Source organism: Dryobates pubescens, chromosome 8 (assembly GCF_014839835.1).
Source record: "Dryobates pubescens isolate bDryPub1 chromosome 8, bDryPub1.pri, whole genome shotgun sequence".
NCBI lineage: Eukaryota > Metazoa > Chordata > Aves > Piciformes > Picidae > Dryobates > Dryobates pubescens.
In genome coordinates, this window is record NC_071619.1 from 31808437 (window position 1) to 32096794 (window position 288358).

The window sequence follows — 288358 nt, forward strand, 5'->3', positions numbered from 1 at the left end:
CATTTCAGCTCATCAAATGCAAAAAGTATGTGGCCTTCACTACTGATTTATTTTATTTTGTTTTCCTTCTGAGAGTCCTTTGCTTTTTAGAGAGGAAATAATCTGAATGTAAAATGCATTGTTGTGTCTCTGAACTGCCTCTGTCAAGGTATCCTGGCAGTGATGTTGGGCAGCTTTCTGTTTAACGTGAATTCCGTGACCTGTGGTCCTCAAGGTCTTCTATACAGAGTTTCCACAAACAGCAGAGAAAATAAATCCCAACCCACTAAGAAAACACTTTGTGCAGCAGTGATACTGAGTCCTAAAATGTAAAAACACTTTCAAATTGGAGTGCTTGGTTGCAAAATGTTCAAAAGAGCCCAGTGCACGTGTCGATGCTGTGTTGATTTACACACTCGTAGCACCAGTTCTCTGTGACCTGTGTGAACTGGGGCATGCCAGACTAAAAGGTATCTTTTTGAGTCATGTCAGTGGTGTTCAGGTAAATTCCAGTTCTAGCTTCTTCTGCAAAGTAGAATGATTGTTCTGTGGTTGATTGTGGCTTGCATCAGTTTGTATTAACATGGAAACTTTAAATCCTTGGAGCACTGTCAGACCCTAATTCTACTGTAGCAACAATTTTTTCTTGGTGAAGTTCTTGGGCAACCTCCTCCTCTGTACACTTTGTTAGCCTCAAGTTATGTGTTTAATTCATAAATTCATTCACCCCCCAGCTGGAAACACATTTTTGTCTTACATTGTTAGTGATACTTCAGGCTTTGACTTTTTGTTTTTGAGCACAAATTGATGCAAGCCCGACTAAAAATCTTCCCAATCTCAGAGAGAGAGAGAGAGAGAAGATAACTCAGTCTTCAGTATAAAGTTGAGTCCAAATATTTCCAGGATAATTCTTAAGATTGCTGCTCTTCCTTGTGGGTTTTTTTTTTTTGGAAACTTTGAAATCTTCTTTTCTTGGTGTTGATAAAAATAAAACCATGTGGTAGGTAGAATGTTTTTCACATTTTGAGATGTGACCAGTACATGAGAGTTTTTACAGTGTCCTGAGCTGGGCATGAGATGTGCGTTTATGTGTTCCCTTCCAGCTGTTGGTGTTCTTCACTCAGAACAACTGGTAAAAGTTAACACCACTTAGAGGAGCAGGTGTCAGGTTCTGTTCTGAAGGGTTTTTTAAAGACAGCAAATGACTGAAGTGCAGGATTCAGACTAACTGAGAACACCCAGCAGAAAGGACTGCGATTATCTCCGAGGTTCATTGTTTCATCAGAGGACCTATTGTTTAAACTAATTAAGTAAGTTATTTGGTAGCATTACAAAGCATAGAATGGATATCATTAATCTGCTTCAGTGATAAATGATCATCAGGAGAATTCAGGGTATAGGGAAGAGCTTCTGTTCCATTTTGATTAAGCAAATGGTTCTGAGTTTATGCTCCTAGAAAGGGGCGTTTGCAACTTCCTTTAATACTTCATTTCTGGAGTACGCTTTAGGAAGATTTTTGGTCGAAGTTACATTCTGCCCTTCTTAGTTCAAGCAAATCTCTTCCCTCTCCATTTGGAGAGTGTTTGATGTAGTCTTGTTCAGGTTGGTTTGTTTACAGCACCACCCTGGCATTTTAGCTAGCTGTAAATTCAGAATGATTCATGATACTAAACTCAACACCCTGCTCGCGCTGGAATTGCTTCCCTGAGATTCTGGCATAACTGCCAGCGTAACGACGACGACAGTGAAAAAGAAGAAAAGACCTCTTTACAGTGGTGAGCAAACACTCTGCAGATTGACTTTTCAAATTTGGAATGGCACTGGAGAACTCATTTGCTCATTTTTATGCAGCAGATTAGTATAAATTACAGCCTTATAGTTCAATTAGAGGCTGGAGCTGCTGCCTGATAGATTAAGGTTTTAAAATGCTTCCTTTTCCTTTCTGGTTTTGACCACCAGTGACACTTATTTATTTATTTCCCCCCAGTATGTGGTTAAAAAAAAATAAATAAAGCTTGATGAGCAATACTCTGAGTGGTAACTTGAAAAGAGTTCCATTCATCTTGAAACGAGTGTGCTAATTACGCTTCTAAATAGCGGAAGGCGAAAACTCCTTCAAACCTGTTTTGGTTAATAGTTTTAAAGTCAAACAGAGCGAAATTGCTTTGCTAGAGTGTTGATGTTTACTCTGCAGGAATTAATAGGCTTAAAATAAATTAATCTGGCTACAGTCTAGTTCTCTAAACATATTTCAACCTTTGAAAGACTTCAGGGGTTTGAGCCTGGCAGTGCGTTACAGGCGTACGTAACTGTAAGGAAGACTGCCTTGAGTGAGAGTGCTTGAATGAGCAAAGTTGTTTAAACTCAGAAACATGTGCTATCAGATTTCTTCCAACTAAATATCATTGTCATAGTATCACAGAATCAGTCAGGGTTGGAAGGGACCACAATGATCAGCTAGTTCCAACCCCCCTGCCATGGACAGGGACACCCCCCACACTAGATCAGGCTGGGCAGAGCCTCATCCAGCCTGGTCTTAAACACCTCCAGGGACAGGGCCTCAACCACCTCCCTGGACAACCCGTTCCTTTAGAGCATCATTCAGATGGCTGTTGACCTCACTTTTTGTCTCTCCTTTTGGCTAAATTTACTGCATTTTAAGCAAGTTGGCTGAATCAGAAGTTGAGCAAAAGTAAGCGGGCATCAGCAACCTGGATCTTCTCCGAAGACTGAGTCGAAAACCAGTTGAAGTTGTGATAGAAATAAGTGAGCTTAATTCGATCAGCCATCTTAATGGCTTGGTGAGAGCCCTAACACGGCCAGTGGTAAAACTGTGTTGATGTTCAGTATCTCCAGAGTGCACCTGGCACAACTGGTTTTGTTTTCATAATGTGAATTTAGGAAGCTTTGTACCAGGACCGTTTCTTTCTGTTACACTTGTCTCGTTTCCAGCTTGAAGCTTTACTTTGCACTGATGACTCTGACCTGAAAGCATTTAAATTTGTCTCTCAAAGCTCGACAGATCTCGAAGCAAAGCAACGGCAGATCCTAAACGAATTCAGGTACCACCTGTCGGCCTGGAACTGAAGGCTTTTAGGAGTGACTGCTTGAGAAAGGACTTCAGTAGTTTCCCTTTTGAAGGATTTTCTTTCAAAATAACTATTTTATCTGAAAATGCCTTTTATAAACTTGTCTAACGTGTGGCAAAACTTAGTGATGTGCTCAATTAATTTATATTTTATTCAAAACGTTCTTTTTAAGACTCTGGTCGTTATGTAAGCTCGAGTTCTTTATCTGTTCATGTATTTTATAAAATTAATGTTAACAGAGTGTTGGGCTGCTGTGTGGTTTCTCAAGACTGTCTCTCTGGTATTGAATATCATCATTTAGAATAGAAGGGACCAGGTTGGAAAAGACCTTCGAGATCATCGAGTCCAACCTATCACCCAACACCATCTGATCAACTCAACCATGGCACCAAGTGCCTCAGCCAGGCTCTCCTTAAACACCTCCAGAGATGGTGACTCCACCGCCTTCCTGGGCAGCACATTCCAATGGCCAATCTCTCTTGCTGGGAAGAATTCTTTCTAGCAACCAGCCTAAACCTCCCCTAGTGCAGCTTGAGACTGTGTCCTCTTGTTCTGGTGCTGGTTGCCTGGGAGAAGAGACCAACCCCCACCTGGCTAGAACCTCCCTTCAGGTAGGTGTAGAGAGCAAGAAGGTCTCCCTTGAGCCTCTCTTCTCCAGGCTAAGCAACCTCAGCTCCCTCAGCCTCTCTTCACAGGGCTGTGCTGTGAACCCCTCCCCAGCTTTGTTGCCCTTCTCTGGACATGTTCCAGCATCTCAACATCTTTCCTATACTGAGGAGCCCAGAACTGGACACAGGACTCTAGGTGTGGCCTAACCAGTGCTGAGCACAGGGCACAGAGTCCGCTCCTGCTGGCCACACTATTCCTGATCCAGGTCAGGATGCTGGTGGCCTTCTTGGCCACCTGGGCACACTCCTGGCTCATGTTCAGCCTACTGTCAACCAGTATCGCCAAGGTTGGAAGAGACCTCAAAGATCATCAAGTCCCCCAGATCTCTTTCTGTGTGGCCACTCTCACATGCTACTTTATAAACACAGCCTGTCCTATGTAGGGGGTCTTAAAAACCATTGTTTTGTAAGCCACAAAACGGAGGCCTTGCTCTAGACTGAGGTGAACTGTTGCATTGAGACATTTGCTTTGTGTCCCCACACATCATTTCTAAACCTCAGTGATAAAAGATGTGTAAGTTGGCAGTAATTTTGGAATGTAATAGTTGTATGGCAGACAGATGATCATCCTCAAATATTTAGCATCCAAAGTGGTGAATATATATTCTGGCTGTACATTAATGTGCAGGATTCCTTTTCCAGGAGATAATTGCAGTAGGCACTCACTGATGTTTCTTTGACATCTTACACATTTACATTCTCAAGCATTGTCCTCTTGAAGTAAAAATATATAATAGTTAGGTGAGTGTAAAACTTTTTGTTGGTGGTGGTTTTTTTACTGCTACTGTGTGCCAGAATTCTGCATAAAGTGTAGAAAACCTAACCCCTCTGCTATGCATGACAATATGACTATCACTATTTAAAGCCCCACACCATTCCCTGCAGGTTGGATTAGACCTTCAGTGATGAGATTTTCATGGTGCTTTCTTCAGTCTATGTCAAATCCTTGTTCTTTATATAGGTCACTAGTCATATTCCTAAGTAGGGAAGTTAACTGCTTGATTATACTTGTCTGTAATATTATAACTGCCTATTCCTTTCATTTTCGCTCTTGTGATGTGAAATTCAGCTGTCACTTTACTGCATTAAGACTGTTTCAGGAATTTTTTTGTTTGACAGACCCAGTCATTAATTCTGTGCAATAGCTGCCTCCATTTGTCAGCTGCAATGAGCCTCCATCAGGAAAAATGATAGATGTAGTATTTAAAACACCGTGTGTGTTAGTTTGAAACCTAAACACTCCATTTGTCCTTTGATGATTTCATGTCCAGCATTCAAAATTCTTATTCAAGGTAAATCCTAAATCCCAAATCTCTCAATCTTAACTCACAATACAAATCCTAGAGACATAGAATTGTTTCTGATGGAAAAGCCCTCTAAAATCATCCTGTCCAACCATCAACCTAGCACCACCGTGGCCATTAAACCGTGTCCCAAAGTGCCATGGCCACACATTTCTTGAACACCTCCAGGAACAGTGACTCCATCACCTCCCTGGGCAGCCTCTGCCAGTGCCTCAAATCCTAAATTTGTGAAGCACAACCTTCCTGAACTTTGTAAGTATTCTAAAGATCTCAGAATAATCACCAATCACTCTGTCAGGAATTTCTTCCTCACATCCAGCCTGAACCTCCCTTGTGTCCACTTGTTCTGGTGCTGGTTGCCTGGGAGAAGAGACCAACCCCCTCCTGGCTAGAACCTCTCTTCAGGGAGTTGTTAATGGCAATGAGGTCTCCCCTGAGCCTCCTCTTCTCCAGGCTAAGCAACCCCAGCTCCCTCAGCCTCTCCTCACAGGGCTGTGCTCTGAACCCCTCCCCAGCTTTGTTGCCCTTCTCTGGACACATTCCAGCAACTCAACATCTTTCCTAATTTGAGGGGCCCAGAACTGGACACGGGACTCAAGGTGTGGCCTAACCAGTGCTGAGTACAGGGGAAGATATTCCTGCCCATGCCAGGTGGGGGTGGAACTGGATGATCTTTAGGGTCCCTTCCCACCCAAACCACTCTATGAAGTTATGAATTCTATTTAATGCTGCTTTAAATGAACATCAAGTCTGAGACAGAAAGAATGAACTTTTCGTTTGTTCTTTTTATCACAGCCAAAATGGGTGGGTTTGTTTTTGACATCTTCTAAGATTAGCAAATATTTTTAACAATGAAGTTGGTTTGGCATTGACAGCGAAGAAGTTCACCAAATCTTGCAAATAAATGATAGAGCAAAGAAGACCTCATTTGACTTTTGGCAGTTTATTATCACAGCCCAGTTTGAATAACCTGTTAAATGAAGAAAACCTTGAGGGCTTACTACAGCAGAGGACCTCCTCTCAACTGCTGGGAAGGCTCAGACTATGTGTAAGTAACAGGGTGTATTTAATTTGGGGCTGGAGTTGTGTGTTAGAGGAATGTCAACCTTAAGCCTTACCCTACCATGCAATTCCCACAACATTGAGGGTCTTATTTTATCCTGCATTGGCTGACATGGGGTCTCCTGCAGTCATTCACAGTATCACAGTATAACTAAGGTTGGAAGAGACCCCAAGGATCATCGAGTCCAACCTGTCTCCACAGACCTCATAACTAGACCATGGCACCAAGTGCCACGTCCAATCGCCTCTTGAACACCTCCAGGGACGGTGACTCCAAGCCTGCCTTGGCACTCTTCTGTGCAACCTGTCCTAGGTGATCCTGCTGTGGCAAAGGGGTTGGACTAGGTGATCTGCAGAGGTCCCTTCCAACCCCTACTGTTCTGTGATTACAGAATATAGAATCAACCAGGTTGGAAAAGACAAAGGTCATCAAGTCCAACCCATCACCCAGCACCATCTAATCAACTACACCATGGCACCAAGTGCCTCATCCAGGCTCTTTTTAAACACCTCCAGGAGTGGTGACTCCACCACCTCCCTGGACAGCACATTGCAATGACCAATCTCTCTTGTTGGGAAGAATTTCTTCCTAACATCCAGCCTAACGAGTTGCTGTGGATCTGACATCAGTCTGCAGTCCAGCTCCACAACCATTCTTTCTCCATACAGAACCTGAAACAACTTATGCCTTCAAACAGCTTGTTGGGTTGTTTGGTTTTTGGGTTTTGATTTGTTCTTTCTTTTTTTGTTCCCCCTTCAGCATTAAAATCTGGATTTCACTTTTCAGTGGAGTGCTAGAAATAATTACAGAGCAGTCATGCTGTGATTATGGTTTGTGCTCATCTGTGGCATTAAATCATGCAGCCATTATGCAGGCTGAAAATTGTTATTGCAGAGATTCAATGGAATTATTTTGAGGGGCAATTCAAATACCTCCCGTTCAGGTAGTCCAGTTTCAGAGGTGACTTCCCGATCATACAGCACATTCGAAGGTGCTGAGTGGTCTGGAGCATCACCCTCATGAGGAAAGGCTGAGAGAATTGGGTGGGTTTAGTCTGGAAAAGAGCAGACCGAGAGAAGATCTCATCAGTGCTGATCAATACTTAAAAAGTGGGTGGCAGGAGGATGGGACCAGTCTTTTTTCAGTGGTGCCCAGTGACAGGACAAGGGGTAATGGGCATCAACTTGAATATAAGAAGTTCCATCTAAACATGAGAAGGAACTTTTTTAACTGAAGGGTGCTGGAGCACTGGGACAGGCTGCCCAGAGAGGTGGTGGAGTGTCCATCTGTGGAGGCATTCAAACCCTGCCTGGATGTGTTCCTGTGTAACTTTATGTCGATGAATCTTGAAGGTCTCTTCCAACCTCGTCTATTCTGGTCTGGTCTGGTCTGTTCTGTTCTATTCTATTCTATTTGTTCTGTTCTGTTCTGTTCTGTTCCTAACCTGCCTTGTCAGGAGGGCTTGGACTCAGTGCTCTCCAGAGATTCCTTTCAACCACTTACCGTGCTGTGATTCAGCTGCCAATCATGAAATTATCTGTGCACCTAAAATTGATCTGTGCACCTAAACTTAGTACCTGCTGTTAGTACAACAATATGAACATTTCCCCAGTGAAACTCTGTAGTATGCCCTTGGTAGGTGTATTCCAGTGTGTAGCAGGCAGAAGAGGGCAAGAGACAGGGGGAGGAATGTGTCCTCTTTCTAGTTTAATGACCATCTGTAGTATGTTTTTAAACTGTAGAGGTTTAGAGGGATCTCTCTAAACTGTAGAAGTGTTCTGTGGTAGTAGTAAAACCTGTGTGTTTTGTCACTGAGGAAATACCATTTGTTTATGTATTTTACTCAGTTTAAATGCTGAAACACATCTAGAGACTGCAGAACTTTGTGAGCCAGGGTGGCAGGGTGCTTTACAAACGGACAAAGGAGAAAGCTCCTTCTGCACTTGTGTGAGAAACTTGGGAACTAACTGGACAATACTTCATTTGCATGTCCTCTGAATAACATGTGGAGAAAGGGAGACTCCCAGGAGAAAACAGCCCATAATAAGCTTAGAAATGCTTGCTAGATCGCTGGGCTGCTTGTCAGCTGATTTGAGGCTACAATGGCAGTGGGCTTTCTTGGATTGGAGGAAAAGAAAGAAGGGGAAAGTCCTTTAGGTTTTGGCACTTTCTTGCCTCCTGCATTAGCATCAATGTATTGGGCCCTTTTTCAAGCCAAGGGGTCAGTTTGACAAAGCCTTATCCCAAGAAGAGGAATTGTTACCTTTGAGTTTGCCTTTTGAGACTGAGACTAAAATATCAGATAATGACAGGATATTTAGTTGTGCAGGTTTGAGTGGGAGTGAGTTTGGACAATTGTTTTCAATCTTTCACCTTGAAGTTCATAACCTTTAAATTGGTGAGTAAAATCCATGGGGTCTGAGGGGTTTCACTGTTCCCTTCCCCACGGGGAAGGGGGGACCTGGTTTATAGATGATTGAATTAACTGGGGGGAGGAAGGTGAAGTTTCACAAGATTCAGTATGTGTCAGTTTAAAAAGGCTTTGAAATCTATTTCAGGAATGGTGATAACAGAACTCACACATATAGAGGAAAGCATCACATCCTTGGGGTGTAAAGCAGTGTTCTTGTGGCAAGTAGTAAGAAGTATATGAAGATGGTTTGTGCCTCTTGAGAATCACAGGATCACCAAGGTTGGGAGAGACCTCAAAGATCATCAAGTCCAAGCTGTCAGCACAGACCTCAATCTTGCTGATCTTTTGTTTGTGCAGTTAGGAGCACGTTCTTCCTTGAGAAGCGTAGTTGTGGCTTAATTGTGTGATAACTGCAACTTAAATACACGTTGTAAGTGTAGCTGAGTCGATTTGCACTTCCCTGGGGGGAGGCTGGAGTTGTACATGATGCTGGAAGCCACAGAACACCTATGCCTTGCTCTGAATAGGAAGAATTTTGCCCTTTCTGCAGTTGTGCTGTGATCCATGGTGAGACAGGCCAGACTCTGATAATGGAACCCCATATTACAGGGTCAGTTTTATTGTTGCAGATTATTTTGCAAAGATGAACATCTGATCAGCTTAAAGGCTCAAACCATCATGGGTTCAGCAGTAGATATCTTAAGCATTTCAAAGAGCAGGTGAAAATAAAGGCATTTGCCTGCCTGTGCTGGGAAAACAAAATTCAGGTGGGCCAAGGGACAGGGGTTCTTACTGTGTGGGTGCCTATGGTGGTTCCTTTCTCTCTTAACTGTTCTCTCTGGTTTTCTTTAATGCATTCTCTTGCTATTTAGCCAAATTTGCTGTTTGTGATGCAAGGAGCATTGTTGTCTACACTCCCACTGTGCTGGGACCCTCATGAGGCACTAGCTGTGGTGTAAGGAGGAGCAGGAGGCTAGAGCCGAGTGGCCTTCTGCATATTAATCGGGAGGAAATAAAAGGAGAAAGAGAAACTGCTTACAGGAAAAAAGAGGCAGAAAAACATATTGCTTGGTAAAGTGTCGAGCTGAAGCTGAAACAAGACAGAAAAACTGTCAGTGGGTGTCCAGGGCAGGAACATGGATTTGCAGAAATATCAAAGGCAAGGGTGTCAGGGAATGATAGGAGTGGGGGGAATGGAATAGAAATGGGTGGATTTAGATTGGATGTTAGGAAGAAGCTCTTCCCCATGAGGGTGGTGAAACAGTGGCACAGGTTGCTCAGGGAGGTGGTGGAAGCCTCATTCCTTGAGGTTTTTAAGGCCAGGCTGGATGTGGCTGTGAGCAACCTACTATAGTGTGAGGTGTCCCTGCCCATGGCAGGGGGTTGGAATTAGATGACCCTTGAGGTGCCTTCCAACCCTGACAAATCTGTGGTTGTGTGATACTAGCATGTTGTGTGGGTTGTACAAAGTGTGATAGCCAGGAAGGCTGTGTGATGCTAGCTCTTCTCCTGAAGTGAATCAGAAGATAGAAACAATAGAAACTTTTCTGCTTGGCCTGGTGATTTCTCCTCACATTGACTTTTAAATAACCTGAAGTTTCACTTTAAAGCAGGATCCTACTGAACAGACAAAAAGCTACTCTAATGTGTCAGAGCTTGCAGGTTGCAGTAGGAGAAGGAAATTATGTTTGAGGGAAGAGACTAATTTCATATCCTAGGAGGGGTTTTTCCTACTCTTTTTGGTTTTTTTTTAATCCACAATTCAGCAAACCCAATTTTACCATGAAAGTTGTGTGGGTTTTCTGCTTTGAAATGATCTGATCCTGACCTTGCCACAGCTTGTTCCTCAGCAGGGGAGGAATGCAGCTATCCATTGCTGTTTGAAAAGCTAGTTCAATGATGCCCCACCTCTTCCGTGTTTGGGGTGCTTTGATTTCTGTGCATTGGGGTTTTCTGGGGGGGGGGGGGGGGGGGGTTTTTAATTGTTATTAATTCTTTTTGGTGTGTTCTCTGTGTGTTTGTGAGTAATGTGTCCAGTTCTGGGCCCCTCAAGTTAAGAAGGATATTGAGACACTTGAACATGTCCAGAGAAGGGCATCGAGGCTGGGGAGGGGTCTGGAGCACAGCCCTGTGAGGAGAGGCTGAGGGAGCTGGGGTTGCTTAGCCTGGAGAAGAGGAGGCTCAGGGCAGACCTTATTGCTGTCTACAACTACCTTGAAGGGAAGTTGTAGCCAGGAAGGAGTTGGTCTCTTCTCTCAAGCAACCAGCACCAGAACAAGAGGACACAGTCTCAAAGTGCACCAGGGGAAGTTTAGGCTGGAGGTGAGGAGAAAGTTCTTCACTGAGAGAGCTGTTAGCTGTTGGAATGTGCTGCCCAGGGAGGTGGTGGAGTCACCATCCCTGGAGGTGTTTAAAAAGGGACTGGAAGTGGCACTTGGTGCCATGGTTTAGTAGCCATGAGGTGTTGGGTGACAGGTTGGACTTGATGATCTCTGAGGTCTTTTCCAGCCTTAGTGGTTCTATGGTTCTATGATCTGGGGTGGCTCTTTACACAGTTTTTGGGTGTTTGGGGCTTCTGGGTTGGTTGTTGTTGGGGGGTTTTGGGGTGATTTTGGGGTGGGGTTTTTCATTGGGGGTTTTTGTGTGTGTGTGAGACTTTGGGGTGGATTTTTTTGGTGATTTTTAAAAGAATTCAGTTTTAATTTTAACTTGTGCTCTGGGGGGGTTGGTTTTGTTGTGATTGTGGGGGAGGTTGATTTGGGATTTTGGGGGGAATGGGGTTTTTTTGTGTGGTTTTGTGATTATTTTGGGAGAGGGGAGGGGTGTTTTGTATGGGGTTTTTTTGGTTGGTTGGTTGGTTGGGGTCTTGTTTGGATTTTGGGGGCTTGGTATTTATTCCCTTTCCAATTGATAGCTCAGGCCAGGGAGCAGTACACCATTCCTATCAACCTGCATTCAGATTAATCAGCCAGCTAACCTTGATTTGCTTCTGTTCCTTCCCATCTACCCAGGCTGGCTGGCATTAATCATATTAATAAAAATGGCATTAAAAATTACTGAGTTTTAAAAGGTACCTGACAGTGATATTCCCCACCAAGTCAGAAGTCACTGTGCATGCATATTAATTACAGTTTGTCTAAGATCTCAGTAAAAGCTCAAAGGAATGACTTCCTCCCCCCCACCTTGTATGTTGTTTTTAATTTAGAAAGCTCCCTTTATAATGCAAGATGCATCCTGTCCTAATGAGGTTCTCTAATCACAGCATGCTTTAATTTTGATAGATGACCCCCAAATGCTTTAAATCCACCAAGATTTGCAGTAATTAGAATGATTTTTTTATACATATATATATATATATACACACACACTTTGTTTCCTGAGCTACCCATGGTGACACCCATCTATCATCAAATGGATTTGTTTACCCATTCCCCTTCATAAAAAAGCAAAACAAAAGCAACCAAAAATCAAGTAATTTGTATTTGAGAGCTTATCTTTGCTGCTACGTGGTGGAGAGAGCTTGCTCTAATTTATCTCACTCTAGGCACAGCTCCCTGGTTCTGAGGGATTGTGCTCTGAAGTGCAGGCTTTCCAGACAGCCCTTCTTGTCCCTCCCCCATCTCCAAGTAGTAGCACTGCTTGGATAGGAGTGAAAACATGTCACCTCCTGCATTCTGAGTGCCTGCCAGTGGAAATTCGCAGCAGAAGGTAGAATTCACTAGGCACTGTGAATTCCACTCCCTTCATGCCTTTTTCTTTTTGCTCTCTCTTTCCCTTCCTTATGGTTTTTTGTTTTATCCTTTTCCCTCCCTTCTTCTTTCCTTCCATGTATTTTTCCCTCCCTCCATCCCTTCTACATTTTTCTCTCCTTCTCTCCCTCCCTCCTTTCTTTCCTTTCTTTTATTTTTCCCTCTCTCCCTTTATCCCTTCCTTCCATGGATTTTCCCTCCCTCCCTCCCTCCCTTCCTCCCTTCCTCCCTTCCTCCCTCCCTTCCTCCCTTCCTTCCTCCTTTCCTTCTTTCCTCCCTTCCTCCTTTCTTTCCTTCCTCCTTTCCTCCCATGTTTTTTCTCTCCTTCCCTTCCTTCCATAGTTCTTTCTTCCTCTCTCTCCATGTTCATGTTGTAATGCTTCATTGCACATCCAACCCCAGACTGTAGTTTCAGTGCAGAATATTTATTAACAGTGGTTGCACAGGTTGTCCTCCTTGTGTCACTCTGTGCCTTTGGAGATCAGGACATCCTTCCTCAGGAATGTGTCACTGTCTTTGCTGCTGTTCAGTCAGCCAGTTTCTCTGTCCTGTGTTTTCTTTTCATCAGACTTCCTTTACTTTCTAGTCTGAATTTTCATGTCCAGCCTGCTCTTTCAGATCTCCTCCCTCTCCTTGCCTGCATCTCTGCTTTTCTGTAGATTTTAGCTCTTATTTTCTGGAATGCTCTTTCCACCCTCTTTGCCCTTTTTTTGTGTCTTTTTTTTGGTCACCCTATGCTCCCTGATGTGTCTGATGATGTTGCTCTGTACCATTTCCCCCCATCCTCCTCTCAGAGCCTCTTTATGAGGCCTCCTCCTTGTCTTTGACCCCTGGCCACCTCATCACAGCCAGATGAGTACCAAAGGGGAGGATGCTCTCCTGCTGTTGTGCAAAGCAACAGGCTGCTTGCCCTCAAATGCACCCCAGCTTTATCAATGCTTCAGTGCAGGCAGAGGCAGGAAAGCAGAGGAGTGCAGCTGGTGGGTGAGTAGTGGCTGCTAGCCCAGAGGAAGCAGCAATAACCTTGTCTTAGAAGGGAGGAGGGTGTCTGGAGGAGCAGGCTGTAATCTAGCACATGCCACTAGCTGGCAGACACGTGAGGGAGGGCTGAAGCTCCATCAGATATGGGACTGATGTGGGAGATACAATTTACAGCCTGGGGTGCCATCTATGCAATTGCCCTTGCCTTTTGCAAGGGCTGGGCTTCTGCTCACTCATAGAATTGTTCTGGCTGGTAAAGACCTCTAAGATCATCAAGTTCACCCATCAACATAACACCATCATTGCCATTAAACTATGTCCCAACATGCCATGTCCACGCATTTCTTCAACACTTCTAGGGATGGTGATTCCACCACGTCCCTGGGCAGCCTGTTCCAATGCCTGATCACCCTTGTAGCAAAGACATTTCTCCTGATACTCAACCTGAACCTCCCCTGGCCATTTCCTTCTAGCACCTGATACTAGGGAGAAGGCATCAACCCCCACTTCTCTTTCAGGCAGTTGTAAAAAGCAATGAGGTCTCGCCTCAGCCTCTTCTTCCCACAAACTGAACAACCCCGTTCTCTCAGCTGCTCCTCACCAGAACAGTTCTCCAGACCCTTCACCAGGTTTCTTGCACTTCTCTGGACATACTCCAGCACCTCAATGTCCCTTCTTAGAGGGAGGGGCTCAAAACTGAACTCAGTACTCAGGCTGGTTTCACTCATTATTTAAGAGGGGACAAAACATCACCCCAGCAAAATAAGACAGCAGGTCTGTACCACCACTTCCCAGTGCCTGGATGCAGGCAGGGAGCCTGGAAGGGTCCTGACTTGACTAACAGGGCAAGATAATGTTTCCTTCCTGGGCAGGTTAATAATCAGATCATATTAACAAGTAAAATTTGATTAGGTTTCTGATTAGGGAAGAATAAGGCAGGACTTTGAAGCTTGTTGTGTCAACAGAATAGATTAGCTTCAGCCTGACGTTCTGCTCTCAATAAGCAACTGGTAATAAAATTAGAGCCTCTGACTTCCTCCTGAGGTTCTGAACTTAATACAGGGCTTGGAGATAGTTGCTCAACATTGTGGGATGTGCACTGGGACTTAGGCAGCAACCAGTCAGAAGACTATCACATCATTTAATTGCAATAAAAAATACTAATAAAGGGAGAGGGAAATCTTTGCCTTTAATGAATGAGGTAAAAACTTGTCTGCTTGGAGAAACCTGGTAGGCTGCTGTTGTTTGCCTGAGGTGAGTACTTGGGAAGGCAGATGTCCCAGCTGAAGGGTCCTGAGCTCATTGTTTTACAAGGTTCTATTTATGCTGAATATAGGAACATAAGAAATAGCTAAGACATCACAGACTGCAGCCCAGGACAATGCTGAAACAAGTCAAAACTGTGCTGACAGCTGAACCTTTTTAGCAGAAAGCCTTGAAGGAAGCAATGTCATGAGCCACAAGCAGCTTCCAACATAATGTTGCCTGACATGGGAATGGAATTTGGTTGGTGGTTTTTTTTTAACTGAGGAGAGAGTTCAGAAGTGATGGCAGTAATTCCTGGAAGTGTGATTTTGTTGTTGTTGAGCCTGGCTACTTTCAGCCAGGGCTTAGAAATGGGTTCTCCTTCACCTGTACTCTGCCCTAGTGAGACCACACCTGGAGTACTATGTCAAGTTCAAGAGAGCCAGGGAATTTCTGGAGAGAGTCCAATGGGGGCCATGGATATAATCACAGAATGTTAGGGGCTGGAAGGGACCATGAAAGATCATTTAGTCCAACCCCCCCTGACAGAGCAGGAACACCCATACCGGATCACACAGGAACACATCCTGTAATGGAGGGACTGGAACAGCTGTCTGATGAGGAAGGGCTGAGAGACCTGGGGCTGTTTGGCCTGGAGAAGAGAAGGCTGAGAGGGAATCTCAGTAATGTTTACAACTATCTGAATGGTGGGTGACAAGAAGAAGCAGCCAGTCTCCTGTCAGTGGTGTCTGTGATAGATCAAGGGGCAAAAGGCACAGACTGGAACCCAGGATGCTGCACCTCAATGTGAGGGAGAACTTCTTAGCGCTGAGGGTGCTGAAGCCCTGGAACAGGCTCTGGTTGTGGAGTCACCATCACTGGAAGTGTTTAAAAGAAGACTGGATGAGGCACTTAGTGCCATGGTTTAGTTGATTAGGTGGTCTTGGGTGGTAGGTTGGACTTGAAGGTCTTTTCCAACCTGGTTAATTCTGTATTCTGTACCTGAAGGCCTGTGGCCACCTTATTCTCAGCAAGCATAATCTGTCTTCTTTTCTGGAGGCTTTCCAAACCCACACGGACTTGTTCCTGTGTGGCCTGCCCTAGGTGAGCCTGCTTTGGCAGGGTAGTTTGATCCAGCCTGCTGAGATCCCTTCCAGCCACCACCATTCTATGATTCTATGAGCTTCATGTGACAAACTGTTGTCATTTTGCCATTCAAACCAATGGCATTGCAGTTCAGCTGTTAAATAGTGTAAATGCCTAACATATTTGGAAGTATAAATAAACACCTAGCTCACTTCTCTCATCAGAATAAGACCTGGTGACAGTGTGATTAATCACAGGCTGTAGGGGGAAAAGCAACCTATTAATACTGCCTGGCTCTGCAGGCACTGAGGATGTACTGGGAGGAAATGATCTCTGACTCGAAGGAAAGACTCACTGCTAATGCAAAAAGCAAAATTCCACCTACTGTCAAGAATGATTAGTGAGCAGAAGGCTGTGGTGTGATGACTGCTTGATCTTTGTGGCTAATCAACTGTCAACACTCAACCCCCCTCACTGATGTTAGCTGTGGTGGTGTAGGTTGTACCCTAATGTTTCCCCTGCCCCAGATTTGTTCAGGCAGGACAATGTTTCCCTTGTGGGGTGTGCTCATGTTTACCCCAACAAGGCAGGCTGGGTTGCTTACCCAGGCTCGTTGGTGCCTTTGTTTTCTCAGCTCTTGGGTGAGCACCCACTCCAGAAAGGATGGGAAAGGGGGATGGAGGAGGGAGGAGAGCAAAACATATAGGGACAAGGCTGGAGAAGAGGAGGCTCAGGGGAGACCTTATTGCTCTCTACAACTACCTGAAGGGAGGCTGTAGCCAGGTGGGGGTTGGTCTCTTCTCCCAGGGAACCAGCACCAGATCAAGAGGACACAGTCTCAAACTGTACCAGGGGAAGTTTAGGCTGGAGGTGAGGAGAAAGTTCTTCACAGAAAGAGTAATTGGCCATTGGAATGTGCTGCCCAGGGAGGTGGTGGAGTCACCATCCCTGGAGGTGTTCAAAAAGGGATTGGATGTGGCACTTGAAGCCATGGTTTAGTTAGTCATGAGGTGTTGGGTGACAGGCTGGACTTGATGATCTCTAAGGTCTTTTCCAACCTTATTGATTCTATGATTCTAAGTTTTGGCAATAGCTGTTGCACAATGCAGTCTTTACCAGATGGTGTTAGTTCTGTGGTTGGACTTGATGATCTCAGAGGTCTTCCCAGCCATAATACATTGAAAAATCAATAATTCTTATAGTCCCTATCAGCTGTGTCTCAAGCCTGCTATATAACAGAGTCAGACCCCTGAGGCAACAACCTACCAGGTAACTCCTCTGAAACTGGACCTTCATGACTGTGTCTGGGTAGAAACCAGGATGTTAGGGAACTGCTATAAATGTATCTTAAATATCAGCCTGATTCCTCCTTCCAGGGTTTTTTTTTTTTAAGTTCCTAATGACAGCTCCTCACTTCCTGTATGGTCAACATTCTCTTTCTCAGTCTCTCATTTGCCCTGGTAAATATTTGGCTTTCAGTTAGTTTCAGTTTATGGTACCTGTTTCAGAGCAGAGCTCTTTGTGTATTTCCACCTGGAAGTTTATAATCAGCTTTCCAAATCTGTTTGGATATTTTGCAGCTGCCACTGAGACTTGGTTGGGTCTTTTAAGTCCTTCTTCCTGTGCAGTTCACAGAGGTTGGTTTAGGTCCTTTCTGAGAAAATTCTCATTGCTGATTTAGTTTCCTTTTGAATCTTTTCTAATAGTTCCTTATCAGCTTGAATGTCTTGTCCTAGAGTCATAGAAAATACCTCTAAGAGCATTGAGTCCAGCCATTAACCAAGCTCAACACTAAGCCATATCCCCAAGCACCACATCTCACATGTCTTTTAGACATCTGCGGGGATGGTGACTCCACCACCTCTCTGGGCAGCCTGTTCCAACACCTAACCACTGTTTCAGTGAAGAAAATTGTCTTACAATCCAACCTAAGCCTCCACTGGCACAGTTTCAGGAGCCATTTCATTGTTTGCTCCATCTCAGTTCCTGACAGTATGTCTCATAGCACCTCTGTTGTGCTGGTTTAGCTTTTTGGAATTAGCCAGGATTTAGTGGGTTTCCCGTGTGGATAAGCAGCAGTAATACATAAGAGGCCAGTCTCTTTTAAATGCTACCCAATACAGAGTACAGAATTAACCAGGTTGGAAAAGACCTCAAAGATCATCAAGTCCAACCTGTCAGCACAGACCTCATGACTAAACCATGGCACCAAGTGCCATGTCCAATCTGCTCTTGAACACCTCCAGTGATGGTGACTCCACCACCTCCCTGGGCAGCACTTTCCAATGGCCAGTTACTCTCTCTGTGAAGAACTTTCTCCTCTCCTTGAGTCTAAACCTCCCTTGGTGCACCTTGAGATTGTGTCCTCTTGTTCTGTTGGTGGCTGCCTGGGAGAAGAGACCCACCCCCACCCTTCAGGTAGGACACAGGCAAAGGGCACAAACTGGAGCACAGAAAGTTCCACCTCAACAGGAGGAGAAACTTCTTTACTGTGAGTGTGCTGCAGCCCTGGAGCAGGCTGCCCAGAGGAATTGTAGAGTCTCTTTCTCTGTAAATTTCATGACTTGTCTGGACATATTCCTGTGTGGCCTGCCCTAGGTGATTCTGCTTTGACAGGGAGCTTGGACTGGATGATCTCCAGGGGTCCCTTCCAACCCTTCCCAGTCTATGATTCTTCACTGTTTCTTTGGCCATCTGCCCTGCCAGCAACCAATGGCCATGCCTCACAGTTCCTGGGGATTTATTAGGGATGGTGAGTAATGCATTTTTATGCTGGATTACTTCTTAGACATGTCTTGTGTCATGATCTAGTTGGATGAAAGAACTGAGTGCATTAAACTATCATTTGAGAAGGGTTTATTAGTTAATAATACCTTGAAATGCACTTGAATGCTTTTCCTCATGTAAATTTATGTAAATGTTTTTGCACTGAAAGCTGAATTATTTGTTATCATAAGGGCAGTTCTTTGCATAGTGAGGAAGCTGAGCTGTTTGGGTTTGGTCCTGGTATCATTGAAGTGGCTCATGGGCTGCATGGGCTGGTGGGAGGTATCCCTGTCCATGGCATTGGTTTTGGCACCAAATGATCTTTAAGGTCCTTTCCAACCCAAACCATCTCATGATTCATGTCTTGATGAGGATTTGATCAACTTGGTTTAGTGTGAGAATGGCAACAAAGCTGGTAAGGGGTTTGGAGCACAAGCCCTATGAGGAGAGGAAGGTGGAGGAGTCACCATCACTGGAGGTGTTTAAGAAGAGACTGGATGGGGTGCTTGGTGCCATGGTTTAGTTGATTAGATGGTGTTGGGTGATAGGTTGGACACCATGATCTCAAAGCAAACATTTTAAAGGGATAAAAAAAAGGGGTGGGGGGGTGGAACACCACACACACAAAGGTCTCTTCCAACCTGGTAAATTCTATTCTATTCTATTCTATTCTGTGCTGTGCTGTGCTGTTCTGTTCTATGGCTTCAGCAAGTTCTGATCCAGGTACTTCTGGTGATCCAGCCATTTGGCCTTCCTTAAAACTCTGGAAGCAAACATATCCTGCTTAATCCCAACTCTCTACATGCTTTCTGTAATGATTAAAGTTACTTTCCAGCATTCACATCTGTGTCCTGCTGCATCTGGAACTCCATGGATCTGTTAATTCGTTGAATTGGCCTCCGCCGGATACTATAAATTGCTGCCTCTCAGGAGCTATATATAGAGATTTGATGGCTCCTGTCCTGGTTTGGGCTGGGATGGAGCTAATTTTCTTCCCAGTAGCTGGTGGAATGCTGTGTTTTGGATTTCATGTGAGCATAATATTGATAATACAACGATGGTTTAGTTGTGGCTCAGTAGTGCTTACACAAAACTAAGGATTTTTCAGCTTCTCATGAGGCAGACCTCATTGCTTTCTGCAACTCCCTGAAGGGAAGGTGGAGTGAGGTGGGGGTCAGTCCCTTCTCCCTAGTATCAGGGGCTAGAAAGAGAGGAAATGGCCTGAAAGTGTGCCAGGGGAGGTTTAGGCTGGAGATTAGGAAAAATTTCTTTGCTGCAAGAGTGGTCAAGCAGAGGCAGAACGAAAGGAAGTGGTTCATGAATGTGACTTTTTCATGAGCTTTTACCCACTAGTGGCTTTTGTTGCCAAACTCCCACTCCTTACCCCTGCCCCTGTGTAAAAAGATTCAGTGAGAACAAAATACCTGATTTTTCCACTGTTGTTCCTGATGGGTTTTAGATGAGGAAAATCTGTGGCCCAACACTGTGCAGAAGTCACACAGCAAAACAGATGACTTCAAGGGAAAGCAAGTGGAGAACTGGACTTGATGATCTTTGAGGTCTCTTCCAACGTTGGTGATTCTGTGAGAAGCTTAGGAAGACACTGGTTTCCTCACTATGATTTTATCATGATGTCTGTCTGAGCTGATTTCCATATCCTTTTCTTTCTTGCTCAGTAAGTGTAGTCACTTTGGCCACTTGTATTTGGGGGGGGTGTGTGTGTTTGCCGTGTGGCGATGAGCGTGATCTTCATTCGGAGTAACAACGGAGAGAGCCTTTTCTATCAGCACCACTGAAATTGAATTTGTGGAAATATTTTGGCTCTATGAGGTTTTTTATTTGATTCTTTAATTCATTTCATTTCCTGCACTTAGATTCAATTACATTCTTCCTTTTAAAACGTATTCTGCTGTCCACGCTAGACTGGCTCTTCTGGTGATGGATGCAAATGCTAATGAAATCTTGGATCCAGTGTGTAGACATTATTGAACACTTACAACACAAGCTGAATTTGTAGTTGCTTTCTGGCCTTGGAGGAAACAAATTGTCATCAGTGATGCACCCATGCAGGTGATTAATTGACTGCTTTGGTGAGAACCTCAGAGCAAAACGGGGATTAGGATGAGGTGAGGCTGAGCTGAGGGAAGGAACTGTAGTTGGTCTCTTTTAGTATAAGCTTGATTAATCTGGAATTGCAGTTGGTCTCTTTCAATATAAGCTTTGTTATATAGAGAGTTATTTCATTATATATATATATATATGAAGAAGAGAGGAAAGAGAGGTGTTCATCCAACCTGGGCCCTTGAGCAACCTGCTGTAGTGGAAGGTGGCCTTGCCCACGGCACGGGGGTTGGAACTCAGTGACCTTTAAGGTGCCTTCCAACCCAAACCATTCAATGATTATTCTCTGAGTGTGTTTTTTTCTAGAAGAAGGAAATGGGTGAAAGTGACTACATTTAAACAGAATTTCATAGAATCATAAAGATTGGAAAAGGTCTCTAAGATCAAAAGGTCTCTAAGATCATCATATCCAACCTTCTACCCAATACTTTCATGAGCATTAGGCTGTGTCCTGAAGTGCCACATCTACTTCTCTTTTGAACTCCTCCAGGGATGGTAACTCCACCACCTCCCTGGGCAGCCTTTTCCAATGTCTTACCACTCTCTCAGCACAGAATTTCTTCCTAATGTCCAATCAAAACCTCCCCTGGTGCAGCTTGAGGCCAATTTAGTCTGTTAATTCTCAGAGCAATAGGATTTTACTTCCTCCCTTCTGCTCTCTGAAATCCAGGTTTGGCTTCTATGCAGTTGATCCTTGCATCACAAGCACATGGACTGAAGCAGATGAAAAAGGATCACATCAGCAAACATCAGCTTTGTGCTGGTTCCACTGGAAAGGTAAGATTCCAAATGTTATTTATTTAATGTTGCATCTAATGGTATGAGTTACAGGAAAAGGGTTGTGGTGGTTTGAAAGGAAAGGCTCTGCTTTCCCTCCCCCACTGAGAAAGAGACCACGGCTAAACCCAGTCGGAGAAATGAGATTATATTTTACAAGGAAACAGGTTATATGTAACACAACAAATACAGGTATTTTACAGTATATACAGGAATATACAGCAAATAAACACAGTCAGAAACCAGACCCCCAACAGAAGGGGCTTCCCCCTGTGCCCCCTTCACCCCCCTACCTCCCTTCTCCCCCAAAGAGGTAGAAGAAGAGAAGAAGGGGAGTTAGTACAGCAGACAAAGGCCTATGCACAGGGAGTTAGTTCTTATCTCTTGGCAAGGAGCCCAGAAGCAGATCCAGCTGAAAGGGGCAGCGAAGAAAGGAAGACTGAGAGAAAGTTCCCAGCTGCGCCGGGCCCAACCTCACCTCCCACAATCCTACCAATGAAATTCGTTTAGAATACCAAAATATTTTACAAACATTTAGCCAGTGTGCCCCTTCCTTAAAGGCACAGCGTCAAACGGCCACAAGGGTTAACAAACAAACCATAAAGCATAAAAGGCTTTGGTACATAGGTGCAGTACTGTATCAGAGATTCATAGAATGCTTTGGGTTGGAAGGGACCATAAAGACCGTCTGGTTCCAACTCTGCTGTCACAGGCAGGGACAGCTTCCACTAGACCACGTTGCCCAAGGCCCCATCCCACCTGGCTTTGAACACCTCCAGGGAGGGGGCATTCAAGGCCACAGAAAGGCATGGGCACCTCTGGAGATCATTGAGTCCAGTCCCAATATGTGGATATTATAGTTAAGCCTTTGTAGTGGAGTTTTTCCAAACAGCCCATTTTATGTTTAGAGTCATGTTAAGGGCAACAGAACTGGTGAACAGCCTGGACAAGAAGTCTTATGAGAAGCAGCTGAGGGAACTGGGGTGGTTTAGTCTGGAGACAAGGAGGCTGAGGAGACCCCACTGCTCTCTGCAACTCCCTGAAAGGAGGTTGGAGTGAGGTGCAGGCAGGTCTCTTCTCCCCAGCATCAGCTGATGGAGTGAAAGGAAATAACCTGAAATTGTGCCAGAGGAAGGTTAGGTTGGGTATTAAGGAAAAAGGTCTTTGCTGCAAGAGTGGTCAGGCACTGGAACAGGCTGCCCAGGGAGGTGGTGGAGTCACCATCCCTGGAGGCATTCAGGAGATGTGTGGCCATGGTGCTTTGGGACATGGTTTGATGGCCATGGTGGTGTTGGGTTGATAGTTGGACTGGATGATCTCAGAGGTCTTTTCTAACTGGAACAATTGAATGACTCTATAAACTGCTGGTATTTATTTTGAGGTGCTTTGGCATTTCTCAATGAAATGTCCTACAAATAAAGCAAAAATGGCAAGGGCAGCAATCTCTACAGGGCAGGGGAGGCAAAAATGAGCACTAGGACAGGGAAGGGAGGATGATAGAAGACTCAGCTGCATCCCCAGGTGGAACGTGAGAGCAGGCAAAACATTTGGGGGCTGACTTTTTGATAAGTACATGAGGACAGGCAAAACATTAGGGGGGGGTTGGGTGTTTCATGAGAGGTCCATTACTGTTTCCTCACCAAGAGAATAAAATCATTTAATAATTTGTCAGGTTCTATCTTTTCAGGCTGAAATTCATTACTACTTCAAAGTGAAGGGCTCGCTGTAAATGTCTCTGTTTAGAATGCAAATGAGGGAAAAACTCTATGGAGGGTTAAAGAGTTGTGAGTGGCTGAGTGGAGGGAGCTAGTCCCATGTAAAAAAAGAATATCTGAGTTGGATGTAATTTGGTAACAAGCAATAAGCTTAGTTTCTGATTGTCTGATAATCTGAAATGCAGCAAATCATTCAAAGTGTGCTGCAGGACCACAGGAAGCACACACAGCTAAGGGGGTTTGTCCATCTATCTGCAACCTGTCTGCCTCCTCCTTTCCTGCCATCCTTCTGAAGCAAGGCAATGCCCTTGCTCCTTGGCAGACCACTCTGAGGGAAGGCTGAGGTCAGACTTGCTCAGCACTGAATGATCATAGAATCACAGGCCTGTCTCAGGTGGAAAAGACCTGTAAGATCATTGAGTCCAATTGTAAACCTAACACCACCATGGCAATTAGACCATGTCTCAAAGTGCCATCTGTACATGAACACCTCCACGGATGCCGAGTCCACCACCTCCTTGGGCAGCCTGTTCCAATGCCTGACCACTCTTGCAGCAAAGAAATGTTTCCCAAAATCCAACCTAAACCTTCCCTTGGACAATTTCAGGCCATTTCCTCTCATTCTATCACCTGATACTAGGGAGAAGAGACCAACCCCTACCTCACTCCAACCTCCCTTCAGGGAGTTGTAGAGAGTTGTCTCCTCAGCCTCCTCCTCTCCAGACTAAAGAACCCCACTTCCCACAGCTGCTTGTCACCAGACCTGTTCTCCAGACTCTTCACCAGCTTTGTTACCCTTCTCTGGACATGCTTTAGCACCTCAATGTCATTCTCATAGTGAGGGGCCAAAAACTGACCCCAGGATTGAAGGTGCAGCTTCACCAGTGCCTAGCATGGGAGCATGGCCATTTCCCTGCCACCGTGGCACTGCTGGCCACACTATTCCTGATCCAGGCTAGGAGGCTGGTGACCTCCTTGGCCACCTGAGCATGCTGCTTGCTCATGTTCATCTGGCTGTCAACCAGCACCCCCAGATCCTTTTCTGTCAAACAGCTCTCCAGCCACTCTGCCCCAAGCCTGAAGTGTTCATGGGGTTGTTGTGAAGCAAGTGCACGACCCAGCAGCTGGAGAATGTGGCTGACTTTCAGGGGGTTAGGAGACTGCAGCTCAGTGGGTTATGTACCCCCTGTGTATTCTCCATCTTCTGCCTGGAGGAGAATTACAGAATCACAGCAGAATCCCTGCAGAATGTTAGGGGTTGGAAGAGACCTCTAGAGTTTGAGTACAAACCCCCTGCCAAAGCAGGATCACCTAGGGCAGGCTCCACAGGAATGAATCTAGATGGTTTTTGAGTCTCCAGAGAAGACTCCACAAACTCTCTGGACAGCCTATTCCAGCACTCCATTACCCTCACCACAACAAAGTGCCTCCTCATGTTGAGGTGGAACCTCCTGTGTTACTAGCTTGTACCTGTTGTTTCTTGTCCATCTTGGGCATCACTGAAAAGAGACTGGCACCTTCATCATGACACCTAGCCCTCAGATATTTATGGAGGTCTGTGAGATCTCCTCTCAGCCTTCTCAAGACTAAACAGCCCCAGTTCTCTCAGCCTGAGAAACCTGCACTGGGGTAATAGTTGGAAACAGGACACCTGGCTGGAGATGGATTCTTGTCAAGACAAAAATCCAGGAAGCATTTGCACAGATGTAGTTGATACAGGAGGTCATGAGCTCATTTCATGTCACTGCTTAATCTTAGCTGAGATAATGACATACATATGGCTGTCTAAACATGAAGTCAACAGGAAGGTATCCAGCTACACGTGGTACTACAAGCAAATCAGATTTAACTGCAGCAGCTGAGGATATTAGGTGAGTATCAGATGTTCCCTGAGCCTCAACAAAAAGACAACTTATTCTTTGCCTGTCTCTGTGGGCCAGCAACACTACAGACAAAACTAAGGTTTTAGGGCTTGGACTTGATGATGTCCAGAGGTCCCTTCCAACCCCTATCACTCTGTTAATACCTCATAATGGTCAAGTAATAATCAATATAAACTTTAGAGCTAGCTATATTTCAAAACATGACAGACTGAGAGAGTTGGGGCTGTTCAGTCTGGAGAAGAGAAGGCTCTGGGGAGACCTTGTTGTGGCCTTCCAGTATCTGAAGGGGGCTACAAGAAAGTTGGGGAGGGACTTTTCAGGGTGTCAGGGAGGGATAGGACTGGGGGTAATGGAACAAACCCAGAAATGGGTAGATTCAGATTGGATGTTAGGAAGAAGTTCTTCTCTGTGAGGGTGGTGAGAGACTGGCACAGGTTGCCCAAGGAGGTGGTGGAAGCCTCATCCCTGGAGGTTTTAAAGGCCAGGCTGGATGAGGCTGTGAGCAACCTGCTGTAGTGTGAAGTGTCCCTGCCCATGGCAGGGGGTTGGAACTAGATGATCCTTGAGGTCCCTTCCAATCCTAACAATGTCTAGTACCCAGTCCAAATCTACCCTCCTTAAACTTCAATCCATTCCCACTCATCCTATCACTACTAGACATCAAGTTAACTTTCTACCCAACACTTCCATGACCACTAGACAAAATTAGACTCATAGAATTGTTTTGGTTGGAATGGACCTTTGCAATCATAAATTTGAATATTTCTTTCCCCAAAGAAGAATTTTACTAGGATTTTTTCTTTTTAAATTCAGCTCACAAGTAAACACCAGCTTTTGACCAGCTTTGGGAAGGCTTTCTCCAAGTAAAGGAATAGAACAGAACAGAACAGAATTAACCAGGTTGGAAAAGACCTTCGAGATCATCGAGTCCAACCTGTCACCCAACACCACCTAACCAACTAAACCATAGCACCAAGGACCCCATACAGTCTCTTCCTGGAATAGGAATAGGGATAGGAATAGGAATAGAATTAAACAGATTGGAAAAGATCTTCCAGATCATCAAATCCAACCTATCACCCAACACCATCTAACCAATTAAACCATGGCACCAAGTGTCTCATCCAGGCTCTTCCTAAACACCTCCAGTAACGGTGACTTCACCACCTCCCTGGGCAGCACATTCCAATGCCCAATCTCTCTTTCTGTGAAGAATTTCTTCCTGACATCCAGCCTAAACTTCCCCTTGCACAGCTTGAGACTGTGTCCTCTTGTTCTGGTACTGGTTGCCTGGGAGAAGATGGTTGGTTGATGGGCTGGACATGATCTTGAAGGTCTCTTCCAACCTGGTTTATTCTATGTATTCTAAGAGACCAACCCCCTCCCGGCTACAGCCTTCCTTCAGGTAGTTGTAGAGAGCAATAAGGTCTCCCCTGAGCCTCCTCTTCTTCAGGCTAAACAACCCCAGCTCCCTCAGCCTCTCCTCCTAAAGCTCCTCAGAAGCACAAATGCTTATGCTCTCTAGGTCTTGACATTCTGCTTCCCAAGAGTGCCCATGGCCCTACTCTGAGCTTCATGAGACTTTTCACCCCAGATTCCACGAGGCTTATTTAGAGGATCCGAATAAGCCCCAGCACGAGCTCCAGGTGAGAGCCCTCCTTCCCGTTCAGCTGTGCTCTTGTAAACTGAGATTTGAGACCACACATGAAGACATACTTCAGTTTTATTGTTGTTTAGGCATGGATAGAAACATTTAATTTCGCACTCTTGGCTCTTGAAAGGTGCCCGCAGTGAACTCGGAGCAGTGAAAAACCCAGCCCCTAGGATTGAGGATTTAAAGTGCATAGGAGATCTACCAGAATCCCAACAGGCGAGGAGCTGTTGTCCTTCCTTCCTTCCTTCCTTGTCGTAGCTGTGGAAGGTGAAAGACTTTTTGCCTTCTTCTCTCCCTTGTATTCCCCAGACAGCAGCGTGAAAGTTTTCAGCCCTTCCCTATGCTTTCCGTTATCTTTGGAGGCTTCTTGTCTTTGTTTCAGCACTAGCTGTAGTGTCATCAACAAAGACAGGCTGCAGACTCCTTCCCAGGACTCTGGCACAACTTCTCTCGGTCAGAGTCAAGCCCACCTCATGAGTTTTAAGTGTTAGCAGTTGGCAGTGTTCTTGCACCAAAGGAAAGGAGAAAAAAAGAAGAAGAAGAAGAAGAAGAGGAGATATTTATAGGTAAAGGAACCTCTTTTGTGTGTGTGTTCACCTTTTATTTTGGAAAGGAAAAAAAAACAACCCAGGTGCTCAAAATTTTTGTGGTTTTCTTAGAATTTTTTTAACAAAATTCTAAAAAGGAGGAAAAAAAATTTACTCACAATATTTACAGAGATAACAGAATGGCTTAGCCATGCAAAACAAATCACTTTGGTTTCTGATTCTTCCCTCCCCCCCCTCCCCCCCACCTCCCCCCCTTCCATTTTACTTTGGTTTCAATATTGACCAAGATTAGAATTGGTTTCCTTTTGGTTGGTTGGTTTAGGGTTTTTTTTTTTTGGCCCAATAAACAGCAACAAATCAGAGATTAGAGGCCTAGAACAGGACTGATTGCCCTGTGATTATTTTATACAGCATAGAGGTTTTTATAGGACATCTGATGTATTTAATCCATGCCAATGCACTACAGGAAGCTTTTATTAAGACATCAGTCACTACTGCCCAGAGACATTGAACATTGTACAAATTTACAAGTAACAGTGTTTCCTTCTCCCCCCCCACTAAATAATGCAAAAGTGGCAAAATACTTTCCCTAATGTCCACCTCTTTCACTTGGTTTATTTATACCTACCAGCCTATAAAAACTTAACTTTTTCCCTGGATATTTGTAAATGGAAACCTGATGTTCTGCTTGCTCTACACTGTTTTCCCTGCAACAAAGCTGCCCCTTCCTTCCTGCCTTCCTTCCTTCCAGAAATGAACCTTCTGCATAGAATAAAACTCCTCTCCCTTAAAGCACAACTTCCTATCGGCCATTCACCCTAAAATGTTGCCTTTGCAGTACCAGTCTAAAAATTCCCTCAGGCATAAAACATGTTCTTATAAAGTTACAAACTTGAATGTAACTAAAGATACATAGACATTTCATTGTTACAGTTATATGTACTGTTTGATAAATTAGGTACCAGTTAAAAACACTAAAATTATCTCAAGGTGCATCCAATATCTGTAGCATAGTTAACAAAAACACACAAAAAATATATATATATATATTTTTTTTTTCTATTCTTGTGGGAGGGGGGGAAAAAAAATGAAGCTTTGATATGACCTTTTTAAAAGAAGAAAAGAAAAGAGGGTTCCAAATTCTGAAATGAAGTTACAGTACTTTAAGGCAGCAGATAACACAAAGGAATCAAAAATCAATCCAGACTTCCAGTTCCTTTAGCCTAATTTTAACAAGAGAGGTAACAGATCACCCACCAATAAAATACCTTGGCTCTAGAGGAAAAGGATTATCAGCCATTCTTTGTACATGGGCTACAACTCTTCCATTGTCACTCCCAGACTACTTCATGGAAATTCTCTTCTCTTTCTGGCTTTTTTGGAATAGACTAGAACAGGAATAGGAATAGGACAGGAATAGGACAGGAATAGGACAGGAATAGGATAGAATAGAATAGAATAGAATAGAATAGAATAGAATAGAATAGAATAGAATAGACCAGACCAGGTTGGAAGAGACCTTCGAGATGATCGTGTCCAACCCATCATCTAACACCATCTAATCAACTAAACCATGGCACCAAGCACCCCATCCAGTCTCCACATAATAGAATAGAAAGAATAGAATAGGACAGGATAGGAATAGAATAGGATAGGATAGGAATAGAATAGAATAGAAAACAGAACAGGATAGGATAGGATAGGATTAGAATAGAATAGAATAGAGAACAGAACAGGATAGGATAGGATTGGATTAGAATAGAATAGACCAGACCAGGTTGGAAGAGACCTTTGTGTGTGTGGTGTTCCCCCCCCCGCCCCCTTTTTCCCCCCCTTTAAACTGTTCGCTTTTAGTAGCAATTTCATTTTATTCATGTCACAGCTGTCACCTTTCCTCTTTCCTGTGATTTCAGAGGATGAAAAAGGAGTTTGACATTTTTCCTTGCAGACAAATCTTACGCTCCAGGCGCCCCGCCACAAAGCGGCGGCTTCGCCGAGAGCGAGGGGAAGGAGACGCGCACCCGCTCGGACAGGGGGTGTCAGAGGAACGCCTCAAACCAAACGGTGACACGGCACACCAGATGAACAGCAACCCCCCCCCCCAGAACAAAGCCTTACAGTGTATAAAAATAGCTACGTAAAAAACTTTACATAAAAGGCAAACAAAACAACAACAGAGAAAAGAAACCTTCAGTGCAGACATTTACAAAACAGAACGGAAAGAGTGGGGGGAAATCCGAACAGAACACGACACGGCCACCTATCGCCATGGCTGTTGCCAACATTAGTTTCTGGGGGGTGGGGGGGTGGTGTGTTTATTTTGTAGCTTGAGATAATTTTGTTTTGTCTAAAATCCTTGGAAAACTTGGTAGTATGGATCCGTTTAATACTCGAACCATGAATAGCTGTCGCGTCTCTGCGTGTGTTTAAATACAATCCACGTTCATGCTTCAAATTGGTCTATGTGTGTTCGCTGAAAAGAGGAAAGATAACAGCCAGTTAAAGCGTCCTGAAATATGTTAATCAAGGCAATTACTCCGCAGCTAACTTTAAGTGTCTAAGTATAAACAGCCACAGAAATAGGGCTCTCTACAACTACCTGAAGGGAGGTTGTAGACAGGCAGAGATTGGGCTCTTCTCCCAGGCAATCAGCACCAGAACAAGAGGACACAGTCTCAAGCTGCACCAGGGCAGGTTTAGGCTGGAGGTTAGGAAGAAGTTCTACACAGAGAGAGTGATTGCCCATTGGAATGGGCCTGCCTGGGGAGGTGGTGGAGTCACCATCATTGGAGGTGTTCAGGAGTAGACTTGATAGGGTGCTTGGTTGCATGGTTTAGTTGATTAGGTGGTGTTGGATGATAGGCTGGACTCAATGATCTTGAAGGTCTCTTCCAACCTGGTCTGGTCTGGTCTACTCTACTCTACTCTGCTGTTCAATCACAGAACTACCATGGTTGGAAAAGACCCTTTGAGATCATCAAGTCCAACCGTTATCTAACGCTGCCAGGGCCACTACGGCACCGCATCCTTCAGCACCCTGTCTAGATGGCTTTTAAATACCAATTCAACCATTTCCCTGGGCAACCTGTTCCAGCCTTTGAGAACACTTTGGGTAGAGAGGTTTTTCCTGATGTCCAACCTAAGCCTTCACTGGTGTAACTTCAGACCATTTCCTCTCATCCTGTCAGTTGTGACTTGTGACCAGAGATCAAAACACACATCTGTCCATCTCCTTTCAACGGTGTTCTAAAGAACAATGAGGTTCTCCTCTTTATCCTGCTTTTCTCCTTGAAACCTCAGCTCCTTGAAAAATCAAAACACTGCATGTGCTAAGTCTGCTTGCATCCTGCCACCACTGAACACTTACTATTCTCATTTTGTAAGAGCAATTGATGATTACCTCAAACTTCAGCACTGTTAGCTGGTTTCCACACTGTTGTGCTACCACAGTGTTGAGTTAGAATGACCTCACGTGAACAGATAGTCTGAACCCCTAACCCCCTAATTTTTGTGTCCTGAAAGAAGGGATGGAGCAGCAGTATTAGAATGAACCAGGTTGCAAAAGACCTTTGAGATCATCAAGTCCAACCTATCACCCAACACCATCTAATCAATTAAACCATGGCACCAAGTGCCTCATCCAATTCCTTCTTAAACACCTCCAGTGATGGTGACTCCACCACCTCCCTGGGCAGCACATTCCAGTGGCCAATCTCTCTTTCTGGGAAGGACTTCTTCCTCACATCCAGCCTAAACCTCCCCTGGCACAGCTTGAGACTGTGTCCTCTTGTTCTGGTGCTGCTTTCCTGGGAGAAGAGACCAACCCCCACTTGTCTACAGCCTCCCTTCAGGTAGTTGTAGACAGCAATGAGGTCTCCCCTGAGCCTTCTCCAGGCTAAGCAACCCCAGCTCCCTCAGCCTCTCCTCACAGGGCTGTGCTCCAAACCCCTCCCCAGCTTTGTTGCCCTTCTCTGGACACCTTCCAGCAACTCAACATCTTTCCTAAACTGAGGGGCCCAGAACTGGACACAGGACTCAAGGTGTGGCCTAACCAGTGCTGAGTACAGGGCACAATGACTTCCCTGCTCCTGCTGGCCACACTATTGCTGATAACATAAATGAGGACAGTGGGTGGTGCTGTTGGTGCTCCGTAGTGCTGCTCTAAGTCCTGATTAACTAATTCCTGACTAAATTCTCCAATTCCTGGCTAAATAATTCCTCTAACTTTCTGTATCTACAGAGTTATTTATAGAGTATTTTATACAGATCCTGCATGGGGGAATCTTTCAGACCTAATGCCTTGTTACTAACTTAATGCATGGTGTGTTCTTCCAGGATAGCAACATGAGTGTGTCAAACCTGCAGTAAAGGAGTGATTTTGTTCTAGGGCAACTTTCATAACTGCAGTGATGATGAATAAAGCTGACCAAAGACTTTAGAAGCTTTCAGTATGGGAAGAAGTCTCCTGTGAATGTTTAAAGTAGTGACTTAAAACCTTCCAAAGCATACCCAAACACACTCTTCATATACACCCACCCCTCTTCACCAGAGTGGTAGATTATACAAATTCACATTTCCATTTCTCCAAGGATCTAGATTAAAATCAAGCAAAGGATTAAGTTATGCCTACTCTTAGGGCTTCTTTAACACACGTCCATGAATTCCTAACTGGCCACAAGCTGTGTCCCAACGTTACACAGCTCACACTCTAACCTCTGAAAGGTGAGTGACAGATTCCAAGCTGCCAGAGAGAGATTGCTAGGGAGAAATGGTAGGGAAAGAGCTGCAGTGTGAAATGCTTACCTGGAATGACGACTGAGACAGTGTCTTAAGTTTCAGATTTATGATTGTTTTCTTCTAGCTTTTTGTTTTCTTCTATATTTCCAAGATCTTTGTCTACATGTTTTGATGCTGTCCTATAATGAAAGAAGGAGGTCACTTTTACACACCCATGGCATTTTTTTCCCCCTCTATCCTCACATCAATGGCACTGTCTCCTCCCCTCTCAGGGAAACAGAAAAGTCTTACAGTTGGATTCTGAGCAGGGCAGTAGGCTTGCATATGTGTGTGAACAGGGCAATAGCACCAGTTTCCCCAACTGGTGTTAGTAGCACAGGGAGTATTGCAGTGAGGTGGGGGATTGGTCTTTTCTCCCTAGTAGCAGGTGATAGAATGAGAGGAAAGGGCCTGAAATTGTGCTGGGAAGGCTTAGTTAGGCTGGAGATGAGGAAAAAAAAATGTCTTTGCTGCAGGAGCAGTCAGCCATTGGAGCAGGCTGCCCAGGATGGTGGCGGAGTCACCATGCCTGGAGGTGTTCATGCCTGTGGCCATGGCACTTTGGGACACGGTTTAATGGCCATAGTAGGGCTAGGCTGATGGTCAGACTCGATCTTAGAGGTCCTTTCCAACCAAAACAATTCTAAGACTGTGGTAGGGCTGTGTCTGTCTAATTTACCTCTTGAGGAATTCAGAGTTGTTCTGAGATACCAAACATTTAGTAGGGTTAAAGCAATTGTGCAGATCCATGCATTTCTTGACTAGTTCAATTGTGTAGCTCTTGTCAATAACCAAGAGTTTGCTTTCAGGCATACTGAAACATTAGAAGTGTGGCTAAGATCTCTTGATCAACTAAGATCTCTTGATCAACATAGCAATGTTTTGCCTACATGCAGTAATTGACTTTCCGAGCCTGTACCAAACAGAAGCTCTTTAACTGTGAAGAAACTGACTAAAATACTGGTGACACCAAAAAAAACTCAACCAGTTCCTCCTTCGCCTTCACAGAATGGTTTGGATTGGAAGGGACCTTGAAGACCATTGAGTTCCAACCCCCCTGCTATGGACAGGGACACTTTCCACTAGACCAGGTTGTTCAAAGCCTTCTTGATCTGTGCCAGTTACGACTGACAAGCGTTGGGTACAGCTCTGTGTGAAATTTTGGGGTAAAGATTGTGTACATGTTTGAGGGGGAAGGAGAAAAACCCAACAGAGGTGTGCCTCATTTGAAAAGAACAGGTCCTCCTTCATGCAAGTAGAGGAGATGAATTAATGAGTTAAGTGCCTAGTTTAGCTTAGCACAATAAAGCCACTAAGCCATTCATTTAATACGTGAGAAGCCTCCCTGTCTGCCAAGGTGAAAGATTCCTGCAGTGCTGCGATAACATTTTGAAGGCCACAATTCTTAACATGTAAATGGGCAAATGTGTTTGAGTGGGACGAAGTCAAATCCCCTGTGTCAAAGCAGATTATTGTATATGCATTTTCTAGGAGGATAATTTGTTTCCCCTACAGAAAAGTTAACATCTGTTGTGACAGATTCATGCACACGCTCACCCTTGCTGTCAGGGTAAGGACCCAGAGTGACACTGACTTGCAAGATAACAATGGAGACACAGGTTGGCAAGATTGTGTGACATGTCACGCTGACACCATGCAGGTATGTACTTCCCCAAACCTCAACTGTTTGCCAGTGGAGGGTTTCTCTGCACATCCTCCATTTGAGCAAAGGCTGCTGGTGCTGGCTGGAGCACCTTGTGTGCCCTGAGCTGAAGTAGCCTTGAATGGTGCTGTTGCAGATTGCTTTGGGTTGGAAGGGACCCTCAAAGGTCAGCTTGCCTAACCCCCTGTAGTGAACAGGGACACCTTCAACTATCAACTAGATCAGGCTGTTCAGGGCCACATTGAATCTGATCTCAAATGTCTTCAGGAATGCAGCCTCAACCACATCCCTGGGCAACCTGCTCCAGTATTTCGCCATTGTGAAGAACTTCCTCCTAATGTCCAAAATGAATCTACCCTGCTCCAGTTTCAAAGTGTTGCCCCTCATCCTATCCCAAAGGTCTTTTCCAACCTGGTCTATTCTAATTCTATCCTATCCTATCCTATCCCACCCTATCCCATCCCATCATACCCTATCCTATCCTATCCCATCCCTGCAAACCCTTCTCAACAGACCCTCCCTAGCCTTCCTGTAGGTCCCCTTCAGATATTGAAATGTAGCTATAAGTCAAGAGAGCACAGTTGAGTCCCTGTCTCAGAAGAGTGTCTGCAGGGGTGAAAATACACCTCTGCTGCTGAAATACTGTTCTCTGGGCTTTGAGAACAGCCTTCGGGGTAGAGTGCCAGGGGGACATAAATTGCAGTGGATGGACATTAAGAAGAGGTTCTTTACCATAAGGCTAGTGAAATACTAGAACAGGTTGCTCAGAGATGTGGTTGAGGCACCCATCCCTGGAAACATTCAAGGCCAAACTTGCCGAGGCCCTGAGCAACCTGATCTAGTAGAAGGTGTCCTTGCCCATGGCAGGGGGTTTGGAAGTAGATGATCTTCCAGGTCCCTTCCAACCCAAACCATTCCATGAATCTGTGAAAATGTGAGAGAGCAGGGAAGAAGATGAAAAGCTGGAAGAATCTGGGGTTTGCTGTAGTGAGGTGGTCTTAGCTGAAACACCAAATGTTTTGGCAGGAAGGCTGGACTCAGTGATCTCCACAAGGTCCCTTCCAACCCCTACCATTCTGTGATTCTGTGAGCTGGAGGTGAGGAAGCAATATCATGCAGGTATCATGCAATACCATACACTCATCCACTGCTTCTGCCTGCTCTTGCAGACAAGTGAGTGGAGTAGTGGATTGCCTACTGGCATGGCTTGGTGTGAGTCTTTTTTTTGTGAGGGGGGGCTCTTATCAAGTTTTACAGTGCGCAAAGCAGACCGAATCCACATGACCTGACACTTAACAGTGGAGGGAACTGTAAGTAGCATCCCTAGTCTTTGATCAGCTTGAAATTATTCAGTGACTAAAGCTGGGAGACCCTGCAATGTGATCAGGTTTTGGATTTTCAAGTGGTTTATTTTAGTTCTATATTCAGTTAAACTGTTCCCCTCACTAAATGTCACCTCTGTTTTCCCAAAGCCAAAAATGAGTGGAAAATGGGGAGATTTAAAAGGCAGCAGCTGACTTTGAACTCCAGGTTTTGGAGGATGGCATATACCCCTTGTTTGAAATGAAAGCAGCAGCACTTTTTCATGGCTGGACACTCAGATGGATTTAGATTCTCAGTGCCCGAGACTGAAATCCTGCAATTTAATTCTGGTGGTCTGGTGAGCTTGCTGACTTTTTGTGTTGTTTATTCCCCCAAATCCTGGTGTCTGGGGCAGATTCACCACGTCAGCACAAGCACTGCTGCTGCCTCTTTTAGCGTTATCTAAATGATGTTATTAAGAGACGCCAGAGTAATTCTGCACTGAGCTGCAGCAGTGTGATCCATTGGCAGAACCCTGCCAACAGCAGAGCAATAGGAGACCCTGGCAGAGCACCAATCCTCAGGGCTTGACAGACGTGGTCTGGGTTTGTAACAGAGAAATGCCTCAAAACATGGTTTGCATTGCTTCCTGAGGGGACTTGAGGCACAGGACAAATGGTCCTTTGCCAGCTTAACATCCAACAAGAGCTCCTTACTTTGTTTTTTTTGTACATTAACTCCTGTTAACTTGCTCCATTTGCAACTAAAAAGTGACTTTTGAGGATATCAGACCAGCTGGGCAGTATGGACAGAAATATGCCTAAAGGATTTGCCAAAGAGGACAAAACAGTCCACCTCTGCCTGGGCCATATCACGCACTTAATATCTACAGCCCTGTGAAGTCCCTTAATATCTACAGCCCCTTAGCATGCTCTGAACATACTGTTCTAAAGAGTGGGAAGCTGGTTGTATGGATGTCCCCTCCCTGGAGGTGTTCAAGGCCAGGCTCAAAGCTGCACCAGGGGAAGTTTAGGCTGGAGGTGAGGAGAAAGTCCTTCCCAGAGAGAGTTGTTAGCCGTTGGAATGTGCTGACCAGGGAGGTGGTGGAGTCGCCATCCCTGGAGGTGTTCAAGAGGGGGCTGGATGTGGCACTTGGTGCCATGGTTTAGTCATGAGGTCTGTGGTGACAGGTTGGACTGGATGATCCTTGAGGTCTCTTCCAACCGTGGTGATTCTGTGATCTAGTGGAAGGTGTCTCTGCCCATGGCAGTGGAGTTGGAACCAGGTGGTCTTTAAGGTCCCTTCCAACCCAAACCATTCTTGTGGAACATGGTGTTGCTGGTCAACCTCAACTTTTTATGTTACTGTTTTTTTAACTTTTAAATTAATTTGTAACTCATGGATCACTCCAAACTCCTGCTAAAATTATGACTCCTATTTTACACTTATCTATGCTTGCCTTTCAGGAAAATGATTATCCTCAGGGAATCCTAATCAAACTCTGCAAGAAGAAACAAAGTAAGGATTTTCATCTTCTCTGGAGTGTATTTCTGTGCCAAGGTGCTGTTGTTTTCATGGATTCTGTTCAATCTTCATAGTATTGTTTTTAATATAAAGACCATTTTCCATCTCAATTGCTTTGCTTGCTGGAGAGTAAATATTGAGTATTAAATATTAATGACTGAATAGTAAATATTAAAGATTGAAGCAGGGACATTTAGATGGGATGTTAGGAATTCTTTATAGGGAGGGTGGTGAGACACTGAAACAGGTTGCCCAGGGAGGCTGAGGATACCCCTCCCTGGAGATGTTCAAGGCAAAGTTGGATGAGGTCTTGAGCAACCTGCTCTAGTGGGAGGTGTCCCTGCCTCTGGCAGGGGGCTTGGAATTAGATGATCTTTAAGGTCCCTTCCAACCCAAACCATCCCATGGATGTGGCACCTCTGTTTCCTCCCATCTTGCCTTTTACTTAATCCAATTATTTTCACATGTCAATCAGTAGGAAGAAAGGCAAAGATTAGAAAGACATTCCAGCCACCCAGCAATGAGTGACTGCTTTCTAATTTCTGTCACTTTTATAGAAGATCTATGCTGTGAACTAGACAGGTTCAGAGCTGCCTTTTCTCTGGAAGGGAGCTACAGGATAAACAATAGGAATGCAGAATCTTGTTCCAAACATACAGCAATTTTCCTATGCACTTGACCTGCCATGTTTGGATTCATGTCTTTGTTTCCTATAGAGTATCAGAAAAAGCAGAATTGTTGTGATCTAAGTGTTCAGTTTCAGAGACACCAATAACAGCCTTGATTGCTGTGACCTAAGAAGAATTTCAAGAGCTTGGTGTGCTCTGAGTATGAACAATCTTAAGACTGCTGCTGTGCTTCAGTTTGCCTAGCTGAATTTTCCTTCACTGAATTTTAACTCACTTTAACCTTGATCTAGCTTAATTGGATGTCTGAACTTCCAACCCTGGTGATTCTGGGTGATTCTGTGATTTGTGCACTTCCTAAGCTAAGGAGCAAAAATGGGCCAAAGAGCCAATCTGCATGCAAAACTTCCATGCTCAGGGAAGAGGGACACAGGATGCTGGGTGCAGTATTTTCTAGAACAGAACAGAATAAACCTTTCTAAGGTTTTAAGTTGGTGAAATTTTGGTGATGGTGAAATAAAGGAAAAAAACATGGTGAAAATTTGATTGACTTTCTGGCAAGCTGAAACTCTCATTTATGAAGGTTTTGGGTGTCCTGGAACCACTCCATAGAGGTCTGACACAAAAAAAATTAGGAAGATTCTGAAGTGCTAACTTCATATTCTGCTCACTGCAGACTGGGAATGGAGCAACCTGTAGGAATGGAGAAACCTGCAGGAAACAAGTCTTTGGCCTTCTGCTCAGCTGAAGGAGAAGCATGGCATGCTGGGGTAGGGGTAGCCTCAACTCTTTATCCAAGAATGGGCTGTCTGCAGGGTTTGGAATAGATGTGAATTCCTGAGTTAGTGGGGAAAAACCACGTAGCAACAATCAGCTTTTGCAGCAAGCGGAGCTGAGGCAGTGAATAACTCTTTCAAAAGTGCTTGATTGTGAACAGATTCCAAGACTACAAGGATAGCTCCTACTCAGTGTGGATGACAAGACAAGAGAAGATTATACAAACCACAACACCAATAATGAAAATAAAAAGTAATGTTTTTCTTGCCTCGGCAGACTTGGAAAGTTCTGTGCTGCTGCCTTCTCACACTCCCCTTTGGTGTCACTTTGGGAATAGAGATTAGGTGAGTTACTGGTCAAGGGTGGGTTAAAAAAAAGTTAAATTACCAACTGTTGGTCTGGATGGAGATGGAGGGGTTGAGAATCAGGCACAGGTTGTGTCTAAAGGTGTAAGGTGCTTCTTTTTGCAAAGCCTAATTTAAACTTCTAGGCTATAATTCATAACAAAAGTTTTGTCAGGATGGGTACTGACACTCTGCTTGCTCTTGCAAGTATGGTGTGCAGAAAGGGAGGACAACAGGGCAACTGAAACACAGGCAGAGAACAGGAGACTGTCAGTGATGATGCATCAATTAAGAGGCCAGCAACCATGTATCAAGTACAGTGACTTAAGGGGATTGTTATTTTGTTCCCAGTGAACCTATCAATTCTAGCTCAAATTTTTACTCTAGGCTTGTAGAAGAGCGGTTGGGCATGAGGCAAAGAAGTGTTGACTACTTAAAATATGCTAGGAACTATGCTGAAGGTGAAGAAATGACCTTAAATCATAAAGTCTCAGCAGAGGACATGCTGCATTTTGTGATTCTTGTTAACTCTCTCCACCTAATGGTACCCAAACCATTCCTTCCAAACCCACTCCAAAGTAGTGAACCACAGCTTCAGCGGTCCTCATTCTCACATTAAAAAAAGGAAAGACTAAAGAAAATGATTCCAGATTATTCTTAGACTAGAAGTGTGGGAGGAGGAGCTCAACACTATTATTACCTTTTAGTTTCTGCCAAAAAAAATAAGCACAAGCTTTGCAGAAACCTTATGGTTTTTAACCTGTATGGTATCTGACTGTGGTCCTCTGCTTGGGTGATTTATGACAGTTCTTGATTTGAGAAACTTCCAAAACTTGCTTAATTGTGGCTGGCTGGAGTAAAATCCTTATTTATTATCCCCCCCTCAAAACCCTAATATTATTTTTAAGCAGAGGGAGAATTCCATCCTGTACTTTCACATCAATGACAATGAACTGTGTTCACAGTAAACTCCCACTGGTGTATTTTAGATTTAATTTCATTTCAATCAAAAGTCACAAAAAGAACAACTGAATGTTGAGATTTGCTTCTACACCTGTACTGATTTGTGCATGTTACAAATTAGCCACCTTCATCTTTCCTGTTAAGAAGCAGCTGTAAGGAACCCTTCAGAGGGCAAGCCTGCTCTCAGCTCTCCCTGGAAACAAATGTGTGGGTGTCGGGTCCAGGCCAAACGGCATGGAGTCATGGCCATCTTTAAGAGGATGGAGAGGCAGGGATTACTATCATGTACTCCTAGATGATTATCATAATCCAATTGACTTTCTAAAGTGTAGTAAGAAAGAACTTTTTAAAGCAAACAGGTCTCAGTGGAAAATCCTGTTCTGTGCCTAGGGTGGCTGGAACGCTGATTGAGATGGTAACTTCTAGATTTTCAGCAACACAAGGTCTACCTCTACCAATTCACTTCAGAGATTTCAAAGTCTATGTGAACAACATCTCCCTGAGATGGTTCAGACTAATCTGTAACTCACTCCATTTTTAAGGCAAGCAAGCGACCCAACTTCTAAATGAAGACAATTTCTAGTACCAGGAAAACCACACAGTGGTTAACACCCCACAATTAAGCAGCAGGTACTACACTGAAATGCAAAATTAAGCAGAAAATAGGCTCTTCAGGGAAGCAAATTTTGTGATGCTCTAAGAAAAGTCTCGGAACCCCACCTCCAGGAGGCGAGCCCTGTTAGGACAAGCTGATCAGAGGGACGATGTTTCCTTTCCCTATTAAATGCATCAACTTTTAACAACTTATCCACACCGAGACTACTGCACTGCTGCAGGAAGAAAAGCAGGTAAGCATGCATTTCTGCTTAACAACAGCCCTTTGGTGTTCACTTTTTGTATCCAGTTTCCCACAAATTCTTACTTTGATTTCTTCACGTAGAGCCAGTAGACGACACCTGCAACCAGAGCCACCAGCAGAAGACCGACTACAATCCCCACTATTAGCTTTGCCTGGTCATTAACCTTTTCACTGTTGTCATCTGAAGCAAAGAAGAGAAGTTAATGAGGTGAGCTATCGCAAAGGGAAGCATTACATCACTTCTAGAGAACTTCCATCAGAAACAAGGAAACAGGGTCAGAAAGTAGCAATTTAGTACGGTAGGTCTCGTTGCCTTGAAGTCTCGCTCTTAGAAACATGTTGTAAAGTTTAAAAGAAGTCCCATTCTTAGTCAATCATGGCACCAGATTATTTCAAATCAAGACCAGCTCTGAGGGAGAGTGGAAATTTTTCACTGGCACTAGATAGGTCTTGAACTGAGGCAATCAACAGGAAGGGTTATGGAGAGAGAGAGAATTGTACGTACCGCTTCTGTCCTCTGGTTCATCGTACTCTGGAATGCTTACTGAAAGGAAAAATGTTAAAATTAAAGACAGAATGTGTGAGACCTGAAGATCACCTTTAATTGCCTATTTACAGCAATGCCAGAAACACAGGCACTTCAGGCAGTGCTTGCCAAGCAACAAGGTAATTAATCGTAGGGAATCGTAGAATCATTTAGGTTAGAAAAGACCTCTACGATCATCGAGTCCAACCTAACACCACCATGGCCATTAAACCATGTCCCAGAGTTTCTTCAACACCTCCCAGGATGGTGATTATCTTTAAGCAGAGGTCCTTCCTTTCTAATTATAACATATCCAATTGAGGAATCTTATTCAAAAACCTCTAATACTCTATTTATGAGTGTTTCTGTGCTGCCTTTCCACAAACTGTGGCTTCTTAGCACCTTTCATCACTGAAGAGTGACATGTGATTACAGCCCAGTAGGGCTGACTCCTTTAGAGACAAGTCATACCAGTAAAAACAAAGTGGAGTTTGGAGACTAAAAGATCAGCTTAATTTAGTGATGGCTTAAAGACTTATGTCCTGTAATAATGCATCATTGTGCAACACTTTTGTACTATCATGCTGTAATATTTCATAAGATCACTTGTTTTTCTAAGTAATCACAGAATGCCAGGTTGGAAGGGACCTTAAGGATCATGCAGTCCAACCTGTCTAAGTAATAGCACAGCTGGAATGAGCTGGCCCAGCACCCTGCCAAGCTGAGTCTTCAAACTGACGAATGCAGGGGAATCCACTGCTTCCCTTGGCAGATGATTCCAATGTCTAACTGTTCTCACAGTGAAACATTTTCTTCTGCAGTCCAAGTGGGGACAAGTTACTCCTGGGGAGATTCCATTACCCCTTGCACTCTCCATGGGACTCCTTGTAAAAAGGAGTCTCCCATCCTCCTGGTAGCCAGCCCTTGGTGTACTGGTACATGGTAATTTATTGCTTACATGAGATAATGAACCAAGGAAGCCAGGAGGACTGAGTCCAGAAAGCTATCAGGGTACTACTGATCAAAGTGGTTTTACAACTGTTTGACTCAAGATAGAAAGGTTCAGTATCTTATCATCAACACTACTATCAACATCATGTGAGTGTGAAGCATGGGGCCTTTATGTGAAACTCTGACTTTAAGGAAACAAGTCTTTAGAAAACACTCACTAGCAGAGACATTGAGGGAGGTCACAGTCCTTTCGAGCTCATTTTCTGCAATGCAAGTCAAAGTCACATTTTCCTCAGGAGCAATTACAATTTTACTGGAAAATCTTCCATTAACATATTTGGTCTCCTCTGTCTGAAAAGGTACAAAAATGAAGATCAGTATCCTTGGGGGGAAAAAAACCACAAAACAAAAAGGCAAAGCAAATCAGATGCATCACCTGGATTGCACATTGAAAATATTCAAAGGGAAGGACCTTTCAACCACTATTTCCAACCAACAACAATAGAAAGAGTGCAGTATGCTATCAAATGGCACTGTGAGTGTTTGCAGTGTTGGCCAAGATATCCAGCTGCAGCTACATTTTGTATTGTGTGTGCTGTAAGACCACTGATGAAGATGCATTTATGGGAGAGTTAACCACTGTGTATTTGCTTCTTGGTTTTTGTTGCTGTTTTGGGGTTGTGTGTGTGTGTGTTGTTTTGGTTTTCTGTTTGTTTGTTTGTTTTCCACTATTAAAACACATTCCAAGTGACAAAATTCTTACAAACCCAAACCCAAACTCCTCAAGTCTCATTTCTGTCCATCTTTTGAGGAAAACAATCACTGTTAAGCTTCCCACTTACTAGCTGTCCAAATCATTCCTGCACCAAGCATTCTTTTTCCAAGCTGCAAGCATTTACTAGTACCTGCCAAACACCCCTAGTAGTATCTGTACTGTAAGTGTGATGTGAAGTTGCTCCTTGAATCTGCTGTACATAATTCACTGATTAATACAATATCCAGAGAAAATGATTTTCAATCATTTATATGACTCCAAGACAATTCCTGCCCTATGGCCTCAAGTAGATGGACAGATTTGGACAGCTAGACATGGAAAATCAGATTGTACTTCCAGTTTTTTACTGCTTGTCTAGATGTCTCCTTTTTTTTCCCCTGCTAAGGCAGAGTATGTTGATGCTTTGCATGTGATGTGGTAATCAATCAATATGAAAATACTTCCATTTGCTTACTTTCCAGGAATTTTTCCTGCTGTATATGGCTACTCCCCGTTTCCTCCCTAGGATAACAGCATTATGCTTCTATTTCCAGGGAGAAGCAGCAGGTGTAACCACACAAAAACCATAAAAATCAAGATAAAAAACTGCAAAGCCCATCAGGAAGCACACTGACTCCCTTTTCTGACTGTTACTTGCCACATTTCATTACATCTCCCCCAGTTAATGCCTACATCAAGCACCCATTTGCTTTCTAATGGAAGTTCTGTCGTTCTGTTATTCATCAACTGCAGGGGCAACACCACATTACCCAGATAAAATGACTAAATACCTTAAGTGAAAGAAAAAAAAATTCCTATTTCATCTACCACCTTCTATTTTTCCTTCCAGATTTGGCTTGTAGCCCTTGGATCTTCCATGCCTCCACCTGCTCTGTTCAGAAATCATCTTTATCATCAGAAATCATCTCTGTGAGTACCACTGCAGCTACAGCTTCCACTCCACTTTCTCTTAGATAAATGAAACAGACTCATTTTGTTCAATCTTGCTACCTAGAAAATATCCCTTGATTTTAAGGAATGCACTACCTTTTGATGAGTAAAGTAGTAAGAGAAGATACTTGCTTTATTGATGATGCTTCCACTACCAGTAACTGTCCATTGCACTGCAGGTTTGGGGAAACCCTCCACATGACAGACAATTGTTTTAGACATTTTATTTGTGTTGGTTTTCTTTGTCATTTTGATTTGAGGTTTTCCTGCAAGAAGAAAAAGATTACAGTTATCCACTTTGAACAAACAAGCACACACACACCTACCTGATTAATAATAACAGCTACCTGCTCCCTTACCTTCCACAATAAGTTTAAGTGTCTTTCTTTTCTTTAACCCCTCCACTTCCTGCAGAGTAGTTTCACAGATGTAGTTTCCAGCATCCTGATATTGAAGACTTGAAAATGATGGACTTGTTTGCATTCTGGTATTGTCCTGATAAAGGAAGGAGTTAATCTCTGTGAATTCTAATTCAGAATACATTAACCTCTAAATTGGAAATGGGGCTACAGAATTTTTCACATGCTTTGGTAGATTAGAGTCTTATTTTTGGAAGAGCTCCCCCATTAATATCTACTTTTGAATAGCTGGCAGCAACATAACAGCAGGAGAAGTGGAAACTGCTGGAGATCTAGAAAAGCCACCTCCCTTCTTTTTGAACAGGACATAGATGGGGTGAAGAATGATTTCTGAGCTTTTTAGGCTAGTCTATTACTAGGCTAGTCTATTACTAGGCTAGTCTATTACTAGGCTAGTCTATTACTAGGCTAGCCAAACCCACTAGTGATACAAATTGTTTGATACACAGGCAACTCTCCTCTAGGCCATACTTAGAAGATCAACACATGCTACAAAAGAAACATCAAGCATCACTATTTTTAGTTTCCAGTAGTGCAGGCTTGATTTAAACCCACCCTCTATGACAGCTACCTTTTTTTTTCCCCACCAGCTACTAACTGCTATTTGCTAATATTTGATCTCTCAACCCACTTTGCCACTATTATGTTTATTGGAACCAAGACTAAGCTTGCCTCGGAAAACAATCAATGGATTCAAATTCCTCCAAATAGGCTTTCCTTCTCAGAGGGACCCAATTCTCTAAGTGTTTTGTAGAGATTATTTCCCAAAGTTACACTTCTGGCACTACTTCCCTGCAAATGATTTTCAGTCAGCAGCCTGAAGTCAGTAGCTCTCATTTTAGCCCCATCTGTAAGATTCATTTTAACAATGTTCCTTAAAAAGTCCAACAAACTCCTTTTTTCCCTTTCCTCCCCCTTCCTTTCCTCCCTTCCTCCCAGAACACTGAAGCAGCAGCAGTAACAAGAAGAGGTGAACACTCAGATGAAGTGTGAAGTAGACAAATTGCTGACCTTTATCCAAAACACAGTTGCATTTCTGCTGGAAGAAATCGTGCATGACACAGGCAGGGCCTCGCCAATCTGTTTGGTGACTTCGCCACTAGGAGTAAGCTGCAAATCCAAATCTGGACAGAAACAACACTTGTCAAAAGTTAATCCTGGCCTATTTCAAAGGCTTACCAAGGAAAGAAAATGTGCCTAATTACACTCATTAAATTCAAGATTTCATGTCTTCAATGAAACCTAAGTCAATTTCGCAAGTTCAGGGAGAAGAGAGAATTATCCTAAAATAGGCACTGCAGAACATTCATGGTTTTGCTGTAATTATCACCTAAATGGAAAAGCAAAACCACAGTAATCACTAGACAAGTGGATACATTTGATTTCACCTTGCACTGCTGAAAGAACAATAGAGGAGAAAGGAGGAGATGGAGGAGTGCTTCACTCAGCAATGTGTGCAGCTTGGAAGGGGAAGCACAGGCTGCTATGGGCTAGGTAGAAATCTGTCTTCAGAGGAGATGCCATGCAGATGGGGACAGGTTTACCTAAACAGTGGAATGGAATGGAAATAGGAATAGGAATTAGAATAGAACAAGAACAGGAGTAGAATTAACCTGATTGGAAAAGACCTTTGAGATCATCAAGTCCAACCTATCACCCAACACCATCTAATCAACTAAACCATGGCACCAAGTGCCTCATCCAGGCTCTTCCTAAACACCTCCAGTGACGGTGACTCCACCACCTCCCTGGGCAGCACATTCCATTGGCCAATCTCTCTTTCTATGAAGAACTTCCTCCTAACCTCCAGCCTAAACCTCCCCTGGCACAGCCTGAGACTGTGTCCTCTTGTTCTGGTGCTGGTTGCCTGGGAGAAGAGGCCAACCCCCACCTGGCTGCAACCTCCCTTCAGGTAGTTGTAGAGAGCAGTAAGATCTCCCCAAGTAAGAATGGAGGAGAGGAGGACAAGGGGTAACTTTCTGAAATCTGAGGAAACAAGTTGATTTTCATTTAGAGGGGGTGAGGATGGGTAACACAGAGTGCATGAGACATGATACTAAAGGCATGAAGAGTCTGAATCACAGGGTTCTGAGGCCCTTTGATATATTGCTTTTTCATCTGTAATGTCAAAAGCCATTTTTGTGTAAGTCAGTGTTCAAGCATTGCCTGACCTGTTTGGGCTCCAGGGAACCTGCAGTTGGTGAGAACCACTTACAGAAAGATCAGGAAACGCCGCTCTAGATTTTTCTTGGTATATGGATTTGGTGGTCTGGTGATTTCTTGTTTAAAAAACACCCCAAACACACACACACACAAAATCCAAACAAACAACCCCCCACATTCCCCCAAAGCCACACAGAAAGAAAAGCAGAGTTTGCCAAGCTAAACTGCTTTTGTTTCCCCTCACAGTGCCTTGCTTGGAGCCAAATTGCCTGGTTGAAGGACTATCACAGATGCAGAGACACACACGCTCGCAAATGGCAAGCACACATGATTTCATCATGAATATAGTCCTTGCTGGCAAAGGACTGAAAAACATCCTTTTTGGCTTTTAAGCACAGTTTGAAAAAAATAGAAAAAAGGCTGGAGGCAAAAATCACAGTTGGTAGAGGAGAGGGAAAACAGTTTCTTTAAAAAAACCACCCAAAGACAAACAGTGAACTTAGCTACTGGCTTCATTCAGTGGTTGCCCTGGGAACACTACTGTAATTAAAAGGCAGAACTAGAGGGAACAACTGGGGGTCTATCCTGTACTATGAGTCTGCATTATTATCTCTGTTACGAGTCTAATGCCTTGTCCAAGAGGTCACAAGAGCTGTACTTTCATCTGTGCACGAGTAAAGCACAGGCAGAGAAAATGGCATTGTGCTTCTGTGCTCCTACGGGGATTTCTCCTCCTTTCTCCTCAAACTAGCAAATGCAACCAAACCAACAAGATTCTAGAGGTCTTAGCATTGCTACCACAAGAAAAGCAAATTATTGTTGTTGTTAATAATATGACAATATTTAGACAGTGAGCATCTGAGCACATACTACTAAGGAAGAAGGCTGTTTAAAACAAACAAACAACAAACCTGAGTTAATCTTTTTTTCCCCTCCTCAAGGTGACTTGCCTTCCACACATCTACTTAAACCTTTTGCTCTTAGAAGCAAGAGAACACCTCAAACCTAAGAGATCACCACAGACTATAGAGAAGGGATTCCTCTTACAGGAGCTCACTGAATTTTTGGTGTTTATCTCAGGCAAGACAGAGCCCAGAGCAGTTCTTCAACCCAGTTTTCCTCCACAGTAGCAGGCCTGATGTCTCCCCTCTCCCATATTTGGGCTGTAACTAAGACTACAATCCCTCTTCCACTGGGGCTCAGGAAAATGTAAACTGTCAGAACAAACTGCATAGCTAGAGCAGCATTTCATAGAATCACAGAATGCCTTGACTTGGAAGGCACCCCAAAGATCATCTAGTTCCAACCCCCTTGCCATGAGCAGGGACACCTCACACGAGACCAGGTTGCTCCAAGCCTCATTTGTAAGATGATTTATGAGGCAAGTACAGCACTAAGCTACTGTTTACAAAAGAACCTCCTCTAGGAACCCTACATGTAGCTATTTGATTTGGATTAATAATTATCTGTGGGGTCCACAAAGAAATGTGATGTAGGTACTTTTTACCTCTCAATTTACATGCTCCATTAGTAAATAATCTGTTCCTGGGATGGATGGATGAGGATGGAAGTGTTTCTTGCATACAGAAACAGTCTCAAAATTCATTTTCCTTGCCATGGCATGAAAACCTTTGTTGCAAGAAATTTTCCATACATTTCCAGTGTGGCTTTGAAATGTTCTTTCATAAACAAACTTCTCATCAGGCACCCTTTTCGATGCTTGCTAGCTCTTAATGTGCTCTCACTTGAAGTCTTGCATTGATTTCAGTGCTGGCTTTGCATACCAAGTAGCACAGGGAAGAGACAAAGGGTGCTTTCTGCACACATCATGTGAGAGAGGTATGGAATTGATGTGGGGAAGACTGGGACAAACAAACTGGGGGTTTGGGTTGGTTGGGGTTTTGCTTTGGTGGTCTTTGGTTTGGTTTCGGGGTGTTTGGCTTTCTTTCTGGTTTGGCTGGGGTTTGGTTGGAGGGATTCGGTTCTGGGGTTTCTGGGTGCTCTGGTTTGGTACTGGGGGTGTTCTCTGGGTTGTTTTTGCTCTAAGTGAAAATGAAACTCTGAAGTACCACGATTGGATGTGAAGAAATTAAAAGACCAGGCTCAGAAGTAAGGCTTTTCCAGTGCAACAGCATAGACAGGAATTTCACCCATGTATGGAAAAGGAAGTAGTAAAGCAAAAGAGGAAGGAAAGGTAGGACTTGATAGGCATTCATAGGTATTACTTGAAAGACAAAAAACCATCATGGAGCCATAAAATATCTGAAGATCCAACACCAAAAATCTCATAAGACCATGAGAAGGGGAAAGCACTAAAAATTACTGAATTTTGCTGGGAAATTAATACAAAGGAAGCAATTGAAGGAGAGTATTATAAAACTTCTAAGAGTCTGAAAAAGCTATAAAAGGAGAACTCCTGACAAGAAAACATGCTGCAGAAATGCTTTAGATCAGCATAAGGCAAGCCACCCAAGGAGCTTAAAGACAGAGGCATGGTCTAGGCATTCAGGAATAACTGAACCACCCCAGGCCACTGCATCTCACTTAAACAGAGGTTTTGTTGCAGGTAGAAGTGTTTGAAAAAAGCCAAACAAACCAAAATGAACCCTAAGAGAAGTAAAGCAGTAGGGTACCAGTGTACCTCTGAGCTCTGAGGAGCTGCCAACACTGGAAAGATTTCTGTCAAGAAAAATCTATGTTTCTCTCACATAGTAAAGCTCTTCTGACATACAGAGAAGGGAAAAGTGGATTGTTATAAATGACTTGGAGGTGAGGAAACCATTCTTTAAAGTAACTATTTATGGAAGTACAAGTAGACATGTAATCCACTTGGAATAAAATAAAAGGTTCAGTTGCACCACAGCAAAGTACCTGTGAGATGGGGCAGCTGGTGGCATAGTACTGAGCTCTCTTCAGCTCTTACATAGCCTGACTCTTGGCAAAGAGAAAGGGCAAGAAGGAAGAGAGCAGGTGACCTTATTAAACACCACATATTCATTAAATGAAGTAGTGTAATTGTTCCTGTACAGATATGTTCTGCATGCATTGTAGCTCTTCCAAAAGAAAAACAAGCACCAAAACTAAGCCCACAAACATGAAGTTTCTTTTCATGTGAAGTACAACTGCTGTGGAAGCCTTTAAAATTCTGGATCCATTCTTTGTCCCTCCCAACTTGTAAAGCTATTAGGGGTGTTTATGCTACTGGGAAGGCTACAGCCCATCAATAGTTTTAGAGCAAACTTAGTAGCACTGGCCCGAGCCTCAGCTCACAGCCTGTGACGCTACAGCAAAGTCTGAATGAGCTTCTGCTCGTTTTCTCACATAAAGAGATGAAAAGCAGCCATTGAAAAGCAACCATTGCTTCAATGCTTGCAGCAGTTCAATGGCTGCTTTTAAAGTGCTTCTGATAAAGCATGAGTAAATACTCTAGGAACCAGCTAAAGAAACTTCACTGAGCTGTGTAGCTCTCCTCATTCTCAGAGAAGTGAAAAAAACCCCAACCCTCTTGATGTGAACAGAATGAATTCCTCAATTTCTTCTCTAGACTCCTCACACATTGACCTCACAGAGGTAAGATGAAAGGACAGCAGACTAATGTGAATTTAACTATGAGGAATGACCTTGAGCGACATCACTGTGGACCAGCTTGTGTCTTTGACTATACTCAGAAGCACAGTCACAGCCAGAATAATTTGCCCTGTATCTCTTCACTTAAGTGAAACAAAGTACAGGAACTTTCACTGTCTCTGACAGTGCAAAAATATTCATAAATACATAGAGTGGTTTGAGTTCAAAGGGACTTTGAAGATATCTAGTTCCACCCTCCCTGCCGTTGGCAAGGACACCTCCCACTAGACCAGGCTGGCCATGGCTCTGTCCAGCCTAGTGTTGAACACCTCCAGGGAGAAGGGCATCTACAATCTCCCTGGGCAACCTGTTCCAGTGTCTTACCACCCTTGCTGTAAAGGATTTCTTTCTACTATCCACTCTCAACCTACCCTCATAGTATCATACACCATACCAAGGTTACAGAAAGCAAATCTGTCTAAGCCAATCAAGTGGGAAAAGTAAGCTTTTCAAACAGAAATCCATTAGAAAGCATAAAAGTGACCTGACACCAAACCAACTTCATCACTCAGTTAGTCCTGTAAGTTAACTGGACTGATCCACCAAAGTCAAGCAGGGAGAGATCATCCCAGAAGATCCAAGGTAGGTTTCTGTCCTACAAAATGCAGTGACTTACAGTGTACAGTGATGGTGGTTGAGTCCATCATGCTTTTGTCAATCAGAGAGCACTTGTATTCTCCTGTTGCATTTCGTCTCACATCTGTCATCATGTAAGTATCTGAGCTCCTTATACCTTCTGTTTCTCCCTGTGGATGGGAAACAAAAATATTTATTATATATGGGGCCTCCTAAAACATTAATTTTTCTTCACAGAATGCCAGGTTGGAAGGGGATTATCTGGTCTGTTGTTTCACCATTCTTTTTGTTATAAGGATGGTAAAATACTCCAAAATATGCAGAGAGGCAGCACAGAATCACAGAATTGTTTTGGTTAGAAAAGACCTCTAAGACCATCAAGTCCAACTGTCAAACTAACGCCACCATGGCCATTAAACCATGTCCCTAAAGTGCCATGCTAGCTATTAATAATACTAAGGTTTATCTCCTGCATGACACCAGAGTTTTAAAAAGCACATACAGTTAACAGCTTCCTCTTTTAATTGAATGACTAACTTATTTTAAGAGGATATTAAAATACCAAGTTGGAAAGTTTAGCAGAAAGGAGAAGGGGGAAAACCCCAAAGACTGGAACAGTCTCTGAATAAATGTGCTGCAAAAAAAAAAAAAGCCACAAGAGCAAAACAAACTTCCTAAATCTGTACCTGAAATTGATGCATTGAATTGAATAGGAAAAAAAATCATAGAGCAAAGGGACAGTAATGTGCCCTTGGGGTCAAGAGGGCCAATGCTATTCTGAGGTGCAGCAAGAAAATGGCATCCAACAAGTCAAGGGAGGTTTTCCTCCCTCTTTACTCTGCCCTGGTGAGGCACCTTTGACATCATCAAGTCCAATCACTTGCCTAGAGCTCACCATCCCACCAGTTCTGGGCCCTTCAGTTTAGGAAAGATCTTGACTTGCTGGAATGTGTCCAGAGAAGGGCATGGGTTTGGAGCACAGCCCTGTGAGGAGAGGCTGAGGGAGCTGGGGGTTGCTTAGCCTGGAGAAGAGGAGGCTCAGGGGAGACCTTCTTGCTCTCTACAACTATCTGAACGGAGGTTGTAGCCAGGTGGGGGTTGGTCTCTTCTCCCAGGCAGCCAGCACCAGAACAAGAGGACACAGTCTCAAGCTGTGCCAGGGGAGGTTTAGACTGGATATTATGAAGAAATTCTTCCCAGAAAGAGAGATTGGCCATTGGAATGTGCTGCTCAGGGAGGTGGTGGAGTCACCATCACTGGAGGTGTTTAGGAAGAGACTGGATGAAGCACTTGGTGCCATGGTTTAGTTGATTAGATGGTGCTGGATGATGGATTGGAGTTGATGATCTCGAAGGTCTTTCCCAACCTGGTTAATTCTATTCTATTCTATTCTTAATTCTATTCTATTCTTAATGCTATTCTATTCTTAATTCTATTCTATTCTCTATTCTATTCTTTATTCTTAATTCTATTCTATTCTTAATGCTATTCTATTCTTAATGCTATTCTATTCTTAATTCTATTCTATTCTCAATTCTATTCTTTATTCTTAATTCTATTTTATTCTTAATTCTATTCTATTCTTAATCCTATTCTAATTCTGTTCTATTCTATTCTAATTCTATTCTATTGCTAAACCACCAACACTAAACCATATCCCTCAGCACCACATCCATGAGTCTTTGAAAGACCTCTAGGGATGGTGACTCTACCACTTCCCTGGGCAGCCTGTTCCAATGCTTGGTAATGCTTTCTGTGAAGAAATTTTTCCTAGCAGCCAAGCTATTTTTGTGCGTTATGGCAAGAGATGCGAAGGTTTCACTCAGGATGATAAACTGCTTTAGTCCAAACTGCTTCTTACCAAAATATCTGGTAATGCAAAATGATGCCTAGCAAATGTTAGTAGGTCCAAACCTCACAAACCTGTGTGTGGGGTGGGGGTAAGTAGAAGTTATATGGCTAGCTCAGGTGAGGTGTCCTCAGAGTCTGATGTAATGGCTGATGTCTATCCTCCGTTTTAGTCACAGTGAATTCCTGCCTTCATTTGTTACAAAATCACGTAGACACTGACATGGAGCAATGTCTGTAGGAAGGGATGACACAGAATATTTCACCAGGCAGTGACAGCGAGGCAAGACTTACAGGAATGTAAAACAAGAACTCCTGCGGAGGAGGGTTGCCGTTTCCTGAGCACTTCAGAGTGATGTTATCGCCTTCTTTAATGGTGCTGCTTTGTGGCAGCACTTCAATAGTCACCTTCTCTGTTGGATCTGTGAAAATAATGGACACATTTAATAGCTGCTGCAAAAAAGCCCCAACCATAGAGTGACACTACCCATACAATATTCATGGCCAAGGAGTACGTGACTTTATCAAGCAGGTGAAGGCATTATCATGTACAGATCTCTTCAGAAAAGAGCTGAAGGTAATCAGGCTTCCTGCCCTTTTGTCAGTGAATCAAGTGCAAAGGACCATAGGCTATTCTTTTTCCTTCACCAAAACACCTGTAACTGAAACAGCAATAATTACAACCACGTCACGTGGAGTCTCCTTCTCCAGAGACTTTCAAGAGCCACCTGGACACCTTCCAAGGTGGCTGCCATGAGGATGGAGACTCCCCTTCTACCAGGAGTCACAGGGAATAGACAAGGGGTAACGGGGACAAGTTACTGCTGGTCAGATTCCCATTGGACTCCAGAAGAAAATGTTTCCCCATGAGAACAGTTAGACACTGGAATCATCTCCCAAGAGAAGCAGTGGGGTCCCCTACATCAGTCAGTTTGAAGACTGGGCTTGACAAGGTGCTGGGCTAGCTCATTTCAAGTCTATTATCATGTAGAAACATTGGACCAGATGATCCTTGGGGTCTCTTCTAACCAGGCATTCTGTGATTCTGATTCTATTTCTGTGCAACCTGCCATAGGTGGTCCTGCTTTGGCAGGGGGTTGAACTTGATCCCCAGAAGTCCCTTCCAACCCCTACCGTTCCACAATTCTATGTGCTTATAAGAAAAGAGAAAGCCTTGATCAGTAGGAACAGCTTCATTATGTGACTTCATTATGAGAGATTAACTTGTCCTCTCTGAAGTTCACTGTTTGGAGGACCACAGCAATTAGAAAAGCAACTGAAGCTCTCAACGCCTTCCATTAGCACCAGATAATAGCCTTCTTGCATTAAAAAGAAAGAAAGATGAACTAAACTACTATTTTCAGCCTATTCTATATGCTGATCACTGGAGGCTTTCAGAAAGATTAATTTGGTGAACATAAGAGGACCCTTACTGTAGTCAACAGAACTGTAAATGTAACATACTTCTGTCATGTTCAGTGAAGTTGAACCATAAGTTAAAAACCAGAATATTACCAGAGTAAAATGTAAGGCAAAGGATACTTTAATAGGTGCTATTCTTTCTAAGCAGAAGCCTAAATACAATTTTTCAAACCCAAAGCAAAAAGGAACTAAACTAAAGGAGAAAATATGGGGCTGGCAACTCTCACTGCTTTCATTTCAATGAATAAATAAAACTCCACCAAAAATGCCAGTCTTGCATTAAGGCATAGTACAGTGCACCTTAGTAAAGACTAAAACCATCTACAGAGCAGAAAAACTCTTTTCCTGACAGTTGATTTTGTGTGTTCAGTCAAGTGTGCACTCTACAGTCCTTCTGACCCTCGAGGCATTCATCATCTCTGTCTTCTGCCATGGGATTTCTCAATAACAGGAGCGGCGTTTTCTGGGGCCTCTCAATAACTGAGAGCCCTAACACAGCATCTCGCTCTTCAGCGCAGGAAGAGGAGGGGTATGGGGTTTCAACCAGCCACATCCTCCCTCTTTCAGATACAACAGCCTCAGCTTCCTTCCATAGAATCACAGAACTGTTTTGGTTGGAAAATACCTCCAAGATCATCGAGCCTAACTATCAACCTAACACCACCATGGCCATTACACCGTGCCCCAGAGTACCATGACCACAGGTTTCTTCGACACCTTCAGGCATGCTAAGTCCACCACCTCCCTGGACAGCCTCTTCTGCTGCCAGACCACTCTTCCAGTGAAGTAGTTTTTTTCCTAACATCCAACCTAAACCTTCCCTGGCACAATTTCAGGCCATTTCCTCTCATTCTACCACTTCATATTAGAGAGAAGAGACCAAGCCCCACCCTCACTCCAACCTCCTTTCAGGGAGCTGTAGGCAGCAATGAGGTCTCCCCTCAGACTCCTCTCCTCCAGACTAAACAACCCCAGTTCCTTCAGCTGATCCTCATAAGGCTTGCTCTCTAGACTTTTCACCAGCTTTCTTGCCCTTCTCTGGGAGAATTACTTACCAAGACTTACTTACTTGGAAGTAATCATTCACAAATTCTCTACTAGAAAGTCTACCAATAACCAAATGATACACTTTAAACCCCCAAATCAGTATAGTAGAGCTGTGGAGAGAGTACAAGATGCAAGGTAGCCTGCCAGCACTAAGGGTTCAGTGTTGACTGAGCAAAAATGAGAAGTACTTGAGTCCAAAATCAACTCTGTTGTGTACTTACTGCATATTTCAGAGGACACAGAGAATCATTCTGGTGACTGACATGAGGAAAGCGATAACCACCAAAACATACAGTAAAAAGGTCTTTTCAGATCTTCAGCATTCCCATCCACTGCTGTAACTTCTGCTGTGCCTGATGACACCCTTTTCACTGCAACTTTTTGTGGTTATCACTTTCTTCTTGTCAGTGCAGTACTTACAGTGAGTGATAGAAAGATATCACAGGTAAACCTGAAGGGAAGCAAAAATTGCAGGATGTACTCAGACCTTCTTGCTGAAAAATCAGCTCTGAAGAAACCATTTCAACAGCTAAGCTGCAATTCATAGATTCACAGAATGGTTTGGGTTGGAAGGGACATTAAAGATCATCTAGTTCCAACCCCCCTGCCACGGGCAAGGACACCTCCCACTAGATCAGGCTCCTCAAGGCTGCATCCAACAATGTTGCTGTAATTTTCTAAACCCTCTCTGAATTTGCTTTCCCCCAACCCTCCCCTGAGGTGGACTTCATAGAGCAACAAACTCTCTTTAATAACTCACAGTGAACATCGAAGACAACTGGTTCAGACTGTATTGTTTTCTGGCCAGATGGTCCATAATAGGTCACCATGCAAGAAAACCTGGCATTTGCATCTTCCTTCTTTGGCATGTACTGGAGAGATGATGTCATGGTGAAGAGTCCAGTTGTTCTGTTCACACTCTTTTGCAAATCTATGACCACAGCTGAAAAGGAAAAGGAAATACTGTTTCAGTGTCACACAGCCCAAATCTGCAAGCTTTTCCCTGCACTTTGCTGCCTTCTCTGTATTTGTTAGCAGGCTATTTGTGGGAATGCAAGGAACATGCCACAGGCAACAAACATGCAAGGAACATGGCCCCAAGACATAGCATAAATAGTTTCCTTCTGGTATTGCCACTGATGTTCCACCAGCAATATTTGATCAGTAACATACTGCTAACACAGCAATCAAATCAAACCTAGCTCCTAAATTAAATCCAAACAAGAAAGCAAACTGCAAGCTGGGGGGATTTGTAGAATATGTAATCTCAGCTTCATTTGTAAGACAGGCAGAAGGCTTCAAAAATGCTGGTAAAACCAAGTTTTATGCTCATATTTCTAACTTGGTTTTGTAAGCACTGTCTGTTTCATGGAAGGTAAAATACTGGGGTCTGATGTCAAAATTCAAGTTGAAAGGGGAAGGGAAAAACCCAAATGGTGTTCTTAAATATCCTGCAAAACACCTATGGAAGGTATATACAAATATCTGTATGAAGAAATGATGATCCAGGTGGTCCAAAAGACAACGCTGTACAGGTGTGAAGCTGAGAGTGTTCACACCTTATAAGAAGCTGTAAACTGGATACAGGTTTCTACAAGCTACATGGGATCAAGAGTAGCTTTGCAATAGCATTAACAAAAGTAACCCTCTTCCCTGTGGTGTGATTTCAGAGCTGGAACAGAGAGAGTATATGGAATCAAAGAACTGTTGTGGTTGGAAAAGACCTCCAAGATCATGGAGTCCAACCTTCAACCTAAGACCACCATGGCAAATCAACCATGTCCCCAAGTGCCATATCCACACATTTCTTGAACACCTCCAGAGACAGTGACTCCACCAGCTCCCTGGGCAGCCTGTTCCAATGCCTGGGAAAGGGTAGATGGAAGTGTGTGTCTCTTGTGATTCAGAGTGTTGAAGCTGTTCACACAGGGAGGTCTGTAAGATTTGGGTCTGCTTTTTCAGAAAAATGCCATCTTCCCCATGCTGTCCCCAGCTTCCCCAAGCTGCTGTTACTGATGACTCCTACTGCTCGAACATATGGAGCACAGCAGCTTCCTCTTCTCTAGGCTGAACAATCTCAGGTCCCTCAGCTGTTCCTTGTAAAACCTGTCCTCCAGGCCTGTCACCAGCTTTGTTGCCCTTCACTGCTCATGCTCTAGCACCTCAATGTCCTTCTTGTAGTAAGAGGATCAAAACTGAAGCCAGGATTCAAGGTGCAGCCTCACCCACGGCAGTTACAGGGGTATGATCACTTCCCCACTTCTGCTGGCCACACTATTTCTGCTCCAGGCCAGGTTGCCGTTGGCCTTCTCTGCCACCTGAGCACACTACTGGCTCATGTTCAGCCAGCTGTCAATCAGCACCCCGAGGTCCTTTTCTGCTGGGCAGTTTCCACCCACTTTCCTCCAGGCCCGGAGCATTGCACGGGGTTGCTGTGACTCAAGCGCAGCAGCCAGTGTGGTGCAGCTTGGCTTTTCTGAAAGGCTTAGAAGCTTGCTTCCAGTACATGTTTCCAAATGGGTCATTTTCTTCAAAGGACCAATACCTTAGACTAAAGCAGAGGAACTCTTACAAACCCAGATCTTCATGCATATGGCTGTCTGGATTCAGGGACATTGGCCATTATTGCAACATACCTTCTTCCAAAGGCTGCAGGAGTCTCCCATTCCTGTACCATGTAACGTTGCCTTCAGGGTAACTGTCTCTGGAAACACACTCCCCAAGCTGCAAAACAGAGAGCATTTGTCACTAGTTTCTAGTTTTCATCACTAGGCTTTAGTATCATTCCATAGGTACTTTAGCTAAACATTTCTAGACAGTTCACAGAATCACCAAGGTTGGAAGAGACCTCAAAGATCATCAAGTCCAACCCCTCACCACAGACCTCATGACTAAAGTTCAAATGCTTAGCCCCAAATGTTTTTCTTACATAGGACAAATCCCATCAGTCAAGCTCAGGTAAAATTTGGAAGAAGGTTTGGTGCTTTTTGCAGAACCAGGCAAGGCTAACAGCAGCAGTGGTGAGGGAATTGCTCTGTGCTTAGCCTGGTTACAGACTCTGCAGGTGTGCACCCACGTACACACTCCCTTCTCTGAGCCTCACTCCACCGCCTTGCTCTGACTGTAAAAGGATTTCAGGCAGCTGTCAGACATGTAAATTTGAGGGAGGATGCTGCTCTTACCATTTGTAGCTTCTCTGTTTCTAAGAAGTCTGCTTGATGTAAGATTTCTGGTTGAGAGGGTTGTTCTAAAACATAAATAGGATAAAAGTGCTAGTGAAGGGAGCACAAACAGCTGTTTGAAAAACAAGAAGTTGCTGAAAGATACACAGACTTTGAGACTAAATAGAATAAGCTGGCCTGGTATTGCCTTAGCCATTAAAAGAAGAAAAAGTGAGATATTTCTGCCTTAGTGATAGGAAAACCCATCACCTGAAAATGTGCTGTACCTTCTGTAGTGATTCCCTTACATTCTGACAATATCTATACTGGCACCTGTGAGCAGAGAACCTCATCTGAGCCACTGGATTTCTATGACAGACAGACTCATAGATTCATAGAATGGTTTGGGTTGGAAACCTCTGCCATAGGCAGAGACACCTTCCACTAGACCAGGCTGCTCAATGCCTCATCCAACCTGGCCTTGACCACCTCCAGGGAAGGGGCATCCACAACCTCCCTGGGCAACCTGTTCTAGTGTCTCACCACTCTCACTGTCAAGAATTTCTTCCTAACATTCAGTCTGAATCTCCCCTCTTCCAGCTTCAATCCATTCGCTCTCATCCTACCACTACAAGCCCACGTAAAACATCCCTTCCTGGACTTCATGTAGGTCCCTTGCAGATACTGGAGAAGGAACCAACAGCACAGGAATCTGAGCACCAAGAAAAGCAGCTTTTCTTTGGATATTACTCTGGAGACACTGAGCTGTCACACCATGAAGAGCCAAAATTTAACCTCATGATTCTTCTAAGGCTTCCTTCCCCTAACTGGGACCGCTGCACTTAAGAAATTCAGCTGCTAGAGATGAGTGTAATTAACTGACTCTGAGTTAGTTATGACTTTCTTAAAAATAAACCAAAACAAATAACCTTTTTCTTCAGTGCCAGTATGTCTTCTTGTTTACTTTTCTTATGGTAGATGGACCTCTTAGCTTGCCAAAGTGGAGGATCTATTAGTGTTTCCATCATAAAAGACTACTTTCTAGAGACCACATAACTTGCCTGTTAAAATAGTTTGGCCTGAAGCCCAGAATGCAAATTTTTATCTTCAAAAGAGACACTTTTCCCCACAAGTTTAAAGGGAGAGGTGAAAAGAGTGAGTGGATAGGAAAAAAAAAATAATAAATCAATGTTTATATAGTCACAGAAAGCCTTTAAACCCCAGCTATGCTGCTTAAATAAGCATACATAGTATATACTCCAACTGATTGAAACATCCTTAACTACGCCAGCTTACAGAACCTTGCTCCCCACATCAAGCTCCCTATGAATAATGGATGGTTGTCAGTAATCCAAGTCTGGAGTGAACTTCAAACTACCTTGCCAAAATCTCTACATGCTGAAGAAGCCAAGTGCCAGGTCCTGCACTTAGGTCACAACAACCCCGTGGAATGCTCCAGGTTTGGGGCAGAGTGGCTGGAAAGCAGAAAAGGACCTGGGAATGATGGTTCACAGCCGGCCAAATGTGAGCCAGTAGTGTGCTCAGGTAGCCAAGAAAGCCACCAGCATCCTGGCCTGGATCAGCAATAGTGGGGCCAACAGCAGCAGGGAAGTGGTTGTGCCCCTGTACTGGGCACTGGTGAGGCCACTCCTTGAATCCTGAGTTCAGTTTTGAGCCATTCACGACAAGGACATTGAGGCGCTGGCAACAAAGCTGGTGAAGAGTCTGATGCACAGGTCTGGTGAGGAGCAGCTGAGGGAACTAGGGTTGTTTAGTCTAGAGAAGAGGAGGCTGAGGGGAGACCTTATTGAATCATAGGATTGTTTTGGTTGGAAATGACCACCAAGATCACCAAGTCCAACCATCTACCTAAGACCACCCTGGCCATCAAACCATGTCCCCATGTCCACACATTTCTTGAACACCTCCAGGGACGGTGACTCCACCACCTCCCTGGGCAACTGATTTCAATTCTCCAGTTAGAGAAGCCACCATCTGCTCTCTCAAGGCAGGTTCCCAAAGCAAGGCCAGCTGCCAAACCCTCCCAGCCCCGACACAGGCACCAAGGTCATGCATCAGAAGGACTTATTTCACATTTACTAGCTCAGTGTCTGGAGCGAGAAGACATTTTCAACTTGGCAGCAGCAGAGCCTGCTTTGGTGTGTTTGCAACTTCAGCACACTGCTTATCTCTTGGCTTGAGAGCTTGCCAGAGCACTTTGCAACTCTACAGAGATCCCATAATATGGAGGAAAAGAGCTCACTGCCTGCAAAAGCCAAGTGTCAGTGTCACAGGACAGCAACTAATGTCTGCTGGGCTGCTCTACTTTGGAAACTCTGGCCATAAGTGAGAAAGATGAGGACAGGATCCATCTGGAAAGCTGGTAGAGCTTGTTTCAGTTGTCCAGTGAATGAGACTAGCAGGTGGTACCTGTGCAATGAGCCATTTCAGCTCGTTAGCTCTGAGTTAATCCAGCAGCACAGATGAGGATGTGGCAAGCTCCAGTGAAAACCAGCCTCAGGCAGAACTGCTGGGATACAGCTGAGGTTCAGGTGCACAAGATTGTGGGGTATGAGGGTTTGCAGGGCTGCACCTTAGCTCTGAACTAAAACAGAAGTGCAGCCTCATCTTCCTCCTGGTAATTCAGGAGGGGACAACAGAAGCTTTTGATGCTGGAAATTCATTTTCCAACCGCTCAGTCATTTTCTATCCCTGAACACCAGCTGCTGAGGGATGCTTTAAACCTTTCACAGAATCACTGAATAGTTTGGGTTGGAGGGGACCTTAAATATCATCTAGTTCCAAGCCCCTGCCACAGGCTTATGTGTGTATGAGAAACCATTTGAAATAGAAACATTTGTGAGCTGGGCTCAGAAGCTTTGGTTTCCTTCCCCACCACCACCTCCCAGGACTGTTTTACATATTCATAGTTTGTCTGGGATATTCAGACTCCATTCCAAATGCACACCTTCCACTAGACCAGTTTGCTCAAGGCTTCATCTGACCTGGGCTTGAACACCTCCATGGAGGGTGCATCCACAACCTCCCTGGGAAACCTGTTCCAGTGTCTCACCACTCCCACTGTAATGGATTTCTTCCTAATATCCAGTGTAAATCTCCCCTCCTCGAGCTCCAATACATTCCCTCTTGTCCTGTGACTACAAGCCCTTGCAAAAAGTTCTTCTCCTTCCTACAGAAGACTTTGCTGGGAGAACAAATGGAAAATAATCAGTGCTAATTTTACATTTCTCATTTCCAAGGCCAAATGACATCACATCAGTGAGTCATTATCAAAGTCTAGAATTCTCTTTGAGCCAGCACTTATCATGAATAGGCTGCGAGTGCAGGCAGCCCCGTTACGTAAATGCCACCAGTAGATTACATTGTTGAAAGCTGCAGAAATTTGCTGGCCTTCAGTAATTTACTCAGGCAAACTTAACTTCCCTGGCTTTAATCCTTCCATTAAACACAAGTTTCTGCAATTCAGGACTCGGGTGCTGATGAACGTTCACGGTCGTAACAACTTTGATTTACTTACTGAAGACTTTGACTAACGTTGGCTCTTCGGAGACATCATCCTCCGTAACCAGCATACACACAAATCTCTTCTCGTCGCTGATTCTGGCATTCCTGATGGATAATGTGAAGTTTTCTGAGAGACTCAACCTGTCTTTGTAGTCTGGCACGTCGTCATACTGCACATTTTTCTTTGTTGACGATCTGAAGGCAATAAATACTGGAGATTCATTTGGCATTTCCTACAAGGAAAGGAGAAACACCTCCACGTTGCACAAACATCCATTTAGAAGCTCCTGAAGAGCTGCAGTTGGTACAAACTCATAAATTATTTAAAAAGGAGAATAATTAAATATATAAGCTGATTCAGATGGCTCTTTGCCTGATTTATTCCTGCCACACTGACAAGAAATCCACCTGTACTTCAGCAGAAACTCACAAGAGCTAGTGTAAGACTGCTGTGGCACACATTGTGCATCTCATCAGTAGAAATAATTTCAGTGCTTTGGCTCCACCTCAGCATAGCACAGGACCTCCCCTGATGAAAGCTGGTAGTTCTGGCACCTGCTTATGTGTGCATGAGAAACCATCTGAAATAGAAACATTTGTGAGCTGGGCTCAGAAGCTTTGGGTTCCTTTTCTTCCCCCCCTCCCAGGATTGTTTTACATATTCATATTGTTTGTCTGGGATATTCAGACTCCATTCCAAATGCAGGATTTAATCAGGCATGACTGCCTATTTTGTTCTAAATTAGTTCCTAGGGTTTTTTTTTTCCTGTTTGCTTGTTTCTTGGCTTTTTTTCTTTCTCCTTTTCTTTGTGTTTAAAGGACCCAAGAGCTTGCAGCATGGGAATACACATATAATCAAATAGAATAGAACAGAACAGAACTAATCAGGTTGGAAAAGACCTTTGAGGTCATCGAGTCCAACCTATCACCTAACACCATCTAATCAACTAAACCATGGCACCAAGCACCCCATCCAGTCTCTTCCTGAACACCCCCAGTGATGTTGACTCCACCACCTCCCTGGGCAGCACATTCCAATGGCCAATCACTCTCTCTGTGAAGAACTTCATGTTGTTATTTGTGCATCTCAGGATAATCTGCAGAATATCATTTCTTGTATTAGTATAAGAAATCTACTCTTTATATTCCTTATATGTTAGTATGCAGTTGCCATCCTAAGAAGGAACACAAAGTTCACAGCCTTGCAGAAACCTACCACATCAATGTTTCATTTTTGTGAGAGACAATGTCTACACACTGAGGATTTCATTCCACTGCTCCCCAAACCAGGGACAGGCACTGCTTGCCTTCAAACAAGCTGAGGCAAAAGGTTGAGTCCATCTTTATGTTCAGTATTGTGCTGGGAGCCAGAAGAGGTTTTAATACCCTTTTATCCCTTGCACCTTGTAGCACTGTTGTGAGCAGTGCTCCCAGCACAATACCTCAGCTTGACTGCAGAGCCCACAAAAGCATGATGATGCTGTGACATGAGATGAGCGGTGTCAGAGTCGGGCAGGGAACAGGAGGGAACAGCTAATGCGAAGTTTAAACTCCCTTATAGTCCTTTTGCTTCTCCCACTTTTAACTCCAGGATTACTCTAGATGTCTGTCAGGCAGGAAACAGTTTTGCAGTTAGCTGTCAAGTGAAAACAAGCTCTCAGCTCCACAATCACACCAGCATGCACAGGCAGATGCTGAAGGGAGCAATCCCTGCTCCTGCCATGGTGCGTGTGTCCCAGCACCCTCAGGCTCCCACTGCAGCGCTACACTCAAAAGCACCACAAGAGAAAATGGAGCTCATTCTTCTTCTCATGCAATAATCCTCTGACCAAAAACTCCTAAACCAAACCCTTTCCCTGCTGAAAACCAAAAAATATTGTCATGCTGGGAGCTGGCCTGGGAGAATAAGTATGACTTTCACTTGGTTGTGTGGGCTGTGGCAACAGTTTCATACAACAGTGCTTGGGTGGGCATTTCTACACATTGGATGTTCTCTCCCTTTCCATTTAGAAGAAGCTATAATGTCTCCATTTGCTGCTTGGTACTTGTCCAAGAGGAGCAATGCAAATGCACCAGAAGGAAATAATGCATTTCTTTTTCTCAAAATAACCTTGCCTCTTCATGCAGGCAGTCCTCCCAAGAGAAGCCAGCAGACTAAAAAGCACATTGCAAAATCAAGGCCCTGCATCTTCTGAACACTTACATGAAACAGTTTCACTGTCCCTTTTTTGGGAAAAGATCCTCCACAGACTCCTGACTTTATTTCCCAAAACATGTTTATGGAGCAGGAGTTCTTCAATGGGGGAAGGCTGCAAAACCACCAGCTTCCAGGTTCAAGGGAAGGAAAAGCCCCAGGGGCAGAGGAGTCTGCTGTCAGGCAGGCAGGTGGATGCCATTTTCAAAGGGAACAGAAAATGATGTTATTTTCAATCCACTGAGTAAACATCACCCATCACTGCTGGTAGCATTTTGTTTGACCAGGAGAGGAGATGTAGATGAACTTCACAACAGCAGGAAAACTCACTGTCCCAGTGTCAACCTGAGAAGCCAAAGAGTTTTCTTCCACAGATGCTTCCAGGTTTCATTTGCCTTTGATATGCTTCTCTTTTGGGCCTTGGATACGAGTGTTATCTAGGAGAAGTGCATACTGTGGCGTTCCCACTGCAGGCTGACCCAGACAACCATCAGAGCACTGGTGTCTCTGCCCTTCTTCTCCACGCCACACAAATGGCAGAGTGAACACACCAGCAACTCCTCTAAGGTCAGCACCACCCTCTTCTTCGCTGTGCATGAAATACATTGAAGCATGAAATGTTGTTGAGCGACTGTCTGGATCGCCCAGACCCAGGGACAATGCTTTCCCAGGGATGAAGATGCCCTGCTGCAGGCAGCCTCCTTCAGAAGTACTCAAATGTACAATGATGGCTCTGTCGAGCAAGTGAGACTCCACTGGGGAACATGCCATGTCTCTAACACAGGTTGGCAGAGAACTCTTGAGTAATTATTTCTCTTGAAGGAGATTAATCCCTCAAACCTCTAATCTAGGCAGATCTTGCAGTCTTACAAACACAGGGATGAACGTCTTCATAGTTGAGAGGGAAATCCTATCAATTGGCAGTCTCGTAATGTCACACACAAAAAATTACACATCTTTTACACCAGCTCTAATGAACATAGAGGTAAATTATACTTACATATTTCCATTTGCCAAACATAAGACCATCTGGTACTTCTAGACGACAAGGCATAGTGATAGTGTCTCCATACACTGCGTTTACTGTGTACAATCCCAGAGCTGAGGGAGAAACAGAAAGGAAAGGAAAACAATTTTGAGCATTTTCTTTCTTCACAGCTGTTACAAGAGCAGAGCCACATCCTTTGCAAATGGGTATCTACCAGCAGCAGGATTGCATTGAATCATGGAATGGTTTGGGCTGGAAGGGACCTTAAAGATCATCTAGTGCCAAACTCCTGTCATGGGCACCTTCCACTAGAGCAGGTTGCTCAAGGCTTCATCCAACCTGGCCATGAACACCTCCAGGCAGCGAGCATCTGCGACCTCCCTGCGCAGTGTCTATCACCCTCACTGTAAAGAATTTCTTCCTAATAGCCAGTCTAAATCTCCCCTCCTCACGCTTCAATCTATTCCCCCTCATCCTATCAGTTACAAGCCCTTGTAAAAAGCCCCTCCCCAGCTTTCTTGTAGGCCCCTTCACATATCAGGAGGCACCTCAAAGTCTTCTCAGAGCCTTTTCTTCTCCAGGCTGAACAGCCCCAACTCTCTCAGCCTGTCCCCACAGGGGAAGTGCTCTGGCCCTCCAATCATCTTTGTGGCCTCCTTAGGACCCACTCCAACAACCCCCAAAACTCTTGACAAAAGAGGAGTTCTGTCACTAAAGTAATTTACTCAAACATGACGACCTTTTTGGACCCATGTTTGTGGCATCCAAGTGGATTTCTCTGACAGGATTGTACCTGCTCAACTGCATGAGCACGTAAGACTACAACCAGCACCGACAGCCACTGTCTCCAACTTAAAGCATGAAAACTGATACCCTTGAATGTTTATTTTGTTATCTCACAACCCAGCCGCTTATGCCAGGAGAGGTTCAAGCCACAGTACAGTTTTGTGAGGAGGCAAGCAGACTGCTGCACTCCATAAAAATGCAATATATTTTGATGCACTACATAAAAGTCTTACAAAACAAACAAAGGAATAGAATAGAATTAAGCAGGTTGGAAGAGACCTTTGAGATCATCCAGTCCAACCCATCATCTAACACCATCTAATCAACTAAACTATGGCACCAAGGGAGCTGGGATTGCTTAGCCTGGAGAAGAGGAGACTCAGGGGTGACCTTATTACCCTCTACAACTACCTGAAGGGAGGTTGTAGACAGACGGATGTTGGTCTCTTCTCCCAGGCAAGCAGTACCAGAACAAGAGGACACAGTCTCAGGCTGCGCCAGGGGAGGTTCAGGCTGGATGTTAGAAAAAAGTTCTATACAGAAAGAGTGATTGCACATTGGAATGGGCTGCCTGGGGAGGTGGTGGAGTCGCCATCACTGGAGGTTTTCAGGAGGAGACTTGATGGGGTGCTTGGTGCTGTGGGTTAGTTGTTTGGGCGGTGTTGGATTGGTTGATGGGTTGGACGCGATGATCTTGAAGGTCTCTTCCAACCTGGTTTATTCTATGTATTCTCATCCAGTCTCTTCCTAAACACCTCCAGTGATGGTGACTCTACCACCTCCCTGGGCAGCACATTCCAATGGCCAATCTCTCTTTCTATGAAGAACTTCTTCCTAACATCCAGCCTAAACCTCCCCTGGCACAGCTTGAGACTGTGTCCTCTTGTTCTGGTGCTGGTTGCCTGGGAGAAGAGACCAGCCCCCACCTGGCTAATCTTATTCTCCATGGAGAAGGACCATGTGAGTCCTGGTGGACAAGAAGTTATCCATGGGACAGCAATGTGCCCTTGTGGCAAAGAAGGCTAAGGGTCTCCTGGGGTGGATTAAGAGTATAGCCAGGAACTTGAGGCCATATTTTGTTCAGTTCTGAGCTCCCCAGTTCAAGAGGGGCAGGGAACTACTGGAGAGGGTCTAATGGAAGGCTATGAGGATGATGAAGGGATGGGAACATTTGTCTGATGAGGAAAGGCTGAGAGACCTGGGGCTGTTCAGTTGGGAAAAGAGAAGACTGAGAGGACATCTTACTACTATTTATAAATATCTGAAGGGTGGGTATCCAGAAGAAGGGAACAGTCTCTTTCCAGTGGTGTCCTGTGATAGGACAAGGGGCAATGGACACAAACTGGAACATAGGAAGTTCCACCTCAATGTCTGGAAAAACTTCTTTGCTGTGAGGGTGCTTGAGCACTGGACCAGGATGCCCAGAGAGATTGTTGAGTCTCACAGTATCACCAAGGTTGGAAGAGACCTTGAGGATCATCGAGTCCAACCTGTCACCACAGACCTCATAACTAGACCATGGCACCAAGTGCCACATCCAATCTCCTCTTGAACACCTCTAGGGATGGTGACCCCACCACCTCCCTGGGTCTCCTTCTCTGGATACTTTCAAGAGCTGCTTGGGTGTGTTCCTGTGTGGCCTGCCCTAGGTGATCCTCCTTTGGCAGGGGTGTTGGCCTCGATGCTCTCCAGATGTCCCTTCCAACCCCTCCCATTCTGGGGTTCTATTTAAGTCTGGTGTGCTCTCAAATCTGCAAACCAAACGGCTCTGCACATTTAGGTTTTGGAAAAATGAAGTGAAAAGCTTCCATGAATTATTTAGAAATAGCTCTTTTTTGGAAACCTCAGCACAATGCTATCCTGCTAATGCATAAACATTTACCAAATAAATCTGATCTGCTTATTTTCATTGTCCAAAGCATGTGAGCTGCACAGAAACAACAGACCTGAAAGTGATGGAAAGTTCAAATGCATGAAGTCTAAAGGGGAAGTTGTTACAACTTGATGAATTTGCTAGAACACAGCTTTGCTGAGCTCCTCTCTTCTCAGGCTGCCCCTGCTCTTGATGATACTCCTCCTGACACTGGAGGGATGCTTGGCCTCTGGTGCTTCCCCAGGGTCACTTGGGACTTGCTGGAGAGGGTACAGCAAAAGGGGATGGGAACATCTCTTTAAAAAGACCCAATTCTCTCAGGCTTTCCTCTTCAGTCTGGAGAAGACAAGACTGAGGGAGAATTTCACCAGTGCTTACAAATACTTAAAGGGTGGGTGCCAGGAGGATGGGACCAGTCTTTTCTCAGTGGTGCTCAGTGACAGCACAAGGAGTAATAAGCAGAAACTTAACATAAGAAATTCCATCTAAAGATGAGGAGGAATTTATTTAATCTAAGGGTGGTAGAGCACTGGAACAGGCTGCCCAGAGGTGGGGGAGTCTCCAAAACCTTTCTGGACATGTTCCTGTGTGATGTTCTTAAGCTGAATGTGCCTTGGCAGGGGTGTTGGACTCTGATCTCCAGAGGTCCCTTCCAACCCATACCAACCTGTGACACTGAGGAAGTGCACTGGCTGCCTGCTCTCACCCACAATCTGTGGCTTTTGTCAGGGCCTTTTGCACAAACTCAGAATTTCCCCCTTTGCTCTCCCTTCATTTCCAACTGGAGCTGCAAAATTCAAGGCCTGTAACTAAAGGAATCTTCTTTAAGAGAGGGCAGCAGGATCCTGGTGATGCAGCCAGAGCCACAGAAACACCCAGTCCTTTTTGCAGAGACTGAGCCTTTCTTAGAGATGGAAAAAGCAAACCTGTTCCTACGCATCCCCAAAAGCCTGGAGCTGTGGACCCCTTGTCTTTTCCTGAGTCCTGAGGCAGCCACTGGGATAACCTGAAAATTCTCCTGCTTCCTGCACACATGCACTCTATATCGGGGATTCACACAAAATCACAGCTGTAGAAGACCTTCATGATCATCAAATTGAACAATTATCTAACTCCACCAGGGCCACTACTACACCATATCCTTGAGCACCCTATCTAGACAGCTTTTAAACACCTGCAAGGATGACAATGCAACCACTCTCCTGTTCCAGTCTTTGAGAACCCTTTGGGTAGAGAAGCTTTTTCTCATGTCCAACCTAAACTTCCCCTGGTGCTTCCCCCAAAAGGATTTTTATTTTCTTAAGTAAAATGATGTATTTTCAAAGAGCCAAACACTGAATTTCTTGCCTCAAATTTAAGTTAGAAAGAGTCCAGAGCATTTTTCCCAGGTGGAGACTTCAGAGCTCACTATTAGCACCAGCTCTTATTTTATCATTTGTATCACAGTGACAGACAGGCTGTGATTTGTTCTGTGTGGTTGTGCACAACAAAATGGTATAGGAAAAAAAGTCTTTAGAGTGGTCAGGCATTGAAACAGGCTGTCAGGGAAGTGGTGGAGTCACCACCCCTGGAGGTGTTCAAGAAACGTGTGGACGTGGCACTTTGGGACACGGTTTAATGGCCATGGTGGTGTTAGGTTGGTGGTTGGATTCTATGATCTTAGAGGTCTTTTCCAACCAAAACAATTCTATGATTCCATTGCAAATTTCTCCCTTGGAGAAGCATGGCATGGTAAGGCAGAGAAGCAGGCAGGACGTCTGGAGCTCCACAGACTAAAGGACCGTAGGAGATAACAGATGGCACTACCTGCACGTATCTTAAACCTCCTTTCTTTCACACTGCTCCTTTTCAACTCAACAACTGCTAATCCCCTGATTTCTCTTAGATAATTAGCCACAAACATATTTTAGGTGCATCATTCAGACTAGAAGAGCTGCACGTTCTGCTCTGCTGGGAGATTCACAAAGAGCAGCTGTCTGCTGACTGGCAGTAGCAGATGCTCCACTAGATGGTGCTGAGTTAGTGCAAGCTCTAACGATGAAACGTTTTGGGTTTGGTTTTGGTTTTTTTTAACGACATCTACTAACTTCAATTTTACAGTGATAGGACCAATGTTTTATGAAATCAAGCTATAAACAGAAATATAATGGGAGGCTGGAACAAATTTGTCCCTTGGCCCTCTCGCGCACTCATCCTCATTCTGCTGCAGGAGGGAGGGCAACGTAACTTTAGCTTAGCAAGTTGAATCCCAATTTTCACTGCTGCTAGAGCTAGGAAAAAAAAAATAAGTAAAATAATACACAGCAGTCCTTTCTGGTTCCTCTCTCCCCTGGGTGCAAAATTACAAGAGACTTGCAAATATATATTCAATTAGCAAGCTTGTTAGTACCCGTTCCAATTCCAGTCAAGTGGCATTTAGTCATTTAAAATTCTGTAGTGGCATTCTGCATGACATGGAAAAGCAGGAACTGCTCCTGCTACTGTACTCCCTGCTACCAGGGGAAAACAAAATGACCCTGTGGGATCTGTAATGTCATTCTCTCACAGACACCCATTTAACCCCTGCGAGTTGCTAAGGTAACCGGTATATGCTACCAAAGCTCTTCAAATAGACTCACCCGTGTGAATTAAACTGCTTCTCTCAAAGATTCATATTTATATCTCTCAGAGCAGGTAGCTGATGAATTACCTGATGAAGAGAAAGACTGGCCCCTGATTTTAGAACACTTGTCTCTGAAGTGCATTCCTCAAGGTGGACACACCCCCCCTAAAATAACCAGTTGTGCCACAAATTCTTCCTACATTAAAAATCGTCCTGTTTCCTACTAACTTGATAACACACAATCAGAAAGGCACAGGTTTGGCTTTAAATATGGAGAAATGGTCCCTACAAGAACACAGGAGGTCCTTGATGAGGAATTCTCTCCTCCCATTTCTGCAGCAACGAATCCAGGACATGTATGGAGTGCAAACTAGTTGAATACTGCAAATTATCACCGCAGAAACTGCAGGCGTCTCTGCAAAACAACTTTGTGAACCCACACAGAAACAACACCACCACCACCCCCAAATCTGGACATTCCTCTCTGCTGCTATTAGGTGTTTATAAAATGGTAGGATGAAGGAGAAAATAGAGGAAAATGACTACTTATCTACACAGCAGCACTTGCCATCACACACAGCCACAGAATGGTAGGGGTTGGAAGGGACTGTAAGTCATCGCTGATGAACATGGATGCTGGAAGGTGTCCAGAGAAGGGCAACAAAGCGGGGGCAAGGTCTGGAGCACAGCCCTGTGAGGAGAGGCTGAGGGAGCTGGGGTTGCTTAGCCTGGAGAAGAGGAGGCTCAGAGGAGACTTTGTTACTGTCTACAACTACCCAAAGGGTGGTTGTAGCCAGGTGGGGGTTGGTCTCTTCTCCCAGGCAACCACCAACAGAACAAGAGGACACAGACTCAAGCTCCACCAGGGGAGGTTTAGACTGGATGTTAGGAAGAAGTTCTTCCCAGAAAGAGTAATTTGCCACTGGAATGTGCTGCCCAGGGAGGTGCTGGAGTCACCATCACTGGAGGTGTTTAGGAAGAGACTGGATGAGGCACTTGGTGCCATGGTTTAGTTGATCAGATGGTGTTGGGCGATAGGTTGGACTTGATGATCTCAAAGGTCTTTTCCAACCTGGTTAATACTATTCCATTCCATTCCATTCCACTCTATTCTTAATTCCCAACTCATCCTGAGAAAAAGAAAATAAAAGCAGGATCTACAAATACATGACAAATTGCTCCATGTCCTAACCCAACATAAAGTCAAAGCCAAGGCCCTTGTATCTCATTAACATCAGGAGGGCACAAAGGTAGCTGCAGGGGATAACACAACAAGAAGTCACGGGACAACATGCTCCTGCGTTGCTTAGATCTGCTGCACCTTCCTGCAGCTAATTAAAAGCTCAGACAGATCCTCTGCGTGACTTTCAGATGTTGCCTTCTGAAACTGAGCCAATGCTATTAATAACAACACTAATCCAGAGGTAAGGTATCATCCTGTGTATGATGGAAGAAGCTCTACTTGAACTAGCCATGATTTACATCTATTTACCACATTAATCCAGCTTGCTTTCCATCATGTCATAGACTCCTAGAATCACAGAATTGTTTTGGTTGGAAAAGATCCCTGAGATCATGGAGTCCAACCATTAACCTAACAATACTATGTCCATTAAACCATGTCCCAGAGCACCATGTCCATGTGTTTCTTGAAAGCCTGCAAGGGAGCGTGACTCCACCACCTCCCTGGGCAGCCTGTTTCAGTGCCTGACCACTCCTGAAGGAAAGAAATTTTTTTCCTAATATCCAACCTAAACTTCCCCTGGCACAATTTCAGGCCATTTCCTCTCATCCTATCACCTGGAAACAAGGACAAAAGACCAAACCCCACTTCACTCCAACCTCTTTTCAGGAAGTTGTAGAGAGCAATGAGGTCTCCTCTCAGCCTCCTCTTCTCCAGGCTAAACAACCCCAGTTCCCTCAGCTGGTTCCTCACCAGACCTGTTCTCCAGACCCTTCACCAGCTTTGTTGGTCTTGCTCTCTGGACATGCTCCAGTAGCTCAATGTCTTTCTTGGAGTGAGTGGCCCAAAACTGAACCCAGGATTCGAGGGGTGGCCTCACCTGTGTGCAGTACAGCAGCACAATCATTTTCCTGATCCTATTTTTGATCCAGGCCAGGATGCTGGTGTCCTTCTTGGCCACCTGAGCACACTGCTTGTTTATGTTCAGCTGGCTGTCAACCAGTACCCCTAGGTCCTTTCCTGCTGGGCAGTTTCCAGCCACTCTGCCCCAAGCCCAGTGGCATTGCATGGGGTAGTTGCGCCCCAAATGCAAGACTCAGTACTTGGCTTTGTTAAACTTCATGCAATTGACTTCACAGAGGTGGTTCAGCAGGTCAGGTTTAACTCATTTCCCTTTCTTTGGTCCAGTGCTGAAGAATCTCTGAGCCAGATTAAACCTTTCCACATAGGTTCAGAGAAGGGAAGAAAGCAGTGGCATCAGGAGGTACGATGACTCAGAGAACAATCCCAGCAGGGCACTGATAAATGCAGATGGCATTTGCTGTTGATGCTTTTAATTACAGCATTTTGCAAGTCCCCATGGCAGGGCTAACTGGCATCCTTCTTTGTCCTCCAGGAAGAATCAAACAGTACCCACATATTTAGGTGACAAACCAAAAACCTGCTTAAAAGGCAGAGGAGGTGCTGTTGTTACTTTAGGTCCTCACCTGGAGTAGAGGGTGCAGGTCATAATTTAGTCTAATTATTAATTTTAAATCAATGGGATCACCTAAGGAGAATGAATAGAAGGTAGCTAAAAATCAGAAAGCTGATGTTTCTCCAAGGCAATACAAAAGCTGTAGGACACATGTGGAAAGCAGCCATTTTCCCACCTCTACCTTCCATTTGAAATACTGGATATCAGTATCAAGAAACAGTAAGGGTATTTGAAGCCCAAAAAAAGATACTGAAAACAACAGGTCTGGCAAGTAGGCATTAAATACCCACAGAATTCAGCTACCTTACTCCTCACAAAGCATTATGCTTTTTTGAAACACACAGAGTTTCTTCTTAGAAATAAGTTAAAAACACTTAAGGAAACACCTTGGCACTTCAGAAAGCCTCTTCTATTAAAAACAGGAATTAATATGTTCCCATGCCTCTCAAATCCCCTACAAAGAAAATGTTCCCCTTACCCTTACAAAGGAAGCAGCAACAAAGACAAATCAGCTGAGATAACCTATCTTATCTGACCAAGGCTTATCAGTAAAGAACTCCTCAGCCCCCTCTACCATTTCTGCTGAAGAAGAGAGGAGCCAATGCTTGCTCCTCACAGGCATTTTGTTCTGTATTCGAGCTCTGTATTTCTGCACTGCAGAGTACGAAAAGTTCTCAAGCACAAGTACACAGCTTGGCTTCCTGCATGAACCTAAGTGTGAGCTCAAGGCTGGGGCTACCATGAGTTTAGGTCAAATCCTACTTAAACCACAGTTTTCAAAATGCTAGAACTATAAAATCATAGAATAGCATGGGTTGGAAGTGACCTCCCAAGACTGAGTCCAACACACAGAGCAGGATCACCTAGGGCAGGCCACAGAGGAACATACCTAGGTGGGTCTTGAAAGTCTCCAGAGGAGATACTCCACAAACTCTCTGGGCAGGCTGCTCTACTGTTCCAGCACCCTCATAGCAAAGATTTCCTCATGTTGAGGTGGAACTTCCTGTGTTCCAGTTTGTGTCCATTGCTCCTTCTGCTATCACAGGACACCACTGAAAAGACATTGGCCCCTTCTTCTTGACACCCACCCTGCAGATATTTATAAACATTAAAAAGATCTCCTCTCAGTGCCTAACTCATGAGAACCTCATGAGGTTCAGTAAGGCAAAGTGCAAGGTCCTGAACCCAAGTTGGGGCAATCCTCATCATCAATACAGGCTACTGAGACTCTTGAACATGGCCAGAGAAGGGCAGCGAGGCTTGGGGAGAAGTCTTGAGCACAGCCCTGTGAGGAGAGGCTGGGGTTGCTTAGCCTGGAGAAGAGGAGGCTCAGGGGAGACCTTATTGCTCTCTACAACTACCTGAAGGGAGGCTGTAGCCAGGTGGGGTTGGTCTCTTCTCCCAGGCAACCAGCACCGGAACAAGAGGACACAGTCTCAAGCTGTGCCAGGGGAGGTTTAGGCTGGAGGTTAGGAGAAAGTTCTTCACAGAAAGAGTTGTTAGCCATTGGAATGTCACCATCCCTGGAGGTGTTCAAGAGGGGACTGGACGTGGCACTTGGTGCCATGGTTTAGTCATGAGGTCTGTGGTGACAGGTTGGACTTGATGATCTCTGAGGTCTCTTCCAACCTTGGTGATACTGTGACCTCATCTGTAGTGCTGTGTCGAGCTCTGGGACTCTTAACACAAGTAGTACCTCCAGAAAAATTACAGCTACATGTTCAGGGTCTGAAAAAACACAAACAGCTTCCACAGGCATTTGGTTTAAAACTGAATGTGTGAATCTTGTAATTGAAAAAAAAAAATAAATAAAATGAAATCCTTAAGCAAAAAAAAATCAGGCATCTTATGTAATTTAAAAAAATATTTCTTTAGGCAAAAATCAACTTGCATAATTAAGAAAATATTCTTCAGGTAAAAATGAACTCTCCAAGAGCTAGTGTTCAGCCTAAAATACTCAGGATAATGCCTAATAAGCTCTGCTGGAACTTTTTGGGGGGGGGCTGTTTTGGTTTTTCCTGCTAGGAGTAAGCATAGGATGGTTTCACTTGGAAGGGACCTTGAAAATCATCATTTCACCTTTATACAGCTTCTCTCATATGCAATTCTTGAGTTCTGTTTCTTTTCAACTAGCAAAACAGGTTATAAATGGAAATCATTCTATCTGCCTGTTTAGAAGGAACGGTTAGCGGGGGGGCTTGTAAACTCCTGCTCAAGAGAAGACAGCCTCTGAGGAAGGAAGATGAGAAATACTGCATTCTCTGCTCAGTCAAAAGACAAAGCACAAGCCAAGAGGATGAATCCTAATTCTCAGGAAAGAATTATTCAAATGACTGACTGGAGGACAGGATGCCATCCAGAGGGACCTGGGCAGGCTGCAGAGGTGGCTGAGGAGAACCTCGCAAGGAGAACCGGTTCAATAAGGCCAAGTGCAAGGTCCTGCACCTGGGCTGGGGCAAGCGTCGATATCAGTCCAGGCAGGGGGATGATGACATTGAGAACAGGCCTGCAGAGAAGGACTTCGGGGTGCTGGTGGGTGAGAAGCTGGACATGCAATGTGCATTTGCAGCCCAGATGGCCACTGGCATCCTGGGCTGCATCAAAAGTATCATGGCCAGCAGATGGAGAGAGCTGACTCTGCCCCTCTGCTCTCATGAGACCTCAGCTGGAGTGCTGTGTCCAGCTATAGGACCCCAACACAAGGAGAACACAGACCTGCTGGAGAGGGTCTAGAGGATGCCAAAAAATGATCAGAGGGCTGAAGCAGCTCGCCTATGACTGGCTGAGTGAGCTTGGGCTGTTCAACCTGGAGAAGAGAATGCCATGGGAAGACCTTATAGCAGTATTTGAATACTGGAGCTCTACAGGAAAGCTGTGGAGGGACAGTTTAGTAGTGCTTGCAGGGATAGGATGAGGGATAATGGCTTGAAACTGGAGCATGGTAGATTTAGCTTGAATATTAGAGGGAAGTTTGTCACAATGGAAGTGGTGATGTACTCGAACAGGTTGCCCAGGGATGTGGTGGAGGCCTGATTCCTGGGCACATTCAAGATCAAACTTGAGCAACCTGATTTAGTTGGAGATGTCCCTGCTCACTGCACAGGGTTGGACAAGACCTTTGGGGGGCTTCTTCCAACTCAAGGCATTCTGTGATCTTCCCCCCACTTCCCACACCAGAATACAGCTTTCCCATCTGCATGCTGCCTTCCTGTAAGCTCTGCTTTTAGCTGGATTTGGAATGGTTTTACCACAAGCCTGAAATTTCCCTCAATCATTTCATAGTCTTCAAGCCAGAGGTCTCAGAAAATGATGTCCTTCCAAGACCAGATGGGTTTCTGGTAGATGCTACAGTGTGTGATTTACAGGGGTGACCATAACTGTAAGCTTTACTCTGAAGATGTTCACATCAGCATTTCTCTGACCATTTTCCATCATCCTGGAGTTCATGCAAAAGGAAAGCTACCACAAAATTAATTACTTGCTTGAGCACAACAAACCTTCCTACCTTCCCTCCTCAGCCTCAGTTCCACTGCCCAGCTCAAAGATAACAGAGGAAACTGCCACAACCAATAGCTCTGAAATGGGACCAGCAAATCTCTGGTTTGCTTGGCAGCAGAGAGCACAGCTCTGCTTTTTAATTTGGTTCCTTTTTAAATCTACTATAAATCTGAAAGGAAATCCCATGAAAGCCACCAGTGCTTTTGTACTGCATGGGCAGCAACATTTTCCTTTCAGAGGCAAAGGCCTAAGCATCCTTCCATAAACCATCACCCCAGAACATAACCTGTGATTTCAATGGCCTTCTAATCACACTATTTCACAGAAACCTCAGCTTTTGGCTGAGGATGACACAACAACATTTGGATTCTGTGCTAATCCAAGCCCAGTCAGATCTCTTTTGCAGGCTGATTTGAAGGTTCACATTTTCAAGTCCTTTGAGCAAATCTTACAGGTTTAAGAAACTAAATTTATAGTGGTGGTAAAATGCAGTGCCATTCCATGCAAATAAGAGTTAAAAATGCTTGAGCTACTATAAAGCTAGCAAAGACAATGTTTCTACAAGACCTGGGTGGAACCACACAGGAATAGGGAAGTCAATGTTCCCAAACATTACTGGGCACCAGTGAGGCTGAACCTCAAATACTGGCTTCAGTTTTGGGCCCCTCACTCCAAGAAGGACATTGGGCTGCTGGAGCATGTCCAGAGAATGACAACAAAGCTGGTGAAGGGTCTGGAGAATAGGTCTGGTGAGGAGCAGCAGAGGGAACTGGGGTTGTTTAGTCTGGAGAAGAGGAGGCTGAGGCTCATTTCTCTCTACAGGTCCCTCAAAGGACGTTGGTGCAAGGCGAGGGTTGGTCTTTTCTCCCCGGTATCAGGTGCTAGAATGAGAGGAAATGGCCTGAAATTGTGCCAGGGAAGGTTAAGGTTGGTAATGAGGAAAAATGTCTTTCCTGAAGGAGTAGTTGGTCATTGGAACAGGCTGCCCAGGGAGGTGGTGGAGTCACCATTCCCGGAGGTGTTTAAGAAACATGTGGACATGGAACTCTGGGACGTGATTTAATGCCCATGGTGATGTCGCATCTAAGGCTGGACTCAACCTTGGAGGTCTTTCCCAACTGAAACAATTCTGTGATTCTATAAATGTATGTCCAACTTTTGTAAGTTGTAGTCAGCATCAGAAAAAACAAGCTCTTTCTGTCAGTTGATGCCTCAGCTAAAAGGCCACTGCCAATGATTTACTTTGATGCTATTTTTATACAAAATATTGTTCAGGACAGTAATGCAGAAGAAGAGATAAGATGGCCAATGTATACTCTTCTAAATACTTCTGTTCAAGAACATAAAATCATAGGATAGGATAGGATAGGATAGGATAGGATAGGATAGGATAGGATAGGATAGGATAGGATAGGATAGACCAGGTTGGAAAAGACCTTTGAGATCATTGAGTCCAACCTATCATCCAACACCATCTAATCAACTAAACCATGGCACCAAGCACCCCATCCAGTCCCTTCCTAAACACCTCCAGTGATGGCGACTCCACCACCTCCCTGGGCAGCACATTCCAATGGCCAATCTCTCTTTCTGGGAAGAACTTCTTCCTAACATCCAGCCTAAACCTCCCCTGGCACAGCTTGAGAATGTGTCCTCTTGTTCTGGTGCTGGTTGCCTGGCAACCATTAATTAAATCTTTAAGGCTGGAAAAGACCTCTAAGATCATCAAGTCCAACCTCCAACACAATACCTCCATGATCACTAGACCATGTCCAGAAGTGCCACATCTACCTGCTGTGGCTCGATGCAGCCACAACTAAAGGAACTATCACTAATATTTTTTTTTAGCAGGCTGACAATTGAAAATCCTGTATTAAAATAGTTACCAACATATGGTGGGATCTGTTACAAATGGTCCAGCACACCTGCCAAGGAAGCCACTTGTAGTTTACTAAAGTGTGATGATACAAGCTGCCAAGAGATGAGCAGCAAAATGTGGGGGAATAGTTTGAGTCAACACTGAAGTAAGCTCCAACTTACTGAATACAGAATTAACCAGGTTGGGAAAGACCTTCAAGATCATCAAGTCCAACCTACCAGCCAACACCATCTCATCAACTAAACCATGGCACCAAGTGCCTCATCCAGGCTCTTCCTAAACACTTCCAGTGATGGTGACTCTACCACCTCCCTGGGCAGCACATTCCAATGGCCAATCTCTCTTTCTGTGAAGAACTTCTTCCTAACATCCAGCCTAAACCTCCCCTGGCACAACTTGAGAATGTGTCCTCTTGTTCTGGTGCTGCTTGCCTGGGAGAAGAGAGCAACACCCACCTGGCTACAACCACCCTTTGGGTAGTTGCAGATGGCAGTTAGGTCTCCCCTGAGCCTCCTCTTCTCCAGGCAAAACAATCTCAGCTCCCTCAACCTCTCCTCACAGGGCTGTGCTCCAAACCCCTCCCCAGCTTTGTTGCCCTTCTCTGGACATGTTCCAGCAACTTAACATCTTTCTTAAACTGAGGGGCCCAGAACTGGACACAGGACTCAAGAGTTGGCCTAACCAGTGCAGAGTACAGGGGCAGAATGACCTCCCTGCTCCTGCTGGCCACACCTAGTTAGGCAAAATGGAATTTTAGAATTACAGAATTGTTTTGGCTGGAAAAGTCCTCTAGCATCACGCAGTCCAACCTCACCCTAGCACCAGCACAGCCATCAAACCACCTCACAACGTGCCATGTCCCCACGTTTCCTGAACACCTCCAGGGATGGCGACTCACTTCCCTGGGCAGCCTGTTCCAATGCCTGACCACTCATTTCTCAGGAAAGTTAGTTTTTTTTCTTAATCTCCAACCTAAACCTGTCCTGGCACAATTTCAGGCCAAAGCCTTTGTAGCCTGGTGAAATGTCTCACTCTTTCTCAAGTCTCAGCTTAGCAGTACTGGTGCCATCGTGAGCTCTAGGTGAGCGGTTGGTAAGCTCAAAGGTCTCTTCCAGTCTCAACACTTTCATGGTTCAAAGTCATTCCCTGGCTGCTCCTGCAGCAGACTTCCATTGTGCCTCTCAGCTGCCCTTCCTAAGCACTTCTGTATTTGCCAGGACTACTCCAATTGGTTGGGTTTTCTTTTTTTTTGGTTGAATCTTCTCATTATGCTACTCTGCCATGCTGCTGTGTATTCAGTAGCTTAAAGGGACTTCAAAGTCTCTATTAAGTCAAATAAAACCTGTATCTCAAAAAGAACAAAAAAAGAATACCTAACATCCCCCATTAGATTTTGCCATGAATAATTTTTCCCTCATTAAAGAAAGGAAGTCGACAGGCAGCATACTAAAACAAAAAGAGCTTTCCTCCCTCCCTTTTCATTTGTAACTTGATATTGGCAGTGGTGATCAATACACACCTCAGAAAAGAGCCCACAGGGTTTATACATAAATGCTGAATAAAAGGCTCAGCAGAAGTTTTTCCAGGACTATGAACATACCCGGGAGCAGGAGAGATTTTGCTTTGGTACTCTAAGCATATATTACCCAGTCATCCTATATTCTAAGTTGAATGTCAAGTCTGCAACCTGGTCTAGGGGGAGGTGTCCCTGCCCACAGCAGAAGGGTTGGAACTAGATGATCTTTAAGGCCCCTTCCAACCCGAACTGTTCTATGAATCTATGAATTTTCACTAAAGCTACAGTAATCATGGTGGTTTGGACTGGTGGGGGCTCAGCTGCAGCACTGCCTCCAGTTCTGGGATTCCCAGTGCAAGAAGGACAGGGAATTGCTTGAGAGGGTTCAGCAAAGGGCTGCAAAGATGATTAGGGGACTGGAACATCTCTCTTATGAAGAATGGCTGAGGGACTTGGGAGTTTTACCCTGGAGAAGACTGAGAGGGGATGTTATCAATCTATCAATACTTAAAGGGTGGGTGTCAGGAGGATGGGACCAGTCTTTTTCAGTGGTTCCCAGTGACAGGACAAGGGGTAATGGGCACAGGCTTGAACATAAGAAGTTCCATCTAAACACGAGGAGGAACTTCTTTAACTGAAAGGTGCTTGAGCCCTGGAACAGGCTGCCCAGAAAAGTGGTGGAGTCTCCATCTCTGGAGACAAAATCCACCTGGACATGCTTCCATGTGACCTGGTGGTCCTGTCTTGGCAGGGGTGTTGGACTCAATGATCTCCAGAGGTCCTTTCCAACCCCTACCATTCTATGAACCTGTAATTCCAAGCATAGGGATTCCGTGATGCTTACTTTGTGAAAGTCATGCATCTAACACCGTGCAGCACAGAAACATTGTCTTCCTAGATAATCTTCATTAAGTCTGCAAGGTCCACAGCTAATTAACAGGCAGTGTCCTACCACACTTCTTTAGTGCAGTCACACTTACCAGCTCTGCTGCTTGCTGGTTCTAGCAGTGTTTATTCCCAAACAGCTTGAGTTAACCAACAGAGCAAATCATAACCTGTGACTGTAATGTGCACAGGATATTATTTTCAGTGACTAAGCTTCACTTACTTGTGGTGAAAACCATCTGCTAATCACCAAAAAAAGAAAAAAAAAAGGAAAGCAAAAGGCAGCCTCACAGAAGTTACAACTTTAACAACTTTAAAGGGCACGGATGAAGGACAGATTTATCCTTCCGTAACGCTGAGTGGGTGGAAAAAGCTGCACAGGCTTTCAACAGAAAATGTTCAGCCCTTCCAAATCACAGATTCACAGATTTCATCAGGTTGGAAGGGACCCTCAAAGGTCATCTCATCCCCTTGCAGTGAGCAGGGACATCTCCAGCTAGATCAGGCTGCTCAGACCCACATCAAGCCTGATCTGATGGAGCCTCAACCACATCCGTGGGCAACCTGTTCCACTATTTCACTACCTTCATGGTGAAGAACTTCCTTCTAGTGTACAACCTATATCTTCCCTGCTCCAGTTTCAAAGCATTGCTCCTCATCCTACCACTACAAGCCCTTCTAAATAGCTCCTCCCCAGCCTTCCTGTAGTAGGTCCCCTTCAGATATTGAAATGCAGTTATAAGGTCTCCCTGAAGCCTTCTCTTTTCCAGGCTGAACAGCCCCAACTCTCCCAGCCTGTCCTCACAAGAGAGGTGCTCCAGCCCTCTGATCATCTTCATGACTCTGTTCTGGGCCCACTCCAGCAGGTCCATGTGTTTCCTGTGTTGAGGGCTTCAGAGCTGGATGCAGTACTCCAGGTGAGTAGGGAAAAGAGTAAATGGGAAGTTTCAGCTTTCTGTGCCCTCAGGTGGCCCTGGCTATATGGACACCCCCTCCAGCTGATGGTGGTAAGCTTTCTACCGCTCTGCCTGTCTGCCAACTGCATGCCCTACTGACAACGGAGAGGACAAAGCAGAGGAGATGAATGCAGCCTCCCCACATCATCAACAGGTCTTGCTACCTGGAGACAAGATCTATCATTTCACTGATAGCACAATAACACAGGTGTGTGTGGGGGGGAAAGCTCATTGAAAGTCTAATGCCATAAATCCTTTTGATTTATGCAAAAATAAGTGACTGGCAGCTCCTCTGAGACTCTCTTTAGATTTAATGGGCTCCTCACAGACACACAGCTTTTTTAATTTCACAGATGCTTGTAGCCAGCCCCAGTGCTGGCAACTGTCTCCTGCTGTAGGAGGATGAGCTCAAACAGATGTGCAGAAATCAGCATCACCTTCATTTCTGAGAGTTTCATCTTTGCTTGCCTTTTGTTACCCAGCACGCTAAAAGTTCACAGGTGTGTAGGCACCACAAATTGCAAGCTACAGAGAAAATGAAAGAGTTAACATAGCTGAGTAACACATTATTTTAATTGTATCTAAAATATGACAGGGATCTGTTAGAGAGGGTCCAGAGAAAGGCCATGAAGATGATTAGAGTGCTGGAGATCGTCTCCTACGAAGACAGGCTGAGGGAGTTGGGGCTGTTCAACCTGGAGAAGAGAAGGCTCTGAGACCTTATAGCAGCCTTGCACTGCCTAATGAGGGCTACAGGAAAGCAAAGGAGGGACTGTTTAGAAGGGCTTATAGTGACAGAACAAGGGGGAATGTTTTAAAACTGGAGTGAGGTAGATTTAAATCAGCTGTTACGAGGAATTTCTTCACAGTGAAGGTGGTGAGACACTGGAACAGGTTGCCCAGAGAAGTTGTGGATGCCTCATTCCTGAAGTGTTGAAGACCAGGCCAGATGAGGCTTTGAGCAACCTGGTCTAGTGGGAGGTGTCCCTGCTAATGGCAGAGGTGTTGGAACTAGGTGATCTTTAAGACCCATTCCAACTCAAGCCATTCTGTGACTCTGTGGTGGTTCTTTCCATGAATTCTTTGGGTTTTCACATGCTCAACATACTTCTGCATACATAATATAATGCCAGAAAGGACCACATAACTGCAGCTCAAAGAGAACTATGGAAGTACTGAATCATTTTAGTTGAAATAGACTTTTAAGATCATCAAGTCCAGCCACTGTCCCCCAGCACTGCCAGGTTACCACTATACCATGTCTCTCTGTACCACTTCTCCGCAGCTTTGAAACCACTCCAGAGATGGTGATGCCACCACCTCCCTGAGCAGCCTGCTTCAGGCCTTGACAACCCTCAAGGGCAAGACATTTTTCCTCCAGTCCAATCTGAACCTCCCCTGGTGCAACTCGAGGCCATTACCTCGCTGTGCTGGACTTTAGTCCAGAAATCAAAGCTTGTCCCGTTGCAAAGGCACTAAGACAGTGCCAGCAGAAGACCCTGCCAAATCGTCTCACATCTGCCAAGGTCATGTTCTCACACTGCTATGAACACACAAACCCTCCTGAAGAGGCTGATGAGGCCCTGAAGGCTCAGAGCAGAGGCCAAGGAATAAAATGGACCAAAAAGTGTCACGAAGGTCTTTCCATAAACATCAGTCAGTGTCATGACATGCGGGCATGGTGATAAGAAGCAAACAGCCTCCAAACAAAACCACCCCTCAGCAGGAGCTGTCCTCTCCTATCCCCAGCTACCCTCTGGGGAAAACCATGCAGGGCTTAGAAAATGCAAAATATGAAATCCACTTAAAAAAGAAAAATTAATCTATGAGGTACTCTCTAGAATTTCCAGCTGCAGGCACTGCTTTCTGCAAGCACAGTGTCGCCATCAAGTCCAAAAGCAGCAGCCTGTGTTCTAAGGTCTATCTGCCGTGCCAAAAAGGGTACCAAAGAGTTACTGCAAGTATCTGCAAACAGAAGCTATAAAGAAGTTCCCTTTTTTTCTTGCCAGTATTTATGCACATAATCATCTTCAACAGCAAACAGGCCCACAGCATGAGGATGGGAGCACAAAACCACCATTGCTACTAGAAAGCAGTTATGCTTTCCTCCCTCCTTATTACCCATATTGTGGTGGCTTCCTGAAAGTCCAGGACCACATTCAGAATCACAGAACTGTTTTGGTTGGAAAAGGTCTCGAAGATCATTGAGTCCAACCATCAACCTAACATTACCAGGTCATTAAACCACGTCCCAGAGTTCCACGTCCACACATTTCTTGAACACCTCTGGGAATGGTGACTCCACCATCTCCCTGGGCAGCCTGTTCCAATGCCTGACTGCTCTTGCAGCAATGATTTTTTTTCCTAACATCCAACCTAAACCTTCCCTGGCACAATTCCAGTTCCCTCTTGTTCTATCACCCAATACCAGGGAGAAGTGACCAATCCACACCTCACTCCAATCTCTTTTCAGGGAATTGTACAGAGGTCTCCCCTCAAGCTGTCCTGTGGCCCTCAAAACCATTATGCCCAAGGAAACCCCCAGAGTATCCACTGCCTCCAACCCTCCCTAACAACTGCTGAATAGAATAGAATAGACCAGACCAGACCAGGTTGGAAGAGACCTTCAAGATCATCATGTCCAACCTATCATCCAACACCATCTAATCAACTAAACCATGGCACCAAGCACCCTATCAAGTCTCCTCCTGAACACCTCCAGTGATGGTGACTCCACCACCTCCTCAGGCAGCCCATTCCAACGGGCAATCCCTCTCTCTGTGTAAAACTTCCTCCTAACCTCCAGCCTAAACCTCCCCTGGTGCAGCCTGAGACTGTGTCCTCTTGTTCTGGTGCTGCTTGCCTGGGAGAAGAGACCAGCCCCCACCTGGCTGGTACCTCCCTTCAGGTAGTTGTAGACAGTAAGGTCTCCCCTGAGCCTCCTCTTCTCCAGGCTAAGCAACCCCAGCTCCCTCAGCCTCTCCTCATAGGGCTTGTGTTCCAAGCCCCTCACCAACTTTGTTGCCCTTCTCTGGACACACTCCAGCAACTCAACATCCTTCCTAAACTGAGGGGCCCAGAACTGGACACAGGACTCGAGGTGTGGCCTCAAGAAATGCAGCTGTGATGGGAACTGAGCAGAAAATACTTCTGAAAGGCCCAATATGATCTCACAGCTACTTTAAATCACCTCAGTGCGGGGGGGGGGGGGCTAGGATGGCTCAGTGGGACAAAGGATCTGGCTCCCAAAGGCAAAAACTTGTTTGGTGTTTTGTGAGGAAGCACAACATTTTTTCCCATAGCCTTTAGTGTCTGTAAAAACATGCACTAATTAGCACATAGCTTAAAAAAAAGAGAGAGAGAAAAAGGCTCCTATACCTAATTATTCTGGAAACTAATTATTAGCTCTGGAATGGTTATTTCCTTCTTGGAACCAGATGGTGCCCTTCCTAAAACACCCCGGCTAGAGAATTATTTATGTGAGCTCTGACCACGTCTGAACAGCTCAGGGAATGATGTATGTTTTTGCTGCCCTGCTACTGACAACAAACCTTTCTACTCCAAATTAATGGGAAACAAATGTCGCCCTGTGAAGATAAAAGTGACTTTGCAAAGTTTTATTCTTCAGAAGTTGCCTTTGTGTTTTGAGAGCCCAAGGTCCTCGTACAAATGCCACTATCGGCTTGTCTGGCAGCTGACAAGCGTCTGTGGTGTGGGCTGGGCGTGCATGGCAGAGGGGAACCCATGGTATTTGGGATCATAGAATGGTACAGGTGATGATCAAGTCCAATCCCCCTGCTGAAACAGGTACAATCTAGACTGGGTTGCACAGGAACGTGTCCAGAATTGGAACTGGATAGTCTCCAGAGAAGGAGACTCCACAACCTCTCTGGGCAGCCTGCTCTAGGGTTCCAGCACCCTCATAGCAAGGAAGTTTTTCCTCATGTTGAGGTGGAACTTCCTATATTCCAGTTTGTGTCTGTTGCCCCTTGTCCTATCACAGGGCACCACTGAAAAGAGTCTGTTCCCTTCTTCTTGACACCCACCCTTCAGATAAAATAGACTAGACCAGACCAGACCAAACCAGGTTGGAAGAGACCTTCAAGATCATCGTGTCCAACCTATCATCCAACACCACCTAATCAACTAAACCATGCAACCAAGCAACCTATCAAGTCTCCTCCTGAACACCTCCAATGATGGTGACTCCACCACCTCTCCAGGCAGCCCATTCCAATGGCCAATAACTCTGTGTAAAACGTCCTCCTAACTGCCAGCCTAAACCTCCCCTGGTGCAGCCTGAGACTGTGTCCTCTTGTTCTGGTGCTGGTTGACTGGGAGAAGAGACCAGATATTCATATTTGCAAATAAGATCTCCTCTCTGTCTCCAGACTAAACAGCCCCAGGTTTCAGCTTTCCTCATCAGACAGATGTTCCAGTCTTTTCACCATGCTTGTAGGTCTCAGTTGGACTCTATCCAGTCTTTCCCTGTGCCTCTTGAACTGGGAAGACCAGAACTGGACATAATATTCCAGATGTGGTCTCACCAGGGGGCAGAGTAGAGGGGCAGGACAAGGTTCCTTGACCTGCTAGTCACACTGTTCTTAACGCACCCCAGGATACCATTGGCCTTCTTGCCCACAAGAGCACATTGTTGCCCAAAGGATAACTTCTCGTCCACTATGACTCTAAGGTTTTTCTCAATGGAACTGTTTTGAAGAAGGTCTGCACCTAATGTATCCAATTGTAGATTGGTGTTAAAAGGGTCTTGCAAAATAAACAACAAAACCTAAATCAGTCCCCTCACATACCCAAAACAAAACCCCAGAGTAACCCCTGTCACTCTCCAGCAAAGCAGCAGCTGCCTCTAGCTTCTCACAGGCACAAATCAGCTTTTAAGGCTGATTTGCTTTGTCTAATTTTTTTTTATACACTTTTCTCTTTCTTAAAAGGATTTGCTGTGCAAATTCTGTCTGAAAGATGCTCACAGTCTACATCAAGCCACAGAAGACTGAAGAGGCTGGGTTTTGAAACCCAGTATAGATATTGAGTGGAGCCCAACTTGAACAGGGCTTCAGTGCACCTAGAATCATAAAATTGTTTTGGTTGGAAAAGACCTTCAAGATCATCAAGTCCAACTGTCAACCTAAGTGCACCATGGCCATTAAACCATCTCCTAAAGTGCCATGTCACCAGGGATGGTGACTCCACCACCTCTCCGAGCAGCCTGTTCCATGCCTGACCACTCTTGCAGCAAAGACATTTTCCCTATCTCCAACCTAAACCTCCCCTGGCACAATTTCAGGTCACTTCCCCTCATTCTATCACCTGATACTAGAGAGAAGAGACCAATCCCCACCTCACTCCAGCCTCCTTTCAGGGAGCTATAGAGAGCAATGAGGTCTCCCCTCAGCCTCCTGTTCTTCAGACTAAACAATTCCAGTTTCCTCAGCAGCTGGCTCATGAGACTTGTTCTCTAGACCCTTCACCAAACTTTACACTTGAAGACCAGTGAATCTCAACACACTCTCCCATGGACATAACTGCTTTTATCCTTACTTTAAAACAGCAGAGAAAAAGTGTGCACATCTGCAATACCTTGCCCAGCATGACAAGCAGGGCTGTCAGCTGTGGCAGAGCTGGGACAGGTAGGAAGAAGCAAGGGGCAGTTGGCACACAGAAGCTTTGAACTGGGTGACAGACCACCAGGCCAGCTTTAAAAGGGTTTCTTCAACACCTTCCACATTATATCCTTAGCATCACCCTAAAGCAATACTGAAATGAGTCTAACATAAAATTAATACCCAACACGGATATTTTAACCCCCCTCCATATATTAAGTACTCTACAATTAAAACAAGGCCCCTTAAATCCAGTTGAAGGCAGGAGAGTAGGTTTTCAGTGTCTGGTTTCATCTTAGATACATGTAATTTCTTCCTCATTACATTGCAAGGTGAACCATTTTGCACATACACCAATATTAAAACATATTTCCTCCTCAAAATGACTAAAATGTGATAAAAGCCCACACGATACTTCCCTTGCCTTGATGCTTTCAGGGGAGTACCATATGGCTTTCCTGAATTCAAAATCCATCTGATTTGGCAGCTCCTTATTTAGAACATGCAAATTCACATCACCTATTTTCAAATGTATTCTGCCTAGCAGAACATTGTTTTCTCAAACAGCTGTGCAACCTAAGAAAGAAAGAAAATCCAAGGAGCTGAAGAGTCTTACTGAAAACTCTTTTCTTCCACAAAACTCTTGAGACCCACAGAAACCAGGCAGGCAGCATTTGGCTAGGTGATTACTTTGGGATCTTTTCTCCACAGTCCTGCTCCAGATGACCATTCTTCCTAGGACTTACTTCACAGATCAACCAAAAGGCTTCCCTGAAGAAAACATCTGATAGACTTGAAATAAAAGGCAATAAAATATTCTGGCTTTGCTCTGGATTTTGCACTAGGCTGAAATCACTTCTCTATTTCTCAGGATGGACACAATAGCTACAACTGAAATTGCTGTTTAGTTATACTTCAGAGAACAAAGTAGTTTGTCATTGCAGGATGCTTCTGTACTCCTAAAAATAACTGGAAGACAGCTACTATGAGAGGGGAAAGAGAGAGGGGGGGAGCAGATGGGAAGGGAAGAAGAGAGAGGGGCAAAAAGGGAAGAATAGAGAGGGGCAAAAAGGGAAGAAGAGAGGAGAACAAAGAAAGGGAGAGAACAAGAGAGAGGAGTGAGAAGAGAGAGGGGGAGAAGGAAAGAGAGAGGTGGGAGAGAAAATGAGAGATGGGGGAAGGGACAGAAAGAAAAAGGCCTCAAGTTGAAATGATCCTTAACAGAAAAAAGGTGAGCTCAAATTCTAGACCCATTTTTCTATCCCCAGCTGTTAAGGAACTAGACAGTGGCATATTGATCTAGCAGAACTATCATTCATTAAAGCTATTATTTGAAAAGCAGGAAAACAACGGGGGGGGGGGGGCAGGGAAAAGGTTTCAAACCCCCAGCTGACGTTCATGGAATTCTAGAGGGTGCAGCACATTTGCTGTATCAAGGCTTAATCCTAACTGATCTTACAGAAACAATTCTAATTAAGCTGGAACCAAGAAAGGGGTTCCTTGCAGACTGGTTGACCAGTCCGGAGAAAAGAAGGCTCTGAGGTGACCTAATTGTGGCCTTCCAGTATCTGAAGGGGGCTAAAAGAAGGCTGGGGAGGGACTTCTCAGGATATCAGGTCTAGGGGGACCATAGGACTAGGGGGAATGGAATGAAGCTGGAGGTGGGGAGATTCAGACTGGACATGAGGAGGAAGTTCTTCACTGTGAGAGTGGTGAAGCCCTGGAATGGGTTGTCCAGGGAGGTGGTTGAGGCCCCATCTCTGGAGGTGTTTAAGAGCAGGCTGGATGAGGCTATGGCCAGCCTGATCTAGTGTGGGGAGCTAGATGATCCTTGTGGTCCCTTCCAACCCTGGCTGATTCTATGATTTAAATCAAATGGCTGGTTTTAATCATGGGTTTAAGTCAACCACCTTGAGTTAGCTCATCAGCTTCAGTCTTGTAATTCTTTTTTGGTTTTCTTTTACCCTAATTTAAGCTCATTCATTTTGTTAACATGGGGGATTGTGAAAAGCACACACTTCATGTTAAAACAGATGACAATTTTTACTCTCACTCAACACTGATGACTTCTGACTACAAAGTCTAAGTTTTTTTCCCCCAAGTTAAAAAGCACTGATTAAAAAAAATCACTCCTGTGTGAAGCACACTGCAGAGTCTTTTAGAGATTGTAATAAATTTAGGCTTCTATAAATATAAAAGATCTCTGCTTGGGTTTCTTCTGAAACTATTTAGGTAAACCACCGCACACTTGCAACATCATAAACGTTAATCCACTTGTGTCAAAGAACATTAGAGCCGAGTAAAATGGGACACCTATTGGTAGTATGAAACCTGGTATTGCTCAGCATTCTATTACAGTGTAAAAAGCTGTCAAGATACTGTTGTGGCCTCCATTAATAACAATGAATGAGGAAAGAGCTGGTAGTGGGAGGACCATGCTGTTGTATTGTTCAGGAGATGTGGGGAAGGGGGAGGAGGAAGAGGGGGAAAAAAGGGAAGGGGGAGGAGGAAGAGGGGGAAAAAAGGGGAGAGAAGGAAGAGGGGGAAAAAAGGGGAAGGGGGAGGAGGAAGAGGGGAAAAAAAGGGAAGGGGGAGCAGGAAGAGGGGAAAAAAAGGGAAGGGGGAGGAGGAAGAGGGGAAAAAAAGGGAAGGGGGAGGAGGAAGAGGGGAAAAAAAGGGAAGGGGGAGGAGGAAGAGGGGAAAAAAAGGGAAGGGGGAGAGAAGGAAGAGGGGAAAAAAAGGGGAGAGAAGGAAGAGGGGGAAAAAAGGGGAGAGAAGGAAGAGGGGGAAAAAAGGGGAGAGAAGGAAGAGGGGGAAAAAAGGGGAGAGAAGGAAGAGGGGGGAAAAGGGGAGAGAAGGGGGGGGGGGAAGGGGAGAGAAGGAGGGGGGGGAAAGAGCTGTTCAGAGGTGGAATGCAAGATAGAAATCCTGATTAGATGCTACTGACAGCAACAACAGAGGAAAAAAAATAAAGCCTCACAGTGTACTGTGGAGAAAAACAATCCAAAGCAAGTGTCAGCAAAAAGCAAAGGACACACAGGGACACTACTTGTGCTGGGTAAGAGCCGGAGGTGTCTTTCATGTGTAGGTACTTGAAATACAAGGTGGCAGCAGTGTAGGGAACAACAGTGTGTGAGTAAGAATGAAAAAGAGAGACATAAAAATGGTTTAAGGAGTGCTTCACGGGAATGGGCTGACAGACACATCATACCCAGTACACCCAAGCATTACCAGTATACAATGTTAGTGCTTCATTTAATAGCGTTGCTCTTTCTGTCCTTTACTGAGAGCCTTACCAAAGACAAGAGTTGTCAGAAAACACTGATTTGTCAGAAAACCATCATTTTGTCCCAAAGCATACCAAGACATCCTTCTCCACATCAAACTGCAAAAGCTCCACAAGCTAAATAAAAGATGAAATTGCAGAAGGCTTGTAGCTAAGTAATTTCTCATTATAATTGTATGTACAATTTGATGTGGATCTGTTGGAGAGGGTCCAGAGGAGAGCCACAAAGATGATCTGAGTGCTGGAGCCCCTCTCCTATGAGGACAGACTGAAGGAGTTAGGTCTGTTGAGCCTGGAGAAGAGAAATCTCTAGGGAGACCTTATAGAAGCCTTCCAGTACCTGAAGAGAGCCTAAAGGAGAACTCGGGAGGGACTTTGTATAAAGTCTTATAGTGACAGGACAAGGGGGAACTGATTCAGACTAGAGGAGGGTAGATTTAGACTGGCCAGTAGAAAGAAATTCTTCAGAGTGAGGGTGGTGAGAAACTGGAACAGATTGCCTAGAGAAATTGTAGACACCTCATCCCTGGAAGTGTTGAAGGCCATACCGGATGAGGCTTTGAGCAACCTGGTCTAGTGGGAGGTGTCGCTGTCCATGGTAGGGAGGTTGGAAATAGGTGATTTTAAGACCTTATTGCTGACTACAACTGCCTGAAGGGAGGTTGTAGCCAGGTAGGGGTTGGTCTCTTCAGCCAGGCAACCAGCACCAGAACAAGACAACACAGTCTCAAGCTGCACCAGGGGAGGTTTAGGCTGGATGTTAGGAAGAAGTTCTTCACAGAAAGAGAGATTGGCCATTGGAATGTGCTGCCCAGGGAGGTGGTGGAGTGACCACCACTGGAGGTGTTTAAAATAAGACTGGATAGGGGAATTGGTGTCATGGTTTAGTTGATTAGATGATGTTGGGTGATAGGTTGGACTTGATGAAGGTCTTTTCCAACCTGGTTAATTCCATTCCATTCCATCCTATCCTATCCTATCCTATCCTATCCTATCCTATCCTATCCTATCCTATCCTATCCCTTCCAACTCAAGCCATTCTGTGAATCTACAAATCCCTAAGGTTCCTTCCAACTCAAGCCATTCTTTGAGTTCTGACTGATTTTGCTAGGGGAAAAAAAAATGTTCCTGATGAAAACCATGAACTCTTAATCTGTGTGAGCTACTATTTAATTCTTCACCAGTGCTAAGGCTCTGCTAGAAATGAGCAATGACAAAGTGGTGATGCTTTCATTAGTCTTGCCCTCAGCAGACGTTCAGAGCTGCAGCCTCAGAGCTGCTTATTTCCATGTCAATGTTGAAAGTGCCTTTCCCTACTCCCCTCAGCCCTGTAAAGCTCTGACAGACAGATGGGGATGAAACCCACCCTGAATCACTACCAGCCACAGCAGACCTAAACAGAACTTACAAGCCCCACGCCCTGCCAAAGGGGCTGATGGACAGCCGCCTAGACCTGAGCCAGCAGTGTGCCCAGGTGGTCAAGAAGGCCAATGGCATCCTGGCCTGCATCAAGAATAGTGTGGTCAGCAGAAGCAGGGAAGTCATTCTGCCCCTGTACTCAGCACTGGTTAGGCCACACCTTGAGTCCTGTGTCCCGTTCTGGGCCCCTCAGTTTAAGAAGGACATTGAGACACTTGAATGTTTCCAGAGAAGGGCAACAAAGCTGGGGAGAGGCCTTGAGCACAGCTCTGTGAGGAGAGGCTGAGGGAGCTGGGGTTGTTTAGCCTGGAGAAGAGGAGGCTCAGGGGTGACCTCATTGCTCTCTACAACTACCTGAAAGGTGATTGTGGCCAGGAGGGGGTTGGTCTCTTCTCCCAGGCAACCAGCATCAGAACAAGAGGACACAGTCTCAAGCTGCACCAGGGGAGGTTTAGGCTTGAGGTGAGGAGAAAATTCTTCACAGAGAGAGTCATTCATCATTGGAATGTGCAGCCCAGGGAGGTGGTGGAGTCACCATCCCTGGAGGGGTTCAAGAGGGGAATGGACGTGGCACTTGGTGCCGTGGTCTAGTCATGAGGTCTGTGGTGACAGGTTGGACATGATGACCTTTGAGGTCTCTTCCAACCTTAGTGATACTGTGAAAAAAGAACAACCCACAACCAACCAAACAGAAAGAAGAGAATTAAGCATGTTTGATTTGTTCAGCCATGCTCTACCTCAGCAATCTCTGAGGATAATTTTTCCCCCTTTTACTGAGAATGTTTTTTGAATAAGAGAAAATTTACATTTAAATTTGAAATGTGAAGATAACTTTGCTGTACTTTTCCTTCCAAACTATGGGACCCCCGAAGCACAAAGTGGCAATCTGCTAACCAAGACAGATGCAGTGATTCTGCCTTCTTCTTGGGTCTTTTTTTTTGTCTCTGACACACAAAAGCAGAACTTTTTTAAACACCACTTCCAGTGATAAGAACAGTCAATCCAGAAGGAGCATTCAGAAATAAAACAACCACCAAACTGAAACCCACAGCAAGCTATGGTGGGGAGAAATGATGGGAGAGTTAACAAAACCTCCAGATTGTCAGCCTTTGGCAGGCACGTGTCAGACAAACTAAAGTGCAGCTTAAACAGCAGTGCAGAATTCCTCCTGCTTTACAATCAGGAGCTCCAGCTATTCAGTTCAGTTTATTTCCTTGGGAGATTAATTTTCTGAGGGCCAAGCGACACAATCTATGCACTAGCAGGACTCTTAGATAACTTCAATTATCAACCTCCAGCTCCAAGAGGTTAATAGAAGAACACAGCTGTGGGTTGATTTGCTGGGTACCACAGCCTTGGAAGGTTGAAGACTACGCAGATGGGGATGGGTGAATCATAGAATTGTTTTGGTTGGAAAAAGCCTCCAAGGTCATCAAGTTGAAGTGAAATGAGGGAAAGGAATTACTGTTGACTCCTTATCTGGTTTCCCACTTATTTATACCACTGACAAACTTCTGCCCAGATGCTACTGGCGACCTCCCTGACACCTGCATTGAATCATTAAGATTGGAGAAGCCCTCTAACACCATTGAGGCCAACTGTTGACCTAACACCGCCATGGCCATTAAATCGTGTCCCAAAGTGCAATGTCCACACATTTCTTGAACACTTCCTGGGCAGCCTCTTCCAATGCCTGATCACTCTTGCAGCCAAGAAATTTTTCCTAATGTCCAACCTAAACCTCCTCTGGAACAATTTGAGGCCATTTCAGCCCTCATCCCTGGAAGTGTTTAAGACCAGTCCAGATGAGGCTTTGAGTAGACTGGTCCAGTGGGAGATGTCCCTGCCCATGGTAAAGGGGTTGGAACTAGGTGATCTTTAAGGCCCCTTCCAACTCAAACCAGTCTTCTGATGCTATGATTTTCTCTTGTCCTATCACTAGTTACCTGGGAAAAATGACAGACCCCATCTCATTACAACCTCCTTTCAGGCACAAACCAGGTCTCCCCAGGTCAGCCCAGGTGCAGGACCTTGCACTTGGCCTTATTGAACCGGTTCTCCTTGCGAGGTTCTCCTCAGCCACCTCTGCAGCCTGCCCAGGTCCCTCTGGATGGCATCCTGTCCTCCAGTCAGTCATGTGAGTAATTCTTTCCTGAGAATTAGGATTCATTCTCTTGGCTTGTGCTTTGTCTTTTGACTGAGCAGAGAATGCAGTATTTCTCATCTTCCTTCCTCAGAGGCTGTCTTCTCTTGAGCAGGAGTTTACAAGCCCCCCCACTAACCGTTCCTTCTAAACAGGCAGATAGAATGATTTCCATTTATAACCTGTTTTGCTAGTTGAAAAGAAACAGAACTCAACAGAACTGCACATGAAAGAAGCTGTATAAAGGTGAAATGATGATTTTCAAGGTCCCTTCCAAGTGAAACCATCCTATGCTTACTCCTAGCAGGAAAAACCAAAACAGCCTCCCCCCCCCCCCCCCCCAAAGTTCCAGCAGAGCTTATTAGGCATTATCTTGAATATTTTAGGCTGAACACTACCTCTTGGAGAGTTGATTTTTGCCTGAAGAGGTGTTTTGATTTTTTTCCTTTTTATAAATAAGATGCTTGATTTTTGCCTAAAGAATGTTTGGGTTTTTTTTTTTTTCCTTTCAATTACAAAATCTACCCATTCAGTTTTAACCCAAATGCCTGGGTAAGCTTTTTTTCTGTAGACACTGAAGAGTCAGCTATAATTTTTCTGGAGGGATAACTTTAAAATTTCTATGGGGTACAAGCTGCATTGCAAATAAGCAGCTCAACATTTCCTGGCTATGTATCTGATATGTTCCCAGATTTGGGATGATTTAAGTCTACCTGCCATTATGTACACTCTCCCTTCCCTGGTTACAAAATATTGTAAGCTTATTAACTTGGGACAGAAAATAGAAGAAAAAATGGAAAAAAAAAATTAAAAAGGGGGGAAAGGGAAATAAAAGGAGAAAAAAAGGGGGAAAAAAAGGAGAAAAAAAGGGGGGAAAAAAGGAGAAAAAAAGGGGGAAAAAAAGGAGAAAAAAGGGGGAAAAAAGGGGGGGGAAGGGGGAAAACGGGGGGGGGAAGGGGGAAAACGGGGGGGGAAGGGGGAAAAAAAGGGGGGGAAGGGGGAAAAAAAGGGGGGGAAGGGGGGAAAAAAGGGGGGAAGGGGGGAAAAAAGGGGGGGAAGGGGGAAAAAAGGGGGGGGAAGGGGGAAAAAAAGGGGGGGGAAGGGGGAAAAAAAGGGGGGGAAGGGGGAAAAAAAAGGGAAAAAAAGGGGGGGGAAAAAGGGAAAAAATAGAAGAAAAAAAAAGGTTGCAAAGATTTGACATTTTAAGCCACAATCAGAATTTTTTCAAGTGATCTTTAAGTCATTCTATGTGTATTGTAAGTTGAAATATGAATTTATGAATTGTGTAAGAGATTTTAACCTCTAGCCTTAATTGCAGACTGTGAAAGAAGAAATTGTTCTAATTTGGCACCCAACTGTGAAAACAAAGAGCTGTTTTCTGTTACAGGGGAAAAAAAAAAATGAAACAGATTTTGTTCTCCTCTTTTTCAGGAAAACATGAGGTGGGGAGAAGCAGTTTTGAGCTGATGCTTGGAAAGTGCCACTTGGAGGCACGGCTACTCAGAAAATTAAGCCCATAATACATGATATTACAAAGTGCAATTCCAGGTCTCCTAGGGATTAACCTCATCTTCTGAACACAATTTAATTTGACTAGGCTGCAAACATCAGAAAGCAAGATTTTATAACTTCCAGCAAGATTTCACTACAGCACACAGAATCACAGCATTGTTTCAGCTGGAAAAGATCTCTAAGACCATGGAGTCTAACCATCAACATCGCCATGGCCATTAAACCAGGTCCCAAAGTGCCACGTCCACACATCTGAACACCTCCAGGGATGGTGACTCCACCACCTCCCTGGGCAGCCTGTTCCAATGGCTGAGCACTCATTCAGTGAAGAAATTTTTCTGCATATCCAACCTAAACCTTCCCTGGCACAATTTCAGGCCATTTCCTCTCCTTCTAGCACATGATACTAAGGTAAAGAGACCAACCCCCACCTTGCTCCAACTTCCCTTGAGGGAGCTGTAGTGTACTATGAGGTTTCCCCTCAGCTTCCTCTTCTCCAGGCTAAACCACCCCTGTTCCTTCAGCTGCTCCTCACCTGATCTAGATGCTTCACTAGTTTGTTACCCTTCTCTCTGGACCTGCTCCAGCACCTCAATGTCCTTCTTGGAGTGAGGGGCCCAAAACTCAATCCGGTATTCGAGATGCAGCCTCCCCAGTGCCCAGCACAGGGACATGATCACTTCCCAGCAATCATTTCCCATCAATCACTTCCCATCTATCAGTTCTAGCCACTTACTGCTATTCCACTGCCATAAAAATCACTGTGTGCAAGTATCAGAACTACTCCTTTTAAGTTGATATTTTTTTTTCCTAACCAAAAATATACGTGACAGCAAAACCACCGAGGCAGCAGCGTAAGCATTAAAACACGCATATAATCTACTGCATTTTATAGAGATGTCAGCATATTTTTTATCTGTTATTAAATATTTGCAATCTATCATACTGCTCAGATAAAGGAGACTACATTATTTTTTTTCTCTGCATTTCAAATCTTGGCTTTGTTAGGAACTTCTTTTACAGTGGCATGAAGCAAGCTGAAGGCTCAGCCTCCACCGTACCAGGTGCTACCTGTCTCTGGGTGGCAGACTGCCACAATACCTTGCAAAACTAGCAAACAGAATCACAGAATTGTTTGGGTTGGAAAAGAAGGGGCACAATCACTTCCCTGCTCCTGCTGGACACACTGTTGTTGATCCAGGCCAGGATGCTGTCGTCTTTCTTGGCCACCTGAGAAGCTGCTGAAGTGCTTCGTAATTACTGTGAGACAGCAGAGATGGTTAAATACCTCTTCTGTGTTAGGCTTGGGTCTGTCTAAAGCTTGCTGCCATCAATCAACTTCAGTGAGTGCTGGATCAGAGCCACACCTGAGAATTTAAGCAATTTAATTAAGGCTTTGTCAGGCTCAAAGTTTGTTCAAGAAGCAGCTGGCCATTAACTGAAAAGGACAGATTGTTCCTTTAAACTTGTGAGGCTCTCTCTCCAGGACTAGAATAAACATTTTAGGTCCTTAATCCACAGTTAAAGTTAATCTGATTTAACAATTTCCTAATCAGCTGAGATGTGCTAGATATTGATGAGAATGAAAGCAGAACACAGCCTTGATGGACTGAAGGGCAAATCAACTTTTCATCTGAGTACTGGGACACTAGAAAAAGAACAGCTGGGAGAAGCAGAAAGATTCGTCTCCTGGAGAGTAAGGGAAGATCTGAAACACTAACTCTTTGAGCAGAACAAGTAACTACAGGCACTTGGAAAGAGAAGAATTACAACCAATCAAGACTGGAAAGCTTGAAGGGTGATTCCATTAAGAAACTCAATGTCAGATTAAGACCACAGGGAAGAGAGGTCTTCTGGATGTCAGTTTTTTTAAAAGGATTATTTTTAAGAACAGAAAAAGAGGGAAAAAGAGACAAGAAAGCAATGTGACTTCAGGTTATGAAAGAAGGCTTCTCTTCCCTTGAACTCCATACCTGATTGCTGAAATAGGTGCTATTTGCACTTTAAGTAACCACCTCACCAGATTTTGTCAAAGAGTCTTAGTGGGGAAACTAGGATCATCATCTACTTGTTAGGAAGAATGGTAGCAGCAGTGTTAGAGATGTCTGGACTGCCAGCCTCCAAAATGCATGAGCAACAGCTGGGAGGGCACATACAGAATGTTAGGAGTTGGAAGGGACCTCCAGAGAGCACTGAGTCCAACCACCCTGCCAAAAGCAGTATCACCTAGGTCATCTGCTGAGGTTGTAATTAACTTTGCTGGGGAGCAGCCAAAAGATGAAGGCAAGAAGAAATTTTTCTCTAGCACATATGCAGACAGGACACAAACAAGTGTGCATCAAAAACTGTCTCGATTTCATTGGTGACATAACCTATCACCAGCCATAGCATCTATTAAGCTAAGAAATAAAATGCCTTGTCACATGCTCTGTGTCAGATCAAATGAAACACATCTCAAAATAATTATGAAGGGGGAAAAAATAGTTAACTATAAATGCTACTGAAAGCAGCAGCAGCAGATACAAACACGGTGTTGGGGGAAAAAAAAATCAATTAAAAATGAGAAAATAGAAGCAACTGAGTAACAAGAGATTAGACAGGAAAAAATTAACTGAAGTGAACATGATTCACTGTCAACATTTAGAGGTCTCGTGATAAAATGCTTCATAGAATCAATAAGGTTGGAAAAGACCTCAGAGTTCATCAAGTCCAACCTGTCACCCAACACCTCATGACTAACTAAACCATGGCTCCAAATGCCACGTCCAGTCCCCTCCTGAAGACCTCCAGGGATGCTGACTTCACCACCTCCCTGGGCAGCACATTCCAATGGCTAACAACTCTCTCAGTGAAGAACTTTCTCCTCACCTCCAGCCTAAACTTCCCCTGGCACAGCTTGAGACTGTGTCCTCTTGTTCTGGTGCTGGCTGCCTAGAAGAAGAGACCAGCTCCCACCTGGCTACAACCTCCCTTCAGGTAGTTGTAGAGAGCAATAAGGTCTCCCCTGAGCCTCCTCTTTTCCAGGCTAATCAACTCCAGCTCCCTCAACCTCTCCTCATAGGGCTTGTGCTCGAGACCTCTCCCCAGCCCCACTGCTCTTCTCCAGACACATTCAAGTGTCTCAATATCCTTCTTAAGTTGAGGGGCCCATTCATGCTATAAAATAAAATTGAACACTGAAGAAACTTAAGACCCCCAGTTACTTTTGGCTATTAAATCACTAAATACTTCCAAGATCTCAATCTTCCTTATCTGCAAAGAGACTTTGGACTACTATGAAATACTTAAGATTCTGCAGTTAAATTTTGGGGGATTTTTTTGTTTTGGTTTTAAAGAAGTAAATTGGTGAGGGGTTTGGAACACAAGACCTGTGAGGAAAGACTGAGGGAGCTGGGATTGCTTAGCCTGGAGAAGAGGAGACTCAGGGATGACCTTATCACTTTCTACAACTACCTGAAGGGAGGTTGTAGACAGATGGATGTTGGTCTCTCCTTCCAGGCAGCCAGCACCAGAACAAGAGGACACAGTTTCAGGCTGCACCAGGGGAGGTTTAGGTTGGATGTTAGGAAGAAATTCTACACAGAGAGAGTGATTGCCTATTGGAATGTGCTGCCCAGGGAGGTGGTGGAGTCACCATCCCTGGAGGTGTTCAGGAGGAGACTTGATGGGGTGTTTGGTGCCATGGTTTAGTCGATTAGGTGGGTTGGATTGGTTGATAGGTTGGACGCGATGATCTTGAAGGTCTCTTCCAACCTGGTTTATTCTATTCTAAATTATTGAGACCAGCATCTTTTGTGTATCTGTCCAAAGTGTGGTTTTCACTAAGTTGTAAATTGGGTTTTGTCAGTGTTCTTGTCTGTATTTTATAAATGTCAAAATCCTTCTCTGTTGTTTTTAGCATACAAGTGACTTCTGATCCATGAGCAGCCTTTGAGCTGCACAAGTAAGTTGTTTCTACCAAAATCTGAAACAAACAAAAATGCCTCTTGATACAGTACCATTTTTCCCTTTTAATTCTGGGTGGAAAATTCCCATTTCACATCCTCAACAACTGCTTTAAGCTACAAGGCCACTTTCACCTTTTAAAAAGGGGGGAAAAATGTTAGTGGGGCTAAGTATGCATTTAGAAAGTTTCAGAGTTTTCTGTTTGTGGCTTTTTTTGTTGTTGTTTTGTTTCATTAGTTGGTTTATTTGGGTGTGGGGGTTTTGTTGTTTTTTGTTTGGTTTGGGTTTTTTAGGGGGTTTTGTTTGGTTTTGGGGGGGGGTTGTTTGTGGAGATGGTTTTTGTTTGTGGGTGGTGTTTTTCTGTATGCTGATGTAAAGCTCACCAACTAATTTGTTACCAAAACACAGTCATGAATCCAGGACATGGTCTAGTGGTCATGGAGATACTGGGTAGAAAGTTCGGCTTGATGAACTCAGAGGTCTTTTCTAACCTTAATGATTCCATGATTCATAAACTCAGACTGTTTGCCACACTGTAGTCTTGTAACCCCCAACAGAACCATCCACAGCCATTTTCTTACTCTAAGAAAATTACCAGAGCAGTAATCTCAGGTAAGACTAATCTCACCTAAATGTAATTACCTTCAATAGGGGCTTTTATACCATTCTAGCATCACCTTTATGCTCAGATGAGAGAAAAAGGCACTTCTATGGAACTAACCATGAATAGTCTTAAGGTGAATCATGCCCTTTTTCTCTTCACTGCAAAGAAACATAATTTAGGCAGCTGGTTCAGATTTATGCCTCCCAAAGTGGTCAGACGAATTCCTGTGACTACTGTACTCAAACCAGTTGTACAGAAAGACAGCTGAAAGCCCCAGAGAACAGACACACAAAAGTTCTCAACAGAAGCTGATACTCACAAACTCTCTGCATAACCTTGTAACTTGTCTTAATGGGAATGGCTGAGGGAACTGGGGTATTTTAGTCTGGAGAAGAGAGGGCTGAGGGGTGACCTCATTGCTCTCTACAGCTCCCTGAAAGCAGGCTGGAGTGAGGTGAAGGTTGGTCTCTTCTCATACACAACACGTGACAGGAGGAAGAGCAAAGAGCCTCAAGTTGTGTCAGGGGAGGAGCAGGTTGGATATCAGGATTAATTTCTTCACAGAAAGGGTTATCAAGCATTGGAACAGGTTGCCCAAGGAGGTGGTCACCATCCCTCGAGGTATTTAGGAGGCATGTGGATGTGGAGCTGAGGGAGGTGGTTTAGTGGTGGTGGCTTAGCAGTAGCGGCAGGATTGTGAGCTCTAGATGAGCAGTTGCACTTGATGATCTGAAAGCTTTCTTCCAACCTCAACAGTTCTGTGATTCTATGACTTAAATTATCCCAACCTTCCCGTGGGAACAGAAGCCTCCTTCACAAGCAGGGCAACTAAGCAAGCCCACTTGTCAAGGCTGCAGGACTACTGTAGCTGTGCAGTCGAGTGATTTTGGCTATCTGAGAAGGTATCACACAGTACCACCAAGGTTGGAAGAGACCTCAAAGATCATCAAGTCCAACCTGTCACCCAAGACCTCATGACTAGACCATGGCATCGAGTGCCACATACACAAACTAAGACCACAGTATTAAGGAGACCAAAAGACTTCACCTATTTTTCAAGCTTTGGCTCACATGCTTAGAAATGAGGATGTCTTTTTACATCACACTGGTGCATATACTCAGGCCAGGTTTTTGTGGAGTCACTTGTGTGCAAGGTGAAATGCTGAATATGCAGTTTCAGTATTCTACATTATTTTTTTTCCAGACAAAAAGTAAAGGTTTCTAGTAAAAAAACTGCTGACATTAACTTGCTTCAAGTGCTACCAGTATCGTCCAAGTTATATAACGCCCAAGCCAACCAAACACTTCTGCAAAATCATGAAATATATCAGTCTGGAGAGTACTGCTGCTCATAGATAGCAGAAGTGATGGATTTCTTTCCCCCCAAAACCATCAGATGTTTCACAGCCATTGAATACAGCAGAGACCGCTATGTAGGCATTTCATCTAGTCAGTGGTAGCTCATCTGCTTGAGGGCAGAAAGGCTCTGCAGTGGGATCTGGACAAGCTGGATTGATGGGCCAAAGTAAATTGTGTGAGGTTTAACAAAACCAAGTGCTGGGTCCTGAACCTGGGCCACAACAACCCAATGAATACTCCAGGATTGGGACAGAGTGGCTGCAAAGCTACCTGGCAGAAATGGAACCAGAGGTGCTGGGTGACAGCTGGCTGAACATGAGCCAGCAGTGTGTCCACATGGCCAAGAAGGCAAACAACATCCTGGCCTAGATCAGCAATAGTGTGGCCAGCAGGAGTATGAAAGTGATTGTGTCCCTGTACTGGGCACTGGTGAGACTGCATCTCCAATCCTGGGTTCCTGGCCCCTCACTCCAAGAAGGACACTGAGGTGCTGGACCATGTCCAGAGAAAAGCAATATATCTGGAGACCTCATTGCTCTCTACTGGAACAGGAGCCTAGAGAAGATGTGGACTCCTCATACCTGGAAGTGCTCAAGACCAGGTGGGATGAAGCTCTGAGCAACCTGGTCTAGCAAAAGGTGTCCCTGCTTACGGCAGGGAGGTTGAAACTAGATGATCTTTAAAGTCCCTTCCAACCCAAACCATTCTAAGGTTCTCTGGATTAATAACAACTATGACTCTTTTATATTAAATGTAAATATTAACACAAGATTAAACATACATTAACACAGTTTTTCTGTTAGCAAAGTAAACAACAACAACAAAATCTGTTTCTAGTTGTAAGACTGCAAGAATTAGGAACTTGTGAGCAGCTGATTTGTCAAATGAAAAATGTGTTCCTCCTTCAAAGATAGTATTAATGAAGCAAGTCTTTTCTGCTATTCATTACTCCCCAGCACAAGAGAAAAAAGAGAGTATCTTTTTGTCCATGAAAAGGGCAGATTCTGTTTCAAAGGAAGAATCCAAATTTTTCCCTCACTTCTTTTCAGGCAAACTTTATCTAGGAACATTTTGGTGATACTAGCAGTTCCAACAAAATATGTTAATATTTATCTGCTTTTATCTACTCTCCCAAGCAATGCAGTCGTCCTTTACCACCTCTCCCTTAAGCACTGTAAGCTGCTATTCCTTATCTCTGACAGAGCTGTGGGCTCCCTGTGGTTTCTTCATAAAAATCACAGAATGGTAGGGCTTGGAAGGACCTCTGGACATCACTGAGTCCATCCCCCTGCTAAAGCAGGATCACCTAGGGCAGGTGACATAGGAAAACATCCAGGTGGCTCTTGAAAGTCTCCAGAGAAGCAGACTTCAGAACCCCTCTGGGCAGCCTGCTCCAGAGCTCCAGCATCCTCCTCACGTTGAGGTGGGACTTCCTGTGTTCCAGTTTGTGTCTCCTGCCCCTTGTCCTACCATAGGACAACACTGAAAAGAGACTGGCCCCATCTTCTTGACACCCACCCTTCAGATATTTATAAACATTAGTAAGATCTCCTCTCAGCCTTCTCTTGTCCAGGCTAAACAGCCCCAGGTCTCTCAGCCATTCCTCACCAAACAGCTGCTCCAGTCCCTCTTCTAATTCTATGTCCCTCTTGAACTGGGGAGCCCAGAACTGCACAGAACACTCCAGATGCAGTCTCACCAGGGCAGAGTAGAAGTGGGCAGCACAATCTCCCTCAATCTGCTGGCCACAGTCTTCCTTATGCACCCCAGGTCTTCTTGGCCACAGAGGCACATTGCTTTCTCACGGTCAACTTACTGTCCACCAGTACTCCAAGGTCCTTCTCCATGGAGCAACTTTCCAGCTGATTTCAGCTTCCTAGTACACAACACACGGGATTTCCCAAATTCCCTAGCATTTCTCCAAGTGAAGCTCACCCTAACTGATTATGATTGAAGACCACCCAAAGTGGTGAAGAGATGAGGAAACTTGCTTTGAGTCCCAGCTAAGAAACTTCTAGTTGCAATGTTTAAATGCACCATCATCTCCCTCGGACTGAAGCCTGATTGCAACAAATCCTTTCTTGCAGGCTGAGCTAACACAACACCTGAGCACACGTTTGTTCTGCTAGTCAATCAGTATTACTTGAATCAGCATCCTTTGTCCTTTGGGAAAAGAAAAGGGGGGAAGAAGGGGAAAGAAAAGGATGTGCATTATTTACTACCTAGCTATTCTACCTCCTCAGAATTCAAGATTAGATATTTAGATGGATATCTATCCACTCCTCTGAGCAGGGAAATTAGCTGATATTTACTGATCTGGGGGGAGGCATAAAGGAATTTCCTTTGCTCACATATCTGCCCAGAGTGACTGACTTCTCTCTGCCATCCATAACTTGATAAAACTTTTAACCAATAAATGGCCCCATAACAGGGAAAGATAAATCATAGACTCATTTAATCCTTTTTGGTTGAAACAGATCTTCAAGATCAACCTAACACCACCATGGTCATTAAACCATGTCCCAAAGTGCCATGTCCACACATTTATTGAACACTTCTAGAGACACTGACTCCACCACCTCCCTGGCAGCCTGTTCCAATGCCTGACCAGTCTTGCAGAGAAGAAATTGTTCCTAATACCCAACCCCAAACCTCCTGTGGTGCAATTTCAGACCATTTCCTCGCATTTCAGCACCTGATACTAGAGGGAAGAAACCCACCCCCACATCACTCCAACCTCATTCAGGTAGTTCTAGAAAGCACTGAGATCTCCCTTCAACCTCCTCTTCTCTGGAATAAGCAACTCCCATTCCTTCTGCTGCTCGTCACCAGACCACTCCTCCAGACCCTTCAACAGCTTTGTTGCCCTTCTTGTAGTGAGGGGCTCAAAACTGAGCCCAGGATTTGAGTTGTGGCTCAACCAGTGCCCGGTACAGGGGCATGATCCCTTCCCTACTCCAGCTGGCCACACTATTGCTGATTCAGGCCTGGATGCTGGTGGCCTTCTTGGCCATGTGAACACACTGCTGGCTTATGTCCAGCTGGCTCTTAACAAGCACCCCAGGTCCTTTCCTACCAGGCAACTTTTCAGCCACTCTGCCTAAGCCTGTAGTGCTGTGCAGGGTTGTTTTGACAACAAGAATGCTGCCATTCTTTTTCCTTGGAGTGATCACAAAACATAGAGAAATCACAGAATCACTAAGGCTGGAAGAGACCTCAAAGATCATCAAGTCCAACCTGTCACCACAGTCTTTTCCTTTTCATACAGACATGGATAAAATACATGCTACCATGTGGTGTTAATTCTGTTTTAACTTGATGGTAAAGAATAATACTGGTGGGATGAAAATGGGATTTTACATGTCCTCATCTATGTCTGCATTTTCCTCCTGCAGCAGCAGAAGTAAAAATGGAGTAAGACTGTTTAAGCATAAACTGTACTACCAAGAATCAAACTTGGGGGAAAAAAAGCAGAGTCAGTGCAGATTCTCTGTGCTGGACAAAACTCTTCAGAGTTTTCATTTATTCATAGAACACTTCAGATTGGAAGGGACCTTGAAAAACACCTAGTTCCAGGCCCCCTGGGACACCTCCTGCTAGACCAGAATGCTCAAGGCCCCATCCAACCTGGCCTTGAACACCTCCAGGGAGGGAGCATCCACAACCTCCCTGGGCAACTGGTTCCCATGTCTCACCACCCTCATTCTATTTCTTTCTAAGTTTTAGTTCCTTCTACTCTGTACCTTTGCAATCAAATTGTGAGACCTGTGTGCAAGCCAAGAGCAAATAAATCCTTACTATGATCGTTGTATTTTACACCCCTTCTGCAGCATGAAAGCTGCCTCTGTAAGGAAGGTGACAACAGACCATAAAGGTTTAAGGGGGTGACTTTACCCTGAATGTCTTCTGCTGCCACACTGAGACTTTATATTCAGTAATTGAGGTGCAGCATAAATGCACTTACTTACTCCCAGAAGGGTGATATGCAAAGCGAGGAGCTGGCTTTTCCTTCTCTCTCTTGGACAAACTTGAGTGCATGGCAGAAGATAATCAAAAAGGTCAGCACACCAGGACACAATGGGCTTGAATAGGCTTTTCTCTTTTTTACTGGGTAGATAACTGGTTTGTAGTCAACTCTTCATGGTCATTAAAATGAAACATTTTATTTAAAAAAAATCAAGATACAGGCTCTTGAACATGAAAGGAGTGAAACATACTGCAGACTAACTTTACTCTTCAATTCCAGTATGATGAGAAATGCTTGGGTTGTGCAGGGGGGTGGTTGAGGCCCCAGCCCTGGAGGTATTTAAGCCCAGGCTGGATGAGGCTCTGGCCAGCCTGATCTAGTGTGGGGTGTCCCTGCCCATGGCAGGGGGGTTGGAACTAGATGATCCTTTTGGTCCCTTTCCAACCCTGACTGATTCTGTGCTTGTAAGAAGTCAGAGGAGGAACAGTAGTCTACAGAGACTTGGGACACAGCTATGTTCCCAAGGACTCCAAACTAAAAGGAGTGTTAATTTCACAGGGCAATTAAAGCATGTTTTGGGGCAATTTTACCTGCATTTGTGCTCCTTGAGAGAGGCCAAAAAGCCAATTAAGAAAAAAAAAAAAACCCTGCATACTTCCAGGCTTACTAGTATGCTATCTGGTCAGAAGTGGGACTACTTGAGTGATCAATTCTCCAGGAGGCACCTATCCAAAAGCCCCCTTTAAATCTCAGAAGGGAAAAAAGCACATGGCACTGCCAGCAAATGGTTTACTTCAATCAGACTGCTTAAAGGTGGTCTATTTGTCAGTGAAAGTAAGGGCTTTTAAAGACCCCTGCAGACTAAATACATCAAGGGGCATATACTTTTTCCTCTGTATTGATGCTTTCATACAGCGCTGTTGGAGGGAGGGATAAAGAAGTCATGGCTGGAAGCTGTAACATTATGATTACAAATTCCTATGAAAAACAGAGGCCATGCTGAAAAAAGATCAACAATTCAAAACACTCTCTTGACAGAACAGAACTATCCTACATTACATATGTGTGTAGACAGCATGCATGAGGTCTCCACCTTGTCTGTGACATTTCAAGGTACTCCAATACCTGAAAAGGACCTACAGGAAAACCAGAGAGGGACTTTCTACAAGGGCTTGTTGTGATAGGGGGAAAGGATTTAAGCTGGAAAAAGGTAGATTTAGACTGGATATTAGGAAGAAATTCTTTATAGTGAGGGTGGTATTACACTGGAACAGGTTTCCCAGGGAGGTTGTGGATGACCTCTCCCTAGAGGTGTTCAGGGCCAGGTTGGATGACGCTTTGAACAACCTGGTCTAGTGGAAGGTGTCCCTGCCTGTGGCAGAGGGTTGAAACTAGACAGCCTTTAAGGTCTCTTCTAAGCCAAACCATTGTATGATTCTATAAAATAATCTTACATTTGATTACTGCTATGCATGCAGTTGAGGTTTTATGCTAGGTTAGACTTTGAGGCTGCACACTCATTCCTTTTCTGAAAGGCACACAGATGAGAAATGGATTCTCATAAATGTGGGAGGGAGGGGGGGGATGCAGAGGGAGGGGGAGAGCTGAACATTAAGTTGTAGTGCTTTACACTGTCACTCATACTAAACTGTCTTTTTATGAAGATGGGCTTATCTACACTGAGAATTCAAGAATCATATTACAGCTCTCTACATGGAACTTGCCCTTGGAGGTTTGACTTCAAAAGCTAGACATGGTATTGTGCATTTCCTGCTGACAAGAAGTCACTCAGAGCCCATTACATCACTCATTCATGAGTGGTAAAGCAAATTCAACAAAACCTCTGAAGTTACCTGATAAATGATTTTGGGAATTAGTTTGGCACCAGCATGTCTGGTACCTAATAATCACCATGCACAGCCAACTCAGGACGTGGTATTGGATTCCCCTACTTTTGTGTCAACAAGAAATGCATGCTGTGACCCAGGTCTCTGTAGGCAAGTATGAGAGGAGAGAAAAAGTCAGAGGGGAACATAATACATTTCCTAAATATGTAAGGAAATCACTGAATTGTGCAGAGATTGTATATTGCTAACAGGCTGCCATTAGGAACAAAAAGCAGCAGGTCAGACTACTAACTCCAAGCATATCACGTTGCATCAGCATTGCCTAGTTTTCAAATACCATTTACTGCTGGACACCCTCCCTCTACCCCCACCCAGGGCTTCAAAAGCTCTTTTCCTTCTCTTAGAATACATATCATGAAGTCTTCACAGTTATCAAGTGTCACAGCTATGAACAAAGAAGGGAAGCACAGGAAGGAAAATAGAATCATGGAATTGCTTCAGCTGGAAAAGATCTCTAAGACTATTGAGTCCAACATTCAACATGAGACCACCATAGCTACTAAGCCATGTTCCAAAGTGCATTATCCACACATTTCTTGAACACCTCCGGAGACAATGACTCCCCCATCTTCCTGGGCAGACTGTTCCAATACCTGACCACTCCTGCAGCAAAGAAATTTTTCCTAATATCCAAACTAAACCTCTCCTGTTACAATTTCAGGCTATTTCCTCTCATCCTTTCGCCTGATCCTAGGGAGAAAAGACTGGCCACCACCTCACTCCAGCTTCCTTTCAGGAAGTGGTAGAGAGCAATGAAGGCTCCCCTCAGCCTCATCATCTCCAGACTAAATACCAGATCACTCAGCTGCTCCTCATAAGACCACTCCCCAGCTTTGCTACCCTTTAGGGTCCCCTCAAGATTTTGAGTTCTATCATTTCATGATAACTGCAGTCAATGATTATCAGCAACCAGCATCTCCTTGTTTATGAGGCACAGATGAGGAGAAGATGACCCCTAGCTGGTCTGTTAGCATCCATGCTAAGAACAAGAACTGATTCTAAATCTACTTCCAAATTAGTAAGTCTTAAGTTGTTAAATCTTGGGTAAATTATGGACTTTGTGAGAAATGCATTGAAGCTACCTCTAGGCTTCAGAGTCTCTTAGTATTTGAGTGATTTGTTTCAGCTACATTGCTCAGTGGCCATCAGAATCCAGATACAGAGCTGCACTTGCTGGCAGTGGTCAAGAGGCTAGAGATCCAGACTTAGAGCAGTAATGAGGCTTCCAATGTCTTGAGATTATTCCATGTGCTAGGAAAATCACATAATATCCACTTCCAGGCTAAGAAATAGTTTGATATTGAAGCTTATGACATAGCACAGGAAAACAAAGACTATGTTGAGAAAAATACTATCATCAGTAGTTCCACCTCTTTTTACTGAAGTTTATCTAAAGTAACCAGATGCGTGTAATGAATGGAAATGCCTACTTTGCAGCATTTCAGGGAGCATTAGCAAAACACACACTTGAGCAGACAAGTTAAGTATCAGCAGAGGGAATCCTGCATTTGAATCCATGGTGGTTTTGTAGGTCATGCTAAACCCAAAAGAATGAACACAAAATGGGCCAAATTCTTCCTATTTAAAGGAGGAAGAAATGTTTTGAATGAGGAAGGGTAAAGGAGAATACTTCCTTCACAGGCAAAACCTTCAGTAAGTAGTTTATTGGTAGCTAAAGGCTTTTTCACCCTCTAGACAGCACTGGCTCTTGCATAAGAGTGCAAACTTTCTACTTCAGCTACCCATCCTGTCAGGTAGGAGTAACATTGGTATTTTTCAGTGGTGCCACCCTTGATACTTTTCTTTGGACAAGGCTTCCATTTACCAGGGAATTATAGAATTGCTTTGGTTGGAAAAGGCCTCCAAGATCACTGAGTCCAACCATCAACCCCAGACCACCATGGCCATTAAACCATGTCTCAAAGTGCCATGTCCACACATTTCTTGAGTATCTCCAGGGATGGTGGCGCCAACTCCTCCCTGGGCAGCCTGTTCCAATGCCTGAACACTCTTTCAGGAAAGAAATGTTTCCTAATAGCCAACCCAAACCTCCCTGGTGCAATTTGAGGCCATATTCAGCTGTACCTAATGTACATGACTGTCTTCTAGGAAGAAGACAAACGACTGCTCTCTGTTACCCTGTGAGGGAGCTGCATTGATTTTGCAATACCACCTTTTCACTGTTTCACTTCATGGTCTGACATTTTTGTCAGGACTGCCACTTATTTCTCATTCTCTTTCTGTGAAGAATCCCCATCCATCATTCCCCTGGATGAAAGCCACAATGGATTTTGCTCATCTACAATAAACACTGTCATCCGTGGAGCCTGGTGTCTCATGGAAACCAAAGCTAATGAAACTGAGCTATGGACCTGTTTGTCTGTCATCTGAGCTCTCATTACTCTGGCCTCAAAAGATCTCAGAGTCAATACACAGCTGCCACCTCAAGAATCTTAAGTACTTAACAGAGAAGAGGACTATATTAAACACATGTTTGGGGAAATCAAGTCCTGGCTGATTTGGTCACCACCCTTACTGTAGAGAATGTCTTTCCAATATCTTGTCTAATACAGATCATACATTTACAGTCTAATATCAACTGTATGTTCCTCGGTTTTACTACTACAAATGGTGTCCTATGAGCAGCATCCTCAAACTGTGTCTGCTGTTATCAAGACAGTCCTCATTCAGCTTTTTGTTTTGGTGCTTTCACATAAACATGAATACATGTCACACATGAATTCATGCAGTCTTCATAAACTGAATTAAATTCAAAGTATTAAGACTGAAATGTGCAATCTTCCCTCCAAGTTCACATAATTGTTACTAAGTAATCAAGCCCTAGAATCTTAGAATCAGTAAGGTCGGAAAAGACCTCAGAGATCATCAAGTCCAACCTGTCACCCAACACCTCACGACTACTAAACTATGGCACCAAGTGCCACATCCAATCCCCTCTTGAACATTATTTGTTAAATTTTAAGGGTCTGGACAATGCTGTAGCTGTGCAAGGCTTAACTTGGACAGATGGCTTTTCTGTAACGCCTCAGAAGCAGAACCCACCTCTTCACTCTCTCCTAGACACTCATGCAAGAGCTTCAACATCTCATTTGTGCAGAGATCCAATACCCAAAGTGAATCAGTACCGATGTTTGTGGTAGCTACCAACAGGGGGAAGATGAAACCCCTCCAAGTAGCATTTGTGGGTCTGGAAAAGGTTAAAAAAATAGAAATCAACCCTTGTATTATCAGTGTTAATGGAAAATATAATTATAGTCATAAAATTGACTTCACTTTGGTCTTTACTTTGTACTGGTCCTTAATAACTGTGTAATGATCAGTTCAGTTGCGAAGATTTACGATCACGGCCAAGGCACAAAACCCTTTCAGCATTTATATGATAGACAAAACCTTTAGAAACAGGATATTTAGCACTTGCACCTAGACCTTGAGAAGCTGATCACTTCAATTAAGCTAATAAACAAAAAAACAGAAATCAAGTGTATCTCAACCTTCACTTGACATTAACAAAAGTGTTTACATGGCACAGTTCCTGGCTTTCCAAGCCAGCAGAGCCTCTGCAATGCAACCGATTAATTAAACAAGGCTGAGAAGTTAACACCGAGGTTACTAATTAATTGTATGTTCAAGCTGTCTAATCAAGTACCCAAGGCAATAAACAAATACAAAGATAAAGTATACACTGATTAGCACCATTATTTATAGCTGTATTTTTAACCGCTTGCTTGCCACACAGCAGACTTCAATCTCAATAAAGGAGGAGGGAGGGTGATCAGGCTGACTCAACTGTTATTTTCCAGCTGGCTTTTATGGCTGTTTTCCCTCCAAGTGAAAAATATCATTATAAATCCTACTTCAAGCATGGCCATCACACAGGCATACAAACTGAATGAGCAGCCATAAGACATTCATTTATCATGTATTTTTTGAGTACTACTGCTTGCTAATGCATGTCTCCAAGGCCTCCAGCTCAGCACTGCAAACAGCTGCCAGCCTTCATTAAGAGAAAGCAAACAATCTATTCTAAACACTGCAGCCTTATGAGATCCAGACCCAGAGATGACCAATGGCTTTTTCTCTACATCCACAAACTCGTCTGTCTAACAGCAGATCTCTTATTTCAAGGGTCTTAGCTTCAGTGTTGGAATTCCCAGTCCCTAAACTGAAACACTTCTCCATCCAGGCCATTTTTGTGCCCTTCTCAAAACCATCCCATAACTCATTTCTCCATTTGACAACAGCAAGAGGTGAGTACTAAAATGTGTCCTCAGTCTACAGTGCCTGTGTCATCCATATCCACCCCAAAAGACACCTTTTTCTCTTTGAGGCAAGTTTAATTTACCCTTATCATGGTTTAGGTAGGTCTCCTGAAGAAACACTTCAGGAACAGCTCTGAAGGCGGGAAACTCCAGAACCTTTTTATTTCCCCCCAACCCCCTGGAAACAGAAGTTTGCCTCCTGCAGAAAGGTTATCAGTTCTCCAACTAGATCTTCCAACCCCATCTGATTTAAAGAATCATAGAATTGTTTGGGTTGGAAAAGACCTTCCAACCATCAACCTAAGACCACCATGGCCACCAAACTGTGTCTTGAGGTGCCACACATTTCTTGAACACCTTCAGGGACAGTGACTCAACCACCTCCCTGGGCAACCTGTTCCAATGCCAATATGAATTCCACAGCAAGAGGTCAATGAGAAGACTCTTTTGTGTGCACCTCTCTCTCCTCTGAAGAAAAATAAACCAATTAATGTTTGCCTCACAGGGAGTCCAGTGGCTTTTATCCATCCCCTGGGACTTTTCCCAGGATTTTGACCATGGTATAGAAAGATTTATTGGTAATTGTAATGGGTGAAGCCCTTTGTCAGTCTGTTCTCAATAGAGCACAACAGAGCAAACAGAAATGTTTATTCTTGACCTGTACTCCTCTTTTATTACATGCCACTGTAAATCCAACATAATCACCATCAAATCTGCCATTAAACTTCTTAATATGAGCATGACATTTCAGTTTTCCCTCTGTACCTACACAGACCAATTTCCCACCTTTTATTACACTAATTTTAAAGAACTCCCTACCAAAAGACTGGCTTAAGACAAGAGGCTCAAGCACATTGTGTCAGCTAATCCTGCATCCTCCAACAACATCCACAGCAAACCACAAAGCTCACTTTCCCTCCAGGGTTGGTGTGCATGAGATCTGACAGCTCCAGCATGCTCAACTTCCCCCACCCTCAAATAATTGCTGCTTGAAGCTGCTCAGGGGGTTGAAAATAGAACAGCCTCAGGAAGAGTGGATCAGCCTGAAGGTCAAAGTCTGACTGATATCACCATTGAATATTGTAATAGAATAGAACAGAATAAACCAGGTTGGAAGAGACCTTCAAGATCATCATGTCCAACCTATCATCCAACACCACCTAATCAACTAAACCATGCAACCAAGCACCCTATCAAGATTTGGTCAATGTACACTGATAAAAGTCACAAATTTCAATACAATGCCATAGTTGGGTTTTTTTAAGCACCAAAATCTGGTTGCAGTTACAATCACTCAAGAGCAAACAACCCCACCCCTTATCTCCTGAATTATGGATTCTGTGGCTTCACTGTAAATTATACATTCAAAAATCTATCTTGCCTTGTTTCTGGAAGTGGTTAATTACATAAGATTGAAAAACCCTCTCTCAGAAGGCTAATTTCCCTAAGAATCTTGAGATGTGCTATAGCTTGTTGCCTTTAGAAAACAAATCCACACAGCAGAAAAGAACACTGAGAACAGCCAATGAACACTGAGCTTCATTCATAGAATCATAGAACTGTTGAGTTTGGAAGAGACCTTTGAGATCATCAAGTCCAGCTGCTTGCCTAGATCCCACCACTACTGCTAAGCCACTGTCCATAAACCATGTCCATAAGCACCACATCCACATGCCTTTCAGGTAATCATTCAAACTGTTCACCCAACCAAGATAGGTTTAAAAGCTTCTATTAACATGCCCTGAAGCTCCTGGGAGTTCTCATAGCATTCATTACAAACCAAGGGCATCACAAACCAGCCAGCTAAGAGTTCACAGATCTTTGCAAATTATATCCAGATAGAGCAGAAGTGTATACCTGCAGTCAGAAATTATAGAATGGCAGGGGCTGGATGAGACCTTCAGAGATCATTGAGTCTAAGCCCCCTGCCAAAGCAGGATTACCTATGACAGATCACACAGGAACACGTCCAGGGGGGTTTGAAAGCCTCTAGAGAAGGATACTCCACAACCTCTCTAGGCAGCCTGTTCCAGTGCTCATCAGAGAACAGGAGAGTAAGTTTAGAGCAGAGCTCTTCCTTCTGTCAGTGCAGCCTCTGAAAAATGTGTCAGATTACAGCTCACTTCTGTATCAAATGCCTAGTGATGCTCCATTGTTTCAAAGCACTTTTTAAGGGCTGATTTCTTAGCTTGCATTGCACTCCTGAAAACATGCAGTGGAACAACCGTATGAGTGCACTTGATAAACAGCTGCAAGCCTCCATGTAGTTTTCCCATTCTGGTGCAGAGAATGACTCCACTCTTGAGCTAACCCCTTTGGCTGACTTCCTGTAAATCACAGAATCAGAGAATGGTTTGCATTGGAAAAGACCTTAAAGATCATCTAATTCCATGCCCCCTGTCATGGGCAGGAACACCTTCCACTAGACTTTACCCAATCTCGCCGTGAACACTTCCAGGGAAGGGGCATCAACAACCCTCCTGGGGCAACCTGTTCCAGTATCTCACCACCCTTGTTGTCAAGAATGTCTTAATAATATCCAGTCTAAATCTACCCTCTTCCAGCTTAAATCCACTTCCCCTCATTCTATCACTAGAAGCTCTCCTAAAAAGTCCCTCCCCATAGCTCCCTTCAGGTACTGGAAGGCTGCTGTAAGGTCTCCCTGAAGCCTTCCATTCTCTAGGCTGAAGAGACCCAACTCTCTCAGCCTGTCTCCTTAGGAGAGATGCTCCAGCCCTATATTAATCTTTGTGGCCTCCTCTGGAGCCACTCCAACAGTTCCATGTCCTTCTTGTGTTGGGTGCACCAGAGCTGTCCACAGTACTCTAGACGGGGTGAAAGCAAGAGTAAAGGGGAGCATCACATCTTGTCTCCTCTGCTCTTGTGATCCCCCCACCTGGAGTCTCCTCAGCAAACCCATCAGCACACGCCCTGAACAAGAAGCAAGCTGTGCAGGAATTTTATGATGCACAAGGGCAGTGAAGTGTTAAGCAGCTGTAACATAAAAAAACCTCTGAAAAGGTTATTATTGCTCTTACACATCATCAGGAATAAAACCAACACAGCTACAACAATCCCCTGCTTCAGGCTTTGTATTAAGACGACGGTGTGGTATTTAAGAAACAACATAACACACACAGCAAGTCATCTCCACAATCTAACACAGCCTCTTGACAACCCTCACTTGAGAAACAGCAATGAAGCTGTCACTGCTCTTCAACACAGCCATACCTTCCTTAATAGTCTCCAACGGCAAAGCTGAAGTATTAAATCCAAGAAAACATCGGCGATGACACTCACATGGATCAAAAGAAGCTAAGAATTTGGTAGAAGGCTCCTTTTTTTATGCTAAAGTATTGAAGTTCTGATGTTTCCATGCAGGAATTTCAAAAGAGCATACATCTGTGGGTGGTGGGGGTTTTTGATGGATTATGTCTTCAAACAGCCGAGAGTGGCTAAGAAAAAGCTACAGGTGATCTCAAAATTGGTGTTTTTCATTATCCAGAAAGGACCTGAAACTCAGAATTATTGAATTCAGTCTACTGTAACCTGGCACTACCCTCATAACCTTCCTCCTGCAGAAACAAAAGTGATTGCACTCTTGCTGTGAAATTAAGTTAACGCTAAAATATCCTCATACCACTGCGAAATTGCACCTGTGCAAGTGCCTAAGTGCTCTAATTGTAGGTTTATAGGATGAATGCCTCAAGGTAACTATCTGAACTACATAAAGATGATTAGTGCAATTACTCCTGGGTAAGACTGTTTAATGCAATGCCTAAATCATACAGCACTTTGGGTATTTATGAAGTGGGTTGTTTCTATTGTTGCCTACAACACACTTCCATCCCAGGAAAAAAAAGCAGAGAAGTCTTCCCATTTTCCAGCTCTTTATTTTCCCTCTTCTTTTTCTAATGCTTGGGCTTAGACTCCCACAAAAAAGTTAGGTGGCACTCTCAATTTGCAAAATCAACTTGTAAACAGGAGAGCAATTAAAATAAAAACCCCATGGTGTCTTCTGTAATTGAAGACTGAAATCATAAGGAAAATCACAGAATCACTGTGGTTGGAAGAGACCTTCAAGCCCGGTAAGTCCAACCATTATTCCACTCCACCAGCGCCACTGTACCCTTGAGCATCATATTCAGATGGCTTTTAAATATCTCCAGGGATGGTGCTTCAACCACTTCCCTGGGCAGCCTGTTCCAGTCTTTGAGAGCCCTTCTGGTATGGAAGTTTTCCTAATGCCTAACCTGCTGAGGCACCAGGAGAAGTTTAGATTTGGTACTCGAAGAAACTTGTTCAGTGAAGGGGTTCATGGCCACTGGAACAGGCATCCCCATCCTTGGAAATGCTGAAAAGATGCAGAGATGTGGTGCTGAGGGGCACTATTTAGCACCAGACTCTAGCAGAGTTAGAGAATGTTTAGACTAAATGATCTAAAATGTGTTTTCCAACCAAAACAACTCGATGAGACTACGATGAAACCACACCAGCTTTGCTCCAGCAGAACACTTGGCTGCTGCATGAGTACACTGTGTTTGCCCACCTGCCCTTTTCACTGATGTAGGTGCTGCTGCAAAGAGTGCAGGGAAACAGTCCTGGATGACAGGAGTCACAGAATGCTTTGGGTTGGAGGGGATCTTAAAGATCACCTAGGTCCAACCTCCTGCCATGGGCAGGGACACTTTTCACTGGATCAGGCTGATCAAGGAAGAAGCAGAAAAACAGGTGACAGGAAGCACTATGTTGCTAGGGAAAGAAGGGAGGGGAATTGCTAGGTAAGAGAGCTCAAACATTTAGTCTTTGGAACAGGGAGGTCATTCTGCCCTGTACTCAGCTCTGGTTAGGCCACACCATGACTCCTGTGTCCAGTTCTGAGCCCTCAGTTTAGGAAAGATGTTGAGTTGCTGGAAGGTGTCCAGAGAAGGGCAACAAAGCTGGGGAGGGGTTTGGAGCACAGCTCTATGAGGAGAAGCTGAGGGAGCTGGGGTTGCTTAGCCTGGAGAAGAGGAGGCTCAGGGGAGACCTTGCTGTCTACAACTACCTGAAGGGAGGTACTAGCCAGGTGGGGGCTGGTCTCTTCTCCCAGACAACCAGCACCAGAACAAGAGGACACAGTCTCAAGCTGTGCCAGGGGAGGTTTAGGCTGGATGTTAGGAAGAAATTCTTCATAGAAAGAGTTATTGGCCATTGGAATGTGCTGCCCAGGGAGCTGGTGGAGTCACCATCACTGGGGGTGTTTAGAAAGAGACTGGATGAGGCACTTGGTGCCAAGGTTTAGCTGATTAGATGGTGTTGAGTGATAGGTTGGACTTGATGATCTCAAAGGTCTTTTCCAACCTGGTTAATTGTATTCTATTCAAGATCATGAAACAGCCTCCCCACCTCTGCACACTAATGCTTTTATCCAGTTTTCAGAAAAAAAGACAGACATAATTACGTAAAAATAAAAACTTCCAGACTTCACTCATGGTTTTCTGATCCCCATCCAGGGTGCTGAGTTTTAAAATGGAACCCTAGCAACCCTCCATTTTCATGTAAATAGGAAATGGCTTTGGCTCTGGTTGGTTTAGACTTGGGATGGGAGAAGTTAGTAAAGAAAAGAAAAAACCCAAGCTGTGCCCTGCAGATGCACTGAACTACCTACCCTTCTTGTAATAAACCAGAAACTCAACTTGCATATTTACTTTGCAATTTAAATTACTGCTTTGTAAGTACAACAGTGAGAACTTCTTAGCAGGGCCACTTTATCCTTTCTGTATTCCCCTAAGTAGGGCTTATCCAACTTCTAGACTTGGCATAAATTAATATGGAGAAGATTTACAGGCTTAAGAGATACTTGCCCCTCCCCCCCCTCTTTAACACACTTGCTAATAGCTGTGTGTCACTCTTTTGTATTTGACTTCTTCCTTATGTATCTTTCACACTACAGTTCAAACAAACAAACAAAACACCACAACCAAACCCCAACAAAGTAGCAACAAGGAACAAACAAACAGACAGGGAAAAAAAAACAACAAACAACTTCACTAGGTTAAGATTAAAAGCTCAGAATTATCAAAGCAGTAAAGTAATCAAAAAATTTAATCTGTGACCCTGTATTTTTTGGGATTATACAGAATTGACAGCATGTTCAAAGCCTCATTCATGTGTTGTGGGATGATCAGAAGGCTAGAGCACCTCTCCTACGAAGAGAGACTGAAAAAATTGGGGCTGTTCACCCTGGAAAAGAGGAGGCTTCCTGGATAAAAGGAAAAGGGGAGACCTTAGAGCTACATTTCACTGTGTAAAGAGGACCTACAGGAAGGATGAAGAGGGACTGTTCAGAAGGGCATGGAGTATTAGGATGAAGAGTAATGGTTTCAAACTGGAGCAGGGTAGACTTCGGTTGGACATTAGGAGGAAGTTCTTCACAATGAGAGTGGTAAAATACTGGAACAGGATGTCCAGGAACGTGGTTGTGGCCCTGTCCATGGAGACATTCAAGATCAGACTTGATGGGGTCCTGAGCAACCTGATCTAGTTGGGAGGTGTCCCTGATGACTGCAGGGATCTTTGAGGGTCCCTTCCAACCTGATGCAATCTGCAAATTATTACCTTTAAATGATTAAGAACTTTAAATAAATGTTAAGTGCTTCTCATGGAAAACACACTCACAGCCCTTTCAAACACTAACAACTTTCAGGCCTACTTTAATACAAAACATAAGGGGAGGGGAAACATATCTGCTTATTACCAATGGGTCTTTCTTAATACTTCAGGACATGGCTTAATGGCAATGTTGGTGTTGGGTTGATGGTTGGACTCAATGCTCTTAAGAGGTCATTTCCAACCAAAACAGTTCTGTAACTCTGTAAACCAGTTGCTTGTAATTAGGCAAGTGCTATGACACACAGAATTAGAGTGACTAAAGCCAGACATGTGAAAAAGCTCAAACTGGAAAGTTTCCTCCCAGTGCTTTGACCAGCCCATGCCACTGTTATATGCACTAATTCTCATTTCAGATATTAAATATAAAAGCACTCATAATCTCTTCACAACAAGAAGATGGGGGAGTCACCATCACTGGAGGTGTTTAGGAAGAGACTGGATGAGGCACTTAGTGCCATGGTTTAGTTGATTAGATGGTGCTGGGTGATAGGTTGGACTCGATGATCTCAAAGGTCTTTTCCAACCTGGTTAATTCTATCTTATTCTATCCTATTCTCTTGGAATAGCACATTGGAATGTGCTGCCCAGGGAGGTGGTGGAGTCACCATCCCTGGAGGTGTTCAGAAAGGGATTGGATGTGGCACTTGAAGCCGTGGTTTAGTAGTAATGAAGTCTTGGGTGACAGGTTGGACTTGATGATCTCTGAGGTCTTTTCCAACCTTATTGATTCTATGATTATAGAATCAAAATCACAGTTCCTTTTAAGAGTCAGTTCTAGTTTCAATGGTGGCTTTGCTTTTGTTTGTTTCTTTGGGTGGATTAATACCATGTTGGTTGGAGACTTTAAACCCAACTTTAAACCCATTCACAGCTTGTAAATGTAAGTTAAAAACACATGCTTGAGAGTTTAGTGGTAGTGGCTTAGCAGTAGTGGTGGAACTGTGAGCTTTAGGTGAGTGGTTGATGACCTGAAAGGTCTCTTCCAACCTCAACAGTTCTATGATTTGATGATTCTGTGAAAGAGAAAAGCTTCAAGGGAGCAAAACCAACACTCATTGGAAGTGTACTGTTACCCTGCCACTGAAAAGGGTTATAATCTCTTCTGCAGTCACCATCAGCCATATGCTCTTCAAGGTAGGCATCAACGCTGCTAAATGAAGACTGATGACATTCTGAGAGTTACATTTCCATCCCACTAATCAAATCAGGCCTTGTGCACATAAATGAGATTTTTTTTGGTTAAACCACTCTTATCCATTTGCATTCTAAATCCCCAGTTTTTGCACAGCCTCAGAGAACTGAAAACATATGGAGTTACAAGGGTACACTAGAAGAATGGTGACAGAGAGGTTACATTACAGCTTGAGTGTTCTGCAGGGTTGCCAGGAGCCACTATTTGCATTCTTCCTCTCTTTATGAAAAAGAAAGAAAGAAACAACACCCAACACCCAAACTGTTGTGGTTTTCAGCACATTCTACTTGAGAAAGTCAACAGGCTCTTTAAATATTTGTCCAGCTCAAGTTTCTTTTGTTTGTCTTGTGGCTTTGGAATAACTGAGATAAAGTCATGTCTAAGGGGAAAAAAAAAGGCTTTCTACCTGCACAAGTTGTACACTGCATAGACTAAAAGATAAACTATTAGACCTGGGAGCAAACAACAGTTAACTCTTGCAAGACCACAGGAGACTTGATAGGGTGCTTGCTTGCATGGTTTAGTTGATTAGGTGGTGTTGGATGATAGATTGGACACAATGATCTTGAAGGTCTCTTCCAACCTGGTTTAGTCTATTCTAGTCTAGTCTATTCTAGTCTAGTCTATTCTAGTCTAGTCTATTCTAGTCTAGTCTATTCTAGTCTAAAATGGAGAATTCTCTCAACCTGCAAGCCAAAGAAGGTATTTTGTGTTTACTTCAGCTTTGGAAATCTCTGTATCTTCTCCAGAGGTCTTTCAAAACCTGCCTGGATGTGTTCCTGTGCAATCTGCCCTAGGTGAGGCTGGTTGGGCAGGTGGGGTTAGATTTCATGATCTTCAGAGGTCCCTTCCAACCCCCACCACTCTGTGATTCTATGGTAAGTCTTGGTCACCTTTTGATTGGTCAGAAGGGAGCTCAGCATAAACTAAACACTTATTTAGACCCTCCAAATGGACCTTGAAATGTTTTCAGGCTGTTCCCAGAAGCACAGGACAATGGAAATAATTCAATGAGGACCTGTCTTAAGAAGGAAGGGGTCCTGTACAGCTTCAAAGTAGCTAAAATATGGGAGAACTTTTGAAACTCCATGAATGCTTTCAACTCGAGGCTATGGCATAATAGTTACCCTGGTTGAGTTTTCTGACCACAGTGACTCAATGATTCTGTGATACATGCTTGGAGAAATACTGCAGCACCAAGAAAAATAACTAGAATCAACCTAAAATTTTTCACAGGCATGTGCTAAAAAACACCACAAACCACACCACCAACCACACCACCACCAAAACCCAACCCAACCAACCAAAAAACCCACAACACAAAAAAATATATCAAAAACTCCAAACCCAAAACCCCAACACTGAACAAGCCCCTTAAATACAGCCAAAGTTGTGCATTTCCTAAACACATGGAGCTCAGGTGACAAAAATCAGAATTTCTGTGTCCTAGGTCACAGCTCATCCCTAAGGAAACTCCCCTGCAAGAGCACACAAAGGTGCATCCTCAAAAAGAAAAGAGGAAAAGGAGTTGTTGAGATACACAGAGCTAGCCAGATGTTATGTACCTGCTTTCATCTCTTGTTAATTCTTAAGTTATTCATCAGGCAGCACTGGCCACTGCAATTCCTGTTCAGTCCAAAAGAGATGCCAAGGGCATGTCCTTCAGAAGGCTGCAGGAGTACACCTGCAATATTCCCTTCCCTCATGATTCTGCACTGATCTAACTTTTAAGGCTTCAAGTACTTTCATTCATAGCACACAGTATTTGCACACCAATGTCCTCTGTTCAAAAAACATACATATATATATATATATAATTTCTACAGTAAAGAAAGGGAAACTATTGAGAAAATATTTAGGCTTCACTGTTTCTGTCACTGCTCAGAAAAGATCCATTCAGATTCAGCATCTTTCACCACACTAACATTATAGATACAAAGAATAGCTTGGATTGAAAAGGACCTTAAAAATCATCTAATTCCAACCCCAGTACCATGGGCAGGGACACCTCCTACCAGACCAGGCTGCTCAAGCCTTCATCCAACCTGGCCTTGAACACCTCCAGGGAGGGGGCATCCACAACTTCCCTGGGCAACCTGTTCCAGAATTACCACCCTCAATGTAAAAAATTTCTTCCTAATATCCAGTCTAAATTTCCCCTCTTCCAGCTTCAATCCATTCCCCCTTGTCCCATCACAACACCTCCATGACCACTAGACCATATCCCAGAGTGCCACATCTGCTCATTTTATGAACACCTCTGGGACAGTGATTCCACCACCTCTGTGGGCAGCCTGTTTCAATGCTTGACTACTCCTGCAGGAAAGAAATTCTAATACACAGCCAAAACATCTCCAGTTGCAGCTTGAGGCCATTTCCTCTTGTCCTGTTGTTAGTTATTTGGGAGAAGAGGCCACTGGCCTCACTACATCCTCCTCTCATGTAGCTGTAGAACAAGATCTCCTCTCAGCCTCCTCTTCTTCAGGCTAAACAATCCCAGGTCCCTTAGCCTCTCTTCCTAAGACATGCTCTCCAAACTCTACGCCTCCAAAGATCTTGTCATCCAACAGAAATCTCTTTTCTGATGGCAGAGTCTGGCAAGCATGCTGCACGCCACAGCAATAATCCAGTGCAGACAAGTAAGACCAGTCTGCGTGTTGGCACAAACAGAAGGCTTGACAGAGAGGAGCTCTGCCCAGGCAGTAACATTTAATGCTTTGATAATTTTTTCCAGCAGAAGCCAATTCTGGAAGTAAACACCCTCCCCACCAGATTGGCCAAATGAAAGAGCAATATCACAACTAACCATGCAAACAAAAAACCACCCAAACCCCTCCTACTATCCTCCTTTTCTTGTTTGGTTTTGTTACAGGCTCATTACAAAGAATACCAACCACAACATGACAGAATTGTAATATGGTAAAGGTTGCAAAGGACCACTGGAGATCATCCTGCCAAAGCAGGGTCACCTGGAAGAGGTGACACAGGAATGTGTCCAGGTAGGTTTGGAAAGTCTCTAAAGCAGACTCCACAACCTCTCTGGGCAGCCCCCTTATACCGAAGAAGTTTCTCCTCATGTTGAGGGGGAACTCCCTGTGTTCCACCTTCTGCCTGTTGCCCCTCATCCTATCAATGGGCACCAGTAAAAAGAGACTGGGTACCAGTAAAAAGAGACTGGCCACATCTTCTTGACACCCACCACTGAGGTACTTGTAAAGATTGATCAGATCAATCAGATCCCCTCTCAGATCAATCAGATCCCCTCTCAGCCATCTCACCTCCAGGCTAAACAGCCCCAGGTCTCTCAACCTCTCCTCATCAGACAGATGCTCCAGTCCTTGGTGAAATAAATAGGTAAAAGCATGCTCTTATTTCACCCTCAGCTCTTGTGAGGTGTTTCAGATGCTGAGGCTCAGTTGCTTCTCCTGGCTGGAGCAAGGCTCATACATCACAGTAACAAGCCTCTGTGAGACCAGAAGGCCACCAAAAGTCATGCCCTTCTCAGTCTCTTGTGCTGATGTGCTCTTCCTGTATGCAGTGGACTTCTTTTGGGGATCGAGATGCTTCCAAGAGGTTGACATATGCAGGCTCCACTTCTGCTGCTGCAAACACTTATGAACATACATGGAATGGCTGAACAGATCTTCCTTTCTCCCCCACAAAGCGACTCAGATGTGCACCTCCAGCTCCTCAGAAAATTACACCACAGCTCCCCTGGCAAATGGCAGTTACCCTAATTGCCAAGCTGAATGTTTTCAGATGCTCTGTGAAGTAGTTTCTTTTGGTTTTGTTCACATTTTTGAAGTATTTCAATTTCTAGGACATCCATTTCTATTTTCATGCAATATTTGAATGGTTTTGAGTCCCTGAGTGAAAGAGGTGAAGTCCAAAGGCTTCATCCACAGAGATGTATTTGAGAAGGGACTTCTCAGGATCTCAGGTAGTGATAGGACTAGAGGGAATGGAATGAAGCTGGAGGTGGGGAGATTCAGGCTGGAGATGAGGAGGAAGTTCTTCACTGTGAGAGTGGTGAAGCCCTGGAATGGGTTGTCCAGGGAGGTGGTTGGGGCACAGTCCCTGGAGGTGTTTAAGACCAGGCTGGATGAGGCTCTGGCCAGCCTGATCTAGTGTGAGGTGTCCCTGCCCATGGCAGGGGGTTTGGAACTACATGATCCTTGTGGTCCCTTCCAACCCTGACTGATATGATGATACTATGTATTGCTTCTAGCAGACAGCTCTCCAACCCAGCTGTGTTGCACATGCTTTCCGCCAGTTTTATTTGATCACTTTATCTGTCCTTTCCTTCCCTGTCCCTCCCACACAAGGTAGGAGTGGGGGAAAAAAGGCAAGACATGCCATTTATTCTTTGTAATAGTCTCTTCCCACACAATCATAACAACACAATTTATAATCTCAGTATTTGAAGAAGACTCCTCCAAAAATTCTTCCGATCGCATTAAACATGAAAGAGATGTTCAGTTCCCACCCTTCAGGTTTTTAAGCTCTATTTGAGCAGCACTTTGGATGCTGGGCACATTCACATTACACTTATTTTCCAGCTTGATGTGATTTTAGTATCAAGCCTGTCTTTCCATCATGCCTCGAAGAGTTAACTTCATAGAAATGTGCAGGATGGAAAGGACCTTAAAGAACATCTAGCTGCAACCCCCCGCCACGGGCAGCGACACCTTCCACTAGACCAGGTTGCTCAAGGCTTTGAATACACCCAGGGAGGGGGAACCCACAGTCTGTCTAGGCAACCTGCTCCAGTGTCTTACCACTCTCACTGTAAAGAATTTCTTCCCAATAGCCAGCCTAAATCTCCCCTCTTACAGCTTAAACACATTCCCCCTCTCCCTATCACCACAAGCTCTTGTAAAAAGTCAGCAGAAGAACAAATCCCAGAGCTGAATTTTATCAGCTAGCCTCAAAAACTAAACTCATATTATAGAGCTCATGTTATTGCTCAGTGTCTGAATGTAAAAAATAGAGAGAATAAAGCACTTTTTTTTTTCTCTTGACAGCCTACTCTTTTCACTTTTTTTTCTTAATCTGTTACTGGGGAAACAGTACCCTGTGCCCCTGCACTGGTGAGGCCACACCTCAAATACTGGGTTCAGTCTTGGGCCCCTCACTACAAGAGGGACATTGTAGTGCTAGACTATGTCCAGACTCCACCATCAATCCTGGCAGCCTGTTCCAGTGTTCCACATCCTCGACATAACAAAGTTCCTCCTCATGCTGAGGTAGAACTTCCTGTGTTCCAGCTTATACCTATTGATCCTTGCCCTGCCACTGAGCACCACTGAAATAACACTGTCCCCATCCTCCTGACACCCACCCTTTTGGTGTCTTTGCTCAAGTCAGAAGATTGTCCAGACTCTTTAGATACTTTCTCCTGCCCTATAAAAAGGCTGTAGGTACAACTTCAAAATCAGCAGCTCTAGTGTTGATGAGAGAAGATAGGAAACCACATAATATTGCCTTTTCATGTGGTATTTTCCACCATTCTCATACCTTCCTTTCCCATTTACTTCCTATCTCTCCCACTAGATTATTTTCCCTCCTGAGTTTACACTCCATAAAACATTGACAAATTAATTTCATCCCTTCGTGGAACTGCTATTTTAAAACATTTAAAAAAATAATAATATATATAATTTCAATCATATAATTGCAGCAATTAAATTAATTCCCACTTTTGAAATGCTGTAAGAAGTGATCACACAGTTACCTTCAAAACTCCTTTATAGTCTTTGTCTCAAAAAAACACCTTCCCCTAACATTGTGCAGCCAACTATGCAAATTCTTCTATTTTCAACAAAGAGGAGGACCTGGGCATCTTGCATACTGTCACATCATGGACAGGAAGATTAATTGGCTCCTAAGGTGTCAGGTATTGACTTTGAGATCTAAGAATCTTAAATGTGAGGATGCCTTTGGGTAGGAAGATGCACACCCTTGGTCTCTTCTCCCAGGTAACCACCAACAGAACAAGAGGACACACTCTCAAGCTGTGCAGGGGAGGTTTAGGCTGGAGGTTAGGAAGAAGTTCTTCACAGAAAGAGAGATTGGCCATTGGAATGTGCTGCCCAGGGAGGTAGTGGAGTCACCATCACTGCAGGTGTTTAGGAAGAGACTGGATGAGGCACTTAGTGCCATGGTTTAGTTGATTAGATGGTGTTGGGTGCTAGGTTGGACTCGATGTCAAAGGTCTTTTCCAACCTGGTTAATTCCATTCCATTCCATTCCATTCCTCCTACCTGAAGCCAGGTGTACATTTATAGGTTCCTTTCCATCAGCTTTTGCTTTACCTATTGAACTGCCTTTATCACAACCCATGAGTTTTCTCGCTGTTACTCTCCTGATTTTCTTCTCCACCCAGCTGGAGCAGTAAACAAGCAGCTGTGTGGTGCAGCAGGGGGTTACAGCACAACATAACGTTGCTGTGACCACAGTGAAGCCTCATCACCACAGCACTTTTCTGCTCATGTGTTTTCAAGAAGACCTGATTTCATTTGAATAAGTAAAAAGACTGTTTACTTGCAGGAAAGGAGTCTTGCATATGAGAGGAGACTAAGAGAGGAGACTTTGTTCTCTAAACATATTGGGGGCAGGCTTGTTTCAGCTACAGTTCAAATACTGCCACAAAATGTAAATATTACCAGGGAATTATAGAACTGTTGGGGTTGGAAAAGACTTTTAAGATCATCAAGTCAAACTACTCACCTAGAGCTCACAATCCCACCACTACTGCTAAGAAGCTACCACTAAACCATGTCCCTAAGCACCACATCCACAGGTCTTTGAAATACCTGCAGGGATGGTGACTCCACCACCTTCCTGCATGCAGCCTGTTCCAATGCTTAATAACCATTTCTGTGAAGAAATTGATCCAATCTAAACCTCCTGTGGCAGAACTTGAGGCTGTTTCCTGTTGTCCTGTCAGTTGCTGCATGTGAGAAGAGATCAACCTCCTTTCAAGGACTTATAGACAGCAATGAGGACTCCTCTCAGCCTCCTTCTCTACAGACTAAACAATCCGAGTGCCCTCAGCTGTTCCCCACCAAATGCATTCTCCAGACCCTTCACCAGCTTTGTTGTCCTTCTCTGGACACACTCCAGCACACTCAATGTCCTTCTTGCAGTGAAGGGCCCAAAACTGAACCCAGAATTCAAGGTGTGACCTCACTAGTGCACAATCACTTCCCTGCTCCTGCTGGCCATGCTATTGCTGACCCAGGCCAGGATGCTGTTGGCTTTCTTGGCCACCTGAGAGCACTGCTGGCTCATGTTCCGACAGCAGTCAACCAGTACCACCAAGCAGCCCTGCAGCCACTCTTCCCCTATCACTGCATTGTGGCAAGCTGCAGTTTTCTAGCCTTCTAAAGAGAAGCAGCAATGGCATAAAGCATACTTTTAAAATGAGACAGTTAATTCATAAACTGAATTTATATTATCAGCCGTGACTGTGTGGGCAGGGACTTAATGATGCCCCTGCCAATCTTCAGTGTGCACCTCTCTCTTGCTAACATCATTGTAAGTCTTCCCAAATGAAATTCCAGCATGGGCATAACCCACTTTTTTCACCCAAACACACGGTGCCCTCTGACCTGAAATCAGCACTGAACGCTTGGACTGCAAATGGAAGACTCCTCTGAGCCCTTTTCCATTTTCCAGCCTGCTGGATTTCTAACCCATTTTGCCTGCAAGGAGCTTGCTGCTTCTCAGCCCCTAAACCATTTAATATAGATCCACCTAAACTTTCTTTCTGTATGTCCATGCTCTTCTGTGTCTTCACTGTTTTCTTGCTTAAAATACCAGTTTGTCCCCCCCCTGGATTTATCTGAGCTCTAGGAGCACACTCCAGCCTAACACTTCAAACTGAAGTTTTAGAGGCTGCCATGGTAATATTACATGCCTGGTATCACTGATTCACTATGCTTGGAAAAGATATTCAACATCATCAAGTCCAACCAGTATCTAACTGTGCCTGGGCCACTACTACACCATATCCATGAGCACTGTATCAGATGACTTTTAAACACATCCAGGGACAGCAACACAACCACTGCCCTGGGCAGCCTGTCCCAGCCTTAGAGAACCCTTTGGGTAGAGAAGTTTTTCCTAATGTGCCACATAAACTTTCCCTGGGGTAACTTGATGCCATTTCCTCTTCCCCTCAGAGCTGTGACTTGTGAGACAACAAACCCCCACCTCACTCCAACCTCCTTTCAGGGAGTTGTAGAGAGCAGTGAGGTCTCTCCTCAAGCTTCCTTTCTCCTCCAGACTAAGCTACCCCAGCTCCCTCAGCTGCTCCTCACAAGACCCATTCTCCAGACCCTTCACCTGCTTTTCTGCCCTTTCTGCTCCAGCACCTCAATGTCTTTCTTGGAGTTAGGGACCCAAAACTGAACCCAGGGTTAGAGGTGTAGCCTCACCAGTGCAGAGTACAGCAGGACAACTACCTCTGTAGTCTTGCTGGCCACACTAGCACCTCTCCACAGAGCCTGAGAAGGTGTGACTTCATCCTTCCTCATGCTTCACACTCTGCCTTCTGCCTTCACATTGATGTTGAAAGAGACCTTTGTGATGATCAAGTCCAACAGCCCACCTAGAGCTCCCAATCCCACCACTACTACTACACCATGTCCCTAAGCACCACATCCATGTCTCTTTGAAATACCACCAGAGGTGGCCACTCCACCACCTCCCTGGCCAGCCTGTTCCAATCCTTGATAACCCTCTCTGTGATGAGACGGTTTTCCTAACATCCAACCTGGCACATATTGAGGCCATTTCCTTTTGTCCTGTCACCTGTTGCCTGTGAGAAGAGACCAACCCTCCCCTCACCCTTTCCTTTTCTTCCTCTTGAAAGACATTTCTGAAAGAACAGTTTTCTGAAGTGCTGCTTTAGGAGGGCCATGCTGATGCTTCTTTAGCATTTAATACACTAATTCAAATGTGGAAATCCTAGATTTGAGATTGGAAGAGAAAAAAAACCCAACAACAAAACACAACCAACCACCCCAGCAACATATTTTTAAGTCTAAACCTGAGTTTTGAAGAAGAAATATGCAACTTGGGACTTAAACAGCTGAACAGTGCATCTCTGGAGGGTGTAGTATAGAGGAATGTACCTGCATACCATTTTCCAATTGAGAATCCAATTCAAACCTTCTGCTTGCTCTTTCAAATGCAAATTAGACTTGCTACAGCACCAATGCCCAGTCTGAAGAAAAAACATTCAATTATAAGAAAGCAGTTGCTGAATTCCTAATATGAAGGTTTTTCTCTCCTTACATATTTATGTTTTAATTTAGACAGAAAAAAAAAACCCCAAACCCAAACCTGACAAGTCATATGCAAATTCACTGAATCACAAAATGGCTTGGGTTGGAAGGAACGTTAAAGATCTTCTCCTTTCAACCCTCCTGCCATGGGCAAGGACACCTTCTACTAGAGCAGGTTGCTCAAGACCTCATCCAGCCTAGCCTTGAACACCTCCAGGGAGAGATCATCCACAGCCTCCCTGGGCAACCTGTTCCAGTGTCTCACCACCTTCATTATAAAGAATTTCTTCCTAATATCCAGTCTAAATCTACACTCTTTCAGCTTCAACCTGTTTTCCCTCATCCTATCATAACAAACTGCTGTTAAAAAGTCCCTCCCCAGCTCTCCTGTAGCCCCCATCAGGTACTGGAAGGCTGCTCTGAGGTCTCCCTGGAGCCTTCTCTTCTCCAGAGTGAACAGCCCAAAATTACACTTCAAATAATAGCCTCGAACTACATTCACAGAATCACCAAGGTTGGAAGAGACCTCAAAGATCATCAAGTCCCACCTGTCACCACAGACCCCATGACTAAACCATTAGAATAGAATAGAACAGAACAGAACAGGTTGGAAGATACCTTCAAGATCATCGTGTCCAACCCATCATCCCATCATCCAACACCACCTAATCAACTAAACCATGCAACCAAGCACCCTATCAAGTCTCCTCCTGAACACCTCCAGTGATGGTGACTCCACCACCTCCTCAGGCAGCCCATTCCAACGGGCAATCACTCCCTCTGTGTAAAACTTCCTCCTAACCACCAGCCTAAACCTCCCCTGGTGCAGCCTGAGACTGTGTCCTCTTGTTCTGGTGCTGCTTGCCTGGGAGAAGAGCTCAACTTCTGCCTGTCTACAACCTCCCTTAAGGTAGTTGTAGAAAGCAATAAGGTCACCCCTGAGTCTCCTCTTCTCCAGGCTAAGCAACCCCAGCTCCCTCAGTCTCTCCTCATAGGGCTTGTGTTCCAAACCCCTCACCAACTTCGTTGCCCTTCTCTGGACACACTCCAGCAAGTCAACATCCTTCTGAAACTGAGGAGCCCAGAACTGGACACAGTACTTGAGGTGTGGCCTGAGCAGTGCAGTGTACAGGGGCAGAATGACCTCCCTGTTCCTGCTGGCCACACTGTTCCTGATGCAGGCCAGGAAGCCATTGGCCATTCATTCATTCATTGGCCATTCAATGGTTCTATATATGTATCATAAGGCAAACCAAACCAAACCAACCAACCAACACAAACCCCAAACTAATTGGAGCTCTGATTTTTGTTCTGGTGTGGTTTTGGTTTAGGAGCAGTTTTTTTTTATGGGGGTTTGCTTTGGTTGTTTTCCATTTCAGTTTTTGGGTTGGTTTGGGTTTTTTACTAGAAATGCTTTAAGGACCTTTTTAACATACAGGCATGGCCATTTTCTGTCACTTTATATGAAGAGTATTCCCCTAAGCCAAAGAGCTGTAACCCCACACATCAGCAGATTGACAAGCTCAGACTGCTATTGCCAACCACAGGCAAGCAAAACAGTAAGAGAGGCTTCAACTGAACAGCAGCAGCTTTTACTCTAGGGGGAAGGTACTTTATGACCACGTAGGGCTTGTAGTGTTTCAACAAGGGGGAATGGATTTAAGCTGATAGAGGGGGGATTTAGACTGGGTATTAGAAAGAAATTCTTTACAGGGAGGGTGATGAGACACTGGAGCAGGTTGTCCAGGAAGGCTGTGGATACCCCCTCCCTGGAGGTGTTGAAGGACAAGGCAACTGGGTCTAATGGAAGTTGTCCCTGCCCATGGTGGGGGGGATGTGGAACTAGATAATTGTTGAGATCCCTTCCAACCCAAACTATTCTGTGATTCTATGAGGTTAGCTTCTATAAAAACCCTTCAAATTTCAACTAATTAAGGGCTGAACTTGTTCAAATTCTCATTCCTGCAGACACCCAAGTCAAGGGGCTCTGAGAGGCTTGTTCTGTGCACTGAACCAAGCAGCTCTGAAGCATTTTGACACCCTGAACCAGCAGTTCAACACCACACTCAAAGGCTTGGAACACATACAAGTGCAACCCATACCTCCATTTCTAGCATATGCATACAGCTCAAGAGGAAGCAGATCGTTCCCACAGTTAACATGGCAGCTTATGACCCTGGCTAGATACCAGATCACAGAATCAATAAGGTTGGAAAAGACCTCAGAGATCATCAAGTTCAAGCTATCACCCAACATCTCATGACTACTGAGCCATGGCTTCAAGTGCCATGTCCAATCCCTTTTTGAACAGCTCCAGTGATGGTGACTCCACCGCCTCCCTGGGCAGCACATTCCAATGGCCAATAACTCCTTCTATGAAGAACTTTCTCCTCACCTCAAGCCTAAACCTCCCCTGGCACAGCTTGAGACTGTGTCCTCTTGTTCTGATGCTGGTTGCCTGAGAGAAGAGACCAACCCCCACCTGGCTGCAACCTCCCTTCAGGTTGTTGTAGAGAGCAATAAGGTCTTCCCTGAGCCTCCAATGGCCGAAGTTGCTCTGTCACTCCCCAGCTCAGCCAGACAGGGGAGAATAAATATAACCACCTCCTTCACCACCTCCTGGACAGCCTGTTCCAATGCCTGATCACTCTTTCAGAACATAATTTTTTCATGACATCCAACCTAAGCCTCCATTGGTGCAACTTGAGGCCATCTCCTCGATGCCATGTGCTCACAGCTCATTGCATTTCATTACATCTCCAAAGACATGCTCTGACATTGTGTTGGAAACACAGATATTGAGTCATTTCATTTCAGGAAGGGATCTACATAGAATTAGGTGTTCAAGAAATGCATGGGCATGGCACTTTGGCACATAGTTTAATGGCCATGGTGGTCTTAGGTTGAAGGTTGGACTCAATGACCTTGGAGGAATTTTCCAACTGAAACAATTGTGTGAAAAGTTAAATACATAAGTCCCTTCACAAACTCATCTTATTCTTGCTTAAAGTGTTATCCAAAGACTGAATTTCAAGGACTTCAAACACAGAGGTCTCAGCTGACCTGTAGCCATGGAAACCTAATGTTAAACTGTGGCAGCCTTCCAAAGATCAAGGATTGAACCTACAGCAGAAAAGCAGGGAAGACATTTTTCACAGTATTTGACTGGATGGTGTTTGACCATTCACTGTGAGCCTCAATTTAGCTTTACATAATCAAAACAAATCTATCAACAGACCTGGATAGGCATTAAACAGGTAAATGCAGCTTTATGTTTAGACAAACACCATCAGAAGCCAAAAATCAACCCCTCACTGAATGCAAGCTTTTAGCAAATTATACTTGGATGGCAGAGTTTTACATGGTACAAATTTCCAACTGAGCAGCTGCTGGAATGTGTCCAGAGAAGGGCAAGCCTGGAGAAGGGTCTGGAGAACAAGTCTTACTAGGAGCAGCTGAGGGAACTGGTGTTTAGTCTGAAGAAGAGGAGGCTGATGGGAGATCTTACAGCTGCCTACAAGTTCCTGAAAGGAGGCTGGAGTGAAGTGAGGGTTGATCTCTTCTCCCTAGCATCAAGTGACAGAACAAGAAGAAGTTGCTTGAAACAGTGTCAAGAAAGGTTTAGTTTGGATATTGGGAAACATGTCTTTCCTACAAGAGACATCAGGCATTTGAACAGGCTTCCCAGGGAACTGGCAGAGTCACCATTCCTAGCACTTTGGGACATGGTTTAATGGTCATGTTGGTCTTGTGCTGGTGGTTGGACTAGATGATCTTGGAGGCCTTTTCCAAACAACAATTCCATGCCTCTACACTTTGTCCTATAGATTTTGTTGTATAGAAGTAGCAGTTTCATCAATCCATTTTACTTTGAAATATTATCTCCTGTTCCATATACTTCATGCATTGCACCAACACTCCCCCATCTTATTTCTGTCCTTTTATCCTTTCATCCTTTCACCACAAATCTTCCTGAGTAATTTGCATTTTTTCCCCTCATTGCTCCATGATCTGCTTATACCTTTTTGGCACAGAAAAGCTGCAGAAATACATGTATCATAGCACCTCATGCAACTCTGAAGTGATTAACTGAACATTTGTTGCACTGTATCTTTTGCCTGCATGCTTGCTGGAGAATTTAAGTGTGCATTAAGCTAAGCATAACACTTCTGAAAGCATACAATTATTCATAAGGATCTCCTGTGCTTAGCTTTACCTTTCCCCCCCCCCCCTTCCTGACAATATTTAGTGGAACTTGCAAACATCAATAAAGAATACAGCACCTAGGAATATCTGACACATACACTTAAGGTGCTATATTGTCACTTAGGAACTAGCCTAGTAAAACTTCTGAAGGGCAAAACTAAAACAAATGCTCACAAGAACACAAAAGCTAGAGCAAAGTAGAGCAATCAATCTTACACAAACACACCAAGCTGTCAGAGTCACCAAGACATTTTCTTCAATGTGCTGCAGCAGGCTATTCAGCCCTAAGCACTAAGAAAATCCCAAAGAATTTTCATGGAATAATAGAATGGTAGGGGCTGGAAGTGACCTCCAACCCCACTGCCAAAGCAGTATCACCCAGGGCAGGCCACACAGGAACATGCCCAGGTAGGCATCCTCTCCAGAGGATGGCTCCAGCAGCCTCACAGCAAAGGTTTTCCTCATGTTGAGGAATTCCCTGTGCTCCAGCTGTGATCTATTGACCCTTGTCCTATCACAGGACACTGCTGAAAAAAACCACAGCACCTTCTTCTTGACACCTACCCTTCAGATATTTTATAAATAATTAGTAAAATCTTTTCTCAGGATGTTCTTCTCCAGGCTAAACAACCCCAGGCTTCCATCATGAGACAGGTGTTTCAGCCCTTCATCACCCTCATAGCCTCTGTTGGCCTCTCTCTCCAGTAGTTCCCTGCTCCTCTTGAACTGGGGAGCCCAGAACTGGACACAATCCTCCAGATGTGGTCTCACCAGGCAGAGCAGGGGGGCAGGAGAACCTCCCTTGAACTGCTGGCCACACTCTTAATGTATCCCAGGATACCACTGGCTTTCCTGGCCACTAGGGCACACTGCTGTCAACGATCTGTTTGGTAGTCACTGTAAAAGAGTTTAGTCTTAGTCACATAAAAGTCTGGGGGGAAAAAAAAGCTGAACAACAAAAACCTGTTTTACTGATGTAGACAACTTAATTGGAAGAGCTGCTAAAGTGACCTTCCAAGTGATGAGGTGTAATTAGGATGCCCCACTTTCACAGCAGGTAAATGAATTAAAGCAAGAGAAGGTACTGGACAGCCTCCTTAGTACTTAGAACACCCAAAGGTGTTTTTGAAACCATCTGTGAAGGGACACACAGTCCATCTCAGATAAAATTCTCTTAAGAGGACAATTTAAGAGCACACAATTAGCTGGAAACTGTGCATCCTGAGAGCAACCTGTGCCTCTTCATTATCTTGCCTGATTAGGCAAGGCTGTAAGAGCTGTATTAAAGCAGGGGAATTAGGCAGCAAGTTGTCACAGACTGGGAGGGAAAGAAAGGGAAGGGAGGCAAGGAAAAAAATAACCAGGCAGCAGTTTGCTTGAAGTGAAGAAAAGAGCAAAAGGTCTGAAGCAGAGACCTCAAGGATAAGCATCCTCAAAACAGAGGATCCAACTTTGGCAACAAGTCACTTGGCAGGAAGATAAAAGGCTCAGGATGTCACGAGAGAATGTGAAGGTGCAGAAGCTGTTGCTGCACAGTGGGATGCTCTGCTTCATCAAGTTCCAATTCAAAACATCATCAAACTTGTATTTTCAATATAATAATGTAGACAGTAAACTGAGTAAACTGTGAGTAGTATCATGGGTGCAGGAAATAAAGTTGCACACTGAATGAAAACACCTCAGGACTCCACTCATTGGAATAGGCTGCCAAGGGAGGTGGTGGAGTCCTTGTCCATGGTGACATCCTTCCTGAGAAAGGTAGGCACACTTGTGTTTCTTTTAGAAACCTCTGGAGAAATGAAAGGACTTTAAGAAACAAAACTCAAAAAAGAAAAACAGGACACTAATGCTTGTTAGGCCACTAATGTCAAAGAGAAATGAAGTGCCTGGAAAATGGACATACATCAGCAACCAGAATGGTTTTCATTGAATCATCCTGTTAAGGTCCATGAGGGGAGATTTAGACTGGGTATTTGCAAAGAATTTCTTCCTGTGAAGGTGGTGAGATACTGGAACTGGTTGCCCAGGGAGGCTGTGGATGCTCCCTCCCTGGAGATGTTCAAGACCAGGTTGGATGAGGCTTTGAGAAACCCGGTCTAGTAGTAGGTGCCTTTGCCCATGGCAGGGGCATTGGAACTCAATGATTCCAACCCAAACCACTCTATGAATGCCCACCTAAGTAGTTTAGTTGGCCATTCAGTTGTTTGTAAAGGATCTTGCATCACTCCTCTACCGAAGGAAGGGCAAGAAAAGAAGGTATCTGCATTCCTTTCTTCTACTCTGTATTCTGAGGGGGGAAAACCAATCCCAACATGGCACTGATTTTTAAATTACAAAATACTTTCATACCTGACCATCAGGAAAAATTGATAATGAGAAATGGACTTTATTAATAATATTCACTGCAAACAGAATCACAAGGCTTTCTTGGTAATAAAAGTCTTAATTACAGGCTCAATTATTGATAGCCACAAATGAAGTGTAGTGATAGCCATTTTATTAGCTGTGAAACACATAAACTAGAAAGCAAAGTACTGGGTTTTATGGTCCAGTGACAGTAACAGACTTTTCATTTGGTATTTTTTTGGTAAAATAGTTCTACAACATTTCCCTCATCTTCCATCTGTGTCCTATTTGTCCTTTCAGCCAGTACCAGAGTCCTTCACAGGCTCTCTATTTCCTCTCATTTTGTCACTTTACAGGATGACAAGTATGACTTCCACTATGTTTCCTACCTGGCCAGAAGTAAGCCAGTCAGCAACTGCTCCCTCAGCCCACCTCCTAACAGCACTGCCTCAAGTGCAGCAGCAGTTGCTAGTGGGACAACCCCACCTGGCCAGGACAAGAAGGTGGTAGTGATGCTGCTGAAGCATAGTAAAATCCCAAAGCCTCCTCTCATCTCTACAAAGAGTAGAGCTGAATTTTGTGTCCTCCTCCTCTCCACACAGGATGTTGAAAAACAGTCCTGTAAGTGTCCAACCACTTCCATACAGTTCAGCCACCTCTACCCCAGTATTTGATGATCGTGAAGGTCTCTTCACACCTACATGGTTCTGTGATTCAAGGCAACAACAAAAGTGAAAGGAAAACGAAATTACCTCATTAACAATGCAGCTGTGCAAGACCTCCATAAATCCACTGCAGCTACCACACTCGAGTCCTGTGCTCATTGAAGGAGATCTTATTAATGTTTATGAATATCTGAGGGGTGGGTGTCAAGAAGGCAGCGCTTCAGTGGTGTCCTGTGACAGGACAAGGGGTAATGGATACAAACTGGAACCCAGGAAGTTCCACCTCAACACGAGAAGGAAATTCTTTGCTGTGAGGGTGCTGAAGCCCTGGAGCAGGCTGCCTGAGAGGTTGTGAGTCTCTGTCTCTGAAGACTTTCAAGACCCATTTGGATACATTCCTGTGTGGTCTATCCTAGGACATCCTGCTTTGGCAGGGAGTTTGGGCTCAAGCTCTACAGGTCCTTTTCAACCCCAACCACTCTATGATCCTTGCACAGTCTAGCATTTAGCACTCCAGCTAAGACACAGCTAGAAGAAACCTGCCCTAACCTGTAATGCCCTGCTCATAAAAGAGTCTGTTAAACCACCTATATGATATGGAGTCCCTATTCTAATATCTGCAGAAAGTTAGGGCAGCCTGAAAAGACTTCCACCATCATGCAGAGCAGATCAAAAGCAGCCCCACTAAATATAGATACTGAAAGCTGAATGAAAATAGAGCCAGTCTAGAAGAGGTTGCTATTCTTAGCATGCTTTTTAGTTAAATCAACATTTCTGGTAAACACAGAGAGCAAGTGTACCTAGGAAATGCTTTCACAGCTATTGCAATCTGTATCTGGCAGTCAAGTCTCACAGTAAAGACCTAGTAAGCTAAAACCCAAGTAAACTCCACGAGCTTAGAATGACCGGACCACTGCACCTAAGACTCAAATAAATGTTATCCAAAAGACAGGAAGTCAGGCCACATTAAGTCAGGTTGAAAAAAGTCCTTCTTACTGACACACAAAAAATGCACTTAATGAGATCCTGTTGGAGTTGATCCCAGAGGTCTTTTCCAACAGAAAAAAAACAACCTATGATTCTGAGATCTTTGGAAAACAGGAGACTAAAATATGCTGGTCTACTGAAGACAGCTGGGAACAAACAGTAACAAATTGTTGTGATAAATAAATAGATAAAAAAATAATGCATGTCAAGAATTAGGTCTTCTAAATTAAGCAAAAACCCAAGAGAATCATAGAATTGTTTCAGATGGAAAAGACCTCCAAGATCATGGAGTCCAACCATCAGCCTAATATCACCATGGCTGTTAAACCATATCCCACAGGGCCATGTCCACGTTTGTTGAACACCTCTAAGGAGGGCGACTCCACCATCTTCCTGAGCAGCCTCTTCCAATGCCTGACCACTCCTGCAGCAAAGAAACTCTTCCTAATATCCATCCTAAACCTCCCCTGGCACAATTTCAGGCCATCTCCTCTCATTCCAGAGACCAACCCCCACCGCACGTCAACCTCCTTTCAGAGCTGTAGAGAGCAATGAAGTCTCCCCTCAGCCTCCTTTTCTCCAGAGTAGAATAAACAACCCCAGTTCCCTCAACCACTCTTTGTAAGACCTGTTCTCTAGCCCTTTTACCAGCTTTGTTGCCCTTCTCTGGACACTCCAGCAACTCAATAGATATGGGCTGCTCAGGGAATCAGTGGAGTGACCAGCACTGGAGGTACTTTAAAGACTTAAAAAGATGTGGTGCTGGGTGTTACAGTTTAGTGGTGAACTAGGCAGTGCCAGGTTAACAGCTGGACTCAGTGACCTTAAAGATGTTTTCCAGCCTAAACAATTGTACAATTCTAGTTCAAGAATAGGTACATGACAGCTTGTGTACGAACAGTGAATAGTGGCTGGAATGGGCCAGTACAAGTGGAAGATTGACAATTTTCTGGTACAGTGAATTCATAGCCTGTCAGCAGCAACAAATAACTTCCGCACTCAAAAGAGTTTTGTATCATGTTGTGAAAGTCAGATGAAAACACGAGCAAGAAAAAGAGGAAGAAAGTTCTCCTTCATTACTGTGCCCCTTATTGTGTAAATTCTGACTGATGATGTGGACAAACCAACCATACAGGGATGTGAAACGCCTTTAAACTCACAAAGCCAGAAGCAATCTACGCTTATAACCACCAGCAACAAACAAACAAAACCCTACACCACAACCCCACCCTCCCCCAACTACTTGACTAATGGGAAAGTGGTCATTTCAGATTGTCTATTAGCAAGAACTTCCTTCCTGCAAGAGTCAGACATTGGCACAGGCTGCCCAGGGAAGCGGTGAAGTCACTGTCCCTGGAGGCATTCAAACATGTGCCCATGGCACTATGGGACATGGTTTAATGGCCATGGTGGTCTTGGGTAGATGGTTGGACTCAATGATATTAGAGGCTGTTCCAAACCTTAATGAGTCTATGATCAGTTTCATCACGGGATGAAAGCAAACTGTGCTTCGCTATTAAAGGGCTTGATCCTCCTCTTTCACAAGCCAGCTTAAAAGGCTTCAGGGAAAAGAAACATTTTTCTCTCATCCCCCTAAAGTGCAGAAATACACCCAGATAATGTTCAGGCATTTACTGAAAAATATTACAGCTTCCAGCCTCTGCTAACAACTTCCAGGACTAGGTATTTGATTATAAAAATGAAACTGCATTTGCCAACTTCTGATAAGCAGCAGCTGTATAATGGATTCCTGCTTTCAGCTGCGGTGATAGGAATGCCTACATGTGACACATTGATACTTTATCTAACAGTACATCTCTTCCAGTACTTACTTTCCCTCTGTGAAGGAAGAATTAAGTAAAATCACCCCAAAGTAAATGATAATAAAACCAAAGAATCCTTTTGGTTGGAAAAGACCTCTAGGATCATCAAGTCCAACCATCAGCCTAACATCACCACGGCCATTAAACCGTATCACAAAGTGCCATGGACACATGTTTTTTGAACCCCTTCAGGGATGGTTACTCCACCACCGCCCTGGGCAGCCTGTTCCTGCCCACTCTTGTAGGAAAGACATTGTTCCTCATCTCCAACCTAACCCTCCCCTGGCACAATTTCAGGCTATTTCCTCTCATTCCAGCATCTGATTCTAGGAAGAAGAGACCACCTCCCACCTCACTCCAAGCTCCATTCACAGGGTTGTAGAGTGCAATGAGGTCTCCCCTCAGCCTCCTCTTCTCCAGACTACGCCACCCCAGTCCTCTCAGCTGCTCCTTACCAGACTTGCTCTCTAGACCCTTCACCAGCTTTGTTGCCCAGCTCAGGACAGGCTCCAGCAACTCATTTTTGAGGAGCTGAAACAACTTAAATGGTCATTATACACAGTGGTCTACCAAAATAGGCTTCACTGAAAGTTAATACTGGAAAAAAAACACCACAAACCCTAACAAAAAACCCCACCCCACCAAGCTCAAATGAAAACTATTCTGAGAGCTGATTTTAAATAGTCATAACAATAAAGCACTACAATATCTCCTTGCAAAGTGGCACACAAGCACATGAATGAGACCATAACGAAATTAGTCTGCAGTGCAAAATAAACAAGCAATCATCAGAGGATTTGATAGCCACAGATTTAAACATATCCTCATCTCAAGAACTAATAAGAAGGCATAACTATAAAAATAGATCTCTCCTGTTAAGTCTCATCGAAGCCTCAAAACTGCAAATCTCCTCTGAAGGATTTCCTCATATTTTAATTAACAATCATAAAAACATTGTGATGAGATAATCTCAATTTATACAGAAGCATTTTCTCCATTTAAAATTAGACTCAAGAAAGCTTAGTAAGCTGCATATTCCCTGCTGACAGGCAGAAAAAAAGATATACACAGCCTTTCTCATAGAATATATTTTATATAAAAAAAAAAAAATTCATGTGTATGCAGTATAAAAAAAATGGAGGCTTAAAAAGTCAGCTGAAGAGGTGAACTTGCATCATTCTCAGGAAGACTGAGCTACATCAATCCCCTACCTAACCCATTTCTCTGCAAGCTGAGCTAGGCAGGCAGCCTCTGTAAGGAGCAGAAAGAGGCTACAACTCACAGACAGCATCCAGCATCCCAACAGCCTCTAACCCATCACTTATAACTTACTGTGTCTCCACCCAGGACTGCAACTTCCATCCTGGAAATTAGGTACTTAAGACTACAGAATCATAGAATAATTTGGGTTGAAAGGGACCTTGAAGATACCTAGTTCCAAACCCCCTGACATAGGTAGAGACACATCCCAGTAGATCAGGTTGCTCAAAGCCTCCTGCAACCTGGCCTTGCTCTCTCCCTAGAAGTGTTCCATCTACAACCTCCCTGGGCAACCTATTCCAGTGTCTCAACACCCTCACTCTAAGGAATTTCTTTCTAATATCCTGTCTAAATCTCCCTTCTTCCAGCTTAAATCAATTCCCTCTCATCCTGTAACTTACAAGCCCTTGTAAAAAGTCCCTCCCCAGTTTTCTTGCAGACCTCTTTCAGGTACTGGAAGGCTGCTAGAAGGTCTCCCTGGAGCCCTCTCTTCTCCATGCTGAATAATCCTAACTCTCTCAGCCTGTTCCCTGTGATCATCTTTGTGGTCTCCCTCTGGACCACTCAGGCAATTGAATGTGGTTCTTGTGCTGGAAGCACCTGGACACAGTACTCCAGGTGGAGTCTCACAAGAGGAGAGTATTTCAATACCTGATAGAATCATAGAATGCCATATTGAAAGGCACCTCAGGGATCATCTGGTCCAATCTTTCTAGGCAATAGTAGAGTTGGAATGAGATAGAACCAGCACCCCGTCAAGCTGAGTCTTCAAACTCTCCAATGTAGGGGACTCCACTGCTTCCCTTGGAGATGATTCCAATGTCTAACTGTTCTCATGGGGAAACATTTTCTCCTGGAGCCCAATCAGAATCTCTCCAGGAGTAACTTGTCCCCATCACCCCTTGTCTTTTCCATTATGATCCCTTGTAAAAAGGGAGTCTTCATCCTTCTGGTAGGAAGCTTTGGTGTACTGGTCCATGGTAACAAGGTCCCCCCTAAGCCTTCTCTTCTCAAGGCTGAACAAACCCAGTTCTCTCAGCCTTTCCTCATATGGCAGGTCTGCCAGTCCTCTGATGATCTTGTGGTCCTTCTCTGGAATAATGTAATACTTGAATAATTGACACTCTTTCCCTAGCACATCATCTTCATATACCAAGCCTCTTACAAGGACAAGTAGAAACAGTCAGGGTTTTTTTTTTACTCTTCAAAAGAGAGTCTTAGCATGAGCAGGGTAGATTTAGCTTAGACATTAGGAAGAAGTTCTTTACTGTGAGAGTGATGAGACACCATCTCTTAATGGTCCTCTGATATAATATAAATAAAATAACAAATTTTGTATGACAGTCTGTGATTTTGATACCTGGGCCAGAAAGTTTGCCTCCCCTGACCCTAGAGATTCTTTTGAGATGAAGAACTGCCTTTCTACTGAAGTGGGTATAATCTGTTAAAATGCAGAGATAATGCCAAATAAATGCTGTGAATGTGAACTAAAACGTGGCTAACCTGCCTTTCCCACATCCATGGTTATCATCTTTGCAACACACCACTCATTTTCCACTATCTCAAAAGTTAGAATCCTCCCCCTGTCACCCCTTGAAGCTGTGCAGAACTTTTGGATTTAACACTGCAGGCTACTTAAGAAACTGATAAGAAATTACAAGAAATGACCTGCAGACACAACTGAGTCTGGACAGAATACCAGAACCTGACCCTTATCAAACCTGCAGATGAACTCTCAGAAGCCCTGCTCTTCACCAGAGACTCACATGGACACAGAGGAATCTGCTGCTGTAGAGCAGCACACATTTAACTTTTAGGGTAAAGGTTATGCTAAGGATTTAAACTTCAAAGATAAGACAGAACCTGTTGCATCCTTCAACAGTAGTTTAGTGAGCAAGGCTAAACTAAACCATGAAACCCTGACAGACAAAGTCCTGTTACAGAAGCCATGCTAAGAGCTGAAACTACTAGAGCAAAGACATTTTCTGGAGGTTCTACAAAACGTAACCAACAATTGCATGTGTATTGGCAACCAAAATGCAAAATGTAAATACAGAAATGCAAAGTCACTGTCATTATTTGCTTACATACAAGTGGTTGCTTCAAACCACAGAACTGAAGGGGGCCTAGAAGAAAACTGGAGAAGGACTTTTTACAAGGGCTTGCAGGGATAGGATGATGGGGAATGGTTTGAAGCTGGAAGAGGGGAGATTTGGACTGGATATGAGGAAAAAATTCTTCACAGTGAAGGCAATGAGACACTGAATAGGTTGCTCAGGGAGGCTGTGGATGCCCCCTCCCTGGAGGTGTTCAACACCAAGTTGGATGGGTCCTTAAGCAACCGGGTAGATTTCCCTGCCCATGGCAGGGGTTTGGAATGAGATGATCTTTAAGTTCCCTTCCAATCCAACCCATTCTATGATTCTATGAACTGTCTGCCCAGCAAGTTATGCATTACTAAGAGTTCTTGTCCATGCTGCAACAACAGTAAGAAACTCAATTGACATAAACCAGAAGCTGGTGGGACATGCACAATATTGACTTCCTCATTGATTCTATGCATAAGCAGGGTTCAAGATTAGCAGCAAATTGTGCAGCAGCTTGAGAACTGAGGAATAACATCAAACAAACTTAACAGAAACCTCCAGTCATGTGTTAGAAGTTGGAAGAAACATTTCCCCTTGCAACCGTTTCGAGCTGTCAAGTTTAATATGCAAATGTTTTCTTGATTTATGTCACCAGTTGTCAGCACATCCCTTTGCTGGCAGTGCCAGAAACTTTCAACTTCCCCAGTCTGAGAAAGCAAATCCCATTCTGCTGTGTCAATGAACGTAGCTGAAGATATTACTTACCCTTATCATTCTCTCTGTGCAAGCACTTGTTAAAGAGCTTGATGTACAGTAGCAAGAATGAAGAGATCTATTCAGGATCCTCCTCTCTTCTGAAGTTACACGCTACACTGAAAGTTCCTCAAATCCTGCCTAACTATTCTAAGCTGCATCATTCCTTTTATTTTCTATGTATGCCTTTGTAGGTAAAGGCCATTAAGTTCATCTCTGCTCTCCAAAACACCTGGAATAAGGCAACAACCATGGTTTTATCCAGAGGAGTCACAAAACTCACTTTGCTACATCCATGCTGGTTTCCATATTTCATGAAAGAAAAACTCCCTGCCAAAATTCATAGAATGGTCTGGGCTGGAAGGGATCTGAAAGATCATCTAGTTCCAACTCCCCTGCCACAGTTCAGGACACCTTCCAATAGACCAGGTGGCTCAAGGCTTCATCTAACCTAGCCTTGAACAGCTCTGGGGAGGGGGCATGCACAACCTTCCTATTCCAGTGTCTCACCGCCCTCACCATAAATAATTTCTTCCTAAAACCCTCCTGAAGCTTCAATTCATTCCCTCTCATCCTATCACAACAAGCCCTTTGAAAAGGTCTTAAATATCTGCTGGGGGTGTGTAAAGAAGACAGATTGAGATTCTCAGATTCTTCTCAGTGGTGAGGACGGTGAAAGCAAGCAAAGCATCAGGCACAAATCAATACACTAGAAACTCCATTTGAACATAAGGTTTTTTCTTCCCCCCCCCCGCCCCCCCACTGTCAGGATAATCAAACACTGGAATAGGTTGCCCAGAGAGGTTTTGCTGTCTCCATTCTTGGAAATATTCCCACTGGATACAGCTCTGTGCAACTGGCTTTAGGTCATCCTTCTTGAGCAGCATGGTTTGGATTAGACCTCTGAAGGTCTCTTCCAACCACAACTATTCTGTGGTTCTGTGAACCTAACAGCAGAGTAGAAAAATTGTAGTTAAAAGCCCTATGTGTTAAAACCTCACCCTTGCAATCAGCTATACATTTTCAAGCCCAGTTCAAACCAAGCATTCTTTGTAAGCTACCCAGGCTCCACAGCTTAATGCGAGCATGTACTATTTCACCCTGCAGATAAACTGCACCAGCCCTCTTCTCTTTCTAAAATACAAGCCTCAGCAATTCTTCCTGGCCAGCATGATAAACTCACTCAGCTCATGGGTTTTGAAGAATAAGTTGTTCTGCTCTCTAAAGAAAACACAAAAACTCCCATTTAAAAAGCCAAACCAAAACACAACAAGAGCCTGAAATATGTCAGTCAAATAAAATGCCACATTTAGCTGCACACAAGCTACATCTATTTTGTTACCTTTTAAGCATGGTTATTTTCTCTGGGAAAGCTGAAACCTTAGGAAACAGGTTGCCAAGGGAGGTGGTGAAGTCACCATCCCTGAAGGGATTTCAAGGACACATGGATGTGGTGCTGAGGGATGTGGTTTAGTGGTAGTGGCTTGGCAGTAGCGGTGGGATTGTGAGCCCTAGATTAGTGGTTGGACTTGATGATCTCAAAGGTCTCTTCCAACCTCAGTAAGGTCTATGATTCTAATCAAGCTATGATTCCTCAATAGCTTGTCCCAAAGCATTTTAATGAAGAGGCAAAGCTCACCAGAGAGAGGAATGTTTTTTATGAGACCAGCACATGCAGCTGGACAACATGGCTGAGATCTCAAGAACAGAAGCACCTCATCAGGTCTGGAATCAAAGCAGTAGGCTTGGACTTCAGTACAGCAAACAGCAAAATTGCTCTAAGTTATTATCTTTGTGGTGTTCACTGGTGAGATACATTTGAGTGCAATGTTGTACTTGGGGAGCAAGCAGGCGTGTTGGTAGGGAGACAAAGGAGAAGCAAATCTATTAGTCTCCATTATATACACTGTGAAATCGAGAAACAGAACAGGAAGCTATATGCCTGAGGTCATCTCATTGGCAGCAGAAACGCCGAGAGGAAAAATTCTTCCCTTTGAGGTCACCCTGGACCAGGATATCCAGAGAGGTTGTAAACTCTCCTTCCCTAGAGACTTTCCAAACCAACCTGGACACTATGATCTTGTGCAACCTGATCCAGGTAAACCTGCTTTAGCAGGGGAGTTAAATTAAATGATCTCCAGAGATCCTTTCCAATCCCCACTGTCCTGTGATTCTGTGGAAAAAAACCATGCAACTTCTGCATCAAATCTGATGCTAACTGGCATTGCTGCAGGACTCACCAGATAAAGAATAACGCTGATTTCATTACAAGTTGACCTGGAGGCAATTTGATTGAAAGGATTTCTTCCTTTTTTAGAAGGGGCTTCATGATTAGTTTCAAAATATTCTGATGAGAAATGGTTTTGAGAAGAAAAAGTAAAAGATTGGCTAAAAAGATAAAGATCTAGATTTGCAGGAGAGTTATCAGCTTTCTGCATGCACCTGGGTTTGTATTAGAGGCATGGTTAAAATCACACCAGCACATACCAAAGCTGGCTTTCTTTTGCATAGCCCAGAACGCAGACTGGTGGCAGAACAGCCCTAAATATTCCATTTTCCCTTTATGATCCTAGAAGAACTTTATTTAACAAAGGATTCTTTCATTAACTTCCCATTCAACACATCTTACTGGAGGTGTTCTAGCTTCCTCTCACCTCAGCCTATCCTGTTTGTACCCTATTTCATGCAACATCACTCTCGGTCCATTTCATCTTTTAAAAGTCCCCTCTTCTTTACCATAATTCTTTCTAGTTTCTCCATGAAGTGCCCCCCAGACAAGGCAAGGTCATTTGAAACCCCAATTCTGTAATGTATCCATTTAAAACACACACAATGCCTTGCAGCAAAAAGAGAAGCGTCTCCGAGTCATCTTTTTGAGCTTGCCCATTAGTGATTTGGATTTGTCCGTGCAACCGGAAGCCTGCGATGAAAGTAAGATGCTTTCAGAAACAAAGCCTGGCACCACAAAAACACTGTGAAGAAACAAAGATTTTTTTAATGCAACTTTCAAGCTGAAGTCAGAGGTCTGGGGAAAAAGCAGAGACGTGCTGCTTCTAACAGGAAGGTAGTGGAGCTCCCTCTATTGAATTAGCTGCCAATATCTCTTCAAGTTTAAAATACGCCAACTCCGGTCACAATCAAAGCTCTGTTAGAAAACACAGAACTTTCCAGCCCAGATGGCTGGGATGCACCCACCAGGATACACTGCATGAAACAGAGAACCAAGGGAAGAGGACAGCCACCACACAGAGCTTCTTAACACCTAAAACGTCACCCACATTGCCAGGGCTTCAGTCCTGGGGTCTTGGACTGTCCTTGACACCTGAGAAGTTTAAAGTATGCCGTGTGAGTGCCTTCCCTCAGGAGCAAAACTGCAGGGGGGTGGAACATCTATCATATGAGAAAAGGCTGAGAGAGCTGGGGCTTGGAGAAGAGGAGCCTGAATGGGGATCTTATTAACACAAATATCTAAGAGGTGGGTGCTAGGAAGACAGGGCCAGACTCTTCTCGGTGGTCCCCAGTGATAGGACAAGAGGTAATGGACATAAATTGGAGCATGAGAAGTTCCATTTAAAACATGAGAATAGCATAGAATAGCATAGCATAGCATAGACCAGGCTGGAAGAGACCTTTGAGAAGTTCCATCTAAACATGAGAAGGAACTTCTTTTAGGGTGGCAGAGCACTGAAACAGGCTGCCTAAAGAGGTGGTGGAGCCTCCATCTATGGAGACTCTCAAGGCCCACCTGGATGCGTTCCCATGTGGTCTGCTTTAGGTTACCCTGCTTTGGCAGAGGGATTGGACTTGATGATCTTCGGAGGCCCCTTCCAACCCCTACCCCTCTGGGATTCTGTGACCAAGACCCATCTCTAAGGATGCCAGGAGGTGCCACAGAGTGGGCTACCACAGCACAAAAATGCAACACATGAATGAAGTTCAAGCATTTAATGATTTTCTTTACAATACAGGGTTAACTGTACAGAGTACAACTTAATTGAAAACAGATGATACAGACACATAGACTGTTGAAACACTCATTAAATCACTAAACACACTTTTTCCTTGTTATCAAGGAAACAGCTTAGTATTTCCATGCCTATTGAAAGCACTTCAAATGCTTTCTAACCAAACGTTACAGAACTGTTCTAACCCCTGATAACCTCTAAAATTCATACCCTGATGCTGCAGGCACTCTCTCCAATGTATTATCACTTTGTCCCTTTTTTTCCTCCCCCTTTTTCACCTCCCAGAAGAGGCATATTTCTTATCAACAACAAAAATACCAGTTCAGTGGAAGCAGCAGCTGGTTTAATAAGTAAATATTTATTTGCCTTTCTGGAGACCTATATGCATGATAAGAAAAGCAATTTAATCTTAAACTAGGCAGATACTGCTCAAAAGTGCTGCCTCTTTGGAGCAGCAGATTAATATCCACTGGTGTAGGATCAACTGCAATTCAAGCCACCTTCAATAAAACATTAGGAAAGAAGAAAAACAAAACAAAACCAGAAGAGAAAAGAGGGTGAGGGGGGAATAGGGAAGAAATTTGATCTGACTGCTGCCAGTAGTGGATTGCCAGCATACCAGCTGTACTGCAGTCTCCTCTCTGAAAGATCAGATTCATTTTCAAGCATATTTTAAGGACAGGAATGTGCAGCCTCTTTTAATATTCATCCTGTCCTTATTAAAGGAAAGATACCAAGATAAAGAACATGTAGGTCAAAGCCTTATCTTCAGGGAAGATAACACTCAACAATTTCAAATCAAGGGGAATTGGTAATATTCAGGGGTTTGGTTTTTTTTTTTTCCCTAGGAAAAAAAAAAAAAAATCACATTCTGCTCAAGTCAAATTTTAATTATCACCCTACAGCATTTGCAGTTCCTGAAGAGTCTCTCATATGAGCAGTGGTGCATGGAAGCATAACCATTTTTCTTGAAAGCAGAAGAACTTGAGAGAAATCAGCACACTGCAACAGGTCTTCAATTCCCTACAAGAGTGGCCCTGAGGTTTACATGCATTTTCTAATAAAAAAGTTATTGTATTATCAGGGGGGGAAAGCTGTACGCTAGACACTCCAGAGGTGTTAAGCAGCACAGAAGCTAAAGTACTCCCACCTGGAGTACTGTGGCCAGTTCTGGGGCCTCCAGAACAAGAATGACATCAAGCTGTTGGAGAGAGTTCAGAGGAGGCCATGAAGATGGTAAGAGGGCTGGAGCACCTCCCCTGTGGGGACAAGCTGAGGGAGCTGGGTCTTTTCAGCCTGGAGAAGAGATGGCTCCAGGGAGACCTTAGAGTGGCCTTCCAATACCTGAACGGGGCTACAGGAGAGCTGGGGTGGGACTTCTTACAAAGGCTTGTAGTGACAGGATGAAGGAGAATTGCTTTGAGCTGGAAGAAGGGAGATTTAGCCTGGATGTTAGGAGCAGACTCTTTACATTGAGGGTAGTGAGACACCAGAACAGGTTGCCCAGGGAGGCTGTGGATGTCCCCCCCCGTGGAGGTGTTCAAGGCCAGGTTGGATGAAGCCTTGAGCAACCTGGTCTAGTGGACGCTGTCCCTGCCCATGGCAGGGGGGTTGGAACTAGATGGTCTTCAAGGTCCCAAACCATTCTATGAATCTATGATAACCATTTTCAGATATGGTAGTAGCTCTCAAAAACCAATCTGTGAAGTCTAGCCCTGCAACAGCTTGCAGAACTAAAGAAAAAAACCCAAACCAACCCCAAAACAAACAAAAAACACACCCAAGACTATTAGGAATGTGTAAAACCAGTTTCCACAATCAGTATGACAGTCTGGAAAAAATATAATTAAACATATGAAAAAGAAACAGCATTAGAAAAGCACTGCAGACTGGACCCTGAGCCAGCTTATCAGTAACCATCATGATTATGGCCATGTAGTGCAGGTCACATATAGGGCAAACCGAGTATTGATCACCTGGTGTTAGGAAATCCAATTACACAAATTATAGCTCCTACAAAATTAGCACATTCAGTCACTGAACTGTTAATAAGCTCGAAGTATAAACAGGTTGCTCTGATTCCTGCATAACCAGTTTCCTATTCTTTTGATTTGCTCAACAAGTCCAGAACCAGCCTAACAAAAATACTGCTGTCCAGAAAGTGCTGTTAGAAACCTATGAAAAGGCTATGGTGGTGTGCCCAGCCAACACATTAAAGCTTTGCCACTAGAACAGTGATAGTTTTTATGAGGTCTTTCTGCACCATACCTTAGCAGACATGACATCCTCTAACTCTGCAGTGAACACTTAGCATAAGGTCGTAAATGACACTACAGAAGTAGGATATTGGTAAGAAAACAGAAAAGGTTTTTCCTGCTCTACCACAAGGCCCCCCAACACAAGAAGGGCATGGACCTGACGGAGCAGGTCCAGATGAGAGCCACAAAGAAGATCAGAGAACTGGAACAAGGGCAGGCTGAAAGAGTTGCTCAGCCTGGAGGAGATGCCAGAAGACCTTACAGCAGCATTTCAGTATCTGAAGGGGATTTACAGGAAGGCTGGGGAGGGACTGTTTAGAAAGGCCTTGCAGTGATAATACAAGGGGGAATGGTTTGAAACTGGAGCTGGGTAGATTTAGATTGGACATTAGGAGAAAGTTCCTGACAATGAGAGTGGTGAAATACTGGAACAGGTTGCCCAGAGGGGTGGTTGAAGCCTCATCCCTGGAGACATTCAAGGTCAAACATGGTGAGGTTCTGGGCAGCCTGCTCCAGTTGGAGGTTTCCCTGCTCACTGATCGGGGGTTGGACAAGGTGACCTTTGAAGGTCTCTTTCAACCTGATGCATTCTGAGATTCTGTCATTTGCATTACGTAGAACACTTAATGCTGCCTGCTTTATTTTCTCCTTCATGCTTCACCTTGCATAAATATTTAGAGATTTTCTTCCCCAAAATTTCCTGCTGGAAATAAGACAAATAGCTCAACTCCTACTGCAAAGAATCTAAAATTGTTTACCCTGGGACTGCACATTAGCATCTTAGTTTATTTTAAAGAAGGAGAAGGGATGGTACTGCAAGGAAGTCTTACACAGGCTAGGAAGTGGAAATAAGATATCTTGGAAATAAATACGACTTAGGACAGAGATATTTATTTCATGAACATAACAACATATATCTTCTCCAGTAAAAATCAATGGGCTGAAATGCCAACAGATTTACAGGCCTGAAGGATTTCTGTTGCTGCCCTCTGCCTTAAGGGAGACCCAACAGAGGAGGGGACAGCACAAGAAGAAATAAAAATGTTTATGTTGAGAGGCTTTTCTAGCATATTCATACCAAAACAAACCAACCAACCCCAAACCAAAGGGATTAACAACTTACAGGTCACTTAAACTTCGCTACCTATTGGGCCACAGGCAGAGAACATATTGAAACATCCATACATGGTGCAGACGCTTCCTGCCTTCAGTTGCAGAAAACCCACGTCAATTTCAGATCTCAACACAGAAAATCAGCTTCCCTACATCGCTGTCACACCAGATAGACCAGGAGAGAAAAAACAACACACACCAGTATAGTCAGGAGTGTGAATACAGTCTCATATGAATGAGAAAACTACACACTGCAGTCTCGCCCCCTTTCCACAATGCGTAACAAGTCGTTAGTAATAAAACACATTACGAGAGACTCTGAGCTTGGTAGCTACAAATCATCAAAAAGTTAAGGGGGGGGAAGAACAGAAGCTTTACAAAGGTCATGGTTAGCTGACTTCCTTTTCAAACATAGTCATTTCCTCTGGAAAAGCATGGGATTTTAACTGGTGTTCTCTTCTAGGCTGACCTAAAGTTAGTCTGCCAGTATCAACTGCAGACTTAGATTCTCCCCCCACCATCCTCCCTCCCCTTATTTTATTAGGTATATCCCCAGGTGTTTTCTTCTGTGAAAAAAGAACCTCAAAATTTCTCATCACAATCCTTAGTCAGCTTGAATACTGCTGGAGAGATCTTGTATATCTTTCTTTCTTTCTATTATATATATACATAAAAATAGATCTCTGTATAAAAACAGATGTATACATATATATGCATACATCTTTACATACATACATAAATAAATATATATATATATAAAACTTTTAATATGCCTTTCATAGCTGATCTATTGCTTTCCCAATGCAAACCTGGGCAGTTGACTATCATCTAAAATAGCTGAGACAGTAAGGAGAAAGGAATGTGAAGTCTACCATCACATCAAGACAGTAAGACTAATAATAGCATCTAAAAATATAGATTTTCACATTTAAGTATATTTTATTACTCCTCAGAACAAACAGAACTAGAGGCTTAAGCCTTCTGTTAGGCTTTCCAGGCATTTCCAGTATTGTAGGGAAAGTTTTTAAGCTGAAGCAGGGCTGATTTCTCCCCATATTTGCTTGCACAGCCTGAGTTTCTCCTTAAGGCGGCAAAAAGAAATGAAGAGCAGAAAGAACTCAGTTGCTGGTTTTACCTCCAACATTCTGAGATCACAGATGATCAAATCTCATCTTTTTATACACCTCCATCAACACAACCTTTGAGGATAAAATATTTTATGACTCCATGTTTCCTCCAGTGGGGAAATGTCACACCATCTACAAGATCATTCTGTATTGACTGGGATAAATCTCACCACGGGGGCTCAGTCTGGTTTCTTAGCAGCTGAGGGGCTTCTTTCTCTGGATAATCCACATGGCATGGAGACTTCATTAAATGAACCATCTTTCCTGAACACTCCTGAACACCACAGACACCAGTGCTCTCTCTAAGCTCTGACACCAAGACTGGTATTTTTCATGTCCTACAGTGATCATCCACTACATTTGTCAAAACAAAAGCTTAACATATTGCTTATGGTTCCAATATTGATTTGGGGTCTATTTGGAGCTTTTTTACCATTCAAAAAAACAGAATAGCTTTTAGGTCTGCTTGGAGCTTTTTTTACCGTTCTAACTGAAATCAAAATTGATTTTGGGTCTGTTTAGAGCATTTTTATTCTTCTGAGATCAAAATAGCTTTTGCTTCTGTTGGGAGTTGTTTTTTGGGTATTTTTTATTCTTCCACATGAAATCAAAACAGGTTTTGGTTCTTTTTGGAAGCTTTTTTAGTATGCTAACCAACCATCAAACTGCTTTTGGTTCTGTTTGGAGCGTTTACCTTACTGCTACAAGCTCTGTTTCTGCTTAACCAGAGCTTGTACAAAATAAACAGAAATAGATCAAGTGAAAAAGGCCTGTTCTTATCTTGCATTACTGCCTGTAAATGGTTAACTGAAGAGCACATAACAAGGAAGCGGAGGCCAGGAATGAAACCCCACCAACTCCACCACTTCTGCAAACCCTTTACTCTCGCAAAAAGCAGGCACAGAAAGGCAAAGCCATTTCTTAAGCAATACAAGCTATTACCACAGGCTGACGCTCTTTCTACAAGAATCATCCTCTACCGCGGGGAATGCACAACTCCTTCACTTCACAGCTTTTCCCCCAGACTTCACTTTCACGCTCAATATTTACAAAATAAAAACCTACAAACGCCTCATGGCCAAAAGACTCCCGCAACAATTAAGGGTATTTAGCACTCCCCGTGCCTTCCCACTTCCCCAACGCCTCGACAGCGGCGGGGGCGGGGAGATGAAGTTCCCCACGCGAACCCGAGCCGCGGAGCAGCCTCCTCAATCCCCCGCAGCGCTGCCGCCACGCCCGGGGGACCGCCGCTGCCCGCACCCCGGCCGCCGGGCGGGGTCGTGCTCGACGGCGCTCCCCGGGCACCCACCAACCCCCTCCCGGCTCCTGTAGCTCGTATACCGTGCCCGAATGCGGGAAACGGCTAAAGTTGGAAGAGGCTGGCTGCAGAGACGTGCCGCTCAGCCTAGAAGTGAAACCGGAGCAGCGGCGGCGCCGAGCCTCGGCTCGCCCTCCCGCGGGGGCAGCGCCCGCTGCCCACTGACAACGCCCCGCGGGGACCCCACCGCCGATTCTCATGGGGAAAGGCGAGAACACTGCCGCCTCTCAGCCCCGGGCAGCTTGTGCCTTTCCCTCGAGAGAAGCGGCAACAGCTCGGACCGCCAGTGGCCGAAAAAACGAGATCCGAAGGGCACCAACGGCTGGGAGAGACGCCCGTCGCGTAACCCCGCGGTAGGTTCCAGGGCACTCCGGGGAAGGGAGAGCGGGCGGGCACCGCCACCTGCAAGCCCCCGGCCTCCCCTCCACCAAGTTCGGCGCGGTCGGGACGGCACGGTTCTCTCCTTGTCGCGGGCGGGCGCTTACCTTGCGGCAGGCAGAGGGCTGCGATCAGGAGGCAGAGCAGCGGCGGCGGCAGCGGGTGGCGGCGGCAGGAGGCGCAGGCAGCGGCGGGGGGCTCCATCATCCCGCCTGCCCGCGGCGGGACCGGGAGGCAGCGGCGGAGAGGCGCGCCTTCAGCGGCTCTTCCGTCTCACAGCAGAGAGGAGCTGTGATTTCTTCCCCTTCCGAAACCGGGCGGCGGCGGCAGTTTTCCCTCGGTAGCGGGAGCAGTGGTAACGTCCCGGGCACGGGCAGCGGGGCGGCTGCTCTCCCTTCTCGGCGCACAGCGAGGACCAACTCCGCACCGGAGCAGGTGGCGGCTTCCTTCTGGCAGCCGAGCGGCGCTCCAGGACTGGGAGCTGCGGCGGGAGAGGCGGAGCCGGGCTGTGAGCAACGGCAGCGGGTAGCAGCAGCAGCAGCGCTGGCCCGGCCCCCCACCTCGTGCCTCCGCCCCCACCGGGGCGGGGGAAGGCCCCCGGGCGGCCCTGATCAGCCGCCTCGCCGCGGCCGCTTGTGCGGGCGCTCCTGCAGCCGGGGACGCGGCCCCCCGCCTGCTCCAGGACCAGTTAGGCTACGTCGAGGGGCCGCGGAGAGGGGCCTGGGCGGCGGGGCAAAAGGACTTCCCCTTCCACACTCATCCTCGGAATATGCTCGGGGCGTGGGTCTGCCTGCTGGACTCCTGCTGGTTGACAGTGTTGCACATGAAGAGCTTAAAACGTTTAATGTCATTAAAAGAATTAATCATGACAGTGCCAGATCAGTTGTGTGTTTAGAACCACGAACATTTTCTTTCCTGAAAGAGTGGTCAGGCATTGATTTAAATGGTTGGATCCAATTACATCCAATTCTGATCCTGGATCTGTTCAAGAAACTTGTGGACATGGCACTTTGGGATGTGGTTTGATGGCCATCGTGGTGTTAGATGGATGTTGGGACTCAAGGATCTTAAGAGGCCTTTTCCAAACAATTCTATAAATAATAAAATCGTAGAATGGTAGGGGTTGGAAGGGACCAGTGGACTGAGGGTCTCTCCTGTGTTACTATTTCTAGCCAGAAGGAGGAAAAAAAAAAAAAAAGAATAACAATCAGATTAATCTGATTTAATTAGAAGAGGGTTGGTAAAGGGAAGTGAAAGTTTGCAATGGTTTTTTGTTGCATGAAGAAATTTGCTGAAGAGCACTTGGAAAAGACATCTGCCCTAAAGGTCAATAAGATTCCTCACCAAAGGAATGTCACCCAGAAACAGTGGCTTCATAGAGTCAGAGAATCGTTTCTGTTGGAAAAAACTTTTAAGGTCATTGAGTCCAACCGTCAGCCTAAGAGCACCATGGAACCAGCGGGTTCCGAGGTGCCGTGTGTACATTTCTTGAACACCTCCAGGGACTTCCCTCCATGAGACAATTCCGATTCATGCAGTGCTTTCCTCTCCTGTGCTCATCAGAGTGAGAAGTGCTGATTCTGAAAGGAAAGTGAGCACCATGAGGTCACACAGCAAGTTCCTCAATTCGTGATATGCTGTCACATGAAGTAAGCCTAATGCTCAAAGTCAGACCACATGAATAATACACACCACGTGGTTTCTGTAGAGAGACTTTCTAGTAGTGAAATCCAAAGTGTCAACTGCTTGCTTTAACTTCATCATGTGACAATGTCATAGACTCATGGAATGCACTGTGTTGGAAGGGACCTTTACAGTTCATCTAGTGCAACCCCCCTGCAGTCAGCAGGGACAATCCCAACTCTATCAGGTTGCTCAGAACCCCTTATGACCTTATGAACTGTTAGATGGAACTTCCCCAAACCTCCTGGAAACAGACAATCGGTTCTGCAAATATATTTGCTATTCTCACAACAGTTTTCATGATGACTAACAACACTTCACCACCACCATGATGCAGAGTAGCTTTAGACTAACACAATTTGTGTGGTTTCTCCCTCGTGTACTCCACTGAATTTCCTGTGACTTGCAGGTAAAGATTTCACTTGTAGAACTTCCAAGTCTAAAGCAGGATATTTCACTTGTAGCCCTTTAAGTCTAAAGCATTATATTTCACTTTTAGAACTGCAAAGCATTGTTTTGAGTTCAAAACACCCTCTAGCTCTCCCATCTTGTTGTTGTTACTGCTATTATGGTTGTTATTATCTTTCTCCCAGTGTAAGCCGTGCTATGAAATGAATTTCAAAAATATTTTACTTTCTAAGCTTTACTGCTCAGCAGAGCCCTGTCAGTCTTTGTTTTCTCAGCAGCTCTACTCTTTGTGTTCATATTACTGAGCAGACCCCCCCCTCTCCCCCCAAAAAAATGCCTCTTTTAAGATCAATAATCTTTTTGTCTTGGTGTTGAGGCTGATGAATATTTTCCATTCAGTGGTGTGGGTTGGTTTTTTTGTCTTGCATGTTTAAAATCAGTACTCATTAGTAGGGATATTTTGTAGTTCTGTGTCTGTAGAGCCTGGAGACTCACTCCCTCAAAATCTTGAGAGGCAAGAATTACCTTGAGAAGCTCCAGCTCAAAGCTCTGCTTCTGCTGGGTTGTTTAGCAGCATGTGTCGGTTTGGAAACAACTTGAGCTCCAAAATAAATTCAGGGGCTAATCCTGCCTTCTTTATTGATATGGGCAAGCCTGTTGAAGGCAGTAGGGGTGTAGCTGGTGAGAAGATGGAAATGTCAAACTCTAAAAATGATGTGAACACAAACAAACATAGGAGAGTTTTGTTTATGAAGCCAGTTAAATTCTGGCTTGAAGTCTGGTGCTTTTAGAGTGTGGTTTCTGTTAGATATGACAGAGGCAAGATCAATTTGTATGGCTACAAACACCAGATTTGCTGGTTTGGCAAATTAAGTAATGCCCAAGCATCTTGTTTTTAAAGCAGATGATTAACTGTTCTCTCATTTACATCAAAATAATGAATAGTGTGTATTTTCTGTCATGAGTAAGGGGATGAGTAAGGCTTTGTGCATGTGGCAAATAACTTCCAGTGGCGTGGTGCAAAGAGCTGTACATTTCAATCAGGCTAGACACACAGAGTCATTTTCATAAATTCATAGAGTGGTTTGGGTTGGAAGGGACCTTAAGGATCATCTAATTCCCGCCTCCCTGCTGGTCACACTTCTCTTGTTGCCACCCAGGACATGGTTGCCTTCTGGGCTGCAAGTGACCATTGCTGGCTCATGACAAATTAATTTTTTCTCCTGACGCCCTCAAGTCCTTGTCCTCGAGACTGCTCTCAAGCCACTTCTCACACAGCCTGTATTTTACCATTTATGCTTAAAATAGTATTCAGGAAAATTATCTGATGACTATTTTTCCTCTCAGATCAATACTGATTGTGTTGTTTCAAGCCTCTATGAAATATGAGAAACGCAGGAGATTACATTAAGGGCATAATACTTAGATCAGAAGTGTGATTTGTTTAGGGTTTCCCTTACCCCTTTATCATTTGTCTTCGAGGCTGTTTCTACCTTTCACTGGGAAGGAGCTCTTTGAATTTCTGAGTACATAGAAAACTTCTCATGCTCAGATTACTCCACTGTTTAGATAGCTTTGCAGGAGTTTAAATGTGATTATAAATTGTCAAGATAATTATTAAAGATATCTTTATGTGTTATGTAATTTCAACTGGCCTCAATTGTGAGATTTAGAATGAATTCTTTTAATGTCTATATGGTTGACAGAATATAAATGGTGGGTGGTCTTTTGCACAGATTATTATTGGGCCATGCTCCTCTTTGCATTGAAGTTAATGCCCAGAGGGCAACAAAGCTGGGGAGGGGTTTGGAGCACAGCCCTGTGAGGAGAGGCTGAGGGAGCTGGGGTTGCTTAGCCTGGAGAAGAGGAGGCTCAGGGGAGACCTTCTTGCTGTCTACAACTACCTGAAGGGAGGTTGTAGCCAGGTGGGGGCTGGTCTCTTCTCCCAGGCAAGCAGCACCAGAACAAGAGGACACAGGCTCAAGCTGCACCAGGGGAGGTTTAGGCTGGATGTTAGGAAGAAATTCTTCATAGAGAGAGTGATTGCCCATTGGAATATGCTGCCCAGGGAGGTGGTGGGGTCACCATCACTGGAGGTGTTTAGGAGGAGACTTGATGGGGTGCTTGGTGCCATGGTTTAGTTGATTAGATAGTGTTGGATGATAGGTTGGACACAATGGTGTCGAAGGTCTCTTCCAACCTGGTCTATTCTATTCTATTCTATTCTATTCTATTCTATTCTATTCTATTCTATTCTATTCTATTCTATTCTAGTGGGAGTATGAGCGAGTCACCAATCTGTTGGGAAAGCAACAACTGCCTGGCTTTAAAGTCCAAACTAAACATTTGTTTTGAGGAAGTTAAAACACTTACTAGTACAAAACAAAACCAAAAAAAGAAAGAAAGGAAAAAAAAGGCAAACAAAAAACCCCAAACCCAACCCAAACCTGTAGAAAATAACTCTGTTTGAAAAGCACTAATCATAAAAAAGGGATCTTTGAGAAGTGCTTAATCCTATCAAACCATACATTTTCTAGTTATGTGACAAAGTGGATTAAAAGTGTAATCCATTAATTATGGCTGTGCATCATAACAGAGTTCTTGTTAAACTGAAATGTACAACAGAGGCGTAAAACAGTTACTTTGGAAGCAAATTTCCATCAACGGTGGAAGAGAATACTGTTGAATACAGCATTGCTCAACACTCCTGGTAGTTTAATTGGTTGTTAATAGTGAATAAGCTTTAGTCTTGGAGGGTTAATGTTATGTCAGTGAAGCTGTGCATGCATTTTCAGCTCAGCATTTAGAAATGGAAGCCTTCTGCTGTTGCAACTGCCCTTCAGTTGTGAGGCAACTATTGAACACTCCCTCCAACCTTTTCTTTCTGTAAGTGGGTTCTCTTAGTTCAGCTGTAGACTGTTAAGTTCAAGGTGTTCATTCAGAAGATTTGGGGGTGCTGACGGACAAGAAGCTGGACATGAGCAGGCAGTGTGAGCTTGCAACCCTGAAGGCAAATCACATCCTGGGCTGCATCAAAAGAAGCGTTGCCAGCAGATACAGAGAAGTGATTCTGCCACTTTGCTCTGGTGCTCACCTGGAGTACTGTGTACAGGTCTGGAGCCCTCAGTATAGGAAGGACATGGACCTGGTGGAAAGGGTTCAGAGGAGGGTCACAAAAATGATCAGGGGGTTGGAGCACCTCTGCTACGAGGACAGGCTGAGGGAGCTGGGGGTGTTCAGCTTGAAGAGGAGGCTCTGGAGAGACCTGATAGCAGCCTTTGAGTTCCTGAAGGGAGAATAGAATAGAATAGAATAGAATAGAATAGAATAGAATAGAATAGAATAGAATAGAATAGAATAGAATAGAATTAAACCCAGTTGGAAAAGACCTTTGAGATCATCGAGTCCAACCTATCACCCAAAACTATCCTACAGGAAGGGTGGGGAGAGACTCTTTGTAAGGGCCTGTGGTAACAGGATGAGGGGCAATGGCTTCAGACTAGAGAAGGGCAGATCCAGACTGGATATCAGGAAGAATTTTTCACTATGAAGGTAGTGGAACTCTGCAACAAGTTGCCCAGGGAGGTGGTTGAGGTCCCTTCCCTGGAGATATTCCTGGTGAGGCTCGAAGAGGCCCTGGGCAGCCTGGTCTAGTTGAGGATGTCCCTGCTGACTGCTGGGAGGTCGGACTAGATGACCTATGGAGGTCCCTCCTGGCCTGGACCATTCCATGATTCTATGATTAAGATACCTACACTGGTACAGAGCCATGTCATTTGTGCTGAGAGCCATTGCTATATTATCTAACACCAAGGATTAAGCATGGAAGAAAGCCTGCTTAGTGGTGTTTCTGCAGCTATCTGCAAATGTGAACTGTCTCTGATCCAAGCACATGAAAAGATTTAGAATCAATAACAAACCCCCATCAGTTTTCAGAGAAAGAATATCATGAATATGTTTCCAGTATTTCTTCACTCAAAATATGATCCTACTCAAAAAAAACCCCCAAAAATCAGCAGTGTCTGCTAGTATTGTTATTATAATCATCTGCATAGCAATTAGGCTCCTGAAACAAGCTTATTTTCCTATTATCCATGTCCAATGCACCTGTTTTTTCCATAATTTAACTTAAGGACTGTTTGTATTAACTAAAGGAATTCACTAAAGGAATGATTGCATTGTACAAACATTCATTAACATTATACTTGCATTATGTACAAAATGCCTTCGACTGAGACAAAAAAATCCAGCAAATGTGAGTGAAAGATGGGAGGAAGGAATCACAGAATCACAGAATGACCAGTTGGAAGGGGCTCCAAGGATCATCTGGTTTGAAGAATAGGTGATGGTTAGAATAGAATGGTGTTAGTTTGATGGTTGGACTCAGTGATCTTAGAGGTCCTTTCTAACCAAAACAATTCTATGATTCTATGATTTTCACAGATCTATTAAAAACAAAACCAATAATACCACAGACAAAACTCAGAGTTCCTGAATTTCCATCCTCAACCCCCAAACTAAAAACACTCTGTGCCAGGGGATATGCAGATTGGATATTAAGAAACATTTTTTTTACAGACAGTGATCTCAGGCATTGGAACAGGATACCCAGGGAGGTGTTGGAGTCACCATCCCTGGAGATGTTTTAGAGGGCATGTGGATGTGGTGCTGTGTGGCACGGTTTAGTGGTAGTGGCTTAGCAGTACTGGTGGGATTGTGAGGTCTAGGCAAGTGGTTGGGCTTGGTGATCTAATGGTCTCTTCCAATCTCAACAGCTCTATGATTCTGCTCTTGTGTTAGCCAGAGAAAGCTGATGAAAGCAAATGTAAAGCTCATTAGCGAGGCTGGTAGTCAAGTCAGTGAGATGCACCTGCCTGGTAGTAATTAGTAAGCTCATCGTTCATTTTCAAACCTAGCCAAGAGGAGGAAAGTGGAGATAACTCATTCAGAGCAGTCATATATCATGTCATGTTGTGGATGTTCTGTGCACTATTAAAAAATGAGAGAAAGGGTGGAAAGAAATTAGGCCTAGTTGATAGAAAGTTTTGGAAGGCAAGATGTGAAAGAAGTGAAGCAGGGCCTGGGCTATTGCTCAATCGGACTAGCAGGCTGTTGCTGTGTGCGTAGGAGAAAGCAAGAACACAGTCACACAGTCACACAAAACATCGGGTTGAAAAGGACCCTCCAAGGTCAAAAGGTCATCTTGTCCAACCCCCCCTGCAGTGAGCAGGGACCCCTCCAACTAGATCAGGCTGCCCAGAGCTCCATTTAGTTTGCCCTTGAGTGTCTCCAAGATGGAGCCTCAACCGCATCTCTGGGCAACCCGTTCCAGTATTTCACCACTGTCCCTGTGAAGAACTTCTTCCTGCTGTCTGTACCTGGCTCTAGTTTCAGACTGTTGCTGTTTGTCCTATCACTACAAGCCCTGCTGAACAGTCAGACCCCAGCATTCCTGTAGGTGCCCTTCAGATATCCTTGGAAAAAGGGTTTTGATTTTCTCTCCTTTAACTGGGGAAGGGGTACAGGACTTTTAGCTGGTGGTAATAGGACAAGAGGGAATGGATTGAAGCTGGAAGAGGGGAGATTTAGACTGGATATTAGGAAGAAATTCTTTATGGTGAGGGTGGTGAGATGCTGGAATAGATTGTCCAGGGAAGTTGTCAATGCCCCCTCCCTGGAAGTATTGGGCAAGGCCTTGAGCAGTCTGGTCTCATGGAAGTTGTCCCTGCCTACAGCAGGAGGGCTGGAACTAGGTGATCTTTAAGGTTCCTTCCAACCCAAATTATTCTGTGACCCTATGATACCTGTGCCAAGGATAAATTTGTAAATTATTGAGAGGCTTTTCAGTCCAGACTGCTTGGATTGCAGCACAATTTGGGGGGAAATTATTGGAATAGCTCCTTTACATACACAGTGCTGGATCCCTGGAAGGAAAAAAACAGCCCTTGAGGAGAAAGATGCAATGACTGCAAATGCTGCAAATATTTTTATTAACAAATCAATAGAACTATGCCACTAGATTAGAAGCTGTGTAGGGATAGGAAATGGGTTGTGAGAATTGTCCATATGTGAATGATGATGATTAAATCATTTATATGTTACATTAGATCAGAAGGGTCTGAAGCGATTTGGATCCCTTTACAGGATCATACAATGCGTCATGTTGGAAGGGACCCTCAAAGGTCATCTTGTCTATCCCCCTGCAGTGAGCAGGAACATCTCCAGCTAGGTGAACTTTAAATAGCTTTTCTCTGCAAGAGTAAGGAAGAGCTGCTACGGGGAGTTTGCCGATCGAGTAGACAGGATGAGCAAAGCGTGGTTTAAGGGAAAGAATAAATGTTAGTCTTGTTTTACAAATGGAGCAATGAGGCATTATGAGATTGACATGATTCTCTAGAGAAATAAGTCTTTAAACTTAAATGGCCCTGAAGTCTGATTTTTGCATATGTCAAAAATTGCAGGAAAGATACTCTGTAAAAATGTGCAGAGCAGCTCATCCTTAAAAACGCAGAGAATGGTAGGATCCTTCTAGGAAGCTTTTTTGAAGCCATTGCCAGTCCTCAATGTCAAACAGTCTCCTGTGTCTCTTATTGACAAGATTGTCCTCCTGCATCCCTTCATTTACAGCACTGTTGTCTGTCATTCTCAGTCCACATGTGTGCCTCTTTCTTCATTCACCCTGCACTTCAAGTCATCTGTCTCAGACCACAGGCAGGTTTCTACCTGTGTGCTTGTCCACAGCCAGCTAACCTTTAACCTGCCCATCACTTAGAATAGAATAGAATAGAATAGAATAGAATAGAATAGAATAGAATAGAATAGAATAGAATAGAATAGAATAAACCAGGTTGGAAGAGATCATCGAGTCCAACCCATCATCCAACACCATCTAATCAACTAAACCATGGCACCAAGCACCCCATCCAGGCTCCTCCTAAACACCTCCAGTGATGGTGATTCCACCACCTCCCTGGGCAGCACATCCCAATGGGCAGTCTCTCTTTCTGTGAAGAATTTCTTCCTCACCTCCAGCCTAAACCTCCCCTGGTGCAGCTTGAGACTGTGTCCTCTTGTTCTGTCAGTGGTTGCCTGGGAGAAGCGACCAACCCCCACCTGGCTACAACCTCCCTTCAGGTAGTTGTAGACAGCAAGAAGGTCTCCCCTGAGCCTCCTCTCCACTTCTCCCCACTTTTTTCCTGTAACTGTTCCTCTGGCTCTCACCATGAGCAAGAGCCTCTGGTTCTCATTTTCACCATGAATACAAATCTTTGAGCATTATTATTTTGTCATATGAGAGAGTTGGGACTGTTCAGCCTGGAGAAGAGAAGGCTCTGGGGAGGCCTTAGTGCAGCCTTCCAGTATCTAAAGGGGGCTACAGGAAAGCTGGGGAGGGACTTTTTACAAAGGTTTGCATTGAGGGGCAATGTATTTGGAGTCACCATCATTGGAGGTGTTTAGGAGGAGACTTGACAGGGTGGTTGGTTGCATGGTTTAGTTGATTAGGTGGTGTTGGATGATGGGTTGGACACGATCTTGAAGGTCTCTTCTATTCTGGTTCGGTTCTATTCTATTCTATTCTTCTATTCTATTCTATTCCATTCCATTCCATTCCATTCCATTCCATTCCATTCCATTCCATTCCATTCCATTCCATTCCAGCTGGGAGAGTGGAGATTTAGACTGGATATTGGGAAGAAATTCTTAACAGTGAGGGTGGTGAGACGCTGGAACTGGTTTTCCAGGGAGGCTGTCAATGCCCCTTCCTGGAAGTGTTCAAGACCAGGTTGGATGGGGTCTTGAGCAACTTGAACTGGTGGCAAGTGTCCCTGCCCATGGCAGGGAGCGTGCTACTAGGTGATTTTAAAGTTTCTTACAACTCAAACCACTCTATTACTCTATGAAAAGATCCAAGGGAAAAAAAAAGTAAAAATAAGTTGGAGGTAGGAAGAGGATGCAGACATTTAATAACATTCCTTTTATGGATTAAATGGGGAAGGAAATTAGAATTTGCTTCATTGAAATAGGGCAGCAGTGTGCAAAATTCCATTTTTGTGAAAATTCATGTGAACCTTTGGAGAGACATAAATGCAGTAGTAGATTACTGCAGTGAATGCTTTTCATATATTGTAGGCACTCTTCTTTTTTATTTTTGTGCAAATCATATCACTTTGGAGAGGGAGGAACCCCTTGAGAAGAAGCGAGGCATCCAGAAGGATTTGAGTTTCTAGTGAAGCTTATGTCCATGGAGAGCTACAGGCTGGGGTCGGAGTGGCTGGAGAGCTGCCAAACAGAAAGGGACCTGGGGGTGCTGACCTAAACATGAGCCAGCAGTGTGCCCAGGTGGCCAACAAGGCCAATGGCATCCTGGCCTGCATCAAGAATAGTGTGGCCAGCAGGAGCAGGGAAGTCATTGTGCCCCTGTACTCATCACTGGTTAGGCCAAACCTTGTGTACTGTGTCCAGTTCTGGGCCCTGAGGTTAAGAAGGACATCGAGACACTTGAACGTGTCCAGAGAAGGGCAATGAGGCTGGGGAGAGGCTGTGAGCACAAGCCCTATGAGGAGAGGCTGAGGGAGCTGGGGTTGCTTAGCCTGGAGAAGAGGAGGCTCAGGGGAGACCTTCTTGCTCTCTACAACTACCTGAAGGTAGATTGTAGACAGGCAGAAGTTGGGCTCTTCTCCCAGGCAAGCAGCACCAGAACAAGAGGACACAGTCTCAGGCTATGCCAGGGGAAGTTTAGGCTGGAGGTAAGGAGAAAGTCCTTCCCAGAGAGAGTTGTTAGCCATTGGGATGTGCTGCCCAGGGAGGTGGTGGAGTCACCATCCCTGGAGGTGTTCAAGAGGGGATGGGATGTGGCACTTGATGCCATGGTCTAGTCATAAGGTCTGTGGTGACAGGTTGGACTTGATGATCTCTGAGGTCTCTTCCAACCTTGGTGATTCTGTGATTCTGTGATTTTCAAATGGTGCTTGATGACATAGGGTTTGGCACAGGTAGGTCAGTCTTATGTTTTGTTAACCAAATTCTGAGGCTTTGAGAGGTTCTTGGAGATGTTATCTGTCTCACTCAACTATAAGTCGCTCTCAAATGAAAAAAAAATAAATAAGAGGGAATCCTCAGACATTGCTTTTGTGAAGTACTTCTCAAACACTTTAAGGAAAGATGTCATGCCATTGTTTACACTTTACAAGTAGGCAAACCAAGGGTAGTGTTATTTCCTAAATCAGCCAGTAGCTCTGTGAAAGGCTTGGAAACAGCTGAATGTCCCATGAGGGTTAATACTGCCCTCTAATCCTGACTATCTTGTTTCTTCTTCTGAAAACTTCTTTGAGAAATCTTAAGAAGCCCTCAGAATCTTTTCAGACATTGCTTCTCTGGTACTGAATCCTTTATGAGGGGCAGAGATATACTGGAGAGAGTCCAACTGGCTATGAGGATGATGAAGGGACTGGAAAAATCTGTCTGATGGGGAAAGGCTGAGAGACCTGGCGCTGTTTAGCCTGGAGAGGAGGAGGCTGAGAGGGTGTCAAGAAGATGGGGCCAGTCTCTTTTCAGTGGTGACCTGTAATAGGGCAAGGAGCAATGAACACAAGCTGCAGCACAGGAAGTTCCACCTCAGTGTGAGGAAAAACTTTGCTGTGAGTCACTGGAGCTCTGGAGCAGGCTGCCCAGTAAGGCTGTGGCGTCTCCTTCTCTGGAGACATTCAAGACCCTTCGGGAGATGTTCCTGTGTTGTCTGCCTGAGGTGATCCTGCTTTAGCAGAGGGACTGGACTCAATGATCTCTGGAGTTCCATCCAACCCCTCCCATTCTATGATTCTATGCCCTTCCCAATGTTTATGGAGCCAGGGATAATCTTGAAAATGGTATTATTAGGATGTAAGCAGCATGATGATTTCTTCCCTTTGCATTCAAGTCATACGCTGTGGTCTTTGTTATTTCAATAGCTGCCAACCACAAGGACCAGAACAAAAAGCAAGAGGAAGGCTGAGCCAGAGATGACAGAAGGAGAGTTAATATATTGGCACAAGGTCTTTGTAATGGGTGAATTATCCTCCTGTGACAGCAGACTGTCCTCTCAGGGTATTTGTTCAAAGACAAGTCCTGAAGATAAGTCCTGCTGAAACATGACGCTGTAGATAGTGGTGGTTAAAGGTGATCTTTATCTGTATGTAGTGAAATTGACTATGATTAGGTGACTTGGATTTTTTATTTTATTAACACATTTCTGAGATCTTAGCATATGCAATCTCTAGGACATGCAAACTGGACCTAGGTAAAGCTATCTGGAAATGATGGTGGTTGAAGACATGTTTCTTGTTCAGGGACTTGTCAGATGACTCCAGTTAATGTGATAGTCTTTACAATTGCTCACACTTATTCTGACTTCTTTATCCTGAGACCCTAAGTCCTGATCAAGGAGATGGGGAGTACCATCCTCCTTAGTGAACATTCACAGAACCACAGTATTATTCTGGTTGGAAAAGACCTCCAAGATCATTGTGTCCAACCACTGACCTAACATCACCATGACCATTAAATCCATGTTCTAGAGTGCCGTGTCCACACATTTCCTGAACACCTCCAGGGACAGCAACTCCACCACCTCCCTGAGCAGCCTGTTCCAGTGCCTGGGAAAGGGTGGATGGAAGTGTGTGTCTCTTGTGATTCAGAGTGTTGAAGCTGTTCACACAGGGAGGTCTGTAGGATTTGGGTCTGCTTTTTCAGAAAAATGCCATCTTCCCCATGCTGTCCCCAGCTTCCCCAAGCTGCTGTTACTGATGACTCCTACTGCTCGAACATGTGGAGCACAGCAGCAGTGGCTACACATGAATGTGTATCTGTGTATATAAGGGGAATCACAGAATCACAGAATGCATTGGGTTGGTAGGCACACTCAGTAGTCATCTTGTCCAACCCTTCTGCAATAAGCAGACACATCTTTAACTAGATAGACTGCTCAGGACCCCATTGAGTTGACCTTGCATGTTGCCAAGGATGGGGCCTCAACCACATCTGTGGGCAACCTGTTCCCATATTTCATCACTCTCAATGTGAAGAATTTCCTCCTAATGTCCACCCTAAGTCTATCCTGCTCTAGTCTCAATCATAGAATCATAGAATCAACAAGGTTGGAAAAGACCTCAAAGATCATCAAGTCCAACCTGTCACCCAAGACCTCATGCCTACTAAACCATGGCACCAAGTGCCATGTCCAATCCCCTCTTGAACACCTCCAGGGATAGCAACTTCACCACCTCCCTGCGCAGCACATTCCAATGGCTAACAACTTTCTCAGTGAAGAACTTTCTCCTCACCTCCAGCCTAAACTTCCCCTGGTGCAGCTTGAGACTGTGTCCTCTTGTTCTGGTGCTGGTTGCCTGGAAGAAGAGACCAACCCCCTCTTGGCTACAACCAAACCACCCTTCAGGTAGTTGTAGCCTCATTGTCCCTCAAGCTGGATCAGGAGAAACCTGTCTTTGTATTTTACAAATATCCTACTTCTGTAGTATCATTTATAGGCTTCAACTGAGTGCTCACTGCAGTGACAATTATGTCTGCTTACATATGGTGCAGAAGGGCCTCACAAAAACTATCCTTCCTGTAGTTTCATTTCCCCCCTGATTTCCCTATACTGTCATCTTCAATTTGAAAATAAAATAAAAATAGAATAGACCAGAATGCAATAGCCCAGACTAGACTAGACTAGACTAGACTAGACTAAACCAGGTTGAAAGAGACCTTCGAAATCATCGCATCCAACCTATCATCCAACACCACCTAATCAACTAAACCATGCAACCAGGCACCCTATCAAGTCTCCTCCTGAACACCTCCAGTGATGGTGACTCCACCACCTCCCCAGGCAGCCCATTCCAATGGCCAATCACTCTCTCTGTGTAGAGTTTCTTCCTAACCTCCAGCCTAAACCTCCCCTGGTGCAGCTTGCAAAAAGTAGCCAAAGAGTACAAGGAAAGCAAAGAACTCAGACATGTCCTAGCAACTAATTCAAATCTCAGATTTCCATTGAGACTGAAACTTTATTTGAACTCTCCACTAGTTCTAAATCCATGCTTATCAAACTGTTCCACCATCATGTGGGAGGAAAGAAGGCACCCTTTATTTTTTTTTTGTGGTTGAGATACTGCTTGTAATTACTGGAATAGATAGGGATATTAGTAACAACATTCAGAAGATTTATGGCTTGTTTGCTGGTGCATGGGAGAGTAAGTGCAGATCACTGAGGGTTCTCTGTTATGAGGTCTATGAGTTAAAATCGTTATCCATAATTTATTATTCTCCATGTGCTTTTTGTCTGCATTTAGTTGAAGAGAAAAAGTCGACAGAGTAGGGAGGAGTAACCTTGAGAGAATAAGACTTACTTCCCATAATTATCATCTTCACCCTGTCCCTGAAAAAAAACACCCTAACAAACAAAGGTCCTTTTGTTATTTAGATGCTTCCTTGCTCTCTTGCTTTAAGAACTGGAGACACATTCATTAAAACAGAAAAACAGCCCTATTGTCCAGTTCCTGTGCCTTCACAGTAGAGCTGCTGTGGAAAATGTGGAAGATTAGGACAAGCAACAATGAATGTCAGAAAGGGCTCAAATACAGCTACCAGCTTATTGGGATCATAGAAGCATAGAATTATTTTGGTTGGAGAAGACCTTCAAGATCATTGAGTCCAACCATCAACCCAACACCACTATGGCCATTGAACCATGTCCCAAAGTGCCATGGCCACACATTTCTTGCAGGCTTGAACACCTCCAGAGAGGGGCCATCCACAGCTTCCCTGGGCAATCTGTTCTGGTGTCTCACCACCCTCAATTTAAAGAATCTGCTCCTAACACTCAGTCTAAATCTCCCCTCTTCCAGCTCAAAGCCATTCTCCCTCATCCAAGCCCTTGTAAAGTCCCTCCCCAGCTTCCTTCAGGTACTGGAAAGCCTCTATGTGGTCTCCCTGAATCCTTCTCTTCTCTAGAATCCTGATGCACAAAGGAAAAGAATGGCTTTTGTGTAGTGTTGGAGACCTCATTTAAGAGAGAACCTGAGAGCCTTTGCTACTGTGCTACCAAAAGACAAAGTTCATCTCCTCACCTCCAGACAATGAGAAGTCAGCCAGCCAGAAGAACTGAGCTCCAGTTCTCCAGCTGCTGGCTGGAGTAGGACTCCTCCAGAGCGACTCACCTCATTTATTATTTAGCACAATGCAATCACAGAAGTGTTGACATTTCTTCTTAATTTAGTCTTGAAACCTAAAAAATGAAGTTTCTCACCATCACAGCAGTGAGATTTGTTTGGCAGACTTGTTAACAAACTAAAAAGGAAAGTTAACACACTAAAAATGAAAATAGCTGCCTTGATTATTAACATTTCTTCCAGATCATCCCATGCACCTCCTTAGTTCCTGTATCTGTTGCCTTCCCTTTTTTCCCCCTTACACTTTCTTTCTCCAAGTGCAAGTCTGAAAACATTTATCATTGTAGGTTTGAAAGCATTCTAGATGTGACTGCTCACAGGCTTGCACTAAATTGTTGTGTTTGCTGGACCTTCAAGTGTGGACCTTCAAAAGCTCTCGTTGTGATGGCAACAGTAATGTGTTTTCTTACAGTGCCATGGCTGAATAGCTGAAACTATCTAGGTACCTGGCTTCTACCACATCTAATGGCAAGTAGCTACCTTATGTACCTCTGAAAAGCTTCAATATAATTTGGGGTAGAAACATTGTCTCCCCTGTTTAACCATGGAAGAGTGCAGGAGCATCTTAGCTTGGTGGTTGGACTTGATGATCTTAGAGTTCTTTTCCAACCAAAAGAATCTATGCTTCTATGGAATTATGGTCATGTTTTAGCAACAGTAATAATACTGCCTGCACTCAATGTCACTCTCTTTATATGTATATAAAACCTTCTTTAGGGAATTACTCCTGAGCTCTTTCAGTCTGGAGAAGTGAAGACCTGGGGAGGAAGAGTGAATAGCAGCTTTATATCAAGAGGAGGTGATCACAAGTTGGAACCAGCTTCCTGATCGTGATGCATGATGGGAGACAGTGGAGAGAGTTTTAAGTGAGTTTCAAAATGGATAGAAGGCACAAGAGGACACTGAGGCAATGGAGCAACAAGTTGTGGAGCAACAGTGACCAACAAGGTGTCAGCTGATGTAAAACTCAACATCAGCCAGCCATGGTTGCTTGCAGCTCAGAAGGCAGCTAGGTCCTGGGCTGCATCAATTGAAGTGTGACCTGTCAGACAAGGGAGGTGATTCTCTCCCTCTACTCTGCTTTCATGAGACCCCACCCAGGGTTCTACATCCAGTTCTGACCTCCAGCACAGAATGACATGGAACTGTTGGAATGGGTCCAGAGGAGGCCACAAAGATGATCAGAGGGCTGGAGCACCTCTTCTATGGAGACAGGCGGCAAGAGTTGGAGTCATTTGGCCTGGAAAAGGCTCTGGGGAGACCTTATAGTGGCCTTCCAGTACCTGATGTGGGCTACAGGAGAGCTGAGGAGAAACTTTTTACAAGGGCTTGTTGTGATAGGATGAGGGGTGATGGCTTTAAGCTGAAAGAGGGCAGATTTAGACTGGATATTAGGAAGAAATTCTTTACAATTAGGGTGGTGAGACACTGGAACATGTTTCCTGGGGAGGCTGTGGATGCCCCTTCATTGGAGATGTTCAGGGCCAGGATGCATGAGGCATTGAGCAACCTGGTCTAGTGGAAAGCATCTCTGGCCATGGCAGGGAGGTTGGAACTAGATGATCTTTGAGGTCCCTTCCAACCGAAACCATTCTATGGATCTGATTCTGTTCTTGAAGGATGGTAAGACCTGGGTGGACAAAGAGATGAGCAACCTGGTCTGCCCTCAGTAGAAATCTTGGGTTTGAATTCCCAAGGTCTTTGCATGATCCTGTGAGCCTACCATTTGAATCACAGAAGTTTTAAAATATTACTAATGGACCAGATTGTACATGGATTACTCTAATCTAGCAGTTGCATAGGAACCACAGAATCAAACTCTTCCTTGACACTCTAAGTATATTCCTTTATAAATTCTGAATCATTGTAGTGGTGCCACTTTTAATGGCATGCAGGTGCTGGAATATAGAATAGGATAGGATAGGATAGGATAGGATAGGATAGGATAGGATAGGATAGGATAGGATAGGATAGAATAGACCAGGTTGGAAGAGACCATCAAGATCATCCAGTCCAACCCATGACCCAACATCATCTAATCAACTAAACCATGGCACCAAGCACCCCATCCAGTCTCCTCCTAAACACCTCCAGTGATGGTGACTCCACCACCTCCCTGGGCAGCACATTCCAATGGGCAATCACTCTCTCTCTGAAGAACTTCTTCCTAACATCCAGCCTAAACCTCTCCTGGCACAGCTTGAGACTGTGTCCTCTTGTTCTGGTGCTGGTTGCCCCACCTATTTGCTGTGAAGACAGGTTGGTTTTGTTTTCTCTGTCTAGCTGTTGAGATAAAGAGGTTGGCACTGCCTTCACAAGACAGGGAATCTTAAGATTTCTAAGGGGTTTTAGATGTTAATAAATTATTTGATTTCTGGCAACCAGAAACATATTTTTGTTTTGGGAAAGCAGAACTGAGACAATGTCATTTTCCAAATGAGACTTCTAACAACTCAGGTGCTGGAGTGTGTCCAAAGAAGGACAATAAAGCTGGTGAAGGTTCTGAAGCACAGGTCTTATGATCTTGAAGGTCTCTTCCAACCTGGTTTATTCCATGTATTCTATGTATTATGAGGAGCAGCTGAGGGAGCTGGGATTGTTTAGTCTGGAGAAGGGGAGGCTCAAGGGAGACCTTGTTGCTCTCTACCACTCTGTCAAAGGAATTTGGAGCAAGGTCCCCACCTTCTCCCTAGTATCAGGTGTTAGGACAAGAGGAATGGCCTGAATTTGTGTCAGGAGAGGCACTGGAACAGGCTGCCCAGGGAGATGATAGAGTCACCATCCCTGGAGGTGTTCAAGGAACATGTGGACACGGTTCAATCGCCACAGTGGTGTTACACTGGTGGCTGGCCTCGATGATCTTAGAGGTCTTTTCCAGCCACACCAATTCTGTGATTCTATGTATTGTACTATAACATCTTTTGCCATATGAGGTTTTTTTTTAAACCCCCCATTATGGCAAGAGCCAGCTACACCTTTATTATTCCATAGTCAAGCAGTTTATGTGTTTGTATTATACCTTGAAATAAATCCGTTTCTATCTTTCTGCTTCAAAAGCCCCATCAAAATGTGCTCGCTCTTGCTTTAGATAAAAATAGAGAGGGGGAGAGGAGCTACAGCTCTTGGATTTCTTTTAAACACTCTGATTTCGACAGCTGCAGAGAGTAATTATTATAAAGGCTGTAGTCCCAATTGTTTTGAGTTGATGTTGTAGCCATACTGTAGCAGATCCTCAGCAGATGCGGGCTGAGGCACACAACTTGAAACATATGGCAAGATAAAATCGGAAAGCTCTGCTAGCTAGCTTAACCATAAAGATTTTGTGAGGGAAAAGGGCCTTAAATCAACATAGACTTTTAAGGAAGGACAGCAAAAAAACCCATTATATGCTAGAAATGATGCTACCTTTCTATCACTTCTGCATCTGTAGCTGAAATCACTCCAAACAGGAGTTGCTGTGTTTTATTTTAATTGAAGGAAGTTAGTAATACTTCTTTTTTTCCCAAGGCTTCCAAATAACACTTATAATCTCAAAGCTCAATTATTGCACATTCTATTATTTCAAAGCCTTTCTTACTTGTGGCAATGTCCTCCAGAAAGCAGAATACCATTTCACAGAGGCAAAACAAGGAAATAGATTCAGCTGAAACAGATCTCATTTGCTGAATAAAACTCTGTGGAAATTTCCTCCTTTTGGAAATTCTTTAGGTGATTTCCACTTGAAGCATGATGTAAAAAAGGTAGTACTGATGTTTTTCCCTGATGGTCATGTTTGGTTTTAATTTCTATGGTAGAATACAGTTGTCATTAATTTTATTTTAAGCATTACAGAGGAGAAACAATGATGTGCTTTTTAGAAGACATGGAAAAAATTCTGGTTTATAAACAGCATAGATTTTAAAGTTAGAATAGAATAGAATAGATTAGATTAGAATAGAATAGAGGAAAAGAGAAGAGAAGAGAAGAGAAGAGAAGAGAAGAGAAGAGAAGAGAAGAGAAGAGAAGAGAAGAGAAGAGAAGAGAAGAGAAGAGAAGAGAAGAGAAGAGAAGAGAAGAGAAGAGAAGAGAAGAGAAGAGAAGAGAAGAGAAGAGAAGAGAAGAGAAGAGAAGAGAAGAGAAGAGAAGAGAGAAGAGAAGAGAAGAGAAGAGAATTAACCAGGTTGGAAGAGACCTTTGAGATCATCGAGTCCAACCTATCACCCAGCACCATCTAATCAACTAAACCATGGCACCAAGCACACCATCCAGTCTCTTCCTAAACACCTCCAGATGATTATCAGATGATTATCATAGCTTAAAACTCAGACCATTCCTTTCAGTAGTATACAGATACCCCCACCATGAGGGACATTAAATCATGGAATCATAGAATTGTTTTGGTTGGAGAAGTACTCTAAGATCATTGACTCCAACCATCAACCTAACATTGTCATGGCCATTAAATCATGTCACAAGGTGCCATGTCTATGTGTTTCTTGAGCACCTCCACCACCTCCCTGGACAGCCTGTTCCAATGCCTGACTGTTCTTTCAGGAATGAATTATTTCCTAGTTTCCAACCTAAACCTCTCCTGCCACAACTTCTGGCCATTTTTTCTCTACCTATCACCTGATACTGGGGAGAAGAGAACAACCTCCACCTTGTTCCAACCTCCTTTCAGGGAGTTGCAGGGAGTAATGAGATATCTCCTCAGCCTCCCCTAGACTGAACCACCCCAGTTCCCTCTGCTGCTCCTCATAAGACCTGTTCTCTAGGCTCTTTGCCAGGTCTGTTGACCTTTTCAATGGTTTGACCACAGTTGACCATCATTACCTCATTCAGAGAATTTACAGAGGCTGCAGATGTCACATCTGACTAAGACTGCAGTTCAAAGTCTTGTGGAAGGCTGGATCAAGCCTTTCATGAAACTGCAGTCCTGCATGTAGTACTTGCTGTGGTTGGAAGTTTACTGCATGGTGTTCCAGGACAGAAAGCTGAATCCAGCACTTCCTATTTTTCATGTCTTGCAATTTGCATTTGTCTATGAATCCGAGAGAAGAGCCCATGTGTTTCTGAATTCTGCATTGCTAGGCTTTTTTTGAGCTCTACTTTTGATGTAGCTGCAGTATTGAAGAAAAAGCTTTGAAGTAAGAATTGGTGCCCCATGAGTGCCCATAGTGTGTGGCAAGCAGGTTGAGGGAGATTCTCCTACTCCTCTATGCTGCCCTGGTGAGGCCACATCTGGAGTACTGTGTCCAGTTCTGGGCTCCCCTGTTTAGGAAAGACAGGGACTTGCTGGTACAGCAGAGGGCTTCAAAGATGCTGAGTGGACTGGAACATCTCTCTTATGAGGAAAGACTGAGAGAATGTTGTCTGTTTAGTTTGGAATAGAGAAGGCTGATGGGGAGATCTCATCAATGCAGATCAATACTTAAAGAGGGGTGGGTACCAGGAGGATAGAACCAGTCTTTTTTCAGTGGTGCCCAGTCACAGGACAAGGGGTAATGGGCACAAGCTTGAACATAAGGAATTCCATCTAAATATGAGGAGAAACTTCTTTAATCTGAGGGTGAAAGAACACTGGAACAGGCTGCCCAGAGAGGTGGTGGAGTCTCTGTCTCTGGAGACATTCCAAACCCATCTGGACGTGTTCCTGTGTGACCTTCTCTAGGTGAAGTTGCCTTGACAGGGAACTTGGTCTCGATGATCTCCAGAGGTCCCTTCCAACCCTTACCCTTCTGCTATTCTGTGAAATCTGCACAATTAACACAATGCACCTATCTGGACCTGGTTCATGGTCTGCAGAAGGGAGTGGTTGGGAGCCCAGTTACTTCAGTGGATGCTTGAATCTGGCTCAGGGAATTAGTAATACCTATTCGCCTTTGCAGGACCGAAAGCAATATTCTGTATCCAGTCAGCTCCTGTGAGTTTACAAATGCACACACAAAATGCCCACACATTTGAAGTTAAGAGCAGCATTCAGTTTCCTTTCTTGAAAGTCTTGCTTTCTCCATATCCTGGAGGAAAAAAAAACCCTCATAGAATCATAGAATTGTTTTTGGTTGGAAGATACCTTTAAGATCTTTAAGTCAAACTGGTAACCCAGCACTGCTGAATCTGCCACTAAAACATGTCCCTCAGTGCCACATCTGTGCATCTTTCAAATACCTCCAGGGATGGTGACTCCACTGCTTCCCTGGGCAGACTGTTCCAGTGCTTTACAACCCTTTTGGTAAAGAAATGTTTTCTTAATATCCAACCTAAACCTTCCCAGGAGCTACTTGAAGCAGCTTCCTCTTGTCCTATTGCTTATTATTTGGGAGTAGACACAAACCCCCACCTCCCTCCAACCTCCTTTCTGAGAGTTGTTGTAGGGAGCAAGAAGGTCTCCCTTCAGCCTCCTTTTCTCCAGGCTTCTCACCAGACCTCTTCTGCAGACCCTTCCCCAGCTTCATTGCTCTTCTTTGGACACTCTCCAGCACCTCAAAGTCATTCTTGGCCTGTGGTCCCCAAAACTGAGCACAGTAATTCAGGTGTGACTTCACCAGTGACTTCACCAGGGGGACAATCACTTCCCTACTCCTGCTGGCCACACCATTCCTGATCCAGGCCAGGTTGCTGTTGGCCTTCTCGGCCACCTAAGCACACATCTGGCTCGTGTTCAGCCAGCTGTCAACCAGCACCCCGAGATCCTTTTCCACGAGGTCCTTTTGATGTCAACCAATTAAAAATGCAATTAGTAAGTCTTATTGGAGAGGTCATTCTGAGCAATGCATGCATTTGACACACATTTTTAGGTAAGCAAGATCTTCTTCATTTACATAAATAGGCAATTTCTGCCTTATTTATGTCCTTGTTTTCACTCCTTGTGAGGACAGCACAGCCTTGTAGCTCCAACCTCATTTCCAGGAAGAAGTTCAGGCGTAGCAACATCAAATCTAGTCATGTAATAACCATGCTCTGCAATATTACTGCTTTAGAAGAGAGTGAAGTTTATAAATCAGCACAACTTAGTAGTAAAAAAAAAAAAAAAGGCAGTGCATTCTTTTTAAAGGGAAACATTGCTGAGAAGAATAATGATTAAATGAGATGGAAATGATGTTACTCTTAACAAAACAATTTACTGAACCATTTGGAAAATGGGAATGCCAGTAGGAAATTTGATTTGTTTTGAAATAGGCTTCAACATTGCCTTCTGCCAGCGTGATTGCAGGACCAAGGGGGAATAACTACAAACACATATAAAAAGAGATGCCCAGATGTCTGCACCTACACTTATGAGCACATACCTTTGTGTTAAGGAGATGATAGTTGTGTCACAGAACCACAGAATGCTTTGGGTTGGAAGAGACCTAAAAGATCATCAGCTTCCAGCCCCACTGCCATTGGAACACCTTCCACTACAGCAGGTTGCTCGAAGTCCCAGCCAGCCAGGCATTGAACACTTCTGGGTTGGGTCATAGAATCATAGAATTGTTCGGGCTAGGAGGTTTAGGCTGGATGTTAGGAAGAAATTCTTCATAGTGAGAATGATTGCCCATTGGAGTGGGCTGCCTGGGGAGGTGGTGGAGTCACCATCATTGGCAGTGTTTAGGAGGAGACTTGATGGGGTGCTTGGTGCCATGGTTTAGTTGATTAGGTGTTGTTGGATGATGGGTTGGACTCGATGATCTTGAAGGTCTCTTCCAACCTGGTTTGGTCTATTCTATTCTATTCTGTTCTATTCTATTCTATTCTATTCCATTCCATTCCATTCCATTCCATTCCATTCCATTCCATTCCACTCCATTCTAAAGACCATTGAGTCCAACCTTTAAGCCACCATACAAGGTCATCACTAAACCATGTCCCTCAGCACCACATACACAGAGTTTTGAAAACCCCTTCAGGAATGGGGACTCCACCACTGTCCTGGGCAGCCTATTCCAGGGATTTACAACCCTTTGGGGGAAGAAATTGTTCCTTATGTCCAACCTAAACCTCCTCTGGTGTAACTCAAGGTCATTTCATCTCTTTATGTGGCTTGTTACTTGGGAGAATAGAACAATCCCCACCTGGATCCAACCTCCTTTCAGGTACTAGCAAAGAGCGAGAAGGTCTCCCCTCAGCCTCCTTTTGCCCACACTGAACAACCCCAGTTCCCTCAGCCACAGGTGACAGTTTTGGAAGTATTGATGTGATATGTTTGTTTTGCCCTTCAAGAGGTTTCATACAAGCCAATTCAGAGGGACAAATTAAGGTAATGTCTTTGGGTCTCATCCTGTGCAACATGTTTGCTCCTAGCTGAAACCCTGACCCATGTACTTTGTTCCATTGCACAGAACTGTAGAATCATTAAGGCTGGAAAAGACTTCAAAGACCATCAAGTCCAACCTTATACCCAACACCTCCATGACCACTAGACCATGTTCCAGAGTGCCACATCTACTTCTTTTTTGATGACCTCCAGGGATGGTGACTCCATGACCTCCCTGGGCAACCTGAAAGCTAACATTAAACATTTGTTTCAAGTGTTTTCTACAGAGTCACTGCAGGATGGAATTCCTGCCAGCACTGGCTGCTCTCTTACTGTGCCATGCAACTGTTGTGTTTCATCCTTTGTCAGCAGCAGTCCTTCCTAATTTCATCAGTTAGTGACATCAAAGATCAGAAGATTAGGTATGACATTAAAACAAATGACATTGTTTAGTCTTCAGAAGAGGAGCCTGAAAAGAGACCTCACTTCCCTCTACAACTGCTTTAAAGGAAGTGGGGGTGGGTCTCTTCTCCCATGCATCAGGTGACAGGACAAGAAGAAACAGCCTCAAGTTGTGCCAGGCAAGGTTCAGGTTGGATATTAGGGAAAAAAATTCTTCACAGCCAGGGTTATCAAGCATTGGAACAGGAGTCACCATCCCAGGAGGGATTTCAAAGACACATGGATGTGGTGCTTGGGGACATGGTTTAGTGTTAGTGGCATAGCAGCACTGGTGGGACTGTGAGCTTTAGGCAAATGGTTGGAGCTGACAATCTCAAAGGTCCCTTGCAGCCTCAACAGTTCTATAATTCTGTGATGAATGGCTCACTCTGAAGTTTTCCTACCTGACACACACATGTATCAGCCAATGCATGTGCTTGCACTCACCTACAGCAGCTTGAGCTTTCTTCTGGACTAAAAGACTGAAGAGTCACATTGCAGGGAAGTGGCTGCTTATGGCATAGTTCCCCTGAAATTAGGACATTAATTCTGGTTGGGAAGCCCAGGCTGCTCACTGACAGTGCTGTGTAAAGCATCTGTGCAAGCTGAGGATTCTGCCTGCAGCATTTCAGTGATAGGAACAAATGTACCTCACCAAGAAATGACCCTGGGGACGAGAGGGATCTGTCAGAACCTCCTAACACAGCTGTTTCTGATGCAGACATCATCTTTTCCCTTAGGAAGGGAAGTTCTTTATCAGTTCATAGGTAGCCTCCTCTGGCTTTATGAATTTACCAGAAAATTCAGAAAGTGATTTGAAGATGTGAGCAATATTGATGCTGCACTCAAGGCAATAATTGGGCTCTGCACCAAGGTTTTTTTGTTTGTTTTTAATGTTGCTTTGAAAGTGAAATGCCCAATGTGATAGACTTTGCAGGTATTTCTTGATTTAGTTTTGTTTCTCCCTGCTATTATTTCATCATTTCTTTTCACATGCCTTTCTTGTCAGAGCATGGAATAGATCCTCATCTTCCACTTCTTTCTGTGAAATAGAAATAACACATGAGGAGCTGAGAGATGTTTTGTTGTAAATCCTATTACTACTTGAGCACAGCCCTAAGAGGAGAGGCTGAGGGAGCTGGGGTTGTTTAGCCTGGAGAAGAGGAGGCTCAGGGGAGACCTTCTTGCTGTCTACAACTACCTGAAGGGAGGTTGTAGCCAGGAGGGGGTTGGTCTCTTCTCCCAGGCAACCAGCACCAGAACAAGAGGACACAGTCTCAAGCTGTGCCAGGGGAGGTTTAGGCTGGAGGTGAGGAGAAAGTTTTTCACAGAGAGAGTTTTTAGCCATTGGAATGTGCTGCCCAGGGAGGTGGTGGAGTCACCGTCCCTGGAGGTGTTCAAGAGGGGATTGCGTGTGGCCCTTGGTGCCTTGGTTTAGTAGTCATGAGGTGTGGGGTGACAGGTGGGACTTGATGATCTTTGAGGTCTTTTCCAACCTTATTGATTCTATGATTCTATTAGAATACCTCCTCCTTAGCAGCTGCCAGCACACAACAGATATTAAAAAGAGGTGGAGAGAGTTGTAGTAAACCAGTATAAGCAGTCTTTCTTATGCCATCCAATTAAAAGTCTTTGTTACAACATCCAGTTTTAGAATTTGTCTTACCTATTGTAGAATCACAGAATGGTTACTGTTGGAGGTGACCTCCAGAGATCGTTGAGTCCAACTCCCCTGTGAAAGCAGGATCCCCTAGGGCAGGCCACACAGGAAGGTGTCCAGGCAGGTTTGGAAAGTCTTCAGAGGAGGAGACTCCACAACCTCTCTGAGCAGCCTGTTCCAGGGCTCCTGCACCATCACAGCTATACTGAAGTGGAGCTTCCTGAGTTCCTTTTTATGTCTACTGCCCCCTCATCCTATCACAGGACACCACTGAAAAGAGACTGGTCCTTTCTTCTTGACACCCACCCTCAGATATTTATAAACATTAATAAGATCCCCTCTTAGCCTTCTCTTCTTCGGGTCCTTTCCTCATTAAACAGATGTTCCCATCCCTTCATCATCCTTGTAGCCTCTGCTGGACATGATCTGTCCCTCTTGAAACGGGGAACCAAGAACTAGACACAATACTCCAGATGTGGTCTACCAGGGCAAAATAGAGGGGGAGGAGAGCCTCCCTTGATCTGCTGGCCACACTCTTAATGGAGACCTTCTTGGCCACAAGGGCACATTGCAGTCCTATGGATAACTTATTGTCCACCAGGGCTCCCAAAGTTCTTCTCCACACACCTGCATTCCATCAGGTCAACCCCTAATCCATACTGGTTTGTTCCTCCCTAGGCACAGGACTCCACACTTATTCTTGCTGAAATTCATTAGGTTCCCCTTTGCCCAGCTCTCCAGTCTTGGACACGCCACAGCTTGATGGTGTGTCATATTTCAAAAGTGGTGCTTGAATAGTGGTTTGTGGAAGGAAGCCCAAGATGGAGAAATGCCTTCAGGAGCCTCAGGGAAATGCAGCAGCTCTACAGACATTTGAAATAGCAATGTCAATTCCTGCTCTGACAGCATGGCTGTTGGAAAGGAGTTTGTCGCCAAGTACATGTTGAAGAAACGTGTGGGCATGGCACTTTGGGACTTAGTTTAATAGCCATGGTGGTCTTAGGTTGAAGGTTGCCTTCATTGATCTTAGAGGTCTTCTCTAAACAAAACAATTCTATGATTCTATGAACAATAATTGATTTCTCCACTTGGTTGATGAATTGTCTAAAAGAAACCTTATGAGGTCTTTTCCAACCAAGACAATCCTGTGATTATAGGATTCTGTAAGTTATAAACATGTTAAAAACCTGGGATGCCCCTTAAAAAAATCTCACCCTGGACCAGCCAGGCAGATCCCACAGGCTACCCACTGAATGCTGATGAGCCAAAGCAAGGAGAAGGTAGAGTTGGGGAAGAAAGTGGAAAATTAATTTGCTGAATAGAAAGGTCTGCCTGGCCTCCTTAATCAGGCAGGAAGTAATTGCAGTGCTTCTGCAAAGCAGTGTCACAGAGGGTGCAGTAGGTAGCTGGTCATGTCTTTGGTGTGTAGTGCTTCATATTAATAATTTTCCAGGCTTTGCAAAGCAGCCTGGATGTCTACATCAATTAATTCCTGCAGCCTTTGTGTGTGGTAAGCAAGCAATGCTATCTCTTTGCTGAGATAAGGGAAACCAGAGGGAACTGAGATCAGTACAACAGGAATGTGAGGCAGACAGGATGAGGACCCCACGTTTCTTTTGTTTCGAGCTGTGCTTTGAAGAGTGTGTGCTTTCTCACTCTCTCCTTTTATCTTAGTGTTATCTGTTCAGATCTCAAAAGTCAGTTAAGCACCAGAAAATGTACAGAGCTGCTGAAACCTCACCAAAACAGGCTCTGGAAGCTTTCCTACATGAGAAGGGTTTCATGCTTTGGCCTTGCTATTTAAAAAAAGCAAAGCAAAGCAAAGCAAAGCAGAAGCCATCAGGTGATGTTTGCAAAGAAAAATGTGGAAAAACATGCAAAATGCAGACTTGAATTCAGAATGAAAGCTGGTGCTCAAGATGTGTACTGGAACACTGCATAAAGCATTCAACACTGAAAGTAATTTCATTCTTCAGATCACTTTATGCGATGGAAAAAACCCAAACTTATTGGAGAAGTTTGTGTTAATCCTCAAGGGAAACTGCCCAGGGTATTAGTGCTTGTGGGCAAACACCCCAAGGTGGACCAGAACAAGAAGACACAGTCTCAAGCTGTGCCAGGGGAGGTTTAGGCTGGATGTTAGGAAGAAGTTCTTCAGAGAGAGAGTGATTGCCCATTGGAATGTGCTGCCCAGGGAGGTGGTGGAGTCACCATCACTGGAGGTGTTTAGGAAGAGTCTTAATGGAGTGCTTGGTGCCTTCAAGAAAGTTGGGGAGGGACTTTTTGCAAGGGCTTGTTGTGATAGGATGAGGGGATGAGGCACATTCTAATGGCTAACAACTCTCTCAGCGAAGAACTTTCTCCTCACCTCCAGCCTAAACTTCCCCTGGTGCAGCTTGAGAGTGTGTCCTGACTGTTGCTTCACACTTGTCACTGGCACTGGACTGAAGTTTGGTGGTTTCTTCATAATTGCTTCCAACTCCCCCCTGCACAGCAAGAAAATATTTCCTTGCCTTGATGCTCTTCTGTATTGTGCAGATATTGTCCTGTTGCCTTTAGTGCCATATATTCTGGGTCTTCAAGCTATTTTTCGCTCCTCTCTTTCCTTCTGCTTCAAAGTTCTGCAGTTATGCTTTGTTGGACAAGTCACATTCCAGGAAGAGTTAAAGTCAGAAATAAGTTGCTGGCAAAGATGTGTATCTCTTATATAAAGTGAGTTTAGCAAGCCAGCATGTTGCTTCAGCTTTCCTACCGACATTTACTGTTAGCTGTGGTTAAAATTGTTTGGGATGGACTATTTCAAATGTTTGTGTGATTGAATAGCTACATTTTGTTGGGGAAGAGAAAAGAAAAAAAGGCAGTTTAATCAGTGTTCTGAATGGGAAAAAAAAAACACCCAACATGTTGTGGTTTTGTTTTCAGACCATTTTTCCTGTGTTTCTCCTCTCTTAATGTTAACATTTTGATTCTGTAGGGCTGCATGCACAGTCTATAGATTATTGTGGGCATGGATTAGATAAAAATTCTAGCAAACTAAATGCTTTGATAAGCTTGTGAATGGGCTTTTGGGTTTTTTTTGGTCTCTTAAGTTATTTTGGGTAGGAAAAAAAAACCCACCCAAATTGTAGCTTTTGGGGTTTTGGCATGGAGGTACAGCAGGAGAAGACAGGGTGGTGCTATTAGTCATGGACTAGAGAAGGGCAACAAAGCTGGGGAGGGGTTTGGAGCACAAGCCCTGTGAGGAGAGGCTGAGGGAGCTGGGGTTGTTAGCCTCCAGAAGAGGAGGCTCAGGAAAGACCTTCATGCTCCCTACAACTACCTGAAGGGAGGTTGTAGCCAGGTGGGGGTTGGTCTCTTCTCCCAGGCAACCAGCACCAGAACAAGAGGACACAGTCTCAAGCTGTGCCAGGGAAGTTTAGGCTGGGTGTCAGGAAGAAGTTCTTCCCAGAAAGAGAGATTGGCCATTGGAATGTGCTGCCCAGGGAGGTGATGGAGTCACCATCACTGGAGGTGTTTAAAAAGAGATGGGGTGCTTGGTGCCATGGTTTAGTTGATTAGATGGTGTTGGGTGATAGGTTGGACTCGATGATCTCAGAGGTCTTTTCCAACCTGGCTAATTCTATTCTATTCTATTCTATTCTATTCTATTCTATTCTATTCTATTCTATTCTATTCTATTCTATTCACCAGAACAAGAGGACACAGTCTCAGGCTGCACCAGGGGAGGTTTAGGCTGGATGTTAGAAGAAGTTCTATACAGAGAGAGTGATTGCCCATTGGAATGGGCTGCCTGGGGAGGTGGTGGAGTCACCATCACTGGAGGTATTCAGGAGGAGACTTGATGGGGTGCTTGGTGCCATGTTTTAGTTGATTAGGTGGTGTTGGATTGCTGATAGGTTGGATACGATGATCTTGGAGGTCTCTTCCAACCTGGTCTGGTCTATTCTATTCTATTCTATTCTATTCTATTCTATGAGCCATAGCACAGCAGCCTGTCCTGGCATAGAGCTCTGGAAGAGCATTTTGGATTTGCCTCATTCCACTGAAATATCAGGGTCTGATAATTGTCTGTAAGCATTGCATATTTCATAATAATAAATCAAATCTAGCAGCTTTTAATTGGCAATTTAGAAAAGCTTCATTAAGTCTTAGTTTAATTCACAGGGTTATGGTGGTGGAAGTTATCATTATTTCTGGTTTAAAACAGAGACTCCACGTGGCAGAACAAAATGTGGTGGTAGATGCAATGAACACAGTGCATATTGCCCTTTGTTTAAGGGCAGCACTGCTGGAGAAGTCTCCGGAGAACAAGCCCTGTGAGCAGCAGCTGAGGGAACTGGGGTTGTTTAATCTTCAGAAGAGGCTGAGGGGTGACCTTTTTGCTCCCTAAGGAGGAGTATCCCTCCCCTGAAGGAGGTTGGAGTGAGCTGGGGGTCAGTCTCTTTTCCCTAGTATCAGGTGATATTATGAGAGGAAATGGCCTGAAATTGTGCCAGGGGAGGCTTAGGTTGGAGATTAGGGAAAAATTCTGTCCTGAAAGAGTGGTAAATTGCAGGCATCTTTTTCTGCACTTCGCTTCCCATCTCTGTTTGGTGGGCTGAGTGAGATCAGGTGTTCTTCAACTGATAAAGGAGCCCTTGAGAGAGAAATTACTTGACCATCCATATGATGAATGGCTGAAGAGAAAGCAAGAAAAGCTGAGCTTCGGCTTGGCATCCAGGAAAAACACAACCGCATGTTTTGTGCCAGACATCTGTGTTTGTTCCAAGGAAAGCCTTAGGAAAGAATCTCTGGCCTTTCTCCACCTGGAAGCTATGAAAAAGGCATGAAAGTTTGGTTTGCTTTTTATTCAGTGTATGCTGTGTTATGTCCCAGGATACAGGAAGCTCTTCGAAGTGGAGCAGTGTCTTTCATTTAGACTCAGAGCTCCACTGATCACCAGGTGCACCTCGTAGTTTCCAAACCACTATTCTCAAGTGTGCCCTGGCCAATAATCCTGTCAGTATTTCTTCCCTTCTGGTTGGAAATAGAGATGGTGTGCCCTCATGGCATTGCACTTTAGAACTTGTACATGTACCTGCAGGCATGGTGTTCCCAAGGAATGTGTTGGACAGGAAGTAACAGGCACAAACTTGAATATAGCAAGTTCCATCTAAGCGTGAGGAGGAGCTTCTTTAAGAGTGACAGAGCACTGGAGCAGGCTGCCCAGAGAGGTGCTGGAATCTCTTCTCTGGAGACATTCCAAACCCACCTGCATTGGTCTGTGTGTGATCTTCTCTAGGTGAACGTGCCTTGGCAGGGGGATTGGACTGCATGATCTCTTCCAGCCCCTGCTTATTCTGTGGTTCTGTGTCTTGTGCTCAGAAACTCATGGCACAAGGCTTAGATAAGTGCACTCTGCACTGGATAAACTGGAGCACAGCTCCCTCAGCCACTCCTCACAGAATCAATCACCAAGGTTAGAAGAGACCTCAAAGATCATCATGTCCAACCTGTCACCACTGACCTCATGACTAGACCATGGCACCAAGTGCCACGTGCAATCCCCTCTTGAACACCTCCAGGGATGGTGACTCCACCACCTCCCTGGGCAGCACATTCCAATGGCTAACAACTCTCTCTGGGAAGAACTTTCTCCTCACCTCCAGCCTAAACCTCCCCTGGCGCAGCTTGAGATTCTGTCCTCTTGTTCTGGTGCTGGTTGCCTGGGAGAAGAGACCAACTCCTTCCTGGCTACAACCTCCCTTCCGGTAGTTGTAGAGAGCAAGAAGGTCTCCCCTGAGCCTCCTCTTCTCCAGGCTAAGCAACCCCAGCTCCCTCAGCCTCTCACCACAGGGCTGTGCTCCAGACCCCTCCCCAGCCTTGTTGCCCTTCTCTGGACACGTTCAAGTGTCTCAATGTCCTTCTTAAACTGAAGGGCCCAGAACTGGACACAGTACTCAATTTGTGGCCTAACCAGTGATGAGTACAGGGGCACAATGACTTCCCTGCTCCTGCTGGCCACACTATTCTTGATGCATGCCAGGATGCCATTGGCCTTCTTGGCCACCTGGGCACACTGCTGGCTCATGTTTAGGCAGCTGTCAATCAGCATCCCCAGGTCCCTTTCTGTTTGGCAGAAAGAGGGCTGTGCTCCAAACCCCTCACCTTAGAGATTGGTTTTCCACCCAAACCAAATCTATGATTCTATTCTTAGAAATAATTATGCCAGAAATATTGTGTTTGCCTGTGTAGAGACAGGTGTATGTATATATTAGTGATAAGTTTCAATTATGTCAGAAAGCATATTTTGGTAATGATTATGAGTGGTTACATGACAGTAGTTACTTCATTATTAATATTCAATATTAACAATTTATTAAACTGTAATAAAAGTACTCAGCCTTGCAGGCTCAAAGTTATGACTGTGAAATGTTATCCTTGAAACCTATTAAAGGTGCAGAGTTAGGAGAAGGTAAAAAAACCAGAGGGGCAATTTGGGATGATATTTGTGAGAATCTAATGGTGATAGAAGACTATTCATTAGCCAGTGCTTTTATTTCTTGTTCCTTTTGATTCATTAAAGGTGCTCAGCTGGTCTTTGTACTGTGCCTGAGTCTGTGCCAAAATACAATGTGGATAGGTGGGAATAGCTCTCAAGGTAGGTATGCTACCAGAGTGAGACTTGGGTCTACCTTTTGTCCTGACCTTGCAGTTTTCCAGCTTGGTGCCATATCATGCCTTTATAGAATCATAGAATAGTTATAGAATCATACAGCTGTTTTGGTTGGAAAAGACCTCTAAGATCATGGAGTCCAACCATCAACCTAACACCACCACACCCATTAAACCATGTCCCAAAGTGCCATGGCCACATGTTTCTTGAACATATCCAGGGAGAATGACTCCACCACCACCCTGGGCAGCCTGTTCCAAGGCCTGACCACTCTCCCAGTAAAATTTATGTTCCTAATATCCAATATTTCCCTGATATGCCTGTGCTGAGCTCAGGCTTTGGTTGATTTGTTTATCTTGACTTCAAGCTCTTCATAGGAGGATCTTCTGTTGGCTTGCAACAAGAACATCTGGTTTATGTGCTTGGTAACTGCAGCTCTTGAGGACTCCTAGAATGTAAATATAGCCATATTAGAAAGTACAAAAATTGCACCTTCAGAAAAACCCACATTCCAGCAACACCACCTCATCTTACACACATTTAGAATGCACTGGGTTGCAGGTCTCTGTCTCTCTTGTGTTGGGAGCCCCATAGCTGGACACACTACTCCAGGTGGTGTCTCATCAGACCAGAGTGGCAGAATCACCTCTCTCGACCTGCTGGCTCCAGCTCCTGTCTTCTTTCTCTCTAGTACAGTCTGTAACAGTCATCCCAACTCACCATCAGTGGCATCCCTCTGCAGTGAACTCTGCAGATCAATCTTCAGGTCACTGTTTCCCAACTGAAGCTGGATTTTTCTTGGGCTCTGAGCATGTGGAGCAGGGGCAGAGGAAGGAGGGCTGAGCTCTTTCAAAATCGAGTCCTGTGCTCTGCACTGTGTCTTAGAGAGTTGGTAAATGCCAGGGTTTGCTGGACTAAGCAAAAGTATAAACCTGCCAGGCAAGGTCTGTTGATGGGAGTGTCAGCTGAGCTCCTTCACTCCTCATTTGAAATGAAAAGATGATCAAAAGGGAGGTGATAGTTTCTGCAAGGGCCAGGTTAAATATGAGCACACATGTTTGAGCTGGAGAGCAATTGGTCTTTCCTTGCTATTGTCAGAACAGAAATATTGGCTTCATGTTTTAAGATGTGGATAACACTGCCTAAATTTTCTGTAGCAATTTGAAGGGGGGAGGAGAAGGGCATAAATCTCAGCCCTTCATAAAGGAATTTGTTAGTTTTACCTTATTTTTGCAGCTGGTGTGCCACAGCATGTAGAAAGGAAGATAGCATTAGAATGGGGAAAGCAGAGCATAAATTACCAGAGTCTCAGCCCACTGCACTGTCTTTTAGGTCAGAAAAGACATTACCTGGTTGAGTCACCATCCCTGGAGGTGTTTAAAAACCATGTAGATGTGGTGCCTGGGGATATGGCTTAGTGGTGGACTTGGTAGAGTAGGGTTAATAGTTTGACTTGATGATCTTGAAGGTCTTTTCACAGAATGGTTTGGCTTGGAAGGGACATTAAGGATCATGTAGTTTCATCCCCCTGCCATGGGCAAGGACATCTCACTAGACCAGGTTGCTCAAGGCTTTGTCCAAGCTAAATGATTCAAGGATTCTATGATTCTATGGCTTGAGGATCAGTCTCCTGCCTTAAACATGGTGCATTGCTTTGAAAAAGACGAAGTTATTTGCCATGCTGAACATCTCCAAAGCTGGGTGTTTAGAACAAAGGCTAAAACTCTGCCACCTTGAAAAGTCCCTTTTATGGGAAGTAGCTTCCAAAATGTAAGAGTTAATTTTGCTTGTGTTTATTTTATGAGATTGTGTAAAATCTGAGGAACTCACAAACTGAAATGAATTGGTATTTATTACTGGAAATAGCATTGAAATCACAGTATCACAGAATCACAGAGTGGTAGGGTTTGGAAGGGATCTCTGGAGATCATCAAGTCCAATCCTCCTGCCAAGGCAGGTTCACCTAGAGAAGGTCAGACAGGAACATGTCCAGACAGGTTTTTAATACTTCCAGAGATGGTGACTCCACCACCTCTCTGGGCAGCCTGTTCAAGTGCTCTGCAAGCCTTACATTAAAGAAGGTCCTCCTCATGTTTAGTTGGAACTTCTTGTGATCATGTTTGTGCGTGTTACTGTGCTATCAATGGGCACCAATGAACATAGACTGCTCCCATGCTCCTGACACCCCCCCTTTAAGTATTGACAAGCACTGATGAGATTGCCTCCTCAGTCTGCTCTTTTCCACACTAAAAAGACCCAATTCTCTCAGTCTTTCCTCATAAAGGAGATGTTCTAGTCCCCTCACCATCTTTGTAGCCCTCACAATCATCTCACAGGGGTACAGACCAGTGCGAGGAGGAACCAGGAAAACCAACAGTGCTTGGGATTGAAACTTAGTCAAGCTTGTGCCTGGAATCTTCCTGTTATCTGCTTTTCAGAAGGAAAAGGGAGGATAGAAACATCTGACATCTCTGAAAGTACCGTGGGTAGGAAAATCAGACACATTTCACTCCCATCTATGTCCCCCTTACAGTAAGGGTGGTGAGACACTGGAACAGGTTGCCCAGGGACGTCATGGATGGCCCCTCCCTGGGGGGGCTCAAGGCCAGGTTGGACAAGACCTTGAGCAACCTGGTCTAGTGGAAGGTGTTCCTGTCCATGGCAGGGGGGTTGGAACCAGATAGTCTTTAAAGTCCCTTCCAACCCAAGCCATTCTATAATTCAATGAATCTCTGTTAAGCTGTGTCCACAAACCAGATCACTGGCCAGTTTTGTAAAGGATTAGTAATTAACTAGGTAGCCTAATTGTCAGAATGTATTTGGCTTCCCAGTAGCAAACTCTGAAGAATCCATTCCCACACAGTCTTTGAAATAGGAATGCTGCACACAGACAGATTTGATTGTCTTGGCCAATGGTGTGCCCATGAATAGCAGGACATAATGCACTGCTGGTTGAAGTTGCATGTGATGGGTTTTAATAAGATCCCACTGTTTATGGATCAGATGGAACATAATCTGTTTGTTTACCTTTTCCTGGGCTGAGACTGGCAGAGACACAGTTGCATCATTAGAGCAGAGGTGCCAAAAGGGATGTTTGGCTCTTGAATTTGCATCTCCAGCTCTTCAATCTTGTTGATGCCAACAGACAATATTTATTAAATACTCTGAAAAGCAATTGAGCCAATTGCAATGACTCTGGCAGCATGAAATTGTGTGTGACTAGCAGAGCTGCTCGTCTGAGCCCAGGCCAGGTTACAGGAATCCTCAGAATCTGATTGCCATCCTATCTGCAGGTATGAGCACCTTGCTTTCACAGAGTCACAGAATCACAGAATGGTAGGGGTTGAAAGGGACCTCTAAAGATCATACCCCCTGCCAGAGCAGGATTACCTAGGGCAGGCCACACAGGAATGCATCCAGACAGGTTTGAAAGGCTCCAGAGAAGGAGATTCCACAACTTTTGTGGGCAGCCTGTTCCAGTGCTCTGCCACTGACACTGTAAAGAAGTCCCTTTTCATATTTAGATGGAACTTCCTATGTTCAAGTTTATTACTATTACCTCTTGTCCTGTCACTGGGGACCACTAAATTGAGTGTAGCCCTATCATCCTGGTACCCACCCCTTAAATATTTGTATGCATCAGTGGACACTGGTAGATCAGAGTTTATGATCCCCTGCATTGTCTGGATGGAAATCAGCTCTAGTTCAGACCTTACAGAGATGTGCTGCCTGGGTCTGTTTGAAGACAGAAAGCTGCACCTCTGTGCTTTATTGCTGGGGTGCTCCAGGCTTGGTGTAGTGAGGTGTAGGGAGGGGTCTTTTGTAAGTCTCTGTTCAGGTACTGGATAGAACCCTTACTACCATGGAGCAGAGATAATAATAGAATAATAGAATGCATCAACTTGGAAGGGACCCTCAAAGATCATCTTATCCAATACCCCTGCAATGAGCAGAGACATCTCCAACCAGATCAGGTTGCTCAGGGCCCCATCAAGTTTGACTCTGAATGTCTCCAGGGCATCTTGTTCCAGCATTTCACCACTCTCATTATGAAGACCTTCCTTCTAATGTTCAAACTAAAACTGCCCTGCTCTAGTTGAAAACCAGTGCCCCTCATCCTATCCTCTCCTACTGTATTCCTCTCCTTTCTGTGGTGGTGTAGATGATGGGACTTTGTAGCTCCTGGAGCGCTAGCTGCCGCTCATTGCTCTTGTAATGATGGGCAGAATCACACTGGAAATACTTCTCAAGGGCTTGGAAGAGAAATTGATCTCTGTGCTGCTTCATGTCCTTTAAAACTGTTTCTTTTCACTTTTAATGATGCAAATGCAGCTTGTTGCTGCTCTTGAGGGCACCATTAATCAGGTCTGACTGAATGCTCATCAGTTTAGCAGATTTATGTGTGTTTATTGCCATTGTAACATTTCATATGCAGTTACATCTATTACACATTGTTCATACAAACCCAGGCAGGTGCTGATTCCAGGCTCTGCAGATGGATTTTTCCCTTTGCTGAGTCAGGGGTAGGTTTTACCCAGCCAAACCATTGATGCTGGGATTGTTTAATAAATTAGGCTCTATTAAATATTGATATTTAGAGTAATAGTGTTTAAAATAAGAAGTGAGGGCACAAACTGAAACAAGAATTCAGTTCTGGTTAACACTGTGTGAGTAGATAGTAAGGAGAGTTTTATAGCCTTACCAGGTAGCTAGGGAGGGGTGTTTGGGAAGATTCCCAGAATAACCAAGTGATGTATGCAAGTTCTCCCAGCAGACTGGTTGCAAATCTTGGCATGAACCCATAACTTCTGCTTTCGAGGGCTGTTGCCTTGTTTCTCTCTAGCTTTTCCTGCCAATGCAGAGTTATCATCACATGGATACACAGACGCCACAGTAGACTGGAAAATGAGACCTTCAGCTCGTGAAGAATCATGATCATAGAATCACAGACTGTTAGGGGCTGGAAAAGACCTCTGGAGATTGTTGAGTCCAATGCCGTTGCTAGTCTCAGGTTGTGCCAGGGGAGGTTTAGGCTGGATGTTAGGAAGAAGTTCTATACAGAGGGAGTGATTGCCCATTGGAATGGGCTGCCTGGGGAGGTGGTGGAGTCACCATCACTGGAGGTGTTTAGGAGGAGACTTGATGGGGTGCTTGGTGCCATGGGTTAGTTGTTTAGGTGGGTTGGATTGGTTGATGGGTTGGACTTGATGATCTTGAAGGTCTCTTCCAATCTGGTTTATTCTATCCTATCCTATCCTATCCTATCCTATCCTATCCTATCCTATCCTATCCTATCCTATCCTATCCTATCCTATCCCATTCCATTCCATTCCATTCCATTCCATTCCATTCCATTCCATTCCATTCCATTCCATTCCATTGTTCTATTGTAGCCAGCGACAGGACAAGGGGTAATGTGCACAAATATGAACCTAAGAAGTTCATTCTAAACAGGGGGAGGAGCTTCTTTAATTTAAGGGTGGTGGAACACTGGAACAGGCTGCCCAGAGAGGTGGTGGAGTTTCCTTCTCAGGAGATGTTCAAAACCCTAAACAACACTGATGCAGGCTGTTGAGAATAAGTGAAAGAAGGGGTGATTTCCATGTTTAATTTAAATTATAGGAAGACCTTGTCAATTAATTTATTGGGAGTCAGGTAAAGTTTAATTAGACTGTGCAAGGAGAGGGTGGCATCCTTGTCAGTACTGCTCCCCTGTGGATAACTTTCAGAACATGGTTAAATCACAGACTCTGGAGACTGAAATGGCTCTGTGACCATTTATAATCCAATTAATAAGAAATAAAGTAACAAACACACAAACAATTCCCAAGCCCCATCCACACTGTCAATACAGACAAAAAGAAATGCATTAAAGTTTATCTCCCACAAAATTTTCTCTGATGAAGTGAAGGCACTACATGAAATTAGAAGGGCAACAAAGCTGGTGAAGGGTCTGGAGAACAGGTCTCAGGAGGAGCAGCTGAAGGACCTGGGCTTGTTTAGTCTTGAGAAGAGGAGGCTGAGGGGAGAGCTTATTGTTCTGTACAGAATCCTGAAAAGAGGTTGGAGTGAGGTGGGGGTTAGTCTCTTCTTCCCAGCATCAGGTGCTAGAATGAGAGAAAATGGCCTGAAATTGTGCCATGGGCTGTTTAGGTTGGATGTGATGAAAAATTTCTTTGCTGCAAGGCTGCCCAGGGAAGTGGGAGAGTCACCATCACTGGAGGTGCTCTTTGCACTTTGCTTTGGGACATGGTTTAATGGCCATGGTGGTGTTAGCTTGATGGTTGGACTGTGTGAAATGCCACAAAATTGCTTCTGTTAGCAAACTGCAGGGAGGAACACATTTTAGGGCTTCAGATGGTTTTCTTTCTGGAGCATCTGGTAGTCCCCAGTATCTTTCCAATCAACTCCCTGGTACTGTTCTTCTATTTATTTGGGTTGCCTTTTTATATTTCTTCTTCTTCTTTTCAAAACACAAACAAGAAAATGAAACAGCATTACAGCATTTCATCACATGCAGCAGGAATTATAGCAGCTTTGAAGCAATTGCACCTCATTATCTGGAAATACAGCCCATCCAGGCTGAAAGCAGCCCAATGTGATAGAATGCAGCCACTTGGCTATTTAGAAACACAAGCAACTGTAAGTTTATTTCCCTGGTGCTCTGTTACCTATTGGTTCTCCACTGAATATGGAATGAACTTCAAGATTTCTGCCCTACGTTCAAAACCCTACAGAAGAGTTGATATTTCTCTTCCCCCCCCGCTTCTTATCTGTAATAGGGATCTACTGTACGAGGCAGTTGCAAAGGCATATCTGGACAATCCCTCCCCTGGCTCCACTGAGGAAATAAAGTAAGATGACTAGGGTTGAGTGATGACTTTTGGGCAAGTTCACAAAACAAGCCAGGAATGGAGCCAAATCCTGTGACATTCACACTCGGTTTCGTAGCAGCCAAATTACACTGGCTGCCAGAGCTGCCCAAGATGTGTTCATCTTTCTCTACAAGCATCATCTTTTATGAGGACTTCTGTTGTAATAGTGAAATTTCTAATCTCAGGGTACAAAACAGGAGGCTCTTGTATGTCAGTTGCAAAATTAATTTTAGCAAGTAATTAGAATATCAGCTCAGGAAGATCTGTCACTTCTGCTTGTTCCTTTGATTTAGCTTTCAAACAAGCAACACATTTTCCCAACTCTTAAGCCTAAGGAGGAGAAGAAAGAAGAAGAAAAGATGTGGGAGAAAAAAAAATTATATTTGCTTAAAAATCATCCAGCATCTAGACATCACAGGTTTGAAGGTGATATGTCCAGCTGGATTAATAGGGAGAAACATGTGGAAGAAAATGTTGTTAAATAGTAAGAGACTAATGTGCCCTGCTAGCCAAAAGGGCCAAAGGTATCCTGGGGTGCATTCATTGTGTGTCTAGTAGGTTGAGGGAGGTTCTCCTGCCCTTCTCCTCTGCCCTAGTGAGGCCTCATCTAGAGGATTGTGTCCAGTTCTGGGCTCCCCAGTTCAAAAGAGAGAGGGAGAAAGCCCTGGAGAACAGAGGCTATGAGGATGATGAAAGGACTGGAACATCTGTTGGATGATGAAAGGCCTGATGAGACAAGGCTTAGAGTCCTGGGGCTGTTTAGCCTGGAGAAGAGAAGGCTGAGAATGGATCTAATCAATGTTTACAAATACCTTAAAGATGGATGTCAAGAAGAAGGGGCCTATCCCTGGTGGTGCCCAGGGATAGGACGAGGGGCAATGGATCCACACTGCAACACAGAAAGTTCCACCTCAACAGGAAGAAAAAAATTCTTTGCTGTGGGGGTGCTGGAGCACTTGGACAGGTTGCCCAGAGAGATGGCGGGGTCTCTATCTCTGGAGACATTCAAGAACCTAGGTGATCCTGCTTTGACAGAGGGGCTGGACTTGATGATCTTCAGATGCCCCTTCCAACCCCTAGAATTCTATGATTCTGTGATTACCTGTTGCTCCTGAAATGTGTCATTTGGTCATCTTGAGACTCCTTCATACCCTACCTTTCCCAATTTGAGACTTGAACCTAAGGTCTCTTCCAACCTGGTCTATTCTATTCTATTCTATTCTATTCTATTCTATTCTATTCTATTCTATTCTATTCTATTCCATTCCATTCCATTCCATTCCATCCCATCCCATCCCATCCCATCCCATCCCATCCCATCCCATCCCATCCCATCCTATCCTATCCTATCCTATCCTATCCTATCCTATCCTATCCTATCCTATCCTAAAAAGCTTCTTATTTACCTCTTGATTTTGTCTTTGTTTCTTGATGTGTGCATCCACACCTGCATCTGCATACCCATGTGGTCTGATGACCACTGGAGAGGCCAATTTAAAAATAGATGAATAGATCAATCACAGCTAAATGGATATGCACCCAAACTTATTTTGCAACTGTAATTCTACAAGACCTGGGAGATCAGCTTCTTAGCTGCTAATGTGATCATCAAGCCCAACTGTTAACTCAACACAGCTAGGTCACATCTAAACTCTGTCCCTAAACATCTACATTTAAATGTCTGTGTTTAAAGCTTCAGCCAAACTGTTAGCTATGTTTAGAGTTCTTTTAGCCAGCTACCTATTGCTGCCCAGGTGTGGAGACAAGCTAGTGCTTCAACAATAAAAGAGCTGTTATCATAAATCCATATTGTTCTTGATGAAAAATAAAAGCCACATGTGACTGAGCCAAAGCTTGGATCACATGAATATGTAACTGTATTATAACAGATCTGCCAAGAGCTTTGCAGGATTGTAGGCAGAAGATGAAGCAATTAATTAAGGAATTACATCCACAAGGTGAAAAGTCCCTAAAGATAAGAATGTCAAGAGTTACTTTTAGGGAAAGGATATAGTTTCTGCATCTAAATAATTGCATGCAAATCTTCAGTGGCAATACTTGTGTCTGTGTGAAGGCATTTTGGCTTTTGCATAAGTGCTCTCAATTGCAGGGTCTCAGATCTTTTATGGAAGACTCTGAAAGCCTCCGAGGCTGTTCCCACATGGAATCATAGAATTGTTTCAGCTGGATGTTAGGAAGAAATTCTTCATAGAAAGAATGGTTGTGCTGCCCAGGAAGGTGGTGTTTAGGAGGTGTTTAGGAAGAGACTGGATGGGGTGCTTGGTGCCATGGTTTAGTTGATTAGATGGTGTTAGATGATAGGTTGGACTCGGTGACCTTGAAGGTCTTTTCCAACCTGGTCTGGTCTATTCTATTCTATTCCATTCCATTCCATTCCATTCCATTCCTCTAATATCATCGAGTCCAGCCATCAACTAACATCACCATGGCCATTAAACCATGTTCCAAAGGGCCACGTCTGCATGCTGTTCAAACACCTCCAGGGATGATGACCACTATGTCCCTGCCCAGTCTATTACACCTCCCAAAAAGAAATTTTACCTCATACCCAACCTAAACCTCCCCTGGCACAATTTCAGGCCATTTTTTCTTGTTCTATCACCGGATACTATGGAGAAGAGGCCAAGTCCCACCTCACTGCAAACTGATTTCAGGAAGTTGTAGAGAGAAGAGAGTTCTCCAGACTGCATGAATATGTTTATTGAAGTAGCCTTATGCACATACATGGTTTGGGTTGGAAGGGACCTTAAAGATCATCTAGTTCCAGCCCTCCTGACATGGGCAGGGACAGCTTCCACTAGACCAGGTTGCTCAAGGCCTCATTAAACTGTCCCTTAACGCCTATAGAGAGGGGGCATCCACATCCTTCCTGGACAACCTGTTCCAGTGTCTTTTATTGTGTGTTACAAGCCACCACCAACAAAAAGCAACAAAAAAAGAAGGGTTGCTTTACCTTGGATCTCTGATCTGCAGGTAAGAAGTTCTACACAGAGAGAGTGATTACCCATTGGAATGGGCTGCCCAAGGAGGTGGTGGAGGCACCATCACTGGAGGTGTTCAGGAGGAGACTTGATAGGGTGCTTGGTGTCATGGTTTAGTTGATTAGGTGGTGTTGGATGATAGGTTGGACATGATGATCTCAAAGCTCCCTTCCAACCTGGTCTATTCTATTCAATGCTGCCATTGTTTCCCCTGTTCTTGCTCACCTCAGTTTCTGTTCCATGGCAGGATTTAAACCGTAGAGAGCCACCACTTTTCCCACAGCTAATGTCTTTGAGGAAAGGAAGTAAGTGTCCTTGGTGCCTGTATTTCATGCAGCTATGCTCGAGGACACATATAAATATCCACAAGGAGTGTTTATGGGATGCATAAAGCTCTGTCCCTGGCTTTCATGCTCACTCATCCTGAACCCCTCTAGAATTAAGAGATATACATAATAAATGATTCATTATGAGCGATTATCTCTGGAGATGGTTTTTTCTAATCTTATCAAAGCACAGACTTTGTCAATCATATGCAAAGTCTCAGATGGAATTATTTCTCATAATCAACCACTCTTAAGTTTGTGCCTCATTTTTGCTCTGTCTTTTTAAAAGGAGAGCTGCTGCTCAGTGCCTCTTTTGCAAATTGAAAGAATGTATTTTTAAATCCATCTTCATGACTCAGAGCCATCAGCTGAACAGCCTCTGGAGCCTGAAGATTTCCAATAAACTTTCATCAACAGAAAATCAGTCACTAGGGGGAAAGATATATCTGTCCCAGTGGTTACATGCAAACAGAAGAGAAGTGGAATCACAGAAGCACAGCATTGTTTGGGCTGCAAAAGGCCTCTGAGATCAATCATCAAGTCCAGCCTTCAACCTAACACCACCATGTCTCAAAGTGCCATGGCCACATGTCTGTGTAACACCTCCAGGGATGGTGATTCCACCACCTCCCTGGGCAGCCTGTTCCAATGCAGGCAGCACATGTTAAATTAGATGCCTTGTAGTGTGACACAGCAGGACTGGTGCTAGTCTACATAATCTATTGCAACAAGAAAGTGCACAGGAAAAAGCGTTGTTAACTTCAATAAATAATCACATAATCAAAGAATGGCATGGATTGGAGGGGATCTTTGGAGATCATTGAGTCAAACACCCCTGCCATAGCAGGATCACTTAGTGTGGGCCACACAGGAATACATCCAGGTGGCTCTTAGAAGTCTCCAGAGAAGGAGACTCTACAACCTCCCTGGGCTGCCTGTTCCAGTGCTTCAGCACCCTCACAGAGAAGTTCCTGGTCTAGTCTATTCTAGACTAATTCTATTCTATCCTATCCTATCCTATCCTATCCTATCCTATCCTATCCTATCCTATCCTATCCTATCCTATTCTCCAATCTCATCCTATCCTATCCTATCCTATCCTATTCTCCAATCTCATCCTATCCTATCCTATCCTATCCCATCCCATCCCATCCCATCCCATCCCATCCCATCCTATTCTTCTTCATGTTGAGGTGGAACTTCCTGTGTTACAGTTTGTGTCTGTTGTCCCTTGTCCTATTCACAAGACACCATTAGGAAATTGTACCATTCTTCTTGCCACCCACCCTTAAGGTATTTGTAAACATTGATCGGATTCCCCCTCTGCCTTCTCCAGGCATAACAACCCCAGTTCTCTCATTCTTTCTTCATAGGAGAGCTCTTCAAGTCCCTTTATCATCCTCCTAGCATCTGTTGGACTCTCTCCAGTATTTCCCCATCTCTGTTAATCTGGGAAGCCCAGAACTGGACACAGCACTCCAGATGTGGTTGGTCTCACCAGGGTAGAATGCATAACACACTACCAGATGGTCTTTAAGAAAAAGTAACTAAAACAAACAAAAAAGGAAAGTAATGATTGAATGGAATTTCTGAGTCTAAAAATGGAAAAGTCATCCAATAATTATCAAGGCTCTTGGCGACTAGTTTGAGAGTTTCTATCTTAAATATGAGTTTCTAATATGTATGCAGGGAATCTACTATTGAAAATTTGATGAAATGTAGACAAAAAGAGATTTTTCTCAAACAACATTAAGGGAGTAAGGAGGAAGCCCAAATTGCTCAGCTTCCATTAAAGGTAATGGGTGGTTTCAATCTGTATCTCTTGCCCAGGAAAAATTTGCCCTTGATAGTTTCATTTAATCTCAGTCAAAGAAATTTCCAACTTTAGGCAAAAATGTGCTAATTTTTACACTGCACAAGAGCAGCTGGGCACAGCCTTAATTTACCGTCACAGAATGTAAGACTAGCTCAGAACACAACCCCTGGATGGGAGCTCTTGTCCAGACTGGGAGCTGCCTCATAGCTAATCCACAAACCCATGATTTCTTGCCCTGCCATCAAGTGATAACTCTGTACCATGGCTCAAGAAATACTCTTGGACATTTAGCTAGAGGCAAGAAGGAAGGAGTGGCTGTGCTTGGCCTAGCTGGTTGGTGCTGGGGAGTGGTCAGGCACTGGAATTGCTTACCCAGGGTGGTGGTGGAATCACCATCGCTTTGGAACATGGTTTAATGGTCATGGTGGTGTTAGACAGTTGGAACTGATGACCTTGGAGGTCTTTTTCAACCAAGACAATTCTGTGATTCTATGATTCCATGATTCTGTGATTCCATGATTCTATGATTCTGTGGTAGAGGTTGGAAGGGACCTCTGGAGGTCATCATGTCCAACCCCTTGGCCAAATCCCTCACCTAAGCCAGGCCACACAGGAACATGCCCAGGTAGGTTTGGAAAGTCTCTAGAGAAAGAAAGTCCAGAACCTCTCTGGCCAGCCTGTTCCAGGGCTCCAGCACCCTTACAGCAAAGAACTTTTTCCTCATGTTGAGGTGGAACTTCCTGTGTTTGTTTGTGTCCATTGCTCCTCATCCAATCCCTGGCCACCAGTCAAGAGAGATGAAAAGAGATCTCCGTTTCTGCTCCGTGTCAGATGTGCTGTGAGCTGTCAATGTAGTCATGGTGTCCTAGCTGGAATTACCCTTGTTTTACAACAGTTCATTTAAGCCCTGATAAAGAGTTAAATCACAAAATGAAGAAAATTAAGTGAATGTGATTGTGACCTTTTAATGAAAATAAATAAATAAACAATGTCAGTTCTGCTGCATGACCAATCAGGTAAGCACGGCCTCAGGCTGTTCTCAGTCATCCTGCTCTGGCAGAGGGGCTGGACTCAGTGATCTTCAGAGGTCCCTTCCAGCCCCTACCATCCTGTAATTCTGTGAGAGCCACATTAAACTCTTGTGTCTTTTTAGCAGATGTGATCTGGAGCCAAGATCCTAAGTGGTGCAGGTGCAACTGGAACGTCCAATGATGACTTGGCCAAATGTGTATGGATTGCCAGAACCTCATATTGGCAAGAGGAAAGGAAAACTCCCACCTGCATTCTGAGCATGACAGGTGCAACCCAGTCTGTCAATTCACAGTAGCAAATGTCACATCATGATAAACGCTGCCATGTCCTTTGTCACGAGTCTTAATGCTGTGCTTGCAGGACAGGCTGCAGCACGCAGGCTTTTGCCATTAGCCTTTGTTTTAAATACCTTCAATTCTGCTCCAGCAAAGGCAGAATGCAAGGGTGTGGGAAAAAAATCACTTAAGTTTTCATAGAATTATATAATTGTTTCTGTGGGAAGAGGCCTCTAAGGTCACTGAGTCCAACCATCAGCCTAACACCATCATGGCCATTAAACCATGTCCCAAAGTGCCATGCCCACATGTTTCTTGAATGCCTCCAGGAGCACTGACTTGCCCACTTCTCTGTGCAGCCTGTTCCAATGCCTGACCACTGTTTCAGGAAATAATGTTTTCCTAATCTCCAACCTAAACCTTCCCTGGCACAATTTCAGGCCATTTCCTCTCATCCTATCACCTGATACTAGTGGACACAAACTGGAACGCAGTTAGTTCCACTTCAACATGGGGAAAATCTTTTCTGTGAGGGTGCTGTAGCCCTGGAGGAGGCTGCCCAAAGAAGTTGTGGAGTCTCCTGCCTGGACACTTTCCTCTGTGACCTGTCCTGAGTGATCCTGCCTTGTCAGTGGGGCTGGACTCGATGATCTCCAGAGGTCCCTTCAAACCCCTACCATTCTGTGGATCTGTAAGAGCAAGGTGGTGCCAAACCTCTTTGTAACAGGATCAACCACGTCATTGTTTTCAACAGAGGCTGTCAAGTTGATCTGTTACCTCCCTTGTCAAAAGAAGGGCCTCTTTGTATATTTATAGCAGTGTCACGTGGGTGAAGGACTGTCTTTTGGTGACTTCATTTTGGGGTAAAACTCAAAAGAGTCAGTGCTGTGTTGCTGCAGATGCTGGGTGTGTCTTTAGGATTTAATCTACTTTACTTCACAAGGGTTATCTAATGCAGTAGAGCCATGCCAACTGTCAAAAAATAACCTGAGTAGTCAGTCAGCTAGAGTGAGATCTTCCCCCATTGTCAAATTTGTGAAGTTGGAGCGCTTCCTAGCACTCCCTCTGCCTAGATCCATTGTAATAAATTTGGATTCCATGTCAATTACTGCAATTTATGACTGCCCATCTCTCTATCCTGAATATATATGTATGTGTGCTTTTAATTTAAGGCTTCCTCGCTGTACAGTATTTATTATCAGTTCTCTATTTTAACCACCATTGAGATAACTACTATTTTACACTCTTCCAACATCTTCTCTTTCAAGGTCATCGGTTTCGTGACATCGCTGAAAATGAAGCAGGACGTATGATTCTGCTTAATCAAATTTCATACTCTGCTGCCTCCTCCTCATGGCCTCTGTGCTAATTGATCAAGTTTTCAATTAAAGTCCTCCATCTTTGTTTTAATTCTTTGCTAAGGTTCTTATTCCATTACATGGTTTCATGAGATCTAAGTTGCAACAAGTGCGAACTGTCTCTGCCTCTCCATCTGCCTAGTTACAATGATTTAGCTCTACAGCTATCACAGAATCATAGAGGGCTGTGGGTTGGAAGGGACCTTAAATTTCATCTAGTTCTAACCCCTCTGCCATGGGTAGGGACACATCCCACTAGACCAGGTTGCTCAAGGCCCCATCCAACCTGGCCTTGAACCCCAACAGGGAGAGGGCATGCATAACCAAACCAAGCAACCTGTCCCAGTGTCTCACCACCCTCCTGTAAGGAATTTCTTCCTAATATCCAGTCTAAATCTACCCTCTTCCATGTCAAAGCCATTGGCCCTTGTCCTATTACAACAAGCTCTTGCAAAAAGCCCCTCCTCAGCTTTCTGGTAGGCCCCCTTCAGGTACTGGAAGGCTACTATAAGGTTCCTCTATTTCCCCTTTCTTATGATCAAACCCCCCAGTGGATTAGCTTATTCTGTTGGATTTAGTTTAAAGTCCAAAACTCTGATTCATCCATCAAGGAGAGATCAGTTTACCTCAAGATCTATAGTGGCTGAAAAAAAATCTTTCTGTACCTATTGTGGGCATGGTGGTGTTGGGTTGGTGGTTGGACTTGATGATCTTAGAGACTTTTTTTCCAGCCATAATGATTCTGTGATTCAGCCCTTTCCCAACAGCTTCCTCAGCCCCAATTATGCAAATTGCTGTTCCTAAAGAAATATTGAAGTGACTCTTGCTAATAAATGAGGCTATGTCAGGCATGTGCAAAATACTCTGCTTTATGGAGACTTTTCCTATGAAGCTGTGATTCTGTTTTCATCCTTTTATTGTGTTTATATGGATCAAGCAAATACTAATATAGCAAGTAGCTATTGATGCACAGGGTTGATTACTCATTCTGTAGTTTACAGCTCTATGTTTCAGCCCCTAAGTACTACCATATCGAATGTGCTTTGAAATCCACTAACATGTTCATTTGACAGAAATCAAACAATCCTTCAGATCTAATGGTTTTGGGGTTTTGTTTCTAAGGCCAAAGAAAATGTGCTGACAGAATCCATATAAATACAATGATTAGGTTTTTTTTCAGGGAGGCACTGCTCAGTTAGGGGCAACTCCTCACATTGCTCTCCAAATGGTGGTGGGCTTTTTATGGAATCATAGAATCAATAAGGTTGGAAGAGACCTCAGAGATCATCAAGTCCAACCTGTCACCCAAGACCTCATGAGTAACTAAACCATGGCACCAAGTGCCATATCTAGTCCCCTCTTGAACACCTCCAGGGATGGTGACTCCACCACCTCCCTGGGCAGCACATTTCAATGGCTAACAACTCTCTCTGGGAAGAACTTTCTCCTCACCTCCAGCCTAAACTTCCCCTGGCACAGCTTGAGACTATGTCCTCTTGTTCTGGTGCTGGTTGCCTGGGAGAAGAGACCAACCCCCACCTGGCTACAACCTCCCTTCTGGTAGTTGTCTCCCCTGAGCCTCCTCTATCTCCAGGCTAAGCAACCCCAGCTCCCTCAGCCTCTCCTCACAGGGCTGTGCTCCAGACCCCTCCCCAGCCTCGTTGCCCTTCTCTGGACACGTTCAAGAGTCTCAACATCTTTCCTAAACTGAGGGGCCCAGAACTGGACATAGTATTCAAGGTGTGGTCTAAGCAGTGCTGAGCACAGGGCACAATGACTTCCCTGCTTCTGCTGGCCACACTGCTCCTGATGCAGGCCAGTTCTGACACTTTCAATTCTGACCAAAATAACTGAAATCTGAAAAAACACTTGTGATGACTGCCAGCAGCCTTACAAGGCTTTCAGTTTAGACTCTTGGCAATGTGAAAAATCTCTCTTTATGATAATCTTCAAATAAAGCATGGAAAGGAAAAAAAAGCCTATGAAACATTTTCCATTTCTCTGTTTAAGATGCAAAATGGTGTTTCCTTTCAACCTTGACTACATGAACTTTAAAGCAGAGCCAGTGTGTTGAGAAGAGGAACTGTTGCAGAGCAGTTCCACAGTGGCTTTGCTAATACATTTTTATTGTTTTGATTTGAAGTCCTGTAGTCCTTAAACTCCTTCCTCAGCACTGTGTTGAAGAGCATACTACAAAGCTCTGTATTACCAAGTGCTGTCACAGGAGTGACTTTGTATGTGGGCAAGAACTCATGCCACATCTAATGTTAATACTCTCTTTTAACTTAATGACCACCAGAACAAGAGGACACAGTCTCAAGCTGTGCCAGGGGAGGTTTTGCCTGGATGTTAGGAAGAAGTCTTTCATAGAAAGAGTGCTTGGCCACTGGAATGTGCTGCCCAGGGTGGTGGTGGAGTCACCATCACTGGAGGTGTTTAGGAAGAGACTGGATGGGGTGCTTGGTGCCATGGTTTAGTTGATTAGATGGTGTTGGATGATAGGTTGGACTTGATGATCTCAGAGGTCTTTCTTTTCCAACCTGGTTAATTCTATTCTACTCTATTCTATTTACACATACTACTTTAAACATTTAGGGTGACATTTTGAAGCCAATTTGTCACTAGTAAACCAGCTGAAGAAACCGTGATTCTTACCAGCAGCTGACTGATACACTTGCAACCTCTGTTTCAGGAGCTGCTGTTTGGAACAGCCTGAGAACTTGTTTCGTCTGCAATCCAGCTGCCTTGCACTAAGCTGGTGGTTTTGCTGTGTTAAAAGGCCTAAAACTGCTGTTCTTAAATGTAGGTTTTATTGGATTTAATCATTCTATTTTTAAAACTGCACTGCAGCTGATGATCCAAACAGATCAATATTTATAACCAGCCTTGTGCAAATGAAATGCATTAATAAGGAAAACAGATACACTTGTCCTGTCACCTAAAACTTAATTAAGCTGATGTGAACTGCAAGCATTTTTAAGTTCCCAGCTAAGATTCTCTGCAAAGACAGAGAAATTCTGGTCATTTCCAAAGAGTATGTGCTGTATTCTGATCTAGAACTAAACTCAGTGCCTTCAACCAGTACTTTGAGTTCTGAAAAGTGAAAGAGCAAGGTCATGTCTGGAGGGGACAGTTCCAGGGAAAACAGTCCTTCTGGCAGGCATTGGCAAAGAGTCAGCTGAAAATACAATAAAGTTGCTTCCAAAAGCAGGATTCTATTCTATTCTATTCTATTCTATTCTATTCTATTCTATTCTATTCTATTCTATTCTATTCTATTCTATTCTATTCTATTCTATTCTATTCTATTCTATTCTATTCTATTCTTCTAGTCTAGTCTAGTCTTTATTTCTATTCTAGTCTTTATTTTTATTCTATTCTTTATTTCTATTCTATTCTATTCTATTCTATTCTATTCTATTCTATTCTATTCTATTCTATTCTTTATTTCTATTCTTTATTTCTATTCTATTCTATTCTATCCTATTCTATCCTATTCTTTATTTATATTCTATTCTTTATTTATTTTCTTTTCTATTCTATCCTATTCCATCCTATTCTATCCTATTCTTTATTTATATTCTATTCTTTATTTCTTTTCTATTCTATTCTATTCTATTCTATTCTATTTTATTCTATTCTATTCTATTCTAAAATCCTTTCCTAAAGAACCTAAGGATCATGGAGACACTTAACTACTGTAGCAAAACAAAGAACAACAACAAGAAGGCATCCATACTTGTTTGGTGCCTTCCACCCTATCAATCATTTTTTTAAAGCAGCAATTCAGATGCTCCCCATTCCTGTCTTGTTTTCCTGCAACGGTAAATTTTCCTTCAAAATCCAGCTCCTATTAGCTTCTGAAAAAGCCATGTCTGAGGTGCTGGTAGATGGCTGCACACTCTAAGGCTCTTTGCAGTTCTGAATGGTGCAGCTGGTGTTGTCAACTAAAATTAGACCGTTTTAAGGTTCCTGAGAATCCCTGGGGGAAGTTGTTTTGCTGTGCAGTAGGTTTGGCAGGAGCAGCAGTCCTGCTCAGGTTGCCAAATGCCTTTCTTTTGCTCATTCATGGGGAAGGTGATGTCCATGTGTGAGGAGTGGCATTTCATTTTTGCCCTCATTGGCTAGATAAGCAGTAATTACAGACCAAACCCTGCAAAGAACTTCTAGAATCATAGAATCGCCTGGTCGGAAAAGACTATCGAGTCCAGCCACAACCCAACATGCCCCTGTACACAACTGCTAGACCACATCCCTGAGCACCTCGTCAAGACTATTTTTAAACACCTCCAGGGACTGTGACTCCACCACTTCCCTGAGCAGCCTGTTCCAATGCTTGGTAAGCTTTTCTGTGAAGAAATTTTTTCCTGATATCCAAGCTGAACCTCCCCTGGCACAGCTTGAGGCCATTTCCTCTTGTCCTGTCACGTGTTTCTGGAATTGAGGAACAGGTACAAGAAATGAAGGAGTGTGCAAGGGTCAAATTCTCCCTGTTCAGTGCAGATTTCTGTGGGAAGCTTGTGAATGCCTCTACTGCACTGTGCATGGCTGTCTGTCTCCTGGGATTCTTCAGCTCCTCGGTGACATGGCAGTCTGCTCCTCTTGCAGAATTTAGCATTGGAAAAGAAGCTTTTTGTGGTTTTGCTTAAGCTTCCACCTTCCCTGGTCATGCAGTACCTGACCATTGTGTAACCCAGAGCTGCATTATCCTCCCCAGCCTACACTCTGGCAGCATTTGAAAGAGGTGTGAATTTTCTCTGTTCATCTCTGTGGGATGTGTAATGCCCTGGCACCTAGAATTTAGCTTCCTAACGATTTTACTCCTGCTCTTTTCAAATAATAGAGCCAGCTAATAAGATTCTTTCACTCTATGCTCCAAACATATGTTACACAGATTGTGCTGGAGCCTCTGTGCCATTGTTTGATGCAGTAGCAGGTACTGGGAAGATGTGAGTGAAAGGAATTGCAGTCCATTTAACAAGCTGGTTTTACCTTTGCCTGACAAAGGAGGTAGAAGAAGCTGCATCACAAATACTTCTTGAAGACCAAGCCACCTGCCTTATCACAGAATCACAGAATGGTTTGGGTTGGAAGGGACCTTAAAGATCATCTAGTTCCAACCCCTCTGCCTTGGGCAGGGACACATCCCAGTAGACCAGGCTGATCGAGGCCCCATCCCAGCTGGCCTTGAACACCTCCAGGGAGGGAGCATTCACAATCTCCCTGGGAAACCTGTTCCAGTGTCTCACTGCCCTCATTGTATAAAGAATTTCTTAATATCCAGTCTAAATCTACCCTCCTCATGCTTCAGTCCATTGCTCTTGCCCTATCACTGCAAGCCCTTCTAAAATGTCCCTTGCCAGCTTTCTTGTAGGCCCCCTTCAAGTACTGGAAGTACCTTGTTGTGGTTTGATTAGAGTGAAGCAAGATTTACTGAAATCCTGAAGTTTAGTCCATTACACAGTAGAAGAAAGAAAGAGCAGGTGACTAATTTCTAGAAGATGCCACACATGTCACTGTAATTTCTGTAAGGTCTTTTACCAGGTTCACAGGAGGACCACAAAGATGATCAGAGGGCTGAAGCACATCTCCTGCAAGGATAGGCTGAGTGATTAGGGAGAAGCTCTTCAGCCTGGAGAAGAAAAGGAACTTCCAGTACCTGAAAGGGGCCTACAGAAAAGCTGGGGAGGGACTTTTTGTAAGGGCATGTGGTGAAAGGGTGAGGCAATGGTTTTAAACTAGTTCAGGGTAGATTTAAATTAGAAAATTAAGGAAAAGTTCCTTATAGTGAAACACTGGAGCAGGTTGCCCAGGGAAGTTGTGGATGCCCCTTCCCTGGTGGTGTTCAAGGCCAGGCTGGACGAGGCTTTGAGCAACCAGGTCTAGTGGGAAGTGTCCCTGCCCATGGCAGCAGGGTTGGAACTAGATGATCTTTGAAGTCCCTTCCAATTCAAGCCATTCTAAGAATCTATGGATTTATGTTCAAAGACTTGTAGGCATCTCCTGCATTTGTCTACTGTAAATAACCTTCAGATTTGTGTTGCCATATTAGACATTAGTCTTGACTTTGACTCCCTCAAGTGTAGGAATAAAGAATACAATCATAATGATTACTGCTGCCCGTGGGTGTTGTGTATGGGTGTTCTCTTGTTGCAACCCAAATAAATCATGGCAACACCTATGGCTCTCTCTTCTAGTTGACCTTAGTACTGAAAATGCCCCAGGAACCTGCACACTTCTAGCAAGTGAAGAAAGGCCCAGTGTGTTATTTCCACCTCATTTTTTTTCCTTTACTGGAAATGCTTTATGCAAGAATCAGTTGGGTTTTAAGTGAGTTTAGGTTCCAACATCACCAGAGCAGCTGCAGCACAGGTTCCTCAGAGGTGAAGATTTCTATTTCCTTTTTGATTTGAGCAGTCTTTCCTAGCATGTGAGAAATTTTCTGGTGTCCAAATAGAGGAAAAGGCTTGGGCTATACTATCTACAGGTATTTTTTACTTTCAGCCAGTGTATAGAGCTGAAATATGGAGCCTTCTAAGTAAATAAAATGATTTCACTCCAGAAGCTCTTAGGAAATTAATTTGATTTCATCACTGTTACAAGGATTTTTGGGGACATGCACAGCCCATAATCTTTTTACATCACCTCTGAGCATAATGTCTTTCCAGGAGATTGAGAAGTATTTGTATTTTATTATGTTACTTGTATCATGATTTGGGTGACTGAGAATGCAGAGCATGCCTTTGCTCTTGTCTTTTCTTGCCTGGAAATTCCCTTTCTAATCACATGCTTGCTCTTCTTGACTGTAATGGAAGGAAAAAAAGTCCCTGACACAAAAGAAAGGACTAATGAGAAAAGTCAGATGAATGAATAGCTCTTTGGAGCAGAAGCTGGGTTTGAGAAACAGGATAAAGCAAGATACAAAGGTAGACCAAGGTGAATATCCCAAGTGGGATTTGGTGTCAGAATGGAGGTTGATGCTGGACTGCTTCAGTGTTCCAGGAAACACATGGTTAGTTGCACAAAGAAGTCCAGGAAAATGACAGAGTCACAGAATCATAGAATCATTAAGGTTGGAAAAGACCTCCAAGATCACCAAGTCCAACCTAACCAACACCTCCATGTCCCAGATTGCTTCATCCACTCACTTTTTGAACGTCTCCGGGGATGCTGACTCCACCACCTCCCTGGGCAGCCTGTTCCAATGCCTCACCACTCTTTCAGTAAAGAAATGCTTCCTAATATCCATTATAAACTTCCCCTGGTACAGCTTGAGGCCATTACGTCTTGTCCTGTTGTTATTTACTTGGGAGAAGAAGCTAACAAGAGGACACAGTCTCAAGCTGCGCCCCGGGAAGTTTAGGCTGGAGGTGAGGAGAAAGTTCTTCACTGAGAGAGTTGTTAGCCATTGGAATGTGCTGCCCAGGGAGGTGGTGGAGTCGCCATCCCTGGAGGTGTTCAAGAGGGGATTGGACATGGCACTTGGTGCCATGGTTTAGTCATGAGGTCTGTGGTGACAGGTTGGACTGGATGATCTTTGTGTTCTCTTCCAACCTTGGTGATTCTGTGATTCTGTACCACTGGCCTCATTACAACCTCCTTTCAACCATCCTTTCAAGATGCTGCTCTTGGTGTACAAGCCTTTTGAATCAAAGGCATGAGAGACCTTTATGTCATCTTAAAGGGAAGGCCTCAAAGCAGGAACAGCATGGCTTCATCTTGTGATTCCTGTAGTTATTTCCAGATCCTGCTGCCCAGGGAGGTGGTGGAGTCACCAGCCCTGGTGGTCTTCATAAAAACATGTAGACCTGGCACTCTGGGACATGTTTTGATGGTTGTGGTGGTGTTAGGTTGAACTCAACAAATGTAGTGGCCTTTTCCAGCCAAGGAAATTCTGTGATTCTAAGTGAACATTTTCCATCCAGGCTGAGCATCCTCAGGGTGAGGAACTGACTGGCTCAGCCATGTATCAGCTTGCAGCGTGTGTATCCCTGCAACACAAGCCAGCAGACATTTGTTTTCTGGACCATAAAAGGCCAGGCAAACAAATCATTATTACTACTATTATTTTTATTGTTTTGTATTTTAGGCTTGTACTGGGGGGGGACTGTCTTTATTTATTTATTAAAGAAGGAACTGGCAGAGAAGATGAAGTGATCTAATAATTTGTAATAATGAGTAGTGCATTTGTGAGTGCTGTGGAATGCTTTATTCTGGCTTTTGGGACCATGCATGCATTTTATGGGGGAATAAATAAATAACTATTTGTGACTTGAAACTGCAAGACTCTTCAGAAGGGAAGGAGAGACAAATGAATGTTGATTCAGAAGGGAACTACTGCTCCAATTTGCAATAATTTTAATAAGAAGAGGTCTGTTGAGTGCTTAGAGAAGAACAATATGTAGTTAATATTTCAAGTTAAGTAGTGGCTTGATTTTCTTTCCCCCCTCTTTATTCTCGGATCCAATTATGAGCAATCTGCAGAAATAATGAGAAATTATTGAATATTTTCCAAATTCCAGACCCTTTTTTTTTTTTTTCCCCCTTAAGGTAATGAGGAGTCAAATGTTAATACTTTTATCTTGCTTTATTCTTCAAAACTGGATGAACTTCCCTATGCATTTCACCTCTGAACTCTCACTGTAAAAGCCGATCGATTACTGACAATTCCTGGCCAGCTGGGTGGTGATTTATTCACACTGAATGGTGACATATGCTAAGAACAGTCCCATAGGATCACTGGAAATACTTGGGCAGTAAAATGCAACTTAGTTTTTCCAAGTCTGTCCTTAACAGCAATGAAATGGGCTCCTTTGAAAAGTTTTCCAGGATTGGAGAATTATTGATATTCCTCGTTTTGAAGAAAACCAGGTCAAGCCCCCTGTATTGGGCCCCTCCATTTAAGAAGGACATTGAGACTCTTGAATCTGTCCAGAGAAGGGCAGTGAGGCTGGGGAGAGGCCTTGAGCACAGCCCTGTGAAGAAAGGCTGAGGGAGCTGGGGTTGCTTAGCCTGGAGAAGAGGAGGCTCAGGGGAGACCTATTGCTCTCTACAACTACCTGAAGGCAGGTTATAGACAGGTGGATGTTGGTCTCTTCTCCCAGGCAACCAGCACCAGAACAAGAGGACACAGTCTCAAGCTGCACCAGGGGAGGTTTAGGTTGGATGTTAGGAAGAAGTTCTTCATAGAGAGAGAGATTGGCCATTGGAATGTGCTGCCCAGGGAGGTGATGGAGTCACCATCATTGGAGGTGTTTAGGAGACTGGATGGCGTGCTTGGTGCCATAGTTTAGTTGATTAGGTGGTGTTAGATGATAGGTTGGACGCAATGATCTTGAAGGTCTCTTCCAACCTGGTTAATTCTATTGGTTGTGTGTGCCCCCTCCCTGGAAGTGTTCAAGAGCAGCTTGGGCCTGGCCTTGAGCAGTCTGGTATAGTGGAAGGTGTCCTTGCCTATGGTAGGGCGTTTGGAACTAGATGATCTTTGAGGTGCCTTCCAAGCCGAACCCTTTTATGATTGTATGGTTTAATGATCTCTGTGCTCATCGGTTGGCAGTTAGACTTGATGATCATAGAGGTGTTTTCCAACCAAAACAATTCTATAATTCTGTATCATAAAGCAAGAGAAAAATTACCCTGCTCAGTGCTTTGGTATGCTCTAAGTCAGAGTAATTTCACTCATGTCAGAGGGAAATATTCTTGTCAGTATTATTAGTAGCAACATTTGACTCGAACTTTTGAAAGTGAGGTTAAGTCTTTGACACAGTAAATATTCAGCTTTCTGTTTACCTTCTTCATGTTTATGATGTAAATTTATGCTGTGGCAAATATAGCACTACATTTTTATTAGCTTGAGTAGACACTTTTACGTTCAGTTGTAAGCTGTTTAGACATTGGTAAATGTGCTCTTCTCAGAGATGCTGATCTTTGGCTGTCCCCTTTTGTCTCCACATGCACATTCCAAACCACAGACCACTGTGAGGGTTTAACCCACCTACATTAACAAAAGCTCGGCTGAACTCAGTCTGGGAAGCAAATGAAGGAAGAAGGTTGGGAAAGAACTATTTAGACTGAACAGCAAGTTCTATTTGTAGATGAAGATTTTAGTATTTGGTGGCTTTTGTGTTGGGGATGGTATGCATGGATGTTTTGTTAATGTTCAGAGGCAGCATTCATTTGAGCCCCTCAATTTAAGGACTTGGAAGAAGGACACTTGGACATGTCCAGAGAAGGGCAATGAAGCTGGGGAGGGTTTGGAGCACAGCCCTGTGAGGAGAGGCTGAGGGAGCTGGGGTTGCTTAGCCTGGAGAAGAGGAGGCTCAGGGGAGACCTTCTTGCTCTCTACAACTACCTGAAGGGAGGCTGTAGACAGGCAGGGTTTGGTCTCTTCTCCCAGGCAAGCAGCACCAGAACAAGAGGACACAGTCTCAAGCTGCGCCAGGGGAGGTTTAGGCTGGATGTTAGGAAGAAGTTCTTCATAGAAAGAGAGATTGGCGACTGGAATGTGCTGCCCAGGGAGGTGGTGGAGTCACCATCCCTGGAGGTGTTCAAGAGGGGATTGCATGTGGCACATGGTGCCATGGTTTAGTCATGAGGTGTTGGGTGACAGGTTGGACTTGATGATCTCTGAGGTCTCTTCCAGCCTTGGTGATTCTGTGATTCATTATAATTCTTTTGAATTCTTTCTCACACCCCTCAGAACAACAGATATGAAGCAGCGAAAAATAATATGTAAGGAACTTTTTTTTTTTAGTGGTTTATGTGATCAGTAGAGAGCTAGCTTCCAGAAACTCTTGGCAGGACCCTGAATTGATCATCACAGATGAGTGGCTGATTGCAGAGCTGAATCAATCTGTGATTACATTACAATATAAGGGCCAGTTTCTGCAACCCCTTATTCATGCAAGCAGGCCTAATGGAGGCAAAGTTAAGAAGGAGAAGGAAGCTGAGATCATCTAATTTCTTTTGAAGCATAATAAAAAGTCCTGCAGAGTGAAGGGGTTAATGCCTTGGAGACTGACTTTTTCCCACATATTCCATCAGCTGAATACAATGGGAAATGAAGGGAATTCATTTAATAGTTGGTAATGGCTTAAGCAAAAGCAACCTCTGTAAAGCCCACCCCCCCCCACGCAGACATTGTAGGACTCAATTCAGAGAGGATATTGATTCTAGTAACCTGTTCAGCTTTGAGAGCCTAGTGAAAAGTTCCTTAACCAGTAGTGGCTTCCTCTGATGGATTTGTGGCATATCCATCTGAAGCTTTTTGTTGAAAAGTAACAGAGTACTCTGCTATTATGTTTTGAATACTGTAGGAAGCATCACTGCAATTAGCCCATGTTGCCATCATTATCCCTAGCCCAGCTTGTGGCCAGGTGGGGGCTGGTCTCTTCTCCCAGGCAAGCAGCACCAGAACAAGAGGACAAAGTCTCAAGCTGTGCCAGGGGAGGTTTAGGTTGGATGTTAGGAAGAAATTCTTCATAGAGAGAGTGATTGGACATTGGAATGTGCTGCCCAGGGAGGTGGTGGAGTTACCATCACTGGAGGTGTTTAGGAAGAGAATTGATGGGGTGCTTGGTGCCATGGTTTAGTTGATTAGATGGTGTTGGGTGATAGGTTGGACTCAATGATCTCAAAGGTCTCTTCCAACCTGGTTTATTCTATCCTATCCTATCCTATCCTATCCTATCCTATCCTATCCTATCCTATCCTATCCTATCCTATCCTATCCTATCCTACCCTCTTCTACAAGACCTCTTCTACTCATCCCCAAACCCCCCAGATCTCTCAGGCTTCTGGAGTTCCTGATGTTTCCTGTTTGATTTCACCTCTGGAAAAAACAGGAAGCTAAAAACTGGGACTAAAAAGAGGTAGGGGTGGAGGGAAACATGCTTCTAAAATGTTTTGAAGGACAGCAATTACCTGGTTTTGTTTATGAGCTTTTTGCATTAAATTCAGGCTGGCCATTAGGTAGCCAGATTACCTTTTCCTTTTATCCAACATAAAATACCCTGTCATTTTCCTAACCAATGTTTCATCTTTGTGTATAGATGCACTATTGGCTTCTTAATTGGGCCAATAATTATTCACGCATTAGTGTGAAATGTTTAGAAGTATAATGGTAACTTGTTAAATCTGTAATTATTGCCACTGATCACGAGCAAGCTTCTTTTTATGTGCATCACCAGTTCTATGTCTAAAAACATCCAAAACAACATAGCCAACAAGGAACAAAACATTTGCAACACTGCATGATGGAATTCGGTGCAATTCACATCTCTTGACACAACGTGAGTTAAGGTTGAAGACTTGACCCTTCCACAGGTAGAAGTCTTGATGAATTCTGGCCTTGGATACTCAGTGGTACTCCCCTCTTCTAAGAAGCAGCTATTTTGAATTTCACAGAATCACAGAGTTGTTGCAGGTGGAGAAGACCTCGAAGATCACTGAGTCAAACCACCTGCCCATCACTGGCCTGCATTAGGAATAGTGTGGCCAGCAGGAGCAGGGAGGTCATTGTGCTCCTGTACTCTGCATTGGTTAGGCCACACCTTGAGCACTGTGTCCAGTTCTGGGCCCCTCAGTTTAAGAAGGACATTGAGACTCTTGAATGTGTCCAGAGAAGGACAACAAGGCTGGGGAGAGGCCTTGAGCACAGCCCTGTGAGGAGAGGCTGAGGGAGCTGGGGTTGTTTAGCCTGCAGAAGAGGAGGCTCAGGGGTGACCTCATTGCCCTCTACAACTACCTGAAAGGTACACATGGTACATGTTTGTCTGGACCCTTCCTGTGTTGGCACGTTCACAGGTGCTTATCCCATTGTCTGGTCTAGGGCATGTTTTGGGGTTTGACACTTCAGGACAAGCCTCAACCACCTCTCTGGGCAACCTGTCACAGTATTTCACTATCCTCACTGTGAAGAAATTCCTCCTAATGTTTACCCTAAATCTACCCTGCCTTATATTAAACCAGTCTGACCCTAGGGTTTAAACCAGCCATTTTAACCCTAGTTAAAAACAATTGCCCCTTGTCCTGTTGCTACAGGGCCTTGTAAACAGCCCCTTCCCATCTTTCTCGTTGGTCCTCTTCAGATATTGAAATGCACACAATTGAAATATTGATATTTGATTCCACAGCTGAAATTCTCTGTGAGGAAGGTTGGGGTTTTTTCACTTTAGAAACTTGACTGACAAAACACTGTGGCAGACTCAAAGATAAAATGCTCTTCCTGATGAATGCTTTGGAAGCTCTTCTCTAGGCTGACCTATTCTTTTTACTACTGTGCCTGACAATGTGCACATAAATTTTGATGTGTGTGTGTCCATATATACACGTAGGTACCCATCCAAACATGCTCCCTATAGATGCAATTTATGCACAGGCACATTCTTGTCTATAACATTAAATACAGAACCCTACCTTTCTACACCATTATGGCTCCACTATTATTAGCTCAGAAATTAAATGTTTCAGAAGCTGGGGTACGTCATGTCATCATAACTTTGGTCCTGTGCATTTTGCATTCTTCAGCTGTGTGATCAAGCATTACTTCTCAAACCATGCATCTGTGTTTAGCTTTATTGGTATGCTTGGGAGTTGCAGTGATGTAAAAATAGACATTTCTCCTCTCTCTCTCTCTCTCTCCCCCAAGAGTTTAATCTTACGTGGTGAAAACTCACTGGCTTTTGTGCTGCAGGATATGGAACTCCGCTCCTCTGTGCAAATATACCTTGAATATGGTCCTTGGAACCTTGAATTGGTAAACTTCCCTTTAATCCCAAAATCCTAGAGTTCTAGAATCCTAGAATGGTCCAGGTTGGAAGGGACCTCAAAAGGTCATCTAGTCCAACCTCCCTGCTGTCAGCAGGGACATCCTCAACTAGAGCAGGTTGCCCAGGGCCTTGTAGAGCTTTACACAGAATCACCAAGGTTGGAAGAGACCTCAAAGATCATCAAGTCCAACCTGTCACCACAGACCCCATGACTATCCTCAAGGTCTCTTCCAACCTTAGTGATACTGTGATACTGTGATACTAAACCATGGCACCAAGTGCCACGTCCAGTCCCCTCTTGAACACCTCCAGGGATGGTGACTCCACCACCTCCCTGGGCAGCAGATTCCAATGGCTAACAACTCTCTTTGGGAAGAACTTTCTCCTCACCTCCAGCCTAAACTTCCCCTGGCACAGCTTGAGACTGTGTCCCCTTGTTCAGATACCATTTCATCACAAACCTACCCAAAAAATGAGCATCAAAGTAAAGAGGTCCTCATATTTTAAGCTACATGGATTTGAGAAAGAGTTTGGACTCTTTAAAAAAAAGCATTAATTATAAGTTTTGGGTTGAGTTTCCACTTTGGATTGCTGATTTGAATGAAACGTGGAGGACTCTAGAGGTGGCATCTAGATAGAGTTTCCTCCTAACCAAGTTATAAAGGAGATGAAAAGAAATAAAGCCAAAGTGAACGATCAAGAAGAGTTACACGGTTCCCTGCTGTATTAGAGTGGCAATAACCTTTTGTTGTTTTGATTTACTGCTTTGTAAATTGGGATTATCATGGCTGTTTCTGATTTTTACACAGCACTTAACAGATAATTAGGATTTGTCTACATGCTAAGTATTTCAGCCACTCGTGGTATTTTAATGGCAATACCCAGACTTGCATTTCCAAGCGCTGCAAGACCACAGGTTTTGCATACTTCATCTGAGACAAGACAGGATATTGTCTTCAATTATCCCAGAACCCATTTCCTTTCTTCCACTCAGAGTGTATGAATTTAGAGCTGGTACCTGGAATGATATTGTAGTGGAAGTTTTGAGTGTAAAGATACTCTTGCATGATATTGCTTGCTTTCTTTTGCAGCTGGATGTAGAACTTTGTGATCACAGAATGCATTGGTTTGGAAGGGACTCCCAAAGCTCATCTTGCCCAGACCCCCTGCAATGAGCAGGGGCATCTTCAACTAGGTTGTTGAGGGCTCCATCAAGTTTGACCTTGAATATCTGCAGGGATGGGGCATCCAGCACATCTCTGGACAGCAGTGGATTTGGTCTATTAGGAGAATTGTCAGCATTCCCAGGAAAGGCTGTGCTGGACAAGAACAGTTTTGAATCTGCTGTTCCTTTGAGCTCTGTTTCCATAGACTGTAAAAAAACCCCAAACAAACAAACAAAACCAAACAAAAGCCCCCAAACCCAAACAACAACAACAAAAAAGCATCATCAGCAACAACAACAATAATAAACCAAACCCAAGACACCATGTTTCTAAATAGAACATAATAGTGAGACAGAAGGAAGGAGGCATCAGAAAGAAGGGGCTGTGGATGGCCCTTCCCTGGAGGTGTTCAGGGCCTGGAGCAACCTGATCTAGTGGAAGTTGTCCCTGCAGGGGGGTTGGAACTAGATGATCTTGAAGCACCTTTCCAAACTAAACCATTCAATGATGATATGATTATAGTCTATGCCAACTTGGCTGGAAGCACTCAGCCTGATCACCATGATGAGCTCAAGTTAATATATGCTGCCTCTTGGTAAACCTTGCTAATTTGAGTTCAGAACTGTGCTAACTTTAATTAAATGGCATCTAATTTAAAGCTGGCTTCATATCTTGGCTCCTACCCCCATTCATGGGAAGAGTGAAATTTGTCTTCTCATAGTAATGTGACAAATCCCCACAGTTATCACTGAAGCTCTTTACTGGGTAGGTATAACCTGGCACCATGGCTATAGTGGCCTAACTTGTAAGCATTGGTGTGAATCAGAGAATGGTTTGCATTGGAAAGGGACACCTTGAGATTGAGTCCAACCCCACTGCCAAAGCAAGATCACTTAGAGCAGGTCACACAGGAACATGACCAGTCAGAGTTTGAAGGTCTCAAGGGAAGGAGACTCCACAACCTCTCTGGGTAGCCTGGTGCAGTGCTTTAGCACCATCACAGGGAAGAAGTTCAAGAAGCTCAGGAGAGGCTGAGGGAGCTGGGGTTGTTTAGCCTGGAGAAGAGGTGGCTCAGGGGAGACCTTATTGCTGTCTATGACTACCTGAAGGGAGGTTGTAGCCAGATGGGGGTTGGTCTCTTCTTCCAGGCAATCAGCACCAGAACAAGAGGACATAGTCTCAAGCTGTGCCAGGAGAAGTTTAGGCTGGAGGTGAGGAGAAAGTTCTTCCCAGAGAGAGTTGTTAGCCATTGGAATGTGCTGCCCAGGGAGGTGGTGGAGTCACCATCTCTGGAGGTGTTCAAGAGGGGATTGCATGTGGCACTTGGTGCCATGGGTTAGTAGTCATGAGGTGTTGGGTGGCAATTTGGACTTGATGATCTCTGAGGTCTCTTCCAACCTTATTGCTTCTGTGATTCTATGAAATGTACATTAAAGACATCTCATCCTTTAGTCAGGAGCATGAAGGAAAATACTTGATCTGTTGCTTCTTTTTTTGTTACCTCCAGAAATTTGCTACAGCAGCAACAACAATTTTCCCCGGGAAATCATACCAGAAACATAAGGAGGGAAACCAGGCAACAGTGTCATCAAGCTAAGCAAGAATATATTTTTTATTTGGATTGGAACTGATAGAATGTTTCTTTTTTGTTTCTTGCCTGCATCATTTCTTTTTCTGCTCTAAAATAACGATGAGAGCAATCGACATCTGCCAGCAGCAAATGATGTGTCAGCTTACTGTAAATTCCTTGTTAAGTCTGGGCAAGTGTAAAAATGCTAAATGTAACATTAATTGATCAATTCAACATACCAGAAGAGCTAAATTGCTCCATATGATGAAAATGCTCTTTTTTTTTTTTCTCTTCTTTGCCATGTTCAGAATATCCTTTTCAAGTGCAACCACTTCGCTGCTGATCAATGACCGTGCAATGGAAGCAAATCTCATATTCATCCTCCGTGGCGGCAAATGAGTTTAATTACTTCTGCAGAGGGTAATTGGTGCAATCAGCAGAGGTTAGCAGATCAGCTGGGAATGGTTATTGTGCCAATTTATCCATCCTCAAAATGCCAACAGTAAAGTATTTTTTGTTACAGATATTAGATGTATCATAGAATGGTTTAGGTTGGAAGGGACCTTCAAGATCATCTAGTTCCAAGCCTCCTGACGTGGGCAGGGACATTTTCCACTAGAGCAGGCTGCTCAAGGCCCTGGCCAACCTGGCCTTGAACACCTTCAGGGAGGAGGCATCCACAATCTCCCTGGGCAACCTGTTCCAGTGTCTCACCACCCTCAGTGTAAAGAATTTCTTTCTAATATTCAGTCTAAATCTACCCTCTGATAGTTTAATTCCATTGCCCCTCGTCCTATCACTACATGCTCTTATCAAAAGTCCTGCCCCAGCTTTCTTGTAGACCTCCTGCAGGTACTGGAAGGCTGCTCTAAGGTCTCCCTGGAGCCTTCTCTTCTCCAGGCTGAACAGCCCCAACTCCTTCAGCCTATACCCATGGGGGAGGTTCTCCAGCCCTCTGATCATCTTTGTGGCCTCCTCTGGACCCTCTCCACCAGCTCCATGCCCTTCTTGAGCAGGGTGCCCCAGACCTGGGTGCAGTACTCCAGGTGGGGTCTCACCAGAACATAGCAGAGGGGGAGAATAACCTCCTTCATCCTGCTGGTCACATTTGTTTTGATGCAGCCCAGGACACAGTTGCCTTCTGGGCTGTCAGTGCCCATTGCTGGCTCACACTGAGTTATTCATCAACTGACACCTTAGAGTCCTTCTCCCCAAGACCACTTTCAAGCCACAGCTTGCCCACCCAATATTCATGCTTGGGATTCCTCTGACCTAGGTGCAGGCCATTGCACAGTACAGAGCTGTAGGAAATGCAAGTGTTTTCCAGCAGAACTTGTGACCTCAGCATTCATGGGTTAATACCTTTGCTCTGGGCAGTAAAAGCTAAGTGTTAATACAGCACTTCAAACACTGTCATCTTAAGTCTTCTGTGAAAACAATGTGTTTGTGTTGTAGCACAGGGCTGTAGTTATGTAGTGAGAAAGCATAATGTGCTTCAATAAATATTGAAGTTCTTGGCCTCCTGCCGAGGGTTTGATATTGAAGCCTACCTAGTTATAGACTCTGGAATGGATGCCCCTTTTCATTCCGTGCTGAATTTGCACCTTTGCTACAGCCATCTCACTTTGCATCTCTGCACATAATTATTGTGAGACTGATTCAACAGAGGAGCACTAGAGAGATATATATGGAGCGCTTCATAAACAGCAGGCAGTCTGGTATTATTTTAATGGAGCTGCAAAGGTTGAGGAGCTAACCAGTGAACTGGACAGCACCAGAGCGGGCTACCTAGAGAGGTGGTTGAGGCTGCTTCTCTAGAGACTTTCAAGCCCCCTCTGTATGTGCTCTTGTGTGGCCTGCCCTAAGTGATCCTGCTTTGTCAGGGGGGTTGCACTCTATCTTCACAGGTTCCTTCTGACCACCAGCACCAGAACAAGAGAACACAGTCTCCAGCTGTGCCAGGGGAGGTTTAGGCTGGATGTTAGGAAGAAGTTCTTCCCAGAAAGAGAGATTGGCCATTGGAATGTGCTGCCCAGGGAGGTGGTGGAGTCACCATCCCTGGAGGTGTTTAGGAAGAGACTGGATGGGGTGCTTGGTTTAGTTGATTAGATGGTGTTGGGTGATAGGTTGGACTCAATGATCTCAAAGGTCTCTTCCAACCTGGTTAATTTTATTCTATTCTAATTCTATTCTAACCCCTACCATTCCATAATTCAATGAAACATGGCAGGTTATCACCAAACAGGACTTTAGGCAGTTGTTGTCTAGCTCTCTGTTACCTTCCCAGTATTGACATATGGCCAGGGCACTTTGGGATGTGGTTTAATGGCCACGGTGGTGTCAGGTCAGGTCTTTTCCAACCCAAAAAAACTTCTGTATTTTGATCTAAATTTCTCTGAAGTGAGTTGTAAGTGCAAAAGAGAGAACTTTGGCCTTTGTGTTCTCTTCCAGAGAGCAAGTCAAGAATCTTGTGTTAAGCACCCATCGCTAAGCCTCCAAGAACTTAGATGCTGGATACCTGGGTAAGGAAATGCAGTAAGGGCACAAGACAGGCTTGTATCTTCCTAACCCTAATCTAAGTATCAGTTCCTCCTTATGTCTTAATTCTTCTGAGAAGGCTTAATTGGCCTCCAAGGCAAATGGGCTCAGAAAGGGCATTTGGCTCTTTTCATTGTGCACCAAGTCATCACAGTTTTAAGTCATAAGTGGCTGTAATCTTTTGCTATGTGGATGTGCATGTATTTTTAATCATAGAATCATGTAGCTTGGAAAAGACCTTGAAGATCATCTAGTCCAACCACGAATCCTACTCTACCAAGTCCACCACTAAATCATGTCCTCATCTACATGGCTTTTAAGCACATTCAAGGCTCAGTCACCTCCCTGGGCAGCCTGTTAGTTCATGTTAGTGCTGAAATGTCCTCAAAATGTTATTTATCATTGGGCTAATGGACATCCCAAGGAGACACTCAGAAGCTGAGCAGATGCTCAGCCCCTCAGGAAGTGTTGCATTATGAGCACTTTGCAGATACACCATTTTAGCAATACTTTTAGATTTAAAAGGGTGGTGGTGGTCCCCCAAGAGGCAATTCATTTGGTTGGCATCCTCTGAGAGCTGCCTGCATGGTCTGTGCCCACACAAAAGTTAGACCCGAGACATAGCCCTATTAAATCACTGACATGAAGCAAGTTCTTTTGGTCAAGTTAAGAGCAGTGTATGTCTCACTCATGACATTTTGGCCCTTTTGGAGGATTTCTGTTGTTTTGCAGCGTGGAAGGTGCTTAAGCACCAAAGCTGCAACAAGCTAAGTGGTTGAGTTCAGAAAGAAGTTGTGACTATTCCACAGAAATTGATGGGCACATGGGAACAGTCTGAGGATTTGGGAGGGAGGTTTTCCAAGACACATAAGAAGTTGCCCATATTTCAGCTTCAAGTAGCTACTGAATTTCTTCTTTGTGTAATAACATATCCCTGCCAGTGTCCTCATTACGGTTCATTCAATACAAGAACAATAAGTGCACACAGTGGCCCAGCTACTCAGGCACTGTAGATCCATTGGCTACAAGATCTGCTGAAAAATCAAAACAAAAGCGTGCACAGAGGGAGTCTTCAATCCTGAGCTATAATTAACTCAAAAAAAAAAAGGTCTGTTCCAGTTCAAACCCTTACACTATATGCTCTAATGGAAACACTACCACTGATGTTGCCAGACTTGAATCAGTTACCAACCTGATTGTCTCATTCATTGGGACACTGGTGCCAGAGACATAAAATCAAATTCCAGACAGTGCAGTTTTTCAGCTGAGTGAAACCAGAGCCCATTCAATTCACATAAGCTCAGGGCACATCACCTTCTAAAAATTCAACTTTGATTTTACTACTTGGCTCAACCAAGGGGCAGAGTGGCCAACAGGATGATGAAAGATTTTTATATGAAGTCAGTATCACTTAAGGTCATTGATAAGTCTCTCTCTCCCACCACTTCATATGTTCAGCTTTCTCATATGTATTTCTCTGGGATGTTTCTTCTTTAGACAGGAATTCTTTCTCAAAATCATAGCATCAGAGAATGATTTGTGTTGCAAAGGACCTTAAAGATCACCTAGTTCCAAACCCCCTGGCCCCCAGGGGCAGGGATGCCTCCCATAAGACCAGGTTGCTCAAGGCCCTGCTCACCTTCAGGGAAGGGTGCATCCACAGCCTTCCTGGCAACCTGTTCCAGTGTCACACCACTCTCACTGTAAAGAATTTCTTTCTAATATCCACTCTAAATCTCCTCTCTTCTCCATTCCCTCTTGCCCTATCTCTACAAGCCCTTACAAAAAGTCCCTTCCTGGTTTTCTCGTGGACCCTCTTCCGGTAGTGGAAGGGCAGCTATCATATCTCCCCAGAGCTTTCTCTTCTCCAGGTTGAACAGCCTCAACTACTTCAGCGTGTTCCCATAGAGGAGGTACTCCGGCCCTCTGATCATCTTTGTGGCCCTCCTCTGGATCTGCTCCAGCAGTTCCATGTCCTTGTGTTTGGGGGCTAGAGAAGTGGACACAGTACTCCAGGTGGGGTCTCATGAGTGGAAAGGAGAGAGGGAGAATCACCTCCTGCATGCCTAGGACACTATTGCCTTCTGGGCTGTGAGGCACAGATATGTCTCCAGTACTTTCTTCCTGAGGAGCAGAAATGCTGCAATGAGCTTTCTGTGGAAAAATGTTATGGGCAACATTAATTTCAGATGTTGTACCCCAGGAGGTACAGATGTGGTGTGGGTTGTCAGTGAGACAGTGGGTTGTCCCACTCACAGGTTCTTGGTCTTCATTTGGTCCTCTGACTCATAAGGAACTTCTGCTACGCTGGTTTCCAAACTGCAGCCCTGTTCTTCACCTTGTTTTCCCACTGCTATTTCTGTATGCTTGTGCATATATTTGCTTCTCTGATAATTTTCCTGCTGCAGGAGTCTAGGAGTTTGTATTCCTGAGTCATTTTTTCCTGAGCTTGCACCACTGTTTTCACTTTGTTGAACTCATTTACATCTCTGTAAGGAGTGGGAGAAAAGCAGCATCCTTTCATGCTCCGTTTGCTTCTCTCATTGTAAAGGTGTAAATGACAAAATATGAGATTGTCAGGGATTAGATCTGGCTCAAGATACTCAGGCACTGAGTTATGCTTGCACTTTGAGGTTCAGGAATTACCAGGAACTGTCAGTTTTCATGTCACACCGCTTTCTGAGCTGCAGAAATAACACTGCAATATGTTAAGAAAAGTGAGAGCCTGTTTACTATACTGCCTTAGAAACTGAGGTCACCTAGCAACTGCTGAGGTTTGTGTGGTCATGGAAAATTAGGACCTCAGGGATTAGAAGATCATCCTAGAATCATTTAGCTTGGAAAAGACCCTCAAGATTGAGCCCAGCTGTTAACTCTACCAAGTCTACCACTAAGCCATATCCCCAAGCACTACATGGCTTTTAAACACATCCAGGAATGGTGACTTGCCCAACTCTCTGGACAACAGACAGCTTCTAATGCCTGACAGCTCTTTCAGTGGTATGGGTTGGTCTCTCCTCCCTAGTATCAGGTGATAGAATGTGAGGAAATGGCCCGAAATTGTGCCAGGGGAGGTTTAGGATGGATATTAGGAAACATTTCTTCCCTGCAGGAGTGGTCAGGCACTGGAACAGGCTGCCCAAGGAGGTGGTGGAGTCACCATCCCTGGAGGAGTCTGAGAAATGTGTGGACATGGCACTTTCAGACATGGTTTAGTGGCTATGCTAGTGTTAGGTTGATGGTTGGACTCAATCTTAGACGTCTTTTCTAACCAAAGCAGTTCTATGATTCTAACTTTCCTTTAACTATTATGTTTAACCATGCACTCCTCAGGGTGAGCCTGCACAGTGACCTGAAGGACATGCAGTGTTTTACCTGGTTTTAAATAACATGACCTGCATCATGTCTTTGGAGATGTGTCTAAACTGGATCCTATGGAGTTCACAAAATCATAGATTGGTTGAGGTTTGAGGGGAGTTCTGGAGGTTATTTGATCCAATCCTGCTGCTAAAGCAGGGTCATCTAGATCTAGCTGCCTTGAACCATGTCTCACTTAAAAGGACAGAGACTCCACAGTTTCTTTGGGTAACCTGTGCCACTGCTCAGTCACCCTTACAGAAAAAAAGCTGCTCCCTGATGCTCAGAGAATGCCTCCTGTGTTCCAAGCCCCTTGGCAACAAAGTTGGTGAGGGGCCTGGAACACAAGCCTTATGAGGAGAGACTGAGGGAGCTGGAGTTGCTTAGCCTGGAGAAGAGGAGACTCAGGGGTGACCTTATTGCTGTCTACAACTACCTGAAGGGGGGCTGTAGTCAGGCAGAGGTTGGTCTCTTCTCCCAGGCAACCAGTACCAGAACAAGAGGACACAGTCTCAGGCTGTGCCAGGGGAGGTTTAGGCTGGAGGTTAGGAGGAAGTTTTACACAGAGAGAGTGATTGGCCATTGGAATGGGCTGCCCGAGGAGGTGGTGGGGTCGCCGTTGCTGGGGGTGTTCAGGGCGACGCTTGACAGGATGCTTGGTGTCATGGTTTAGTTGATTAGGTGGTGTTGGATGATAGGTTGGACACGATGATCTTGAAGGTCTCTTCCAACCTGGTCTATTCTATTCTATTCTATTCTATTCTATTCTATTCTATTCTATTCTATTCTATTCTATTCTATTTGTTTGTGTCCATTACCTTGTCACTGGGCACCACTGACAAAACCAGGCTGAATGGGGCTCTGAGCAACCTGAGGTAGTGTAAGGTGTGCCTGCCCACAGCAGCGGGGTTGGAACTGGATGATCTTTGAGGTCCCTTCCAACTCTGACAATTCTCTGATTCTGTAATACTGGCTCTGTCCTCTTTTCACCTTCCCATCAGGTGTTGTCCACATCGATGAGACACCCTTCAGCCTTCCCTTCCTCAGGCTGAGCAGTGTCAGCCCTCTCAGCCTTTTCTCATAGGACTGATGCTCCAGTTTCTTAATCATTTTCATGGCCCTTCTCCAGTAGCTCCAGATTCACAGTCACTCATACATTTTTAAGGGTATAATTTAGACCTGTGGCTTGCTTGCTTGTTTGTTTTAATCATTCTGGCTATTTCAGGAAGAATCAAAGTGGGAAAATAATGAGAATCTGAGAGTATCTCATTTGCTCTACATTTCTTTTGTTTTATTTTTCCCTGCTATATCTGCTTAAGGCTCTGTGGTCTTCATCTGAGTCATCTACGAAATGAACAAAGGAACAATTTGTAGGGGAGATTAATGAGTGTGAGGGGCTTTGGTATTAGGGCAGTGAGTATCACAGAAATGTTATAAATACCTAAAAATTCAGCACAGAGAGGCATGGGCAAAACTCCAAATGTTTGTCACTGCTGGAAGATGGAAAATAAAACCCTTAATGGGCAAAACCTCTGCCTGTTATTGGTAAGAAGCACTAAAAGTAGCCATTCTTAGGAACACTTGTGGTTGACTAGCAGTTGTTATGCTTCAGGAGAAGGGTAGTAGTCCTGAGGAAGAGGTTTTGCTTTGTTGTATCAGCAGTTTTAAGTAGAGCACAGATGCTTTCTACTTCCAGGCTTGGTTACATTAGAAGATGTTTTAAGTACAGTGATGAGGATTATTTTTTTTCCTATAGAGTAAAGTGGTCTGCTAGGAATTAACTGTAGAATAGGATAAGGTAGGATGGGATAGGATGGGATAGGATGGGATAGAATAGAATAGAATAGAATAGAATAGAATAGAATAGAATAGAATAGAATGAACTAGGAAGTTCTCTGTGAGGGTGCTGAAGCACTGGAACAGGCAGCCCAGGGTGGTTGTAGAGTCTTCTTCTCTGGAAACTTTTAAGAGCCACCTGGATGTATTCCTGTGTGGCCCACACTAAGTGATCCTGCTATGGCAGGGGTGTTTGACTCAATGATCTCCAAAGATCCCTTCCAATCTATGCCATTCTTTGATTGGAAAAGACCTTTTGTTGGATAAGACCTTTGAGATCATGGAGTCCAATCTATCATCCAACACTATCTAATCGTTAAGTTTGGAAAAGATCTCTAAGATCATCAAGTCCAAGCTTTCACCTGATCCCTCCATGACCACTGGATGATGTCCTTAAGTGCCACATCTAATCTGATTTTTTTTTAATACCTCCAGGGATGGTGGCTCCACCACCTCCCTGGGCAGCCTGTTCCAATGGCTCACCACTCTTTCAATGAAGAAATTCTTCCTAATATCCAACCTAAACCTCCCCTGGTGCAGCTTAATGCCACTATCTCTTGTCCTGTCATTAGGTATTTGTGAGAAGAGACCACCACCATCCTCACTCCAACCTCCTTTCAGGTAGCTATGAAGAGCAATGAGGTCTCCTCTCAGCCTTCCCTCCTCATGGCTAGAATTACAGGGGTTTACTAGTGAAGTTTTGCTTCTCTCCCTTGCAGAAACTACAAGGCCTTTTCACTTTTGTGTGTGTTTCTGACTGAGAGAGGTGTAAAGTCAGATATTTTCACAGAATCCACACAGACCAGAGTGTACAACAGCAATTAAGGAATCGAGTGTGCATATGAGTAATTACTGCCATAAGGAACCTTATGTTTTGACTTTCCTGGAGCCAATTACCCCATGCCTGTGTGATCCAGCAGAATGAGAAGTGGCCCCATGCTGAAGCAGGAGTTCATTACAAACCAACATGACAAAGAGGGAAGCAAGTACATGCTGACCAAGCCAACTAGTACAGAGCCACAAGAAAGGGAAAAATTATCAAGGAAACTTCTGCACTGATAAGAGAGCTCTGTCTGCATCCAAGGGACAGCTTCAGTCCTCAGGTGCATTTGTATATTTATTTATTTATTTCAAACATATTGGAGGGCTGAATATGGCCCAGAGCTGAAAAAAAAAGCATATAACTTAAACCCATCAAGGTTGGAATGGAGATAGGGTTTAATAAATACTTCCATTTTGTAGGTTTGAGCTCATAATTGTCTATTTACAGTGTCACTTTGAGTCACTCTGCTTCAATCCTGAGCAGATTGCATCAGGTTGGGAGGGACTTCCAAAGGTCATCTTCACACCTTGAGTACTGTGTCCAGTTCTGGGCCCCTCAATTAAAGAAGGACATTGAGACACTGGAACATGTCCGGAGAAGGGCACCGAGGCTGGGGAGAGGTCTTGAGGACAAGCCCTATGAGGAGAGAGGCTGAGGGAGCTGGGGTTGTTTAGCCTGGAGAAGAGGAGGTTCAGGGGAGACCTTTTTGCTGTCTACAACTACCTGAAGGGAGGTTGTAGCCAGGAGGGAGTTGGTCTCTTCTCCCAGGCAACCAGCACCAGAACAAGAGGACACAGTCTCAAGCTGCACAGTCTCAAGGGGAAGTTTAGGCTGGATGATAGGAAGAAGTTCTTCATAGAGAGATTGGCCATTGGAATATGCTGCCCAGGGAGGTGGTGGAGTCACCATCCCTGGAGGTGTTTAGGAAGAGACTGGATGGGGTGGGTACTCGGTGCCATGGTTTAGTTGATTAGATGGTGTTGGGTGATAGACTGGACACAATCCTATTCCATTGCATTGCATTGCATTGCATTGCATTGCATTGCATTCCATTCCATTCCATTCCATTCCATTCCACTGTATTCCTCACTTTTAGAGGCTTCAGAGATGGTCCCTTCCTCAGTCTTTATTCTACTGGGCTTTCATTATCCTCATAATATTGTCTTCTTGAAAGATGCTTCTTCAAGTGATCTCAGTAGATGTTAAGGCACAGTTGCAGAAATCAGGTCCAGTTGCATGGCTTGGTGGTATCTGACACAGAAGTTATTTTCCATGCAGCCTGCAGCAGGCTCTCAGTCACTGAGAACGTGGCCAGAGTTCAGCTGCAGCTTGGCAACTGGATGTTGGCAGCAACTTTGTACCATATTCATTAAATATGTGCACAGGCAGGGATTACATCAGTGACAACAGCACAGATTTGTGTTAAATACAGAAATGCCTTCTAGCAAAGTGACAGAGGCACTGGTAATACCTTCTAATTCAGTGATTTCCTTCAGCTTCAGCTTAGGTGTTATTTTACCCAACTCCTGACACCAAGACATGGTCAGCACCAATATGTTTAAAATAAATCTCTTCAGAGTTCTTCATATTTCCATTCCCACCTTGCATGAATAACCTCAAAAAGCACAGTGCTGCTCTGTGATGCTTCTATCAGGCTTAACAGGATTTAAGAATCTTTAACGTGGCTTTATGGGGAGAATATTCATGATCACAAATCTGTAGTTTGCTCACACTGCACGTCATCCAGGTGTACATTTTCCATCTGCGCTCATTCACAGGAAATGTAACACAGGTGAAAACCTCTACATTTCTATTTGTCACAGAACTACAGAATCATCATGGTTGGAAAAAAAATCCTAAAGATCATCAAGTCCAACCATTGTCTAACTCTACCAAGAGTCATTATGACACTAGATCCTTCAAGACAGCTTTTAAATACCTCCAGGGATGGCAATTCTACCATTCAACCTCACCAACAAAGTTGGTGAGGGGCTTGGAACACAAGCCCTATGAGGAGAGGCTGAGGGAGCTGGGGTTGCTTAACCTGGAGAAGAGGAGTCTCAGGGGAGACCTTCTTGCTGTCTACAACTACCTGAAGGGGGGTTGTAGACAGGCAGAGGTTGGTCTGTTCTCCCAGGCAGCCAGCACCAGAACAAGAGGACACAGTCTCAGGCTGTGCTAGGGGAGGTTTAGGCTGGATATTAGGAAGAAGTTCTACACAGAGAGAGTGATTGGCCATTGGGATGGGCTGCCTGAGGAGGTGGTGGAGTCACCATCATTGGAGGTGTTCAGGAAGAGACTTGATAAGGTGCTTGGTTGCATGGTTTAGTTGATTAGGTGGTGTTGGATGATAGGTTGGACACGATGATCTTGAAGGTCTCTTCCAACCTGGTCTATTCTATTCTATTCTATTCTATTCTATTCTATTCTTTTAATTTCCCTGTTTGAGGAACCTTTGGGTGTAGAAGTTTTCCTTTGTGTCCAACCTACACCTCCCCTGATGTAACTTGATGGCACCTCCTCTTGCCCTATCAGCTGAGAGAAGATGCCAGTACCCACCTTTCTACGGCCACCTCTCAGGGAGTTGTATAGGGTGCCCATCTGTGGTCTATTTGACCATCTGTGCTTCTTGCTGCCAAGAAAAAAGTTCTTTGCCTGTGCTCCCTTCATTTCACTGACACTTTGGCAGGTGGAGGTTCTAGTTGCTTTTTATTATTTTACCTCCTTTTAGTCCTTGTCTTCCCTCTTTAGGTCCATAGCAATATTTTAAGAATATGCTCCCTTCTTTCCTGCTGTCTTTATGCAACTGAGCATCCTGCTTAGTCATCTTGTTTCTCATCTTGACAGCTGCCATCCCCTCTGGCTTTTCTGTTTCTACCTTGTGGCTTATTAAGATGCCTGCTTTAACCCTGAGCTCTCCTCATTTCTTCCCTACCTCCTCTGCCCTGACTTTAGGGATCTGAAGCTGTGGATCTCCAGGGATCACCATGCTGCATTAACACTCATCCTCACATTTGCTCACTGTGACAGCTGGAAGGTGACTCTTCTTCTGTTGTCCATGCCAAAGAGAGCGGTGACTTACTGTGATGGGTTACGCCCATCCTGGAAGCAGGGGGGTAAGGCTTGTGAGAGCATTGCCCTCTCTGCAGGGGGTTCTCCCCTTGGGAAACTAAGTTAGTCTGTTCCATTCCCCCTCCTTGTCCAGCAAGGCTATAAAAAGGAGGACACTGCAACCATCAGCTCTCTCTTGGCCCCTGCCTTTGCTTGGACAAGGACTGCTGGTGGCTCCCTGCTTCTCAGCCACGTGGTCAGTCCTGATCCTTCTCCTGCTACCTCCACACCTCTTCAAAGAGACTGGCTTTGTATTCTTATTTTCTCTCCCATCCATCCTTGTTCCTCACCCTTGTGAACCTACCTGTTATTGTTACATATATATATATATATATATATATATATATAGTGTTTAAAGAAAATTCTTTACCTCTCTACTTCCAAGCCGACTCCAAATTATTTATTGGTGGATTTGCTCCTTCCCTTTCTTTTTCCTCTCTATTGGGAAAGGGTGGGGGGGGGGTGGGGGGGGGGTGCATGTTTTCTCAGCCTTGTCCCCATCTGAGCTCTTAAGTCCCAGTTATGGCTCAAACCACCACACTTAGTCACAGTCAAAACAACCAAAACAAAGAAGGAAACCATCATAGACTCACAGTCCAGTTGGGCTGGACAGGCCCTTAAAGATCATCTAGTTCCAACCTGCTGCCACGGGCAGGGACAACTGACACTAGAATAGAATAGAATAGGATAGAATAGGATAGGATAGGATAGGATAGGATAGAATGGAATGGAATGGAATGGAATGGAATGGAATGGAACGGAATAGAATAGAATAGAATAGAATAGAATAGAATAGAATAGAATAGACCAGACCAGGTTGGAAGAGACCTTCAAGATCAATGTGTCCAACCCATCATCCAACACCACCTACACCACCTAGACCAGACTGTCCTACGTGACCTTGAACGCTTCCAGGGAGGGAGCACCCACAACCTCCTTGGACAACCAGTTTTGGCGTCTCACCAGCCTCAGCATAAAAAATTTCTTCCTGATATTAAGTCTAAATGTACCCTCTTCCAGCTTTAATCCTTTCCCTGTCATTCCTGGAACAACTGTAATCACAGTGGATGTAAGAAGATAGGTAAACAATTTGTCACATCTTTAATAAACTCGACAGAGAAAAATCACGCTCAGAAGCCATTTAACAAAAACCTCATCAACTAATATTATTTGCTGTAATTGTGGCCTCCTGAATGTTGATTTATTGCCAGACAATACTGTTTAATACACTCAGAAATGAAGAATTAGTATTCCAGTGGCACAATCTGTCAGAGCAGCATCAAAGCCCTTTTATAGCCGTGTGTGCAGAGCTGCACGTGTGGTTTAAGAGCACAGTCTCTCTAAGCACACTTACTAGGGAGATTGTTTTACTGTTAAATATTGTCAGGGATAACAGGATTTCACTGGATGCAGATGACTATCCAGAAGCATAATTAATCATGATTATTTATGTCATACCTAATTATCAGGAAATAACCCCAGGGATAGACTTCACTTGTATTTCAGAACCTTCAGCCTATAATTACTTTACTTTATGTTAGATATTCTCCCCATGCTTCTGTAGAAATGTGGAAGATGTGTGTAAGAAATAAGGGCAAAGGGATGTAAGTGGCCTGAAATTGTGCCAGGGGAGGTTTAGGTTAGATGTTAGGCAAAATTTCCTTCCTGCAAGAGTGGTCAGGTGTTGGAACAGGCTGCCCAGGGAGGTGGTGGAGTCACCATCCCTGTGGGTGCTCAAGAAATGTGTGGACCTGGCACTGTGAGACATAGTTTAATGGCCATAGCATTAGGTTGATGTTTGGACCTGATGCTCTTAGAGATCTTTTCCAGCCCAAACAACCCCATGATTTTATGAAATAAGTAATTTTTTTAAGGAAATAATGAAAACACCTGCATGTGGGGAAGTGCTGACTAATTATGAGGCAGAATAATAGTTTCATTTTATTCCTAATTGGGTAAAAGAAATAGCTTTCTACTCTAGTATTTAATATGTGAGCACACGAGCAGAACACAGAAGTGCCTCAAAACATGGGCCTTTTAAAATTCTGCTAATGGAAAGTGGATTGGGGGGGGGGGAGAGAGGAAATAGAATCCTACAACAAAATACAATCTTACCTAAGGCTCTGAATTCTCAAAGACTTTTCCTTTGTAAATTTAGAAATCTATTCTTTCTCAGCAAGAACCTTTCCTGTTCTAAATGGTTTCTTACCTTATGGTGTACACAGAATCACACAGAATCACAGAATCACCAAGGTTGGAAGAGACCTCAAAGATCATCAAGTCCAACCTGTCACCACAGACTTCATGGCTAAACCATGGCACCAAGTGCCATGTCCAATCCCCTGTGGAAAACCCCCAGGGATGGTGACTCCACCACCTCCCTGGGCAGCACATTCCAATGGCTAACAACTCTCTCTGGGAAGAACTTTCTCCTCACCTCCAGCCTAAACTTCCCCTGGTGCAGCTTGAGACTGTGTCCTCTTGTTCTGTTGCTGGTTGCCTGGGAGAAGAGACCAACCCCCTCCTGGCTACAACCTCCCTTCAGGTAGTTGTAGAGAGCAAGAAGGTCTCCCCTGAGCCTCCTCTTCTCCAGGATAAACAACCCCAGCTCCTTCAGCCTCTCCTTGTAGAGCTTGTGCTCGAGGCTTGTTGCTGTTAAACCCCCCCACCTCTAGATGCATTTCTGGCTTATTATTTGTAACCCATTTTGTGAATAAAGGGTTTACTAGGAGCTGTAATAATAGGTAGGCAACACAGATGAGCATGTGTGTGTGTCATTTACATTCCTGTTAGTTAACAGTGTTTCAATCCCTTTGAAATGAAGGCAGGATCAGCCTGCATATGAGACCTGAAAACATGCAGACACTCGTGGACCTGAGCTGTAATTTTATTGAAGGGCATACCACACAACAAAGTCATTCCTGCAGAAATGAAAACCTGGGCATTTATTTTTACAAACAAGGCCTTTTTTTTTCCACCCCCTCCTCCCTCCCCCCTCCCCCCCCCCCTCTGTTTTTGTTGATAAAAAAGACAACATATTTTTCAGCACTGCTCTAGCCAGAGGCTGTTTTTGGGAACATGGTTCTTGCATAACAGATTTGCAGAACTCTGCTGGAATGCATGCCATTAGATTGGCTGGGAAAGTAGGTTGGAAGATTGGGTTGAGTTTGGGGTGGTTTGTGGGGTGGGGTTTTATTGTGTTTTGTTTTGGATTTTGGTGGTGTTGTTGTTTGGTTGGTTGTGGTTTGTTGGTGCTTTTTTCCTGTGCCTGTGTGTGTTTTGGTGTAAGAGTCTAAACTCCTGGTGTGACTCAACAAAGATAAAATCACTTGCTGCTTGCCCAGACAGTACCCAGCACCTCATGCAGCACCTCTCCTCCACAGACTCAAACTGTCTTGGGGTGGGTGAGGGGTGTGGTAATATGATTCCTTTCCTCTTCTCTCTCTCTCTTCTCTCTTTCCCTCTCTATCTTCTCCCTCTCCCCTTCTTATTTCCATTTTCTCTATGTAATAAATAGTCTAGCTGTTGATATTTTGGCCTCGTTTGTGCCGATTAATTTCACAGCACGGGAATATTCAAAAGAACTAGTCTCCTTCCCTCTCCGGACCGAGACATTTGGGTTGGGTTGAGTTTTTGTTTTGGTGGTGGGGTTTTGTTGAGGTTTTTTTGTGTGTGCTGTTTGTTTGGGTTGGGGTTTTGTTGTTGTTGGTTTTGTTGTTGGTTTGTTTTGGGGGTTTTTTTGTGTGTGGGGGGGGTTGTACTTAAAAAGCTATATGGAGAGGAGGCTCAAGGGAGACCTTCTTGCTCTCTACAACTACCTGAAGGAAGGTTGTAGCCAGGTGGGGCTTGGTGTCTTCTCCCAGGCAACCAGCACCAGAACAAGAGGACACAGTCTCAAACTGCACCAGGGGAAGTTTAGGCTGGAGGCAAGGAAGAAGTTCTTCACAGAAAGAAAGATTGGCCATTGGAATGTGCTGTCCAGGGAGGTGGTGGAGTCACCATCACTGGAGGTGTTTAGGAAGAGACTGGATGAGGCACTTGGTGCGGTAATTTAGTTGATTAGATGGTGTTGGGTGATAGGTTGGACTCGATGATCTTGAAGTTCTCTTCCAACCTGGTCTATTCTATTCTATTCTATTCTATTCTATGCTATTCTACGCTACTCTACTCTACTCTACTCTACTCTACTCTACTCTACTCTACTGTATATGTCCAACATTCACAGTATATTTTGTTACTTTATTAGTTGACAGAGCATGAGCTTAGAGGTGCTCATTCAGTAGAGCATTTTGATGCATGCTTCATTTTAACATCAACTTGGATTCTACTGATGTCAGTTCTTGTGGTGACTTCCTATAGGTATGGTTAAACACAGTTTGTGGCAGGACCAGAAGCCGCAGTACACCTCTGGTTGAACAGACTTGGGTCACAAAATGAAGTCTTAAGAGGAGCAGAATGTGCAAATAATGATAGAATCTATCCTAGTCCCTATGTACAGCCTCCCTACCCTGGTGCAGATCAACACTCCCACCTAACTTGGTGTCATCTGTGAACTCACTGATGACACACTCTGTGTCTTCATCAAGGTCATCACTAAAGATGTTAAACAGACCTGGTCTCAACACTGAGGAACAGCACTTGTGGCCAGCCACCAGCTGGATTTAACTCCATTGAGCACCACTCTTTGGGCTGTTCACCCAGCCAGTGCTTTATCCAGCAGAGCCTGTGCTCATCCAAGCCCATGAGCAGCCAGTTTGTCTATGAGAGTTCTGTGGGAAATGGTGTCAAAGGCTTTTCAAAAGTCTAGGTAGACAATATCCACAGCCTTTCCCTCATCCAGCAGTGAGGTCATCCTGTCATAGAAGATCAGGTTGGTCAGGCAGGACCTGCCCTTCATAAACCCATGCTGCCAGGCCTGATCTCCTGGTTGTTCTCTATATGGTGTGCAATGGTGCTTGATGACCTGCTGCATGACCTTCCCTGGTACCCAGGTCAGACTGACATGTTTATAGTTTCCCGGATCCTCCTTTCTCCCTTCACTAAAGATCTTGTGGCTTATCCATCATTTAGTTCACCAAAAGTGAAGTGGCCTTTGCAGCCTCATCATTGCTGTGTTTAATGTCCATGCCCTAGTTTTAGTGTCTATGTCTTTCTTGACACACTTCTAAAACCTCTGCAGGGTTCGACTTTACAAAACCCTCATTAGAGTGAAATTAGAGGGTTATTCTCTTCACTGCATTATTCAACCTGCTTAATATTAAGAAAAAATAAGTAATAAAGAGGGTGTTATTTGAAAATGATAGGATTTGAAACCAACAATTCTCTCTTAACTCTGGGGCAGACAAATGCAGACATCTTTTGCCAGTATTTAACATAGACACAGCCCTCAGACAGAGTTCATCGTGGTATAATGACAGTGCACTGCTTGTGTAATGAAGAGTTTAGACAGCAGTGTGCTCAGGTGGCCAAGAAGGCCAACAGCATGCAGGCCTGGATCAGGAACGGTGTGGCCAGCAGAAGCAGGGAAGTGACCATGCCCATGTCCTCAGCACTGCTGTGGCCACGCTTTTACTGGGCTCAGTTTTTGACTTCTTACTCCAAGAAGGGCATTGAGGTGCTGAAGCGTGTCCAGGGAAGGGCAACAAAGCTGGTGAAGGGTCTGGAGAACAGGTCTGGTGAGGAGAAGCTGAGGGAAGTGAGACTGTTTAGTCTTCAGAAGAGAATACTGAAGGGAGACCTCATTGCTCTCTACAACTACCTGAAGGGTAGGGGCAGGCTCTCCCTGGGGAAATATTTCCTTAGCAAATGTCCTATTCCTTTTTCCTGCCTCCTATCCTGAAAGGCATTTTTTCTTCTCTATTTGCTTCCCAGTCTTAGCTGAACATTTGGGGACTTTTACCTATGACTTGAAACATTCTTTTCCTGCTTAAAGATAGAAAAGTGTCTCTGTGATGTCTAGACTGGTTTATCCTTGGCTCTCTTTTTCCCCCCTCGCCTTTTAGACACTCAATAATAGTTGGGTATTTTTGCTGAAGAACTCCAAATGGGTGGTTTTGTTATTCTTAAATGCAGAACAGAACCAATCAATAATTCTGTCTCCTGTTCAATAGGCCTGGGCTCTGGGTGGCATTCACAAGCAAGGCAAATGAGCAATACAGGATTAACAAGTATTTTGATCTCATTCCTTGTTTAATTCAGCTAAAGCACAATAGTATTCTGTAGGATTAAACAGGAAGCTTTATTAAAGAAAATACACATCAAAGGGATGGACTCTGTCTTTTTGCCTTTTTTTTTTTTACCTTCTATTTTAATAAACTTTCTATTTCTTTCAAAGTCTTTGCAGGTGTCACACTTTTGTCCCATAGCTGCAGCATTCAGCCATTTTCTGTACTCATTTTGCATTAGATCCAGCAGGTATTTGGGTAGCCAGTGCAATAATTCTTAGGAGCCTCACCAGAACTTGTTGAAGTCAAGAAAACTTCAAGGAATAGCATAGCATAGCATAGCATAACATAGCATAGCATAGCATAGAATAGAATAGAATAGAATAGAATAGAACAGACTAGACTACAATAGACTAGACTAGACTAGACTAGACTAGACTAGAATAAACCAGGTTGGAAGAGACTTTCAAGATCATTGTGTCCAACCTATCATCCAACACCACCTAATCAACTAACCCATGCAACCAAGTACCCCATCAAGCCTCCTCCTAAACACCTCCAATGATGGTTACTCTACCACCTCCCCAGGCAGCACATTCCAATGGGCAATCACTAGGTTGGAGTGAAGTATGTGTGGGGGGTCAGTCTCTTCACCCTAGTATCAGGGGATAGAACAAGAGGAAATGGCCTGAAATTGTGCCAGGGGAGGTTTAGGTTGAAGATCAGGAAAAATTTCTTTCCTGAAAGAGTGGTCAGGCATTGGAACAGGCTGCCCAGGGAGGTGATGGAGTCACCATCCCTGGAGGTGTTGAAGAAGTGTGTGGACATAACACTTTGGGGAGAGGCTGAGGGAGCCGGGGTTGCTTAGCCTGGAGAAGAGGAGGCTCAGGGGAGACCTTCTTGCTGTCTACAACTACCTGAAGGGAGGTTGTAGCCAGGTGGGGGAACAAGAGGACAGTCTCAAGCTGCACCAGGGGAGGTTTAGGCTGAATGTTAGGAAGAAGTTCTTCACAGAAAGAGAGATTGGTCATTGGAATGTGCTGCCTAGGGAGGTGGTGGAGTCAACATCACTGGAGGTGCTTAGGAAGAGACTGGAAGGGGTGCCTCTGCCATTAGCAGGGACACCTCCCACTAGACCAGGTTGCCCAAAGCCTCAACCAGCCTGGTCTTCCACACTTCCAGGAATGAGGCATCCACAACTTCTTTGGGCAACCTGTTCCAGTGTGTAGCCACCCTTACGGAAAAGAACTTCTCCTTAATGCCCAATCTAAATCTATCCTGCTCTAGTTTCAAACCATTGCTCGTTGTCCTGTCACAACATGGTCTTACAGAAAGTCCTTCCTCAGTTTTCATGTAGCCTTCTCTTCTGCAGGCTGAACAGACCCAACTCCCACAGCCTGTCCTCACAGGGAGAAGCGCTCCAGCCCTCCAATCGTCATTGCAGCCCTCCTCTGGACTCTCTCCAACAGATCCATGTCCTTCTTGTGTTACAGGCTCCGTAGCTGGACGCAGCACTCCAGGTGGGGTCTCATGAGAGCAGAGTAGAGGTGGAGAATCACCTCCCTTCTCCTTCTGTTCAAGCTGATTTTGCTGCACTCCAGCACCTGGCTAGCAATGTATAGGTCTTTCTGACTGCAGGCAGCAGTTTCTGCAGCCGGCTGATGTGGAGCAGCCACCTCCCGCTGAGAGTGCCCTGTGTGGGCACACAGCAAGGCCATGTGGAGCTGCCAGGCAGCACTGCCTCATCTGATGCTCTGATGACTCTCTGCTGTTCTGTCATCCTGCCAACTTCATGACTATTTCTGAGCTGCAAATTGATTTAAAAACACCCATAATGACCTGCTTGCATCCAATCAATCACAACTCATTACAAGGGTAATAAAGGTATGTTACAAACTGTCATAGATTTTCTTAATGGCTCCCTTGGATTTCCAGTTCTTTGGTATTCAGACACATTTTCAGCACATGCCAATGTCTGGGTGAAGTGGGAGAGTGGAGGTGTGTCATGAGAAGATGCAAAAATGTTTCACGCTGACTATTCAACAGGCTGCTTCTGGGTTGAAACCCAGCTGGATGAAAACAGACTGCATTCTGTTATGTCACTTAACCATGGAATCATAGAACTGTCAGGGTTGGAAGAGCCCATTGAGATCATTTGGTCCAGCTGCTTGTCTAGTGCTTGCAATCCCATGACTGCTTTGGACAGTTATGAATGCATGTTTGAATACAGAATAGAATACAGAATTAACCAGCTTGGAAAAGATCTTCGAGATCATCGAGTCCAGCCTATCACCCAACACCATCTAATCAACTAAACCATGGCACCAAGCACCCCATCCAGTCTCCTAAACACCTCCAATGATGGTGACTCCACCACCTCCCTGGGCAGCACATTCCAATGGCCAATCTCTCTCTCTATGAAGAACTTCTTCCTAACATCCAGTCTAAATCTCCCCTGGTGCAGCTGGAGACTGTGTCCTCTTGTTCTGTTGCTGGTTGCCTGGGAGAAGAGACCAACCCCCACCTGGCTACAACCTCCCTTCAGATAGTGTACATGGCAGTAAGGTCTCCCCTAAGCCTCCTCTTCTCCAGGCTAAGCAGTCCCAGCTTCCTCAGTCTCTCCTCACAGGGCTGTGCTCCAACCACCTCATCAGATTTGTTGCCCTTCTCTGGACATGTTCCAGCAACTCAACTTCTTTCCTAAACTGAGGAGCCCAGAACTGGACACAGGACTCAAGGTGTGGCCTAACCAGTGCTGAGTATGGAGGCACAATGACCTCCCTGCTCCTGCTGCATACACTATTTGTGATACTGACCAGGATGCCATTGGCCTTCTTGGCCACCTGGGCACACTGCTGGTTCATGTTCAGCCTACTGTCAACCAGTACCCCCAGGTCCCTTTCTGCCTGTAGCACTGCATGGGGTTGTTGTGGCCACTGTGTAGAACCCAGATGTGTTCAATCTCATGCCGTTGGACTCTGCCCATCTGTCCAGCCTGGCACAGTCCCTCTGCAGAGCCCTCCTGCCCTCTAACAGATCAAAATCTGCTCCTAACTTGGTGTCATCTGCAAACTTAGTGATGATGGACTCAATGTCCTCATCCAGGTCATCAATAAAGATATTGAAGAGGATCCCAGAAAGCCACACTAGAAATCACCTAGGTAGGTGTCACTGAAAGCAAACTGATGCAAGGGAATGCTGACCTAACCTCAGCACATGGTCATTGCCTGCATAGCATCTACTCATGTTGACACATTGATGTTCCTGTCTTCCTTGTGTTTTTCCTGAAGTTAGTAGAATGGCCTTCAAAGGCCTCTTCCAGCTTCAACAGTACTATGATTCTATAATCAGGAAAGAGGAGGGGAAGCAAAGATACAGCCCTGCCTTCAGTTCTACCCAAGTCAGTAGGAAAAAACAATAATCAGAAGACAAGATGGAGTGGGACAAAATGCTTAGGAAGCCCGAAAATGGGAAGTGTGAATACAAGAAAAGAGCTCTCAAAAAGAGGGAGAAGATGTGCTGAGAAAACAAGGAAAGAAGAAAAGGAATAGGTTAGGCAGGAGAAGAATGCAAAAGAACAAAGGACAACCATTTTTACACTGAACAGAAGAAAAGAAGGAAAAAAAGCCTTAAGGAAAAATTAATTCAAAATGTATCCAGAAAGATTAATGACTGAGGAAAAAATCCAGAACAGAGTGAAGTAGCAAAGAGAAAGAGGGAGACAAAGTACATGTAAAGGAAATCTTTAATTAGTGCAAAGGACAGAGATATCTATGGAAAAAGAAAGGAAAAAAGCATATGGGTGAAACATAGGTCCCTTCAGGATCAAGGTTTTATGCCTCTCTATCACTACTGGCATTTTAAAGTTGAACACACTTCTCTCATCTTGGTTGCCCTGGCTATTTCCCCCCTCCCTGTGACTAGGTAAATCATAACTCCACAATGTCCTACACATTTTCCTCTTTTATATTGGTGTTGTTGCACATTTTTGATCACTGTGTTCTTCTGACACTGATTGCCTTCATAACAATAACCTTTTTTATCTGTACTGACTGTGGGTTTCTGGCTGACAACTTCTCTTACCTGGGGAATTTTGTTTGGTAGAACTGTTGGCATCCAATCACTCTGCATTTGGTCTGCAGCCCTCAGCACCTCAGCAATGTTGGACATTGCCAGGCTGGATATTAGGAGGAAGTTCCTCACAATGAGGGTAGTGAATTACTGGAACAAATTTCCCAGAGATGTGGTGTAGGCTCCATCTCTGGAGAAGTTCAAGGTCAAACTAGATGGGCCCCTGAGCAATAGTTAAAGTTTAGTTGATGAGATGGTGTTGGGTGATAGGTTGGACTTGATGATCTCGAAGGTCTTTTCCAGCCTGGTCAATTCAATTCAACTCAACTCAACTCAACTCAACTCAACTCAACTCAACTCAACTCAACTCAACTCAACTCAACTCAACTCTATTCCATTCCATTCCATTCCATTCCATTCCATTCCATTCCATTCCATTCTATTCTATTCTATTCTATTTCTAAAAGGGGCGATTCTCCAACTCTCTTCTTGTGACACCCCAGCTGGAGTACAGTGTCCAATTCTGGGGCCCCCAACACAAGAAGGATGTATCAAACTCTTGGAATGGGACCAGTGGAGGACCAGAAAGATGATCAGAGGTCTGGAGCACCTCACCTCTGGCTGAGGGAGTTGAGGCTGTTCGGTCTGAAGAAGACTCGGGAGGTACCTTATAGCAGCCTTCAAGTACCTGACAGGAGCTGCAGGAATGATGGGGAATGACTTTTTACAAGGGCTTGCAGTGACAGGAAAAGAGGAGATGGATTGAAGCTGGAAGAGGGTAGATTTAGACCAGATATTATGAAGAAATTCTTTACAGTGAGGGTGGGGAGACACCAGACCAGGTTACCCAGGGAGGTTGTGGATGCCTCCTCTGTGGAAGTGTTCAAGGCTAGGTTGGATGAGGCCTTGAGCATCCTGGTCTAGTGGAATGTGTCCCTGCCCATGGCAGGGGAGTTGAAACTAGATGATCTTTAAGGACCCTTTCAACCCAACCCGTTCTATGATTCAGTGTCCCTTGTTGCAAGGGGGTTGGGCAAGATGACCTCAAGAGTCCCTTCCACCACGATGCAGTCTGTGATTCTGTGTGTACCTCTCAGCTATTGCCATATCTTTCTAAGGAAACACTGGTGGTGAAACCTTCTTCTGGCTGTATTTACAACGAGTTTGCTGATGGCTAATCTGTTTTCTGAGTCCTGTTGCAGTTTATTTTTCGCCCAGATGACTCCTCTGAATTAGCTTTTGTCAGAGAGACATAGAGTCATCAGCTCCCACTCCAGTGCCTGACACTGGGACACTCCAAGGGTTTGAACTCTTCATTAAAGAAATTGGATTATAAAATACATCTGTCTCAGAAACAGGTTCAGCTAATGGTGGTGAAAGATAATGAAATTCTGAAAGGCCTGATAACTTCTTTTTTCCCCTGTTTTGAAAGGCTTGACAGGCTCATTTGTATTGTGGCTTCCTCCAGTTCCCAAGCTAATGTAATGAGGGAAGCAGACAGGCGGAGAATAGCCCTGCCTTCAGCATCTGGCCCTCAGCATGGAGCTGAGTGTAGTTTTCAAAGGGACCACTGATATGTTCTGTGTTATGGTTTTTGCAGGCTTTGAAGGAATTTGATATGCACCATGAAAAATTTCTGAAGTAAACTTTGGATGAAAGAGAGATAATGGAGGGAACATTTCTCCCATCCTATGAAACTGAATAGCAAACTTGGGATTCAAAACTGTGTGGCTTGTAGATGTTGCAGCTGAAGGGTTGACCTCAGAATGGCCTTGAGCAATCTGGTCTAGTGGAGGGTATTCCTGCCAAAGCCAGGGAGGTTGGAGCTAGATGAGCTTTAAGGTTCCTTCCAACCCAGACCATCACAGGAATCTTCAAAGTCCCTTCTAACCCAAACCATTCCATAAATCTGTGAATCTGTGTGAATTTGAACAAACTGCAGTCTAGTCAGCACAGGTAGTGGAGGTAAGGTAATCCAGACTCATGTGTCATGCAGGACTCATGCAAGAACCTGCACCTGGGTCAGGGCAATGTACCATGTCAATCCAGACTGGGGGATGATGACACTGAGGGCAGTCCTTGAACTTGGGGGTGCTGGGGAGTGAGAAGCTGGACATGAGCCACCAATGTGCACTTGGTTTTATGCCTCCTTGTCAAGCTGCTGTAGATGATCAGCATGTTTGGAAGAATGTCTTTACTAGTAGACTTGTTCTGTATGAGACTGTGAGAGAGGGAAGTACAGTAGGGGGATGGGAAAAATGAGTGTGTTAAAACCTGTAGCAGGTGGATGCTCTTTCCGTTTAGGATTTAGCTACTGACAGTAGTAGATACTATTGGCTTTGCTAATATTGACTTGCTTATAATCACTCCAGGTAAGATGGCACATTAAAGATACTTGAAGGCTGTGAAAGGTAGCTATGCATGTCACACAGATGACATCCTTACAGACACACAGAATGGGAGGGGTTGGAAGGGACCTCACCAAGTACAACCCCCTTGCCAAGACAGGTTCACCTAAAGAAGGTCACACAGGAACAAGTCCAGGTGAGTTTTGAATGTCTCCAGAGAAGGAGACTCCACAGCCTTTCTGGGCAGCCTGTTCCAAGGCTCCAGCACCCTTAAATTAATGAAGTTCCTCCTCATGTTCAGATGGAACTTCTTATAGAATCAGAATCAACCAGGTTGGAAAAGACCTCAGAGATCATCAAGTCCAACCTATTACCGAACACCTAACACCTCATGACAACTAAACCATGGCACCTAAAATACTCTTGGGCTGTCTCTGGTTTCCAAGAGACTGGATAGCACAGAAAGCACCATGATGGTGACAAAGCAGTTGAGAAGCAAGTCTGTGCCTGTCACCCCTTGTCCTGTCACTGGGCACCACTGAAAAAAGACTGGTCCCATCCTCCTGACACCCACCCTTTAGGTATTGATCAGCATTGACAATATTCCCTCCCAGTCTTCTCTTTTCCAGACTAAAATGCCCCAAGTCTCTCAGTCTTTCCTCATAGGGGAGCTATTCCTGTGCCCTCATCATCTTTGTAGCCCTCCCTCATCATCTCTGTAGCCCTCCCTCATCATCTCTGTAGCCCTACTGCGTGACAAATCAAATTATACAAGAATAACTATTTTCCTGTTTCCACTCTCCTAACTGTGTAGTAATTATATTTCTGGATATGTATATATATCTAAAGAGCTCTGGCTAAACTGTTTGCCTCTGGGAGCTTTTGGAATAAGCTTTGTTTTCTTACCAGCCTCCCAGCGATCTCAGATAAGCAAATTGCACCTTTGTGAAGGGAGCAGAAGCAAATCTATTGTTCTGATGTTTATCTATTTGCATATTTTGAAAGAAGTGTGATCTCATTCTCCATTCATTGCCCTGTTTTCTTCTTCAGTTTGTCTCTGAATGTGTTTTCTTTGACCACCCCTCTGATGCAGATACTTAGAGTAATCTTAATGAGTGGGAAGCCACTGGTTCTTATTAAAGCTGTTTAAGCAGTGGAAGGTTTCATTTTCTCGTGTAGGCTCATCTTATTCTTAATTGTAATTATCTCATTCCCTAAAGTGTCTGTGCTTCCATTATTAACTCCTATTAATAACTGGTATTAATAATACACTGTACAAATCCCAGTCTGTGCTGAAACAGACCTCAGACAAGGAGGAAACTGCCTTCATTTTTGCTTTGTTTTATTTTGTTTTAAAAGGAAGCAGAAATGTTGAATGTAAACCCAAGCAATATTGCACTGGATCCTCTAGTCTTCTGCTACCTTCCTCTTCTAATCCTACCAAGAAGCACTAACCTTGTCCTGAATAAATACAGGAAAGGTCCTGCCTTGAAAGGCTGATTTTAACTCCCAGTTCATGCCAAGGTCACACTGCCCTTGTGCAGCTGCAGTGCTAAAACTGGTACCCTGACTGTAGCAGCTGGAGCTGGAAAAATTGAAAGTATGCCCTGAATCACTTCTTCAATGAAAAGGTCATCAGGCACTGGATCAGGCTGCCCAGGGAGATGATGGAGGCACCATCCCTAGAGGTGTTTAAAAGATGCATGGATGAAGAGCTTTGGGACATGGTCTAACAGTTGTGTACAGGGAGATGTCAGGTGAAGGTTGGACTCGGTGATCTTAAGGTCCTTCCCAACCAGGTGATTCTGATTCTTTTTCTGGCTCTAATAAGAACTGAGGTTGAGGGAGGTAGAAACAACAAGGGTTGTTCAGAAGGGATATTAGGTGTTTGTATTCTCCCTGTGTCCTTAAGTACTTCCTAGAAGGCATAGTCAAAAATGGCTGCTGGAAGTTGCTTTGTGTTAGATAGCATCAGTGTGTTCGAGAAACACTTCTCCTTAGTATCTGGTGATAGAATGAGAGGAAATGGTCTGGAATTGTGCCAGGGGAGATTTAGGATGGAGATTAGAAAGGATTTCTTCCTGCAAGAGAGGTCAGACATTGCAACAGGCTGCCCAGGGAGATGATGGAGTCACCATGCCTGGAGGTTTGCAAGAAACGTGTGGCCATGGCCCTTTGGGACATGGTTTAGTGGCCACGGTGGTGTTAGGTTGACAGTTGGACTCGATGACCCTGGAGGTCTTTTCCAACTGAAACAATTCTATGAAATACTAATCATAATGAGATTTCATTTGCAACACAATGGAAAGCATTTTCTGTAACACAGTGTTTTACAAAAACTGAAGCTGGTCAGGCTGGAACCCCTTGGCTCCGCTTTGGACTGGCTTTTTGCTCCCAGTTTTGCTTTCCAAGGAAAAATTCTAAACAATAAATGTCAAAATAAGTTTGAGCTTGGGAGCTGATCTGTTGGAGAGTAGCTCTGGGAAAAAAAATCTGGGACCAGGGAATCCTGGTGGACAACAGAATGGCCATGAGCCAGCAATGTATTGTTCTAGCTGAGAAGGCCGGTGGCATTCTGGGATGAAACTAGGACTGTGGCAAGCAGGTCTAGGGAAGCTCTCCTGCCCCTTGCCCCTCTACTCTGCCCTGGTGAGGCCACATCTGGAGTATTGTGAGCTCTGGGCTCCCTGCTACAAGCAGGACAGGGTCTTACGGGAGAGCATACAGCAAGGGCCTACAAAGATGATGAGAAGGGTTGGACTTGATGATCTTTGAGGTCTCTTCCAACCTTGGTGATTCTGTGACTGGAACATCTCTTTTATGAGGAAAGACTCAGAGAACTGTGGCTTTTCAGTCTGGCCAAGAGCAGACTGAGGGGGAATCTCATCAATGGTGATCAATACTTAAAGGGGTGGGTGTCAGGAGGATGGGACCAGTCATTTTGTCATTGGTGCCCAGTGACAGGACAAGGGATACCAGGCACAAACTTGAACCTAAGAATTTCCATCTGAAATAGCAAGTAAGATTTTAATTCAAACCATTTGTAGGGCAAATTCTGAAAAGGAACATTCTGTCCTGATCTAATATGGAAAGATTCAAAGTCCTGGGCTGCCTCTGAGACAAAAATTCTGGCTTCTTCACAGCTCTGATAATATCCATAGCTCAAGTGTTGCACTGATCCTGGATTCCTTGACCAGTGAAGCTGCTTTTGTGTGTGTGTGTGTTCTGCAGATGGCTTCCATTCCTCTTTATCACAGCAGTTCCTAATATCAGCCAGAAATATCTGCACAAAAGCCTCTGTTATGTCTCCAGGCTTGAATGGTGGCCAATATTAGATGTATGGAAAATAGTAACTCTGTGTCTTGATTTCTTGCATTTATACTGACATAGCCTGAGCCTGAGAAAATGCAGTGTGTAAACTGAAATTGAATTGAGCCATAAAGACTTAAATTATTCGCTTGGGAAGTATGATTTGGAGGGCCATCCAAACCCTAGAGATCAGGGGAGAAATAAATAAAAGCATTTTCTCTTTTGTTATTGGGGCTTTTATCTTTGCTTACTGAATCCTGTGCTGGGCAGGGGATTTGACATTTTCATTCTGCTGTTGCCCTGTGGCAATGTTCGGGATAGGTGAAGTGTCTTCTAAACCCAACCTCTCCACAGGGCACACAAACTGTACAGCAGCTTGAAAGGTGCAAGGCTTTGCCTCTCATTACTGAAGAAATGAATCACAGAATCACCAAGGTTGGAAGAGACCTCAAAGATCATCAAGTCCAACCTGTCGTCACAGACCTCATGACCAAGTGCCAGGTCCAGTCCCCTCTTGAACACCTCCAGGGATGGTGACTCCACCACCTCCCTGGGCAGCACATCCCCGTGGTGAATGACTCTCTCAGGGAAGAGCTTTCTCCTCACCTCCAGCCTAAACTTCCCCTGGCACAGCTTGGGACTGCATCCTCTTGTTCTGGTGCTGGTTGTCTGGGAGAAGAGACCAACCCCTTCCTGGCTACAACCTCCCTTCAGGTAGTTGTAGACAGCAATAAGGTCTCCCCTGAGCCTCCTCTTCTCCAGGCTAAGCAAACCCAGCTCCCTCAGCCTCTCCTCACAGGGCTGTGCTCAAGACCCCTCCCCAGCCTTGTTGCCCTTCTCTGGGCATGTTCAAGAGTCTCAATGTCCTTCTTAAACTGAGGGACCCAGAACTGGACACAGGACTCAAGGTGTGGCCTAACCAGTGCTGAGGCTCCCTTTTAGACTTTGCCACAACACCAGGGGTTCCAGATGCAGGTTTTTGTTACAACAAAGGTGCTGGAGCAAGTGATTGTGACTCTATACCCCAGGACTGGTTAGGATGCCCCTCGAATATTGGGTTCACTTTTGGGCCCCTCACTACAAGAAGGGTATTGAGGTACTGCACTGTGTCCAGAGAAGGGCAACAAAGCTGGTGAAGGGTATGGAGAACAGGTCTGGTGAAGAGCAGCTGAGGAAAATGGGATTGTTCACTCTGGAGAAGTGGAGGCTGAGGGGAGACCTCATTGCTCTCTGCAGCTCCCTGAAAGGAGGTTGGACTGAAGTGGGGGTCAGTCGCTTTTTCCTAGCTTCAGGTGATAAAACAAGAGGTAATGACCTGAAACTGAGCTATGGGAGGTTTAGGTTGGATGTTAGGGAAAAGGTCTTTCCTTCAAGAGTGGTCAGGCACTGGAACAGGCTGCCCCGGGGGGCGATAGTTTCACCACCTGTGGAGTTCAGGAAATGTGTGGCTGTGGCACTTTGGGACATGGTTTAATGGCCATGGTGGTGTTAGGTTGATGATTGGACTCAATGACCCTAAAAGTCTTTTCCAGCCCCAACTATTCTATGATTTTATGATTCCAAAGGTGGCAGCTTCCTTCTGTGCTCAAGCACAGAGAGGGAAGGGCTAAAGCAGGCAGGGCTGAGACTAGACAGGGCTGTCAGACATTGCCTTTCAAGCACAGTGTAGTGACAGGGATTTTTTCTCTGTCATAGGATTATGCAAGCATCTCTGTTCCACCCACCTGTATCATTACTGAAACAATGGATGGCATATCTTCCCTGCTATCATCTGGGTGGCAAATACACTTTAGGGAGGGAATGAAAGGTGGGTGTGAAAAAAGCCTGACTGCTGCAATTGTCTCCTATTAGCTTAACCACTTCTCCCTCTTTTCTGCAAGTTTATGTTGATCCAGACTGAAGAGAAGAGAGGAGGAAGCAAGGGAGATGTTATCTGGAGTTGGTTCACCTCCTTGGTTTGTGTTTTGTTCTATTTATGTTTTAAACTGGTAATTAATACTTAGACCACCCAAGGCTGTATGTAGTTTTTGTGAAACAAAATAATTCAACCTTTTTTCTCCACCTTTTTAGTTTCAATCCATCCCTAGGCAGCTCCCCTTAACAGGCTAAAGTCTTAGAAGAAGGGCAAGGAAGCTTAAGAGGAGTGTGTCCAGCACTTGGTGCCATGGTTTAGTTGATCAGATGGTGGTGGGTGATTGGTTGGACTTGATGATCTCGAAGGTCTTCCCCAGCCTGGTTAATCCTGTAAATTCTATGTTCAAAGAACAAAAGGGACAGGACCACAAAATGTTTGTGTGCTTGTTCCCTCATAGCTGCAGTGTTTTCTTCCTCCTCGTGCCTGTGCAGGCTCTCGCTCTGCTGGCAAGGATGGTGTCTGAAAGCTTAAGCCATCTTCAGCTCTTTCTTGACTTTCCCAGTAACATTACAGTATGAAATCCAAAGGAGGCACAGCAGCATTGTCATATGTAGCTGCTGGGAAATTGACATTCAAGCACAAGCAGGAAAACAAAATCTTGAAAGCTGGTAATCCCTGCGCTTCTTTGTCTACAGACAAGCCAGGTTAATCCCAAAATATTGATACTGTCTCTACTGCTGACATGCCATCTGCTCTTCTTCGTGCTAGACATGACCAGATATGAACTTTAAAGCCCTTCCTGTAGGTGACAATTATTTGTGTCATCAAACATTTTACCTGCTTGTAAACATTCTTTCTGTTTCCCTTGCAGAAAGTGATGCAATGAGCATTGGTAGCAGACCCTAGAGGCTTGGGGGGGTTGCATGCTTTCTGGCAGGGTTTTGGTGGACCCAGATGCCTAGTTCTCAGGTGCACCACTATGTTCTTCTGCTGTTTTGGCAGCCTGTTTGGCAGCATTTTTTCCCAAATGGTAAACAAACAATCAAGGCTCAATTTTGGCAGCTATAAATAAGAAGGAGATAAAAAGTCTTGCTGAAAACTGGCTTACATGTTTAGGCAAGCTTAGGTAAGCTGGATCAAGAACCAATGGGTAAATCTCCAGCAGCTGGATGCCTTTTACAGCAGGAAGTTATGTAAGGATAGGACAGTGACACAGAATCATTGAACCGTGCAATGGTTGGGGTTGGAATGGACCACCAGAGACCATCGAGTCCAACCTCCCTGACAAAGCAGGATCCCCTAGGGCAGGCCACACAGGAATGTGTACAGGAAGGTTTGGGAAGTCTCCAAAGAAGGTGACTCCACAACCACTCTGGGCAGCCTGTTCCACTGCCCGCATCATTAAGTGGGAGTGTTGATCTGCTGGAAGATAGGAAGGCACTGTAGAGGTGTATGTGGACAGGTGGGATCAAAGGGCTGTGGTCACTTGTATGAGGTTTAACAAGGCCAAATGCCAGGTCCTGCACTTGGCATCACAACAACCCCATGCAATGCTCCAGGCTTGGGGTAGAGTGTCTGGAAATGTGCACAGCAGAAAAGGACCTGGGGGTGTTGGTTGGCAGCTGGCAGAGCAGGAGCCAGCAGTGTGCTCAGAGGGCCAAGAAGGCCACCAACATCCTGGCCTGGATCAGCAATAGAGCGGCCAGCAGGAGTATGGAAGTGATCGTGCCCCTGTACTGAGCACTGGTGAGGACACACCTGGAATCCTAGGTTCAGTTTTGGGCCCCTTGCTCCAAGAAGGACATTCTGATGCTGAAGCACATCCAGGGAAGTGTAGCAAAGGTGGCAAAGAGTATGGAAACCATGTCTAATGAGGAGCAGTGAGGGAACTGGAGAAGAGGAGGCTGAGAGGGGAGACCTCATTGCTCTCTACAGTTACCTGAAAAGAAGTTGCAGTGAGTGGGTGTTGGCCTCCTCTCCCAAGTAACTAACAAGACAAGAGGAAATGGCCTCAAGTTGCACCAAGGGAGCTTTAGGTTTGATATTAGGAAGATTTTTCTTTCCTGAAAGAGTGGTGAGGCATTGGAACAGGCTGCTCAGGGAGGTAGTGGAGTCACCATCCCTGGAGGTGTTCAAGTAGATGTGGCACTTTGGGACACAGTCTAGTGATCATAGAAGGTTGGACTTGATGATCTTAGAGATCAGCCTTAATGATCCTATGATTCTGTGGCTTAACATCGTGTAGGAGACACATCTCTCACCCTCCATTGTGTCTCTGTGTTACGACATAGTTGGTAATAACACAGTTACATATAGATTTTTCTTCCACAGGACCACATCTCATTCATCATGCAGGATGGATGCTCCTCACTTAATCAGCAGTCTCTTGTTTACTCCTCCTTTTAAGGTGAGAAGCCCCCAAGCCTTATTTACTCCACACTATTCAAATCCTCCTCTAAAGACAGAATTTTCAGTTGCCTCTTGGGCTTTTCTATTGAACTCCTCCCTGTGGTATCTGAGCACTTCACAAGAAATGCATTTATTTATACAAGACCCTTGTGAGAATATTATTAGCCCCATTTGACAGATTCACAGGCAAAATTTTGGCTTCCCAGTCTGAGGCACCTAGGGCTGTATTTCTCCAGTGTGCTCAGCTTTATCTGTTTAAAGCAGAGTTCAGGTCCTATGAGCTCAGCTGCAGCTGCAATACTCAGCAGTTCAGCAAAATCAGGCCCCAGGGTATGAAGTCAGATACCCAGAAAATAAAATATGCACAATTGCTTTCTGCTTAGAGAAAGGTTTGGGTTTCTTGCTGTTTCTGACCTCTTCTTCATTTGATTCCTTCTCCTGGACAATCTTTCCCATCTCTGACTGTTGCCCTGTAAAGAATGGCAGAATCACAGAATGGTGGGAGTTGAAAGGGACCTCTGGAGATCACTGAGTCCAACTGCCCTGCCAGAGCAGGATCACCTAGGGCAGGTCACACAGGAACACGTCCAGACTGGTTTGGAATGTCTTCAGAGAAGGAGACTCCACAACCTCTCTGGGCATCCTCTGGCACCCTCACAGCAAAGAAGTTTTTACTCACATTGAGGTGGAACTTCATGGGTTCCAGTTTGTGTCCATTACCCCTTCTTCTATTACTAGGCACCAGCAAAAAGAGAATGTCCCCTTCTTGACACCCACCCTTCAGATACTTGTAAGTATTGACCAGATGTCTTCTCTTCTCCAGGTTAAACAGCCCCAGGTCTCTCAGCCTTTCCTCATGAGACAGATATTACTTCCTCACAGTGTTGGACACTCTCTCCAGTAATTCCCTGTCTCTCTTGAACTCAGGAGCCCAGAACTGGACACAATACTCCGACGGTAAAGATACAGCAAGAAGCAAACAAACTTCCAGAAAAGAGTGGCAAATCTCTGGAGACCTCAGCTGTGGCTCTCTTGGGTACACAGCCTGAAGCATCTCCTTCTTCTCACTCAATACATTTCTGCATATTCTTTCTTGTGTGTGTGTGTGTGTGCTCAACACTGTAGATCACACAAAAATAAGAGAAGTCCTCAAGAGCTTTTCTATCTGCAAATGGGTTTTCAGAAATTTCAAAGTGCACTGCCAAGGAAAATGCAGTTTCAAGGCTGCAAGAACATTGTGTATGTGTAAAGATGTAGCCTCTCCATTTATTGTTCATTTCCTTTCAGCTGATAGGACAGTTTTCAAGTGCTGTGAGGACAAAGGATATATTATGTCTGTAGAAGAGCAATTGACTTCAGTTCTGTATACACACACACACAAACACACACACACACACGAAGGAACTGTTTGAACTAAACTAAGACCCATGCAACACTACAGGATTGGGGAAGAGTGGCTGGAGAGCTGCCTGGTGGTATTGATTGACAGCCAGCTGAATGTGAACCAGCAGTGAGCTCAGGTGGCCAAGAAGGCCATCAGCATCCTGGCCTGGATCAGCTATAGTGTGGCCAGCAGGAGTAGGGAAGCGATTGTGCTCCTGTGCTGAGCACTGGTGAGACAACACTCCAAATACTGTGTTCAGTTTTGGGCCCCTCAGTACACTGAGGTGCTGAAGCATGTCCAGAGAAAAGTAATGGAGATGGTAAAGGGCCTTGAACATCACATCCATGCATCTTTTAAATACCTCCATGGATGGTGATACCACCACTTCCCTGGGCAGCCTGTTTCCATGCTGGGTAACCCTTTCAGTACAGAATTTTTTTCTTAATGTTTAACTTAAATCTCCTCTGGCACAATTTGAGGCCATGTCCTCTTGTCCTATCACTTGTTGCATGTGAGAAGAGGCTGACCTCCACCTCACTCCAATCCCCTTTCAGGGAGCTGTATGAGGTCTGCCCTCAGCCTCCTCCGGACTAAACAGTTCCAGTTCCCTCAGCCACTCCTCACAAGACTTGTTCTCTAGACCCTTCACCAGCCTCATTGCCCTGATCAATCTTCTCCAGCATCTTCAGTTTTTAGCATTTTCACCTCTGGTCACCATGAGCCATGCTGGTACCCTTTCTAGCCCCATGATGCCCATAGGTTATAAAGAGGGCTAGTGCTTTGCCCCCTGTCTCAGCCTGGCTCCCGGCCTCATGCTGAGCCATGCCCTGCAGTATGACTGAAGTTCAATCAGGAGGTGAATGAATGCACAGATGACACAGCAGGCTTAATCCCTGTAACTTTAATTTCCTTCACCTTTAGAGACTAGAAAAAGAAAGAATGAAGTTTGTTTATTTAACTTGAAGGATTTGAATCCTGTGGCTTGCAGGGGATGGCCTTCATCGGAGGAACTTTCTACTTGCTGTCAAAAGTAAAAGAAAAATAAAGAAAAGAAGAAATATTTAGGGGTTTATTGGAGTCATCAGTGAAAAGGTACAGAAGAAGCAGCTCATTCTCCTCACTCTCATTTCCTCTGCTTCTTTCCTATCCCTTCCTGCAGTTTGGCGGGGACTTTTTGACATTTGCTCTTCTCTTTAGGGCTGTTATTGGCACTAATTTTTACTTTCACTGGGAGCATTTGAACTCCTGAATAGGGCTTCTCTTATCATCACCACACCAAGTAGTTATGGCTACAAAAGAGGTGAGAGAGAGAGAACAGCTTCTGATACTTCCCAGCCGAGGCAACTGCCACGACTCACCTGCCTTTGAGTTCTCTTTTTTTCCTTCAGAACGGTGAGTCATGCATTAGGGTTAAAATAAGATTGATTTATCTGAGTTAGGAGGAATAAATACAAATGGAGAAGAAACCAACAGCAGTGGTTGGCTGTCAGTTGGTGCTTAATGAATCATATTCTTGGGTCAGCAGAGATTGGTATGTTTACTGAGTAAATTCCCCCTCCCCACCCCCTAATACAAGTTGCTCTTGGGGACTTCTGTGCATGTACTAATTCTGTGATTATAGCCCTTCTTAGCTCTTCATTCACTTTGCTTCCTGCTAGGTAATTTTGCTTCTTTAGAGAAGTTGAAGGAAAAAAATACCTCCTTTTGCAACGAGAATCATAGAATAGTTAGAAGTGACCTTAAAGATCATCTAGTTCCAGGCCTCTGCCATGGGGAGGGACACAGAATCACACAGATCACAGAATGCATCAGGTTGGGAGGGACCCTCAAAGGTCATCTTGTCCAACCTCCCTGCACTTAGCAGGGACACCTCCAACTAGATCAGCTTGCTCAGGGCCCTATCAAGTTTGACCTTCAGGGATGCGTTCTCAACCACCCTGTGGGCAACCTGCTCCAATATTTTACTACCATCATTGTGAAAAACTTCCCAGCCTAAACCTACCTTGCTCCAGTTTCAAATCATTGCCCCCTGTCCTATCACTACAAACCCTTCTAAACAGCCCCTCAGATTTCTGGTAGGTCCTCTTCAGATATTGAAGTACTGCTATAAAGTCTGCCTGGAGCTTTCTCTTCTCCAGACTGAATAACCCCAACTATCTTAACCTGTGCTGTAGAGCTCTCTGATTATCTCTTTGGTCCTCCTCTGGAGTATTCCAGAGCTAGACACACTGCTCCAGCTGAAGTCTCACCAGAGCAGAGGAGAGTGGCAGAATCACCTCTCTCCAGCTGCTGTCTGTGCTTCTTTTGCTGCAGCCCAAGATGCCCTTTGCCTTCTGGGCTGCAAGTGCCCATTGGTGGCTCATGTCCAGCTTCTCATCCACCAGCATCCCCAAGTCCTTTTCTCCAGGGCTGCTCTCAATGTCATCATCCTCCAGCCTGCACTGATTACTAGGATTGCCCAGACCCAGGTGCAGGACCTTGCACGTTGCCTTACTGAACCTCATGAGATTCTCCTCTGCTCACCTCTCCAGCCTGTCTAGGTCCCTCTGGATGGCACCCCATCCTTCAGTCTTACCAGCTGCACTACTCAGCTTGGTGCCATCAGCAAAATCCAGTAGACCAGGTTGCTCAAGAAGGAAGCATTATGTGCATGGTAAGAATCCCTCACTAACACATGGCCTCATAGCCAGTTTATGCTTTTGGATGGGACACATTTCGTGTCTGGCACTAAATGTTTGTGACTTGGTGTATATATATATTTATCCTGATTTTCCACTGCTAAAACACAGTAAAAGGATGAAAGCATTTAGTGAGTAATTATCTGGTGCAACTTTGCTGGGCCATCTGCTGCTTCACTTGACCCAATGCTGTTGCACAAGGGAACTGTGAGGATAAAGGTGCTGGAAAGTTGTCTAGTTTTGTGCTCTGACAGAGCCCATATTAGGGAAGAAAAGACCCCAGTAACACAAGAAACAAACAAACAAACCCCAACACTGGTTAGGAAGTTATTTGTTTGTTTTTTAAATGGGAGATAGAAAGGTTTTGGGCAGAGATTGAGCAGTGAAGAGAAGAAAGATCCACAGTAGTTTTTCATGGTAATCTTGTTCTCATTCTTCTAAGAACTTCCTTTGTTCAGTTGAGAAGAAAAGATGAATCCAGAGGGGCAGGATAGAAGGAGAGAAAGCAGTAAGTGCTGGAGAAAAGGTAAACCAGTTGTGCCTACTTACTGCAGGATAAACATGCAAGACAATGGGATGTTGGGAACTGTGTCTGTCAGAGTCAAGGAGTCAGCAAGAAAGGGCAAACCCAAGTGAGAGCTGCCTATTTTCCGAGCTCAGTGTTCACAACAGCCATTTATGAACAAGACTAGACTGTTCTTTTGAAGGTCTGCAATACAGCTGTTGATGCCAGGGCTGAAGTGGCTGGGATTTGTAAAGGGACAAAAGTGCACCAGCTCAAGACGACAAATCAGTTGTCTAGATCTGTTCAAAGCTTACACAAGCTACAAAGCCAGAGAGGATATGAGTCATGTCTTTGTAACCTGGTAATTCAAGGCCCATCCACCAACTCTTGCAAACTCACAAGAACGGCCTAGGACATTGGCTTTGTGAGAAGTATGTAGCTTCTTTGGAAGGTGGAAACCCCCACCCTGTGCAGTCAGCAGGTTTGAAATAGAATTGCCTGGTTGGAAAAGACCTCATGATTAAAAAATCACAGAATCAGAATTGTCAGGGTTGGAAGGGACCTCAAGGATCATCTAGTTCCAACCTCCCCCTGCGTTGGGCAGCAACACTTTCCACTAGATCAGGCTGTCCAGAGCCACATCCAGCCTGGCCTTAAAAACTTCCAGGGCTGGGGCTTCCATCACCTCTTTGAGCAACCTGTAATGAGCAATTAACTTCCTGACTCCGATATAAAAGCAATTCATGCAAACAGACTGTGGTTAGGAAGCAAAATGCTTAACAAGTCATAAATTGTGAATCAGTTGTTGATTTAGCCTTCTTTTTTTTTTTTTTTTGGCTTTTTTTTCCTGGGTTTCTTTTATTTTCTGAACAAAACATAAATTTTCTACCTGTAATGAGGTGTTTGTTTTGTTCTAAACTATCAAAATGTGCTTGGCTTTGGGATATGAAAGAATCCCCCAGGAAGTGGCAGCCCCAGGCAGTTTGCTTTGCAGGGTGAGGATTCCTCTAAGGACTAGGCATTTGGGGAACTGTTACAAAGCAGACTCCATCAGTTAGAGCAGAGTGTGAGCTCATAAATTTATGAGCAGGGAAAGATTGCCTCGCATTTGCCACAAATAAGAAGATGTGGCTGTGCAGCTAGTGGAAGGTAGGTCAGGCCAGATAAATTAATCTCCTTTCTTGCCCTTCCTCTTTCAGTGAGCAGCCAAGCCTGCAGGATAGTTAATGTAGCTCCTTTGCATGATGATACTTCCAATCCTTTGTCCTTGCTTTGCAGGCCACAACAGTGTTATCACATAAAGTATCATCCATGTAGAATCATAAAATCATAGGATTGTTTTGGCTAGAAAAGATCTCTAATTGTCATAAAATCATACAACTGCTGAGACTGAAGAGATTTTTGAGATGAGGTGAGGAGAAAGTTCTTCAATGAGAGGGTCATTAGCCATAGGAATGTGCTGCCCAGGGAGGTGGTGGAGTCACCATCCCTGGAGGTGTTCCAGAGGGGATTGGACGTGGCACTTGGTGCCACGATTTAGTCATGAGGTCTGTGGTGACAGGCTGGACCTGGTGATCTTTGAGGTCTCTTCCAACCTTGGTGCTTCTGTGATTCTGAGATCTGAGTCCAGCTGCTTGCCCGGAGCTCACAAGCCCTCCACTATTGTTAAGCCGCTAGGAATAAACCATGTCCCACAGCACTACATCCACATGTCTTCTAAAAACTTCCAGGGATGGCGACTCCACCACTTCCTTGGGCAGCCTGTTCCAATGTCTGATAACCTTTTCTGATCATTGAGTTCAACTGTCAACCAAACATGATATCACAGAAGCTTGCCAAATTTGAGTAGCTAGGACAGCTTCAGACTCTGTTGATTCAAGTCCTGTTTAATATAGACTCTTTGGCTCTAAGCACCAAGAACTACCTAGATGGTAACTTGTGAATGGTAGTGATAGAATCATAGAATTGTTTTGGTTGGAAAAGACCTCTGAGATCATCGAGTCTGACCAGAGACCTAACACCACCATCGCCATTGAACCATGTCTCAAAGTGCCATGGCCACACATTCCTTGAACACCTCCAGGGATGGTGAGTGCAGCACCTCCCTGGGCAGCCTGTTCCAATGCCTGACCACTCTTGCAGCAAAGAAATTTATCCTAATATTCAACTTAAACTCCTCCTGGCCATTTCCTCTTTTTGTGTCACCTGATACTAGGGAGAAGAGACTCACCCCCACCTAGCTCCAAGCTCCTTTCAGGGAGTCATAGAGAGCAATGAGGTCTCTCCTCAGACTCCTCTCCTCTCATTCTACTGCCAATCAGGCACAAGAGACTGGTCCCCACCTTGCTCCAACCTCCTTTCAGTTAGTTACAGAGGGGAATGAGGTCTCCCCTCAGCCTCCTCTTCTCCAGGCTAAACAACCTCATTTCCCTTAGCTGCTCCTCAGAAGACTTCTTCTCCAGACCCTTCACCAGCTTTGTTGCCCTTCTCTGGACATGTTCCATCACCTCTGTGTCTCTTTTCCTTTAAGACTAGTCCTTGCACCTTCCCTGGAAGATATTGCACTACCAAAATTATGGAGCAGAACATGGTAAGGAAGTATTTCTCTCACTCCTCCAACTACCTCCTTCAACTACTCAATAATTAACTAATTGACCTCTGTTTAGAAGGAAAGCCATGTGAATTAATGCATAATTCAATAGATGATTTTGCCTGTAATATGACTGTGTTAGATAATGTAAATTTAGGAAGTATGAAGATTGAGTGTGGCTAAAATGTTCCATGTACATCAGGAGAAGCATTATAAAAGCCCTTCCTAGGGAATGTCTTCTCTCATCCATTTTATGGCACTTTGCATCACTATGTAATTAGGTATAATTGCTTGAAAAAACACTTAGGCTCCTGGCCCCTTGGGAGGCAACTTAGAGAGGCACAAGAAAGGGTCAGTGTTTGAATAAGGAATGAAATTTTCTGTGCTAGTAGAGTATGTTCCTCGGAAGGGGAAATATTTCTGCCACGCGTCATGCAGGAGGGCTGATCCCGGTGCTCTACAGCCTACAGAAGTTTAAGCCAAACTTGAAACATGTTCTGTTGCTTCCTGCTTAAAATAAAAATGAAAGTTTCTGATCAATTGAAACACAGAAATTGCTTCTTTCAGGTGTTTGAAAGTGATTGAAAAGAGTAATCCTTGACATTGTCAAGATGAGTAAACATCGTAGAAGAGAGAAATATCATAGGTAGATATAGGTAGAGAGAAATATCATAGGTGCAGAGAAATATAGGTAGAGAGAAATATCATAGGTAGAGGTATCACAGAATCCTAGAATGGCTTCAGTTGGAAGGGACTTTAAAGATCAACTGGTTCCAACGCCACTGCAATGGGCAGGGACACCTCCCACTAGATCAGCCTGCTGAAAGGCTCATCCAGCTTTCTCTTCAACACTCCCAGGGAGGAGGTGTCCACAGCTTCTCTGGTCAACCCATTCCACTTTGTCACCATCCTCACAGTAAGAAAAGGTAAAGAACTCATTTGCTTTACTACTAATATTAAGACCTACTACTTATTTACTACTATTACCACATTACTACTCTTCTTTACTATGAGGGTGGTGAGACACTACCACAAAGGAAAAGGTAGAGTTAGATTCCTCTGGCTGCAGGATTGTTATGGGGCTGTGGATGGGCTGATGTTCTTGAATTCTACTGGGGTGGGTTAGACAGACAGACATGCACTTAGCCTTACTTACCAACTACAGAGAAAGGCAACAAAGCTGGGGAGGGGTTTGGAGCACAAGGCCTTTGAGGAGAGGCTGAGGCAGCTGGGGTTGCTTAGCCTGGAGAAGAGGAGGCTCAGAGGACACCTTCTTACTCTCTACAACTACCTGAAGGGAGGTTGTAGCCAGGTGGGGGTTGGTCTCTTTTCCCAGGCAACCAGCACCAGAACAAGAGGACACAGTCTCAGGCTGCATCAGGGGAAGTTTAGGCTGGATGTTAGGAAGAAGTTCTTCATGGAGAGAGAGATTACCAATGGAATGTGCTGCCCAGGGAGGTGGTGGAGTCACCATCACTGGAGGTATTTAGGAAGAGACTGGATGGGGTGCTTGGTGCCATGGTTTAGTTGATTAGATGGTGTTGGATGATAGGTTGGACTCGATGATCTCAAAGGTCTCTTCCAACCTGGTCTATTCATTCCATTCCATTCCATTCCATTCCATTCCATTCCATTCCATTCCATTCCATTCCATTCCACCCTGTCCTGTTCTACAACGTAACATGTTGTCTTAATGGAAGATTGTACTTTTTCACTTTAGGTGAACATGCATGCACAGAATTGACATTCTGTGATGGTCTGCTGGAGTGTTTCAGCTGTTAACTGAGAGCTTAGGGCAGTAAGAGAAGGTGGAGTCTTTCTTCTGTGTGAAACCTTTCACAGGTATGGACCATGTCATTAGTTAACTTTGTACTTCAACAGTTATGAAAAGTGTCATGATGGCTGCAGAACTGCAATTGCTGATCACCTTTATTCTCTGTGCCTTCACTCAAATGTCTTTGGTTATCTTGTAAAATCTGAGCAGAAAGAGTAAGGTGCATACAACATCCTTGAGTTAAATGGCAACAAATGTTCTCTAGGTGCTCAGATGACACAGTGATTGGTGCCTGGTTAGACAAATAGGGGTGGCCTCTTTTTTTTATCTTATCCTAAGCTTCTGATCTGAGGGCTATGAGAATGATTAATGGACTGGAATATCTCTGTCTTATGAGAAAAGGCTGAGAGACCTGGGGCTGTTTATCCTGGAGAAGAGAAGTCTGAGAGGGAATCTGAGCAGTGTTTACAAATATCTGAAGGGTGGGTGTCAAGAATCACAGAATCAAAGAATTGTTAGGGCTGGAAGGGACCTCAAGGATCATCTAGTTCAAATCCCCTGCCATGGGCAGGGACACCTCACACTACAGCAGGTTGCTCACAGCCACATCCAGCCTGGCTTTAAAAACCTCCAGGGATGAGGCTTCCACCACCTCCCTTGGCAACCTGTGCCAGTGTCTCACCACCCTCATGGGGAAGAGCTTCTTCCTAACATCCAATCTGAATCTACCCATTTCTAGTTTTGTTCCATTCCCCCCCAGTTTTATCACTCCCTGACACCCTAAAGAGTCCCTCCCCAGCTTTCTTGTAGGTCCCTTCAGATACTGGAAGGCCACAATTAGGTCTCCTCAGAGCCTTCTCTTCTCCAGACTGAACAGCCCCAACTCCCTCAGTCTATCCTCACAGGAGAGGTGCTCCAGCCCTCTGCTCATCCTCGTGGCATTGGAATAGGTTGCCTAGGGAGGTGGTGGAGTCACCATCCCTGGAGGTGTTCAAGAAATGTGTGGCCATGGCACTTTGGGACATGGTTTAATGGCCATGGTGGTGTTAGGCTGATGGCTGAACTCAATGATCTTAGAGGCCTTTTCCAACCAAAACAATTCTGTGATTCTATGAGTATATCAATGACAAAATGGGAAATATGTGGAGTCCCTCATGGAGCACTTTCAAAGCTGCTTTGTCACAGCAGGGTGACATGGACATGAGTAGAGGCTGTTCTCTGACTTCAGATTCCACGCAGGCATCGACTTTATTGCATATTTTCACCTATGTGAGGTACAAATTAGTGACAAATGCATTTGAAAGCTAGTCATTACCTCCATCAGTCAATTATTCAAAAGATGTTGCAGTGTGATTAGTTGCTCTCAGTTAATTATAGGAACAATAATTAGCTAATAAGGGAGTACCATCACTCATATAATACTGATTTTCTTTGGTTTGGAGACACTCATTTTAAAAAGTCCCTTGAATCTATGTGTTTGAGAAAACACCCAATACTACTTTTCAAACAGCTTTATCAAGTGTGTGGGGAAAACTTTGATGGCCTTTATCTTTTATTGTGTCCAAACTTCTACTTCTGCAATCTTCTCAGCACTGAGTTGTGATGAAAGTAAATCACAGTATGGTAGGGGCTGTAAGATGCCTCTGGGGATCACTGGGTCCAACCCCCCATGCTAAAGCAGGTTCAACTAAAGGAGGTCATACAGGAAGCTCATGCAGTGAGGAAGGTTGAGCAACTGACATCATTTACCTGGACCTGAGCAAAGCCTTCAACACTGTCCCACACCACATCCTGGACCCCAAGCTGGTGCAGAATGGGTTTGATGGATGGACCATGCAGTGGATAAAGAACTGGATTGATGGCTGCACCCAAAGGGTGGCTGTCAATGGGTCCATGTCCAAGTGGAAGCCAGTGACAAGTGGAGTCCCTCAGGGATCAGTACTGGGACCAGGCTTGTTCAACATCTTTGTGGGTGTCATGGACAGTGACATTGAGTGCACCCTCAGCAGGTTTGCTGATGACACCAAGCTGTGTGATGCAGCAGACACACTGGAGGGAAGGAATCCATCCAGGGGGACCTTGACAGGCTGGAGAGGTGGGCACAAGCCAACCTCATGAGGTTCAACGAGACCAAAGGCAAGGTTCTGCATCTGGATTGGGGCAATCTCAGGCATTGCTATAGGCTGGGCAGAGACTGGCTTGAGAGCAGCCCTGAAGAAAAGGACTTGGGGGTGCTGGTGGATGAGAAGCTCAACAGGAGCCAGCAGTGAGCACTTGCAGCCCAGAAAGCCAATCACATCCTGGGCTGCATCAAGAGAAGCATAGCCAGCAGGTCGAGGGAGGTGATTCTCCCCTCTACTCTGCTCTGGTGAGACCCCACCTGGAGTACTGTGTCCAGTTCTGGAGCCCCTGTTACAGGAAGGATCTGGACATGCTGGAGAGTGTCCAGAGAAGGGCCACGAGGATGAGCAGAGGGCTGGAGCACCTCTCCTATGAGGACAGACTGAAAGAGTTGGGGCTGTTCAGTCTGGAGAAGAGAAGACTCCAAGGAGACCTTATTGTGGCCTTCCAGTATCTTGAGGTTGCCTACAAGAAAGCTGGGGAGGGACTTTTTAGGGTGTCAGGTAGTGATAGAACCAGGGGGAATGGCAAAGAAAGATGGGTATGTCAAAATGTGATATCTCATGCCTATATTTGGTGCCATGGGTTAGTTGTTTGGGTGGTGTTGGATTGGTTGATGGGTTGGACGCGATGATCTTGAAGGTCTCTTCCAACCTGGTTTATTCTATGTATTCTATGTATTCTAAAGGGGCATTTTGCTCTGAAATTACAAATGTAAGACCACAGGGTTTTATACTTCTCCTCCCCAAAATTAGCACCCAAGGCAGAACAGATGTTGCAGGCATTTTGTTTAAACAGGATCCTGCTCATTTGTTCCTTATATTTGCACTTTCTGCTCAGGACCATCAGCCACACCTTTTAAATCTTCACAGCTCAGTCACGTTCTCAAGTTCCAAAAATGAAGATAAAAGGACTACATTCTTGTGGATGAATCATAGAGTCCCAGAATGGTTTGGGCAGGAAGGGACTTTAAAAGTCATCTTAATGGTTAATCCTATTCTATTCCATTCCATTCCATTCCATTCCATTCCATTCCATTCCATCTAGTTCCAGTCCCCCCACCCAACATGGGCAGGGACACCTCCCTCATCCAACCTGGCCTTGAACACCTCCAGGCAGGTGGCATCCACAGCCTCCCTGGGCAACCTGTTCCAGTGTCTCACCACCCTCACTGTCAATAATTTCTTCCTAATATTCAGTCTAAATCTCTCCTTTCCAGCTTCAATCCATTCCCCACCACCACCCCCCTTTCTCCCTCTCTTATCCTATCACTTACAAGCCCTTGCACTGATTTTGCACTTTCCTCTCAACAGTTCTCACAAAAGATCTTTCAAATGTGGGGGTTTTGCTTGCATTTTATCAGATCCCCTCAACAGATGCACATCCAATTAGGTACAAAACTCCATGCACTTAGCATGGCCCAGACAAATACCACCTGATGTACCCACCTAAATCTGATCATTTCTTTGGGGCATTGGAACAGGCTCCCCAACAAAGAGAAAAGGAAATTGTAGGATGTGAAGAACTGAGCAAACAAAACCTCTGGCATGCTAAAAGGCAGAGGAGTGAGCTAAAAACAAGCCAAAAGATCTCTCTTTTGACATCTCCTCTAATTGGCAAATGTCTTCTGTATCACCATGGCACTGCAGCACCAAGGAGAGACAGATGCTACCTAAAGCAGTCAGCAGCCTAACAATTCAGTGGATTTCAGGGCAAAGCAAATAACTTGAGTTCTGCTAGGAAAAAATCACCCAAACTCCAGAGCATTTCACAGGAAGCACATGTCATCTGGCTCCTCTTAGAAGCACTATGAAGAGGCAGGAAAAAGAGGGATTTTTTGACCATTTCTCAGGGCATAACTGCCTTAAATGCAGAAGATCATCAACTCACAGGCTTGGTCTGAAAGAAAATTTTCCTCTCACATCCAGTGGCAAGAACATGTTGCAGCTGTTCCTGGTCCATGCTGGCTGTGACAGCAGAGGAGAGGTGCTCCTGCACATGATTTTGGTGTCCACTTGCAGGCCAAAGAACAGGCTAAGTCCTTCAGCTGAGGAGTCTGAGACCTTTGCCGTATCATTCCTGGCCTCCAGCATTTCTTCAGTCTTGGTTGAGCTTTGTATGGCAAACACTGGACAGTTCTGAAGCTTGTCTAGCAGAATGTCATGGATTGAGTTGAATCTGCTGCTGTTATTCGTACCATGCTGCAGTCCTGCCAGCTTCAAACACCAAAGTGCTGACTGCAGCCAAGGTATTGTGGGGATGGGGCTTGAAGTTCAGATTGCAACACAGGAAGCTTTGCACTCTGGTTGCTGCTTCTGGGATTCCATATTCTTGGGTGTGCTCTCTTGTGTGCAGGCATGGTGGTGGCAAGAGTGGGAGTCAGGTAGCTGCTGGCTTTGGTTTGCTGTTTTGTGCTGGGTTTGGGTTTTGTTCCCTCCCCCCCCCCCCACCATGTTTCACTGTGCTGCTTCTGCAAGTAGGCTAAGCGAAAGTAATCTTGCATTGTATTATTAGATTAATTAGGTCATTAGCTAAGGTAATTACACATTGTGCTTGCCATATCTTACATTATATTAAACTCCTTTCTCTTTATCTCAGCCTTGAGTTAGAATCATAGAATCAATAAGGTTGGAAAAGACCTCAAAAATCATCAAGTCCAACCTGTCACCCAAGACCTCATGACTACTAAACCATGGCACCAACATTACCTTCCCCTCACTTTTGTGTTGGGGGAGCAGGCAGGTCAGCCCTTGTGCTAAACTGTTACATTCCTTTGTTTGGCACTCAACATGGGACATGAACCCCCAACCCTGAGACCAAGAGCCTCACGGGCTACCAACTGTGCTAGCTGGGCTCAAGCCATGACAAAGAGTTTCAGCACGCTAAGTGAGTACAAGACACCCCTGGAGCCCAGTAACAGAATCACAGAATGGTAGGTGTTGGAAAGGACTTCTGGAGATCACCCAGCCTAACCCCCCTGCCAAGGCAGGACCACCTGTGGACCTACATGGGAACATGTCCAGGTGGGTTTAGAAAGCTTCCAGAGAAGGAGACTCCACAACTTCTCTGGGCAGCCTGCTTCAGGGCTCCAGAAACCTTGCAGCAAAGAAGTTTTTCCTCACATTAAGGTGGAACTTGTAGTGTTCCAGTTTGTGCCCACTGCCATTTGCCCCTTGCCCTATCACTGGGCACCACTGAAAAGAGGCTGGCACCTTCTTCTTGACAGCCACCCTTCAGGTATTTGTAAACACTGCTCAGATCCCCTCTCAGCCTTCTCTTCTCCAGGCTAAACAGCCCTACATCTCTCAGCCTTTCCTCATCAGACAGTTTCCAGTCCCTTCATAATCCTCATAGTCTCTGCTGGACTCTCTTCAGTAGTTCCCTGTCCCTCTTGAACTGTGGGGCCCAGAACCGGTGGCCTCACCCGGGCAGGGCAGAGCAAAGGGGCAGGAGAACCTCCCTTGACCTGCTGACAACACTCTTCTTAATGCTCCCCAGGATATCATTGACCCTTCTTGGCCACATTTCCATCCTATGGGTAACTCACTGTCCACCAGGCCTCCAAGTTGCTTCTCCATGGAGCTGCACTCCAGCAGCAGCATTCACACTGACTCATTTGCTGTTGTTATCTAAATGTTTTTGTCACCCTGGGAAGATTTCAGTGTGTTGATAAATTCTGCTTGTTGTAATAATTAATGCTGAAAAAAAAAGGTGTGCCTAGGAAGTGCTGTATATTTTTATGTAGGAAGCTGCTTACAGAGGCAGCCACAGGCAGTCAATAATCATTTAAAAAAGCCTGAATGCTGAATTCAGACCCAGTGTCCCTACTGCTGTCTACAACTACCTGAAGGGTGGCTGTGGCCAGGAGGGGGTTGGTCTCTTCTCCCAGGCAACCAGCACCAGAACAAGAGGACACAGTCTCAAGCTGTGCCAGGGGAGGTTTAGGCTGGAGGTGAGGAGAAAGTTCTTCACTGAAAGAGTAGTTGGCTGTTGGAATGTGCTGCCCAGGGAGGCGGTGGAGTCACCGTGCCTGGAGGTGTTCAAGAGATTGGACGTGGCACTTGGTGCCATGGTTTAGTCATGAGGTCTGTGGTGACAGGTTGGACTCGATGATCTTTGAGGTCTCTTCCAACCTTGGTGACTCTGTGATACTGATTAACATGCCAAAACCCAGCTATGGGCTGTAAAAATCGGGGGCACACTGCAAGCTTACATACAGCAAATGCAAGTAAGTGACTTGCTTGGATTAACTTATTACCCCTGGTGGAATTAGTTCACATAATTGTTCTGCCAAGTAGGGGGTTTTTTTTGCATCACAAGTTAGAGAAATGTGGGGAAACCTGTTAACCCCACTTGCCTCACCCGTTCCTGTCAGGAGCTATCTTGGGCTGCAGCTTCAGGAGCGACACGCTGCATGGAGCCTACGCCCCCTTTCCTAACATTATTATCCCTCCTGCTGCTTTAATTTATGTCTTTAATTTTGGTGTGCTGGGTGCAATATGGCTAATTGCTTGATAGCTGTGCAACCTTGCAAGTGAAATTTTTTTTGCTGTCATAATTTGTGGCACATGGAGTCTTAATAATGCACTTTTGATTTCTCCAAAAAGATAATTGTGCTAATAGAATTATTGGAAACAAAATTCACACTTTAGGCAGGGTAATGTTCTCTACCTATTAATTTGTATTAATCCACATCTGGGAGGAATTTTTAATGAGCTGCCTCAACCCAGGGCCAGGGAGGTCTAGAGAGAAGCAGAGGACTGACAGCTCTTTAATGGGACCAAAAAAAAAAAGGCTTCAGAGGCCTTTGTAGCAAAAGCTGTCAGAAGAGATCACAGAACTGTGGAGTGGTTTGGATTGAAATGGACCTTAAAGATCATTTAATTCTTCTCCTTGCCATGCAGAGGGACTCCTCTCGCTAGAAAACATTGCTCAAGGCCTCATCCAACCTGGCCTTGAGCAGCTCCAGGGAAGGGGCATTCACAACCTCGCTGGGCTCCAGTGTCCCACCACCCTCACTGTAAAGTATTTCTTCCTAATATCTAGTTGAAATCTCCCTTCTTCCAGCCCAAAACTGTCTCCACTCATCCCATCACTACAAGCCCTTGTGAAAAGTCTCTCCCCAGCATTCTTGTAGCCCATTTCAGGTACTGGGAGGCTGCGCTAAGGTCTCGCTGGAGCCTTCTCTTCTCCAGGCTGAACAGCCCCAGCTCTCATAGCCTGTCCCCACAGGGAAGGTGCTCCATCCCTCTGATCATCTTTGTGGCCTTCTCTGGATCCATGCCAACAGTTCCATGCCCTTCTTATGCTGGGTGCCCCAGAACTGCATGCAGTACTCCAGGTGGGGTCTCACCAGAGCAGAGAGGAAGAATTACCTCTCTCATCCTGCTGGTCACACTTCTCTTGATGCAGCTGCCACAGCCCAGGACATGACTGGCTGTAGGTACTGAATTTGGATAGACATGATGGTATTGCAGGCATTGAATTTGGATTGCTGCTACAAGATGCACTGAGCAGCCCTGGTCATGTTATGTTTAGCTTACAGAGAATAAAGAAGGAAGGAAAAAAAGATGCTGCAGGTGAGCAACTTCATTGCATGCAAGCATGGCTTTCAAGGCGCAGATATTCATGTAGACAGATCACCTCCCCAAACTATGTGGGACCTAGGAAGGGCAACACCTTGTGAGACAACCCTGGAGGAGCCAGCACCCAGTGCACCAGGGAAACCAGCCTCTTCCAGCATCCTGGAAAGCAGGAGAGGAGCACCACATGTCCCAGCCCCAGAGCTGTGCAATTGATTTTCAAAGCCACTCATTAAGCACCAGTTGCGTGTGAGGGTTTGGGGATGGCTCAAACAAGATAAGGCACTGTGCCTACTGTTCTCTGCTGCCCAGACATCCTCCATGCCAGACAAAGTCTGATTCAGCAGTTGAGCAGCAGCCACAAGAGCATTTCTGACCAATAATGAAGCTTTGGGAGCTGGGAGGGCCCATACTGAGGCCAGGTTACCCAGGGGCATTGCTAAGGGTGTGGGGAGATGTACACTCAGGCCATTCCACGCCTCCCAAATCCTGTGCAGACAGCTGGAGTACCCCAAGAGGTGCTTCAGGGCTTTTGCTTTTCAAGGATGGGCATCAAAATTAATTCTCCTGGGGGATACCTCACTCCCCTCTGTAACTTCTTGAAAGGAGTGAGGTTCAGTTCCTTCTCCCTGATAGGTGTTAGAATGAGAGGAAGTGGTTTGAAATTGTGCCAGGGGAGGTTTAAATTGGAGATTAGGAAAAAAGTATACCCTGAAAGAGTGGTCAGGCATTGGAACAGGCTGCCCAGGGAGCTGGTGGAGTCACCATCCCTGGAGGTGTTCAAGAAATGTGTGGACGTGGCCCTTTGGATATGGTTTAATAGCCATGGTGGGGTTAGGTTGATGGTTGGACTCAATGATCATAGAGGTCATTTCCAACCAAATAATTCAATGATTCTATAGGCAAAAGGTTCCCTGTCTTGTGACTAATTCCTTGAGTTGTCTGGTTCCACTTCCAGAGTCACCATCCCTGGAGGTGTTCAAGACATGTGTGGATGTGGCACTTTGGGACATGGTTTCATGGCCATGGTGGTGTGACACTGACAGTTGGACTCCATGACCTTAGAGGACTCTTCCAACTGAAACAATCCTGTGATTCTTTTTCAGTTCCCTGGGCCACCCACCACCACTGATTTTCAGGCATAACTCTTTGCTGCCTTGATCAGAGAGTACTTAAAAACCATTATTGGATGGTGTAGCCTCATACTTTGATGGACTTGAGTTACTTAATGGTGCCAGAATCTTTTTTTTTCCTTCTTCTTCATATTATTCTTTTTTGGAGGTTTGCTCCTTTTATTTTTGCTTTTATTGTCCTTTGGTAGCACTAAATACAACTGGGGAAGGTTGTGGGGAATAAAATTTGCTGTGCATCATCATGGTAAACACATATTGAGGCTATTTTTGCTTTCATCTCTGAGTATTGCAGAATAAACAGATTACAGCAAACAGAATACAGAGAGGTGGTAGCATTATTATTATTATTATTTATACAGCACCATAAATGTGCCTTCTGCTTAACAGACAAATAACAGACATCTCAGGAGATGGCTTCAAGTTCAACTTCAGCATGAAGCACAACTTTCTCCTCAACATTTCTTTTTATTCTCTTAATTTTTTTCCTCCCCACAGTTGCAAAGAGAAAAGTGGTTCAGATTGGGGTGGATTAAACTGAGGAACCAAAATCCTCATCTAAGCTTTACAAAGAGAGTGATTTCCAGGTGCTGATCTGCTGGAGGGTAGAGGGGCTTTGCAGAGGGACCTCGACAGGCTGGGCAGATGGGCAGAGTCCAAGGGCATGAGATTTAACACATCCAAGTGCCAGATTCTGCACATTGGCCACAACAACCCCATGCAGAGCTACAGACTGGGGTCAGAGTGGCTGGAGAGCAGCCAGGCAGAGAGGGACCTGGGGGTGCTGGTCGATGGTAGGCTGAACATGAGCCTGCAGTGTGCCCAGGCAGCCAGGAGGGCCAATGGCATCCTGGCCTGCATCAGGAACAGTGTGGCCAGCAGGAGCAGGGAGGTCATTCTGCCCCTGTACACTGCACTGGTTAGGCCACACCTTGAGTCCTGTGTCCAGTTCTGGGCCCCTCAGTTTAGGAAAGATGTTGACTTGCTGGAACGTGTCCAGAGAAGGGCAACAAAGTTGGTGAGGGGTTTGGAACATAAGCCCTACGAGGAGAGGCTGAGGGAGCTGGGGTTGCTTAGCCTGGAGAAGAGGAGACTCAGGGGAGACCTTCTTGCTGTCTACAACTCCCTGAAGGGAGGCTGTAGCCAGGAGGGGGTTGGTCTCTTCTCCCAGGCAACCATCACCAGAACAAGAGGACACAGTCTCAAGCTGCACCAGGGGAGGTTTAGGCTGGATGATAGGAAGAAATTCTACACTGAGAGAGTGATTGCCCATTGGAATGGGCTGCCTGGGGAGGTGGTGGAGTCACCGTCATTGGAGGTGTTTAGGGGGAGACTGGATGGGGTGCTTGGTGCCATGGTTTAGTTGATTAGGTGGTGTTGGATGATAGGTTGGACATGATGATCTCAAAGGTCTCTTCCAGCCTGGTTTATTCTATTCTATTGATCACCTTGCTTCAATGCATAGGCCAAAACTCATTCTCTGATAAAATTCCTCCTTACTACAGTGGAGGCCAGAGCTGAAACAACATTCCCATCAAAGCTGTTGGAGTTCAGGAGTGCCTTGAACTTTAGAAAGTTAAGGTCTTTTTAATGTTTTTAAAGGTGATGCCTCACTGCAGGTTGCAACACCTCACAAAAATTCTTGCAGAGTGTCAACCTCTACATTGAGCACAGCACTTGCTTTCAACTCCAACCCTGATCTCTCTTAAAATGTTATCCTTTTTTTCCTTTTTCTTCCCCCCGCCCCCCCAAGAACATAAGCATTGCAGTGCCCCAAGCCTAGTGAAGCTCTGTGAGGAAGGAAAACCATGGAGATGGAACTGATTTAGAAACTGACTGACTCAGTTGGAGTACCTGAGTGTTGAAAGACAACTGTGTAAGCCTCTCCCAAGGTGCCAAGAAGGTGCAAGGACACAGCTTGCTGTGGCTCACAACCATGACCAGGGAGAAAGGAAAGAACCCAGTCCAGAGGAACATAATATTCCAATTAACATAAGACAGACAGCATTAAAATTACATGTAACTGCAGGAGTGGGTAGCCAAGAGGGGCTTGGTCTCTTCTCCCAGGCAACCAGCACCAGAACAAGAGGACACAGTCTCAAGCTGTGCCAGGGGAAGTTTAGGCTGGAGGTAAGGAGAAAGTTCTCTCACAGTGAGAGTTGTTAGCCATTGGAATGTGCTGCCCAGGGAGGTGGTGGAGTCACCATCCCTGGAGGTGTTCAAGAGGGGATTGGATGGGGCACTTGGTGCCATGGTTTAGTAGTCATGAGGTGTTGGGTGACAGGTTGGACTTGATGATCTTTGAGGTCTTTTCCAACCTTACTGATTCTATGGTTCTATGATTGGAGGGCTGAAGCTCCTCCTGTGGTGGGACAGGGTATAAGAGTTGAATCTGTTCATCCTGGAGAAGAGAATGCCCCAGGAAGACCCTTATAGCAGCTTTCCAGTGCCTGAAGTGGGCTACAGGGAAGCTGGGGAGGAACATTTTACAAGGTCTTGTAGTGGCAGGACAAGAGGGAACAGACTGAATCTTCAGAAAAGTAGATTTAGACTGGAAGAAATTCTTTACTGTGAGGTTGGTGAGACACTGGAACAAGTTGCCCAAAGAGGCTGTGGATACCCTTTCCCTGGAGATTTTCAAGGCCAAGTTGGACAAGGCCTTGAGCAACCTGCTCTAGTGGGAGGTGTTCCTGCCTATGGCAGAGGGGTTGCAACTGAATGATCTTTAAAGTCCCTTCCTACCCAAACCATTCTCTGAGTCTATGAATCTAAAACATTTTCAAAGGAAATTGTACCAAAAAAGAAATAAAAATCAAGTAACACAATAAAGTAATTAAAAATCATGCATTAAAAAATACTCATTAAAATCCATGCCTGCCTACTTTGTTATTTACATATTTCAGAAGGAAGAGAGAATATTTGTCAGAAACATTTGTAAATACCAAAGCAATAAGAAACCCTGACACGTGCCAAGGCTGTTAGAGATAAATCACAGCCAAGCTTTGGATGTAAAGTCAGGCAGGAACATGGATCTCAGTGTATCTGCAGCGAAGATCTTTGGCAAGAAGCAGCTTTTGTGTGCCAGAGGGACATCTTCTCAGAGCAAAGTCTGTGTTTTATAGCTTAATTGTTAACATAAACCCACATTAATACAAATGTGGGGAGCAGAGTTATCTGCATTTAATCTCAGGGCAAACTGGGTAGTGCTTCTAGGTAGCCTTTCACCTGACCTGAAGAAACAAATGTATAGTATGGTTTGTCTCACCTTGAAGTCAATATCTGATTAATTATACAGTTAATATACAATACAACTATACAATTAATATACAATGCATTAATTATACTTGGCTTGGGATGGACCTTGAAGGTAATCTAGCTCCAACTCCCCTGCCATGAGCAGGGACACCTTCCACTACACCAGGCTGCTAAAGGCCATGTCCAACTTGGCCTTAAACACCTCCACCTGTGAAGGTATCTCTCCCCCTTGTGCCACTCCTGGGGCACTGAACACTTACTGCAACAACAAGCAATGCAAAACAGTGCACTGGGAAGAAAATTGTCCAAAACATTCAGCTTCTCATCCTTACTTGAAGACAAATCCAAGCCAGAACTTGGATTTTTTAGGCAAAGACCCCTGGCCACAAATATGCAGAGCAGGTCCCCAGACCCATCTTGTTCGGTTGTGTATCCAACATACCTGTTGCTTCACCAAGATGGCCCAGGAATGCTGAGGTATAATGTTTGGCATGTTTTGTAGCTCCTGTAAAAATGAAATAATGCTGTTCCTTCTCATCTTCATTAGCTATGAGCTATGGATCCCTGAAATCCCAGCTAAGCAGTGACAGAGAGTAAACCTCGATGTATTCTACATCTGTACCAAAGAACAGGAGCACTGCATTTATTTTTTTTACTTTCCTGTATGAGAGTTTGTTTTCAGCACAGAATCACAGACTGGTAGGGGTTGGAGGGGACCTCTGGAGATCTGTGAGTCCAACCTGTCCTCCAAAGCCACGTCAGGCAGGTCCCACAGGAATGCATCCAGATAGGTTTGGAAAGTCTTCAGAGGAGACAACCTCTCTGGGTAGCCTGGTCCAGGGCTCTGGCACCCTCACCACAAAGAAGTTTTTCCTCACATTCAGGTGGAACTTCCTGTGTTCCAGTTTGTGTCCACTGCCCCTTGACCCATTACTGGGCACCAGTAAAAAGAGCATGGTCCCTTCTTGACACCCACTCTTCAGATATTTGTATGTATTGACCAGATGCCATCTCAGCCTTCTCTTCCTCAGGGTAAACAGCCCCAGGTCTCTCAGCCTGTCCTCATTAGACAGATATTCCAGCCCCTTCATCATACTCCAAGCTCAAAGGACTCTCTCTAGCAGTTCCCTGTCCCTCTTGAAGTGGGGAGCCAGAACTGGATGCAATACTCCAGATGAAGCCTGACTAAGTCAGAATATAGGCACAGGAGAACTTCCCTTGACCTGCTGGACACACTTCTCTTAGTGCACCCCAGGGTATCATTGGCTTTCTTGGTCACAACAGCACATTGCTGTCCCATAAATAACTTACAGTCCAGCAGGACTTCAAGGTCCATCTGCATGGAGGTGCTTTCCAGCAGATCCCCCTGTAATTTGTATTGGTACACGGTGTTGATCCTCCCCAGGTGCAGCATCCATGTCCTGAACGCTCCATAAACTGTGGGAATAAACAGAGGGTGCTGCATTGCAGAGCTCCAAAGAAAGCTGTGCTTGTCTTTAAGTCCTGAACAGAAAATTGATTTGTGAAGTCTGTACTGAATGCTTCATTTTCAGCAGGGACATGTGGAAGCCTATTTTTGTTTCTAGAAATTGAATAAAAAAGGGCAAAAGCCACAGATGTCTTATACCCAACCAAGTAAAACCTAACACACCTTCAGGAAAATATGAATGGTAAGCAAAATGTTCTAACACTGCATTGTATTGTCAAGGTGCTAAACTGATTGGCTGGCAACGTGCACAACTGCAGATCTGCAGGGATAATAGCATTGGTTTCTCAGTTGTTTGTCTTTAACATAGAATCACAGGATTGTTCCAGTTGGAAGAGTCCTCTGAGGTCATTGAGTCCAACTGTCAGTGTCACACCACCATGGCCATGAAACCATGTCCCAAAGTGCCACATCCACACATGTCTTGAACACCTCCAGGGATGGTGACTCTGGAAGTGGAACCAGACAACTCAAGGAATTAGTCACAAGACAGGAAACCTTTTGCCTATAGAATCATTGAATTATTTGGTTGGAAATGACCTCTATGATCATTGAGTCCAACCATCAACCTAACCCCACCATGGCTATTAAACCATATCCAAAGGGCCACATCCACACATTTCTTGAACACCTCCAGGGATGGTGACTCCACCATCTCCCTGGGCAGCCTGTTCCAATGCCTGACACTATTTCCATACAGAAATCTTTTGTAATATCCACCCTAAACCTCCCCTGGCACAATTCTAGACCATTTCCTCTCATTCTACCACCTGATATTGGGGAGAAGAGACTGCCTCCACCCCTCACTGCAACCTCCTTTCAGTGAGTTGTAGAGAGCAATAAGGTCTCCTCTCAGTCTAAACAACCCCAGTTCCCTCAGTCACTCCTTATAAGACTTGTTTTCTGGATCCTTCACCAGCTTTGTTGCCCTTCTCTGACACCCTGCAGCAACTCAATGTCCTCCTTGTAACGAGTGGCCAAAACCTAACACAAACTGAGCAGCTGTGGCCACTTCAGTGTGAGGAACTCTTTTTCTATTGCCTTCATCAGGGGTTAGGAAGCGACTGCAATGGAAAACAAGCCTTGATTCTTGTGAGTTCAGTAGGACTTCTGTAGTTTACCATGGCTGAAGTGGGATTTCCTTGATGGTTTAAAACCTCTGTAAGCAAATGGCATAAGTTGTACAAAACGAAGCAGCAGATTTCTCTCCCAGGGATTTGAAAGCACTGAAGATAATTCTGTTGAAATGGAGCCCACCTTCTGACATACTTTGCAGCCATTCCCATTGTGACAACTGATTTCAAATGCCTCCTTGAAAACAGTGTGGGATGGCAGCCAAGAAAGGGAGGGATCTGTTAGACCTGGCTGACATTGAGTATCACAATCCAGTTTCTGAGCAAATGCTTTTGGATATAAGTCTTTTTCTGACCTGAAAAAAAGAAGATCAGGAAGATTATAAAGCAATTCCATTAAGGGGAAATAAAAATTGACCTGAAAGTTTTGGGTTAGAAGTCTCAGTCAACAAATAGCCACTAAATCAACAAACAGTCCCTAAAGCTGTTTGAAAGCCTAAGACAAAATTTCTGTCTAAGGGCTAAAGGAAATTCCCCTGTTGTCTACAGAATGGGATTCAACTTGTGTTTCAAGTTCTCTTCCAGCTGGTTGCAAAACTATTTTAGATCTGCTTTGCCTTTAGAATCCTTCCCAAGACTATCCAGGAAGAGGTCTGGATGCTCTGAGGGTTTAGAGATAAAAAGAAGTCTCCGAAGTGGTCTTAGTGCTAACTTCAGCTGCTTCTGGCTCCCTGCCAGCGAAGCACTTAAATCTCTTCTTTGCTTTGAAATTGGCTTGGCGATGTCAACAGGGCTTCTCTGGTATCTGCAGTTAAATACTGTCAGTAATGATTATTCAGCTCTAACCCCTCTGCATCAAGGCTTGGGATACAGTACACACTGTAAGGGAGGGTCTTGGTTTATGGGTTGAATGTGTCCAGAGAAGGGCAACGAGGCTGGGGAGAGGCCTCGAGCACAAGTGCTGCGAGGAGAGGCTGAGGGAGCTGGGGTTGCTTAGCCTGGAGAGGAGGAGGCTCAGGGGAGACGTTATTGCTCTCTACAACTACCTGAAGGGAGGTTGTAGCCAGGAGGGGGTTGGTCTCTTCTCCCAGGCAACCAGCATCAGAACAAGAGGACACAGTCTCAAGCTGTGCCAGGGGAGGTTTAGGCAGGAGGTGAGGAGAAAAGCTCTTCACAGAGAGAATTGTTAGCCATTGGAATGTGCTGCCCAGGGAGATGGTGGAGTCACCATCCCTGGAGGTGTTCAAGAGGGGATTGCATGTGGCACTTGGTGCCATGGTTTAGTAGTCATGAGGTGTTGGGTGATAGGTTGGACTTGATGATCTTTGAGGTCTCTTCCAACCTTATTAATTCTATGGTTAAATTTTGCTAGGGGAGATTTAGATCGGATATTAGGAAAAAATTCTTTCCTGAAAGAGTGGTCAGGCATTGGAGCAGGTTGCCAAGGGAGGTGGTGGAGTCACTGATCCTGGAGGTGTTCAACATGTGGACATGGCAATTTGGGACACAGTTTAATGGCCGTGGTGGTCTTAGCTTGATAGTTGACCTCTATGATCTTAGTGGTCTTTTCCAATGCAAATAATTCCATGATTCTATGTTTCTGGTGATCATGCTAACAAGTTACTCCCAACAAACTTCATGGCTTTCTGCACAATGCTCTACTTCAGGCTCAAAAGCTTCTCTGCCCCAAAGCTCTTCCCTCTCAATCTTGCATCAGAACAGTCCCAGTAAACTCACTCAAACACCTTCTTGGCATCCACACAGATTTACTGCAAAAGCCTGTGCCCCAATGCTGGGGAATGCTGACCCTCAGTAAAGCCAGCTTGGCTTTTATTAATTAGGGAACAACTCACCTTGTCTAGTTCTGCCCTTCCATTTCTCCCAGGAATCCTTTTCCTCTTAATAGAGAAACATCCACATGATGAAACGAAGCCTAATCTTCTAGTGACCCTTGTTTGAGTAGAAATCTAATAGCTATCTTGCAAGCTGGGGAACCACCTTTTTCTTTCTCCTTTTTATTTTGTCTTAGAACTTTGTGAAAGCTAATTGGGAAGCAATCACAGCCCAGCACTTAACAGACTTTCACATTTCAATAGTAAACCCTTTCCCCCCACCCTGTGTTCAAGAGGCATATACTAGGTAATTTGCTCCTTGTCATAGCAGGTAGGTAGTTTGATCTTGGTTAGAGAGAAGACTACCCTCCATCACTTTTATTCCCTACTTTATATGAGAATAAATGTCTTATAAAAGTTCTGAAAAGAATTTCTCATGGCAGGGAGGCTGAAACTTGGTTCTAGTACTCAAGATGCTTTAATTAGTTTTTCCCTGGGACTTGTTTTCTCAGCTGTCTCCCTACAACTGGACCAGTTTTATTACCCTGAAGAAATAATTTGCTCTTATTAAGACCAAGTCCTCTGCTCAATAATTTAATATGCTACATTCATCTTGAGTGTTAAAAGGGCCTGAGCCAAAGTTCACTGAAATCAATGGGAAGTCTACTAGGGACACCAATGAGCTTTGGATCCTTTTAAGGGAGCTGAAGTCTGAAGGAACATCTATACCACAGTTGTTCTGTGTAGTATAGAAGCATAAAATTGTTTTGGTTGAAACAGAACTCTAAGATCATCATATCCAACCACCAACTTAACACCACCATGGCCAGTAAACTACGTCCCAGGGTGCCATAGCCACACATTGCTTGACCACCTCCAGGGGTATCTGACTTGGAGATTACTGGAAGTGTGGCACAAGGATGTGTGGGGCCAAATGAGAAGTATTTCTGCAACTCCTTGAGCAGGTGGAGTTTTTTTCAGTCTGAGCTGAGGGGTTTTTTTTTGCTGCCATGGTTACATTACTAGAAATACCTGCCCTAGTTTAGCTTAAATTTAACTTACATATGGTTATGCAAGTTGGAGTCACTTCAATACAGACATATTTACTTGCCCTACAGGTTTCTTGTGCTGTAGTGGTATGATTTTATCCCTTCAGTCAGAGAGCTATATCTGCCTAGTTTTGCTTCATCACTGGTTGGATCATGCTCCTGATCATCAGCACTCACCCACAGCAGAGAGTTTTCTCCAGCAGCGTTGTCATTTTTCAGTTACAATCTATTTTCTTCCTTCATTACTTAAAAAGGTTTTGATACTCCTCCTTCTCTGATAGGTAAATTTTCTCTTTGATACCTATGTTTCCCTGCTGGATCTGCTAATAGCAAGAAATTAATCCCTAGATGCCTTGTAGCATGGTTGAGTAGCATTTTATTGACAAGCGAGCAAGAAAACCCTTCTACCACTTTTCCTTAGAGATTGAACCTAAAAAAAGCCATCCTAGAACTACACTGGTACTAGGCTGTATAAAAATTGTGTTGTGTGCAGAAAGCACTCAAGCCCAAAGCTTAACAAACATAGTTTAGAAGTGCCCAGTATGCTTCCTTATCAGTCTGAATTAATCAATCATAGATATATAGAATGGTTTGAGTTGGAAGAGACCTTAATGATCATATAGTTCCAACCTCCCCAGCACTGGCAGGGACACTTTCCACTAGGTTGCTCAAGACCAGTCCAGCCTGGCCTTGAACACCTGCAGGATACTGAGGATCTATTCTGATTCCAGAAGAACAATTGAAATCCCACAATAAACACTTTAAAGATTCATTGAACAAGAGAGAAAGTCCCTTGTCATGTTCATTGATATTCAACAGGGAAAAAAATCTGATGTCTAGAAGCAATTGGAATGTGCTGCCCAGGGAGGTGGTGGAGTCACCATCCCTGGAGGTGGTTCAAGAAAGGATTGGATCATGGTTTAGTTAGTCATGAGGTGTTGGGTGACAGGTTGGGCTTGATGGTCTCTGAGGTCTTTTCCAACCTTATTGATTCTATGATTCTAAGAAATTAGTCAGGATGCTAAGGACAGGAGGGTCTAGAAAGCAATTCCCCTTCCAGAAGTTATAATGAAACCAGGAATGATGAACTTTCCTTCTGTCACAAGCATCTATGAAACTTATTGAGGATATTCTGGGGGGTTGGACTCAATGATCTCCAGAGGTCCCTTCCAACCCCTAACACCCTGTGATTTGGAAGTCAAAAAAATAACAGTACAAAGAGTATGGAGCAAAATTCTGAGGGAATGTGTGGACATGACATTTTGGAACATGGATTAATGGCCATAGTTCTCTTAGGATGAAGGTTGTGCTCAATGATATTAGATGTTTTTTTCCAACAGAAACAAGTATGGTAAAGATATTCAAGGAGGGGGAGAAAAAAGATACAAAAGCGCCTGAACAAATTCAGGAAGAATTTCTTTCACTTCAAGATTTATCCTTCTCAAGCATCACTTATCACTAGTGAAATATTACTTATGACTATTAAATCTGCAGAGTGCTTTGAATCTCCACTGTCAGCATGAGTCATGTTTCATCAGGAAAATAGCTCCATTCTTAATAACCACTCAATTTGTTCCCTCATTTTTCCTTCCATTTAGAAGTCATAGCAATACTTCCCATGAAGTCCGTGAACTGCGGACACAGAAGGTGGAAGACTTCCAGTGCCATGACTTGAAAATCAATTGCAGGCTTCATGATACCCAGTGTTGCATTGATAGAATCATAAAATCACCAAGGTTGGAAGAGACCTCAAAGATCATCAAGTCCAACCTGTCACCACAGACCTCATGACTAAACCATGGCACCAAGTGCCATGTCCAATCCCTTCTTGAACACCTCCAGGGATGGTGACTCCACCACCTCCCTGGGCATCACATTCCAATGGCTAACAGCTCTCTCTGGGAAGAACTTTCTCCTCACCTCCAGCCTAAAATTCCCCTGGCACAGCTTGAAACTATGTCCTCTTGTTCTGGTGCTGGTTGCCTGGGAGAAGAGAGCAACCCCCTGCTGGCTACAACCTCCCTTCAGGTAGTTGTAGAGAGCAATAAGGTCTCCCCTGAGCCTCCTCTTCTCCAGGCTAAACAACCCCAGCTCCCTCAGCCTCTCCTCATAGGGCTTGTGCTCTCCCCAGCCTCGTTGCCATTCTCTGGACACATTCAAGTGTCTCAATGTCCTCCTTAAATTGAGGGGCCCAGACCTGGACACAGTTCTCTCTGCCCCATCCCTATTTCCTTCCCCACTTCAGGCATTTGCTTTTGTACTTTCCTTATTTGTTGACAGAGGTTCAATGTGGGAAGTCAGAACACTTTGGTTCAGTTTGAGATGCTGTGGAAACTTCAGCTTGACAAAGAAAATGGAATGCTACATTTGGCAAACACTGAAGGAACAAATGTTTTTCGCTTGTTTTTGAAATGTAAATGTAGTTGCAACGTTTAAGCACTAAAGTTTACTTCCAAGCTACTTCAGAGGCTATTGCTACTGATATGAATGAACTGACTGAGTGAAGCACTCTGATGCAACCAATTAATAAGGTATATAATCACTTATCTCAAAGGGTTAATGAATGCAACAGTTGGCAGGCAGATTCTTAACGTTCAAAATATCTCTCACTGAGGCAGGACCTCAGAAGCCAAAGGAGGCACAGGCAGACTTCATGCCTTATTATCTTTTCTCTTTTGGAGGTTCAGAAATATGAGGATCCAAAAAAAGCCCTTGTCATGAATGTGTGTAGGTGGAGACAGAATTTGATAGACTCACAGAATTGTTTCATTTGGAAGAAAAATTTGAGACCATCAAGTCCAACCTTCAACCTAATTCCACCATGGCCATTAGAGAAGATTGGAGTGAGGTAGGGATTGGTCTCTTCTCTCTAGTGTTAGGTGAGCAGAAATGATGTGAAATTGTGCCAGGGGGTGTTTAGGTAGTATATTAGGAAAAAAAATTCTATCCTGAAAGAGTGGTCAGGCATTGGAACACCTCCCACAGGGAGATGGAGTCAGCATCCCTGCAGGTGTTCAAGAAATATGTGGAAATGGCACTTGGGGACATGGTTTAATGGCCACGGTGGTGTTAAGCTGATGGTAGGACTCAATGGTCTTAGAGGTCCTTTCCAACTTGAACAAGTCTATGATTCTGTGATGGAGCCCTGCTTTCTGGGAGGTGCCTGTCCATGGGAAGTGGTGAATGAATTCTTTGTTCTGCTTTACTTGTGCATTCACCTTTTTATTTGCCTATTGTACTCTCTGTATCTCAAGCTACAAGTTATCCTATTTATACTTTTCTGATTCTCTCCCCCACCCCACTGAGGAGGAATGAGAGAGCAGCTGTGTGGGGCTTATTTGCTGGCTATTGCTTCTTCTATGCTGGCTATTGTTTCTTCTATGCATGCAAGTGTGTAACAGTATAACTGTATTAAAGCAGCTTTTGCCAAACTTCTCAGGTTTTCCAGTGAGTTTTAAAAGCAAATATCAGTGTTGATGTACTATGAAAGAAAGATTTTGTTCTTACACTTTTTAAAACCTGAGGCACATGTTTGATATTCTTCATACAGTACTGGTTTTTAATGAGGTTAAAGGCTGCCACGAGGTGTCTTTTTCTTTCCTGATAGAAAGGCAGAAGGAGAAATTAGCACTGTGAAAGAACACTATTTGCTTCTCCCAGCACGATCTTTTTGTCTTCAAATCTGAACCCTGCATTATTTTCATCCTTGCTGTGTTGAAATGTGGGGGCAGGGGAGACTCAGTTAGCAGGATCTGTCTCCAAGCACACTAAGGTGTGCTAAAAGGCCTTATGTGTGAGCTCCTGCAGTGAGTCTCTAAATCCTTAAGCTAATCTATTGTCCATCTTCTTCATACCCAATGCTCTGTTCTTCTCTCTCTTTTTGTAACTCTGTTTTCAAGCTGGACAATTCTATTTTCTGCTTCACCAAAATGAGAGTCAAAAGCCTTTGATTTATACCCTCAGTTCTCTCCTTTACAGAGAGCAACCATTACAAAGATTTTTTGACTACCCATTCTGCTTTCAGGTGAGGTTAAAAGTGCTGTGGATCGTGACAGCTATGCAGCAGCAGAGGGCTCAGGAGAGATGCAAGAATGAGTCATGTGTCCTCCAGTGGCAAGTGGGGAGGAATTCGTATTCTAGAGCTGCAAGGGGTGGGTTTCCCCCCTTTTACTTCAAACCCAAGAGTTATTCCTAGCTGTTCTAGCCAACTAAATTGATCAGCAAAGCCATCAGTTTTAGGTCAAGTGGAAAGGAAATACATTTGAAGCTCTACCAAATGTATCTCATCCTTTCCAGCATGAGGACAGGTTGGACTTGATCTTTGGATGTCTTTTCCAGCCTTATTGATTCTATGATTCTATTCTATGAGGACAGCCACACTTCTGTCAGTGTTTCTCAAATGTTGCTTCTCTTCCCTTCACCTCCAGGGCCTGCTTGAAGAAGTTGATGTTAGCTGAGGTGCCTAGAAGGAGGACACATCCCTTTGCTTACATGCTCCTCGCCAAGCTACCTACTTTCAGCTTGAGGTGCCCAGAAGTGCAAAGTGCAAGGTGCCCTCTGACAGCAGGTGTACATATGCTGTAAGTAGAATTGTACAAGCTTCTTATTGCAAAGCTGACAGCTTTTGCTGGAGCAGATAGTGTTGTGTCCATCAGTGAAGCTGAGGGTAGAGTTTGATGCATGTGCTCTAGTTTATGTACGTGTGTGATACGAGCACAAGTCCAGGCTGGATCATGCATTGATCGGGAACAGCCCTGCAGAGAAGAGCTTGAGGATGCTGTTGGATGAGAAGCTTGACATGAGACAGCAATGTGTGCTGGCAGCCCAAAGAGCCAACCACATCCTGGGCTGCTTCCAAAGAAATGGGGACAGAAGTTCAAGGCAGGTAGTTTTGTGCCTCCACTCTGCTCTGGTGAGACCTCATCTCTGGAGCCCCAGCACAAGAAGGATCTGTAGGAGATGATCCAGAGGAGGGCCACAAAGCTGATCAGAAGTCTGGAGCACCTCTCCTATGAGGACAGACTGAGGGAGTTGAGTCTGTCAGCCTGGAGAAGAGAAGACTCTGAGGAGACCTTAGAGTGGCCTTCCAGTACCTGTCAGGGACTACATGAAATCATGACAGGAACTTTTGATAAGGGGCTGTGGTGATAGGATGGGGGGACTGGTTTTAAACTAGAGCAGGGTATATTTAGATTGGACATTAGGAGGAAATTCTTTGCAGTGGGGGTGGTGAGGCACTGGAACAGGTTGAAAAGGAAAGCTGTGGATGTCCCCTCCCTGGAAGTGTTCAAGACCGGGCTGGATGAGGCTTTGAGCAACCTGAGCTAGCAGAAGGTGTCCCTGCCCATGGCAGTGGGGTTGGAACTGGATAATCTTTAAGGACCTTTCCAACACAAGCCATTCTATGAAGACACTCAGGAAGTGCCAGCTTGGTGTTAAACTGCAGGCCTCTTCTTTAGATCTTAGTAAATACTCAGAGTAATATCAACAAGAAGCCCATGGGATTATCCAAACAAACACAATCCTTGGGGCACCACAAACATCTTTGCATATAACCAGACCAGCCAGCAGAAAAGAAGAATATTTTTTTCTATACTGTTTGAACTTATTAACCAGAGAGCCTGCCTAGAAATGTAAGGCATGACTGTGTACAACATGAGGCAGAGATCAAATAAATGCTGCATATTCTGAATTCCACAGGAAATGCCCCTCCAGAGAAGACCATTCGCCAGCTTCAGGGACAGTGCTGATTAAAATGAAAGAAGAGAATACAAAGCCAGAAGCAGCAGAGAGAGTCAACATATTCTGAGCTGTCTGCTACCAATCAAGTTAGAATGTTGGCCCTTATCAACTGGAAATTCAGTTTTCCCTCAGCAGAGCTGGCTGCAGGAACTTTCCCAGTCTACTGCAATGGAAAGGTCACTCACCTCCAGAAAGCAAGTTGCAATCTCAGGCCAATGATATCTTCATGAACTATCCCAGATCATTTTCAAGGCACTAGTCTAGCTTATTGGAGACACAGCCTTATCGAAATCTTTGTCTCAAGGCACTTGAGGCTCTCGGTGAGGTCTGAGGAGGTTGTTTAAGAACACCTTATTAGAGGCCATGTGCATGTGGTATCTGTCCTAAGGCTACAATCCACCAGGCTATTCCACCTGGCAAAATAAAAGAAAACAAAATGAAAGGAGCCATTAAAGTCAGGTCTCACTGAAGTCAAAAGGAAGAGAGGAAGAACTCAAACCCACTAAAAGCTGTTGTGCTCAATGAGGTTGCAGCAACTGCCTTTTGTACACCATACATTTGTATACTGAACCCCACACGTAGAAAGAGAAGAAACACAAGGGAAAAAAGGGAGGGTGAAAATACTTGGGGGTCAAACAAAGAATAACTTAGTCTGAGGGTCTCACAACACACTGTGATGAGAGCCAGATCCACAGAGCTGAAGCTCTGTGTGAGAAAGTCAGTGTGAGAAAACCACTTTCTTCCCTCTCGAAATACTGCCCACAAATCTGTGAGGTATTTTCTCACATGCAGAGACTAGACCTTGGCAAACAGATGTAGGGTGTGTGGAGAGGGAGGGGGCCCAAACTGACAGCCCGAGTTGACTAGACAGCACCAGTTGACTAGAAGTAGTTCACTCACCTGCCACTTGCAATATCCTCCACCCAGGAGGTACTTCACATGAAAGCAAATGAGGTGTTAGCTGACATAAGCAGTGCAGAGGTCACTGCTGATGAAAGACTAGTGAGCAGGAATTCAAAGGAGCAGCTTGACAGGAATGCAATGGTGTGACAGGAGCTGAGCATGCTGCCTGCATCTATTCCTGAAAAAGAGGACAGAGAGGTGAAAAGGCACAGCTCCTTTGCATATAACCTAAGGAAAGAGGACTCAGTCAAGGAGGACTGAAGAAATCACAAGGATGCTGGTCCAAAAGAGATGACAGTGGCAATGTGCTTTCTGCTGAGCTTTGTCCTAGCATTTGCTGAGGTCAGGAGGTCCCAGGGTGGCAGTCCCACAGCCATGGTGCCACATGACATCTTGTGTGCTGACACAGGAGGCTCATCTGATCTTCAATCACAACTCATGAGAACAGAAATCACATTGCCATAGGAAGGAAAACTGCTACTCAAAGACACATAATCTCTTGAAAACAGTGGAAGCAGCAGCATGAAGGGCCGGATCACCTCTCCCATGAAGACAGGTTGAAGGAATTTGAGGCTCTTCAGCCTGGAGAAGAGAAGGCTCTGGGGAGACCTGATAACTACATTTCAATATCTGAAGGGAACCTACAGACAGGCTGGGGAGGGACTGTTTAGAAGGGCTTGCAGTGATAGGAATGGGGGGAAAAGTTTTACACTGGGGCAGGGTAGATCTGGGTTGGGTGTTACGGGAGAGTTCTTCACAATGAGGGTGATGAAATACTGGAACAGGTTGCCCCAGGATGTGGTTGCCCCATCCATGGAGACATTCAAGGTGAGACTTGATGTGGCCCTGGGCAGCCTGATCTAGCTGGAGGTGTGCCTGCTGACTGCAGGGGAATTCAACAAGATGCCCTTCAAGGGTCTCTTCCAACCCGACACAATCTGCGCATCTGTGAAACACTTTGGCACGCTTTAGATCAAGTAAATCTTTTATTCAATGACAAACCCCAGGGATTTCAGTTAGTTGATATATTCATTTAAAAAAAAAAAAAAAGGGAGGGGGGGAAAAAAACCCTTCCTATTTTTAAGAAGGGGATTATTAGAAGAACCTGAAAATTATCCTGTGACAGAAGACTGCAAGCACTTCTTGATTGCACTTCAGGTTGTGTCAATGCCAAAGCTTTCTCTATTGTCTCCATGACAGAGTACAGAAAGGAAGCACAAGCCAGTGAAGTCTGTTTGAACAAAGCCTGGCCGTCAGCACTGCCAAAATTCAACATCATCATCAAAATAATAAATGACAGGGACAAAAATATGCAAAATTTAGGAAAGGTCTCTCTGTTGTGGCCCAGGCCAGGGAAAATCATAGAATCAATAAGGTTGGAAAAGACCTCAAAGATCAAGTCCAAGCTGTCACCCAACACCTCATGGCTGTTAAACCATGACACCAAGTGCCACATCCAATCCCCTCTTGAACACCTCCAGGGATGGTGACTCCACCTTGTGCTTAGATTTGCTAACCCATTCTCAGGCCTGGTTTTGCTTGCATTGCCATTAAGCATCAACATATGTAAAACTACTCAGGCACAGAAGTGCTTTCAGAGAAAGAGGCTGTTGCCATTAGATGGCTGTGACAATTTACAGGGAGGGAGCTATCACATGGGAGACAATTCCTTAAAAGACTAAGAAAAAGCAAGAAATGAATGTTGCAGTTACTCAAAAGCAGACCTGGACCTTGTTGAGGAAAAGAGAGCTAAACCAAAACTCTGTAAAGAGCAGAGCTTTGCAGACTTCTTACCTCTTGAGCTTTCACTGCTTGCCAACATTCTCTGCAGAGTGAGATTGAAATGAGAAGTGCCATTTTGGTCCTTTTCTGTTTGCAAAGATCCAGCCACTACTCTGACCCCACAAACTGATATGAAAAAGGACCCAGTTTGAGGCTTCCCAAGTGCAGTGCATACATTTAGCTGCCAGAGCTGTGCAGAGTTCAGTCCCCACAGCTGATGTCTGTTTCCAGTTATTGCACTAGATCTTCTTCCAGAATTTAAGCTCTTAACTATGTGGGATGGTGAGGCACTGGAATGGGTTGTCAATAGAATAGAATAGGATAGGATAAGAGCGGCTAGGATAGGATAGGATAGGATAGAATAGAATAGACCATGTTGGAAGAGACCTTCAAGATCATCAAGTCCAACCTATCACCCAACACCATCTAATCAACTAAACCATGGCACCAAGCACCCCGTCCAGTCTCCTCCTAAACACTGCCAGTGATGGTGACTCTACCACCAAGCTGTGGATGCCTCATCCCTGGAAGAGTTCAAGACCAGGCTGGATGAGATTTTGAGCAACCTGCTCTAGTGGGTGGTGTCCCTGCCCGTGGCATGGGGGTTGGAACTAGATGATCTTTTAGGTCCCTTCCAACTCAAGCCATTCTGTGATTCTGTGGTTAAAGTGACAAAGTCTGTCAGAGTGCTGACACTGAGCTTGTTATCCTGGGATAGTGATGGACCACACAGTCCCTTTTTTTTCTCCTGGAAGTACCTGTCTGAAATTTTGAGGTCCTCATCCTTTCATGTTCTGTGGACTTGCTACCTAGAAAATTAACTTATTTTTGGAAGACAAAGTCACTCACTTCTCTTCAGGTGTAGGAGGTGTATTTTCCTATGCCACAGGTAATGTGAAAAATAGTGTTGGCTCATTGGGCAGCACGTTGATGGATGTCATGGAACAGGTTGCCCAGGGAGGTTATGGATGCCCCCTTCTCTGGAAGTGTTCAAGGCCGGGTTGGAGAGGGCCTTGAGTAAGTTGGGCTTGTAGAAGGTGTCCCTGCCTACAGCAGGGTGGTTGGAACTAAATGAAAGTCTCAAGCTGCACCAGGGGAAGTTTAGACTCGAGGTGAGGAGAAAGTTCTTCCCAGAGAGAGTTGTTAGGCACTTGAATGTGCTGCCCAGGGAGGTGGTGGAGTCACCATCCCTGGAGGTGTTCAAGAGGGGATTGGACATGGCACTTGGTGCCATGGTTTAGTAGCCATGAGGTGTTGGGTGACAGGTTGGCCTTGATGATCTTTGAGGCCTTTTCCAACCTTATTGATTCTATGATCTGTAATGCCTTTTCCAATCCAAACCATTCTATGATTCCATGTGTTTTCCCACCCTCACTTTCTGCTGTTACTCTGCCTCTCAGGTTTTCATTTACACTGCACCAACTGACAACAAATTTGTGGGCCAGCCTGAAGAACCTAGGGAAAAGCAGCCTTTGAAAATCTGGGCTTGGATCCTTCCTGCAGACTGTCCAACTGTTCCCATTTGGCTTTCTGTTCCAAATACTGTTGCTGTGTACTTTTCATTTAGGGGTTTACATATGCTTCTGTTTTGCTCTGACTGGCAGCAGATACCTGACATTTGAATGAGAGAATCCCTTCTATCTAAGATTATTCCCATTGCTGAGCACTCTGGAGTCTACTGCCTGGGTAGTTTTCTTTGCTTTGGCCATGTAACAGCTAGCCCATGTATTTTGCTCTGGTTGCCTCATTTCTGGAAGCTTGCTTCAGACTCCATTGAGTTTATTGCCTACCCTGTGTCAAAATTGCATTTCACTATTAGAATCATTTTATTAAAATAGTCCCTAAGCACACCAGATTCTTGCATGGTTGACTACAACTTTCCTCAGAGTTCTACTTTGTTTTGATATTGGTCAAATCCAACAGCTAAGCTAATGCCTTTGTGAAGTGCTGCTGTGCTTTCCCAGTGCCTGCCATTTAGCTGCTGTCTCTTGGATGCTTTGTCTTGCAGATGGTACTGAGCCGAGTAGTGCAGTTGATAAGACTGAAGGATGAGATACCAAATGGAGGGAACTAGACAGGCTGGAGGAGTGGGCTAAAGTGACTCTCATGAGGTTCAATAAAGCAAAGTGCAAGGTCCTGCACCTGGGTCTGGGCAGTCCTAGTTATCAGTCCAGGCTGCAGGATGATGACATTGAGAGCAGCCCAGCAGAAAAGGACTTGGGTGAGAAGCTGGACATGAACCAGCAATGTTCATCCTGGGCTGCATCAAAAGCAGTGTGGCCAGCAGTTTGGGAGAGGTGATTCTGCTACTCTGCTCTAGTGAGATCTTACCTGGAGCACTGTGTCCACCTCTGCAGCCCCCAACACAAGAAAGACATAGATATGCTGAAGGAGGTCCAGAGGAGGGCCACAAATATGATCAGAGGGCTGGAGTACCTCTCCTAGGATGAGGGAGTTGGGGTTGTTCAGGCTGGAAAAGGGAAGGCTTTGGGGAGACCTTGCAGCTGGATTTCAGTATCTGAAAGGGACCTACAGGAAGACTGAGGAGGGACTGTTTGGAAGGGTTTGTGGTGACAGGATGAGGGGCAACAGTTCAAAACTAGAGCAGGGTAGATTTAGGTTGGATATTAGGAGTAAGTTCTTTACAACGAGAGTGGGGAAATAATGAAACAGGTTGCCCAGAGAGGTGCCAGAGGCCCCCTACCTGGGGCCATTCAAGATGAAACTTGATGGGACCCTGAGCAACCTGATCTAGTTGAAGGTGTCCCTACTTACTGCAGCATGATTGGACAAGGTGGCCTTCCAAGCTGAAGTACTCTGTGATCTTGACGCTGGATACATACATACATCTTTTTGCATAGCAGCGATAAAAATTCCTTCTAATGCAGAGGAAACAGCATGAAGACTATCTGAAAATCCAGCTCTATATTTAGAGCTTCATGCATTCTTTATAAGTCCTGTGTTATCTTTTCTGATCTGAAAAGGAAAGCAATGTGCTTGGCCTTTATGCCATATATTAACTCCTAGGGTGTTAAATAGGAAGAGGAAATGTGTACGAGTCGATAAATGATCTTTAATATGTAAACCGTGCTGCTTACATTCCTCAGATCTATAGCAGAGATACTGTCTGCTTTCTGTGCAGTGCAACAATCCCCACCTTTGTGTATTTTAATGCCAAGCTCACAGGGATGCTGTAATGAAATGTGCATTCCTGAGAACTTTCACAGCAAAGCAGGATCAAGTCAGAGAGAGACTGGAAATGGCATTTGTGATTAGTAAGGTGTGATAATTTGCAGGGGGGTTGCGAGTCTGTTGTGAAGGAGAAGCAAAATGCAAAGGTTTTAGCATTTGTGTTCTGTTGGTTGATTTATTTTATTTTTTTTTCATACACCCTATGGAGTAGTTCAGACTTTGTCTTGCCTTTGTGTTGAACTTTTGCAGGGGAAGTGGGAAAACCTGTGTACAGTGGTGTTTATCTTGGGTGTGAATGACTCCTCTTGAAGTATACCTATGCTGAGAATCTCATTTTAACACTAGAGAAACTCTTTAATAACCATGTCTGGGTACTTTTAATAGCTTTTTTTTCCCCATAATATCTTATCCCCTTCCACTCTAAATACATTTGGAACCACTTCAGGTTCTCTAGGGAAATGCTTTGGAGCAGAGCTGTGTGTGTAAACAACTTCAGGTACGATCATAGAAGCATTTAGGTTGCAAAAGACTCTACAGAGCTCACCACTAAGCCATATCCCCAAGCACCACATCTACATAGCTTTTAAACACCTCCAGGGAAGGTGACTCCTGCACCTCCCTGAGCAGTCTGTTCCAATGCCTGACAATAATTTCAGTGAATTCTTTCTTCCTAATATCCAGACTAAGCCTGCCCTGGTGCAGCTTGAGGTCATTCCATCTTGTTCTATCACTAGTTACTCAAGAGAAAAGACCAACATCCACCTCACAACCACCTCCCTTCAGGTAACTGTAGAGAGCAATAATAATAATAATAACAATAATAATAATAATAAACAACAACTATAAACTTCAGATAATAAAAGAAGTTCAAACCTCAGACTTCCAAGTCTTCTACAGTCACACACTCACTGGTTTCACTCCACAAGTCCTATGGAGGGCTAAAAATATGCACATTCCTTACCAAACTCACTACAAAGAAAGGACTGAGAGAACTGGGTTTGTTCAGCCTTGAGAAGAGAAGGCTTAGGGGAGACCTTATTACCATGGACCAGCACATCAAGGGTGGCTACCTGGAGGATGGAGACTCCCTTTTTATGAGGAGTCATCTCAAAGGACAAGGGGTGATGGGGACAAGTTACTCCTGGGGAGAATCCCATTGGACTCCAGAAGAAAATCTTTCCCCATGAGAACAGTTAGACATTGGAATCATCTCCCAAGGGAAGCAGTGGATTCCTCTCCACTGGACAGTTTGAAGACTCAGCTCGACAGGGTGCTGGGCCAGCTAATTTCAACTGCACTATTGCCTAGAAAGGTTGGAGCAGATGATCCTTGAGGACCCTTCTAGTCTGGCATTCTGTGATCCTGTGAATTCATTTTGTTAGCTTTATGAGACAAAACAGAACAGCTTAATCAGTGAGTAGGGCCGGTGAGCTCAGGGGGAGGAAACCACACTGTGACCTCAATTGTATAAGCACCATTGAAGTGAATCAACTGCCCAAATCTAGTGTTTGAAGCCCTACCTCAAGCAAACAGAACAAAACTATTAATGTAAACAGGAAAGTTAAATTTGTTTAACAGGTCAGCACTGAGATTAATCAAGGAACACAACCTCATAAGCATAATTTTGCTTCCACATCTTGTAAAAAATATAGTTATGATAATATCTTCCTCTCCCAGAGACTGATTTTTGCAGCAGCTCTAAGCAATTACACATACCTGGGGATTATTTTAGAAACTACAAGTGGAAGAGGAGCTCCACTAAAGGCTACAGAGTCCCTGTGCTATGATAAATTTAGGGGCAATATCTATTATGACATCCTTTAAAGGGGGAACACTTGCCAATTTGAAAAGACTCAACTGTAAACTTATTTACAACATTGTTTTTACTGGAACAGGCTACCCAGGCAAGTTGTGGATGCTCCCACAATGGGCAGGGACACCTTCCACTAGAGCAGGTTGCTCAAGGCCTTGGCCAACCTGGCCTTGAACTCCTCCAAGGAGGGAGCATCCACAGTATCCCTGGGCAACCTGTTCCAGTGTCTCACCACCCTGACTGTAAAGGATTTCTTTCTAATATCCAGTCTGAATCTCCCCTCTTCCAGCTTAAAGATGCTGAACTGTGGCAGCACAGCCCTGTGAGGAGAGGCTGAGGGAGCTGGGGTTGTTTAGCCTAGAGAGAAGACCTAATTGCTGTCTACAACTACCTGAAAGGAGATTGTAGCCAGGTGGGCATTGATCTCTTCTCCCAGGCAACCAGCACCAGAACAAGAGGACACAGTCTCAAGCTGTGCCAGGGGAGGTTCAGAATGGATGTTAGGAAGAAATTCTTCCCAGAAAGAGTAATTGGCCATTGGAATGTGCTGCCCAGGGAGGTGGTGGAGTCACCATTACTGGAGGTGTTTAGGAAGAGACTGGATGAGGCACTTGGTGCCATGGTTTAGTTGACTACGTGGTGTAGGGTGACAGGTTGGACTTGATGATCTCTGAGGTCTTTTCCAACCTGGTTAATTCTGTGTTCTGTATATATCCTCAAAATATCTGCCATTTTTGCTCACCTGAGCTCAAGTTATTTTTGAGATTCAGATTTGAATGGTGAAGTGCCACTGGTGCAGATGAACTGCAGTGTGTCTGTCAGGCTTTCAGTGAGACTGCAGCTCTCTGCCTGGGAATGAGCCAACTGCTATAGCCCAGACTTATGCCCATTGGGGCTTTCCTGGCTCGGAGGCACACACAGCGCATCCTGCAGCTATTTCTAAAATTATGACTTAGAATTTCTCTTCCCTCTCAGTCCTGTGATTGGATTAATGCTAGTGAGATAACTGCTTTTCAGGAAGGTCTAGCAACATTTATAGA

The 288358-nt window shown here is 44.5% G+C and overlaps 1 protein-coding gene across 1 annotated transcript; it reads right to left on the reverse strand.

Annotated features, from left to right (window-relative positions):
• Positions 1-29356: 29356 nt before the first annotated feature.
• Positions 29357-152650, reverse strand: ALCAM (activated leukocyte cell adhesion molecule). Its single transcript, XM_054163802.1, has 17 exons — positions 152258-152650; positions 64040-64140; positions 60859-61078; positions 57342-57406; positions 56796-56883; positions 54920-55102; positions 51985-52112; positions 49883-50012; positions 44488-44600; positions 43417-43552; positions 43190-43323; positions 41571-41703; positions 40381-40419; positions 39939-40056; positions 37978-38034; positions 31845-31957; positions 29357-29514 (listed from the first exon to the last, which is right to left on the reverse strand). The coding sequence occupies exons 1-16, from the start codon at positions 152355-152357 to the stop codon at positions 31870-31872; spliced, it is 1833 nt and encodes a 610-aa protein (XP_054019777.1). The 5' UTR covers positions 152358-152650; the 3' UTR covers positions 29357-29514; positions 31845-31869.
• Between the last annotated feature and the right edge of the window lie 135708 nt (positions 152651-288358).

Excerpts from the sequence above, each read along its gene's own strand:
- ALCAM (XM_054163802.1), bottom strand. The coding sequence starts at position 152,357 with ATGATGGAGCCCCCCGCCGCTGCCTGCGCCTCCTGCCGCCGCCACCCG. Across the intron at positions 61,079-64,039 it reads TGTTTGGCAAATGGAAATAT|GAAATGCCAAATGAATCTCC; the intron begins GTAAGTATAATT and ends CTTTCCTTGTAG. Across the intron at positions 56,884-57,341 it reads AAACAGAGAAGCTACAAATG|CTTGGGGAGTGTGTTTCCAG; the intron begins GTAAGAGCAGCA and ends TCTGTTTTGCAG.